General features: G+C 39.7%; 2 protein-coding genes and 1 long non-coding RNA gene across 5 annotated transcripts in view; 2 read left to right on the plus strand and 1 right to left on the minus strand.

Moving 5' to 3' along the window:
• Positions 1 to 67,259: 67,259 nt before the first annotated feature.
• fstl5 (follistatin-like 5) lies at positions 67,260 to 237,952 on the minus strand. 3 transcript variants are annotated; one of them, XM_058650034.1, is made up of 17 exons: positions 237,879 to 237,952; positions 237,407 to 237,702; positions 199,650 to 199,791; positions 190,771 to 190,801; positions 170,729 to 170,977; positions 143,261 to 143,457; positions 139,076 to 139,196; positions 121,853 to 122,019; positions 114,354 to 114,474; positions 104,237 to 104,398; positions 103,476 to 103,610; positions 89,880 to 89,906; positions 89,518 to 89,636; positions 81,760 to 81,909; positions 78,374 to 78,481; positions 76,036 to 76,160; positions 67,260 to 70,306 (listed from the first exon to the last, which is right to left on the minus strand). In XM_058650034.1, exons 2-17 carry the CDS (start codon positions 237,451 to 237,453, stop codon positions 69,604 to 69,606), a joined length of 2,604 nt encoding a protein of 867 aa, XP_058506017.1. In that variant the 5' UTR covers positions 237,454 to 237,702; positions 237,879 to 237,952; the 3' UTR covers positions 67,260 to 69,603. The 3 variants fall into 3 exon arrangements, with proteins under 3 accessions (XP_058506017.1, XP_058506016.1, XP_058506018.1); XM_058650033.1 differs by having other exon boundaries at positions 237,407 to 237,946; XM_058650035.1 differs by lacking the exons at positions 237,407 to 237,702; positions 237,879 to 237,952 and adding an exon at positions 209,132 to 209,374.
• A 26,861-nt stretch (positions 237,953 to 264,813) lies between these two features.
• qdpra (quinoid dihydropteridine reductase a) lies at positions 264,814 to 277,271 on the plus strand. Its single transcript, XM_058650631.1, has 7 exons — positions 264,814 to 264,975; positions 265,063 to 265,155; positions 266,161 to 266,257; positions 267,389 to 267,529; positions 270,206 to 270,314; positions 275,449 to 275,532; positions 276,632 to 277,271. The coding sequence occupies exons 1-7, from the start codon at positions 264,892 to 264,894 to the stop codon at positions 276,732 to 276,734; spliced, it is 711 nt and encodes a 236-aa protein (XP_058506614.1). The 5' UTR covers positions 264,814 to 264,891; the 3' UTR covers positions 276,735 to 277,271.
• A 5,220-nt stretch (positions 277,272 to 282,491) lies between these two features.
• The window catches only part of LOC131472804 (uncharacterized), a 23,727-nt gene continuing 17,860 nt past the window's right edge, over positions 282,492 to 288,358 (plus strand). The window contains exons 1-3 of the long non-coding RNA XR_009242128.1: positions 282,492 to 282,569; positions 283,656 to 283,835; positions 284,741 to 284,807. This is a non-coding gene — a long non-coding RNA (uncharacterized LOC131472804). The remainder of the gene's footprint in view (positions 282,570 to 283,655; positions 283,836 to 284,740; positions 284,808 to 288,358) is intronic.

Consider the following 288,358-nt stretch of genomic DNA (forward strand, 5'->3'; position numbering starts at 1 on the left):
TGTCAATGTTTTAACACTTTTCACGAATCAAACACTTTAAGGAGCAAAAAAAATATTCATTTAATCATTAGAAAATATTGTGTTTTATTGCACTTGCTCTTTGCTCCACAAACAAAAAAAACAGGGACAAAGAAAGAACAAACAATAAAATACAATATTTTTTTGCTTCTTAAAAAGTGTTAAAAAATAAAAAGAGGGGAGAGGAGGGAAGGGGAGGGGAGGGTCTGGGCTTCTTTGCGAAAGCTGCTGCCCTCACAACCCAAGCCCGGATAAGTGGAGAACAACGGAATGGAATGGACCGGACATAAAACATGGCTCTGGTCTTTTCTTAGATTATCCTCGGAGTGTGAGGACTGTGTGAAGGTGAAGGTCAACACTTTTGAAGTCACATTTAACTGTTGAACAAACAACACGGCTAGTTTTAAAAACAGGGTTTACATTCATCTCTGTGCAATAATCAGTTGAGTATCAATTAATCCGTCGCTTTGTTTTCTATCGTAATCTAGAAATAATCATGTCAAAATATGGAAAATATCCCCAAACAACGTAAAAAAGGTAATGTTTATTATCAACATCAAGACAAAGATACAAACTGTCACAACTGAAAAACCTCAGATAGAGGAAAGTTTATGATTGTTGTTATTCAAGGGAGAAAATAATGGAATGAAAGAGTACAAAAGCAATAAGAAACAAAAGGAGGAAGGAATAAAGAAAGTAAATTAAACACTTTATTGTGTTTTTTTTTTTTTACAGTGTGATAGCATAGTTTTCTCCACTTTCAAATTGTTTCACTCAACTTTTTCAATTTACAATCAAGCCACTGAGGGCTGATGCAGGGACTAAGTCACCTTGGCATTCTCTCACTTTACGGCCTCGTTATGTTTGAGCTGTGTGTTGTCAAACTATAACTCCTCATTTAAAGTGGAAATAAAGTAATGTATTTGTAATATGAAGACATTAAGTGGAAATGGACGTTGATATTATCGTCGTATCTGCGGCTCCTTCATGTTTCAGTCCTGAGCTCCCTGACCGGCCGGTGATTGCTGTGTTTTAATAGAGACGGGCAGAGAGGAGCTGATGCAAAGTTTATGGCCGTCGACGTAATGTGTTCGACAAAATCCTATAAAAACACACACAAACCAGCTGTGTGTGCAATTCATTTGAGATTATGATTGAGAAATTGGAACTCGCTAAATATTTATGACTCATTTCTGTTCTGTTTGGTGGTTTGATGGTAGAAATATTTAATACATTTAAAGCCTGAATTAAAGCCCCCAAGGTAGTTCCAGCTTTAGAAACACAAACACAAGTGTTTGAATTGATACTCTACAGCTGACCTTGAAGTAAAAACCTGTTTGAGTCTCATCTAGAAATAAATTGGACTTTACAAACTGAAACCTAATTGCACCTAATTGTGTATTTTGGTAGCGGCTATTGTCGTTGATTGCATGTGCAATCCAGGGTCAGTCGGACAGTATCTTCCATTTTGTTTCAGACAGCAACTATTGACATTGAGAGGTACAGTAGGCCGTTTGTTTTGGCTTTATTGATCAATACTTCCATAAAAACCTTTCAGCATAATGTAAATCAAATAATCTGAGAGGGAATGAGAACTGTGTACCTCTGTTTTACAGCCACAGTCTCACAACTAGGGACAATTATGTTGATAATTCTGATTCGGATAAAATTAACTTACTACGAACTCATGTAAAGTACATTTTTCTCTCTGCTAATGTTGTTCTCTGCTGTGTCCGCCTCGTGGTGTGGCATTGGTTCTCTTCTCCTTCTTCTTCTTCTTCTCCTTCTTTTATGGCGGTCAGCATCTGAATTAGTTTTTAGATTTAAACGATTAGTTGTTTCAGCCCTACTCACACCCGTGGTGTCAGCAGGAGGCTTTAACCAATCACAGGGCAGTTCAGAAAGCGAGGTGGTCCTCCTGTTGGCTGTTCCACTTCACCTGTGTAACAACTGCATATGCTGCGATGAAACCTCACAAAAAAGGTTTCTAATGCCAAGTCTATACATTATAACCTCATCTGACAGATGAAGGCTGTCGGATCAGGCCTGAGAATTGATACTGTGTATACTGTGTCATCGTGAACAACAATCAAGGAGAGATCTGGGACGCCGCGTGACCTCCCGACACAAAGTCTGCCGTGTTTTGATTTTTATTCTGCAGAAGTGATGTTGATCAATTAGAGCACAGAGAGCTGTGCACGTGCCAAAGGTAACGAGTGTAAACAAACGAGTTCTCTTTGAGGGATTGACACTCCAGCTCGTCCTCTTCTCACAACACAGCACAACAAAGTATCGCACAAACCGCTTCAGACGTCGTTGTTTGTTAACAATCTTATTTCTCAGGTGTCTCATGGTTCAGCTCCTCCTCTTAGCTGTGCTGTTTGGGTACTACAGTGTATTCTGTCATGACCGTGCGATTGCCTACTTTGATGAAGTGATTATTGCAACAGAGCAGAGTTCGACTTTAGCATAAAACAAGGAGATAAAATTGCCAGGGTCCCGCTTTGAAATTAGAAAATCCTCTGAGATCCACACTCAAGTCTTGAATTATGACTCTGATCAAAAACAAGACACGAGGATCAATAATGTGAACATGGAGATACAAAAATATATGTGAATGTAGTTATTACAGCTCCACTCCATGTAATATTTGAAAGGTTTATCTTCACAACAAAGTGTGCAATTATCCATCAACATAAACAACAATGAATGAATTAACTATTAACTTATACTGTATATAACGTGCTATACTAGGTCAGATAACAGGAACATAGTTCTTGTTTTATTCCTTACAAGTAAATCTCAGCAATTTAAAACGTTTATTTATATCTAATGACCTTTCACGCCCCACCTGCACCACCGTCATGACCCACTATCACTTTTTTTAGACAATATAATGCAATAAAAATGTGAGTCAGTTTTAGCCGAGAGTTTTAGAGCAGGAGAAATTTCCTCAGGTCATTTTGTGTGGTTTGAAACAAGCGTGCGTCTCTGTGCTCATCTGATGAAAGGAGCCTCAGGATAAAGAGCTGCGTTCCCACAATATGAGTAATTTAATAACCTGCAGATGAAACTAAACTTACCTTTTTTCCATCCAATTTTTATGTCGGTGGTGTCAGTCTGGTGATGCCTTGACTTTTTTTCCTCCAGTGCAACCAGCAAGTCGACGTCTGACCGACCCTGTGAAATATCATAGCTGACATTTGGAGGTTTATATTTCTTTTATTTTATTATTAAGAGCCGAGCAGAAGAAGAAGAGGAACTCTTTGAGGCCATTTTCGTACCTTCGTGCGATCGCCTTCAAACTTGCTGAGGTCACTGTGGACAAGTTGAGGATCTCATTTTCTATTGAAATTCCTCAACAACTGCTGGATGATTGAAATTTGTTGCAGATATTTAATTCCTGCAGTTGGACTGTGTGCATATTAGAGGCGCGGAGGCCCTTTACTCTTCAAAATGTGCCCATCCCTCTCTCATATTAACATAATTTCTTAGTTTACAAAGACTATAAACAAAACACTGCTGGTTTGTCTTAAAGACGGGACAATTAAGTGAAATAAGTGATTATTTTCATTCGTCATGGTTCTTCCAATTAATGTGTTATATGTAAATCCGAGCGATTTCATCTAACGTGATTAATGGCGTGGCACACTTGGCTTTTAAATTAAAGCTTTTTCTTGATTTTTATTATGTTTGAGTATTTTCTTGTAAACATTTCTGAGAGAACACAACTCAGCAGGGTGCTTTTTAATTAAAGTTCAAGCTCGCTGGCTGCTATAACAAATGTGTGCTCGCTCACAGTTTCGCAACCGACTGCGAAAGTTTGCACCGTCCGTTCTATTTGAATCACTTTGTGTTTGTCGTTACAGACTTTGATGAATGTTCAGTTTATCGTCCGTCGTCTTTCATGAGGAATAACGTTTATTAGCAGAACTGGATTTTCCTGCCAAAGAACTTTGCACACTGCACCAAATGTGTATGATTGGGTTAAAGTTTTTGGGGAACATACATGATTAAAAAGCCTGGTTTAGGAGAATATACAAGCATTCATAACAATCGCATGGTACGTACACTTGGCTGCCTCTCTAATCTCATTTTAACGATATTTTCTATGCAAATCATTAAATAATGAAATTAGTGTTTTATTTGCCAGTAAATGATTAATGGCTTATCTCTGAACAATGCACATTTTGCTACAACTGCTTTAGAATTACACGCTCCATTAAAAAAAGAAAGGAAAAAAAAGAGTAAAGGATAAGGTTGAAAAAAAAACCTCCTTGAGAAGAAAGTTCACTACTTTTGTTTTTCCACAGTGTCGCAATAAAAACATCTGAAATAGGTTTATTTCATATAAGAGGAGACGAGTGCATCCCCCAATTAAATGATAGAGTTCTTTCTATCAATTCAGTCAAATTTATTAGATTTACCGAACCTTTGATTCATGAGTTACTTTGTTTCCCTAATAACACAGAATATAGCGACTCATCAATATATAACGTCATTGATTTTGGCAGAAAACACAAAGAGAGCAGAGAGTTTGTCCGAGTCTCCGCGGTTTCTCTCTGCTAACTCAATTTCTGTGACACAGCAGAGCAACATGGATTGAAATTATACTTCATTGTATCGTCCCACTTTTCCTCGGTAGGAAACAGCTGCGTCACTTTCGGGCCTTGAAGATCAGCACCAAACCCTTTTCTGCCAATCAGTAGCAGAATCAATTTTTTTCTTTAGTAGTCCTCTCCAAATTTTATACGAGTGGATTAAAAGTCATAGTGCAGGACTTTGAGTGAGCAGTGATTTAAAGCTGCAGTCTGTAAATAGTTTGAGAAAACAAAACAAAGCAAAAGAAAGTTTGTAGTAGGAGTCTGGGAAAAAACTGAGTGAAAGTTTAATTTCCTGTAAAGAGGTTAGTAGTCTATGGGTTAGGGTTAGTATTTGGCGCTTTTCCATTATACAGTTCTAGCACGACTCGGCTCACCTGCTTTTCCGGAGGAAGAGTCGTGAGCCACGACCTCGGCTACACTCATTCCTTTGTCTTTACTTTATGGTTCAGAACCTGAAATACTTCCACATGTCACTTTGGTTTAGCTCCTCCCCCCATTTTCACAGCCAAGCTAACAAACTATCACTGTCAAAATGGTGACGCTGCGCTCATAGCGCCCTCTGCTGAATCCCACAGTAATTACTGTAATCATTTTGGACTTTTCTAGCACAGCAGACATGAACTGGTTGCCCTCGCTATTTTTTGTTTGTCTGTCACAAGACTTGATAATCACTTTAAAGTATTTTTGTTTTAACACATTAGAAAAGTTCAGTCATCACTTTGAAGCATTCTCCTTTATTTCCAGTGCCGGAACTGAGAAGCTGTCGTTTGCAGATGTTTTGTATATTTTTTACTTTCCCACTTTATTTTTGGTGAGTCCAGTAGGGACTCTGTCTCAGGTTGGCAATTTGGATTAGATCCTAGTTTTTTTTTTTTTTAAGGTTTCTGCTTAATAAGGGACTTAATGAGCCATTAAGTGTCTTGGTGTAATTCATTACAACAAGTGTTGTATTCAAATGTGACATCAGTGGGGCATTAGTTATGATATTTATTAATAAAATGAGACAAACATCTTTATATTAATTTGCTGGTGAATTCTTACTTTCACCTGGTTTTATCCAGGACATTACAGAACATTTTATTCTCATTTAAAAATATGCTTTAAAAAATGTGTCTGACTCTGCCATCACATTTACAAAATCACATTATTTATTTAGTCCGTCACTTATTACGACTGTAGGTAAATGTGTGTGTTGGGACTGTCAGAATTCATTTGTGGTTTTTCATACGGCGAATGTGACAGGAGGAGTTTTATAGGCATCACCCGCCGTTATCTGGCTGCAGCACAGTGATGCTGAGCTGTCACGATGCTGCCAGGTAACCGACAAACGCTGACGGGAGCTCAGAGTGAAGAAAGAAAGGAAGAAGTTGTCAAAGTGAAACTCTTCATTCATAGCGTTCCGCAGAATTCAGAGTCAAGTCCACAAGGGCCAACCACTCGAGATACTGTCCGAAAACCTTTTTGGAGGAAGGATAATGCAACAAATGTACGTTTGAGTTGATGCTGACGGGGTCGTATGAGGTTTAATTTGTAGTCGCACAGTCCAAAAACATGCGGATTTGGGGGTTCGGTCAACACTCTAAATTGACCGTAGGTGTGAGTGTGACAGTGGATGGTTGTTTGTGGACCTGTCACGGACTGGTGACCTGTCCAGGGTGTCCCCCGCCTTTTTGCCCTGTGTCAGTTGGGATGGGCACCAGCGCCCCCGCAACCGCCATGTGGAGGGTAAAGAAGAAGCGGTTATCCTATCAAACTTTATATCAACTAGGGCTGTCAAGCAATAATTATTATAATAATTATAATATCGCACAATTTTGTGATTAATCGTAATTAATTACAGAAAATAAACCTGAAGTGTAGAACAATAAATATAATTTATTTATATAAACTCATGGAATAAATGCAGAATCAACACAAAAAGTATATTTATATTCATTTCTTTAAACTTTAAACACACGTTTCCTGTGAAGTACAAATTTGGCACAAGAAAAGGTATCTTGATGTTTTAAACATGTCAGTAAATCTTACTTACAGATCGTAAATCGGGTAACTTTTTATAATTAAACGTGAACTGCGTTCATTTTTTTAAAAAAAAACCCTTAATTTTGGTGATTAATTTAGTGCATTATCACTGAATTTAAAAGTTACACATGTGAAGTTGACAGATGATGATGAACGTTTGTGACATTCTGAGGCCTGTATGCAAACCGTTATGTATAGAAAAGACTGAAATCCTCATGAGGAAAATGTAAATAATACATAGACAAAGTCAAACAAGATACAAATACTGTACATCTCTGCACACACTCTCATACTGCAATGTTAATGCTGAACAGGTGATATAATTAATTATATTATATAATTAAAGCCTGTGAAGGTCATGAATACCGAGATTGGGTATCTCGGCTGCCTGCTCCTCCTGTGCAAGTTTGTCTGTGATTTGCCAGATGTCTCACAATGAATATAAAGGGGGGGTTGAAAAAAAGCGTTGTGTTGAATGAAGGCACATATTAATAATATTAATCTGAAATTTTCAATTTAGGTTTGCTAGTGTTCGTGGAAATGGAAAAATGTAATGTGTGCTTGTTGATATAAGTGAGTGAAAAATTAGAGAACGAAAGTGAAGTAGAAATCATACGAGGAGGCCATGTTTTTAAAGGAAATTGTTCACTTAAGATAAATGAAAAAAAAACACATCAAGGTTATTGTTTGGGGTAAAAAAATATAAGTGACAATAACGACAGGAGTGTGCAGGAAATTGACTTTGATCGTAGCCGCACATACTGTATTGTCGTCGCTTTTAATGAACATGTTGTCCAAGACATCTGAGTAAATAAAAGTGAACTTAACTTTAATGTCTGGGGCTTTATTTAAAACCTCACAGTGCTTCATCCATCTGTTTGGCTGCCTGCTGAGACACGCCGAGACATGCTGAGCCGCACACGCAAGAGACTCTGTTCTTGTCTTTGAAAAAGCCATTTCCCTCCATCGCATGCCAATAGAGGGAGAGTCATTAAAATGTCCCTGCTTGCTTTGTGTACTTTTGATTGGGGCAATTACAAAGTCGCACTGCTTGTAACAACAGATGGTTTTGAAAAAAAAACAAAACAATGCAGACTGTCAAAAAAAACTAAACCGGGAAGATAACCAGGATCAAAATACCACGTTGAATAATAGATCGCAGAAATACAGAATGAAATTGGTGTTTATTGGTCGTGTGTGAGGGTGCAAACCAATCAGCCACCTCTTCCTGTCAGTGATACAGAAAATAACCACCTTTCAACTATGAGAACTGCTCTTTGTCTAATACAAACCTGGGGGAAGCAGATCTAAATCTGAATACTCAAGAACCTTGTCCCAGTGTCCGTTCAGTTATATTCCATTCTCACTATTGATGCTTTACGCTGAAATACCCAGACGCCCCTTTCTGAGTTTATATTACTAAACACAAACCCTTTAGCAGCCAAACCAACCAATAATAAACAAATTAAACACTAGCCCGGTGTTGTGACGGCAAATTTTCACTACGTTCACTAATGTTTTATTGTCCCAGCCATTAATTAATTCTAAGATAATCAATGACTTAATTGTTAATAAGAAGACTCATCAGTCACAGCCCCAACGCACCTGAATGTCCTGTCAAAGCAAACCCCGTCCCACAATAATTACATCCGCCACACAACTTCATCTGCATTCTCTAATTACCGTAAGTAAGGAATGCATACGCAGAGGTGGAGGTGATGGTGGCGTTGTGTAGTAAAGTAAGTGACATCGTAAGTTCGACCATTTCTGGACAGACTGTTGTGCCTGTCGCAGTGTTTTTCTTTCCAAAACAAGCACAACGACCCGTCAATAGAAAACACCATTACGTCCATATGTAAGTGCAGTTTAGATGTAGAGACACTATTATATTGCCCAGATCTATGCAAGGTAATAAAAATATTATAATTATTATAAAGACTATTATTGTGGGCTATGGTTTTGCATTTGAAAATTAAAGTTTAGCTAAAGAGCCGTAAGTGTTGCTGCTAAATAAGGATTTAATATTTGAAAACTTCAACACAACCCAAAACTTCCTTTCAACCATTCTAGTCAAATATTGTGTTTATTAATAATCGCCTGGTGGTAATTTTTCATCACCACAGTGTAAAAATCCCTTCTGTGTTTTCTTGGTTATGAATTTTAACACATTGTATTTTAAATTTAGGAAAGCTTGATGTGACCAGCACTAAATGAGCCCAGTCCCACACACTATATAGAGTATTTTCAAATCTGACTTGATTTTCAAAAGCGTGGGAGGCCACAGATCCACGATCCAGTCAAGAAACATAAAGTCAACCATTTAGAAAGAACCTATCACTCATGCCCCCCAATCACTGTTCAGTCGTAAATATCTAACTTGATTAATACTTACGATTTTAAATTGTGGAAGACTCTGATGGCATTAAAATCGCATCTGTTAATCTCTCGCACTACAGGATAATCTGTTCAAATCTGCCTAAAATCGGAAGGCACTCGAGATTGTTGGAAGAGCCAGATTGGGACCAAAGTCAATTATCCTGTGGTGTGGGACAGGCTTGAGTGAAGACCTGCCTCTGACGTTAAAACCCGTTTCATCACATCAGAAAGCTAATGTGAACTCACTTCTCTCAGAAGTGATTCGCCCCTTCCCTTTCTGCCCTAGATAAGGAGGTTAGTGTCATTGAGCGTCCCTGCATCATTATGACCGAGCTGCACTCTCATCTCGTCGAGAAGCAAAAAAAATCTCATTTACATGCCGCATCCCTGGGAAAGGAATTTCTCAATACAATATTGCATCACAGGTCTAAATGGATTTTCAAGTGCTTTCACACATATTACCATATCTTTATGCCTTTTATGTAGACAGAAATATTACTGCCATTGAGAAGGGTTGTGTAACATTGAATTATCTTTAGACACTTCCATCAGTTTGCTGGTAATGAAGCCGCCAATGGTTGAGTAATTTATTAGTGTGTCTCTCACGACGCTAATGGTGTTTTGCCTCATTAAGCTGCACATTGAAGGCAGACATTTTGTCCTAGGGGTTAGCGGCACAGGTTTCTCTTAAACTCCAGGTAATAATTTGCGCTTCCTTTTTGTAGATTTGACATATGATATTCTCCCTTTTATAATAATTTACCTTTATTTTATTTGCATATTGGCAATAGCTTAGTAACACAGTGTACAAGCCCGGTTTAGCCTGGCATCGCAGTCACTGCGACAGCATTCATTTATCAGTATTACACAGTAGCCCTAACATGTCAAGTATGGGGAGTTTACTAATGTTAAAATTCATTACCCTGACAATCTTTTTCTTCATCTGTAAACAATATCCCCAGCCAAGTTTTTCGGAGGCCATTGAATCATGAGGCCGATCCTCAGAGGTCGTTACTTTTAATGGCTACATTGATGAATGATGTTGTCGGGACGCGTTGATGAGGTCGGGGAAGGACGCGAGGTTTGGAAACACCTGTTTAGCCCTAACAAGAAACAAACCGTGTTAAACCGTCAACAGTAGGCTATGAGTGTGTCTGCTGTTAGTTATTTTATTAATTATTTCTTTGGTGTCATTGTACAATCTAATGACCACAGTACACTTTCTGCAGAAACAAATCCTGGCAGGCTTGGATAAACACTTTGCCGCACTGTCTTTAGGGGATGTAATGTATACATGCTTGCTGGATAAATTAATCTAATACTTATCTAAAAAAAAAAAAAAAAAACAACCCCCAGTGTGTGGCCGTCTGCAATTAGTCTGAAGTATTACACAGTTTGTTTCGTCGCCTTGGAGATCTCTGCTTTACAACCAACCAAATGGCGTCTAAATCTTTGCATCCCCTTCAGCCTGAGTTGTCGCTCTTTCCCCCCGCAGCCATTGTTGTTATTGCTCTTCTTAATTTTATCACTAGTGTTTCCCCATGGTTGTGATTAGCACTTTAATCTAAACAAACCCCACTGTGTGGATACATAAAACATACGTTCCAGTACAAAATAAAACCCTCAGTAAGCACCTCGTATCCAAAGCCCGACACTGCACGGTGATGATGTGAGGTCAACCCAAGCCTCGGTTCCAGCCAAGTTTATTTGTGAAACCAAAAATTCCAAGAATAGAATTCATCCGTGGCACACTGGTACCTGAGTAAATGAACGTTAAGCATGAGCTACACCTGAGGGACTACAGAGGAACATATTTCCTTTAATATTCTTCAGTAAATTCAACATGAAAACATTCACACACACAGTTAATGTAACTGTTACTTCTAACTTCCTTCATCAGCTCTAAACAGACCAGGTAATGTGAAAATGAGCGCCATCAACATGCAATCAGGTAAACTATGAGGGTTCATTTCAAGATCTGCTGCTTGAGGCGTCAGATTTTCCATTATAGTAGTTGTAGTCGTGCTGCTGCACACAAACCAGCTTGGTGAGGTGATGTCAAACTAGTTTCCACGCCGATTTTGTTTGATTATTTTTGGATCTCTCTGACATTAAAATATGAAATGACAAATTTATATTATTACAATATTGGGGCCACTCGGTTGTGTAGTGGTTAGCACTCTTGCATTTGCAGCAAGGAGACCTGAGAAGTGTGTGCGTGGGTTTTCTCCGGGTTTCTCCGGTTTTTCTCCCACAGTCCAAAAACTAATAAAGCACTGTGATGGACTGGCAACCTGTCCAGGGTGTCCCCTGCCTGGGTCGCCTGGAGCGGTAGAAGATTAAATATTGATCACAAAACAGTTTGAACAGTCTGTTCAAAATATACAGCCTAGAAGTGCATTACATTGGTAATGCATGAGAGGGTGCTGTGAGCACAGCTTGGCCTGAATCATGCCCTCTTTGCATCAGAAGACAATTGTACAGTAATAGTACACCAAAGTCTTCAAACTGAACAAAATCTGTGGACTACAGGATATGGCATGTATTAAAAGATCGACCTAAGGATTTTATCAAAGTGTGGCAGTAATGGTGTTTTACGAATCATAAAACAGAACTTCAGTGCTAATGATGATAACAATAATAATAATAATAATGATAATAATTACACAATTTCAATCTGATGATTTCCCACTGCTCATTGACAACAAAGTTGACATAAAATCCATTCGGAGTCTTGGTAACTGTAACTCTGTACCTTTATTTTAAACCTGACACTAAAAAAATGTCACATTTGGTAATGAATACCTTCAGATAGGTAAATTGATTAACTTAGCTTTGTGTTTTGAAGCCAATGACCAGTCTCATTTCACGTCATTTTCCCAGTCGTACATCTAAGTACTATGAATGTATCTCCAGTCACTTCAATTCTCATCTCATAAAGAAATTATATGGAGAAGCTCATGTTCCAATAATAACACAATTTTAATCTGTCGGTTTCACTTAAAGTACTTACAGTACACAACTCACAGAGTATTATTAAAAACAGAGAAAACCATGAATGCATATTATCTGGTAAAGGAACTTCATTTTTGTCTTTGGGCTCGGCTAAAGCAATTTACGCTTTTGTTAAAAATAAGGTTGGACGCTGAGACCAGAGTGTCCACAATAAAAGAAAGTTGAGGTCACTAAAGGAGGCTTCATAAATATTATTGTTACCGAACATGGTGAGTGGCCTTTTTTGAGTTAAAGAACTCTTGAACCTGCAAACTGAGAGTCTGGTTATTTAGAGAAGATTGCACAAATTACCCCCGGGATAATTATTTCTCATGCCAGTGAAAGGCATCTTCTTAGTCAAATAGAGAGGCTGGGGTTAGCAGGCTTACGCAGTATTATGTTAAGCTATTCTCTGATACTCAATCAGCATTTGATAGGTTCTTTCTAAATGGTTGAATGCAAATCAGACCTTAACCAGAGTACGGTCAATAGGCAGAGTGCACTGTGCATGCAAAATAAAGGCTGGAGTGCTAGAGAGGTTTCAACAGGACAAATGGCTTTTGATGGATGTGTTGGCTGTTTATAGGGTTTAACTTGTGACTTTGAAAATAAGGCACAAGATCTTAAAAACCACAAGGGCGCCAGAGAGATTAGACTGTGTGAGAGATTTTTCCCTCTGGTGTTAGGGACAGAGAGATTTAATGTCATAATTTAATCTTTTTGTCCTTGTCCTCTACTTTCTGCCCTGACTTTCTGCTATAGTCTTATCCTGCTTACTGACTTGTTTCACTGCTTCCAGGTTTGGGTTTTCCATGTCCTTTAGAGCTGAGTGGACAGAGTGTTGCACCAACTCTGCCTGGATTAAGGGTTTTATTACATGTGTTGCTCAATAGATGGAGCATCGACCTGATGCTGCCAAGGTTAGGGGTTCTGCTGCGCAGCGTGACAACTCATCATAAGCATGGTACTGTGAGGCTGTTTGGATTAAAGCCAAAGCTTAGTTCCACATCCCTCCCGATTTTATATATTATACAGGTATACACACACAGCTGTACGGCTGCAATGGTGACAGTGGTTCATAGCACCATGGTCATCTGTTATTGTACTGTATTAGAAGAGGTTTAAAAAACTTATACAACATGGAATAGAATAGCCTTGATTTTGAGTTTTCGACCAGTTAAAAAAAGAAGCACATGCTCCCTCTGCTTCCTAAAATCCCCGTCAGCTTGTGGTTAAGTGGTGTTACAATTGAAAAATGGTCTTCATGCTAGAGTTTGACTAATAGTGGATTTCTAAAAGGTCGATAGAATAACGGTAGTTTTAAAAGCATGGAAAAGCAGCTGATGGCTCCCTACCCTCCTGTTCCCAAAGGAAAAAAACCATCAGAAAGGAAAATATCAGTCAACGTCATGACGTTCCAAGAAAATTAGCAATAAGAAATATTCATGACGATGTAAACAAGTTTTATCTGTTATAGCACGGTTTAAGAAAACATGTTCTCCAGTGACTTACTGACTCGGTTAGTAGTGCATCTGTTACCAAGTGTTTTAACAATTTTTTTAAGGTTCCTTGAATGCATCTTTTACATTTTAATGCATTTACACTACCTCTGTTTTCAGGAGTGATGAAATTTGCAGTATGCCTCGTAGCTGCTCTGTTAAACTCACCATGGTGTGAACCCTGCATTTCTCACACTAGCTCTCATGCACCGAGTTTGTCGTTTTGTTTTCTTGGAGTGGAGAATTTCCCTCTGGCAAAATTATGTTTGATTTAAAAAAAAACAAAAAAACAACTGAATTTAAAGTCAGTCTCGTAGGTTTTCTCCTCCTCCTTCATAAAGAACATGGTGAAGTTAGTTTGAAGAACACAGCACCTCTGTTGGACCTAAAAGAGTCAGTGTGTGGAATATCCAACTTGAAAGTAACTTCACAGTAATGTTGTGTTCGCATTTTCATGACGTCTTTAAATTGTTACCACTTTTTTTTTATGTCATTTTAGATCATTTATGAACTATGAAGCTGTTAACAACACATTTGTGCTAAGTCATTTCAAAGACATAAACAGCCCAAACATGACTCGGCTAAAATGCTTTTGCCTATTTTTTTCCCTTTTTATCCCAAGTTTTTGTTATTACATGTTGTCCATGCACATTGTCTGCAACAAAGAGCCATTGTTCCATAATTTATGTTGGGTATGCTGCAAGCCAGTAGCAACCATGTCTGTGGAGCCTCCATGCAGAGCAGTCATTTTTGTCTCCGCATGACAGGCACAGACGGCAAAGCCATCAACCTATACCAGAGCCAGAATTCACCAATGACAATAGTTTGTAAAATGTCGTCCTAGAGCCGGTTATTCAGCTAAAACAATATATCACAACGTCCAATGTGTCCTTGGGTTGTGACGGAGTGGACAGCGTGGCCGGTCAATCCTTCCAAGATAACCTTGCCATTTTCTTAGTTCTTGTTACTTTTGCATGTGCTGAGCCTTGCTCTCACTGGTCAATGTCACCGTTGACATGACATGATGGAACGCATTGTACACGACAGAAAACATGGTTACGGGCTTTGGGAAGTCAGCAAGTCCCAGACGTGGCCTTGAATGTCGTTCACTATGACACAATGTATGTATGAGATAAAACGATCCATGTTTCAGAGCCTATATGTCCTGAAACCTTACATTATCTGTCAGGCTGGGCTATATTGTGTCGTTTGACCTCGGCGTAAGGCAATACAAACTGGAATCGGACACTATTTAGTGTTTTTTTTGCAAAAAATACCAAGAAGAGATAATATTTGGATAAAAATAGGCCTCTAAGTTATGTTTAAATAAATGCCATGGCCTGTTTTCTGCTTAGACTTTTTATTTTCCACAGTAAAATGTGTGAGCTGTCAATTTCCTCATTTAGTTGGAAGAACTCGCTTGTTGCTGAGCTTCACAAAATGCCAAAAGTGAACCGACGTGTGTATAAACCTCATGCTAACATGCTTTGTGAGACGTGTACAGCATTAAAAACACTTGTTGTCGTTCCCACTTGGAGTGTGATGTGAGGATGTTATCTTAGGGAAGATGCGGTTTTCAATTCACTGAAACTTTTTCACTGCATGTGGTTTCAAAGTCATTTGGAAATAATTTACAACCAGAGCAATAAAACAAGGAAGGGAAAAAAAAAATACATAATTAGTATTTAATTTACAGCTGGAAATACTGCCTGTCTGATATATCATTAATTTAATTGACTTAGTTTCTGAAAAGGAAGTATAAACCTATATGTAGTCCTGCATAATCAATGGTTAATTTGTAACATGATGTCCTTTTAATTGTATCTCATGTGTTAATGCTCTTTTCTTAAAGCCGCCTTTGTGTTTATGATCATATGCACCACAATATGTGAAAATTATCAGTAGAATGCTTTTCCCTTCATTGTTTCAGACGCAGAAAAACACATTTCCTTTGTGTCTTCATTGTTGTGCATAAACCCCATGGTGTTATCATATTTTAAAAAGGCCTATAGTAAGTAAGTAAGTAAATTTAATTTATAAAGCACATTTACACACAGCATAAGCTGACCAAAGTGCTGTACAGTGAAAAACTAAAAAAAGACACAAAATAATACAAAGTAATACAAAAAACATTTAACCAATAGTCATCATTAAATAAGATAAAACATATAGGGGATATAGACGTGATATAAACATGAATGGTGTCGTTTTCCTGTTTTTACAACACAGCAATTATTTCATAATTACCGTCAAGCCAAAAAGTTGTCATATTTCACTTTTAGAAACACCTTTCTTATGCTCGGTATGTGCACCGCTCTCTTCCTCCACACCTGTCACTCAGAGAAACTATTGAGTGACATCACTTGATCTCAGCGCTTTGATGTTTCTGCACACTGCAGTGTCCTGAAGGACATCTTTGTCTCGTCCTCAGAGAGACACGCACTCATCAGATTCGCTGCGCTGAGAGATCGTCTTCCAGCGGGTTTCACTTTTCATTCAACCGCACTGACACATTGCTTCCTGTGTGAAGCTCCACGGGAGACGTTGTTTCAAAAAGAAATAAAAGAAAATATCCGCTGGTTCATTCTCCACTCTTAATTGCACCATCAGCTTTTAATAAAGCGCAGACGTCGTCATTCATTTAAGTGACAAATAAATTACAAACGCTGCCATTGTTTATGTCAAAAAGCAACCAGAGGAAGAGTCTGATATAAACATGAGCAGATAAAATACCAAATGTTTTTGTTTAATTACCCAAGTTCATGTGGGGAAAAGCTTTGCGAAGAATTCACTGAAAGCACAAAAGACTTTGAAAAACAATCTACATCATTCAAATAAAAGAACATTACTCTCAGTAAAAGTCCTAATTCAGATTCTACTGGGGTGAGCGTTAAGCTTGGATTTATTGTCGAGTGTCTTTCAATGAATCAAACGTTAGTATGATCATGGTTGGGAATATTCTCAGCAGCCTTGGTCGTGATGGTGCTGTTGTCATCTCTGGCTGTTTTATGATGGAGACTAGATTGGGTTTTGTTGGCAAGCCCTTGATGAAAACTGCAGCGAGGCTCGTATCACAAATGGAACAGCTTAGCGGACACTGCGACCTGATGTATCGTCGATGACGACACAGATAAAACTGCTCCCGCTGCCTAAAGGGCTCGGGCGCACGCTGCGTCTTTCACGCGCACAAATACATTTGTTTTCAGTGGAGATGCAGAATTAACGGAGAGCGACGCCTGGAACACAGCGATGCGCCAAGATGGAAATGTATCAAACGGGTCTTTGTCGATTCTGGACTAACACGACAAACCTCCTTTATTCAGACAAAGCTCCTTAATCAGATTGTGAATTAGAGCCATGGTTCTCAAACTGTGGTACTTTCCTCTGGTGGTACTTGGAGGAAACACATAAATACTCTGATACTACTGCATGTGCGTGATTGGTGTGGAGCTACTTTGGCGATAATTACTTACTACGAGAGCTCAATACTTTCTCAGGTGGTACTTGGTCCAAAAAGTTTGAGAATCACTGAAGGACACACACAGACACGGCATGTTTATTACCTCTTTAAACAGAAAGCGAGGCCAATAATCTATTGATTTTGATTCAATTTTCCGTCTTTCATCTCATCTCATCTCCCAGGTTTAAGTTTCTTAGTAATACCAGGTGTGACGGAAGCATGTTGGTAATAACCTTCTGCGCATTGTTCAAGTGTTTTCGAACTCTACATGTGAATGGCACTGAAGGGGCCCACTTTTTTCAGAACAGCAGCAGCTGCTCTTTAAAAGCTGCGGTGCTTAGCTTTTGAATGCAAACGTACGTCGTATACATTCAGTCCATTGTCTCATCAGCTCCATGTGACTATCTCTCTGTCTTTTCTTAGTACAGCAGTATAGTGTTCTGTAGTTGTGGCGTCGCCCTTGACTATTGCCGCGATTCACACGGAGTGAAGCATTTTATGTCATGACTTATGCAGACAATGCTGGTAAAGCGAGAAGGCATCACACGGTTACGTACTATGCCTGTTGTAGTAGTGGATTCTATTGCTTTACTTGGTAGGCGCTGGGCTCAATGGCCGTGTCGGTGAGATACGTAGCGTAACGTCATACCGGTGTGCCGACATCGAACGTGACACAACACAGGAGGACACCCAGCAGCTCGTTTTTGTTCTGCTCGGGTTTGTGGCTCAACAAGACGTCAATCTTTGTGTGAGAATAGACTGCGGGTGTTGAAAAAAACACCGGACGCAATGGAGTGATGCTTTTCTGTCGCCCAATCAGCTGACTGTCGTGGTTCAAGCTCCACCCATAACCAAGGGATGGGCACTGAGAAATGGAACGGTTGGGGCTGGCTATTTTAGTACTACTCCTAATGGAAAATAGAGCTGCACAGCAACACCTCTAGCCAGCTACTGCGTTTGTGGGCAACCGATTCCAAGTCTCACAATTCCCGATCCATGACTCTACAACCTATTCATCTAGGAATTCATGGCTAATTCGCATCAATTGAGGAGTATCTCTCACTTGTTAAACCGAATATCCGGTTTATCACACATCATCTGTGCTTTAGTGCAACATTGAACTGAATATGATGTGTATCTGAAATATGAGGAAAGACAAATGAAGAAATATGCTCTTGGCCATGTTTCAGGAACCCTGCAGAACGTTAGCTGCTGGACGCGTCACCTGCTACCTGTGTTTGTCTCAGTCTAAACGGTACAAGCAGACTGTTTTGAGCGCCCTCATCAAATCCACTGCTGGAGTTATTTATACTGCTGTATTGTCACAGTGAATCCAATCTCAGCAGAAGTCTGAGCACTAAAAGAGTTGTCATTGCTGTGTGTCATTGTCATTCAGGCCCTGCCATGCTGTGCCGTGGTACATTTCTCACCAGCAGCAAATGCCTCATCTTTCTCTTTCACACAGGGCCTGGTGTGGTGAGAGAGAAGCTTCATTTGAAGGGAAAAAAAACATTATAAAGACAAATATGATGTGGGTTTGACCTTTAAACTCGGACCAAAGGTGACAAACTGAGCAAAACAAAAGATGTGTTCACCTGCTTTTATGCACTCTGTGCTTAGTAAAGATTTATTTTATGTCACAAGTTTATAGAATTTGCATGATGATGCACTCAAATGTCTTGTCCACAAACCAAAATAAATCAATGTTACTTACTTTATTTGTTGTATGGAGCAAAGAAAACAGGAGATATTCACATTTAAGGCAATGAAAAATCAAATTAGTTGACGATTGATTTAGTAATCGATTAATCGAATAATTGTTGCAGCCCTAATACGATTGAATGTCCCAGAAGTAGGGTCATCTTTAACAATTTGTTACATTCAAACCAGAAAACGTGACTTCTGCATGATGTCCTGTGCTGCACACAGACAGGAAGTCATTTGTTGTTTTATGTCACTTCTCAAAACAGACCTACCCGCCCCGTGCTACTGCTGTATACACACAAACGCTCCCTCCGTCAGGTCTGACAGTTTGACGGATGAAGGACACAGCATACAATCAATGTTACATTGTTTCAGAGGCAGAATAACAACACTAATCACCAGAAGTTTCGCACTGTTGCTTTAACAATAAATGACTAAATTGTTGTCTTTTTTAGTTGAACTTTAGTTGAAGTTTAAATTCTAATTGCTGGACATTTTGTAAAGACTTCATTTACATGTGTTACTGTTTTAATGTGTTTGCTGTTTGCATCTTTTACCCCATGCAAGTGTTTCTGACACTTGCCAGGCCGACATTGTAATTAAGAATATTTGTTCTCAATGTTTTGCCTGGTAAAATAAAACTAAAGGTTTAGTGATAGCCTATAAAAAACGAGGCTCTTGGTTGAAAAAGCTGCGCGTGTCAACCTGTCATTGAGTCAACAGGATTCCTTTAGCCTCTCATTTGTTTCCCATGCATTGTGTTTACTCCGTGCCGGTATATAACATACTTTCGCAGCATAGGAAGTCAGTTCATTTATTCTGTTTTATGGCAAATTTATTAATACCCATTTAATCCTCCTTAAATTCTTGAAAACAATTAATCAAATTAACATTTAGTTGTTGACATGTTGACAGAGTAGGCGGGTGGAAAAGGCAGCAGAATTAAAAGGAGGAGGAGCTACAGGGGAGAATCTTTGGATTCCTGCCCCGCTATTGTAACGCTGCCAAAATCCCCTCTTGGACCCGAGAGCTGCCTCGAGCAGCTGAAACAACTGTGGGAGTTTCTGGGATACTGAGCTAAGGTGGAAGGAGACGTCTGCAGCAGCGATAATAAAGAGGCAGCTTATCGTTTTCATTTGTCCAGCATTCGTTTATCAGTTCAGTATCAAGTGATGAGTTTCTCCCACTGCACTTTGCCCTCACATTGTATCCACACTCACGGCACAGGCGTGAAATTAAAATAGAATCCGTCAGTCGAACAAACCTTTCAGTTTCTCAGTGGGAGTTTCAAAACGATGTTTATTTATGACTTGTTTGTGTTTATGCATCTTTGTTTTGAAGAGGAAATCAGAATAGAGATGAACAATTGGTGGTTTAAATGTGAGGAAAAGTGGGAAATTATAGCCTGTGCTTTCTGCAGCGGCCCACAACAGCTTAATAAATATTATATCACACATTTGTCCAACCCTGTAATCTACCACCTTTATGGTCAATGTCCAGCTATCTTTATATATTTATATCTCATATATCTGCACCCAGAGAGCAATGGGATGGGTGTGAGTACCTTGCTCAGGGGCCACCCCAGCCCTTGACCTCTGTCCCAGGATTTGAACCTGGCGACCTTTCCCACAGATGTCAGCTGTGTTTTTAATAACGAGCAGATCCTTAATGATGAGATGATGATGGTGATGATGATGATAATGAGCTGTGGACTGTAGCAGATCTTTATTTGAGTCAGACACCGAGTGGATAACTTCTTGTTTCATGACATAGAGTACACAAACTCAGCAGGAGTCTGCCCCTTTTCTCTCTCTCCAAACTAAAATCAGAAATATTATTTATTTTACTGACAGTGACCTGAAAAAAGCCTGAGAAAGCTGATTGTAACTAACTAATTGAATTAAAATTAAAACACTTATTTCCATTCAAAGTGATTTAAAAAAAATCTGATTAATGGAGACTCTGTCACGTCTCCGAGGACATTTATTATTCTCTTTGGAAGACGTGCAGAGGTGCAGGTTACAAACCAGATTTCACCCTGAACACGACTATTATGGCCTATTTCGTGCCTAATTAAAGAGATGTTTGTTAAATTAGCAGCAAGCGCAGCTCTTAGTTTATGAGTGATTGTTAGGATATTATTGATCACGTGTGGGGAGGGTCAGGGAGTTTTATTTATTTATTTTTTTTAAATGAAGGCTTTCTATGTTTGTATTTCTTGTTTGTTTTCTCCCGCTCTCATTTGCATGCATACACAACAGCACAGTATATAGTAGTAGTATTTCTTAATGAATGGGGTCTGAAATTCTCGGCTTCATCTTGTGTTTCTATTTTTCTCAGCCATCACATCCCAGTAGCACTAATGCACCAGGACACCATCGTGCACCGCACACGGAAATTACAGTTAAAGAAAAACTAGGATTTCCCCTGAACGTGACATTTATAATTTACACTGCTCCTTTTTTAATTTACAAACCCAAAATTAAATACTCCATTCTGTGTCTGCAGTGTGGTAATTGTAAGTGTTCTGGTGAGGCTGCAGTGTGGACTGTTTTTATGGTGATGCATGCATGATTGCCAATTCAATTTATCGCGCTGCCATCCTGAGCAGGCCGTCGTCTCACATGTGCAAAGCTACAGCATGACGCAGAGTTGCACCCAGAAAACGACCCCCCCCCCCTTTGTACGAGCAAAGTGAATTGTGAGAAAATGTAAGATTCGTATCCGAGTGTTTTCAAAGACTAAACGCAGAGGCAGCTAATTCATGACATTGTTATTCTTTATCTTTCCTGAGTCGTGAGAACAAATGAGAACATGATGACAAGAATGTGCAGTGACCTTCCTGTTTCTTGGGCCTTTGTTGGTTCATTTCCCTCCTGAAATTTCTCTCAAAGACGACACATTTTTGTATTTTACTCTGCATGAGTCGCACAATTAGATCTCCCTGTGTGACTGGCACATCTTAGAAAACGTTAAAATACCAAGAGGATTACAAAAGTATCTTTTTTTTTGTACTTTACGAGGGAAAAATGTTTATTATGACTCGTCTGTTTTCCACAGACAACAAACAACTGCTTAAAACTGTTGTAATGATCATTTAAAAACTCTAAACAACCAAAATGACCAGTTGTTCAAGGAACAAAAGTGTGAAATTCTTAAAAAAGAATTATTCTAAATTTTAACAAATTCTAAAAAGCCTCTGTTGCTCTACAAGTAACAAGTAATAACATTTGGTTGAGACTTTGTCTCAATGTGCAAAAACAGGCCAAAAAATTGCGTTTTTCCAACTCTATCCTTTCTGGTAACAAAGATGCTGATTCGCCGGCTTCCTGCAACAGTGTGAGTGAAATGACCGTAATAACCGTAAATTTTCTGATAGCACAAACCGCTGAGTGATTGTGGTGTTAAAGGGATAATCGAATTGTGTTCCCTGAATCGTAATCGTAACTGAATCGTGAACCACACACAGATGGATGGAAAATACATCAGAATATGTGCAGCATTTTAACACATTATAAAACAAATATGAGCTTGTCTGAAAGTGGAATGTGTAAATACAGCAGCAAACAATGTGTACAAAAATAATACTGGCTTACATAATAATTATGTCTAACATAAGGATGATGAGGTGCAAGATGCTGACTTGTTGTGTGGGAGCCTGAACTGTTGCCTGTGATGATGCAGTATAATGTATGCAGAAACCATGCACTTGATTTAACGCCTTCATTTTAGCAGGACTCTACTTTATATGGAAGAGGAAAAACTTAGCCTTTATTATAAAAATATACTCAAAGTAAGTCATAATTACGAGAAAGTCCAAATTATGAGATAAAAATCCGTCATTATGAGATAAAAAGTTGAATTTATGAGATAAAAAGCCATAATTATGAGATTTAAAAAAGTCGAATTCATGAGATAAAAAGTCAAATTTATGAGATAAAAATTCTTTATTATGAGATAAAAAATCTAAATTTTTATCTCATAATTTAGACTTACTTTGAGGATATTTTTAATGTCAAGTATTACCTCTTTTTTTTCTGGCAGAAATGGGCTTCCATACCTTTATCTAACTTTAACTTGAATTATAAAAAGCCTCAGCCAGCTCTAAGTAAGGAAAACTGTATTTTTATTTTTTTTTAATCTAACGATGTGTGAAATAAAGGACCAAAATTGCCACCACTGTTTTCATATGTGCTGCTGTATAGTAAATAAAAGCCTGACACAGAGTAACAGTAAAGACATTCCTGTTGTGACGACTACAGATATGCGTTATTTGCATGCAAATGTCCCGACACAGTGTTACGAGATTGGCTGAGGAAATGGAAAGAGTCAATGTAGCAGCAGAATCTCACGCCTCAGTACACTGCAACGTGTCGGGGAGAGCAAGTCGCTAAAGCCCTGCTTTACATCAAAGCCTGAGTGGGGGCCATTCCATCCAAGGGTTACACACTTCACATTAGTTCACTGAAGAGAACAGGTCCAGATAATGCCAGACAACTGCCCGGGACGAGTCATTACAAGCTGCCAGGAGTTCTGTAGCGCTCCTATAGGAAGGAACCACCTCACTTTATTCATGTTACATTATAACCAGACTTATTATGATGGGCTGTCGCTGTTCAAGCGTTTTCTCCACAATCTCCTGGTTTCATTTCAGTTTGCGTGGTTCATTTTCCCTTCAGGCAGCAAGGGAAACCTAGTTAAAGTAGTTTACTTCCATTAATTACATTTGAAAAAAAAGGAAATTAATGATATATTTTAATGTGAACACTCTTAAAAAAGAAGCTACTGTCCTCGGTAAAATTGCAGATGTGTTCCCAACATCTACACGTCTGTGGATTCAGGATTCAGTGAAATCCTATAATAACTGTAACTCCATAGACACAAAGTCTAATGACCTGCTACTTGTCACTTGAATTATAACATCAGTAAACATTTTCCCTGAGGAGATAATGGTCTCAATCACTAGTTTAAGGTCTTCCTCAATTGAACACGATGTCGATTCAAGTCAATTTTATTTGCACAGCCGAACATCACAAACACAATTTGCCTCGAAGGTCTTTACAGTGTGTAAAGCAAGTGACACCCGCCTCTGTCCTTAAATCGAGGTCAGGAAAAACTCCACAAAATAACCTCTTACAGGGGAAAAATGCGAGAAAGCGGATGATAATGTACAACACTCAAGTCATAACTGGTTACTCTGTTTTTCATCTATTGTCCTTTTGATGTTCTTGTCTTTGAAGACATTATTAGACATCCTTGTCTTGCTGCAGTTAGGATATGTGCCTCATGATTTTTTACATTATGGATTCAAATGTGATGTAAAAACCTAAAGGGCTGTGCTCACCTTTTGAATTCACAAAACCTCCCCCATTCACGTTCACATTCCCCGAGGGGAAGAAGCTGATTCTCTTGTTCTCTACATCAGTATCAGTGTGTCACAATGAAACCATTGACAGTTTCTCAGACTTAGTGAGTGAGGAAAATTAAACACATTTTCATTTAGCTCCAACTAATCTCCTTCCTATGGAGGCCCATTAGCCTCGAAATTATGAGATAAAAAGTCATAATTATGAGATAAATAGTCATGATTATGGGATAAAATGTCCAAATTATGAGATAAAAAGTCATAATTATGAGATAAATAGTCATAATTATGGGATAAAATTTCGAAATTATGAGATAAAACCTATACCACCTGACCTATACCAGACATACAGTATACAGCAATAATTTAGTTATTCATTTTCAAATCAATAAAAAAAGGGGAGCTAATGCACTGGAAAACCCACACAATTTTACTGTACAGAACAAGACAATAAATGGACTAACCACTGTTTATTTAACTTTAAAACTTTATCTTCTTCTACATGCTCAAACTCCCACAAAATGAAAACAAGATAAAAAATACATGTGGGCCAATAATAAATACAATTAAAACACAAACGCTCCTCTTATTCCCTCCTCTAGTTACTCACTCACTTGATCTTTGAGCAGAGAAGTGAGAAAAAAAGCAAACAGACCATGAAATATAGATTCAAAGGCTGCAGTTTATTTCTTTTTTTAAAATTCTGTTTTGTCTTTGCTGAAGTATTATGAATAAATGTGTTTACTGTGGCAGTGAGAACACAGTGGGTTATCTTTGACAAAGCAGCGCTATAGCCACATTATCCCAGGACGATATATAGACATTATTAAAATATAGACGATCTTTTTTACTCAAATGATTGTTCTTATATTTGTACAAATATTTGTGGTTTCTTGCTAAGTCGTTGTGTAATGCAGTCAATTATTTAAAACCACAGAGCCACAGTGTATATATACACATATGTATACATACACATATATATGTGTGTATATATATATATATATATATATATATATACATACACACGTTGTGAACTACTGGATCTTATGTGGGGTTTTTTTCGTTAGTTTTTTTAACGATGCGTGAACATCTGCTGCAGTCGTTTCCCTCTTCTCTGCAAAGTGAGAGGAGAAAATATTCATGCTAACATACAACATATACACCGTCATGTTTAATGCATGTATTATGCACAAGATTACTCACAAATGCACGTAACATGCAGCTAAAGAGTTTGCACCAGCATACAAACTTTCATACCGTCTGCCATGTTACCATCATGTTGGGTTCGATGTTACATTGTCACTGTACAGAAATGCAAAAAAGAGTATTATTTACAGGTAATTAGTGCTGTTGTACGTACAGAATTACTGACACGATGAACACTATAGGCTATGCAAATTCATTGAGTGTTTTCAAGAAAATGGAGGATGAAATGTAGGTTAATTTTTGGACCGAAGTCTTTATATCTCCTCATTAATGCAAATCTGAGCTCTGCAGTGACCAATTAAGGCTTCAAGTGCTGCAGGAGAGAGTGATAGGCCACTGTTGAATTTTTATCTCCGTATAAGGGGAACATATGGAGGGAAAATGAATGGCTGTAATGCTTCTTTTTTTCTCTCTTTGTATATAGTGCTTAACTGTGTAATGGGGAGTTTCACTCACTTTTGCTCTTTCTCTCTCATTATCTCTGTAAATGGGTCTCTCTCTCTCTCTCTCTCTCTCTCTCTCTCTCTCTCTCTCTCTCTCTCTCTCTCTCTCTCTCTCTCTCTCTCTCTCTCTCTCTCTCTCTCTCTCTCTCTCTCTCTCTCTGTGTGTGTGTGTGATAATTAAATGCACTTCTGCAGCGGGGGAAGCTGTAAAATGATTGGGACAAACAGAGCAACAAGTCTCGGGTACTGTAGTTCCCCGTGGACACGGCAAGCCAAGAGAGTGAGTCACCTGAAACAACTCTCACAACAGTGATAGCAGCAGAATAGCATTTCATTATTTTTCTTGTCTTGTCTTCTCACTTCTGTTGTCGCAGAACATTATCAAACACCTCACTATGTTTTGTACAAAACTGGCCCTCAACATAGCAGCAAACACCTTTAAAGCTCCTGTGTGTAAGGTTACCCTAACCTTAAACCAGGGGTCTGCAACCGTATCTTTATTTTCTTTCTTTCTTTCATTATTTCTTTCAAAGTGAACACTTATTTTTTAGGGATCAAGGCGATAAATGAAAGTGGTTTATTATTTCGTCCACTGAAATATTTGTCTTTGGAATGTGGATAGACTTGAATGAGAGTCCTGTCCATCTTTGGATCCATTTCAAAGAGGTAAAAACAGCAATGAAATGTCAACAGTTTCCTTTTTTTTACTTATTAGATTTCATAAATGCAACAAACTGCTTTTTTCTCACATAGTATATCTTTATACAACTTTATATGTGATGTCATGTTCTTTTTATGGATCAAATAGGTTTGGCGGCTCCAGATTACGTTCATTTGGGTGGACAAAAAGGGACAAAAAAGGCTCTTTTAATATTTAAAGATTGCAGAAGCCTGTCTTAACCTAACCCTAAAACCACATCTTAACTCTCAAAAAGTCCTTTAAGATCGTGAGGACCAGGAAAAATGTCCTCACAAAATCAAAATGTGTCTTCAAGTTCACATCCCAACTGTTGGCGTTTGTCCATTGTGAGTCTGGATTCATGAAAATCAACACTTCATCCAATCATGTGATTGTACACTTAGTGCACTAAAGTTCATTTCTGGTTCTTAAAGTAATGGACAAGCTAAGTCTGACTGTGATTTCAAGAATGTCTTTATTTTATTTTTAATGAGATTCTACAGCCAAAGGTTTTCAGATCTGTTTCACACGCTGGGCACAGAACTGAAGGCAAGTACAAATTATTTTTCACATTTCCATAAGACTTTAGGTCAAAGTCATGCAGTTAAAAATGCCGGCATCACAGTGTGATCACAAATAATTGCAGCCCATCACAGTAAATGCCTCCCCGGGGTTCGTTACAGACCCAAAACTTCATTTAGAGAGCGTGACCGTGTGACATATGAGACAGAGTTTGACAGATGATGCTCATTAAGCAAACATGTCAGTTAAAAGCAAAGCCAATAAAATATGACATTGCTTATCTCCTGTAGTTTTTGTGACTTTACAAACTACTTTACTGAGCAGGTGCTCGGGCATGAGTTAAGGGGAGCCAGTGAATAATTCATTTGCTTTATTCTCCACATGAGGAGGGTCACGGGGTCACTGGTCAGAAAGGTGGGGTACACTCTTGATAGGTCGCCAGTCCATCGCAGAGCCACACAGATGCTGTGAGACGCAGTGCAAATTTGTGGCATCATAACTTTACATACAAATTCAATGCACAGAGGCGGTAAAATCGCAGCCATTGCGTCTATCGCACAAATCGCATCTGGTGCACAAGTTGAACTTTTGCAGAAATCAGTGTTGAGATTCTCTAAATGACGTTGTGTACTAGTCAGCGGCCACACTCCACTTTGGGAAATGTATTATTTTTCTTGCGTGGACACTCGGAGCCGTACGACTTCTTTATCTCTTGAGGTGAAACACGTCACGTTGTGTCCGGCTCCGTATGGTGTGCGTTGTGAAACCACGACACCAAGACGACGGTTTCTTCTCTGCGGACGTTTCCACAGGCGAGTGCAACAATGCTTTGGCTGACGTTCTAAAAAGAAATGCCCGTTACTTCTGTTTAAAATGCATCGACTTGGGGCCAGCGTTCCCATCGCGTCACAAAATGATCCTGTGTCCGGTGTGAACACGGCATCGTGCCTACGGTCAGTTTTGTGTCCAACTGACCATGTTTTTGGACCGCGGGAAGAAAACTGGAAAAACTTCCCCTGAGAACAAACTCCATGCAGAAAGGCCCTTGTACCGACTGGGTCTTCTTTAGCAACAGTGCTAACCACTAAACCAACCGTGTGGCCCCCACTGAATGAACAAAATCAAATATAATCTGTTTTAATGAGCTCTAATGAGCTATTTAGCCTGATTTTATTAAAGCTCTCTCCACATGCAGACGTCATCTGCAGTGTTTACTGGGAATGTTTGGATTTCTTCTCCTTTAACCTTAGGTAAAGGCAGTTAGCATTTAGCTGCTGAGCAGAATTCATGGTGGACATGGAAACAAGAGAGTGGAGTGGGGGAAAGTTTGGATGATTAAGGGGTCAATCACATGTAGCGTCATCAGAAATTCATTATATTCAAGCGTCAGCGCGGAACCTCTGTAGTTCCCCCTGAGGAATTTTGAGTAAGTACCAGAATAGTGCCAGTGTCTGTACATGACGTATGCTTAGATCCTCTCACGCTGTCCCCACTGCTCCACACATTTATCCCATCATTAAGGCCAAGCTGATTATCATGTTTACGTTTGTCAATACTGAAATAAAGATTATGCTTAGATACTAGAGAGAGAGAGAGAGAGAGACACTGTGCAGCCCTGTTGTACATCCAGGTTTATTTTTAGTAGAAGAATCCGCTGCTGAATCCTCACCTGTGTTTTCAGCCTCACTCCCAACTGTACACAGCAGTCTCGCTTTACTAGCTCTATGTTGAGCTTCTCTCTGCCCTGACTCCCATCAGTTGTGATGTCAAATGTGTCAGCAGCAGCTGTTGTTGTTGTTGTTGTTGTTGTTGTTGTTGTGTGCAGCTTGGAAAGGTTGACTCCAGATTTAAATATCTCAATGCTGAGAAACACCGTAAGAGAGAGATTTTCATAGGAGCTGATGCGTCAGTATAAGTCAGTGTTGTGTGAACATTGTTTGCCAATGCTTTAAATGTAACGTGACATTTGCTGTGGTCGCTCCCTAAATTAAAACTCTTCTTCTCCTTGGCGTTCCCTGACCATGTATAAGAGTTGGCTGTTTTAGTGTTATATATACGGTATATATATTATTTTTTTTTGACCTTGTTTCTGTGTGATATTGGTTTAATGTACGTTTTTTTATATTGCTTTTAGTTTACATTGCTTCATATCTGTTTTGCAGAGATGTATAGTAACGAAGTAGAACTACTTCACTACTGTACTTAAGTACTAAAATGAGTATTTTTTTTCCTCCTACTTCCACTTGTACTTCACTACATATTTTCGATGAGTTTGATACTTTTACTCCGATACATTTTTCACGTGCTGCATCTTTACTCTTTACTAAAAAGTGCAAAAGCAGTTTTAAATGGAGCCAGACTCGCACACAAAAACAGAGCCATGGTGTCGTGAGGCACATCTGCTCTGCATCTCGTCGAAGCTTGGTTTTCGTCCACTTTTAAATAAACTTTGAACCCTCCATCCTCATCCAGACAAAGATCTTTTAATCCGTTGGTGAAACTCAGACACAATAAGATTATTTTTCTTTCATTTACACTTTTTTTTTTTTCAGTTTTTAGCTGAATGTGTTAATTAATTCAATGATGTAACAGCAGCTCCGAGGTTCTGCTTTTTAACAACAGCAACACAACACAAGCTCAAACCCCCAAGTGCCTTGTTTAAATGCACCTCTGGCTTTTGCGATGCATTTTTCATGCTGTTTTAGTCGCCACATGATACTGTATGCTGTACGGTGGCAACTCTTTTGAGACTGCTTCTTGGTGTCAGGGCTCATTTGACTATAATTACCCTGTGGCCCTTAATACATATGTATATATTTGTTACCATGACAATGAAGGTCCGTTATGCCCTCCGATGGTTTACTTGTGGAGGTGGTATCCAAGTCACCAAAATGGTTTATCATGGAGAAAGAAGTGTTCAGGCTCAAACTTTAAATGATTAGGTCACTAAATGTTGTCACTTCCACGGAAGCTCAGCTTCTCTGGGAGCAGTGGGCGGGGCGCGGACACTAGACTTCTGATGATTGGAGGACCTGTCTGAAAGGTGGAGACAGTTTTTGATTGACACTGTTGCAGAAACATCCAACACAACCTTTTCTGCCACAGTCCTGTGTGTTATTTGCTCGGTGATATCGACCATTTTCATTTGTACATACACACTGTAAATAAAAACACTATTCTAGCATTTCAGTTTTACAAAATTATCACATTTCCTTGTTTGCAGAATGAATGTATAAATAACTGGGCCTAAAATGAGCTTCCCCCAGACCAGCAACCACCACTGCTTTTCCAAACAGTGAGGTGTAGGAGAGCGTACAGGCCCGAAAGAGAACTGTTAGTTTCAACTGGAAAAAATATGACAAACAAATGCAGAATACAAAGCGATAAAACCCACGCTGGTCTTTCTATCTCATGCATGGAAGCTCACACACAAACATATTATACATATAAAACACCCACACTCGCCATCACTAACACACACACACACAGGTTGTATGAATACATTTATCCATGTTTGATTTAGAGAACAATCCACATCTGCAGAGATTTCCAGAATTAGTCACCCGGTAAGTCTGTGAGGAGAATAGACTCTGTAATAATAAATGAACACGCAGTCTTCTAAAAGCTGCTTCTCTGTTCCGTATATTCCCAGAAAGACTAAAATCCCAAGCGAGCGCAGTGTGGTGGGTCTCGGGCTATTGAGAGCTGCAGCGAGCATTGGCTGCCTCTGTATTATTTTGGGAAATGTAAGCTTGCTTGCTCCATTGCATCTGAATTGCCTCCAACTCACCTGCACACATCATTCTCCTGGAGGGAATAACTGTTTATTCCTGTGCCATATGTGGTATTTCCATGTCTCCCAAGTCGTAACAAAAACAAATTTACATCAAGCGACGTATAAAGTCTCTTTTATACTATTTCCAATGCAAGGTGTTCCTTTGGTCGATGGTTGTGCGAGGAAGAAGATTAAAATCTTGTTAGGGTGTCAAACATAAGTGAACCATGTGACAGCTTTGTGGCTCAAAATGTAAATCAAACGTCCCCATGGGTTTGAGTTCCACATACACTCAATTTAACCACTTTATTGCACAAGAGCTTGTGGCTCGTTTCCCACTGCCTGTGCCAGTGCAAACACTTAAAAAAAAAACACAACACACACACAATAACATGTCAGAGTGAGCACGGTAGTTTAAGCATTTATGTGCAGCTAACAAGACGCATCTGTCAGAGGCAGGCGGGTTCAAACATGGATCCTTCCATTTCTGCACACGGGCATAAATGATGTCCACACAAACGGTAACCAACTTTTTTTTAAAAAGTGAAGTGTAGAGAATAATAGGCAGGGCTACACTACCATGTACTATTATGGTACATATGATCAATTATCACAAATTTATCTACAATATCACTGATATTTAACGGAGAGATCATATGAAAACATCCATGTGGATGATTTTTGTTTTAATATCAGCAGCAGCGGTGGGTATTTAGAGACGCCACTATACGATATTATCACGATATGCTATTGTATTGCGATGTAATGGGATTTTTCCATCTTTTTCAACTGCAACTCATGGCCTGTTTCATCCAATAAAATGTCTAATCATACTATTCATACTCATAATATATACAGTACATAATCAGTCTATTCATCTACCTCCAGATGTTTGATTTAAACGTTGTTGGTGCATCTCTGTTCTTTCTCCGTCTCCATCATTCGTGTTAATTTCGGCCATCTGGGAGCATTTGGCACCATCTAATGGACTGAAACACAATTAATGTTTTTATTCTAATACACAAAAAGGTTCATGTTCATTTGTAACGTAAGCTAAATATGTATACGCTAAAAATGTATACTTAAAAGTCTGAGTGATATAAAATCGGCATGCAAAATTTTCACAGAATATTTTAATATACTGATTTTACCCCCGCCTCTAATCAGCAGTATGTTTTACTTACAATAATCAACTGTAATTAAGAGCCAGGTTAATGTCCTTATATTGTTTTTTATTGACTAAGAGCGTCATGTCCACCACCAGCTGTGGCTCATGACCATTGACATCACTATTTTTAGAATTGAACTGCTGACTCCTTATTGGCCGTCTGTGGGCGACCAGGTGCTCGGTGGACGCTGTGTTGGTGTAATTTACACTTCAAAAAATTGTAGTTTAAAGCACTTTGACTGGTCATTTGAATTCATACAGCATCATGGTCATCTGCATGCAGCCTCACATCTGTTCGACCCTTTCACACATTGTCGGCACAGGCAGTGGGAGCAGCGTGGGGTTAAGTGTACTGCTCAAGCATCCAGACTTAGTGGATCCAGGGATCGAACACACTCCACCGCTAAGGGCCCACTCTGCCACTGTTGTCATCGACAACACCCTGGCAAGCAACCTCATTTTCAAATGGCTTTTGTTTAGCTCGGTAGCAGAGAGAATAGATTAAAGACATGATTTATTCCTAAAAAACAAACATTTCCTCTGTGTTCTCGCGTAGTGTCGTAGGAAATTGTCTTGTCCTCTGTTTAAAATGGGAGCCATTTTTTATCCTCTTCTGGTGACAGGAGGAAATAATGTTTGTAATCGTCGTTTCCATTTTCTTAATGAAAGAAAATAAAACTGCAACATCCTGCAGGTTTTTCACATTGAAAGCTTCCGGCTGTCTGTACAGAACTCACATGGTTCCTGACCAGTCCTCCTGCGTGCAGTCAAGAAGAGAATTGTTTTCAAGCTACACTTTTTTTTAGCATTCTGTTCTGCAAATATGGAATTTTTCACATTTAAACACATTTCAGTTTAAAGTAACCACAGGGACCAGATTATTTTTTTCATTTGATGCAAGTGTCAAACATCAGTCAAGTGATAATAACATTCAGACGATGACCTTTGGCTCGCTTCCTCTTAATTATACGACCACGTTGGGTCTGGTGTTCACAGACAGCCGATTATTTCTTCTTTCTTTACGTTTCTGCGTCTGAGAACTTTAAATCAACGTTAAAATTCTCATCAGAGAACTTTAAGGCTTTTTAAATTGGCGGCTAATTAATAGACTATTGAGTATTGGATCTGGTGTTTTGTTGCTTAGCAGCATCTGTTAGCACAGATATGAGTGCGGGGAGGAGTAACAAGGGTAGTTAATGGGCTGGAGACAATGGTGATGCTCTTATTATTTTAAATTGCCTTCACAGAAAGATGAGAAAATAACTAAGACACCAACTTGGGTCCAGGTCAGACAGAGATGTGAACTGCTGTCAACTCAACAGGCAGTCTGCTGTAATAATAAACCAACATGACTTAGTCTGTGTCCGTCCATACACTTTGCATTGTGGTCCAGGACTTTTAAAGGTTTTTCCCAAGTCTCCCTCATTTCCTTGACTCCCTCGTTACAGGAAAGAAAAAATTTGCACGTCTTCTAAAGACAGGTGTATAAAGAGAATCAACAAGTAGCAGCAATAAGACTCACACACACTGTCTGAACTTGCAAGAAGAACTTTATTACTGTAGTTTTTCAGTTCTAGACCTTCAACAAATGTTGAAAATTAGAAATAATCTTAAACAGAATCATGCACTGACAACGCTGCAGTTATAAAATGCAAAATTTAAGCATCTTATTTTCAGTCACCTGACCAGGTTTCAACAGGCACAACTCAAGTTTTTTGTAAATGGACCTGCAGAACATCCTATAAAGACAAGGCATTATACTATATAGGAAAGCTAATGTTTGCATCTAAAAAAATTTTGTATCAGTTGGGCAAATGTGCTAAATAGCTAGAAAGCTAAATAATATAATGAAATTTGTGCCATATTACCCTATTCTCCTTTTATTTACAATACATTCAAACAAAATCTGCTCTAATTTTGCTGCATATTTTACATAGACTGTATATAAAAAAGAGACACAGTGTTTTTGATTGAGGAACAAATTCTCATTATGAAGCCGAGAGATTTACAATTTCAGTGGTAGTTTTTGAAACAGGATTATTTCCCATTTATTGGATGATACCAGCGTTTTATCATCTGTTTTCCTCTAAATAGGAGCATAATTTACAAAATGAACATCATGTTCTATTGTAGAAGAAGACATTAAAAGGAAAAATGTTTAATGATGTCATAAATCATGTGAAGGTAAAGGCACATTTTCCCTTCTATTCAAACAAAGTTGTCCTCGTGGCTACCCACTACTTAGGCTTCAGTATAGCAGTGGGTCAAAAACTTTACGCACTTTATTCTCTGAGAAATCCTGGACTTTAAACTTTTCACGTTTTGTTTTCTTCACTTAGACAGATATCACAATGTATCGCTCGCTATATGATTGTCTTGCAATATATTGACTATGACAGAATCTTTGTATCGTGATATTAGTGGTATCGTGGACCATGTATCGCGTATTGTATTGTGGGTTCCCCGGTTTTTCCTACCCCTACTTCAGTAATGTTTAAATGCTGATATTTTATGATCCAAAGTTGGATCATAAAAGAGTTCATGCTGCACAACAGCCTTCATTTTAAAGAAATTGAAGAAAATAAAAGACAAGGTCAGAGAAAAGCTGAACAATAAATGGTTTATGAAGTCAAAAAAATGCTGCAACTCACAGTGGTGAGATTCTCTGCACAACATTTTTTTATTTTCAGGTACAGCAATTAAAATGTTTAAGTTTGGAACGCCGTGTGTCACAGAGTGAATTCATCACTGTGGGAAACCATCAGTGGAAAATGATTGATGATTTTTCAAAGTTATGTGTCAAAAGGGGAAGTGGTAATTCAGCACAATTTGCAAGTATGATAGACGCCGTTATTTGTAATTTCTCAAGCGAGTGACATGCTTTAAAAGGTTAGTAACAAAGTGTTACAGAGAGGTGACAGAATGGATTTGGCTTGAATTTTTCAGTGACAACGTGAAGCTGCAGGCAGAATCCCAGAGGGCAGGCAGGGGAAAGCAAAATATGTACAAGTGTACGACACCAAATAATGACATGTTGTTCCTGCTGCTACTTGATAATGTCAGAGCAGCATTTTGTCACTTGTTATTTGGTCAATATTGATGTGATGGATCCTTAATCCAGATATTATTCCATCAGCTGTCACTGCATGTATCCTGTGAATGACAGCCGATACACGAGGCATTTTGTCCCCCGGGGCCACGTGTTGGATCACAGAGTAACCGTGCAGATAATGTATTATTTAGTAGTTGTCGCGATTTTCAAAGACACTATATGTTTATGTGCGTGAGGTATGAGGATTATGTGTAAGGCCCCGCACATGAAGGTATTTTATTTTTTTATTTATTGTTTTATCTTAAAACAAATCCTAACTGAAAGGTCCTTTTGTGTTTAAGAATAAATCCACACAGCAGTTCATGTGTTTCTATATCCATGTATCTATTCCTTTGTTTAAAAAAACAAAATAAATAAAAAAAAGATTGAAACAAAAATATTACAAAAAATCATAGGTAAGTATTTAATCCATAACTTTCACAGAAAAGTCATAGGTAAGTATGTCATCCAATTTTTAAAAAAAAGTCAAACTTTAGCATGTCGTCCAAAATCACTCAAAAAAGTCATAGAATAGCATGTAGTCCAAAATCACTGAAAAAAGTCATAGTATAGCATGTCGTCCAAAATCACTGAAAAAAGTCATAGTATAGCATGTCGTCCAAAATCACTGAAAAAAGTCATAGTATAGCATGTCGTCCAAAATCACTGAAAAAAGTCATAGTATAGCATGTCGTCCAAAATCAGTCAAAAAAGTCATAGTATAGCATGTCGTCCAAAATCAGTCAAAAAAGTCATAGTATAGCATGTCGTCCAAAATCACTGAAAAAAGTCATAGTATAGCATGTCGTCCAAAATCACTCAAAAAAGTCATATTATTGTATGTCGTCCAAAATGAGACAAAAAAGTCATAGTATAGTATGTCGTCCAAAATCACGCCAAAAAGTCATAGTATAGCATGTCGTCCAAAATCACTCAAAAATGTCATAGTATAGCATGTCATCCAAAATGAGACAAAAAAGTCATAGTATAGTATGTCGTCCAAAATCACTCCAAAAAGTCATAGTATAGCATGTAGTCCAAAATCACTCAAAAATGTCATAGTATAGCATGTCATCCAAAATGAGACAAAAAAGTCATAGTATAGTATGTCGTCCAAAAACACTCAAAAAAGTCATAGTATAGTATGTCGTCCAAAATGAGACAAAAAAGTCATAGTATAGCATGTCGTCCAAAATCACTCCAAAAAGTCATAGTATAGCATGTAGTCCAAAATCACTCAAAAATGTCATAGTATAGCATGTCATCCAAAATGAGACAAAAAAGTCATAGTATAGTATGTCGTCCAAAAACACTCAAAAAAGTCATAGTATAGTATGTCGTCCAAAATGAGACAAAAAAGTCATAGTATAGCATGTCGTCCAAAATCACTCAAAAAAGTCATAGTATAGCATGTCGTCCAAAATCACTCATAAAAGTCATAGTATAGCATGTCGTCCAAAATCACTCAAAACCGTCATTGTATAGTATGCTGTGTCAACCCAATATTGGCTCAGTTATATGTAAGTGATGGGAATCGAACCAGTGTCTCTTAAGGACTGGTTTTGAATGGGAGCATCACTAACCACTCAGCCAACTGCAAAGGTGCAAAATGTGTCCCAAAATCATGACAAATGTCATAGTATAGTATGCCATCCAAAATCGCCTAAAAAATTCATAGTATAGTATGTCGTCCAAAATCAGTCAAAAATATCATAGTATAGCATGTCGTCCAAAATCAGTCAAAAATATCATAGTATAGCATGTCGTCCAAAATCAGTCAAAAAAGTCATAGTATAGCATGTCGTCCAAAATCACTCAAAAAAGTCATAGTATAGTATGTCATCCAAAATGAGACAAAAAAGTCATAGTATAGTATGTCGTCCAAAATCACTCAAAAAAGTCATAGTATAGTATGTCGTCCAAAATGAGACAAAAATGTCATAGTATAGCATGTCGTCCAAAATCACTCCAAAAAGTCATAGTATAGCATGTCGTCCAAAATCACTCAAAAAAGTCATAGTATAGTATGTCGTCCAAAATGAGACAAAAAAGTCATAGTATAGCATGTCGTCCAAAATCACTCAAAAAAGTCATAGTATAGCATGTCGTCCAAAATCACTCAAAAAAGTCATAGTATAGCATGTCATCCAGAATCACTCCAAAAAGTCATAGTATAGCATGTCGTCCAAAATCACTCAAAAAAGTCATAGTATAGTATGTCATCCAAAATGAGACAAAAAAGTCATAGTATAGCATGTCGTCCATAATCACTCCAAAAAGTCATAGTATAGCATGTCTTCCAAAATCACTCAAAAAAGTCATAGTATAGCATGTCGTCCAAAATCACTCAAAAAAGTCATAGTATAGTATGTCATCCAAAATGAGACAAAAAAGTCATAGTATAGCATGTCGTCCAAAATCACTCCAAAAAGTCATAGTATAGCATGTCGTCCAAAATCACTCAAAAAAGTCATATTATTGTATGTCGTCCAAAATGAGACAAAAAAGTCATAGTATAGTATGTCGTCCAAAATCACTCCAAAAAGTCATAGTATAGCATGTCGTCCAAAATCACTCAAAAAAGTCATAGTATAGTATGTCATCCAAAATGAGACAAAAATGTCAGAGTATAGTATGTCGTCCAAAATGAGACAAAAATGTCATAGTATAGCATGTAGTCCAAAATCACTCAAAAATGTCATAGTATAGCATGTCGTCCAAAATCACTCAAAAAAGTCATAGTATAGCATGTCGTCCAAAATCAGTCAAAAATGTCATAGTATAGCATGTCGTCCAAAATCACTCAAAAATGTCATAGTATAGCATATCGTCCAAAATCACTCAAAAAAGTCATAGTATAGCATGTCGTCCAAAATCACTCCAAAAAGTCATAGTATAGCATGTCTTCCAAAATCACTCCAAAAAGTCATAGTATAGCATGTCGTCCAAAATCACTCAAAAAAGTCATAGTATAGTATGTCGTCCAAAATGAGACAAAAATGTCATAGTATAGCATGTCGTCCAAAATCACTCAAAAAAGTCATAGTATAGCATGTCGTACAAAATCACTCCAAAAAGTCATAGTATAGCATGTCTTCCAAAATCACTCAAAAAAGTCATAGTATAGCATGTCGTCCAAAATCACTCAAAAGAGTCATAGTATAGTATGTCATCCAAAATGAGACAAAAAAGTCATAGTATTGTATGTCGTCCAAAATCATTCAAAAAAGTCATAGTATAGCATGTCGTCCAAAATCACTCCAAAAAGTCATAGTATAGCATGTCGTCCAAAATCACTCAAAAAAGTCATATTATTGTGCTGTCCAAAATGAGACAAAAAAGTCATAGTATAGTATGTCGTCCAAAATCACGCCAAAAAGTCATAGTATAGCATGTCGTCCAAAATCACTCAAAAATGTCATAGTATAGCATGTCATCCAAAATGAGACAAAAAAGTCATAGTATAGTATGTCGTCCAAAATCACTCCAAAAAGTCATAGTATAGCATGTAGTCCAAAATCACTCAAAAATGTCATAGTATAGCATGTCATCCAAAATGAGACAAAAAAGTCATAGTATAGTATGTCGTCCAAAAACACTCAAAAAAGTCATAGTATAGTATGTCGTCCAAAATGAGACAAAAAAGTCATAGTATAGCATGTCGTCCAAAATCACTCCAAAAAGTCATAGTATAGCATGTAGTCCAAAATCACTCAAAAATGTCATAGTATAGCATGTCGTCCAAAATGAGACAAAAAAGTCATAGTATAGCATGTCGTCCAAAATCACTCCAAAAAGTCATAGTATAGCATGTAGTCCAAAATGAGACAAAAAAGTCATAGTATAGCATGTCGTCCAAAATCACTCAAAAAAGTCATAGTATAGCATGTCGTCCAAAATCACTCAAAAAAGTCATAGTATAGCATGTCGTCCAAAATCACTCAAAACCGTCATTGTATAGTATGCTGTGTCAACCCAATATTGGCTCAGTTATATGTAAGTGATGGGAATCGAACCAGTGTCTCTTAAGGACTGGTTTTGAATGGGAGCATCACTAACCACTCAGCCAACTGCAAAGGTGCAAAATGTGTCCCAAAATCATGACAAATGTCATAGTATAGTATGCCATCCAAAATCGCCTAAAAAATTCATAGTATAGTATGTCGTCCAAAATCAGTCAAAAATATCATAGTATAGCATGTCGTCCAAAATCAGTCAAAAAAGTCATAGTATAGCATGTCGTCCAAAATCACTCAAAAAAGTCATAGTATAGTATGTCATCCAAAATGAGACAAAAAAGTCATAGTATAGTATGTCGTCCAAAATCACTCCAAAAAGTCATAGTATAGCTTGTCGTCCAAAATCACTCAAAAAAGTCATAGTATAGCATGTCGTCCAAAATCACTCATAACCTTCATTGTATAGTATGCTGTGTCAACCGAATATTGGCTCAGTTATATGTAAGTGATGGGAATGGAACCAGTGTCTCTTAAGGGCTGGTTTTGAATGGGAGCGTCACTAACCACTCAGCCAACTGCGAAGGTGCAAAATGTGTACCAAAATCATGACAAATGTCATAGTATAGTATGCCATCCAAAATCGCCTAAAAGATTCATAGTATAGTATGTCGTCCAAAATCAGTCAAAAATGTCATAGTATAGCATGTCGTCCAAAATCACTCACAAAAGCCATAGTATAGTATGTCGTCCAAAATCACTCAAAAAAGTCATAGTATAGCATGTCGTCCAAAATCACTCAAAAAAGTCATAGTATAGCATGTCGTCCAAAATCACTCAAAAAAGTCATAGTATAGCATGTCGTCCAAAATCACTCAAAAAAGTCATAGTATAGCATGTCGTCCAAAATCACTCCAAAAAGTCATAGTATAGCATGTCGTCCAAAATCACTCAAAAAAGTCATAGTATAGTATGTCGTCCAAAATCAGTCAAAAAAGTCATAGTATAGCATGTCGTCCAAAATCACTCAAAAAAGTCATAGTACAGTATGTCGTCCAAAATGAGACAAAAAAGTCATAGTATAGTATGTCGTCCAAAATCACTCAAAAATGTCATAGTATAGCATGTCTTCCAAAATCACTCAAAAAAGTCATAGTATAGCATGTCGTCCAAAATCACTCAAAAAAGTCATAGTATAGCATGTAGTCCAAAATCACTCAAAAATGTCATAGTATAGCATGTCTTCCAAAATCACTCAAAAAAGTCATAGTATAGCATGTCGTCCAAAATCACTCAAAAAAATCATAGTATAGCATGTAGTCCAAAATCACTCAAAAATGTCATAGTATAGTATGTCATCCAAAATGAGTCAAAAATGTCATAGTATAGTATGTCGTCCGAAATCACTCAAAACCGTCATTGTATAGTATGCTGTGTCAACCCAATATTGGCTCAGTTATATGTAAGTGATGGGAATCGAACCAGTGTCTCTTAAGGGCTGGTTTTGAATGGGAGCATCACTAACCACTCAGCCAACTGCAAAGGTGCAAAATGTGTCCCAAAATCATGACAAATGTCATAGTATAGTATGCCATCCAAAATCGCCTAAAAAATTCATAGTAAAGTATGTCGTCCAAAATCAGTCAAAAATGTCATAGTATAGCATGTCGTCCAAAATCACTCAAAAAAGTCATAGTATAGCATGTCGTCCAAAATCACTCCAAAAAGTCATAGTATAGCATGTTGTCCAAAATCAGTCAAAAATGTCATAGTATAGCATGTCGTCCAAAATCACTCAAAAAAGTCATAGTATAGCATGTAGTCCAAAATCACTCAAAAATGTCATATTAACGCATGTCGTCCAAAATCACTCCAAAAAGTCATAGTATAGCATGTCGTCCAAAATCACTCAAAAATGTCATAGTATAGCATGTCGCCCAAAATCACTCACAAAAGCCATAGTATAGTATGTCATCCAAAATGAGACAAAAAAGTCATAGTATAGCATGTCGTCCAAAATCACTCAAAAAAGTCATAGTATAGCATGTCGTCCAAAATCAGTCAAAAATGTCATAGTATAGCATGTCGTCCAAAATCACTCAAAAATGTCATAGTATAGCATATCGTCCAAAATCACTCAAAAAAGTCATAGTATAGCATGTCGTCCAAAATCAGTCAAAAATGTCATAGTATAGCATGTCGTCCAAAATCATATAGCATATCGTCCAAAATCACTCAAAAAAGTCATAGTATAGCATGTCGTCCAAAATCACTCCAAAAAGTCATAGTATAGCATGTCGTCCAAAATCACTCCAAAAAGTCATAGTATAGCATGTCGTCCAAAATCACTCCAAAAAGTCATAGTATAGCATGTCGTCCAAAATCACTCAAAAAAGTCATAGTATAGTATGTCGTCCAAAATCACTCAAAACCGTAATTGTATAGTATGCTGTGTCAACCCAATATTGGCTCAGTTATATGTAAGTGATGGGAATCGAACCAGTGTCTCTTAAGGGCTGGTTTTGAATGGGAGCATCACTAACCACTCAGCCAACTGCAAAGGTGCAAAATGTGTCCCAAAATCATGACAAATGTCATAGTATAGTATGCCAGCCAAAATCGCCTAAAAAATTCATAGTATAGTATGTCGTCCAAAATCAGTCAAAAATGTCATAGTATAGCATGTCGTCCAAAATCAGTCAAAAAAGTCATAGTATAGCATGTCGTCCAAAATCACTCAAAAAAGTCATAGTATAGTATGTCATCCAAAATGAGACAAAAAAGTCATAGTATAGTATGTCGTCCAAAATCACTCCAAAAAGTCATAGTATAGCATGTTGTCCAAAATCAGTCAAAAATGTCATAGTATAGCATGTCGTCCAAAATCACTCAAAAAAGTCATAGTATAGCATGTAGTCCAAAATCACTCAAAAATGTCATAGTATAGCATGTCGTCCAAAATCACTCCAAAAAGTCATAGTATAGCATGTCGTCCAAAATCAGTCAAAAATGTCATAGTATAGCATGTCGTCCAAAATCACTCAAAAATGTCATAGTATAGCATATCGTCCAAAATCACTCAAAAAAGTCATAGTATAGTATGTCGTCCAAAATGAGACAAAAATGTCATAGTATAGCATGTCGTCCAAAATCACTCCAAAAAGTCATAGTATAGCATGTCGTCCAAAATCACTCAAAAAAGTCATAGTATAGCATGTCGTCCAGAATCACTCCAAAAAGTCATAGTATAGCATGTCGTCCAAAATCACTCCAAAAAGTCATAGTATAGCTTGTCGTCCAAAATCACTCAAAAAAGTCATAGTATAGTATGTCGTCCAAAATGAGACAAAAATGTCATAGTATAGCATGTCGTCCAAAATCACTCAAAAAAGTCATAGTATAGCATGTCGTCCAAAATCACTCAAAAAAGTCATAGTATAGTATGTCATCCAAAATGAGACAAAAAAGTCATAGTATAGCATGTCGTCCAAAATCACTCAAAAAAGTCATAGTATAGCATGTCGTCCAAAATCACTCAAAAAAGTCATAGTATAGCATGTCGTCCAGAATCACTCCAAAAAGTCATAGTATAGCATGTCGTCCAAAATCACTCAAAAAAGTCATAGTATAGCATGTCGTCCAAAATCACTCAAAAATGTCATAGTATAGCATGTCGCCAAAAATCACTCCAAAAAGTCATAGTATAGCATGTCGTCCAAAATCACTCCAAAAAGTCATAGTATAGTATGTCATCCAAAATGAGACAAAAAAGTCATAGTATAGCATGTCGTCCAAAATCACTCAAAAAAGTCATAGTATAGCATGTCGTCCAAAATCACTCAAAAAAGTCATAGTATAGCATGTCGTCCAGAATCACTCCAAAAAGTCATAGTATAGCATGTCGTCCAAAATCACTCAAAAAAGTCATAGTATAGCATGTCGTCCAAAATCACTCCAAAAAGTCATAGTATAGCATGTCTTCCAAAATCACTCAAAAAAGTCATAGTATAGCATGTCGTCCAAAATCACTCAAAAAAGTCATAGTATAGCATGTCGTCCAAAATCAGTCAAAAATGTCATAGTATAGCATGTCGTCCAAAATCCCTCAAAAATGTCATAGTATAGCATGTCGTCCAAAATCACTCAAAAAAGTCATAGTATAGTATGTAGTCCAAAATCACTCAAAAATGTCATAGTATAGCATGTCGCCAAAAATCACTCAAAAATGTCATAGTATATAGCATGTCGTCCAAAATCACTCCAAAAAGTCATAGTATAGCATGTCGTCCAAAATCAGTCAAAAAAGTCATAGTATAGCATGTAGTCCAAAATCACTCAAAAATGTCATATTATAGCATGTCGTCCAAAATCACTCCAAAAAGTCATAGTATAGCATGTCGTCCAAAATCACTCAAAAATGTCATAGTATAGCATGTCGTCCAAAATCACTCAAAAAAGTCATAGTATAGTATGTCGTCCAAAATGAGACAAAAAAGTCATAGTATAGCATGTCGTCCAAAATCACTCACAAAAGCCATAGTATAGTATGTCATCCAAAATGAGACAAAAAAGTCATAGTATAGCATGTCGTCCAAAATCACTCAAAAAAGTCATAGTATAGCATGTCGTCCAAAATCAGTCAAAAATGTCATAGTATAGCATGTCGTCCAAAATCACTCAAAAATGTCATAGTATAGCATATCGTCCAAAATCACTCAAAAAAGTCATAGTATAGCATGTCGTCCAAAATCAGTCAAAAATGTCATAGTATAGCATGTCGTCCAAAATCATATAGCATATCGTCCAAAATCACTCAAAAAAGTCATAGTATAGCATGTCGTCCAAAATCACTCCAAAAAGTCATAGTATAGCATGTCGTCCAAAATCACTCCAAAAAGTCATAGTATAGCATGTCGTCCAAAATCACTCCAAAAAGTCATAGTATAGCATGTCGTCCAAAATCACTCAAAAAAGTCATAGTATAGTATGTCGTCCAAAATCACTCAAAACCGTAATTGTATAGTATGCTGTGTCAACCCAATATTGGCTCAGTTATATGTAAGTGATGGGAATCGAACCAGTGTCTCTTAAGGGCTGGTTTTGAATGGGAGCATCACTAACCACTCAGCCAACTGCAAAGGTGCAAAATGTGTCCCAAAATCATGACAAATGTCATAGTATAGTATGCCAGCCAAAATCGCCTAAAAAATTCATAGTATAGTATGTCGTCCAAAATCAGTCAAAAATGTCATAGTATAGCATGTCGTCCAAAATCAGTCAAAAAAGTCATAGTATAGCATGTCGTCCAAAATCACTCAAAAAAGTCATAGTATAGTATGTCATCCAAAATGAGACAAAAAAGTCATAGTATAGTATGTCGTCCAAAATCACTCCAAAAAGTCATAGTATAGCATGTTGTCCAAAATCAGTCAAAAATGTCATAGTATAGCATGTCGTCCAAAATCACTCAAAAAAGTCATAGTATAGCATGTCGTCCAAAATCACTCAAAAAAGTCATAGTATAGCATGTCGTCCAAAATCAGTCAAAAATGTCATAGTATAGCATGTCGTCCAAAATCACTCAAAAATGTCATAGTATAGCATATCGTCCAAAATCACTCAAAAAAGTCATAGTATAGCATGTCGTCCAAAATCACTCCAAAAAGTCATAGTATAGCATGTCTTCCAAAATCACTCCAAAAAGTCATAGTATAGCATGTCGTCCAAAATCACTCAAAAAAGTCATAGTATAGTATGTCGTCCAAAATGAGACAAAAATGTCATAGTATAGCATGTCGTCCAAAATCACTCAAAAAAGTCATAGTATAGCATGTCGTCCAAAATCACTCCAAAAAGTCATAGTATAGCATGTCTTCCAAAATCACTCAAAAAAGTCATAGTATAGCATGTCGTCCAAAATCACTCAAAAAAGTCATAGTATAGTATGTCATCCAAAATGAGACAAAAAAGTCATAGTATTGTATGTCGTCCAAAATCATTCAAAAAAGTCATAGTATAGCATGTCGTCCAAAATCACTCCAAAAAGTCATAGTATAGCATGTCGTCCAAAATCACTCAAAAAAGTCATATTATTGTGCTGTCCAAAATGAGACAAAAAAGTCATAGTATAGTATGTCGTCCAAAATCACGCCAAAAAGTCATAGTATAGCATGTCGTCCAAAATCACTCAAAAATGTCATAGTATAGCATGTCATCCAAAATGAGACAAAAAAGTCATAGTATAGTATGTCGTCCAAAATCACTCCAAAAAGTCATAGTATAGCATGTAGTCCAAAATCACTCAAAAATGTCATAGTATAGCATGTCATCCAAAATGAGACAAAAAAGTCATAGTATAGTATGTCGTCCAAAAACACTCAAAAAAGTCATAGTATAGTATGTCGTCCAAAATGAGACAAAAAAGTCATAGTATAGCATGTCGTCCAAAATCACTCCAAAAAGTCATAGTATAGCATGTAGTCCAAAATCACTCAAAAATGTCATAGTATAGCATGTCGTCCAAAATGAGACAAAAAAGTCATAGTATAGCATGTCGTCCAAAATCACTCCAAAAAGTCATAGTATAGCATGTAGTCCAAAATGAGACAAAAAAGTCATAGTATAGCATGTCGTCCAAAATCACTCAAAAAAGTCATAGTATAGCATGTCGTCCAAAATCACTCAAAAAAGTCATAGTATAGCATGTCGTCCAAAATCACTCAAAACCGTCATTGTATAGTATGCTGTGTCAACCCAATATTGGCTCAGTTATATGTAAGTGATGGGAATCGAACCAGTGTCTCTTAAGGACTGGTTTTGAATGGGAGCATCACTAACCACTCAGCCAACTGCAAAGGTGCAAAATGTGTCCCAAAATCATGACAAATGTCATAGTATAGTATGCCATCCAAAATCGCCTAAAAAATTCATAGTATAGTATGTCGTCCAAAATCAGTCAAAAATATCATAGTATAGCATGTCGTCCAAAATCAGTCAAAAAAGTCATAGTATAGCATGTCGTCCAAAATCACTCAAAAAAGTCATAGTATAGTATGTCATCCAAAATGAGACAAAAAAGTCATAGTATAGTATGTCGTCCAAAATCACTCCAAAAAGTCATAGTATAGCTTGTCGTCCAAAATCACTCAAAAAAGTCATAGTATAGCATGTCGTCCAAAATCACTCATAACCTTCATTGTATAGTATGCTGTGTCAACCGAATATTGGCTCAGTTATATGTAAGTGATGGGAATGGAACCAGTGTCTCTTAAGGGCTGGTTTTGAATGGGAGCGTCACTAACCACTCAGCCAACTGCGAAGGTGCAAAATGTGTACCAAAATCATGACAAATGTCATAGTATAGTATGCCATCCAAAATCGCCTAAAAGATTCATAGTATAGTATGTCGTCCAAAATCAGTCAAAAATGTCATAGTATAGCATGTCGTCCAAAATCACTCACAAAAGCCATAGTATAGTATGTCGTCCAAAATCACTCAAAAAAGTCATAGTATAGCATGTCGTCCAAAATCACTCAAAAAAGTCATAGTATAGCATGTCGTCCAAAATCACTCAAAAAAGTCATAGTATAGCATGTCGTCCAAAATCACTCAAAAAAGTCATAGTATAGCATGTCGTCCAAAATCACTCCAAAAAGTCATAGTATAGCATGTCGTCCAAAATCACTCAAAAAAGTCATAGTATAGTATGTCGTCCAAAATCAGTCAAAAAAGTCATAGTATAGCATGTCGTCCAAAATCACTCAAAAAAGTCATAGTACAGTATGTCGTCCAAAATGAGACAAAAAAGTCATAGTATAGTATGTCGTCCAAAATCACTCAAAAATGTCATAGTATAGCATGTCTTCCAAAATCACTCAAAAAAGTCATAGTATAGCATGTCGTCCAAAATCACTCAAAAAAGTCATAGTATAGCATGTAGTCCAAAATCACTCAAAAATGTCATAGTATAGCATGTCTTCCAAAATCACTCAAAAAAGTCATAGTATAGCATGTCGTCCAAAATCACTCAAAAAAATCATAGTATAGCATGTAGTCCAAAATCACTCAAAAATGTCATAGTATAGTATGTCATCCAAAATGAGTCAAAAATGTCATAGTATAGTATGTCGTCCGAAATCACTCAAAACCGTCATTGTATAGTATGCTGTGTCAACCCAATATTGGCTCAGTTATATGTAAGTGATGGGAATCGAACCAGTGTCTCTTAAGGGCTGGTTTTGAATGGGAGCATCACTAACCACTCAGCCAACTGCAAAGGTGCAAAATGTGTCCCAAAATCATGACAAATGTCATAGTATAGTATGCCATCCAAAATCGCCTAAAAAATTCATAGTAAAGTATGTCGTCCAAAATCAGTCAAAAATGTCATAGTATAGCATGTCGTCCAAAATCACTCAAAAAAGTCATAGTATAGCATGTCGTCCAAAATCACTCCAAAAAGTCATAGTATAGCATGTTGTCCAAAATCAGTCAAAAATGTCATAGTATAGCATGTCGTCCAAAATCACTCAAAAAAGTCATAGTATAGCATGTAGTCCAAAATCACTCAAAAATGTCATATTATAGCATGTCGTCCAAAATCACTCCAAAAAGTCATAGTATAGCATGTCGTCCAAAATCACTCAAAAATGTCATAGTATAGCATGTCGCCCAAAATCACTCACAAAAGCCATAGTATAGTATGTCATCCAAAATGAGACAAAAAAGTCATAGTATAGCATGTCGTCCAAAATCACTCAAAAAAGTCATAGTATAGCATGTCGTCCAAAATCAGTCAAAAATGTCATAGTATAGCATGTCGTCCAAAATCACTCAAAAATGTCATAGTATAGCATATCGTCCAAAATCACTCAAAAAAGTCATAGTATAGCATGTCGTCCAAAATCAGTCAAAAATGTCATAGTATAGCATGTCGTCCAAAATCATATAGCATATCGTCCAAAATCACTCCAAAAAGTCATAGTATAGCATGTCGTCCAAAATCACTCCAAAAAGTCATAGTATAGCATGTCGTCCAAAATCACTCCAAAAAGTCATAGTATAGCATGTCGTCCAAAATCACTCCAAAAAGTCATAGTATAGCATGTCGTCCAAAATCACTCAAAAAAGTCATAGTATAGTATGTCGTCCAAAATCACTCAAAACCGTAATTGTATAGTATGCTGTGTCAACCCAATATTGGCTCAGTTATATGTAAGTGATGGGAATCGAACCAGTGTCTCTTAAGGGCTGGTTTTGAATGGGAGCATCACTAACCACTCAGCCAACTGCAAAGGTGCAAAATGTGTCGCAAAATCATGACAAATGTCATAGTATAGTATGCCAGCCAAAATCGCCTAAAAAATTCATAGTATAGTATGTCGTCCAAAATCACTCAAAAAAGTCATAGTATAGTATGTCGTCCAAAATGAGACAAAAATGTCATAGTATAGCATGTCGTCCAAAATCACTCCAAAAAGTCATAGTATAGCATGTCGTCCAAAATCACTCCAAAAAGTCATAGTATAGCATGTCTTCCAAAATCACTCAAAAAAGTCATAGTATAGCATGTCGTCCAAAATCACTCAAAAAAGTCATAGTATAGCATGTCGTCCAAAATCACTCCAAAAAGTCATAGTATAGCATGTCGTCCAAAATCACTCCAAAAAGTCATAGTATAGCATGTCGTCCAAAATCACTCCAAAAAGTCATAGTATAGCATGTCGTCCAAAATCACTCAAAAAAGTCATAGTATAGTATGTCGTCCAAAATCACTCAAAACCGTAATTGTATAGTATGCTGTGTCAACCCAATATTGGCTCAGTTATATGTAAGTGATGGGAATCGAACCAGTGTCTCTTAAGGGCTGGTTTTGAATGGGAGCATCACTAACCACTCAGCCAACTGCAAAGGTGCAAAATGTGTCCCAAAATCATGACAAATGTCATAGTATAGTATGCCAGCCAAAATCGCCTAAAAAATTCATAGTATAGTATGTCGTCCAAAATCAGTCAAAAATGTCATAGTATAGCATGTCGTCCAAAATCAGTCAAAAAAGTCATAGTATAGCATGTCGTCCAAAATCACTCAAAAAAGTCATAGTATAGTATGTCATCCAAAATGAGACAAAAAAGTCATAGTATAGTATGTCGTCCAAAATCACTCCAAAAAGTCATAGTATAGCATGTTGTCCAAAATCAGTCAAAAATGTCATAGTATAGCATGTCGTCCAAAATCACTCAAAAAAGTCATAGTATAGCATGTAGTCCAAAATCACTCAAAAATGTCATAGTATAGCATGTCGTCCTAAATCACTCCAAAAAGTCATAGTATAGCATGTCGTCCAAAATCAGTCAAAAATGTCATAGTATAGCATGTCGTCCAAAATCACTCAAAAATGTCATAGTATAGCATATCGTCCAAAATCACTCAAAAAAGTCATAGTATAGTATGTCGTCCAAAATGAGACAAAAATGTCATAGTATAGCATGTCGTCCAAAATCACTCCAAAAAGTCATAGTATAGCATGTCGTCCAAAATCACTCAAAAAAGTCATAGTATAGCATGTCGTCCAGAATCACTCCAAAAAGTCATAGTATAGCATGTCGTCCAAAATCACTCCAAAAAGTCATAGTATAGTATGTCATCCAAAATGAGACAAAAAAGTCATAGTATAGCATGTCGTCCAAAATCACTCAAAAAAGTCATAGTATAGCATGTCGTCCAAAATCACTCAAAAAAGTCATAGTATAGCATGTCGTCCAGAATCACTCCAAAAAGTCATAGTATAGCATGTCGTCCAAAATCACTCAAAAAAGTCATAGTATAGCATGTCGTCCAAAATCACTCCAAAAAGTCATAGTATAGCATGTCTTCCAAAATCACTCAAAAAAGTCATAGTATAGCATGTCGTCCAAAATCACTCAAAAAAGTCATAGTATAGCATGTCGTCCAAAATCAGTCAAAAATGTCATAGTATAGCATGTCGTCCAAAATCCCTCAAAAATGTCATAGTATAGCATGTCGTCCAAAATCACTCAAAAAAGTCATAGTATAGTATGTAGTCCAAAATCACTCAAAAATGTCATAGTATAGCATGTCGCCAAAAATCACTCAAAAATGTCATAGTATATAGCATGTCGTCCAAAATCACTCCAAAAAGTCATAGTATAGCATGTCGTCCAAAATCAGTCAAAAAAGTCATAGTATAGCATGTAGTCCAAAATCACTCAAAAATGTCATATTATAGCATGTCGTCCAAAATCACTCCAAAAAGTCATAGTATAGCATGTCGTCCAAAATCACTCAAAAATGTCATAGTATAGCATGTCGTCCAAAATCACTCAAAAAAGTCATAGTATAGTATGTCGTCCAAAATGAGACAAAAAAGTCATAGTATAGCATGTCGTCCAAAATCACTCACAAAAGCCATAGTATAGTATGTCATCCAAAATGAGACAAAAAAGTCATAGTATAGCATGTCGTCCAAAATCACTCAAAAAAGTCATAGTATAGCATGTCGTCCAAAATCAGTCAAAAATGTCATAGTATAGCATGTCGTCCAAAATCACTCAAAAATGTCATAGTATAGCATATCGTCCAAAATCACTCAAAAAAGTCATAGTATAGCATGTCGTCCAAAATCAGTCAAAAATGTCATAGTATAGCATGTCGTCCAAAATCATATAGCATATCGTCCAAAATCACTCAAAAAAGTCATAGTATAGCATGTCGTCCAAAATCACTCCAAAAAGTCATAGTATAGCATGTCGTCCAAAATCACTCCAAAAAGTCATAGTATAGCATGTCGTCCAAAATCACTCCAAAAAGTCATAGTATAGCATGTCGTCCAAAATCACTCAAAAAAGTCATAGTATAGTATGTCGTCCAAAATCACTCCAAAAAGTCATAGTATAGCATGTCGTCCAAAATCACTCAAAAAAGTCATAGTATAGTATGTCGTCCAAAATCACTCAAAACCGTAATTGTATAGTATGCTGTGTCAACCCAATATTGGCTCAGTTATATGTAAGTGATGGGAAACGAACCAGTGTCTCTTAAGGGCTGGTTTTGAATGGGAGCATCACTAACCACTCAGCCAACTGCAAAGGTGCAAAATGTGTCCCAAAATCATGACAAATGTCATAGTATAGTATGCCAGCCAAAATCGCCTAAAAAATTCATAGTATAGTATGTCGTCCAAAATCAGTCAAAAATGTCATAGTATAGCATGTCGTCCAAAATCAGTCAAAAAAGTCATAGTATAGCATGTCGTCCAAAATCACTCAAAAAAGTCATAGTATAGTATGTCATCCAAAATGAGACAAAAAAGTCATAGTATAGTATGTCGTCCAAAATCACTCCAAAAAGTCATAGTATAGCATGTTGTCCAAAATCAGTCAAAAATGTCATAGTATAGCATGTCGTCCAAAATCACTCAAAAAAGTCATAGTATAGCATGTAGTCCAAAATCACTCAAAAATGTCATAGTATAGCATGTCGTCCAAAATCACTCCAAAAAGTCATAGTATAGCATGTCGTCCAAAATCAGTCAAAAATGTCATAGTATAGCATGTCGTCCAAAATCACTCAAAAATGTCATAGTATAGCATATCGTCCAAAATCACTCAAAAAAGTCATAGTATAGTATGTCGTCCAAAATGAGACAAAAATGTCATAGTATAGCATGTCGTCCAAAATCACTCCAAAAAGTCATAGTATAGCATGTCGTCCAAAATCACTCAAAAAAGTCATAGTATAGCATGTCGTCCAGAATCACTCCAAAAAGTCATAGTATAGCATGTCGTCCAAAATCACTCCAAAAAGTCATAGTATAGTATGTCATCCAAAATGAGACAAAAAAGTCATAGTATAGCATGTCGTCCAAAATCACTCAAAAAAGTCATAGTATAGCATGTCGTCCAAAATCAGTCAAAAATGTCATAGTATAGCATGTCGTCCAAAATCACTCAAAAATGTCATAGTATAGCATATCGTCCAAAATCACTCAAAAAAGTCATAGTATAGCATGTCGTCCAAAATCAGTCAAAAATGTCATAGTATAGCATGTCGTCCAAAATCATATAGCATATCGTCCAAAATCACTCAAAAAAGTCATAGTATAGCATGTCGTCCAAAATCACTCCAAAAAGTCATAGTATAGCATGTCGTCCAAAATCACTCCAAAAAGTCATAGTATAGCATGTCGTCCAAAATCACTCCAAAAAGTCATAGTATAGCATGTCGTCCAAAATCACTCAAAAAAGTCATAGTATAGTATGTCGTCCAAAATCACTCAAAACCGTAATTGTATAGTATGCTGTGTCAACCCAATATTGGCTCAGTTATATGTAAGTGATGGGAAACGAACCAGTGTCTCTTAAGGGCTGGTTTTGAATGGGAGCATCACTAACCACTCAGCCAACTGCAAAGGTGCAAAATGTGTCCCAAAATCATGACAAATGTCATAGTATAGTATGCCAGCCAAAATCGCCTAAAAAATTCATAGTATAGTATGTCGTCCAAAATCAGTCAAAAATGTCATAGTATAGCATGTCGTCCAAAATCAGTCAAAAAAGTCATAGTATAGCATGTCGTCCAAAATCACTCAAAAAAGTCATAGTATAGTATGTCATCCAAAATGAGACAAAAAAGTCATAGTATAGCATGTCGTCCAAAATCACTCAAAAAAGTCATAGTATAGCATGTCGTCCAAAATCACTCAAAAAAGTCATAGTATAGCATGTCGTCCAGAATCACTCCAAAAAGTCATAGTATAGCATGTCGTCCAAAATCACTCAAAAAAGTCATAGTATAGCATGTCGTCCAAAATCACTCAAAAATGTCATAGTATAGCATGTCGCCAAAAATCACTCAAAAATGTCATAGTATAGCATGTCGTCCAAAATCACTCCAAAAAGTCATAGTATAGCATGTCGTCCAAAATCACTCAAAAAAGTCATAGTATAGCATGTCGTCCAGAATCACTCCAAAAAGTCATAGTATAGCATGTCGTCCAAAATCACTCCAAAAAGTCATAGTATAGCATGTCGTCCAAAATCACTCAAAAAAGTCATAGTATAGTATGTCGTCCAAAATGAGACAAAAATGTCATAGTATAGCATGTCGTCCAAAATCACTCAAAAAAGTCATAGTATAGCATGTCGTCCAAAATCACTCAAAAAAGTCATAGTATAGCATGTCGTCCAAAATCACTCCAAAAAGTCATAGTATAGCATGTCGTCCAAAATCAGTCAAAAATGTCATAGTATAGCATGTCGTCCAAAATCACTCAAAAATGTCATAGTATAGCATTTCGTCCAAAATCACTCAAAAAAGTCATAGTATAGCATGTCGTCCAAAATCACTCCAAAAAGTCATAGTATAGCATGTCGTCCAAAATCACTCCAAAAAGTCATAGTATAGCATGTCGTTCCAAAATCAATCAAAAATGTCATAGTATAGCATATCGTCCAAAATCACTCAAAAAAGTCATAGTATAGCATGTCGTCCAAAATCACTCCAAAAAGTCATAGTATAGCATGTCGTCCAAAATCACTCCAAAAAGTCAAAGTATAGCATGTCGTCCAAAATCACTCAAAAAAGTCATAGTATAGTATGTCGTCCAAAATGAGACAATAATGTCATAGTATAGCATGTCGTCCAAAATCACTCAAAAAAGTCATAGTATAGCATGTCGTCCAAAATCACTCCAAAAAGTCATAGTATAGCATGTCTTCCAAAATCACTCAAAAAAGTCATAGTATAGCATGTCGTCCAAAATCACTCAAAAAAGTCATAGTATAGTATGTCATCCAAAATGAGACAAAAAAGTCATAGTATAGTATGTCGTCCAAAATCACTCAAAAAAGTCATAGTATAGCATGTCGTCCAAAATCACTCCAAAAAGTCATATTATAGCATGTCTTCCAAAATCACTCAAAAAAGTCATAGTATAGCATGTCGTCCAAAATCACTCAAAAAAGTCATAGTATAGTATGTCATCCAAAATGAGACAAAAAAGTCATAGTATAGCATGTCGTCCAAAATCACTCCAAAAAGTCATAGTATAGCATGTCTTCCAAAATCACTCAAAAAAGTCATAGTATAGCATGTCGTCCAAAATCACTCAAAAAAGTCATAGTATAGTATGTCATCCAAAATGAGACAAAAAAGTCATAGTATAGCATGTCGTCCAAAATCACTCCAAAAAGTCATAGTATAGCATGTCGTCCAAAATCACTCCAAAAAGTCATAGTATAGCATGTCGTCCAAAATCACTCCAAAAAGTCATAGTATAGCATGTCGTCCAAAATGAGACAAAAAAGTCATAGTATAGCATGTCGTCCAAAAACACTCCAAAAAGTCATAGTATAGCATGTAGTCCAAAATCACTCAAAAATGTCATAGTATAGCATGTCGTCCAAAATCACTCAAAAAAGTCATAGTATAGCATGTTGTCCAAAATCACTCAAAAAAGTCATAGTATAGCATGTCGTCCAAAATCAGTCAAAAAAAGTCATAGTTTAGTATCTCGTCCAAAATCACTCAAAAAAGTCATAGTATAGCATGTCGTCCAAGATCAGTCAAAAAAGGCATAGTATAGCATGTCATCCAAAATCACTCAAAAAAGTCATAGTATAGCATGTCGTCCAAAATCAGTCAAAAAAAGTCATAGTATAGTATGTCGTCCAAGATCAGTCAAAAAAGTCATAGTATAGCATGTCGTCCAAAATGAGACAAAAAAGTCATAGTATAGCATGTCGTCCAAAATCAGTCAAAAAAGTCATAGTATATAGCATGTCGTCCAAAATCAGTCAAAAATGTCATAGTATAGCATGTCGTCCAAAATCACTCAAAAAAGTCATAGTATAGTATGTCGTCCAAAATCACTCAAAAAAGTCATAGTATAGTATGTTGTCCAAAATCAGTCAAAAAAGTCATAGTATAGCATGTCGTCCAAAATCACTCCAAAAAGTCATAGTATAGCATGTCGTCCAAAATCACTCATAACCTTCATTGTATAGTATGCTGTGTCAACCGAATATTGGCTCAGTTATATGTAAGTGATGGGAATGGAACCAGTGTCTCTTAAGGGCTGGTTTTGAATGGGAGCGTCACTAACCACTCAGCCAACTGCGAAGGTGCAAAATGTGTACCAAAATCATGACAAATGTCATAGTATAGTATGCCATCCAAAATCGCCTAAAAGATTCATAGTATAGTATGTCGTCCAAAATCAGTCAAAAATGTCATAGTATAGCATGTCGTCCAAAATCACTCACAAAAGCCATAGTATAGAATGCAGCCAAAATCACTCAAAAAAGTCATAGTATAGCATGTCGTCCAAAATCACTCCAAAAAGTCATAGTATAGCATGTTGTCCAAAATCACTCAAAAAAGTCATAGTATAGTTTGTCGTCCAAAATCAGTCAAAAAAGTCATAGTATAGCATGTCGTCCAAAATCACTCAAAAAAGTCATAGTATAGCATGTCGTCCAAAATCAGTCAAAAATGTTATAGTATAGCATGTCGTCCAAAATCACTCAAAAAAGTCATAGTATAGCATGTCGTCCAAAATGAGACAAAAAAGTCATAGTATATAGTATGTCGTCCAAAATCACTCAAAAAGTCATAGTATAGTATGTCATCCAAAATGAGACAAAAAAGTCATAGTATAGCATGTCCTCCAAAATCGCTGAAAAAAGCCATAGTATAGCATGTCGTCCAAAATCACTGAAAAAGTCATAGTATAGCATGTCGTCCAAAATCACTCACAAAAGCCATTGTATAGCATGTCGTCCAAAATGAGACAAAAAAGTCATAGTATATAGTATGTCGTCCAAAATCACTCAAAAAAGTCATAGTATAGTATGTCGTCCAAAATCACTCAAAAAAGTCATAGTATAGCATGTCGTCCAAAATCACTCAAAAAAGTCATAATATAGCATGTAGTCCAAAATCATTTAAAAAAGCCATAGTATAGCATGTCGTCCAAGATCACTCAAAAAAGTCATAGTATAGCATGTCGTCCAAGATCAGTCAAAAAAGGCATAGTATAGCATGTCGTCCAAAATCACTCAAAAAAGTCATAGTATAGCATGTCGTCCAAAATCAGTCAAAAAAAGTCATAGTATAGTATGTCGTCCAAGATCAGTCAAAAAAGTCATAGTATAGCATGTCGTCCAAAATCAGTCAAAAAAGTCATAGTATAGTATGTCGTCCAAAATCACTCAAAAAAGCCATAGTATAGCATGTCGTCCAAAATCACTCCAAAAAGTCATAGTATAGCATGTTGTCCAAAATACCTCCAAAAAGTCATAGTATAGTATGTCGTCCATAATCACTCAAAAAAAGTTAAAGTATGTCATCCAAAATCAATCAAAAAAGTCATAGTATAGTATAGATATGGTAGCAGTCTAAAGGACAAAGTTACAAAGACATGTTTATTTTCTATAATTCAAATAAAGTGTGCTAGGAGAGGATTTAAGAAAACATTTTTACGTACATAAAAAGCCCCTGCAATATCATTAATACAATACAATGACATAATTGGATCATCTCAGTCTAATTTCAATATAACAGACTTGACCTTTTGTGTGTTTTATCTTTGGTTCCATTGTAACACATACAGAGCAAATTTAGTTTCTATTTTTTGTACTCTGTGTTGAGGAAAGAAAAGCAAGAATAAGACGGAGGTAATACAGTTGTGACCTCCCCCTCCTCTTTGTGATTACCTATTCTGTGTCTTAAGGCAGCCACAGTCAAGTTATACTTCTGCTCATTTACATATTTTTCATTTTCTCTTGTTAGACGTTGGAACTAGAATGAAACATGATTGTGGTTCATAAATAGGTTGCAGCGTTTGCCAGCATTCATTACAGAGGTGCTGCTACCGCCGCAGTGATCGCGGGCACCGCTCGACAAAATGAACAAAAATACAGGTTAATGACGACAGCTGCAGCCGTGAGATTTGCCTGAAGTGACATTTGAATAAGTGATGGTCAGAGGAACAAAGGCCATGCGATGGATGAAAGAGCTGCTGATGTGTATCCACTGTGCTGTGAAGAAAGTAAAAAAATGTCAGTAAAACAGCGGGTTAAATAAAAAATGGACTTTATGAAGGTGCTTCCACACGTTCTCAGCCTCACCCAACAGCATCAATGATGTAATCATTACACTGAAAATTGCATCCGTGCATGTGGGATTTTCACTTTGGATAACAGATAGATGTCAGGTGAGACCAGGTTTAGTACTTTAGGTACACAGGGCAACAGTTCACCTTTTTTCAAAACACAATGAAGATCATAATCACGGATGATAAACATTTGAGATTTTGTCACCAGTGATGTAAGGCTTTATCATAGACAGTGATTAATCCATGACATGGTCATTTTATGATTTATCAGTGACATTTTTGTATTTGTATAAAACTTTTTCATTGTCAGTGTTATCAAGGGCTTAAACAATTGTTCAATTAATCCATCCATCTTCTACCACTTTATCCTCCACATCTCAGCTGACGTAGGGCGCGAGGCATTCACTGTCACATTCACACCTACGGTCAATTTAGATTATCCAATTTCACAAATGTACCGAAATCTGCGTGTTTTTGGAATGTGGGAGGAAACCGGAGAGAAACCCACGCACACGGGGAGAACATGGCAAATTTTGGCAGTTTTCACGGCATATAAAGTATTAAGTTAGGTCCTAATTATTATTTAATTAGTATTTGCACTATATTTGTGGTATTTAATTTAAAATCTCACAAATTGTTTCTTGTAGGAGGGAAGCCCTTGCTCGAGTAAAAGATAACTTAACTAATAGTCAAATACTTTGATTAATTAATTCATCAGTTGTGTTTTGTTTTGTTTTGTTTTACAGTTTTCTGATTTTTCAGCTTTTTAAATGTGACCTTTTTTTGTTTCTTTGCTCCAAAAAATAAAAAATAAAACTTAAGAATCATCATGTCCAGGTTTGAAAAACACTGATCAACATATTCTGGACCAAACGATTACTTGATTAATTGAGAAAATAGTCGACAGATTAATCAGTCTCATTAAAGATACAGTGTGTAAGATTTTCAGTGAAATTATTTCCATTTTGACATTTTAGTCATCCCCCACTGACTCAGCATTGCACAACTTAGCGCCGGCGTGTAGACACATAATGTATATTTGAATAAATCTGCATTTTCCCCATTTTTACTTGCGGATCAAGCTGTTTTTCTGTGGCGTGAACCTGAACCAGAGCTGAATGATCACATCGTAAGCTTGTTTCAGTCCCAGCACAATGTGCTGTGATAATGTCTCATTCAATCTTTCTGTTTCATATTGGAAAGCACGTTGTATTTACTCCTGAGGCGCTGAATACTAATGAAAGTTTTATGAGAAAATAAGAATAAGAAATGAGTCTTACCTGCGTTGCCAGGTTAGACCCAGGATGCGAGCATTGTCCCAACTTGTCAGGACATTTTTCAGACCACATTCCCCCCGTTGATAAGATGAGAGAGAGGGGGTTCAGATGTGGTTATCGCCGCGTACATGTGAACAGAGCGCGTTCAGGGAAATCACAGCGGCTGCAGTGAATCGATTTCTGCCTCATTTAGAGCATTACAATTTAGCAAAGAAAGTTAAAACTTTCCTTAAACTCACAAACAGCATCGACCTTTTGTTATCAATAAACCGTCTCATCTAGTGTTTGGTCGATGTTTGGAGGAGCAATCCACGCAATTTAGTGTTACACTGAGAGAGAGAGAATTAAAGATGCAGTTGTGTGTTTTTATCTCTCTCTTGTGAGTTGAGTTTTGAAGTCCGTGGACGTAAGAGGAACATCTTACTCTGGAGAATTATTATTATATTAAAGTTAATTAGTGTTGTGTAGTGTCCCTGATAATAAGTGATCACTACACAAGCAGCACACTCTGTCGCCCGTGGATTCCAATATCTCTTGTCTTCTATGCTGCCAGTTATATACTGTAGGTCTTTACATTCACACGGCGCCACTTCCTGCCAAAATGACGTTGTTTTTGTTCAGATTGTTGACGTGACAGGATTGTGTGATCCTCATGAGAAACAGTTTGAGCTAAAGGGTTAGGAATCTCTCTTCATCGTAGAAAAACTAGGATCTCGCATAGGGCCCCCAAAAAGCTAGAAACGGCCCTGCGTAACCACAGTTTGTGAACCACTGCTCTAGATTTGGTGACGTAGAAATGTAAGCGATTATTCTTTGTGATCAGCCTCCATGTCCTGGGTTAGAAGCATGGAGCTGTCACATCATGCTATATGAACCGTACAGAGGGGGGTTAGCCTGGTATTGGCCTGATATGTTTGGGCTTCGATTTTTTTGTCTCATCAGAACTGTGAGCCCTTTTCCCTGGAGCTCCCAGAATGACCTAAATGGCATCTGGCAAACTCCGGCCAGGCTGTCGTTTGCCTTTAACTCAAAGTGGATTCCATCTAAGACCTGATTGATGGAGTGCTCTTGGGGTGGAGCGAGAACCATTGGACCAAACCTCTTCCATTTCAGATTTAATGTGGCCTCTGTCTGAAATGGTTTTATATCCATGTCCTGATCTATGCCCAGCTCTACTGAGAGTTCCTGAGGCTTGATGGCCTGGTTTTTTGTCCTGAGCTGCAATCGTTTATATATAAAGATATGTTTCTTTTCTTTGTCAAATGAGATCATTTTTGCCACAGTCGAATACAAATTGATCGACCACGATGTCGATGTTAGAAAGCAAAGGTGGAATCGAGAATTTATTTAGTCTTGTGTTTGTAGCCGTCGTAGCACGACAACACGTTAGCTCCTCCCGCTAACCTGAAGCTGATGCCAACTAATAGTAACCATGGCAACAACAATTTGTGCCAGGCCAGAGAATTTAATCAAAACATCACCTTTTCTTTTTGAGTTTAGACACAAACACACAAAAGTCAAATGTGGAAAAAATGGATACAAACAACAAAAAAGTCAAAGTCTTGGTGGAAGTAATAATAATTTTTACTAATTATCTTTCAATACAGCAGCTGACATTCAAATGCTGGTGATATTAAAATAAAAGTAAATTACAAAGATGGCTATAAACAAAAGCAGAATTTTCTTAAAAGGATAAAAATCTCAACAGTTTGGTCAAATTTATATAAACTTCTGAGTTATTTGACTGTCAGACATTTAGATAGACGACCGTGACTAAACGTGAAAAATAAACATATCAAGTTTCTTTTATAATTTTTTCATTCATTTAGAAAATGTGCCAGATTCTAGACATTGGCTAATTCCAATCCGTAATCCCTCAGCAGGTTTATGTGACATAGGCAACATGTAAAAACACACACACACACACACATACAGTTCACCAAGTGCAGCACTAATTGACATAAAACATTTAACAATGTAAAGAGCCAACGACATAAAAAGCCATTGAGATTTGCACATTGTCCTTTCCACTAGAAATAACTATGATAATTATACATGTCCATTAATATTTAACATTATCTGCACATTCAACTAACGATTATTTCAATCAATTTGTAGGTTGATTATTTTTCGTTGACTGTGGTTTTAGTTGTTTGTACTTTTTTCCCCAAATGATCTCAAATTTCTTTTTTGTCCAAAAACCAGAAAATATTCACCTTTTAAGAAGCAAAAAATCAGATCAGAGACATTATCGTCCACATGAGGGTCACAGGTCGCCAGTCCAAAACAGAGAGATCACTATCAAAATAGTTGAAGGTTGATTTATCAGTTAATAATAAATGAATAGCTACAGCTCAGGTTGGACGGTTTGGAGAGACAAAGGTTGAGATCACGTTTGGTCACGAGGGACAGAGGTGGTTGAAGATGGAGCTGCCAGGCATGAGGAAAAGAAGAAGACCGCAGAGATGATTCATGGATGTAGTGAAGGTGAACATGAGGACAGTCGGTGCAACAGAAGAGGACAAGATGGAGGCAGATGATGCGCTGTGGTGACCCCTAAAGGGAGAAGCTGAAATAATGCCATGTGTTGATGTACAGCTGCAATCACACAGTAGATGGGGGGGGGGGAAGAAAACTCTGCAGTCTCCTCCTCCAGTGGAGAGCTTTGCATATTGAAGGAGTCCCTCTCGGCCTAAAAACCACAGGGCTGCTTCTGACTCGCCTTTCCTAACAGCTGGCTCTTTGGCTGAGAGTCGTCAAGCTGCAGAGAGCTGTGTGATGTTTCCTCCTGGCAGTGACAGAGCTGCTCTCCAGACTGGTTTCCTCTGCTGCAGGAGGCATCTCACTGTGTGTGTGGCAGCCCAGGAGAACGAGCATCACATCTGCTCCTTCTCTTAACAGCAGGAAGTAAATTCTCCTAATGACGACTGGCTGGCCCCAAAAACCCGATCCTCCGGGGCCCATGGGTAAAAGTGTCCTGCTGCTCTAGTGAAGAGAGGAATCTAACAATGTCGACCTTCAGTGATTTGTAAAACTGTGAACACAGGAAAAACCTCCAAAATGGGAATGAGGATTTAGTTAGAGAAGGAAAGTTTCACTGATTTCTCTTCCATTCCGCTCGTGTTGTGTTCTCCAAGGTCGCACAGTGAGCTGTGAAAGCCGCTGTGGACACTCAGGCCAGCACTTAATGGATTTGATGCAACATAATAGGGTTGTATTGTATTTGCGGTCTTTAATATTGCTGTCTGGTCAATATTTCTGCTTTTAACTTCAGTAAATCATCACCGACAAATCTGACCACTGCAGGCGATTCATCTGTTTCTTGATTAGTTGTTTAGTCCCAAAAAATGTAAGAAAATGTGGAAAAATGTTGATCCAAACCTGGAAAACTACGCCCACAAACTAAAAAAAAACCCAGTTTCAATAATTTCTTTGTATGGAGCAAAGAGGAGTTTTATGATGACTGTCATCATAAAACTCCCCACTTGTCCACAGAGAAACAGATAAATAAATATAGAAACTTAAATACTTAAAACTGGAAAAGTAAGAGAACAATTCACATCCAACACAGCACATAAATAAAACAAATTACTGTGGGTTATCGTTGGTTAAATCTTGTCCCGTTTCGCTCCCTTTATCTCTTCTCTTTTTCATCTTATCACACAAATCAGATTTATTTCTACATTAAAATAAATACAAACATAAGAAAAATATAAATTATAAAATATAACAGTATTGCAATCCAATCAAAAAAAATCTTCCATCAAAGACACAACTTAAAATCCACAAAATGTTCCACTTTAAAGCAGATTAAAAAAAATTAAAAGTGTCCTGTTTTGCTTCGTTTAGCTCACATTACCCGTCTGTCTCGTGTTTATGCTCATTTTAAATATACACACAGAAACTTAATCCACAAATTAAAGTAATGACACATAACAATATTGTAATCTAACCATCTATAAATAAAAAAGTGCATTTGTGGAATTTACGAAACAAAAAAGATGACATCTGACATCTGTTAGCAACGGTGGCTAAAGCTAACGCTAGCTCTTGTTAGCTTAGCCAACTGTTTCCACTCTCTGAAGGAAAAATATCATGGGTTCTGTCAACTGTTGACTGTAAATATAAGATAAATTACTTTTATTAATGTGTAAGCAACACTTTATAGTACCCGTGAATGAGCAGTGACTCAAGTTTGCCAAAGAAATTAGCTTCTCTGAGCTAAGTGGCTTTAAAATGTCAGCGTAAACAAAGCTCCAACATCGTCCTCATTATTCTGTCAGAGAATGACTCTATTTTCTCACACACACACAAGTGATTAGAACTTGAAAAGAAATATGTTGTGAAAAAGATAAAGGAAAAACAAGGATTTGACATAATGAGCCACAATGAGCCACTATTTCATGAATGAGTAAAAGAACCCGAGTTTTTCACTTTGAGGAAAAATCTTCCATCAAAGACAGAACTTTAAGAATCCGATTCTGAGGAGAACAACAAACTGGCAAACAGGCAGCGAACATATCAACCAGATTTAGCCACGCACATCTCAGCTGGATATCACTGCAGTGATGAGATACTGAAGCACAATGCAGTCATTTAGCCACAGAGCATTTTTAATATGCTGCACGGTCATGTGAGACATTTCATGCCGTCTTACTACACTTTAACTCTCACTAGTTTAAGAGGGAAAGTTGGGATTAAATTGCAGGGCTAATGCTCCCTCCCTCCCTCTCTCTCTCTGTGTTCTGTTCAAAGACTCAGTGTTCAAAGACTCTGAAGTGATGTTAGGCACTGAAGATTATAGTTTTGTTGATGCACAGAAGAAGAGAATATTCTCTATCAAGACGGGAATATCTTTGCTGCAGTAACTCTTGGTGTTTAAAGCTGCAGCGCACAACTTTTGCTGTTTCTTCTTTGCGAGCATAGACGATGAAAAATGTATGGTGTGTCAATACTATCAGACCTGACTGATGAGCTCAAACTGGAAAGATTTGGTTTGGAACCTGAACAATTGGCTCATTTGGAACCAATTTTGGAACCAAGATGATTCAGTTTTAGTGATTTCTTTGTTTAAATTAAAATTAAATTCATTTAAATTTAGTAATCGGTTCATAACTGATTAATCGACCAATTTCAGAAAGCAGAAATGGCTCCTGTCTTTCCATTCAGATTATAATTTTTATTATTTCCGTCGCTTTGCGGTAATTTTTGTGGGACAGAAGAAGAAGCAAAGCAAAATCACTGGCAAGTTAAATCCTGCAGCCACATTTCAGACGTGGTTAAATAAGTCGTCTTACTCTCAAACCAAATTAACTCTCCCTATTGTTGGTCGTGATTAAGCTTCTCTTATAATCAACAGATGTAGTTCAGCCAATTTAATTGAGTTACTTGTGTTATTTTATTGCAGTAAAGTCTATTATTAGAGGAAATCAAGGCTTTTTGTGTTTGATAATGTTTTAGCAACAACTTTGAGTCAAACAATGTTCGACATAAGCAGATATTACAACAGGGGACGTAATTATGACGTTAAAGGTCCGTGTGAGGAGCACTGCGAACATGTGCTTTGCCAATGTTTTTGAGTTTTATATTCTGTGATTTATGTGATGATACAAAATGTACTAGGATTGTGGAACAAGTCCAAGTGCGTTTGAGAAAGATTTACACGAGTAAATCCCTCCTGATGCCAGAAATAATGGACTTAACCCGGTGAGTGAATGTACAAAAGCACCCGCGTTTGTTTGACCTGTGACAGTCTGCATTTATCAAAGCAAGGACTATAGTTCTGTGTGTATTACGTGTTTGTTCAGAGTGGAATACTCTGACTGTACCTGCACCTTCAGTACATTTGGCTCGTTTATAAACCTGACTCTGGGTTCTGAATTCAAGGATCCCTGTCAAAATAGGTTCATTATTAAACAATGTAATATAATTTCACCAAGTGTTCTTTTATCCTCAATGACCTGAATCTGTCAAAGCTCAACGTGGCGTCTTCAAATCTCTGCTTTTGAATCTTCAGCCTCGGTGTTTCAGGAGAATCTGCTGATCTCTCCTCATAAACAAAAAAATACAAGCAGGTTATATACTTTTTATAATCCTGACCTTTGGGTTTATAGACGGGGGGGACGACAGATATAATTTGTCAGTTGTGGAAGACGGAGTTTAGGTTTTATTACACGGTGCAGGAAGCTCTATATTCTAGTGACCGAGGCACGAATGGCAGGAAAGTTGTAAAATCAGCTGTGGAAGACGTTTCACTTTAACTCCGAGGACTTTTTCCTCCCCGCGTCGACCTTGAGGACAGGTTTTTGTTTCTTTTCTTCACAGCACAGTAAACAGCAAAGGGACAGACGAGGTCTATGTTAAGTGCAGGTGGTGACTCCTGTCATGGTCAACCTGGGTGCTATCACGACGGAATCAGTCGACTGTGTCTGTGAGACAAGTGTGTGCCGTCGCCGGCCATCACTGCCGAGTTTTCTTCTGCTCGCCGCGTCCTGACAGACGTCTCAGCTGCTGTCAGTGTCGGAGCACATCCTGAGCTGCTGCTGCTGCTGCTGCTGCTGCCGTCGCCGTCAACACATGTCCAAAGATTTCTGAAATGTGGAAACTTTAACTATCGCAGACAGTCGGGAGCAAAAGTCACACACAACTTTTCTCATTTAATAAATCCAGCGTTAATCTGTTAAAACGATTCAAAATGTAGGTTTTTTATTACCTCCACGTAATCAACGTGTGTCAATTTTAAACTAAATTATGTGCGAAGCGTGGCCTCCAGCTCCTGTCAGACTCCGAAATTATAGATTACTTAATATGTATTCAGTTATAATAAACCTACATGACAATTCTTAATATTAACATTTTAAAAATAGATGGAATTACTTAACATATGAGCTATAATCGCAAAGAGATTTGACAAACTTGTCCCAGTTTCTCTTTTGTTAGTACAATATTTTTACAAATATTCTCCTTTTTTTTTTATTTAATCTCCTTATGATTTATTGATAAAATATTTTATACTTTGCACAGACGGTCGGTCTGCACACACACACACACACACACACACACACAGCCTGTGATGAGCATGAGTCCAGTCTGCAGTGGAGGAAGGTTTTCATTCCCTGTGCGAGAAAATCCATTGTCCTAACTATTACAATCCACGAGAGAGAGAGAGTGAGAGAGAGAGAGAGGGAGAGAGAGATGGAGGGAGAGAGAGTGAGAGAGGGAGGGAGAGAGAGGGAGATGGAGAGGGCGTATGCAGGGGAATGCAGGATGAGGACCTGCTCCTGGCACAAGGTTGCAGCATCATCAGTGGCCTCAATCAGTCATCAGGTGGTTCAATATGGACGGAGCAGAAAGGTTGAACTGTTGGCAGGTGAGGCGACGTTAATAAGCAGCAGCAGCAGCAGAAGAAGAAGAAGAATGGAGTAATCGAGAAATGCAGACTGTGCTGCAGGTGTGTGTGTGTGTGTGTGTGTGTGTGTGTGACCACGAGAAGATAAAGGACTGACAAAAGATGATTAAGGAAGTGCCAGGAATCTCTGTATTATTCAAATGTCCGTCTTTATTAAAGGGAGTTGAGTGTGAATATAAGAGGAGGAGCAGTCGTCGTGACGATGGCGTTTTAACATCAGCAACACGCGAGCTTTCACTGTGTCCATTTTCTTTATTTCTTCACCTCCACTTTTATTTCAGAGGGAATCTTTTGTGGTCACTTGTAGGACTGAACGATCTGGAATAAATATCAAATTTTCGATTGTTTTTGACAGGAATTGTGATTGTTGTATGACTTACGTTGTTACATTGTTGTTCTTATTTTCATTATTTTCAAATCTGTGAGAAACAAAGTCTGTGGAATAAGATCAGGACAATAATTCATTGAAAAATGACACACACTGTGGCTTCATCAGATATTGCGCCTCCTCTGTTTGTGACATTTTCCTTCTCTCAGATTCAGATTTCTCCTTAAAGCTACAGTGTGTAACCTTCTGTTCTGTTGTTGTTAATGTTGCTCTGCAGACACAAACTATCCTTTACTACCAAGCAAAACTATCAGAGTGTTTGGGTATATACAGCGGCAGCGCGCGGGGACAAGAGTATTATATTTTTTGATATAATTACAAACTGTTTCATTACCTGATTGACTTTTTTTATAATTAAATGATCAAATCTAATATTCATACCCGTCCCTAGATATCACCAATATCACACTCGAGTCAGTGTTTATGAACGTATGAAGCTGTTGATAATCATCGTGCCGAATCATTTTAAAGACGTAATTCTCCAACTGTGTAACACAAATTGTTCTTCCTCCATAAAAAGAAACAAACAGCCCAAACATGACTCAGTAGAAAAGTTGATTTAAATGTTACCTGTGTGATATCTTCCATCCCTACTTATTACCACACGAGTACTGTTATAATCACTATAGCTGGAAATTTAATGATTTTAAATGATTTACCACTCTATTACCATGTTGTTACTGTCCTGTGATGTCAGGTAAGAGAAAAACATGTTCTGGTTTATAAATAACTTCCAACATAAATGTACATATTCAGCTGGTGTTGAGAGATTTCCCACCCAACGTCTACACACTGGACTTTTAACGAGAATAATCACCTTAAAGTCCAGTGTTTTTGTAACATAGAATGATAAATAAGATGAATGAGTTAAAAACCTCCCCACATGAGTAAATAAAAAATCTTTACTGCCCCCGCTTTCAAAGTAATTCACCTTTTTCCACGTGGATTTTCTGTCTTTGCTGATTCTAATCATACTGAACAAACTCTGCGCTGCCAAATAAATGAGCCCAATGAGGCGGCGGAGTCTTGACCTCACTGTTGGTTTTATCTTTCTCGGAGCAAATAATTGGCGACCGGCTGCGTTTGCTCAGAATGTGAAGATTCGTCTAAAAAAAAAAAAGATTGTTTAATTTACAAGAAAAAAGAATCTGAAAACCACTCTTTTATTTTCAGGGTTTACTTTTTAATTGTTGAATAAAATGACAAGCGTGTTTTTTTTTTCTTTCTCCCATGTAAATAACAATCACATGAGTTTAAACGTACAAGACATGGTGACGTGGAGGTGAAAGCAGTGCTTATGTGATCACAACATACTCGAGTACAGGATGCGGCTCAATGACAAGCTTGTGACGGCGTTTCTTAAAAAGGACGATGACGGATGGAATCTGCGCAAATCTGTACATTCATGAGAAACTAAGGGACTCGCGGTGACGGCTGCTATTTACACAACACCACAGATCGTTTAACCCTTTAACACCAAGGTTTGGCTCATTTTAACCATAAAAGGGCCCATTTTTCCATAATAACGTTCAATAACTGGCAGTTATTTACAATTGAAATGCAAAGTTGTTGCATTTGTTGTTAAATTTGAAATTTGAAACAGTGTACAACATATTTAAAGTAACATTGTGTGAGTTTTTGTGTCTCAATGGAAACTATGTACAGGCGTTTCTCCAAACAAAGACGCTGACTCGCTATGGAATTAGATTTATGTCAATATTTTTAAACAACACTTTTTAAGAAGCAAAAAAATATTAATATAATCTTTCAAAAATATTGTATTTTATTGTTTGAAAATACATTTGTTCTTTGCGCTCGAGTTTTGGAGTCGCTGTCCGTCTGTTTTCCACGTCAACATCTGACAAAATAATTGTAAATATCTAACATTTGTCAGATTATGAACATTAGATACATACAATTATTTTATCCCGCCCACAAATGTATTTTCAAACAATAAAATACAATATTTTTGAAAGATTAAATCGATATTTAGTGTTGTGTTGTTTTGAATAATATTGACACAAATCTACGTAATCCCATAATTCGGCTTCCTGCAACAGCGTGAGTGAATTCACCGTAATAACCACGTTGTTGACGTGCAACTTCTCAGCTTCCAGGAAACCGTGGCGTAACTACGGTAACACAAAAGTCTGAGGACGCGCTCGGTGTTAAAGGGTTAAAGGACTCGAAAAGTGAGAGGAAGGAAAAACAAAGAAAAGGGTCAAATCAAACCCAAATATATATATTATATGTATATACGCGTAAGATCGAAACAAGGAGAATGACTTTATATAATCTGTACACATCAAAAGTCCGTACTAAATTGGAGATACAGTTTGCCCATAGTGATTCAGAGTCAAAGGGTGAAAATGCATAGAAATGTGTGTCCAGCTTGGAAACGGTGTCTTTGATTTGTCAGCTATGGATCTACTGCAGGAGCATTCAGGAGGGGGGGGGGGGGGGGGGGGACAATGTCGTTCACAGCTTCTCCTCAAAGACCTTCTACACACAAAACTACCCCCCACTGCCCTGGTGTGCACATTATTCTATTAAACGTCTCTTTGTGTTAAATTACACACACACACACGTGTTAGTCTATCGACTCGTCGCTAAGGAACTCTCTGACATATTTGTACAGTGTGCGATTTAAAAATCCTCAGCACTGACTTTCATTTTTCTGCTTTGGACGGAAAAAGGAAAAAAAAAAAATCATCATTCAGGAACATTAGTAACAAGTCGGGGTCAAAGGTTACAGGGCACACGACCTTTAACCAACCACTCGCTTCGTCTCTACTTCAAAGGGGGGTGGGATCACAGCGAGGGTTTATTTTAATTAGAGCTGCGTCGAGAGGGGAACCACGCTCACTATGAATGGAGGGGGCGGGGTCAAAGGACGAGGTGGAGTTTGCAGTCACACTGGGAATAATTACACTAATTCCTCTGATGGAGGGCAGTTTTCCTTAAAGGCACAGGAAAAAGTCAGGGATGGGTAAACTTAAATTACAAGAGTTACTTCTCCACATACAGGTTTTTATATGTATATATATATATATATATATATATATATATATATATATGTTTATGTATATATATATATATATTTATGTATGTATCATTTTTTGTTGCCAATTAAATAGTTGTTGTGTTCAGAGATTATCTACAGCATTCCCACACTCAATAATAATAATGCAAAAGTTGCACATATTTACGGATTCATACCAATTGGAGGAAAATGTGAAGCAGCTTTTGTTTTTTATGTCGACTTAAAGACAAAATCACCCAGTGAGAGAAAAAAACTTTAAACTACACCAATAAATTGTGTATTTTGCATTTTTCTTACTATTTTGGATAAGGACTCTTCATCCAGGGGACGCACCGATGGTCAATTTTGGTTTGTGAATCAGTGGAGTTCACCGGTCGTGCTTCCACCTCAAAAAGAATCTGCAACAGAATTCAGTGCAACAGTAACTTTGACAAAAAAACCCAAACAAATCTCCTTCAGGGTCTTGACCTAAGACTCCCCGACCCAAACCACCACGTTGCCTTTAAACACGTCGGTGATCTCGCAGTTGAGCTTGTTGAGTCGTCCGTCCAGGATGAAGAGGGACTCTCTGGACGGGGTCATGAGGTACTGGCCGAACAGTCCGCTGCCGGCCATCACCCTGTTCCTACTGCTCCACGGCCACTCAAACGACTTTGTGGCCTCTTTCAAGCTCTTGATCATCTTGACTTTGCCCGAGCTCAGCTCCACAAACAGGACGTCCGTCTGGCGGCCGGAGCTGCCGAACACGTTGTACTGGTGGAGCTCGGTGAAGGAGCGCTGGAAGGCCAGGTCGGACAGGTGGAGGTTCGTGTGGATGTCGAACGGTTCCCGGATCTCCCCGCGCTCCGAGATCGTCTGGATCCTCATCAGGCCGTCGCCGTCGTCCACGGTGACCAGGTGATGGCCGTCCGGGGACACGTAGGGGGCGCCGGTGACGTCGCGGTTCTGTCCGACGACGCTGTCGGTGACGCCGTCCACGACGAGCTGCGGCTGCGTGGCGCCGGTGGAGTCGGGCCTGCAGTTGACAAAGTAGTAGCCGCCGAGGTGCGTGTGCGCGATGGACCTGGGGATGCAGTTGTACTCCCACAGACTGATGTTCTTCACGTACGTGGTCGTCTCCAGGTCAATCTTGTGCAGGACAGGCTCATTCCGATGAAGGATGAGGCCGAACCTGGACACAACGCAAAGAGAAGAAAACAGAGGTGGAATCGATCACAAACCTGAAAGTCAACAACGTTTCCAATAATTGTTACAATGTTTTCAGATATTTATAGTGATGGACACATGGCGGTGGAGTGGTTAGTGATGTTGCCTTGCAAAGGCAAAAACAAAAACATGTAGAGGTGAACTGGACACTCCAGGTGTGAGAGTGAAGAGTTGTTTGTTTCTTATTTATGTCAGAGCTGGGATTGGCACCAGCGACCCTGATGTGGAGGATAGAGTTTTTCTTGACGTCATGAGTCTGACATTTTTGTGTTTTCATGAAAAAAGGCGTGGCTCCATCATGACTCATCTGTTCTGCAGCTAATAATGCACAAAACTAAGATTGAGCTTTTTTATTTCATGAATATAATAATAATATTATAATATCATATCAACTAGATTTCATAACAACTTGATCAGGACAACACTAAGTAAAACTAAATCTAATTACCTTTCCTATTTTACTACCTTTCTCTTCATTTCCAAGAATTAAATGTCCATTTAACTACTTTAAAGGTCACATGACGGGCTGTTTTGTGTTGGCAGTATGACATCATCTATATTTTCCTCTCTAATAGAATTCTCTCAGACTTTTAATCGTTGCAAAAAGAAGGAAATGTCTTAATAGCACGTTAGCGTCTAGCGGAGCAGAGGGAACATGCACGGAGCCGACAGCAGCTGATCGATGCTGACAGACACGTGAAGCCCACGCCGCTGCTCATCATCTTTTATGCCATTTGAGCGTCGGGCCGTCGTGACACAAAGCACATCATCATCATCCTCATCATGATCATCGTTGTCCCTGTGGAGGGAATCATTGATCGAGAGGTCGCTGTGTTTGTCAGGTCCAGACTCGAGGTGGAGCCGAGTCATAAAAGATGAGACCTGAAGCTTTGTGTGTGTGTGTGTGTGTGTGTGACAATAATTAAAAAGAAGATAACTAACTTTTCCATGTGTGCGCTGGCAGGTGTTGGTGGATCAGTGGTGGAGCGCGTGTGGTTTGATTCTGAGATCAAATTTCCCACATTGGCTGCAGCTCTGATATCACGTAGTTTAAACGTAGTAAGTGCTTGTAGGTTTTCACTGAGACCTGAATTGTGATAGAAACACGGTTGCTGTTGTTGTTGTTGTTGTTGGATAGTCAGATGTGTGTGTGCTGCGAGAGGATGATTTCACACTTCTACAAACGTCACTCAGCAAATAACAGTAAACAGTCGCTCTGTTTTACATGGACACAAAATCTAATGATCTTATCGAGGTGTGTTGAAGAAGAAGAAGAAGCTTGACTTCCTCTTCCACAGTAAACATGGACTGTACGACTGTGACTATTGTTTTTTTTCAGCCTGGAAATAATGAAAAACAGATCCTCAGTTCAATGTCAGTGACGATCAGAACGAGGATTCATACGAACACGGATCTGAATCACGATCGGCATAAACCAGCTCTCTCGTTCTGAATGAACGCTGTCTCTGAGTGGGTCGTCTGGGATCAGAGTTTTCAGATTGACGTGTTCACATGTCTTATTCATGTTCCTATCAGGCTTCTTAGTCCGACTGTGTCCTTGTAAACAACAATCTGATGTTATTGAAGATGAATACATACAGCAGCATTTTCATATTCTACTTGGTAGAGCTTTTAGTAGAGACATTAAAACAATATATTACATCATTTAATTCATGTAAAAGCACATAATGCAATACTATGAAACCATGACGTTTTTTCAGAATCTCACTCCGACACGTGTGGACACAAAACTCTTTCCTGTGGATTTTTCTGTGGCTCGAAGCTGCAGCTCGACGGCAGAGGGATTGGTTTTGTTTGTGTAGCGCAACAAAAAAATGTTCCTCTCTTCCATCATGTGTGCACTAGTTTATCGAGGGTGAGCTGGTAAATGTAATCTGTGAGACAAACATTATTATCCACATCTTTTCTTTTTCTTTAAGCAAATCTAATCTCTAACTTTAAAGTTAATTTGTTGGATTACATTTTTTTTTATTCATTTATTTTCAATTTGCAGTTTAAAATAAAATCCCTGTGGGAGTGGTCGCCGGTGATTTGCCTGTCAAACACTGCTGTAATTGTTTTGCTGTGGATTGTATTCAATAAAGTGGCCGTTGTGACGAATCAATAAGCGCTGCAGATCCGCTGCGATAGATATCGATAACATTCTTGGAAGCTAAAGGTCAATAATGCATTTATCCTGCACTGAAATGATTATTTTCACAGACTTTTCACCTTTTGATAAATGAATAATCAGACATTGTTTGGCTGTGCTCTGATGTGAAGGCAGCTGGGCTGCGTCACTGGCACACACTGATTACTCTCAGCCAAACCGACAGCTGCTGTTTGTCGTTTGTACCATTGATTAATGCATTAACCGTTCTCTCTAGTTCTCCACATCAGGGCGGTGGTCACTCTTTCATTTTCACTTCATCATCTTCGTCTTGGTACACTGAGAATATTCGGTTTCCACAGACGATGGTTCCTAAACATTTCACACGTCAGACAATATCCATAATTATCAGGATTCATGTAGGAGTGATTTCTGCTCTTGGGTAAAACAATATCTAAAATGTTTCCAACACTCCATAGAAATCTGTATTTATCATTTATTCATTTTGGTCGTCTTTTAATGGCTGCACTTAACAACTGATCACAAAACACCTGCAAGTTTGTTGAAACCTTAGAAACATTGCTTCTATTTTGCAGAAAAACTGAAACGGAGACACAACTATTGAGAGCGAGCTTACACACTGTGTGTAAAGTTTTTTATGGAGAGAAAATACCAAACACTTGGTAACTAGCAATGGGCGTGACTATGAAATTATTTGCTTAATTATATAAATGATTTGTAATATACTAAAAATACACAACAACTCTTTATCAATGATTGCATTCATGAGAACATGTCTTTCTACTGTGATGAAGCATTTACGAGGTTTCTTGAATGCATCTTCGGCTAAGCTCAAAAACACTGTCGGTCCCACAGAAGTGATGCCATTTACCAGGGTCTTTGAATGCATCTCATGAGCTGCTCCTGTTACTGCGTGTTATAAACTTTACATCCGTATACGCTCTGAGCCTCTGGCACATTACGACACGTGTATCATTATTGACCTCAAAGTAATGTTTACTCTGCAGTTTAGTTAAAGATCCCGGGGCCACGGAACAGAACAGTGGCTGCTGCACAGTAATAGATATCTGTAATGCAGCAATTCCTGCTCAGTCATCCTCCAGCATACCAAAAACATTGAATCAACATCTCGCTCGGCTTGTTGTTTTGCCAAAAGGCAGTTTGTGCAATGAAGAGAAATCTGTGAAAAATAGGTGCGGGCAGCTTGAGCTGCAGGATACTGTTATGTGTGTGTGTAAAAATAACAAATAGCAGTTTTTTTTGTGCTGACATGCAGAGTTGCCTGATTGTAAGTCAATGTATATGATGAATGACAGCTCCAAGAAGCTCCTGCTGGCTTTATAGTAGATGCTGAGGGGAATCCCCGCCCCCCAGCATTAAATAATGTGTGAGAGTTACCGAACATGTCAGCTGTCCACAAACTGCTCATGTTGCTAAATCGACCGATCGGCGCCGCGGTTCAGCCGCTAGATGAATAAGCACTGTGACAAGAAGAGTCACACACACACACACAGGTTTATTTTAAGCATAAAACATCAGTGTTTTTTTGTTTACTTCAGCTGAACTCCTTCACACCTCTGTTACAATGTTGTTTAATAGGTTTGTAACAAAGTGATACAAACTGAATGAAGGTCAATTACTGACAGAAGACTCCACCCATGTTCTTGTGTGAATCCAAAAACACTATTACATTACTATCTATGTTAATCAAAATGATTTTGTTTGTGAGTAATCCTAACACTAAATATTCATAATTCTCTCCATGCCTGAGAGAAACTTAAATCTATGGTTGTATATTAAATGAGAATAATAAATAAATCCCAGGCTGCTATATTGTATAATATTATTATTATTATAGCTCTATTAAATATTCAAGACAATAAGTTGAATTGTTAGTTAGAAGGTTGTTGTTTTTTTTGCAGCTGTACAGTGACAAGCATCTGGGATGTAATTGAAATGCCAAGAGCGCCATTACGCCAGCCGTGTTTGACGCTCCACATGTGTACTCTGTCAAGGCCATTATGCAGGTTCAGGCTCTCAGTGATGTAAAAACATTCATGATAAGCAGACCTGGCCGGAGCAGTAATCATCATGCTTACATTAAGAACATCAGGAATGATAAGTATATGTCGTGTACAGCAAACGCTTCAAACGTAACACGGCAAAACCGAGCAGCCACACTTTCCTTCAACCTTTCCAACAGGTCTCAGTGGATCTAATTACAGTTGTTCCTGCAACCAACTCTTCTTCTTCTCCTGCAGACCATTAGCATCTTGAAATCCTGCAGACCTCCCGCTTGCTCCTGGCCTCTCCCTGACATTAGCCGAGCATTTGAAAGCTGCTTTTCTCCGTCCACGTTGAGCTCGCGTATGACAGCTGCTCATGATTTGTGGAAAACACAAAGCTTCGCTTCTGCCTTTTTACCTGTAATGTCTTAGCGCTTCATACAGATCCATTTTTCCTCAGTGAGAACACAAGTAGAAGAGCGTTTGTGAACACATATGCACTGAGGACACTGAATTGCCACTTGAAAAAGAACATTAGATTGTAATAGTTGAACTTTGAGTTGAGTTTTTTTCTTTAGTACCATTCCCACAGTGTGCTGATTTAGTGCTGCTTGGTCCAAATGGTGGTCATCAGCATTAACTCACCATTCTGGATGCTTAGCAACATAATTACACTGCCTACTCTCATTTCAGTGACAGAGCTGGTGCTTCCACAGATACCACACTGCCTCACAGACGCTCGCATAAGGACGCGCTGATATGGGAAAGAGTTTGTTTGTTTGTTTTTTCAGGTTTCATTAGTGGATACTGAAACTACTGAAACGTACTCCTTTATCCACTCAGTGGCCACAGTGTGAGGCAGATACTGACATTTATCTGTTTATCCAACACAAGGGCGTTAGTTAAAAATATGTCATGTGAGGATAGTTAAAAATATGTCATGTGAGGATATTAGAAACATCTCTACCTGATAAAGATAACTTCATTTTAACATGAATGCAGTATTGTGCGACTGTACAATACAATAAATATTAAAATCTCAAGTTCTTTAACTGATAGTTAAACAGATTAACAAACAATAGCTGGTAAATTATTAATATTACATATTAGAAGCACTCATCTGTCCTTAAGTCGAGGGTTTGATCCCCGGCTCGAACACAAGACACTTAACCTGCTGATGACTGTGTCAATGTGGCGTAAAGCAGCTCTGAGTGGTAAACAGGGACCGAGGACTGAACCTTCGGTAATTAAAATGTGATCAGTCGCTGTTAACTCACTCTGTCGTCATTTGATTCATAACATTCAGATTTAAAGTATTAATTCAACAACGCTGATGCACAGGTTTTACCGGTGAGTGGCCATGTGCTCATCTGCAGCTCAAATGACCACCGGGCCTTTCTCCCCAAACCTCCATTAACAGACAAGTGCCCACCTGCTCTCGCTCAGAACGCTCATCCGCCTCATTATTTAAGTATTGAGTATAAAAAATAAAGATGAAAATGCCAATGGGATGGATTCAGTCTGCAAAATGAATTTGCATAAGTTCTTGGATCGTACCTGATGTGGTTAATGATGAGGCTGGAGGAGGGAATGAAGAAGTCGTCCACTCTGTCAAAGCGTCTGCCGACGGGCTGCGTGTGGACGGTGTGATGGGAAACTCTTCCACTGGCCTGATTGATCACCTGGGAACATCAACAGAGGACTCTGTTTAACACCAGTCTCGATGCTGCTGGTCTCTAGTCTCTGTAGTTTGCAACCGGAGGACAAAAAACACTCGTTTTTATTTCATTAAATCATTAAATCAGTGAATGTCCTCATACAAAACCATGGTGTTTATCTTGCTCGTATGCACTCACTGCACTGTAACATCCTCTCATTGCTGAGATGTGGGGCCGTCTCAGTGGGAGGTGATGTGCTCTGTTGTCACTCTCGTCTGAGTTCTGTGTGTAGGCTGTTTTGTGTTTTTTTCTTTGATTAAGCCACAGAGCACAAACCCTGCTTTGTGAGTGTCAGTGCAGGCGACGAGGAGCAGGATTCTCAAGTCAAATCCCGTCGTGACTCGAGCTGAATCAAGATTAATGTCACAGGCAACGGGAGAATGAAAAGATACTATCAAAAGGATGAGATATTTGTTGATTTCTTTCATAGAAAATATAAGTCAAGGAGACATGCTGAGAATCTGTAAATATTTAACATTTTTTGTCTGTTTTGGTTTATGATGCAGCAGCAGCAGCAAACTCAGTGTGTTTTAGACAAAGACAATAATTTGCATTTCTTACACAAACACGTGTGCCACACGATCTAATTGATCGATTATCGTGCACAGCAGGAACGAAACATGAAGAACAACAACAACATCTCGCCATTTGTTTGTTTGTTTGTTTTTCGGTGACACAAAGGTCAACAGGAAACTGATCCAATACGCACTAGCTTATAGAGAGAGATACAGTACAGCGCCATCTACGGAGGCGGAGTCAGACGTGCACGGCCAATAAATTGTTTTTCTCCTCCGCTTGTAGACTCGGACTCGGCAAGTTGTTTGATTTCCTGGCTGAATTTGAGACTCTTAATGTCCATATTTTCCTGACCAGTGTGTAACTTAAAAAAACTACATTATGTATTAAAGAGGCTACAATTCCTCCATCAGCAATCTAACATGAATTAAGAGGCCAATAAACAATAACTGTCCACTGTGGCTCGCTGCAGCGACTACACGTCATGTATGAACTGCAGAGAAGAACATTTGTGGTTGATTAGATTAAGTTACAGCAGATTTGATGGCAAATTATAAATCGTACAGTTACAGTTTTAACTGCTGATTATGTTTCAGATTAACTGATGAAAATAAATTGTAAAATCAGATCATGTCAGAATCTTCAAGGATTCAATTCCAAACCAGAAAACTGTAACTTTAGGACGACTTGCTTGGGAATAAATGGTTATCGGACGGTTACAGATTCATTTCTGTTTATTCACATGTAATAACTGTGATGGTGATAATTTGTTGCCAATACAAACAGTATTTTTTTAATGTTTGTTTTTTTTAATTAAGAATGCATATCCTGGTCATAAATCTTCATAATAATAATAATAATATTAATACTAATGTTTCTGTAAACATATGCAGCGCCCACATCTCTGTTGGTTCTGGACTCTGCAGACGTGCGACCATTAGTCAACACCTTTTTTTTCCCCCTGTTTTTACTTCAATTCCACTGAGCCGCAGTCCACAGCCAACATAATTGAAAATGTGTCAACGTGGAAAGCGCTCACTGTAAGTGACTATTAATTACCGTCATCAGGCAGGACAAACACATGGGCAAATGAAAATCACACAGAGAGGCTGCAGTGATTAATGCCACGGTGGAGGAGGAAAAAGAGGAGAAACACTTCAAGAAGGAATTCACATTTAATTAGTGGCCTTGGCCTCCTGCGGTGGTGATAATAAGGTTATTTATGATATACAGTAGGTAAGGTACTAATGTGAAAATAAAGTTATTCTACAACCTGAGAACAAAATGCAGCACAAGTTTGGGCGCGTGAGCGTGTCAGCTGACGCTGCACTTGTACTTTGTGGATTTCCTGTGTAGACAAATATGCAAATATGCAATTTCTTTGTGTAATATTTCATACTTTTACTGCAATATTTAGTCTCATGAAATGTCTACACACGGCATCTCATTACAATCAGCTCGTCGTTGTCTTATATTTGGTGAATTAAACTGTCACCGACTCTGATTTGTGTGTGTTTTTTTTTTTGTGTTCCAGGAAATTTTAATATCAGTGTTTTTTTTTAGTTAGAAAAACAGAATAATTGAGAGTTGTTGCTTCTTTGTGCTTGTATGTACCAGGATAGAAAAGAGGAATAATACTGAACAGTAGACTGTGGATTTACCTGCAGAGTGGGGAAGTTCTTCTCCACGTCTCCCCAGCTGAGCAGCCACACCTGGTCGTGAGATTTGTCGTAGTGGAGCTTCACAGGATAAGGGTCGGTGCTGACCGTCTGGAGGGAGACACACACAAAGCAAACCAGAGTGAGCCTTTAAAGACAGCGGGGCTGCAGAATAACAATTTAAAAGGGAATCTAGACTTTGCGTTTGAAGAGATCCCTCTTTGATGTGCAGTGGTAATGCTTTTGAAAAGTTTCCCTGCACACTAATGCATCGGGGTTGACAGGAGCAGGTCTTCCTCTAACAAGGCAGAGACTGGAGGTGTGCTTTTTATGTACAAGGTGTTTTTTGCCGTCGAGCTGCATCTCAGATCAAGTGGTGACACACAATTGCTTCACCACACTGAAGTAATTGCCTTCAGTCTTTATCCGTTGCCTGACACACGGCAGCGGCGACGTAGCCAGTCAGAAAGGAAAGATGAGTCAAATGTGACAGAGAAGTGTTCCCTGCACATTATGTCCACCTGAATGCAGATAGACGGGGACGAGAGAAGATGTTTGTTTCTCTTTCAATAACATTTACAGAAAGCAATCATCTTTTTTTTTTTTCTAAAAGCAAATCATTGCAATCCTGTATTCCCACAATTCCTTTCAACTTCGGTTTACTTTCTATATCATGTTTGTGTTGCTGTGCTGTCCTCACGGTGTTGTTTACCTAAGCAAAGTATATATTGTTTCACTGAGAGAGTGAACAGCTCTTCAGAGATGAAAAAAGAGGAAAAAAAAGATGAGAAATTCTGTTGAATCCCCACTAATCTCTGAGCATGTAGTCATCGGAGGAAACAGGTGTTCATGTTGTTCTTTTTCCTCCTGACTCTCATCTTCTTTCTGGCTGAGGAATATGACTAAAATCCTCCCAATATGCTCTTGTAACTTCAGTGACCACAGAGGAATCTGTCGGGAGACGACGCACGGGGAAAAACAAACTGTGTGCAACAATCTACACGTAAGAAAAAAAAAAAGGCTTCAAATATTTAATTGGTGAGTTTCAATATTCATTTTCTCATTAGCAGCGTTTCATGCATGTTAGGCATATTAAAAAAAAACAAAGAGAAGATTTGAAATGAGAAATGGGATCAGGTGGTTAATTATCAACCGCTAATACAATGCAACGAAGCTGAACCTTCAGGCGTCCGAATAATGAGCTTGTGACGGCCTGTGGGACAACAATCTTCTTCATGGTGGCTTCCCGAGCTGCCACCAGGGGGGCTGCCCTGAAAACTTCACGACCTGTGGGGCTTTTATTTCCCCCGTTAGCGTTCACAGCACCAGTGAGAGAAGGAAGGAACGTCGAAGCTGGATGATCAGTGAAAGATCCACAGATCACAGGATGATGAGTTCATCCCCAGTTTCTTTGTGGTACAGACACGCCCACAAAGAAGGCACATATAGAACATAATCTATATGTCAAAGTACGAGAAAGGAAAACACAACTGCATTAAGTGAATGTTGTCATTTCCTCTCAGGGAAGCAAACGGTGCAGCGAGGTGGCAGCGGATCGTCTCTCCGGCGCCACCTGTGACGGAGACCGCACACACACACGGCCGGGGTTACAGTGTCAGGGTTACTCGCTCACCACACTGATGTCGAGGTTAAGTGGAAGTCTTGACAGGAGCAGTTTGTATGAACGCCGCCCACGTCAGGGGTCAGCAGCTCAACTCAAGGTCAAAGATGTTGATGTTGAAGCTGAAATGTGGCACTTTGACTTGTTTGAAACAGAGACGAGACAAAATCATCTGTTATCTGATCTAAAAAAAAATAAAATAAAATAAACTTTTTAATGATCTGAACCAAAATAATAATAATCTGTAATTGGGAGCAATGTTGAATGTCAGCCTGAGTCGTGTCCACAATCTGTAGCTAACAGCTGGAAGTGGAGACATGACGTGTTGATTAAACATATCTAACATGTTAGAATAACAGGTGCAATCTGCTCATTTTCACACTCTTCTTTTCACCTGCTCCAAACACAGGAGTCTCCGTCTTCCTAAAATTCAAACATAATTCTGCTAAGTGGTTTATATAATCTATGATCACTGTGTAAAGAAAGCACTAAAGGTACGGTGACACCTCTGTCGTATACAAATAAGTGTTGGAAACTAGGAAATGCAGCTATTTTAGAAAAAAACAAAAAGAACCAGATCTAAAATAACCAAAGCAAGTCCTTGGTCCGGGCCCCTGCACTGTTCTTCATATCATGTGAGGCTTTGAGGCTTTTCTGTTATTATCATAGAAATATTTTCTTTGTCTCGTTTTGTGGTCGGCAAAAGCCTGGACAGAGTACCAGTGAACACATTTGTGATTTGATTCTGCAGCGGCAGAGTCTTCATGTTATGACAAGACTGTCTACATGTCTGAAAAAAACAAGAAGAAATAATGTGGGAGTCCAATTAAGAACATAGAATGCAAATGCACATTACTTTGCGGTGTCACAACATGCATACCTCATTTTATAGATCTGAAAATTACAGGTGTGTGACTGCACAGCTGCTGGTGATAACACAATCACCGCTAACTGTGTGAGTGGAGTGTTTTAAACGGCAGCCTCATAGTTGCTTTAAATCAGCCTTTAATTAAGATTGGCTGTCAGACATCCACAGTCTAAAGAATGTCAGTATCTCTTTCCATCACTCGGCTGCATTGTGTGCCCGTTGCCAGGCAACCGAGCGATTCAAAGCGCTTCCTCAGTTTCGGTTTAAACATCCTTGCAGTCGGCGATGTGCAAATCCTTCTCGACCTCGCGTGTCTCACCACTTTCTTCCTCGTGCCGAGTCTTTAAACGTTCCACATGTGGAAAAAGCGCAGATCGTTGCCCACATTACAGACGCCGGCCGGAGTCAACTGTCAAAAAGTGTTGTTGTGATTTATTCAGCCTCCTGAATCTCACCAGGGCCGGAGTGAGAAACACCACAGCGCTCACTCTTGTGTATTTATATCCTAATAAATTATTACTCAAGTAGAATATTTTAAGTCCGGACATATCTTAAGTAAAAAAAAAAAAAAAAACATGTTTCAACAAAGTTGAAGTTGGGTAAAAGCTGGAGAATTCAGCACAAAACTACTAGACTTTTCTTCCCGTGGATGAAGGACAATGTTGTGTTTAACAATATTTATCATTTATCACAATAAAAGCGTCGCCTTCAACTTCCAACTCTGGACACTTTTTTGTGGGTTCAACACTTTGTTGAAAACAGAGAATGGAACTAAACAACTGTAACCTTGAGGTTGTTTGTACATATGGTTTCTACAAAGAGGGAAAAAAAGTCACTTCTCATTGAACATCGACTCTTCTTTCCGACCGTCTTTGGTGACGTTCGGTGATGAGCTCTTACCTGGACAGCCTTCTGAGACTGGATGTCAACGATGAGCACTCGGTTCAAGGTCGGCTGCGTGGCGTAAATAAACTTGTCCTTGACGTTGACCGCTGATGACCACACACACCTCTGGACCACGTCTCCCGGTGAGGTCGGACACACTTCCTCCTGACAAAAACAAAAGAAACTATTAAGTGTTTTATATCACAAGGAAATGCAGCTCGTTAAAAAACAATTATCTTCTTCCAGTCGTTACCGGTCGTTGCTTACTACTCGCAGTCTTATCACCTGTGATAATGTGAGGCGTCTTTATCTTTGGCAACTTGGATAAATGAAATCTCTCTGTAGCTGCTGCCATTTTGCCCGCACGTATCACACGGAACAGGAGACCTGCGGATGCTCAGCTGCCAGTGTTGGCAGTGGCTGCCTTCCTGACCAACAGGAACCTTTATCACCCTCCCTCCTTCTGTCTGTGGAGCTCCTCTCCCTCCTCAGCCCCTTCCTGGCCCTCGAAGCCTACAGGCTGTGCCCAGGCGCCTGTTCCCGGCTCTGTGGGATGATTTAGGGAGCTACTGGCCAGCAAGGATGAATGAAGGACTCTTTCTCCTGCACTGTATTTACAACCACAGAGGCCGCCTGTGACAGGTGCCTTCCCACAGGCCAATGTCTTTTAGGTGGAAGGACATGAGGTAATGTATGAACTTCAGTGAACTATGTAAAGGATTGGATTTATCTCATCCCTGCTGCAGTAAGCAGCTCATCCCTGCCCTCTTTATTTTCTCTCTAGAGGCAGATTAAAGTGCTTCATTTTAAAAACAATGACGGTACTTTGGCATTTTTTGGCCTCCTGACAAGTTTTATAATTCGCTGCATCTGCAGTGTCTTTCCGTGTGGAGGTAACGCATCATCGTCATCTGTCCGTGTTTTCAATCCAGAACTGGTTTCATAAGCCGCAGATATCTGCACTCGCTGAAGTCATCGGTGAGTCAGTGCTGCTGAACCATGTGAAATCCCTGCAGACCCACGCTGTGGTCAGTTTGTGTTATATCGCTGTAAAAGTCTTACTTATTGCACCTTTTAAGAGGTGAGAAATCGAACTTCTGACGCCCAGCGGAGGGTGTGAATGGAGGCGGCTGTGTTTGTGTGTGTTGCATATGTCTCTGCATGTATGTGGGTGCACAACGTCTAAACAATCTACATAGATACAGAGAACAGATGAGCGTTTTCTCCTCTTTGTTACAGAAAGCTCTTCTTTCTCACACAGGACATTTCAGTACAATAACAACAATTACAAACAGATACTTCATAAAATACTACGCTGAAGTATTTTAACTCTTTACTGTCGTGAATGTGTGGATGATGACATTTAGACAGTGCTGCCATGAAATATGAGGATTCTGATATTCCCCCAGTTAAGCTGCTGGATGATTTGTCGAGTTAATATATTTGAGACGGAGCATCAGCCATCTGTGGGGAAGAAATCTGCTGGAAAACAGTAAAGCAGCAACACCCAACGTGTCAAAAAGAGGAATGTTAAGGCAAAGTAGCAGCGCACCACAGCTCTGTTCCCTCAAGGTGTTTCTCTGAGCTCTCAATCCAAACTGTGAAACAGTGTTTTACCACTCGACCCACAGTTCTGTAGATTATTAACATGCCAAACACAACGCAAATACAAATGTCCTTCATTTCCTTCACTTGCTCTTGTAAACATTAGAGCGACTGTATCGTGAGAGTAAGTCAACATTAATGAACCAAACTCATCCACGCTTTGGTTTGAATAAACATTATTTTACACTTAAATGTCGTTGACTTTAACACGTCGATGTGTCTCTCTAGGACAGATATGACCCTGTGGATGAGGTCGATAGGTTTCGATCTGGTCTCTGCCTTGTGATCGGTCTCTATTAGTGGGACAAAAGTAATTAAGGTACATAACACAAGCCTTACCCTGGACGGAGATTTGGATTTACAAATGCAGGACAGCTGCAGGAACTTGGAGGCTCTTCCCCTGAATCAACTGTCAAACTGCTTTTACACTATTTACACTTAACACATTCATAGATCTAGATTAGATTTTCACCAAATTACATTTATAATCTGGTTTAATGTGAGATCAAACTGATTCCTCTGTCACATCATCCTGTGATGTTTTTCATACACAGCACAACAATTCATGAAGCTGCCGGTCTCATGTCTTTATATGCTTTATTCATAACTGCTAGTTTGCTTATTTGGATGAGGAGAACACAACTGCATTTGTACTTTTGTTTAATGTGGTAAGAATGTGAACATTTCCCTCCTGAAGCCATCTAGGAAATAAGCAAATCAATGGTGACTCGCACGCACTTCCCCTTTGATTTACTATTTACTGGTTATTTAATAGAACACGATGCAGATTTGTTTTATTATATAAAATAGACGATTGATCACGGCACGTGAGAGTGGACACGGGCGTGATTGACAGCTGGTGTCATCTAATAGACACTTGTGGCGCTTTTCTACCATAGAGTTCTAGCACGGCTCGAATCGACTCGTGTTTGTTTGCTTTTCCATCAGTGACAGAACCTGGTGCTCTGACGAGGCTGCAGGCGAGCTGAGCCGAGACTTAAATGTGTCGTCGTCGCCTCGACGTCCGACACAAGAATCAAAGCGAACAACTGTAGATCAGTTAAAAAGACTTAAAAGATCCTGAAAACGTGCGTTAATCGCCAACATTTAGCAAGGAAATGTCTATAATCTCAATATTTAACAGAGGAGTCTGGTGTATTTAGAGACAGCTCTGCTGAAAGCTGGCGATCGTGAGCCGAATCACAAGCCGTTGAGCTGTATTTCAGTTCAGTGACTGTGTCTGTGCTCCACTCATGCAGGAAGTACTTCACTACTGTAGGGTAATGCCGAGCAGTGCACACACTGTGACCGGCGTCGCGTTGACACTCAACGCGACGCCGGTCAAATCGCAAAGCTCGACGATTGAGAAATGGAAGTTGAGATTCCTGCGGCTGAAGTCACGACAGGTTGCCATTCTCTCTCTTTACTCATTAAACCTGCACTCGGTCGCACGGTCACGTCACATTTGATTGCAGTCTGATCATGCAGAGCACATTTCAGTGAAGAGCAGAGCGGGTATTTTAGATGAAATGCTTAATATTCACACACTTTGACCTTGTTCATCACCACAAAGAAAATCAAGAGATCGGGCTGGTAGTGTCAGGTCAACATAAGTGAGAACAAGAGCACTGAACTGTTGATTATGTCCCTTTAGGGCACTCTGGATTTCTGTGCTGCTGCAGAGGGAAGTGAAATAAAGAGATTTCCTGAATAGACTTTTCAACAGTTGGACATCAGAGTGTTATCTCTGATACTGTGTGTATCACAGTTAAACACTCTTCCTGGTAGTTAAGGAGAATGGATCAGCGCTGCGATTACTATAAACAAATCAATCAAGGCTTCTTTGCCACGGAGAAAACACCAGCGCCATGTTGGGAGCGGCCTTGCCTTTGAGCAGCAATCCCCCCGAGGCGGCGCTCGCAGTGATTGATATCCTAATACAAACACACCTCTCACACCTCTCACAGCTCTCACAGCTCTCACAGCTCTCACAGCTCTCACAGCTCTCACAGCTCTCACAGCTCTCACAGCTCTCACAGCTCTCACGCGCGGCTGATTGTTGTGCATTTATGACACTGCATTATGTGCAACAGTCATCCAATCAGTGCAGGAGTCCTGGATGAGAAGCAGCTCAGTGGAAACCGTCTCCGAGAACACGTGTAAATCTAACCGGTAATCTGTCAGCGAGTCGCTTTGGATATTTCTGCTGCCGGAGAGCTCCGGTGATAAATGGTGCTTCAGTGAGGGAGGCTGACACCTTACTGGTCTCTCAGGGAAGTCACTTCACAGCACTGATCCAAACAACCGTGTGATTATCAATAACTATTTTAAAACCAATTTATATTAACACTTCTGTTGCTGTCCTGTCGTCGCATGTGTACGTCTCATTACCGTAACTAGATAAATAGAGTTTGCACACATATACGTGTCGTTACGGTAGAACCTCAGGACGTCCAATCACAGACGAGACGTTTGTGGCGTCAGCTTCTCAGTACCGTGACTCCTAAACACTTGACTAACTGCCAGATATTGAAAGTGAAAGTTCTCTTGGAAAACGTGGCAGAAGAACTCACTCAATGAAAATATTTCGACAATTCTACAGCCATAAAATCAAGGGGTTAACAACATGAGATACATCCCAGGATGTGTGAAAGGTGTCGGCCTCAGCTCTGTTGAGGACTGTGTCATTTGACTTGTTTCTACAGCTCACAATTTAATGCTACGTTCAGGCTGCCAGGCTGTACAGTATATATAATAATAATATATCCAGGATGAGGCCACTTGACATGAGAGACAACAGTCATATCAGAATTCATGCAGCTTTTTGCCGACACGGATTCACTGAGCGTTGACCTGCATCGGCAGAATAACAATGAAGGAGAGCGGCGTCCTCTACAGCTAAATCTCACCCAGAAATATGCTGGACTATGACCTGCTCCAATACTGAGCAGGCATGCAGGTGTGTGTGTGTGTGTGTGTGTGTGTGTGTTACAGACAGCAGTCGTGTTTACATGAAAGTCAGACACAAGACATTGGTTTTGGACGTGAACTTTCAAATCTCATCCGTATCGAATACAAATTGAAGTGGATTTGATGAAACTGTGTCAACTGAACATGGTTTTACTGTAGATCAGGCTGCTGATACTCAGGGAACTTAGTGAGACAGATATTTACCTCAGGAGTTTGTGGATAAATCATAAATAATTAAGCCTGACATAAAGTGATTAATGTATTGTTTTTTTTTTACTGTTACAAACAAGACAATTCGTTTCTCAAACCTTAAAAAAAGCAATAATTATACATTTATATGATCTGCATGTTTAATTTGGCAGATATTTTTATGCCAACACTGGATGTGGTCCTCATGGCAGGGCTTAATTTAGAGCAGGGGTTTCAAACTTGAGGCGCGTGAGCCACATGTGGCCCCCCCAATCGATTCATGTGGCCCACCTTGTAACATCAAGTTAAAATGAGTTATTTCTATCACCACTGAGTCTATTTAAGTCATTTATAGATTCATTTTTCATCATAAATGCATTGTTCTTTTGTTTTACTGAAGACTGTATAATGTTTCTATGGCTGAACGATTCTGAATAAATATCTAATTGCAATTATTTTGACAGGAAATGCGACATGATTCGCGATATCAGAGGGAACGGACATTTTTACATCATTATTCTCATTTTCATTCATTCATATTAGACGTGTAATAATAATTCATCTAAACTGATATTCTGACACACATTTTGGCTTGAACAAATGTTGCATATTGCGATTCCGATTAAAACTTCGATTAATTGTTCAGCCCCAATTGTTTCATATCAAAACTTAATCACGAATTTAAAATGATGGTGAAATATCGTCATGAATATTGCAATATCATGATAGAAATAACTAGTGAAATAACTTGAATCTCTTATCTCTCACCACCACTGATGTTTTTTGTTGACCTGTTTATTGGCCTTCAGGTCATTTGTGTTTGAGACCCCTGATTTAGAGCGTCCAATGAACAATGAGGATTGGGTTCCATGCTCAGGGGAACCCTTGACCTCATGGGTCCACTTGTTTTTTACATGAATAAGATTTACATTTATGTCAAACCTGCCACTACATTATCCGTGTTTGCGTCAGAGAGCTTCTCAGCAGGCAGAAGCCTGGCAGAGTTATAATGAGGTTAACTGACTCACACTCATCGATGAGCGACTGAAAACTAGATCACAGGAGTCCAGCCTTCTTTTTCCACTGTGCGCTTCCCCGACGCTGCCGGGAGCGAGGTGACTGCCTCTGTGACCCGTCTCTAAATCCACCACTGTGCCACACAATGGAGGAGACAATGACATCACTATTCATACAGTATTAATTGGTTTGAGGCAAATGTGCAAGTCTAACAGCGGTGCACTGAAGCTTCACCTGCTCACATGAATGAGAGTCTGTGCTAATTCTTCCCAGTATAAACTCTATTGACTGGTAATGATTGATTTCAGGAGGTATTACTGAGCCAGACGCCAGGCCGGCGAAAAAATAAATAACACAATCAATCACACATTTTCTCATTTGAAAACACACAAAAAATCTCTACTCTTTCAAATCACAGAAGTTTACACGTCGCGGTGGAGAATGTTAAAGGTTTTGATGCCAAGGACTCACAACGCTTTTAAAAAGTTCCTCATAACATTTCTGTTTTATTACGCTATTTGTTTTTTTGGCAAAATATTCAGCTGTAATAAAACAGCAGAATTCAAAGGGGGGAGCGTTCAACAGTGTAATGAGTCTCTGACGGGTATAAATCTGCAGTTTATAGACAACACCTGGGTGAGAGAGACGTGCAGGTCGTTTGATTGTTTAGAGTTTACAACTTTACTTAAGAATAATCCAAATGATGCCTTGAATTATTACACTGGTGGTGGTGGAGAGCCAAACCTGCAGGTAGAGCTGTTAGACTCCACAACATTATACACAGTATATCTAAAATAATAAAAGGTCTTCAGCATCCACCTGTGAGCTGGACGAGTGTAAACAAGACCAAACATTAATGACTTTTTACATCAAATAAGTCAAGTTTTTATGAACTCCTGGATAAAATGACGGGATATTCCTGGGACATGCTACATGACGTCACCTTTGAGGGAAGTAGAACATCTCACAAGTGTAATGCACCTTATCAAGAGTGGAACAGATGCAGCTTGGAATTTGCACTACACAATTAACCACAACATTAAAAACAGGTAACTTTTCTTCCCCCATCTGCTGCGACAGGAAAACAAGGTTAATGGAAGTCGCTTTGTTTGCAAAAAAAAAGGAGAAAAAATAGAGAAAAAAGCAACTAAATGAAGTGAAAGACACAGTCTGGTGATAATTGCCTGTGGCTTTGTCTCTTTCTACAGCAGCTTTCACGACACAGTCACTTGATCCCTTGTCATAATGAGATTCATCACAGAGTCATTGACAACTTCAAAGTAGACTTTTGGATTTAAAAAAAACAAAACAACTAAATACAAAATCAAAATCATCTGCTTTCTAAAAACAAAATCAGTTTACTTTTCCTTTCATCGCTTGTTATTACATGAATCCAGAATTTGAAGCTTCACAGATTTTCACCCTGTGGCTTTGACGCCTTTGCTTAAATACGTGCATTGTAATAACTGTAATAACTCTTCAGATATCATCTAATAATAAAGTAGCCTCTGGGGGGCAAATGTCCAATATTCTGGGGCTTCTGGTGTAGAGCAAATATCTGGGCCAAGTCTCTGCCTTCCTTTCAACGTGCGCTGTTTCCAATCAAATGAGCGGTGAGGCGTAAGAATGGAGTTCGAGTTAAAGGAGAATGTTTGTTGGATTTTGGCTCGTCTTTATTTCTAATCTTCATTAAGGATTATCTGCCTGTGAATGCACAAGATTCCAGGCTTAAAATCTTCCCCCAAAGACTGGGTATATTCACAGCTCACTTTGAAAGACAATATCAAATGAGGATTAAAATACCTATGTGAGCAGTCAGTGATGTGCTCATACAGCATGTGTACAATGCTCATGTTTGTCTTGAATAAACCTGGCATAATAGACCTTTTCACAGCAGATATTTGTCGACATGGACACACACAGGGTCCAACATTGCCCGATAGTCAAGAAAAAGAACATGTGCAGTGAGTCACTGCTTTCCTGAACACTCACCTGCAGAGCCAGCAGCTTCTCACTGGGCTTAATGTGTCGTTGTATCTCACATGCCACCGGCTGAATGACTTTAATGCCATCTTCATAGAACACGTAGAACATGTTGCCAATGCCGAGACCTGCAGGAGAGTCCAAACAAAAGGAAACAAAAATCAAAACCAGCTCCATTACGCAACCCTGGAATAGCTCGGGACTCGACACCAGTGTGAATGTTTGCAGAAATAAGCCTTTAACACTGTTATCTCCTTCAAAAGCATCAAATCATTTAATCCTCCTCATCACAGTTCACTAACCCTATTACAAAAATTCAATTAACTCAGTTTAATGAATGCGACAGAGGAGCAGACGGTGTCTAGACGTACCTTCTTCTCGCCACAGAATGTTTGCCACTGTGAGGAAGAAAAAAAAGAGGAAAACATGGGTCAAAATAAACACTAATAAGCAAACACATGAACTCCTATTGGTGCAAAGAGGAGAGACGAGCACATGAAAGTTTGATGGAAACAGTCTTCCCGACACCTATTGCAACAGACAATCGATGGAGCGCTCTGCTTGGAAATCATTTGATACCAAACACTGGAAAATGGAGTGCGGTCAACAAACTGCAGTAAATACTTTATGATCTTTGGATGCTGTAACGCAAACGCACTCATGTGAACCTGATATCAGATCATCACCCGTCGCCATCATTATGGGTTTTATGGATAAGCTGGCTTAGACACACATGAGTAGTCCACAGGTCTCAGGCTCAGATGATAATCATAACTAATTAGGAGTGATTAGAGTGCTGCTTCTCCTTCTTTGGCAAAAACCAGCCCCTATAATGGCTAATTTCTCGTTATATTCAGTTGGAGGTGACTAACGGCATGAAATGTGGGATGAAAGCCACGTAACCCTCTGATTGCTTTAATGAGCGACCTGAAACACAGCAGCCACCGAGTGCTCGCAGAGGAGACCACTGATGAGGTGAGAAGATGGAGAAGGTATTTACAAAAACCTCGGTCTCTGCTGAGTGGAAATCTAAAGTGAATAATTATTCTAAGAATGGCCCTAAGGTGTGAAAACCACTGCTTCTCATTTTTCAACCTCAAACATGTTTAAAACATGCCAAAATTCTAATTATTGAACATTTTCGTGAACAGACTGGCTTAAATAATTAAATAAAAAATAATATATAATATATACAGTATATATATATATATATATATATATATATATATATTGACCTGACCAGTACAAGTCAACTAGAATGAAATATTTAAAAAGGTGAAATATGTAAGAAGTGTATTATATTATGTCACAAAATGGCCATAATGAGTCATCAACGATTGGGAAAATGTGTAAAATCAAATATGCTGGATTTGTGACAATTGTGCAGTCAGTATATTCACAAAATAACATTTCATTTGTGGGCAGCAAACAAATAAAGATAAAAAATACTGCAGCTAGGAGCACTTTTAAAACCATGGATGTAATCAGAGAGCAGCTGGCTGCTGCTGAGCATCATAAAGACTGAATGATACCACATCTAAAAAACCTCGCTACCCCTCTCAAAAATGTCTCGACTACAGGAGAAGAAAAATGAGGATATGCAGTGAAGGAGCGCTAAAACATAGACGACTGAAAGTGGAGAGGAAGCTGACGGCAGACATGAAGCAGCACAGATAACTACAGCCGAGGTTCTTGTTGTCATCTCAACGACGCTCGAACGCAGACACCGTCACTCAATTTTCTGTCTGTAGCTCACATGCTAACATTAAAAACAATATAAACTAACACAGATGGAGGCTAAAGCTCACATTTATCACCTGGAAGATTTGATGAAAGATATAAAGTAATATTTCTACTTCCTTTCACTTCAAAAATGAACAAATCTGTATGGACGTGTTTTAGCAGAGGTGACAAAATGTGCATGCGACTGCAAAATTCCAGCACTCGATAAGCATTGTTCTCCAGCCCACGAGCAGCAATACTCTGCTCTCACGCTGCCTTTTTAACCGTGACCTTCTCTGCCTTTGTTCTGTCCCCCCAATCTTCTCCATGCTTTCCACCACATCTCCCATTTTAAGGCATTTTCACTCCACAATCCAATTTCCTGCCCAATTCACATCCGATTCTAATCTAACCTCTAATGCAAAGCTCATTCCCACAGCCTCTTGTTCGGGCGGACAAATGCACAGAGAGAGAGAGAGAGACTGAGAGAAAAGGGGGGAGACAAAGCCGACTAGACACGGCTGTGCCGTTAGTCAGCCTTAATCTATCCAAAACGCTTTGTCATGTGTTTCCTGTGCACTCCCTCATACCTTTTAGCTCATTAAAAGTTACACAAAAGGAGTGGGATCCGCAGATAGAAAGACAAGGAAGGAAGGAAGGAAGGAAGGAAGCAGAGGAAAGGACAAAACATAAAGAAAAACAATAGAATTTATTTGAGATGTGCCAAAAATGGAAAATGGGGGGAAAATGGAAAAGAGGAGTTGAGATGAGATCTTGTGAGCCCAGGTCTTTTCCAATAGCCCACAGTATTGATGCTATTCATCACTTGGCAGAAAGTCCAGCGCTGTTCTGCGCATACAAGAGGACCATACATCAACTTCATCATCCATATAACAAAACAAGCTGGCTGCCACTGTAGGCGGTGAGTTCACTCTCTCTGGCCGTAATAATAACTGTGTTTCCACTGTGGGCTCGGCAGCGCCACACTTCCCCCTCTCCGCCCTGGACTCTGCAGTTCCTCCCATCAGCAAGGTTACATAAATTCAATTTCTTTACACGAGCACGCTGCTGCGACAGTGGGCCAAACAGCCCGTGGTGTTCACCGCGGCGGCGTGGCAGAACACAGCGAATGCATAATACAGGTGGACTAATTGGGTCAGAGCGGCGGCAGAAATGCAAAATGTAACGCAGGACGACGGCCCTGCGTCTGCACGTTTCTCTTTCTGCCGCTCTCTCCTCAGTTTGTCCCAGAGGTTTCTGGGAAATACTGAACCCTGCAGTGTGTTGGAGTCTTGCTTCAATTATACACAGAACACAAATACTTTATCACGACAACCTGTGGAAAAAAACTGTCTTAATCTGTGTTGATACAATACAAATATGCTCGCTCTGCAGCGTTACTTGAGCTGAGCCTGTGTTTTACATGCACCTGCCAACGTCCACTGTCTGTCTGTCTGTCTGTCTGTCTGTCTGACAGCACAGCCACACACACAGCCCCCCCCCCCGCTGTGGTGTTATTTTTGTGTGATGTATGTTAACATGACATCCAGTCATGAGACTGATGACACAATCTAGCCAATCAGAGAGTGTGTGGCTGACAATGTGACATTGAAAATATTCAAATAAGATGAGCTGACGACTGGGACTGTTTGTAAATAAAATATTTAAAATATTAAAATAAATATTAAATGTCAAATCTGTCTGACAGACACTGGAAACTTCATGAATACTATATTTGATCCCGTCTGTTCTATGTCAAACTAAATCTTTTAAGACTTTGTTTCATTGTCTTAATTCATTTTCTAAAACTTTAACTTTTCACATTTTTATCCAAAAAGAGCAGGGCATGAATTTGAAACTCAATCATGGTTAAAAAAAACAACAACACAACAATATAGCTTCCTGTATCATTTGTAAAAATGGCGCTTTATGAAGGGTCATTTTACACAGACATATTTCATGTTCTAATTCACAGCAGCTGTGAAATCATGGCGTCTCTCTCTCTCTCTCTCTAGTGTTTGAGAGAACACTGATGAAAAATATCTGTTTGAATTCTTTGTGCCTCCTCGTTCTGCACCACACAGACATAACTCAACAAGTAATTACAGTTTTTTTAAATAAATAAATAAATATTCACCACCCATTCTTCAGCCAGTAAATTATAATGATTTTATTTATTTATTTATCTCTTTATTTTTTTTTCAGCTCTTAGCAGCTGCGTGGTGCATGTATTTGAGAGATGATTGACGACTGCGGGGCTAACTTCAACAGAAAGAGCAGGCAGTCGTATTTACAGTCAGGTAACTTTTCATAAAAACACAAACTGCCTGCACTAGAATTAGAGCGAGCAGCTGGAAGTCTGTGGGGGAACTGAAGGCTGCGTCGTGTCTTTAGGGGGAAAATATTCAAAAGACTTTATCCTCGAAGAAAAACAATCCCTGAGAGTTTGCCCCGAAAAAAGTACAACTTATTGCAGAGAGAGAGCTTGAAACATCAAAGCTTAAATAACATACATTAAATAAATAAATGAGAATCTATTTTTATGTAAAATAAACCTGTTATTCATTCATTCCTCCTCCACATGAGGGTTACGGGGCAGCTGGAGCCAATCCTGACGGACATATGGCAAAAGGCGGGGCACCAATGTTACCATTAACGCCAGTTTTTTTTTACACACTGAGTGTTAAAATAACTTGAGTGTGAAAGCTCGTGGATGGCGTCACTAGAGCTGCTTGTTGCTGACAGCACGTCCAACACAGTGTGAAAACCCACTGTGATGGAAACACGGACGCTGTTTTGGCGGAGGCCGATAGTGTGGAATAAAACAGCCTCGGTGTGAAGTAAGTTGTTCACGGATTAGATTCTCCTCCCGGAATCTCACTCTTAAATTAACCCAGTGCCTCGTTTTGTTTAATCCAAACACAAGCTTCTGGATTCTGGATAATGGTGAAGAAACAGTGTAATAAAGTAATGTAATGAGGACAGTGTGAAGATGAGTGAGGCAAAGATAGCGCAGTCCATAAAACAGACAGTAAAAGGTTCATCAAAGGGGCAATAAAGGGGATTTATGAGCATGAAACGGCCGGGGTTTTATGTTGAGGGAGGTGAAGAGTTACTCATCAGTAACACTAATCAAGGATTATTTGTCGTGTTTTGAAGAATTCAATTCAAAAAAAGAAAAAAACGTCGTCACAGTCAAATCTACATTCAAGGTCAAGAAAGTTGTGGCTTTAAAAGTGTTTTTGGAGACGTGATCTCACACAGTGCGTCACAAATATAGGATTTTAAGATTCGATATCCGATCACGACTGAGTGGAGATGTTCTGCAGGATGCCTGAGTAAACCTCCTCCTCTGCCCACTGAAGCTCCAAGACTCCATGTGCTGTATGTAAGGGTCACTTACAGTGGGAGCAGAGGATGGAATAATAAACCATAGATATAGAACAAAGTGCTGCGAGGAGAGACCAGAGTAGGACATCGAGTACAAAAGAACACAGAGGTACCCGTTTTCTGATCTACCTAATTTAAGCAACTAACTTGCATCCTAGTTTGACTGCTTGTCAGGAGTGCTCGCGTTTTCATGAGCTTTGCAGGAGTCACATGCCACAGAGACTATAATCAAACCCCCTGCAACAGTACAACATGTGCTGTCACAATACGGAGACAAACATCGACAGACATCGGAGATTAAAGTTGTGAAACCGTGTCTGAATATTGATGTCGGCACCTTTGAAACCAAGTCTGCAAAAACACGCTCTCTCATTTAAGCTGCCTCCCCCAGCTCTGTGTTTCATCTTTTGAAAGATGCATCATCCCTGTAAACAATGTGCATCCAATAATAAACTTTATTTTTCAAAGCTACATCAACCTTTGTGAGCGAGGCAACTGTTAACCTATTAAAATATTCTGCCAATAGGAGGGCGGAGACATGGTACGCACGGTGATAAAGTCACTGACACTGAAAACAAACCCAGCGCCACCACAGCTGCTCGGCCATGTTCTCCATATATGCCTCGCCCACTATATGCTAATCAGCTCTGTGAGTAGAGCAAATAAGAATGAAATGAACGACCAAAGAAATCCTGCACAAAGTAAGACAGACAGGATTAAGTGGAAATGTCTTTCACTAAAGCTGAGGTGAGTCTCATTTTTGGTGTTAATTCCATTTTAGCATATAATGAAAAATCCAGCGACCTCTTTGTCCACGCCTCAAAGACTCACGGACTCAGTGAGGTGAGGCTTTATTTCTGTCCCACTGTGGCCATTCCCTGGCGTCCATTTTGAGACTTTCCAGAAGTATCTATGGCATCTATGCTGACTTTGCCAAAGGCAATTACCTACAGTTAACAGTGAGCGGGTGAGACACTAAACTGTAACCTGAGATGGCAACATTTTCAAAAAGGCATAGAAGTAGTGACCAGTCCTCATGTTGACATCGCAGAATCAACCATAACGCAGACATTTTTTAAAGCAGAACTTTGCTTTTTCTCTTCGTGCTCAGCCTCGTGTCGGCCGCTTTATCCTCACTGTCGTAAAAACTCACCGCTGACTCTCCCCCTTCCCTTGGAGCCGCAGCCGTGATGGAAGAGCAGCCAGCAACAGACGAACGCCTTCACAACAGCAGCAAACATCGAGGAAGAGCAAATACACGTAAACACAGAATAGAGAGTTTATCCTTCCGTGTTTTTCAATTCTCGTCATCGTGTGTGGCCCCTCGTTACATCGTCCTTGCTTAATTTTGTGGTGGGATTTACTTGTAAATTAACACCGTGTAGTGGCATAAAGTCATTCCTGTTTCAGACAGTGGGGTGGGGGGGGGGGGGGGGGGGTGGAGTCAGCCGTCAAGTCCCTCGTCCACTCCATAAGTCAACAGAAAGTAAAAAGTCCCAAACTCGACACATACATCCTCATTTTTTAAGCTTCATCAAGGAGCATTAACTGCCTATTTCACATCCTTTCAAGTCCTTATAGCCTCTCGTACTCAGGCACTTTGCAGGTGAGGTCATAAAAGTTTGGAAGAGAAGAGGGCTTTAAAGGTTTAGGGGGTGACATTGGGCTCGTGTTTTCTCCTCCTCTTCCTCCTCCTCCTCCTCCTCCTCTAGGCTCAGGTTGTGTCCAATAACAGAGGAGTTCAGAGAGAGAGAGAGGGTGCAAAACAAAACAGTTGACAAACTGTAAATTAACAATCACACAGTCACACCAACCTACGCCCAAGTGACTCTAAACACTGTAGTATACATGCCAGGCCTGTATATGGCGCTGTAACGCTGCCACACAAACAGCATGGAGCATGTCCATGATGCCAGCGCACAAAGTAAAGACTCCAAACACAAGAAGACCATGAGAAAGCCAGAGCATGAGGCCCTAAATAATCCTGAAATAAGGACGTCGTCTTCATATAACTTCAACTTTAATTAAGTGTATGAGCTGTTCGGAGTTCAGTGAATGTTCCTATAATTAAAAGTTATTTACCAAATAGGTAAAGAAGAGGAGCAGCATCTTGGCCGCATGACACATGACCCTGTAAATCCCTGATATGAGGCGTGAAGTGCGGCGCTGACGCAGAGACATGAGACGCTGAAGAGTCTAAAGCAGTGAACGCTGATTCGAAGCCTCGCAGCTCTTGTGACACTACAGAAATAATTGGCACATTGTGAAGGGCAGATATTTATGCCAGTTTAGCAGCAGGCTGTCAGAGATGGATGGCGCTCTGCCTCCTGGTGACAGACTGCTCAGGTTTTCCCAAACAATGAAGCACATGGGTATATTTTAAAAAACAATACGTTTCAGTTTCAGGTTCAGGTTTTGACCTTTAATCCCCTCTGTGGCAAATTCATCTGAAGAAGCTCATTCACGCCTCACTCATCATCACATCACGTTAATCTCCTGCTTCATATCATATTCAGTCCTCTGACGAGCGGCTTCGTTCAGCATTCAGCTCTCTCTCCCTCTCATTCAGGCGTTTCACAGAGTGGCCCAGGGCAGCTCGTAAACATGCTTTCTCTGAAATGAGATCATTGCTTTCCACAAAAGTCAGATTCCTGATGCATTTTCATGTTATTCAGGGCTGCAGCTTATTAACGCTTATTTTATTAATAAGGTTTGTTTGATAGAGACTGTGCAAAGTGCCTGCTATGTACCTGCCGTCGTAACTGCTGGTTTACGCACAGAGATCATCGCCACTGTTAGTTTTAGAGCTGCAACTAACGATTATTTTCATAACTGATTCATCAGTGGATTATTTATAATAGTTTAGTCCATAAAATATTAGAAAACCTTAAAAAATGTTGATCGGTTTTCGTCAAACCTGGAAATGATGAAGTTCTCAAATGTCTTGTTTCGTCCACAAACCAAAATTATTCACTTTAAATGATTACACAAAATGACGCCCATTTTATTGACAAAGACAAGTGAGTCAGTGCCCGTAAATGACCGCTGCCTTCTGCCAAAGGTAGGAAAAACCAGAGGGGAATTTTTATACGGACAAAAAGCTTATTCAAGGTTTCTAAGGACATTGTCTTTTTTCTTTCTTTCTCTGATGTTCTCACGACTGATGCTTCACGTCCTGATCAAGTCGATTCATCTTTAGAGAAAATATGTTGACAGAATCTCAGCGTGAGGTCAATTTTAGCAGCTGCTCTGGAGCGTCTGCTGCTTATATCACACAATCATCCTCAGAGATCATCCTGCAGCTTCTCTCAAAGCACACTGAACACTTCTGAGTTTATATTTTTCTTTCTGTAAAGAAAAGAATGACAGTGAAAGCAAGAGCAGGAGAGGAGTGAGGCTATGATGTCATTGTTTACCCAAAGTTGCATAATTTGGTTGTATACACAAAACATTTTTGAGATTTTTCTCACTCTGGGAGCCGGAAGGAATATTTTTGGAATGCTGATTCTGTGAGGATAAAAAAAAAAATAAAGCTATGATAGAAAACTTTTGAGGATTCTCCTACTCCAGTCATTCTCAATACTTTAGTTAACTTCATATTTTAGAGGTTAAATTTGGGAAATGGGCTTTGAAAGACACCTTGGAGTTTTAGTCTAGACTGCGGCGGTTAGACAGTTGTCGTGTTTTTGTCTCTGACAAAAACCAGAATGTCAAAGCAGACGTTTGCACAACAAACGTGTGATAACGGAGCCAAAGTGTGAAATGGCCAGAACGCGGCGCCATATGGAGCCGATATGGATTCACACTCTCCGTGAGTACACAAGGCTGCAGTTCTGAGTGAGGACTTGGACATGATTGTGATTTATGGGATACTGATGGGGTGCACACACACACACACACACACACGTGTGTTGAGTTTTTGATGTTGATTATAGTTTGGCCACAGCTTGCACATGAGAACATGATTAGTAGAACACAGGTAAATATGTGCACACGTGTTGTTTTTAATCGTCTTTCATGTAGGACATCACCTGCAGTTTGTGAGTCGACAGAAATGAAAGACACTTGAACAGCACACTGAAAGAAACTTAACGAGTGTGTGTCACTACTTAAGCTTTCTCTGTTTTCCTTCCATTGTCCTACGTCCTCTCGGTGTGTTGTCATTATGTTTACATTGTTTTTAAAATGTGAGCTTTCCTAAGGGAGCTGGTTACTGGTTACTGATGTGCAGGGTATTTACACATGCAGCTGCTCGTCTACAAAAACAAAGTGTATCATGGGCCCAGCATCACAGGAAACACAAAAAAGCTCTTGTATGAAAGGTTCTGCCGGGTTTTATGAGCTGGTAAAGGCCGGCTGAGTGTCGATGAAAATGCTGATCGCTGCCAGTAAAAGTGAGTGAGACGGTGAAAACAAGAGCGGATTATTAGCGGAGATGAGACGAGAGGTGGACACCATGTGAGGAAAAGCAGAGGCAGTTGTTTCACAAGGTTGGAAACGGCTGCGTCAGACAAGTGCAGAGTAAATGGGTTTCCTCGTCTTGATGACCTCTCAAAGCTGCTTTACTCTACAGTGTTGCCATTCACTCATTCACCCATTCACTCACACTTCATACAGCGCATTCACACGCTGCCGGTACAGCCGTCAAGAGCAACATGGGTTTAAGAGTTAAGAGTTAAGGGTATTGAACTCACAACCTTCGAGTTGAAGGACAAGCTCTTTTTGGAATCTAGTATTTACAGTCTGATTTATCATGATTATGTATATAAGGGAACTATTGGAAGCAGGAGACTAAAGTTGAGGCAGAAAATGAACTGACAGCAAGACTTTGAAGCTGAAATTGTTCATACTTGAGGAATAGAAAAAAAAACTCTGAATGAATGAATGAATGCTCTCTAACTGCATCAGTCTGCACTTTTACAGACACAGACGGACGTCGATTATCAAGCGACTTGATTTAAAGTGACTTTTCATCAAATTATTTCCAGGGGCAGCTTGTTTGGGGTTAGCTCGACCAAGAATTATGCCGTTACTTAATATCCCATTTTGTTCTGCATTATGATTTTGAAGATTGTTGTCGGGCTAAAAAGCTGTGTGTGTGTTTTCTTCAGTATTTTATTCTGTATGCTTGATGTGTTTTTGTTCGTTTTTTTGACTGAAAAAAGAAAACAAGTTCTGGTAATTTAAAAACTCAACGTGTGAATAAAACTTCCATTCATTAAAGAGAACCAGCTTGATACATCACTAATGTATATTATATATATATATATTATATGTATTATATGTATATTATATATATTATATGTATATTATATATATTATGTCAATGTACATGACTAATTTGACAAAAATGAGAAGTTAAGTTCAGAGATAATTCAGTGTGATACCTGCAGCATGTCTGAGTGTGTGTAAGCATCTCGACTGATCACATGAACACGTTGACGTGAATAAACCTCAGACAGCGACTGTGCTGTTATACACTCTAAATATTCACTGCAACATCATCTGTTAGGATTTTGGCATAACACACTGGTGTTGTTTTGTTTTTTACGATTAGCATTTTTGTCGCAATAACAGCTGCGTGTTGAACATAATGCATCCACAAACACAAACAGGGAAATAATTGTTAAGGTAAAAAAGAACGCTAACACGTGTGTGTGTGATTGAGGATGCTTTGTTAACAAACACCAGCAGAACACACACACACAGACAGCTCCAAACTCCCAGATGTTTTGCTCTGGCCTTAAACGCTGACGTATCGACAGCAGCTGGCAGCTCTCCTAGAAAATATCACCCAGCTGGCCTCTCCTCGGAGCACCCAATAAGAATATCTGTCCATCTGCAGCGACTAATCAGATACCAAGGCAATGCAAATAACAAGCGGGGGTCAAAACTCAAACCTGCTGCCTTCGCACAGATTTAATGACTTTTGTGTTTGTTTGTTTCACCTTTGTTCATGGGAAATTATACAGCGGAAAGCACTTAAAGTATATTATTCTCTTCTCCTATATGATTTATATCAATGTTCATAAATCTGAGGATCATTTGGTCAAATGTTTCCACACTAATTATTCATGTGCAAGTTAATGGAGATATTACACTTGTGAAAAATAAGATTTCGCTCTGCTGCACTCTTTATAATTCATGTCCAAATCACACACACTTGTGTCCAGCACTTTTTGTTAAAATAAAAACATGTTCTGCTGCATAATTCCTCCTAACTGAGACATCATTAATTCAATGATAGGAAGACGATACTGACCCGTCTCAGAGTTCATATTTTTTATAATCTTGATTTTCTGAGCGTATCTTCATTACAGAGGGTGAGATAAAGTAAAAAAACTTCTTGGAGATAATTGAAACGTAACAGTGCCACGGCCCCACGTGGCTGCAACGGTGAATTATATAAGATCCAAAGCCAATTAGCAACATTTTTCCAGCTGTAAAAGAGAGCAGAATATCAGCGCTTTCATTTGCAAAAGCGACGTGAGGCGACGAGCAGATCTCAAACGAGACTCGTCAAACCCGGCAGGTGTTTCCATGCTAAGAAATCCTTAAAAGAAAAAAGGCTTTTAATGTGTCAAAGAAAAGATTATCTGCAAAGTCGCAGCAACCTGATAAAATACACGGGGGTTTGTCATTTAAATCATATTATAAATAAACGTGTTTTGGTTCCATTTGGTTCATATTAGTTTGGCATTTTATTTACCGGTACATTTAATATCTTCAAGTTCTGGATATTTGGTCATAAAAAAACAACTACATTTTTACCTTGTATATGTATATACAGGTTGCTAAGTTTTCCAGCCTCTTGATTTAAGCAAAACATAACCAATTCATTTTGGTGGATTAGTGACAATTTAACTATAATAGGAGCAAAATTGGCTCTTAAAAACATGTAACCTGTGCATAGATATTAGATTTTAAGCCTCCTTACTGAACTCACTGACTCGTCAGGATGTTTAATTTACAGCACAGAAGCGAGGGATTGAGTATTTGATGACTGCAGGCACTGGGAGCTAACACCCCACATTAGCTCCAGGCTCACAGAGGCACTTAATCCATGGAAAATAGATAGCACGGCCTCCATTTACCCACTCAACTAGTTCCTAGAAAAAGGTGATATTCATGTAGTTGGACTGGAGTCATACAGTCAGTAACACATTCATGTCAGAGTAGTAAAGTCTGTTTCTTCTCCCTCTTTAACGTTGCTGTGTGCTAATATCCCTTTGAACTCCGGTCCTGTGGGATTGCTTATTCCAAAAAAAAAAAGGGCCGGCAATATCCAGCTCCTTGTACCGTTTTGGCCCAAAGTCGAGCATCAAAAGCTTCAAGAGGTAAGGGAGGGGAGAACATGAGAGGCATGTGACTTGACTGCAGAGTGGCTGTGTGTGTGTGTGTGTGTGTGTGTGCTGTTCGGGAAACACTAATTACCTAAAACAAAACACTAACAACTACGGTCTTGAACCCCAAAAGACGGATTCTGACATTTCTGAGAAGGTCAGACTTAATTACAGCATGAGATTGTATTGAAGGGGAGAACCAAGAGGAGATTGCTTGTGCCAAATAAATGCAAGAAGGTCACTTGTGTGTCTTCAACTCTAAAGTTGAGGAAAACACTGAATATGTCTTTAAATGTCCAGTGTGTGTAACGCCCCTTTTCCACCACATGGTCCCGGCATGACTCGGCACAGCACGGCACATCTTTTTTTGCTCTTCCATTAGTGACAGTACCTGGTCATTTTTTTAGCACCTGCTCTGAGCCGATTCTATACGTGACATCGTCAGAGCGTGACGTCCGACACAAGAATCAAACCGAACAATGTCGAACTGTAGATCAATTAAAAAGACTTAAAAATCGTCCTGAAAACACGCGTTAATCTCCAACATTTATCAAAGGAAATGATTCTGTGAACAAATCTTTTTAATCAACTGATTCTAATGATTCAGTACATCGGAAATAACTGCTTGACTAGTCACTAGTTTGTGTGTGATGACCCCGCCCACGTTGAGGAGGTACTATACTGTGATGGAAAACCAACCAAAGCGCGTAGAGTCACGCCGTGCAGAGGTGTGGTGAGTCGTGCCGGGACTATGTCGTGGAAAAGCGGATAAAGAGTTAGTTCAGACATTTATTGGTGAGACTGCAGAGAGGACATCAGACCAGAACGACACTGTTGTTCTTTGTTTGTTTGTAAGCTTCCACTTCAAAAATCAAGAACACAAGGCTCCAAATGCCAACCTTTACCAAACGCTGGAGCCCTGTTATGGCTTCATTAATGCAGTGAGGTAAAACAGGCAGGAAGGTCCAGCCCTTCTACTTGCTTTTTGTTCTTTTATCACTTGCTGCTTTACACATCTTTTACATAATGTTTGTACATATGTCTAAACTTGCATATTCCTATATTTAATCTGGAGTGGATATTAAGCCCTTTCTGTTTGTCTTAACTGTTTATAACTTATAACTTTGTTATAATGTTTAGAAATGTCGCTTACAGCTGGACAAAACACTAAATAACAAATAAAACACACAGTCTGATTGGTTTGTCCATTCGGGGCCACTGTAGAAACACAACTTATTCTAAGGTAACACTGTTTACACTTAAATAACTGCTAAAATGTTACTGATGTTTATCAATTTATCAGTTGACAAAAAGTTAAAATTATTTCTCTTTCTCTGAAATTCTCTCATCTCTCCCAGGCACCACGATAAAGTTTGCTTAAGAATGAGCGTGAGAAACCAGGCGTGATGTGACACAGTGTGAAGACAGTACCACCATCGTCTCCTTCACAGAGGCTCCATCGTTGCATGATAAAAACATTAAATATGGACAGCGTCATTTGCATATACATACGAGTTTTGCGCGCTGAATCCTCCACAAAGAGCGAAGAGATGTCCTCGTCCACGCCGGCCTCGTTTTTGGCGATGCAGGTGTAAGCGCCGGTGTCTTCAAAGTGGACGTTGCTGATGTGCACCTCACTCCCGTTAGCTTCACGGAGACGCAAAAACAACAACAAACAAAATGAGAGGAGATAAAAGTCTTCATGCTTCCATCTCTCTCTTACATAACACTTCTCTAACATGTTAAGTAGAAGAGTGAGGGGGTTTGTTTCAGAGAGGCAGGTAGGAGTTCAAAGAAAGAACAAGAGTCAGAGCCGACCGCCACATGCTGTGTGTCATATTTACTGGTTTTTTTTGTGCAGCCTCAAAAGAAAAGTGTCTCACGTCAACAGTTTACTGACAAACCTACAAATCATTTGAAACTTTGCCTGTGAAATTTGGGCTGAAAACAGCAACAACAATGAATGACATCGAACCAAAAAGTCCAGCAACCTTTCAGCTACTTAAGGCTCACGCGTCTGTCAGAAGAAATACTTACATACTGTTATTGTTAACAGTATGTAAAGAATAATAAAGAGCAGAACAGACAGTATTCACGGTCAAGCAGCAGCGATAACAGTGACATTTGTGTAAGTGGTAATGGTAGCGATTGTAAAAGTAACTGTAACATTTAAAGTGTTAGAGCTGCAGTAAAATTATAATGGAAGCCATCGCGCGGGCAATAAAAATATACAAGTGCTCATGGAGTAAGCAGTTAACTCTGCACTCGCGCACCTTGCAGGGTGAGCTGTTTGGACAGCTTGGTTGCGATGTCCATGCCGTTCTTCAGCCAGGCCAGCTGGGGGCTGGGTATACCCTCGGCGTGGCAGCGCAGGCTGGCGGTGACGCCTGGCTCCCTGGCTTGGCTCTCGGGGTAAACTCTGATGACGGGAGGAACTGGGGGTAAAAGAGGGAGACGGGGGAGACGGGGGGGGATGCAGAGATATGAATAAATGCAACGCACTCTTAAACTGGTTGTTATGAATGTAGCACCTGAGGAATGAAGCAACCTTATTAAATGAGAAGTTTTACAGAAGATGCCAAGACTTGCATTAGCACTCACTATTAATAGGATCAGCATTGCTGAATACCTTTAGATAAGGTTAACATGATCTGCAGAGCCAAACAAATCAGACAGATAAATAAGGGAAAGAACCCCTGTTCAGATATTATTGATTTAGCTCGGCAGTCATGGATTTTGTGTAACCTTTTGTCAGGAAGGAGATGAGAGGATAGAGGCAGACAAAACAAAATGTGTGAAGCACAGAGTAAATGTCGCTCCGCTGCACACTGTTACACATTCTTGCACTCTGTGCCACTCTCACGCTGGAGTCTCTCCCTTGTTTACACTACCCTGAAGCAAAAATAAATAAAAACTCTCCCACTTACTGTACTTCCAAGAACCATGAATCAACATAAATCAATAAAGCACACAAACGCATAATAATATGTATTTATGCATTGGCTCAGAATATGCCACAAGTTTTGCTCTACACCCGCGGAGCTAACCTGCTAAGAGTCCTGCTCCACAAAACATGGAAAATATCAAAATGATGAATTTGAATAATCCATTAAAGCGAAGGAGCCTTCTCTAAATAACACAACAATGATTAAAAAAAACTAACTTATATATATATATAAAAAAAACAGTAGCATCTGTGAGGAGAATCCCACTAAAATCACCAAAAAATTCCACAACAGCTCATGGGATGACAACCTGGCAGTGGTTTAAACAGGGGCATCAAATCTCTCCATCTTGACATCACGAGTCCGGCAATCTCTAATAATTCCGTGGCCCAAATCAGTGTCCTCCTTTCAGAAACGTGAGCAGAGGGTGGAAGCGAGTGACTTGGCAGCGGCGGCGAAGGCAGACGTGCTGTGCAGACCATTTCCTGTGGGCACCGGGTTTAGAGGAAGTCTTTACTCAGTCAGGTGAGCGAACGAATTGCAGATTGCTGCCACAGCCATCTGGTAACCGCGGCACTCCGGGGCTTTGGCGTTTACTTCAACCCGGCTGCCAACGCGCCGTCCACAGTGGGCTGCCAAGGACTCTTATGGCAACCAGGTTACTTTACCAATCAGAGTGACGGAGACACTGCAGCGACGCCGATGCCCCTGAGCACTAACAAGGCTGATTGAACAAAGTACACAGAGACACTTACTTGGTAAGCTCTTCTGAGTGAAGATTATTACTCACGCTTAATTTCCTCACATATACGAAAAGCTGTGGCCTCCTTTCTCTGTGTGCAGATTCATTTCAACTGTGAGAACGACATCGCCTTGTTCATATAGTGTTTGAGCACAGGATTTAACGTACTCAACTAACGTAACTTCAGAAGATAATACTGAGCGTGTTTGGATTAGAACAGTCATCGTTTGTTACATTAAAAAAAATGTTCTTTGTTTATAAGGAGCAAAGGAACCAGGAAATATTCAACTTTCAAGAAGCTAAAACGATCAGAAATCTTGTTTTAATCATGAAATAAGCTTCAAACCAATCAAACTATTATCAAAATAGTTGACAATTAATTTACTAAACGATTAATCGAGTAATTGTTTCAGCTCTAATTTGGATTTTTTTCATTTTGTGATGATGGTCAGGTTTCATAAATGTCATGGTTACAGTTTGTGCATATTTATATTGTGTTGCTGGTTACTGCTCCAATTCTTTTTTTATTTTTTTATGTCCTTTAATGTAGCGTTAGAAACATGGAGCTGCATGGCAAAGTGAACAGCAGAAGCAATTAAAATACTATAGTGATCAATGGGGTCCTATTGAATGCCCAGATTTATTTTTACCAATAAGATCCACTTCTCAAAAATCTCTTGGTGATTTCAGGCTTAGTCCAACTATATGAAGCTGTCCCGCCTGCTGCTCCTGTGACATAATCATGGGGATGTTACAGGGCAACAACCATTTAACTTACATGGCAGTTTAGAGCAAATAAAGCACCCACTGTATTTGGATTAGAGGACGGCACTGATGAAGAAGACGAGGGTGTGACGACCAGCAGACAAATTCTCTCTGTTTTTTAAACTTTTTGAGCGTTCTCCAACATTGTAATATGGTTTGTCACGAGTGTCTGCCCACTGCTCTAAACGCTCAAGTGTCTCATCAAATAAAAATCTGCTCAGAGTGGTCAACCTTTACAGAACCTCACTGAATCAGCCTTCAACAGCGACACTGTCGGCGACCCCAACCACGTTTTTAAATTCTGAATATGATTTATCACCGTCAAACCACACATTCAGGGTCATGTGATTTAATAGTGGATGGTTGGTTGGTTGGTCCCGAGTGACAATTTTCATTCTCCATGTTTTTAACACGATGAAAGGCAATAAAGGGGAGCCTTGAACCCGCGACGCCGCGCTTTTGTGCAACAATTCGTCATCAAACTACATGAAAAGACTCGGTGACGGGGGTCAAACACCCGGTGAAAGGATTTCGCTATCTGTGCTATAATTGTTTTGTATTGTATTGCACAACACATGTTTATGTTGTGGTTATGTCATGTGCTTTGTGTGTGTGTGACACGGCAGCTGGATGGAGCTGTGACACTGCAAAAAAGTTACAAGAAAATGCATTTATCTGTACAAATACTATCTTATCAAGGACACTGTTACTGATATCAGTCACACCATAGCATTGTCATTAAGTGTAGCCTGCATCATCATCTATTTTATTCTAAAAGGAAACTAGCAACCGTGACTCACAGGAGAACCACCAGTGACATCACCCACAGCGTTTCCTCCTCGACTTTTCTGACTCAAAAAACATATCCCTTATTAATTGACTACACTTTGATTCTAACACATTTTTAAATCACATCTAACAGAGAGAACAGTGTAAATCAGCTACTGTATCTTTCACATAATGAGGCGGCTGATTTATCTGCTGCGTGATCTGTGTCTGTGATGTCTGGATTGTGTTAAATCGTGTGTGTCTGACAGTGTCGGGTAAGATTTTGGGTCAAGGCAGACGCGGTGTACACTTTTATTTCTGCTCTCCCCCCCCCCGGATCACAGCAGCCTATTAATCAACAGCTGTACATTGTGAGCTTAGACTGTGCAGGTTCCCTTGAGCCCCTCATTAATAAAACCTCACAGGCAATTTCACAAAGTTCCCTTAATTAGGGCTGCCATAATTAAAACTTAGGATGTATCTACAAGTCCTTTTTCATGACCTAAAGTCCTGTAGAGTGAAGCCGAGGACAACGTATCAGCCTTAAATGGTTATACAGTTTATATACAGTATACGTTCATGAAGTTTGAAACTCTCCTCTCAGATTCTGCTCAGTGTCGACATGGTTGCATCATCATTTCTGGTGACTTGACAGCTTCAAAGTCACACAGATTATGTTTGTGTTGTGCAGATGTTTTTGATGTTCACATCAAACATCAGATCAGTACTGGTGTGGTTTGTACGCACCGCCGGCCACATGGTCGGCTGATGGGATGATTAAAACATTTAGCAGGTGTTCGTTGGTTTGCAGGAAAATTCTGTATGGCTGAGTGTAAACGTAGATAAAAAAAATTAACTATATCGTTTATCCTTTTTTTTGGTAGAGAAGATGTTGTTAAAAAGTACATTAAATGACTATATACAGTATATATATCTATATATATATACATACACACATCAATACCTGATGCCTCTCAGGTATTTGGTTTTCCTTCAACACAATAATCCATCACTTACTGGTGTTTAAAAAACTGAGATTAACTGAGAGAATTCAATTTACCCGAGGCCTAAAACAGGTGCTGAAAATACAGGCAAAAGTTGTCAATGTGTAATCAGATCTGTGTTTTGTTAGGGCCAACACACACACACACACACACACACACACACACACACACACACACACACACACACACACACACACACACACACACACACACACACACACACACACACACACACACACACACACACACACACACACACACACACACACACACACACACACACACACACACACAGTATATAGAAATATCTTCTGATGCTATTGAGCCAGACAGAAAATGGATAGCATGACATTGAGCCCACATCTCATCTCACACACCTTTTTGGGTAAATTGCTTTTGTGATTAGAGGAGATGGAGCTGGCTGCTGTCGCTCGGCACTCAAGGACTCTGCCTATGATCCAGTCAGATGTTGTAAAAACCACAGCAGCGGCAGCAGCAGCAGCGGCGGCAGCAGCGGCAGCAGCAGCAGCGGCAGCAGCGGCAGCAGCAGCAGCAGCAGCAGCAGCAGCAGCCAGACAGGTCACAACAAAAGTGTGAGTGTAATCTGGAGAGGTCTGCTTATATCGAGTCTAAGAATTCTAAGAGCCGAGAATGGGTGTTTAGAGGCTGGCTCGGGCAGAAGAAGCAGATTTCATGGACCCGAGTCAACCAAACATCTGTGTTGGGCGGAGTGAAGCCAGTTATCCCAGTTCATCACATATCCTTGTCAAAGTTCTGTGCAGGTATTCCCCATTTATATGTAACTACTGTATATGACTCTGTTGATAAACATGCAGTGGCTTCAGAAAGTGTTCAGACTCTCCCACAGTTAGCACCTTTTATTGTGCAGTGCATTTTATTCTAAAAATCATAACATTGCCATTCTAATTTGCTCATTTCACTGCATATCGAGTATTTGTGTAGACCCAGAGAGGAGGAAATCACACAACACTTTTTTTAATCATTTGTTTTGGACTAAGGGCTTGTATGCGCATAATACCTACAACCTGGTTCCAGATCACATTGTGATCTGTGATCAGTGATTTAAGTAGAGCTGTTGTTTTGCTTCTAAGTGGGCATTTGCCATGATTTTGCCACGTGAAATACTTGATTCACTTCAGCTAAATTGGGCAGGATAACGATGGAAAACAGTGTCTGCAAAAGACCAGGTTAGATTCATGATAGTTGTTCATGTCAGGAGACATTTCAACCGTTAACTCTTCTGCATTTTCTTCTGATTGACGAGAAAACGACCAACGGTTTCTAACAACCAAATCTACAGCTCGACTGTGAACTGAAAATGTCATCCGTGACTATGAGGCTCAAATTCTAAAGCAATTGTAGATAGAGAAAATTCAATATTTCTGACCTCTTCATCAGGTCAACTTAAACATTGAGATTCAATGAACACAATCCTGGCCTTGATATTTAGGTTTGTGTTCAGTTCATGTCTCTGCATATCAAGTAAACACAGTTCTGTGAAAGTGAAAAAACTTTTTTCAGACAATAAACCATCAACTAAACAAAACCCAGTGCACATACTGTACATTACGTGCTTCTTCATCTCAATCCATGGACAACAACAATGATTATTTCTTCTACCAGGTGCCTTATTAACCACATAAAGGTATAAACCGAGAATTCCTGTGTGCAAATCATTTTCTGTTGCCAGGACGGTGGCAGAAATGAAAGGACAGAGCCGGTTGGTGGGATTTCTTTTTTCCCCACTCCAAACTCGTTTCAAGACGAGATGTGAAAGGAGCTGCATTCTGATGTGTTTCTGAGAGTGTCACGAGAGCCACCGCCAGGAGAATGCGACACAGCGGGGATGACAGCTCCATCACAAAGCTCCCCAGTCAGTCGTCAATCACTCAGCGAGCTTCCTGACGGCCGCAACACTCTAGAAGACGAGCAGGCGCGCACACGGACGCACACAAGCACAGAGCACACAAGCGGCGTGGCAGGAGACGACTCCACCGTCACACTTCTGAGAGATTTCCAACTAAGCCTGGCAGACTTGTTGCAATTCCTCAATCAAATTGAACTCATGGCTGTTTGGAAACAAAAAAAAAAAACCAAGGCAGTCAAGTGCTGGATTGTGAGAAGTGACTCAGGTACCTGCAAACAACTCACAGTAACACACATGATGCTTTAAACTCCACGGATACATACCACAACAAATATGCACACGCCACGATAAAAGCTGCCTCTCAGTCACAGTCACCCTCTAAACTCAGCGTCACACATCCCATAATAATGAGAGAGAAACCCAGGATACGATTCCACTGTGTTACAAACACATCACATCGCTAGTGGAAAAAAGTGAAAACACTAAAATGACTGAAGCTGTAGAAAAGATTTGAGGTGGAAATGAGAGTTTTCCACAAATTACATCTGTGCCTTATTGTCCTTTCATTATATATCGTTTTATTTTATTCATTCAACTAAACGCAAGAGGTTGGAATATAATATTTGTCCAAAGAAATTGTTAACTATAGATGAAAGTAGGATAATGCTATTTTTAATTATCAATATAAAGAGTGAGAGGATTTGCCATTTTCTTTTGTAGTCTTTGATTTAGGGTTAAGGATGGTCTCATTTTAAGTGTTTGTGATTGACATGGAAACAGTTACAGATATTAGACATTTGAATGGCTTGAATCTCACATAACGTTCACCTGAGTGTACGACCGCACCTTAAAAGTACGACTACAAACAACAACAATTCTTTTTCCGTCCCATAAACACATCATTCCCACGTGTCCCCGCGACCCCGCCCGAGCTCTCAAAGTCCACAAGTCTCCGCATGCCGTGTCTCACCTGCCGCACGTTGCCTAGATACAGCGACACTTCCACAAAACCCAAGTCCCATGTGGGCAACACTGTCACACGCTCCCCAAGGAAAACTGCGACGCGGCAGCGTTCAGCCTGGGACCAGCAAGTCTGGGAAAAAGAGACAGTCCGATGCTGATCAAAGATTCTGCTTCCAGAGCGCCGCGGTGAGCTCAGCTACAACTTCACGTCTGCCTCCGTCTCCTTCACACCTGACATTCCAGGTCCCGGTGGCCAGTTTTGTATCCATCTCATTCGATCAGCACACCAACACCCCGTCTCCTTTTACCTGCCACCCGCAGCTAACCTCGCAGGGGATCGGCTTAAATTCTACCAATCTCACATTAATTCCCAGCGAGGCCTCGTGGCTTTAGACTTGGCCAACAGTTGTACCAAGTCTTTAAATCACTCCACACCAGGGAGACGTCACTGAGAGCTGTTAACCCCAGCATGACTGCGGCCAAGGTGACACAGGCCACTCCGACACAGAGACACCAAGCGAAATTATCGGCCTACTCGGTGGCAAATTATGTTTTTAAAAGAAACTAAGCAGATGACAATGTAATGTAAAATTACAGACTTAAGAAAAACTCCCAAAAGTACCAGTACTCCACAATGAATTACGGTAATATAGATATAATATATAATGATAAAGAGGCTACTACTGTAACAAAATTAGTAACACATGAAAAGTTAGTGATTTATAAAAGATGGCGCCCCAGCAGACTAGTAAACACAGTTTTAGGAACCATACTGTGCTTTTACCTCGTCAAAAATACTTATTCAAATTTCCTTTTCAAAATAAATGCAGCTTTCAACATTCATTTCTCTGGCAGCAGAACGGCTCAGTGTATTAGACGGTTATTAATTTACCCCACAAACAACTATTTGTTTTCTGCTAAAGTAGCTGGAAGATTGGACACACTTTTCAGCCCCAGTACAGATTAGATGCAAGTTTATTGATTCCTGCAGGTGAAGTGGGTTCACTGCGACAAAGAGAGGCCAAAACAAACAACAGGAACATCTTCAAGATAATAAGGTTCCCTGTAGAGAGCTAGTACAGCCACTTCATGGAGATTACTGATAAAGGCACACGGATAATACACGTATGAGTAGGAAAAATGGGCTCTCTGACGAGCCGTTAATAATAAATGGAGAAATAAAGACCAAACCAGAAGTTCCTCTAAATGTATATTCAGTCTAAATTGCATCAGGTCCTCTGATTTAACTCCGGAACAATACGTATCTTATGAATCTCTGGTGGCTGAAGAGTGACGGGCAGCGTTATGAACACAGTCTCTCAGAGTTGCCCTCTATTTCAGCGACTTCTTAATTGAGTTTTAGAAAAATCTCAGCCATCAGTGCAGGGTGACGGAGGAGGTCCTCGGAGGCTTCGCCCATTCAGACTGAGAATGAGAGAATTCAGAGGCTGCGGTTGAAAAGGTCACCGGGAAGTTTCAGTATCAATTACCACCAAAAGTCATCGGTCTCGCGGGATTCACTCCGTTCCCATTAAACACAATATTTGTTAAAATAAGCCCCGCATATCATTGTAATTAACCTCAGAGCAAACTTTCATAAGGAATGATAATGAGCCAGCTGTCTGTCAAAGCCGTAATGGAGACGTTGAGCGTTCCACAGCTACAGCATTGTAGTTTATTCAGATTCAGGTCATTAGAGCCAGTGTGGGAGACACATCCGCACAAGCTCGACCACTTCACCTCTTGGCCTCGCTACATACCGTCTGTTCCAGAATTCACCTGGACGGCTCACCACTGAGACCCAGCGCTCTCCCAAACCAATGAGCAAAACAGAGGAACAGTCTCTATCAGGCTGAAATGGAATAAAATATACTTTCTTCATAAAATAAAGTGGATTCAACTGTTTAAAATAATATTAGGTGCAACATCCCTATATCACACACACATATTTGCCTGATTAATGTTGTTTAATTGGGTTTTATCTCAGAGAAACACTGGTGTAACAGGGCAGGGTGCTGGTGCAGTGCAACAAAAAGCCACAGCGTGCAGGAATACAAAACTGTTTCTGCAATTAGTAACTCACCGGCACAGCAATTCATTTCATTTCAGGAATAGAAAAAGGATAATAGTATTAATAATGAGGGGTGAGCTGATGATGACGACTTCAGTATCAGTATCGCTCCAGTACTGATCAAAAAAAAAATATCACTGGATCGGCTCTGACATAAAAATGCAAAGTTCAAAACAATCCAAGAATCTTATGTATTTATTTAACACATTTAAATTAAAATAAGCAACAGCATTTTTAGCTGAGTCATGTTTGTGGGCTGCTTATTTCTACTGTATTTTTATTTATTTTTTTACACACAGTTGATGAATTATGTTTTTTAAAATAGCGAGGTGGTAAATACATTATGTATTAGCAGATACTCGAGGTAGGGATATTAGAATTAGTCATTCTTTGCACACACACTCATTAGTGTGACCTCTGCATTTAACCCTTTGTTACACAGTAGAGGTGTATAGTTATTATAGTTAATATAGTTAATCGTTTCTACGATGCACCGCGACGCAGACGTGGTCGATTCTGCATCGATGCAGCGACAAAACATAATGGATTATAGCTAAGTAATGTAGTGGAACAATAAAGTTGTAACGTTCAAAATAATTTGAGCCGTGGGTGAGTGGAGCTAGCGCAACATGGCAGAGGAAAGTTAAAAAACCAAGAGCAAGTGATGAAAAACACGCCCAGTGTTCTGAAAGCTGACAGAATTGGACAAGACGCACAAGATGACTTTTATAAACACTGACCACTTTACAGACAAGGTCGTACCTGAACTTTTCAAACGAATGTCGTCAGTGAACCAAACTAATTTGAAGTCATTTCAGTATTTACTTACTGTAAATGTGTTCAGGCTAAAGTCACGTTTATGATGTTTGTCATATTCAGGACATTCAGAGTGATTTCTGACAGCAAGTAACCATGTGCAGTAATAAAGAAAACTGAGAATGCAGCACATATCCACCAGCAGTAAACACACACGAGGATTGGGTGCCTTGCTCATGGGCATCCCAGCTCTTGGTGTTGAGTTGTGAGCCTGATTCCTTTCCTCTTGGCCATAGGCACAATTTTTTCAGTTATTCATTTTTAATTTGACTAAAATCTACCTTGAAATAAAGAAGCTGAAAGATGTTTACTCAACAAAGAGACGAGAGAGACTCGATGGTCCGACTCTGCCGCCGACCACAGAGACACAGCAGATGAGAGTCGGGGGTAAAATTATCTGTGCCGTGTGGCGAGTGTGTGCCTCTCACCGTTCACTTGAAGAGAATGGATCTGAAAGAGTTTGTCGTAGCCGTCAGCGTGACAGGTGTAGTTGCCCATGTGGGTCGTCGTCACCTTGGTGATGTACAATGAGCCGTCGTCCCCAAAGTCCTAGAGACAGAGACAGTGACAAAGAAGAAGAAAAGAGGAGAGTTTTTGATGACTGAGGGTAAAATGGAAAGGAAGACACAGCAGTGACGGTTGACGGCGTTTACAGATGGGATGGACGGCTCCAGTGGGAATGCAGCATGCCCAGGAGTGTGCAGATGTTTCACGGTGCAGGAAATGAAAAATGCAACACTTGTCCACAGTGGAGCGATGTCTGAGTGAGAGGTTGAAGCCATTTGGTGTCACAGAAAACAACGGGGTGGTTGAAAATGATGAAATCTGATGGACGTGTAGGCTACATTATAACCCAAGAAGTGTTCTAACGTGTAACCTCCATGCCACACAGATACACAGAGACATGTTGATTAAACCAAAAACCCATCCACGATGTGAACGTGTGTGTAGAACCAACGGAAACATGATGAATTCCTCCACAAAGAGGCTAATGAGCCCAGTGACGGCGCTGCTGCTGTGATGAATCCCATCTGGCAAAGAGCAAAATGTCTGGCACCTCGTTAAGACCATGTTAAAAAAAGTTATCTTGACAAGACACTGTAACACGGTGTTGAATTATAAAGTCACACAGTATTTAAAAAAAACTTTACTTTACTTCATATTCATTCAATAAGACATCAAGATGTTTAAATGAATCAACCTTAAACAAGATTAATAGTTCAAATTAGGGTGTAAAGTATGTAACTTATACATCGACGCAAAGTTAATGCTTGTAATTGTGTTTTGGAGCCAAATTTGGGACAAACCGTGTCAGAGTGAACTGGTTTGAGACGCAGCGCGTGTGTGTGTGTGTGTGTGTGAGCGTTTCCAGAGAATTCCCCGGTGCACTTATCTGCTGTGTTTCCTTGTTTAGCGGTAACCCGCGCTCCTGCCAGCTCGCCTGACCACTCACCTGTCTGTTTATCCACCTGTCTGTGGACCACAAGCCTGTTTACTGTCATTAAAACCAACTTCACAGCATCACAGCGCTCAGGTCCAACCTGCCCGTGTTATATAAATATCTTCATTTTGGCATTTTTGCCTGTTCTTCTATTGTTCCATGTGCGTTTGTGGATGTTTAAATTGTTTTTTTAAATATATGAGATTATGAGTTAATTTTACAACTGATTATCATAATTCACTGTGATTAATTAATGTTTTTGCACTATAAAAAACTACAGTATAATGTGTGTCTGTGATCAATGTAGATAATCACTTATAATCCAGAGAGAAGATGTGTCTCAATCTCCACCTTTCACACGGCTGCTTTGATCGGGGAGCCATTAAGACGGTGACTGGTCAATAATCGGCCGTCTTAAAGACTCGTACTCACTGCGGAGTCCTCGGTCAGTGCTCTGAAGGACTGTAAACTGTGACGTGGACTGTTTTATGTATAGCTGTGAAAGCCTAACGAGAGAACATGGGAGTCAGCGATTCCCTGCTAGAGCTTTTCCTGTTTACAACAGCTGTCTTTTTTTGGTTGCTAACTCCTCCCACTGGATCAAAGACAGATGAGGAGTCCATTCATTTTCAGTGGACTAAAAAAAAAACATGGATATTAGATGTTTCATGGCATATAAATATCAGGAAAAAAAGATTGAATGCTGACGTATGATTTGCTGAATAGACAGCGACACAAACAGGAAAAACCATATTAGGGAGTTGCTGAATCAGCATAATAACAATGCAGTTGTAGCAATGTGAGAAACTGCCTTTGTTAATGTTGAATTCACGTCAGAAAAGTAAAAGAAAAACTAACTCAATGAAATATAGAGGTGATGACATGAAGCATGTCCAGAAACCGCGTCTGTTCTCACTCTCGTACGTTGGGCTACTTTCTGATGCACAGTGGATTTCCTGGACCCTGTGAAACGTGTCTCTGCACTCATTAGACTTTTCTTCCCTTCGCTCCTCGCCGACCTAATGAGGGCCAAGTGCCACGTCGTGTTCTTTCCTGATCGTCTGCCATGAATTAAAGAAAGGTTTAGGCATCATTTAGTGGGGCTGAACTTTTCCCTCTGAAGAACGACCCCGCACTCTAACGCGCAGTTGTGTAACGGAGCACCGCGCTCGCTCATATAAATCAAAAAGGCTTATTTACCAGGTTTTCATATGAGATGAGTTCACGATAAGAAAAATGCTCTTAACATTTGGCTCACATCTCTGCGGGGCTGTTTACACGTTGGCATTCAGCAGACAAACAAGCACGAGCCGCCGTGTTTACAGGCATACAGTGTGTTCATCAGTTTGTCCCGACGTGCTTGGATGTAACCCATGAGCTCGGTGCCGGCTCGGGCTGAGTGAAGCATCAGAGCCTCACAATATGAGGGGAAATCGATGGTGCGTTTTAGCCCCTTGGGCTGGGAGCATATTGTGTCGCCTTCTTAGATGAAAAATGAATTGGGGGAGAAATGAAACTCAGAGGGCTGGAACGAGCCACGGTGGAGGCCGTCCACGCCATTCCTCCACCGCGGCTCGTCTCAGCTCGTATCAGCCGGCGCCCAGCTCTCTGCAGACAAAGCAAACCCGGGCTAACTCAGCTACTCAGATGGAAGGGAGACAAGGGCAGGTAGAGGTGGATTTACAAAATAGGCCATGGCCCTCAAGAAAGGATAATTAATAAAGCTGTCAGTGCCGGGGTCACTCCTGAAAGGACACCAAAGTGCCACCTCACTCGGCAGCTGACCTCCAGTTGGGATGATGCCTTTAAAGAAGTTCCCTCATTGTTGGAGAAATAAAGTTTCCCAACGATAAAAGCAGATCACGTGTGGATGATTAATGACGCCGTAATCAGGGCTCCAACAGTTTCCATTTCAAAAACGCCATACTTTTCCAGACTTTGTTAGATTGTTAGATGCTTATTATGTAAATAAATGGTTTTAAAATAATCCAACTTTTAACACGTACAATAAATCCTGATTATGTATGCCATTATGTTGCCGAGACGACGGTGATTTCGCCCCTGCATACGGCTTAAAATGTTGGAGATGTCGAAAGTTTTCAAGCATTGTTTGCATCGAGCTTTATTTTCCCACTTTGTTTCCTTTATCTGTCTGCTATCAATCGCAGTCGCATGGTAACCATGGTAACCCGACACCATTCTACAGCCAGCTTGATTAGTTTCATATCATCTACAGGTAGGCTATGTTGTGTTAGTAAACTTGTTTTGATTTGTATATAATGATATATTTTATTTTAGAAAGTGAGATAATAGTCTGGAAACAACACAGACTTTGTTCCGTGCTTAATAATAAAGTCATTTAATTCCATACTTTTCCATACTGTGTAGGAACCCCCGAGAAATGGCTTCATGCATCTGCTGCAGGGACTTCACTATGGCTTTATGTGATTTTGTGAATGAGATAACAAAACAAATAACTTTAAAAAAAAAAGAGTGACTTGTCACAAACATGTCAGTTTGTTGAGACAAATAAAACCACCAGCCTACCTGAGATGGAATCTGTTGTTGGGGAGAAATCACACAAAAGTTAGAATTAGACAGGGATTGTTCAGCAACACCACAGTGGTCAGAGTAACAGTCACATAAGTCCCTTCTTGTATTATTGTATTTTTGTAATGCAGTTAAATTGAGCTGGGTTTTTTTTTTTCAACTGTCAATTAAACCAAGCAAATCACGACGGGCAATAATATTCCAGCAGGTTCTGACCATTTAAAAGATAATAATGGAATGACTCCATATTGAGTAAGTACTTACTGACTAAGTACAGCGTGCAGGTCTAATCTCTAAAGGAATGGTGTCAGCGAGTGTGATTTTCTGCCTTCAAACACTTTATAAGAATTAATTGAACAGTAAAAAATAAATCTTGGCACATGATAACAACCGGCCACTGTGATTAATGACTTCATGGCTTATCTGCAATATAATGTTACACAGCGTGAAGAATAACTAATGACTGAACATAATCATTAGTAATAATAATAATACAACACACATATTTGGTACATCTCCATGAAGAGAGGATGGAAAACCCACAGAGCATTATGTATCATATATATACAGTATATATATATATATATATATATATATATATATATATATATATATATATATATATATATATACACATATATATATATTATTATATATTATAAACACCCATTGCGATAGTTTGTGATTAGATTGTAAAGTTTTTTTCCTGATAAAGACACAGACTTCAATAACTCGATAAACAATACACATATACATACACACACACACACACACGTGTTTGCACAGCTTCTACTTAAGGCACTGACTGCACTGACTTCCATTTATTTGGAAGTACTCTTACATTAACCTAACCACATCAGGACCAGGTCTTAGTCTCCACGAGGACTACTGATCCTGACAAGGTCAGTCTTAACGACAGAAAATGTCCTAAAGAGACAGACACACACACACAGTCTTTTGCTTTGTCCACTAGGGAAGGAAATAAATCCTGTCAGCCCAGGATGATGATGATGATGAGGATGATGATGTAACAGCCAGCAACTGTCAACTTCATGGAATCACAGCTGAGCTGCTTTGTCAAAAATCTGGAGAGGCTCGAGTAAACTCTGGGATACGAGCTCATCGCTGGGATTAATGCGAGCATTTTCAAAAATAACCACAGTGTAACCTGGGACGGCCTGTGAGGCTGGACTGCATTACCCTCCCCTGTGCACTCACAGGGATATTACTCTCATTAATGCCGGCAGTGGTTGCTCACAAATATTAACAGCCAGCAATTATGAAGGAAATTGTCTGCAAGGCAATTTAGAATGTGTGTGTGTGTGTGTGTGTGGGGGGGGGGGTGGGATGCCAGGTGCAGACAGAAGTTATTCCTCTCTGGAAGGATCAACAGTGATTGACTGTAAGTCTCAGAGCCAAATATAAATCTGGGTTAAGCCAGCGTCGGCTCGGTTTCTTTTGGTGATGTGTGGTTTGCACAGCGTCTCCTGACGAGTGCACTGCTGGCACTCGTCCTCATTCACTCGCCGGTGGCGGCCAGCGTGAGGACAACTGCTCTAAAAGTAAGAGGTGGACAAGCTCACGCTGTCGCTGGACGCTTCCTTAGCCACCAGCAGATAGAATCTGACAGCTGCAGAGCAGAGGGGTAAAAAGTGCCGCTCCGGTAGCTTTACTTCAAGAAGCTGCACCGTCATCATCAATGTTATTGAGCTATTGTTCAATTCCAAATCAACCTTCCAGCATAAATTCAAACAAGAGATCTCAGAGGAATAAAATTCTGACCGTGGGGAACTTTTGCCTTTGAGTTCACAGAGCTGGTTTGTTTGAGTTTGTTTTTTACTGACAATAATTAAGTAAACATAGCAACTTGTACCAATAACAATAACTTCCCTGGTGGTCTAGTGGTTAGTGATTTGGCGCTCAGGGAACACTGTTTTGGGGCAGCCTGTGGGCCAAGTGGAAAGGGAACTTGGCTTGTAAGTGGAGGGTCGCCGGTTCAAGTCCCCACCAGGTCAAAAGGGCTGAGGTACCCCTGAGCAAGGTACCCAACCCCCATTGTTCCCCGGGCACTACTCAGTGTGGCAGCCCACTGCTCCTAACTCTAACTCTAGGATGGGTCAAATGCAGAGAAATAATTAAGATATAAGATAAGTAGATGATTCAGATGATCACAGGACACATGAAGATGTGACACTTCTATTGATCTTCTACTAAAACTGCCTATGCTACAGAGAGTCAGCATGAAAGGGGGTAAAGATAATGGTCACTGCTCTACCTCCTGGGCTTTATGCCCCCAAGATGTTTTGTATGTCTGGGTTTGAGTTTTATGAACTGAAATGAAATGTTGATGTTTCCTCCCACAGTATGATGGCCGCCCACAAAAGGCCAAGGTTTGATTGATTAGCGAGGTGGACGGTTCTCTTCTTCACTGTCCCAGTAATGGGAAAAAGATAAAGACTGCATGGTGAAAAGTTGAAAAGTAAAAATTAAATAAATAAAAACATTGAAGCAAGTTATGATGAAAAGGATTAAAGGTCATTTCAAGTCCTTCACCTTACATCATCAACTTACAAAAACACATTTTTTAAAGCGCTATAATTGATAGAATGTGACAGCAGATGCTTTGATCCCTGAGCTGACATTTGTATTAAACAGTGTACCTGTGTGTGTGTGTGTGTGTGTGTGTGTGTGTGTGTGTGTGTGTGTGTGTGTGTGTGTGTGTGTGTGTGTGTGTGTGTGTGTGTACTAGTCATGAGGGGAAGTGCTGATGGTGTGTGAAGCGCAGACAAAGACCACCTGTGATGAGGACACTGAACTCAGCTATGTCTTCAGGCGATATCAGCACAATGTACTTCGACGGAATGTGCAAAGGAGTTAAGTAGTAAAACAATTTTGGGAAGAAAAAAAACATATGAATGATATATCAAAGGCTGTGTCGACCTCGCAAGACCTCACGCTTATTCCTGCTTTCTTAAATCTTCCACAGGAGCTTCAGACTCTGACTCTGTAGGATATGCATACATCTTCTGTGGCTTTGAATGCAGCCGTGAAGCCTTACTGAAAAACAGAGGAGGCGGCAAACGATGGAAAACTCTCTTAACTCTTAAGTGCACGGCTTTACGACTCAACTCCTGGCTTTCAGCAGCTTCTTTTTCTTTTTTTTTACTGGAATCACACGTCACCACCGACCAGAACCACGGCACCGGTTTAGTGCGAGTCGATGGTGCCGAGGACGACCGGCGACAGCTGGGAGCCTCTCACTCATTTTAAGGGTCATCAACATTTAATGTTACATTAGCAGCTTCGCTGGGTCTCCCTTTATCTGCTGCGACAGTGTTGACTTAATTATGCACAGCAGTGTCACAGTGAGCTCGTTCCGTCCTGACACAGAGTGAAGAGGCCTGTCCTCTCTGTACCATGCCACAGAAGTATCCCTGCTGCTTTTGATGTGGATGGAAGTGACACAGAGGGTCTGAGTCTGGAGCCACGCATGAACATTAACGCACACACACACACAGGGTTGTAAAAGTACGTCCTTCCTCCTTTGGTATCCCCCTCATCTCTCTCCAAACACAAAAAAAAAACAAGAATCCAAACTGACATCCTGGATTATTGTCAGATCTAGGATACAAAGCAAGTACGACTGTAACAGTCAAATAAAATGTGCTCCGTATAAAAGAAATCTGAAATATGATAAAGAGAGAAATACGGTGTGAAATGACCCGATATTTACAGCTCTAACAAAAAAATAAAGGCATCGTCTCTGAAAGCATCATTAAAGGGCGATGATGCTTTATGACCTGAAAATGTAGTAATTAGACCTTTTTCACAGCGCATTAGTCATTCACCTATTTAAATTTTTATTTTTTTGAATCTACATATTTATGGATTCTTCCACCTGTGTAAAAACAATGAATGGTGACAGGCTGCACTTACACTGATGTCTTCCAAGTTCAGGTTGTTGAGATATTGCTCGTTCCTCTTCCACAGTATGGGAGGCCTCCGCTCCCCCGTGATGGCACAAGTCAACACGGTGCTCTCGCCGACTGTTACCGTGGTGACGCGGACTCTCTGGTCGTCTGGGAGGTTGAGCAGGTACACGTCTGTGGACGAGAGGGGAAAACAATGACAGGCTGTCTTAACAGGAGCGGGGTATATGCAGGAATCCTGAAGTTCATTTCAGTACCTTTTTAAGACTTTTTCAAAATATTTTAAGACCTTATCACACATTCAAGCTGTAATCAGCAGCACATATTTAACTAACAAAACAATTAAATCTATAGAGCACAAACATACAAAGGAACATTCACTTTTTTGCACTCAAACTCCATGGACAAAATTGAATACCTCATGAAATCGCGATCATTTTTCCCAAAATTGATTGATCAACTTTTAATACTTTTCAAGACCCCACGGACACTCTGAGGGGTCACTCAAAAAAGGGCGGGGCCTCAAATACCGAGGACAGATACAGGGCCACACAGAGTCAAACAACCCACGGTCAATTTAGAGTGACCAATTTACTCAATCCCCATATTGCATGTTTTGGACTGTGGGAGGAAACCCGGAGGAAACCCACGCACACATGCGGCTAACATGCAAACTCCATGCAGAAAGGCAAGAGTGCTAACCACTACACCAACCGCGTGGCCACGTAGCAAGTTATAGAAATCTAACGTTTTTAGACGCCAGCAACCAGGCTCCTACTGGACGGTACAAGCTGTCAATCACACTGGTGTCCACTCATATGTGCCATGCTTGATCATCTGTTTTCCTCTGAATGGAAACACCAATCCAAGAAACTAGAGATTGTGACTACTAACTGTTTAGTGTTGTTATAAAACAAGTCACTCAAATTGAGGATTTAAAAGAAATCACATTGGGGCTGACGTGTGTCCACCTTAAGCTTTGAGAGAACTCAACTCTGCCGCTCTGCCTGTGCAGCAACTGCTTAAAACATCAATCACAAAAAATCATCGATACAATTTTTACTTAAATGACGCCTGAAAACAAAAACACGAGAGCATCTGAGCTGGCTGCTGCAGAAGCAGACGTTTGTACAGTTAAAGATGCACTGAGGCAGCACAATTATTGAAATTTCCCAAAGTAATGGGAAGGAATTACGTTTAATGCTCTGTAAATATTTTGCATAATTTATGTGGATATGATAATGGAAGCTGTACTTTTTTTCCTACTGCTCTCCCTGAGGATGCACTTCTTCTAGGCATCTGTGTTTTCTTTTAGCTAACGGAACAAAACAGACACTTTTGGGAAGCATCCGCTGCGACTGGTCTGCTGACGGCTGAGATTCTCATCTGCAGCGCGCTGCTTTGTCAGTAAAAGCCGGAATATTTTTAACATGCTCAGAGTTCTGAAGGTTTAAAACGAGGCAGGCTCTTCTTCTTCTTCTTCTTCTTCTTCTTCTTCTTCTTCCTCTGCTGCTGCTGCTGCTGTTGTTGTTGTAAAAGCACAAGAGTGCATCCTTTTTAGGAAAATAATGTTGGAGGGAAAAACAGAACAGAAAACCACTGATCTGTCAGGAGACGTTTCCAATGGAAACACAGGCACAGACCTGGCAACACAGTTGCTGCTTTGCTTGCTTCAGTGTTTCCTGCAACGCCTCAAAAATGTTTACGCACGGTAATGATGACATGTGGCTGTGATCTCTACACTTTACATCTGGGGTAGGAAGCATAGCTTTGGCGTTGCTGATCTAAATTTCCATAAAGTTACAGCTCGATTTAAACGAAATGATCTGAGGGAGATCTTCACTTCTTCTAGTAGAACAAAAAAAAGATGGAAAAATTCAGCTCAGCTCTGTCATGAATGAAGAATCTGTCTCTGTTCATGTGGTAGACGCTCAGCAGAGAGAGATGTGATCCTAAGTATTTAAAAGCCCACTGTGTCAGAATTAATAACATCTAGGGACGTGCAGTAAAACTTGATATTAAACGGGCCCCAGGGCTAAATTTTGAGATTTAGCCCTGTAGAATGAATAAGCACTGACGTTAATGGTGCTTGTAACAGTAACGGACAAATTAAGTTGTTTGTCTGTGACAGATTCTGAGAAGAGATCTGCGTCTGTGTGTCTCTGTCAGAGCAGACGAGAGTTCTGGTTATATTTCACCAGAATTGAAACTGACAATAGTCGTTACCTCGAGTCAAACAAGACATTTGCTGGTAAAGGTGTAAATATGAGCAATCGCTCTAACAAACAGCAAACATTCAGCTAAAGTGCATCACGTTCACGTGGAAAAACGCATTGTTATGCGAGCAGGAACCCATGATGAGTCACTTCAATGATGGAAACGTGAGTTAAAAGTAACCATTTGTCACTGTCTGTTGATGAATTCTGTCAGAAATGATTCAATCATTAAATCATTGAGTCAGAGCACAGTGCGATCAGTGTAAATCAGGACTTTTTGCCTTCCACACATATACACTGCCCTCCTATAGTAGTGGAACTGTGATGCACTGAAAACATTTGGCTTTGATGGGATTGATTTACCATCTTCTCTCAGATTCACAAATGCTTGTTGTTCACCCACAGACGGCTCCTAACCTACCCTGCCCAATCTGAAACTGAGCGTAGCATTCAGTGCCATTTATTGTTTGAGTAAACAATGTAATAGGACACACCTGGGCAACACAACACACCTGTAAATACCTGGAAAAGCTGAAATGTTCATCTTTTGATGTCAAACCCAAATGTTTTTTTGTCAATGGCAAAAATAAAGTTAGTGGCCTCACTGTTCCAATACTATAGGAGGGCACTGTAATGAGGCTACAAAAGGCTACTTTCAAGCCTAAATGTTACACACCTGACCTTTAATGAACTAGAGATGAAACGCAGCAGTTTACTTTATATTCCTGTTTCTGGTCTTTTACTTTTTCCAAACTAACTCTATTGCCTCAAAGAAAGGCCAAGGAGAAGAGGTGAAAGGTCAGCAATGCTACGGTCGGTTAGCGTCTTTTGTGCGTCCAGTTACTCTGATGAGACGATGAGTACAATGACCACTCATGCGCTCTGCGGCGGTGTTACTGTATGTAACGTGGCCTGAGAGTGAATTCCGTTTTAATCTTTCTCTCGGGTAATGAGCAGCAGAGCAAAAGGAAACAGAGACTCAATTTGTTCTGCTCCTAAGGGCATGAAATACAAAACCTAATGAAAGCGCAGGTCCAGCAAACAGCGTTCACTTTCCACAGCCTAGAGAATAAGGATGAGAGGGCCTTCAATTACAGCGTGACTCTGGTGGCCCCTCGACCAAAGGCCTGCCAATGCTTTTTAACCTTCGTACTCATTTCCATTGTTTAATCCACATGTCGTGTCTTTGAACTCTGAAGCCTCGCTCACCCATTAGGTCCGTTCCTAATCAGACCAGAGCCGTGAGACAACTCGTACACGTTTTCGGTGAGAAAGCTTCAAAGTTAAGACTTCTAATCTCCCATTTGGCCTCATGAAAACCCTGCTTAAGCCCGGGCAAATCACTGCCAGGATTACATAAAAATTAGAGGATTAATATCAGCTATTTCCTCTGAGCGGAGTAGAACTAAAAGTGTAGATGATTATACTATAAGCAAAAACAAGATTGTAAATGGTGATCATCCATTTGATCCATTTGCTTTTTAGAGGAATTGAAAATGAGTGGAAATCTATTTTACCCAATTTTATGTGGAAAAAAAGGGGCCATTATTTGTGCAAACCTTTCTAACCTATGACATGTTTTTGAGAACATGGTTATGTGAACAAATATTCACCACTAATAATAATAATAATAATAACTTGGCTGGTTAACATAGAGTGAGACAGTTGACAGATTGAACATGATCAGCCCCGTGAAACTAGTGTATAGTGAATATTATTGCAAGGCTATTGCATCACATTGCATTTTATTACAGGTGTTCCCGTTGCAGTGCACACTTCTCAGCATTAAGTTAAGGAGTAAATGGAAAAATAATATAATGTATGTGCTCTTTTGATAATGCACATGCTTGTTTGAATTATAACCTGAGAACAATGCGGGTAATATTATTCATATCAAATCACGTCATACTTGAAACTTAGGCTTCTAAAATCCATTAACATGCAACACGCAACGATGATTTATTCATGCATGAGTCACTGGGCGGTGATAAAATGTCCTGTGATGTCCCGTCACTGTGTATTGATCTAAAAAGAGGGAGTTTAAAACTATATATGAAAGGAAATCACCAACTTTATAAAGAAACCTTCACCATGTGACAAGTGATTTGATGGGAAAGGTTTGATCAGTCAAAGTCTGTGTGAAAGGTGAGAGATTTTGAGTTTAACAAGTCTAAAATCCCTGTGGTGTAAAAACACTTTATACCACAGGGCCAAGCTACAGAGGGACAACTTTTCAAAAACAAATATTTAAATAACAATTCACAAGAAAAAAGCTTTTCTCTGCACCCTACATTTCCAAACTTTAATTCTGCTGGACATTTTTTAAAAAAGGATGGAACTAATTTAACTTCAGAGCTGGAGCTCAAACTGTCCTGTTTGTCTGGCGAACAAATTCTTTCCAGAAAAATGTTCAACGGCATGTAATCAGCTGGTTTCTTGTGTGTCGTTTCTTTGGTAAAACCAACAACAAAGGATTGGAGTTTTTATTTTTGTGTCAATCAGCTCAGACAGATTTAGATGGCACCTTAAAATGCACATCTTGTCACTAATAATCCCCAATTAATCCATGGAAACTCCAAACTAAACCAAAGATTACTCAAAAAATAAGGTTGTCAAAGACTATAGCCATGTGTGTGCAGAGGTCTGCAAGGGCCTGCATTTAATTTCAAGTGCTATTCCTGTTTAATTATGCATGGATACAAGATAAAGAAAGAGATCTTTATCGCCATTATACAACTGACGAGGTCAGAGGTTGTAGCTCAACATTTTTTAGTCCAGTTCTCTCGTTTTTGGACAAACATTACAACAAAGAATGCCATAGTTACCATGGAAACGTGCTCTGCTGATTCTCACAAACTGTTTTAGCCTTTTATTTTTATTTTCTTAAGTTGATATGTTGTTGCTTTGCAGTGTAAGCAGCTGTTGCCAATGCTGAAATAGTGATATTTCTAATTTCTAGGAAATTGCAATAGAAGCTCCTTCTCGGAGCTCTGCTGAAGTTCCTCAGCTGAGGCGATACTATGCGTGACGTCGCCAGACTGCCGGCCACTGATTGGTCAGAGTGCCGTCACAGGAAGAGGCGTGACCAAAAGTCAGACACAAGAGTCAAGCCGAACAATGCCGGACTGTAGATCACTTAAAAACTACTTAACAATCCTAAAAATGTGGGTTAATCTCCAACTATTACCAGGGAAATGTCTAAAATCTCAATATTTAACAGAGGAGGCTGGTGTATTTAGTGACATTACAAACCCTGCCGCTGTATTTCAGTGCAGTGACTGTGTCAGACGGAGTCAGTGCTCCAGTCATGGAGGAAGTACTGAACAAATATTTTTAATTAACTGATTAACTAGTGATTCAGTTACACTGAAAACAACTGCACTAGTCACTGTGTGGGTGTGTGTGTCGCATGTAAAACAAAGTCAAGGCAGTTTCATGCAACTGTGCAGTGATGGCTCCGCCCACGTTGAGTAGGTAACTATTTTGTTGTGGAAAACCAACCAACACCGTGCTGTGGCGTGGCGAGCTGGGACCATAGGTGGAAAGGGGGCTTATGTTGCCTACTGCAGCTTTAAGGCCAAGTGTGTGTTTAAGATTATGTCAAAAAAACAACCAGAACTGACCAAAGGAAACAAACAAAACAGAATATATATAAGGACCAAAAAAAACAGCAGAGCAGGGACAACGGAACAGTCTCTAAGTCACGCATCCGTCTCCTCCCGACACTAATAACACTATAACCAGCAGATCAACAAACCGTGCAGCCACTTGGAGCTCTCCATGGTGCTGGAGGTGTTGGTGGGTGGATACGCTGACAAAAAATCTTCACCAAATAATGTCCTCCCTAACCATTCAATTACAGCCCCCTTGTATCTTAATGCTTTTGGAATACGCTGCACGCAACAAACTCGATTTGCCACTGATCCCTCGGGGGATAGAAATGTGTGAAGTTATAAGGAGAATTTAAAGATGAAAGTGGGCGACAGACGGGCAGGCGTGCTCCATCACAGCTTTGGCTCTCGGATAGAGGGAAGGAGGGGAGGGATAAAAAAGGAAGTTAGGGCTAGAATCTGACCACAATGAGAAACTCCTCAGAGAGATGGGAGTCTGGGCATTTGGAGCTGACTCAAACACTTTGAGTCCAGCACCTGCTCTGCAAGAGATTTATCAGAGGAGGAAGTGGCCTTGGCTCCTCTTTTTTTTGTCTGATTTGAGGCTTGAGGGATTCAGCCTCGAGGGAAGGATCAACCTTCACTGCCCAACCTGTAATTAGTGATTAACAGCGTAGTCCAGACTCTTGATTTACTCTGCGCTGCTTCCAGAATGGGGCGTCAGCCAGTGACACGGCAAGAGGTAAATCACCTATTGCACTGGAGGCAACAAGCTTGTCAGGGGAAATAGCCCAGGCCTGCAGGACATTGCGAGAGGCTGGGTGCATGAAGACAAATCGCAGCTCGCTCGCTCAGCCAGCCTCCGTACTCCGCGCTCTATCATGCTCCGTCGCTGTCTGTCTCAAACACATGCTCGCTTGCTCCGTCTCTCTTCACCAAGTCTTTCATTCCTCCTTCTCTCTCTCCATCTCAGTGATGTTCAACATTACTGAGGCTGAACACTTGTGTAACCCCCACTGCTTTGACATTTTGAAGTGGAGATAAATAAAAAAAAAGTATTTTCCCTGATGCAAAGTAGTCACAGCTTACACGTAAACACACACAAGGAAGCACAGCACACATCATGTGAACACTCTGATCTTGGCTCGGTGGATAAGTGCAAACTTGCTCCCAAAGAAGGAAGAACAGAGTTCTATTGTGTAGCTCACATGTTACCGAACACCTCAAAGAAAAATGATTTTATATAAGCCACATAATGAGAAAACAACTGCCAAATAAATCAGGAGATTTCTGCCTAATGACAGGGAAAAATACAATCATGTGTTCACAGCGTTCCAGGCTGTTCTTTCAGACAACACAATGCAGATTCATCTTAGTCTATGCGAGCAATTGGAAATGAGAATGGTACGACGCACACTGAATATTGACCAAAAAGACACTGTGAGGCACATTATAATGTACCATGTTTATATCTCTGAGACATTTCATATTTAACTTTGTCCAGGTTGTAATTTTTCCTTCTACTTCACATTTCCCTTCCTGCGCCGCGTTTGTCCTGCACTTGATTTACACTTATTGAAACTGTGCTTCATTGATTTTGCAAAAGTAAACAAACGGCGAGGAAACAAGACGAGGAAATATTAAACAGCAGTAAACAACGGGAGGCTTATTGCGACATCACAGACGTGAGATTAAGATCGTCTGAGTGTCTTTGAGATAATAGCTCCAGTCAACACTGTCTGAGACATCTGCACCAGTGAATTCATCCTTCTGAATACATTTGGGTTTGTTTACGTGGGAGATTCAACTTTAGGTTGAAGAAGTTTGCAAATTTGATGATGAATTTTGAAAGTTTTTCCCTTAAATAAACATTAACAAGAGATCATTTAGACTCATTTGATACGAGACAAAAGCAGGCTTGACTACACTAACCAGTCTCATCTGTGCATCTATGGTGAAACACGGGAAACAAGAGCGTCAACACTTTCTCACCTGCACCTTTAAGTGTAAGACAAACTTTCACATAAACCCATGCCGATAAAAAAGTAACCTCTTTGAAAGAGGTAATAATAATAATAATAATGCTTTAACTAAAATAAATGACCTTCAGTCGGTACAAAGGCCATAATGATATTACCTTCTTCTCTCTTCCCACTACCGTTACAAATATAAAAATAACTAAACTATTACCATGTGGCCTGAGTGAGTGTATTATCGTTGGCTGATAAGCCTCCAGTCTGCTTTCAAAGCAGCTGTTGGGAGAGATCCTGAGGGACGCACAGCATTAGTATGCAACAGAACCTAAGAGGAGCTCTAATTGGACTCATTTTATCGCAGCTACCTTTTAGAAAACAACAAATAAAAAATGTTTTCTTTTAATGCAATAAGTAAGTCAACAAGCAGTGAAGCCAGGGTGCTAAATTTCACTGAGAGTAAAGTATCAAGTGACGGCTTCACTATACCAAGAAACATCAGATTAACTGTGTGTTGTTAAGAGAGCAGTATATTTAGCATCAATCGGTTTTACCCGCTGGAAGTCTGTGTTTTCTGCATGGTCTGTATCTACATCTGCAGAAGCACACGAGCCACACGGCTACAAATGGTGCACGACAAACACCTTCAGATGCTTGACAGGAGATGTTAAATGTCGGGAGGAGACGACGAATACGGCAATCTGTTTACACTGAGCTGATAAACAATCTCGACAGCCGGAAAAGCAAATTCTATAGGAGGAAGACATTAGATATACATTTTTGAGAGGAGGTTTCGCCCCACTGGGAATTTAATCCGGAGCCATCAGTGGCATGTGAGTGCTCTGAAGCGTTCACTCACTTCATCTAAAAACACTGTGACCTCTTACAGCCTCACTGCTCTGTCAGCAGCAGCAGCGGCAGCAGCAAGACGGCAACTGCACAGACTGTGTTTACCAGGCTGTAGAAAACTCTAAGAACAAATGCTGTTTTTTCAAGTTAGCTGAATCACAAGTGTTTAAAAACATCTTAATTTGTCATTATTTGGGTAAGGACACAGTGTAACCAATGATCTCCAACTCAAACATCCCTTATAGGGCTGAACATCTTGTGGACAATTTAAAAAGATTTTAAACAGAGAATAAATGGGAGTAGTTACTCCAAATTGCAGTGGTTTTAAATTAATGCTGGCTTGTGCTTGTATTCTATTTGTACCCATTTGTTTTCTGGTGTTATTTGTTTGACGTAGTAGGCCAAATGAACGCGATGATGCCGTTAACTGACCTGATGTTGGCTCCCTCTCACTTGTAAAAGAGAAGCTCTTTTATTAGAACTTATTGTGTCACAACCGTTTATTATTTTAGATTTATTGTGGGGTTTTTTTTGGTATGTAGCTTGAGGTTTGATGGAGAGAATTTAATGAGGCATCTTGTGTTAATTTTACATCATGCAACCACCTTCGTACACCTACCCTTATCCCTCTGGTTCCTGTGGGAATGTGCTGATGCAACATGTGAAATGCCCACTCTATACTCGCTCATGTTTGTTTTGTCCACTGTGGGCTGCTGTCGAAGCGTGGTGGAATAATTATGGTAAAAGAAATCCAGTGTAGATGTGAATGTCTAATTGTTGAAGTGACAGAAACACAGTGGTTCTTAATCGTTGATGATTATATCACACAATGAGGAGAATGCTGCGACTGCAACTATGTACTCAAAGTGCTTCTTATCAGTGACCAGTCAAGGAGATAAACACGCCTCCTTATAATGAATAACATGTGTGTAGTTTGCTTGATTCATAGTCACAACATTTGTTTTGAGTGAATATCGTTGTGCGTTATAATCATTTTGATTCTTACGTGCTTGCAGGACTGTCAAGGACTTGGTGCATACAACTAATGTGAGGAGCTCAGAGGTAAAACTTTAATAATGAATGGCAAACAAATCCTGTTTTTCCACAGAAAATTGTTGTTTTCAGTAAACATATAAAATTGCAACAAATGAGACTTCCCTTTGTCATCAAGTTGAATAGGAAAGAAAAGAGTTGCAGAGAAAATTGGCCCTTGTAATTCAACTGAGGACCACTTTGAAAAAGAAAGAAAAAAGTAATCCAACTTCTTTTAAATCTCTTTAATACATTCTGGAGATAGCAGGGTTGCATATATTGGAAAATGAACCATGAATTATGAAACCAATTTAACACCACTTGTGGCGGTTTATGAATGGAATGCTCAGCAGGGGTCAGGACAAGTAAAAGCCTGAGTATCCATTAATTGTCACTGTGCCGTGGCTGTCTTAATGGAAGGAAAGAGCTTTCCCAGCTGTTTGTTTCAATGTCTAATTACAATCTTCACAGGAGCAGAGAGTGTATGTCAACTCATTTTCGTAGCAAGGCAAACTTTCTGCAAATGTAGGGGATTACGCCAAAGTTGAAAATGCAAATTTAATTTGCATTTAAACACAAGGAAATGGGAAAGAAGACGCCATGAAATTAAAGAAAAGTAGAAAAAAATTAGGGGGAAAAGCAAAGAAAAAATCACAATTATACAGACACAACCAATATGCTCTACACATAAAACCTATTCAAACCAAAATGACTGGCCAGGGATTGTTTTACTTCCACCAGAACATTGTCAGAGTGATATGATTAACTGTTACACTGACCTTGAACCACAACAACCAATTGCAATTCATCTCTGGGTTTAAAACCTGATCATCGCGGTGTTTTAATGAAAGACAGATGGAGCCTTCAGAGCTCCACTATGTTCATTTTGTGGGATCCATTTGGTGCAACACCTTAATGTACTGTTATCTTCTTTCTTTTAATCGGTGTTTAGATTTTTGAGATAAATGTCCACCTTGGCTCTGCCCTTTTCCACCTGAGTGGCTCTAAACAGCCAGTAACTGCAGAGGCTTTATCCCATTAAAAAAAAAGAAATAAATGGGCAAATAGTATTTTTTGATGAGAATAATATGATATGATTAAAAGCTTCATAACGTGTACCAAATGGACCTTGTGATAAGATTAATTTCTCAGCTTAATCAAGATGCTTTAGCTGCCCTAATGTGGATAGATAAGCTGGCAACAGAGCATATCACTGATTTTCAACTGGGAGTACCATAAAAAACTATAAAGTAAACCGGTGCAGTCTTCCATAGGACATTTCTTTGACCAAATTCCCTCATGAGAGCTCAGGAACCAGTCCAGTTGACTTAAATGCCCCTTCTCGTGACCTCAGAGCAAAAAGGAAATACAATCTTCTGCACTTGGATCCACCTTAACTTTTCCTATCTTGTGGAGTTCTTTCCAAGACTACTTCCATGTAGCTCGTTCTTCTTTTGTAAGTCTCTTTGGATAAAAGCGTCAGCTAAATGCTTAAATGTAAATGTATATCAAAAACAAAGTAACTAATTGTGCCATTTAAGGTGCCAAAGCATGCCGGGCCATAACTTTGTTGCTGTAGGCAGATCCAGTGTCAAGATTTTGTGAACTCTTAGAATATAATAGACGGAACTGAATACAAAGAGATACTATTGTGCAACCTTAGTCTGTGCAGATATTATTTATAGAGTTTGTAACATGACCTTCTGATGTGTCTTTGGATACATCTACAGTTGTTTACCTGTTATTTATTTACTACAAGTAGCACGGGAGACCTATTTCATTCTGCACACTCTGCAATAACAATAAAGGCATTTGATTTCATTTGATACTGTGTGAAATAGATATAAGAAGTCAAGGAATCTATGAGGGCCACGTCAACATTACAGTGTGTGATAGATCACATTTCAGTCCGTCTCGGTTTTTCCACCAGTCTCCAAGGAGAGTAACAGGCACTTCAAGGCTTCTATACCCTCAGCACAAATCAAAGAGCTGTATCTCCAAGCTGTGTGTTCTGTCAGGAGGTGTCAGGGTTCAGATCAATAACTTGGGACCCAAGAACAACAAGCACGGTGAGATACACAACCACAGTGCAGCACAAATTGCGTTACTGTGCTACTTGATGGAAAAGTGCAATTAAGACCATTACTGGGAATCAGCTAAATAAATAAAGTGTACTGAATAAATAAATCTAACGGCAAAAAAACACCCACCAGAGACGAGGAAATAAGCCCTTTTGCAGGTGTTTAAAAAGAATGATGCACTGTACGTCTGCTGCGTGTGGACCTGAGAGTATGGCGAAAGGTTTAATGCCAACAAAGTAGCCTGAGGGAGCATTCAGACAAGGGATTCTTTCCAAGTATTTGCACATTCGTTTTCATTGATGTCTGAAGCGGCACGTCTGGATGCTTAGTGAACGCATTTAGTAGGTGTACCCAAACTAATAACATTTAAACTGCATGGTGCACAGACAAAGCCCCCAGTGATTCTACAGCCATATTAAAAGGGCTTAAACAGCACATTGGCCCAAGCGTGCAGTCACAATCTGCCTCACATTTAGCAGATTTTTAAAGCGCTACCTGACTTAAACTACCCAACGGAAGATTTCACTGCATGGATATGGTACCAGGAAACAAAGTTACTCACTGGTGTACTTTGTTCCAGACTCCCCTTTAATATTCAGGATGGAATATTATTTTGTGGCAAACTGTGAGTTTGACCTTTCCCTTATAGTTCTAATCTTGTCTCAGCAGAGTGTCCAACTCCAGAGGCTCTGAAGAAAGAGTTGGATGCAGCATCAATGCAGAATTGTTGCAGATTGCCATATACAAACATTACAAATACATAGAGCGTAGTGTAATATGAGTATATAATACATATATATACATATATATATACATATATATATATATATATATATATATATATATATATATATATATATATATATATATATATATATATAGAAGTTTATATATACACAAGTTTCCCGAGTCGAGAAATATCTTCATTCTTTTCTTTGTTACGTGCCCACCAGTGACACTTGGTCCTGAGGCTTGAAACTGCAATGATACTTTTTAGACCCACTCGTAGTGGGACGGGACCTTATTCCCAGCATGTAAACAGTGTCCGCCATCTTTGCTAACAAGTGCCCTAAATTCATCTACTGCAAAGGCACTGAATCCCTGAGTAACGTATCACTTCTGTACTGTGTATATACCAGCGCTACATGAACTCTACATATTGAATACACAGCAGGAATTCAGACACATTCAGAACAGACACCCAGACACTGAGTGGATCGACTGGGGTCGAACACGCGGGAGGCAGAACACTCGCCAGCCGTGACATTTCAGGAGATTATCCTGGTGTAATCTCAGACGGGCTCTTTCTGATATTCTGCCTTAAAGTTGGCCCAGAGCTGGAGGGAAACGTTCAAGAAAAACTGTCCTGACTGACTTTTGCCTCATTTGCATTTCCACATAAATCCCCTACGGACAATTTTAGGAAAACTTTTCTGACTGTACAGTGAATACACACATATCCAAGGTTGTCCCTTGTGCTGAGTGACAAGGCTATTTCACCATGTCTCGTCTGTCTTTTGTACTGGCAGTGGTTAATGGCAGTCAACACCACAATGTACTATGACACGTCTACTGAAAGTTGATGACACTTTATCACACTATGATGGATGACACCTTATCTGTTTACCCATGATGCACTGGGCCGTTATTTACCGAATTATTCAACGATGACAAGGCGCTGACTATCAGGAGTGTGGCAGACATCATTCATATCTGTAACATCATCTAATTAAAAGACATCAGTCCTGCCAGACAGTTTCCTTATTGCGAGCTGAGGCAAATTGATTCTCTACCCCCTTCCAGTTCCTTCTAACGGAGGTATGAATAATGCATCGGCATTAACGTCTTATCTTTTGTCCTGATAAACAATGGTGGCACACTTTGAATATTCCACAAAGGTGCGTGCAGGGTCCTCATGAGCAGAGTTGCAGACAGGTGCAGTTTTCATGGGCAGTCAGATGGCATTTAGTGCCGTTAGTCTCAAAGCTGTGCCGTAATTCTGGACACAGCGGATCGACAGATTTACTTTATGATGCCGCTCAGTTTATGACGGCGCTTTAAGTATTTACGTAGTTTTTTTTACAGCTGCCACTCACAGATTATGTCAGCAATGAACTGAGAAACTATCAGTTGTAAATGTATTTTTTTTTTTTTGCCTCCGGGCACCGTGACCGCAGTCTGTAAGTCCAGATAATTCCACTCGTGTTACTCGGCTGCATTGCTCAGCTCCTAGTTACATCTGCCACAAGTTAATGTAGTACATGTTCAAAGCCATGACTCCAAGCATTACTGAAGACGCCTGTGATTGCATTGTGTCAGCAGCCTGTGCTCCCGCCCCCCCCGTTCACCCGAGACAGTGTGATACCCTGTGTGTTTGCATTAGGGATGTCACGATTACTTGATTTCACAATTAATCGTGACATCAAAAGATATAAATAAATGAAACTTTAAGACCTATAAGCAGTGTTCATGTGATTTTACACATTCATAGTGTTACAATAATCGCGATAATCGTAATATTGTGATAAATTCTCCGACAATAATCGTATCAAGAAAATCTATAATCATGACATCGATAGTTTGCATTACAACTCTATCTAAAATGAAAAAAGCTGTAATAAATTTGATTGGCCCTGTGCAGTGAATCTGACTCAGTTTGATACGATAACATAATCCTAACAAGTATTGATTTCCAATAACGCTTTAATTTCCTAACATGAATCTTATAAATGTCATGATATGGTTGGCATACAGTGGTGATAATACAGCAGGCTTTTCATTTTAATCTAAATACATCAGGTTTCTGAGAAAACAAGATGAGTCACGAGTTCCAGTTGGGTTTAGTTTCACTGCCGTCAGAATCTGCCTGGACTCGACTTTCTGAATACTGAAAAATGTACTTCATTTAGCTGGAGCTCCAATACAATGTTTACCACAGGAAGATCGGCAGCCTGCAGCGCTGACGCTATTAAATGTGTTGTTTTTTGGAATTTAACTCACAAGTCTCAAATCATTTAGAACATTTGATTTAGTCGATCCGTCACCCAGTTTTCCGGCTACAGTTGGTGCAGGAAGTGAAAACAGCTTTGGATAAGATTTATTGTCTATTCACTTTTTCTTGTTTTCCTCGGGACAAAAACCACTGATGATAATGTTTAGAAAAGAGGCCAAATAAAAAGAAACCTCTTTTGATTCTGATGCATCTGCTCTTTTCAACCCGACTGTGTCATCTCCCTCGGTTGCGCGAATGAACGAGCTCTGCTGAAATGAGATGAATTGAAATGTTTAATACAGCTGTTAGTGTCGAGAGGAGGGGATTCTGTGACCTTGTTATTTGCCTTTCTTCCTCAGCTGCCTCACAGGCACATCGAGGGCCTATCTTTAAAGCACCTGAGCATTTGGCAAAGTGAAGTAGGGTTTCTTTTGTTTCCCCCCCTCCGATGAATGTAGTAAAGAAGTGAAAGAACTGCTGAGAACTACAATGACCTCCAAGTATGTAAAACACTTATTTAAATTCCGTATTAGGTGAACAAAGGTGAAATGGCTCGGAGCGCTCCTGTAGAGAGCATGGAAATCTCTCGTCAAGCAGAACTGTTGACAAAGACAAAAAAAAAAGTACATGATTTTCTTTCCCTTGTAAGTTTTTAGAAAACTATGACGGAGTATTAGGGCCACACTGAGAAAAAAAAATCATGAATAAAGTCGTAAATCAAGACTTTATTCATCTTTTTTTTTTTTGAGAATAAAGTCATAATGTTCTAACCTGTTGTTTTAGAAGAGAAGAGCAAGAAAACACATCTTTTCCACAGAAAGAACCAGGCGGACTTGGAGGGAATGGCTGCTTTTGTGGAGGGGGAAATAGCTGCAACTGGTCCACTGCAGGGTTTCTCTAGTTTATCATTATGAATCCATATGCCATACTACTGCTCGCATTGTTTCATGAGAAACCACAAAACCCCTCTGAATGACTGCTGATGCATCCACCGATAACCCTGCAGTCGACCAGTTCCAGCTATTTCCCCCGCCACAAAAGCAGCTATTTCCTCCAAGTCCGCCTGGTTCTTTCTGCGCAAAAGATGCATTTTCTTGCATGTACTTTTTTAAGTCCTGATACTTATGACAATGTGATGCTGATGTGACAAAAGAGGAAGTATCTCCTTGTTTGTGCAACCTATTCTAAAGTACAATTCCACGAAATGCTCCACAGCCCTCATTCTAACAACTCTACTCTTCTAAAACAGGTTACAATATTACGACTTTTTTCTTGTAAATTTGCGACTTTATTATCGTAAATTTGCAACTTTATTCTCAAGGTCTGTGAATTATTTTTTTTCTCAATGTGGCCCTAATAAAAAAATGTGATTTAGGGCAACACAACTCTTTAAGGAAACACAGCTTTCCGCCGAGGTCCATTTCCTGTCATGATTTGCCAGAAGGGTTTCGCTCCCACACACATTCACACACACGATGTGGCGATTAACAGACGAGATGACACTCTTTCACTTTGCCATTTGCTCTCGTGGCGTCTTTTATCGCCTGCTCAAGGAAACGCATTAAATACAAAGAGCTGATGAGATGAAGGTTGATTATGAATTCTCTCCCACTGGTAAATGTGTCAAGCCGGCCAAATGTCAGAGGATATTCTGTCAGAGGATATTGAGCTGAATGAAAATGTCAAACAGTGGAGAACCATGAAAGAAATCATGAGGAGGAAACAGAGGGGGGGCGGGGGGGGGCACCTGTCATCATAATGTTTCCTAATGATGAAGGAGAAAGGAGTCATTGGGACCTGCTTCCTTTTGCTCCAACTCCAGTTTTAATCCTTGATCTATCCCAGCTGGTAACAAACCTGGAGTTCAAAGAGAGTGAACCTCCATTCCAAACGTATCGTCATCACAACTTTGAAACACGGTCCATGAAACCAACAGATACGAATGCAACAGCCTGTCAGTTCAGATGTTAACGAGTCAGTTGCACCTCAGATTTTTAAGATCACAATTAAAATGTAATTATAAAACCTTCTGTGTTTTTTATGGAGCACACACAGCTTGTATTTATGCCATGAATTTATAACATGAAAGCACCAAGAAGACGAGCAACGCGGCGAGGAGAGAGTTTAAGGCTTAAGAAAATATATGTTAATTATGTTTCCAGATTCCTGCCACAGTTGTTGTTGTTGTTACCATGGTTTGAAGTTTCCTTTCTGTCGCAGGTCGCACACAGACATTAGACATTCTATTTGGATAAATGATAACAAATTGGTGACAGGTGATGCAGACACCTCTGTCTTAATGTTTATTCATTACGATTATGTAAACAACACACTTCAAGACAATAAAACAATAAAGGAGATTAAAAATACACCAATATTGACTTTGTACAGAAACATATTGCACGGCGCGGCCTTAATTCCTTTAAGAATACATATTTTATCATAAAATATTTAAGATAGAAAACGTTGTACTCACCAAAGGCTGTGTAAAACTCCTCCTTTGTCAAGTGCTCGTCATCGTTGACATCACTGTACTTGAGCAGGTCAAACAGCGTGCACTCAGAGAAATCCTTGGACAGACCTTCCTGCTTGATTACCTTCAGTGAGAAAAGCATTGATGTTTGGTTACAGGAGGTGGACACAGTGTCTTTAACTCCTCATTCCTCATCATCAAGCCTGCCTCCTTGAAACTGCGTTTAAACACCACTGATGTGTAAAAGTAAACAGGGTTTCTTTGGAACATACAAGGCCACAAAAACAACAAAAAAATAAGAAATGTAAATTGTTGACATTTTTCCCCATAAAGGTATTTCTTGAAAGTCACTAAAAGAGTAAAACAAACGTACACATAAACTCTCATAGTTTTAACAAAAAAAAAAAAAAAAGAAAAAATGTGGAACAGTTTCCTCTGAAATGAGGCACCACAAACACTGTGCAGATCTAATCTTCATCCTCTCATCTTCATGTCAACGCATGATCCTATTCGCCACCCGCTGCCTGGTGCCGGCAGAAAAACATCCATCACACTAGATCAGCTGTCAAAGCGCTGATCACGAGGGACGGCTTTACACAACACACCTCATCCATCGGATCAATGCACTTCCCTTCCCCAAATATGTAAATGTACAAAGTCACCTGTGATGGCATCTCTTTAGTCTACACCTGAAATACTACAGGAGACAAAGAGCTGATGACTTACTTGTATCTTTGATATCTTCCACCACCTGATGTTATGCTAAGTTTTTAATAAATGTAAACAAAAGAACAAAATGCATTTTCAAATCTTTCAAAACCTTCTCTTGCTTTTATATGAACTATAATATCACAAATAAAGGCACACTAATTAGCAGCTGTAAACAATACAACACCCTAGTCTTACTTGTTAAGGTTATATTTGTTGATATATGTTACTTGTTGTTATAGCAACGCTCTAATGGCCATAAATAAATATCTTTATTCAAATACAACAGGAGATATAGTGACGTTTTTATCAGAAAAATACGACGCTAAAAATGTCAAGTATTTAGTTTTATTTTAACAACAGCAGGATCCTGGCTCTCTTGTTGAGTTGAGTTGAATCCTAATTAATGTCACAGGTAACACTGTTTATCATGTCAAAATGGCTGCTGTCAGTTCTCTCACATCATTTCTATCAAAATATCAAAGATCTGAGTATTTGACCGACAAAAATATGTATTTTAGCAGCAACAAAGTTAGTCGTGGCCTTAGACTTTCCCAGCACTGTAGGTGATGAGAGTCACAGCTGGTCTGTACCTTTGTTTAGTCAAATGCTAAAGTTGTTAGCATTCTGTCCTCCATACATGAGGGGGGGAAAAGTAAGTTTTGATTTGCCATTTCAAAAAGGGCACATAAGTCTAAAAGGTCAGTGACAACTGCTCCCTGTGCCTCTCCATGTGACTACACCAGCAAGTCAAGTCAGCCAAGATGAGAGATTTTCAACATAGAATTTCAAATAAGATCAGAGAACGCTCCAATTATAAAGCGCGCTGCGGGGCACGATGGCAGCGCCAATGGTTTTGTTCTCTCAACTGCTGATAACAGAGTGCTTTGCTTGTGCAGAGCACTTTTGAGGGCTTTTCACATCAAAAGTACATTTGCATTTGTCTGGTTTTTTTCCCCCACTTCGATTCTTTTGTCAAAAAAAAAACTAAATTCTGCACTTTTTTTTACCTGAAGCGAGTGAGGATTAAAAATGTGTCGATTGTTAAATGTAACACAATCCGAGATTCATTGTGAATGAGATCCAATATCACATTTGGCCAAAAAAGTGAAACTGAAGGACACTGTTCAGGTTATCCCACTTACACAAGAGGGAACAGACAGAATATGCAACTTTACCACCACAACAATCCATTCTGTTATAAAACACATTACATCTACTTTGGTTGCACCTGCTGTCCACAGTAGGCAGCAGTTTTAGGACTCTGCTGCCGATTATGCTGCCGAGTCACTGTCAGCAATACCAGTTGTTGTGTTGGTGAGGTTGGAGGTTCCAACTACAAGTGGAGTGGTGGCATTTCTCTGAAACTAAGCAGAGAAAATCTGCTCCCTGGTCACAGCACATACACCATTGCAGCTGTGGTCGTGTGGATGTAGATTACTTCTGATATGAGCTAATGGTTGGAAACGTTGCTGTCACCTAAAGCCATCGTGCTGATTCTTTAAAGACTTCATTTACATCCAGGCACCTTCATGTAAAGGCACAGTCAAAAGCATAACTACCTTTATCAGATCAGTACGATGCAGTCATAAAGCAAAAAAAAAGTCCAGGGGACATAAAAAGATAAAATTAGAAACCCAGGGTTCTTATAGAGCTACGTGTAAGTCAAAGCCATGAATTACTGTAGTACTGCATGTTGAAAATACCCCTTTTGATTCTCATGATAGCCACCAGCAGCTGACAGATAGTTAAAATCTCTTCTAGTTCTTTGAGAATTTGATCTGTTTTGCTGACATTATATGAAACTTGCCATTCTCAGTTTAGGTGCTCTTACTTTCTGACTCGCTTGTGTCATGTCACCAATTTAGAAGCGATAACCGGGAACCTTGGTTCCCATGAGAAAATGGATGACTCAAAAGCCTGGTTGTGCTAAAACAGTGACAGCAGATGACAATAAGCGTGGTCCAGCGATGACGGCTCACTGCACTCTGCAACCCTCTGCCACGGTTCACCATGATCCACCTTCATTCTGCTGTCCCTACGCTTGCTGCATCACTGCTGGAGGTAGCAGCGCTTCTGCCCGGCTGAAAAGATATTTATGCATACAGGCCTCCCCGACCTCGAGCGCGAGGCTTTTCTCTGCACTTCTTTCTGGCTCTGAACCGTATCGCAGCGAAGCCAATGGCGCGGTATTAACTCAGCCTGTCAGTGGAAAACAAACAGCCCAGGCATCGCTGCTGTACAGAAAAATGAAGTATACACATCTTTAAATCTGCAGCCAACTGTGGTGAACAGTGATGATTGACGTGAAGCACGCAGGCATACAGTACACTTTGTTTTGCATCTGCAGTACGGGTTGCAGCGAACAACAACAACAACTCTCTAGAATACATAATTTCCCAGAATTACACACCTAACTACCCTCACGGCCACAGACGGTACTTAAAGGGCTTGGCTCGCAACACTCAAACATCACACAGGCTGATATTTCAATTTTAGAACAGAGTTTCCTATATTTGACCCTTTTAAGGCACTTTGGAATATAAAATGCAAACTATACCTGACCCTAGTCATTCAAAACGCCTGGGGCAAATGTGAGGTTCTGTAGCTTAGCCTGCAACAGACTAAACACAACACCAAGAGATCTGAAAATCTGTCAGGAGTAATATCTGGGCGGTTGAAGGGCATGTTGAAGCATCGGTTTCTCTCACGCTGGCACAGTGAATGCGTAAACATGCAAAAATATGTAAATAATATGAAGATAAGACAAAAAAAATATCACTTTCTAAAGCATTACTCGGATGTTTCAAACTCTGAATTGAAAGATTTATTCATATTAATGTAACATTTGAGGCAGAGGATACTGACAAAGCTAACCAAGGTGCCCCCTGAACAGAGAGTGTATCCCATTCTATCAGCGGGAAATTGACCTAAGAACAGCACTCGGTGTCATGGTGTCGGAAAAATGCTCCAGGCTGCTTACACTCAATTATTCAAATGCTTTTTTTATATTAAGTCAGGCCTCGGGTTCTGGGAGGGTTTATTGTCATGCACAGAATATCTTCCCTCCTCATGGCATCCACAAAAAAAAAGAAGCTTCTTTTACAACCACCCCTCATGGCAGCACTGGTCAAAGGCTGCAGCCTCCCATGAGCGCGCAGCTCCTTTGAACCACACTGCTTTTCAAAGGATTTACTGAGAGCCATGTAGCACAGCTACCAGAGGGAAGGGTAAGGAGTGTAAAACGGACACAAGTAAAGACAGACATCAAAGTTAGCGCTTTAAACGCCAGAGCACATGGCGTGTTTGTACATTTACGGTCTCCTTTTCATTATTATTTTTTTATGTAAATGTTGTTTTGTCAGCCGTGAGAGGGAAGTGAAAAACACTTGAAAGGATCAGTGCTAGCTGACGTCGGAGGCTGTTGCATTCACCATCATGTCAGAAAGTGACTCAACGAAGTGTAAAATATAAGCTCACCTGTGAGAGCTCGCTGGAATCTATCTGACCGTTATTATCCGCATCAAAGCGTTTGAACATCATATCGACCAGTTGCTTCCTGGCAGCCATGTTGTCCTTGTGGGCGCCGTGCATGCGAGAGCCCATGTATCGTTTGTCGTGCAGATCCAGAGTCTTGGTCTTCAGGCGGCGGTAGTCGCTCAGTCTGCAGTTGTCATCTGAAATAAAAGAAAATAAAGAAGCATTATGGTTAGAGGGGGAGGGAACAAATAATAGAGCTGTAAAATAAAAGAGCTGTAAGGAAAATATGTTTTTGTTTTCCTTGGGTTACTTAAAATATCATTGAAATGTTTTTTAGGCAAAAAAAAACAAAAAACTAAACGACACCCATTTGCTGAAAAGGAGCCATGATTAAAAGCACTAAACTTAAAAATAGATATAATTTTAAAACTCTGAGCCAATTAGTACCTGGGAGAAGACCCACATTATTAAACAATGAGTTTCTATGGCTTACCTGTATCACAATAACAGGTTTTTTTTCACAAATGGGAGCAGAAGCAGAGACATTTGTGCAGCATTTTCAATGCCACTAAACTAAGAAAGCAGCGGCACCATCTTCACAAAGAACCTGATGAACAAATTCATCACACAAGTGTCAAGAGCTAACCCTGACAGCAACAGAAAAAACATGGTGGTGTTGTATTTACAATCCGCCAACAAAGGTTCGAGATCAAAGAAGTCTCCTAACATGAAAGATTCTGCAGGAGAGAGTCGAGGTAAAGAGAAAATAATGACTAGAACTAGAGGTTGAAACGTGTCACGTCGAATTCACATTGTTAAATCTGGAAGTGGCTTTTTTCCCTCTCATAAAACGTGGCATTAGCTGATGTCATTCAGCCCACGAGGAAAACTCTGTTGTGCACAGAGATGCTTTGCAAATCCTCGGGGAGGATTGTGACATCAGTGTCATCACCTTCATGGGGGAAAATAGCTGCTGCGAGACAAATGAACTTTTCTCTGGATGATCGGGCGAGAATGATTAAGTGAGTGTGATAATGAGATCTCCACTCAATAGAACTTGATGCGTGCTGAGAGCTGATGACTAGTTTAAGCAGAATCGGAGCGATCTCAGCAACCAGTTACGTGTCATTCTCAGACGTGTAGGATCTCATTTGTTTGTTCTTGTGGATTTCTCCTAGCATGTCCTTATTCAAACAGCTGGAGCATCAATCAAGTATTTACATGAGATGCTTAGTGTTATCCTGACAATAGTCACTATTTAGATTCAAGAGACTTTTCCACAGCAGAAGTCATTTTCATCTCATAAACTCCCCGAGACTGAGAAGGGTCGACCTTTTCAAATATTTAGTTTATAACTTTATAAAAACCGGAGGCATCTGTGGGGCTATTTATATTTCATGTTGTCCTGCTCATCCAGATATGAAAATACATGAATATCCATCATCAACCGGTGAGCTGTTTATGCGGTTAAATAACTAGTGTACCGTCTTCTGTCCATGTTGCTGTTTTTGAATAAAAACCAGCAGAGAGCCGCTTGCTGAGCACTGAGTTAGTCCTGGCCTGTTAATAAAGGTCGACTTTTGTGTTTGTTGCTGAACATGTATGCAGTTTTACTCTGGTGCACCTCAGAGGGACTCCTGACCGAGGGCTGCAGGAGTGCACATGGCTAAAGCAGAAAATGATGCTGGAGTCTGCCTGTTAAAAGGAGCTAAAACCTTTATGGATGTTTTATTGGACAATAGGGGAATGAAGCAGCTGGATTTCTCCTGACCGTGACAGGTCCATGTGTGCAGCGACGCTGCAGGTTTGTGATGATAATTGAATCCTCATTTTCAAATGTTTAGGCTCCATTTAAAAGTAACCCCATGGCTAAAAGGAAATTATTAATGGGTATATTCAATATATCAGCGTGGGTTCATGTCAAACGAGAGGTAAGTTTTAAAGTCAAGCTACTTCTGCGGAATCGGACGGAGGATTGGTTGCATTGACTCGGCAAAAGAATCATATTCCTGTGTATCCTGTATAAAAAGTGATGCATCCCAGTATTTTACTCGATTCTTCTCCCTTTAGGCGTCACCAGCCTCCATCTCTCGTGTCCTCTTCAGTTACACCAACTGTCCTCATGTCCTCATTAACAACATCCATAAACCTTCTCTGTCATCTTCCTTGTCAACCCAGTTTTGCGACGACTTTGTGTGAAATCTCGAACCAGACACTCACCAAAAAGAGATATTTTAATCTTCATCTCAACAGCTAATCAGTTCACAAGCAAAGTGAAAAATGGTTAAGAAAATGTCCCACATGCTTTTAGCAAGACATACGGTTTGTTTTAAGAAGATCTCTGTTGTTTCCTCTGTGTGCTAATGTAACCCACAGCACAAATCCCCCCTCACTGTGCTTTGTTTTCAAATGGAGAACTGAATTATTGAATCCTTACATTGCCAGATGGAGAGAATTAAACACGAGTGAGGAAACACAGAACAATGCATCTGTTAGTTTTTGCACCTTCACCTGTCTGTGAGAGATTAACCCGACTTGTTGACAGATGTTATAGCTTAACGCTCAGTCTGAAGCTTCCAGCAGGCAGCAGGGTGTGAACAACAACAACAGTGGGGGCTGCTAAGTTTTTCTTTCAACCAGCCACTGCAGACGACAAACCAAGTGGAAGATCTACTCGGATTTTCGCTGTTGACACCGCGACAGTGACTTGTGAATTCTTAAGTGTAGAGGTTTAATTAATTGCTTGAATGCTGCATCAGCTGTGAGCGTGCAGGCCACTGAGGCTGCAGCCGGCTGCATATCATGGGACCAGGGCTGTTTTGACAAGCGTCAGTGGCAGAGAAGCTGCCTTGGCCACAAATGGCAAAATGAATAAAAGATAAATGGCTGCTGGCCTACCCGGGGGATATGAAGGTCAGCGACGTCAAAGGAACATGCTCTGTCACATGCATGCACACATACACATACACACACACATACAAATTGCAAAGTGCACACACAAACTTAGACACAGTCTCCACGCCACCGCGTAAGTATCCAAAAAACATGACTAAAGGGGGCGGGGGAATAATTAGACAATGGCTGCTACTGTAGGGCTGCAGCGCTTCATTCAAATTTCAAATATCTGATCGAACTTGAGGGAGACAGAATAAACTAGAAGTGCAGCAGACTGTCTGAAGTAATTACTGCGTGGTCAAGCAGAGGGTGCTCTGAGCCATCCAAAAAGAAAAAGTGAATGCCCTAATGGCTCTTAAAATAAGTTAGGGGGTCTCTATTTCTCTCTCTTAATCAAAACAAAAATAAAAGATGTTTGATGATGTCACTTCAACATTTTTTCCCCCCCGAGTTATATACGCCACACAATGATCAGCATTTCTCTGAAAGTGTGACACTGACACCCCTTCCTCTCACTCTCTCAGCTTGCTACTGAAGACTCACTGATTAAACATCAAAGCTCCTCTGAACAGGAAGTCAATGTCAATCTGTCACTAACACACAGCACATCCTGTATCCATTTCAAAGTAAAGGCACTCCAGCGTATCCGGAGCAGGACCAGCACAAAGTGAAGTACAGGATTATTTGAAGGTGTATCTTTTGATGGGAATCAGGCAAAACAGTCCACATCAGCTCCAAAACCAATCAATTTAGTTGAATAAAAACATCCACTGGTCAACTGTCAGTCCGGTGAAACCCGGGGCTGAGCGGACATCTTAGCCATCCAAACTACAAACACAGTATGATGCATCGAGAAGCAGCACAGCGGTTTACTTGACATAATAGTTTGGCTGATCACACAGCTAGCAAAAACAAATATCGCTGTAACATCAGTGACTTGTCTGCACTTTAAACATTATCCATTTAAATTGTCAGTGAAGAAGCCCGAAACTGAGCTTTAAAAGTCAGACGAATATCCTGTTTTATGAGGGGAGGAAAATGCTGTGTTCAGGTACATTTACAAAACCCATCTCACAATCACTTAACTATAATGGAAATACAGAATGGTGATGGAGAACGGTTGTGGCCTTGGTGCCGTCATCAGTGTCTCTCACTGCACTGACATGAATTATATGGAGTAGCACCATTCCACACATTTTTCACATTAACTCAGAAGTCTGTCAGTAAACGTTACTTCAAGACTTTCAGGACCAACTGTTTTTGGGCAGTTTCCAATGGAACCACGCTTCTTACATGAAAGCCTGATGTGACATGTTTGATTGAAGAAAGTGGTTTTAGGATGTGTTTTAAAAAAAAAAAAAGAAATGTTTTTACCACACCTCCAAAACAAACACCCTGAGCTTCACTCTTTCAATCTTTACGCAGTTACAACCTCAAGTCATATGGTTGTGGTTGGATTTAGCATCAGTTTGATGATGTTTTTCCTTCACGGACAGAAAGACCGACGAGAGCTTCATCCAACTTTGAACTGTTTCCTATTTCTGTTCTCCGAGTTGCTACAGCTTAATTACCACATATGTCAAATATACCAGATCTTTCTTTCCCCCGTGTAATCACATTTATTTTTATTTTGTAATCATCTCAAGTCTGTTCATTTATAGCACATACTAATGACAACACAGTCCTCGTTTACAACTTCCAATTACAAGCCAAGTGAATACCATCAAAGGAAAGCTGACAGTAGTTAATAGGGCTGTCACTTAAAAAGAAAAAATGAAATCAAGCTTGAACACATTTTTAATGACAAATAGTACCTATGAATAAATTCCAACAAGCCTTATCAACAGTGCTGCTAGTTAGAGAATTCATAACAACAACACCCCCTGAACTGGAAATCACTGACAACAGGAGGAAGCTCAAACAGCTTTTAACTCAAACGTAACAATGTAACGTCAACTTAATTTCTAAGATTATTTGATCCAGCCAAACTGATCAGGATCGAGTCGAGGCTTTCTTTTTATTTACAATATTTTCCACAGATGATAACATGCTCCTCAGTCTTCCTCATGTAGGCTTGCATCTCCAAGTGACCAAAGCAGTTTGTGCAGTTACTGTCATAATATGGATGGAAACCCTACAAGCGCCCTCTGTTGGATCCTAAGGGCAACAATTTTAAATGGTCTACATGACGACATGCATTCTCTGGTCATAACAGCTCGAACTTGAACTTTACACCTTACATTTGAAGTGACAGCCCCAGTCGTTAGTAATAGAAACATCAACTTTGAGACTCCCACTTGAACGTTTCAGTATAACGATATTTTTCAGCAGAATTCATGGGAAAAACATGACACTTCCCAGCGCCAATAGGTTCTGTGGGTAGCTGCTGCTGATGTAACTGAATTGGGTCAGTGTGGAGGCAGACTCTAAAAGTTTTTCATTCACTCACGGACACTTTTACACCCAGCGTGTCACAATCTTTTTAGCCATGTGAGATTTTGAAAAAGATAAAAAGTTTGAAAGAGACTATTAATCTGCCAAAGTGGCTTTTAGGCAAAATGTACTGGTGTTTTCACGGGAGATGGTGTTAGAGGTTTTTTTAACGCTTGTTAATGGCACATGAAGGGCACAGACTAGTAGTTTAGTTTCCCGTTTGCTTTTGAATGCTCAATAAGCCTCTTTGTGACAAATCACTCAGGTTTCTTACGTGCAAGCAGCTATCCGTACTCCACCATGAAAGGCCAGCGCCATTTATCTTTAAATGCTTTGAATTGTTTGTATAAAGTTCTGAGATGAATGGGGATACATAGAGTGAATGGTCATATATGCACTATACAGAGAGAGGGAAATGATTGATTTAATGATTAGTCGGATACAAAGCAGCCGCAGGTTGGTCGCTATGTTCAAAGAAATGATGTTAAAATTCAAAGCCAAGAGTCAAAGATTGTCACAGCCATTTCCCCATTGAATTTTATCTAAGGGTAACTATTTCCGCTACTTATGGAGACTAGTATCCATGTTTTTTGTCCAAAAAAAACACAGAAAACATCAAACCTTTTAGTGGAAGATGAAACAAAATCCAACAGAGAGAGGCTCAGAGGTGTGACACCACTGTAATATAACTGAAAAGCCAGGGATCATTTGCAGGCGTTTTTTTAAAAAGAACATTCATAGTTCAAAACGTCATCAAGGTCAATCCCAAAAGTTTAGATATTCAAGAAATTTCAGTACATTCTTTGTACTTTTTCTTACCAAAATGATTTCCTTTGACAGCGCCAATGAATCAATGCAGCCTTTTTCAACAAAGTCATGATGTGGAAAAGGTGTTATTATAAGCCAGCATTTAATCAGTGACCCCAAAAAATCCATGTAATGACTACTTCTTTTAGGAGACATATATAGCTTCATAACTGTCACTGGCTTGTTTAAAAAGAAAAGATCTTTACACATTACCATTTGTTCTGATTTAAAGTCCTAGACCTAACACATTCCATTTATTATAAAAGTTCATAAACGGTGCCAAATGGACTTGTAAAAACGACAATATGAACAGTATTTTAACAGCAACAGTAAATATTACATCAACATTTTGGGGGAAAAAAAATGTTTCATTCAAAATGGTACCACTTGAAAGCATAAGTGCTTCTGTGATTTGTAAAGAGACATTTGTGGAGATGAATGTTCTACTAAAGTAAAACAAAAGTACAGCATGTGTTCGCTTTCTCTTTGTATTACTGTGTACATGTTCACTGCAACATTAACTTTTTCCTCTTTGTATTTCGGTAATTAAGTTATTATTGTTATTATCACATAAAGCGGGAAAAACGTCCCAAAACTCTCCACGTAAACCAGAACATAATGGCATTCTCCTGAGTATGATAGCACTCATCCACAGGGAAACACTGGTACACTCTGTGATGGTGATGAGCAAGTTAGATGAAGCATGAAGGTTAACAGAAATGCTTGTTTTTGTTGTCACACAAAGCATTTACAGACAGAACAGAGTTGGGTTTACTGTACATGTGGTAGGGCTTTCACTCAGGAGCAAAAAATTATCATATCACTGAATTTATTTGTAAATTTGTTTTTACTGCAATACTGGAGGATTTTGGAACAACGCGGTTAAATCCTGCTCCCTAAGCAGCTGAAGAGAGAACCACTGTGCACCACCATGAACCTACAGCTGCTGATGGTGCCAAGCAACAGAAAACAATTTCTGCACCCATGAAATTCAGCTGCCTGACACCCATTACAGCCTGAACCTTCTGTGTGACTCAACATGTTCAGAAACTGCCCTGCAACATGCAGTTTGGTGCCCGTGTTATTCCGCTGTCCAAGTTTCTGTCGAGAGCTAAAAATACATGCTAATCATGCATTCCTGGAATCTACAGTGGACTCAGTGAGGGGAATAAAGCAAGCAATCTCCATCCTGTCCACTGCTCACTGAGGCCATAACACTGAGTGAGCGAGCCACCCCCTGCCTCTTCCACCTGCCCCGTTAAAAGCACTACTGTTTTATTTATACAAAGAAAAACATGGCTCAGTGAAATAGCTGGACTCCACACTGCTAAAGCTTTCCATCTTTGCCCTGCCTTAACGTGCCCCGACCACCTCGTCCTGCTTTTCCATCTCCGTCTCCAGGTGAGTGGGTACTGCCCCGACTCACAATACATCAAGGCAGCTCGGTGTGACAACTGGGTTACACTGATTGCAATCTTAAAGAGCAACTAGAAGTGTCACTGCTGTAACACCTGACTGAATTTAAAATGTATATTTAGGCAGCAGAGCTACAGACTCCTCACATACGCTAGGATGATACTGCTTCCATTTTAGATTGGATTCCTGGTCAGCATTAAGCTCCTACAGCTTAAGAACCTCCTCCTTTTTATTGCTTAAAAAAATAACATATATATATATATACACACACACACACACACACACACACACACACATATATACCTATACATTTAAATATATAACACTATTCCGACTACACAATTCTCAATCCTATTTTCCAGTCGCTGACAAGTTTTGTAACTCTCAGATTAAAAAAAAAAAAGCCTTGGATTGGTGCTCCATCTGCAGTCCGCAGACACGACCAACATCATCGACGTGTTGCACTCTGAACACCACATAGAATCACAGGTGAAACCGAGATAAAGGCGGGGTGATCAAAAAACAAAGACCAAAGAAGATTCATGACCAAACACCATTCGGTGAGTAGAAATACCAGTTGTGGGATTGTGCTGGGAAAGGTAAAGTGTAGTACTTGTAGTAGTAAGCACAGTGACGATTATTTTTTCAGTTAATCGAGAACTTGCTTGGTTTGGTCCATAAAATGTCAGAAAACCTGGAAATGGTGATGTTCTCAGGTGTCTTGTTTTGTCCACAAACCACAAAAGCTGAAAAATCTGAAATCTTGTTTTCATTATTAAAAAAAAAATAATCAAGGATTAAAATATGTGATGATTCGTTTAGTAATGTAATTATTTTTGCAGCCCTGCAACGAGCAACAACTGAAGGACTGCTGGCCTAATGACAGACATGAAGATGTCTTTAGAGGATGAAGTTAAGATGTGACTTCTTGGACAGAAGATATGAGTTTGCACAGCCACAGATTGGGTGTTTTGTTGAAGTCCTCAAGAATCTCTTCACCACGGATTCTTTGGGAACTTCAGTAAGTGTCTAAGTACTAAATCATTACTTTCTCACTCGTTCAGGCTCACTACCATTTCCTCCCCAGATGCTGGTGTAATTCTCACCCTCCAGTTTTTCATCAGGCTCACGGCTCTTCCTCATGTCTTAATCTTTGATGTATTACCTCACTCACCCCTCTTCTCTCACCTTGAAGCAGATCGTTATCATCCAGGAGACTTAACGCAAACTTCCCCCTCTAAGAATCCAACCCACCCACACCCCACCTTCCTCTTCATCGCGGGCTCCAGCAGCCTCCAGAGGTGTTCGGGAGCCTTCAGATCTCCTTGTTAAGGAATGTCAGCCTCAATGCCATCTGCTGCTATGCACTACAGTCGCATGAATCCGGACTACTTCCACTTAAACAGGCTTTTCTTTTAACTCTCTTAGATCGTGGCCATGCCAGCTTCATGGCGTGTGCTTTGATATGAAACGGGAAACACTGGCAGCATTTTATTTAATGTATTACTTTGCAAAATTGTGAGCTAAAGCTTGTTTATTCAGTTTATTCCATTCCATGCATAAGTGAGCAAGACTGTAGATTGGTAAGATTGCCAAACTTGTTTTCGGGCATAATCTCTGGAAGTTCTATGAAAATACACTTTTTTTATAATTCAGGATTGGTTTGAACCAAAAGTGACTGATGGGCAGACCATAATCTGGACCCAGAAATGGCTGATAATTACCACATTTGATGGCTCGTTTGTATGTTAGTGGACACACAGGAAAAGACGAAGGACGTAAGAGTAATATGATCATAAAAAGGAAGGTACCTTCACATGGAATGATCAGAAAAGAGATATGTTAACACAACAGAGATTTTATCAAAACAAGAGCAAAGCACGTCTATAAAAAGACTGAACTTGTTTCCCGTTTACATTTTTTATTTAATACTTGTGTGTCTAAAGTGCTTTATGTTCAACTCAATTTGTGATGTAGCCCCGTTTTATTTTTCCAACTGATATTTGAAAACAAGTATATATTTTTTTATAACGGTGCTTCAATCAACGTGAAAAAAATGGCAAAAATAAATTAATGTTATTAGAATTTGTTAAAAATGTATTTCATTATATATTTATTTGATATGAAAGTCAGTTGTTGACTCCACACGGGCACTGGTCCAAATACTTAGATATTATATTGCAGTTAAAAATAACTCTTGTTAGACAATCTGAAGTTCTGGACCTTCTACCCTGGGTCTAGACTACATTTCCAGCAGCTTTTGTGGCACCACATGCACAACAGACGGGAGATAGAAGGTCAAGTGAGAAAGTGAGGCAGAGAGACAAGGACGACAAGATAGCATGACCAGGGAGGCCTTGTTCAATTCTCAACTATGAGCTCAACGGAGTTTATCACAAAGAGCTTACTCCTTCAGTGGCAGGTCTTGTTGATGACATGATAGAGGACAGTGACCCAGGGGATAAGCACACACAGGCAAAGACATCAAATCAGCACATGGCTCCAGGTCTATATTTGGACTTCGGCAGACAGACTAAGGAGTACGGTTTATTTACTGCTGGGCCATCGTCTGTGTTGACAGACCAGGGCTTTACATTAAACATGGAAACATCTCTCCAGTACATGGAGTTGATGCATAAAAGCAAACGTTGGTTGATTTGGAGGCAACAGCAACATTAACTATTTAGTATTTAGTATAGTATATAATATACTAGGGTTTAATTTAGGGTTTAAATTCGCCTTGCTTTACGGAAGTCACTCTCTGGCGCCACCTTGTTTCTATAGCAGCCAGGACAGACAGACATGCCAAAGCATGGCTTTCACATTATAAAGTGACACTTATGCAAAGGCCAGTAATTCCCAAACAGGACTGGAAAAGTCGTACACTTCAATTCTTACAATCTGCTGTCTGACCATTAGATGTCACCAATTCTTACAAACCGGACCTTCAAAAATACTGTTAGGTACTATTTAAATGTAATAGACAATATTTGTCCTTGGTCAGTCTGTGAGCAATCATGGTCTGATTTTACGCTGCCCACACTGGGAAATGAAAGGGCACAGTGGAAGAAGTTAGAGGTGAGTAGCCTGTCGCCTGCAGCCTTCAGCTAACAGTTTGCTGCGGCTGCGGCGGCTCCTTCTCGTTTCATTACCCGCTGCCATATTTCAAACCTGGTCTGCTGTCAGAAATCTCTGTGGCTGTTTTGTGGACACGTTTTTGATGAACAACTGACAAACCCACTGTGACTATTTCATAAAGAAAAGTCAATCTGTGTCGCAGACACTTTTAATGTGACGCTGAAACGTTTGTGCTGGCAGCAACTTGATGCAGCGTTTGTTTTGTGAGGATATGTTGCCTAGAAAGTCCTGCTGTTAAACTGCAAATACAAAATATAAATACAGTACGACTTCATTGCGTCATAGGCTCAGTCCACGTTTAGACTCATGCTATTGTCTTTTGTCATTTTGTTGTCAATTTTCAAGAAACATGACCAAAGGATTCCCCAAATGTTATGCCTGAAATGCATTACGGAGAATGGATTGTTTGTGTAAAAATGGCTACTTAAATTACTAGTTACAGTATTTTCAAGACCAAGTAAATTAATGTAAACTAATAATAATTTTATTTGTAACACACTTTATATTTCTAAAATATCCCAGTGCTTAAACACAACAAGAAAAGTGGCTGTTGAGTTGTGGTTGATTCCCCGTCTGCTGTTTCCAAAGTTTGGGATGGTAGTTTGGGAGTTTGGCCTTACCAACATCTACAGTTCTTTGACCGCTGACTAAGCAAATTTCTCCCGCAGATAAAAAGAGCACGACATACAGTACAGATGAAAGCTGCCGGAGCAACAAGTAAACAGCCCTTACTCTGAAAAAGATTTGTCAACCCTGCACAGTCTATAGTTTCTATTGCTAACCTGCTGTAATGTCCCAAAACCGTTGATCTGCTGACTACAAGACGCAACTGACATTTAAATTTGTCCCCATTTGCCCCTTTGCAATTTGAAAATGCTACCTCTCCTTCCACCCAGCATATCAGCGTATAGAACGTTCGTCAGCTTCAGAAATGTTTGCTTACAGTTCCGGTTTACTGCAAGTCTGTATTGTGAACCAAAGAAGTCCCAGGATATTTACAGCTTCATGTAGAAGCTTGTGTCATGTTATAAAAATAAAAGTGCACAATCTCACAGTCACATCCCCTAGTCTTAGGAAAAGACTCACGCTGACTGCAACACTCTTGATTATCACAATGCCCTCAGAGTCTAGCTTTTATTCCCACTGTGGGGTCACCATTAGGTTAACAGAATCCAGCCTTTTCACATTAAAGCCTATGCTAATGTACAAAGGCAGTCTAATACTGTGTCGATGAAGCACAAAATGACAGGGGAATTTGGTGTTTCCTTGCACCCTGGTGAGATCTTCCACATCAGATTCATGAAATATGAAATGTACACACCGTTGCTGTGGTATCTTCTCATTAATCTTGTATGTTTCTTCGCTGAAGTGCATTCTGATCACCTTGGCCATCAGAGAGGAAGAACAAACAGGCCGAGGTCAGACGGCCTGTAAAGCACTGCTTGTGTCTCCACAGCGAGCATTTTTCATGCTGATGTTTTGTCAGGAATCGGAATGTTTTCTGATGTATGGTGTAATCTGCCATATTGGCAGCCAGCTCAGTCATTGCTGCTTGTGACAGACTCTCATTCAAACTGAACTGAAAAAAAAAAGTTTCCACTCCTAGATCAAAGAAGATTGGCCACCGACTGCACTATATATGTGCTAAACATTTCACAAAATCAATATTCCACTCATGTTCACTGGCCATATACCTGCAATTTCTAAATATGGGAGATGGAAAAAAGCTACAATATCGTATCAAACTATCAAGAGATAAGATAAAATAGTCTTTTTTGTTGTTTGTTGTTTATTTAATGTCAAACACTCCATTAAAAAGATTTTGGTTTGTGGTCAAAACAAGACATCTGAGAACATCAACATTGGATTTTTTTGACATTTTATGGACCAAACATATACTCATTAGCTGCCGCTCTAACATCTATGAATGTGCATTACAGGAAAAATACTGTGCAGTAAAGACTGAGTGACCACAATATATTAGGGTTTTCGATTCCGACGTAAATGGTAGTAACAAGACAACATGTTGGTGCCTCATTTGGGTGCCGGACTTTTTTTTAACCGTCCCCTATTGTTCCGGCGTCAACTTGCTCACCGCTTCCCTAGAGTGCGCTTGATAGGACCTGAAAGATGGTGGAAACTTTAACTTAAAATGGTGGGGACAACATTGTTGATCATAAATAGTGCTGGGGTCATGTCGCATATCCGACGCCTATGGGCCCTGGAAATAAGAGGGCATTGTTTGTGCGAAGTGTGTGCGTTTTGAGAACTGTTTAAAAAATACAGAGTAGGCAACGGTATCGGATAAAACTTAACCGATACCTAACCCTACAATATATACAGTATGAGTTTAATATCAAAGGATTGCAAATGAGCTATTGCACTTATGTGAATCATAGCAGTGTGAAAATAAAGGACATTTTTAAAGTTGCATCAATAATGTCTTCTGTTTAATGATATTAGACTTCTTAGCTCCCACCAAATCACAGCCTAATTTATGTAATGTAATTATTTTTTCATCACGAAACACTTGGCTTGTCATAATGTGTTTTGGAGATTAAATCATTGCTAATGAAAAAGCACACACCCAGAAAATACAAAGGCATGCCTGTCGTACATTTTAAGCGTCAGTAAATTACCTGAAATGACCTCCAGTCAAGGTCCGTGAGTGAGGAGCCAGTTCCGGAGCCGTCAACCGTATTAAAATTACGCTCAATAACAGACGCTTTTAAGCAGCAATTTTTACAACATCAATGTGAAACGGGTCACTTGTAGTGATGGACCTACGGAGATTTATTATCATCCAATTCAGCAGGTACCATCAGCTTAACAGAGCTTTATATTGAGTTTTAGCTTGTTTAGCTGTCTGCGGTGATTCTATCTGTGGTCCTGATGTTCTTGGCAGCCTTTCACTGCCTGCAATTATAAAAGAGGTGCCACGATAAATCTATGACAAAAACCTCTGGATAAAAGGTAAAAAAAAAATAAAAATAAACAACTATTTGCCTTAAAGTTTCCCATATCAATTTGAAAAGTTGTGTATGTGTTTGGATAGCTTTACTTTTAGGAGCACACAACAGTGTTGTATATAGAGATCTGGATTCTCAGAACTTAAAATTGAGTAGTGAACACTGATTGTGTTTGGACAGGACATATAGCACTGCTGCTATAAGGCTGCAATATTGCTGTATTAGTAGTGTAATGCTATTACGTAAGTAAACCTGTGTGGAAGCTGAGATGTATTTGTTTACAAAGAAAATGCACTAAATGTTGTGTTTGGTCTGCATCCATTTTACATCAGAGCCTAGTTATAAAACACATGAGCTCCATATAATAACGGCATTCCTTTTTTGTGGAGGACCCACATTTAGCTTGATGTTTCTTGACTCAGGTCATAGAGGGACTTAAATTGGGTTAGGGTTCGGGACTCAAACACTCGAACTGAATCAACTACAACACTGCCATGTGATGCAGTCAAGAGCTTCAGCACACAGAACAGTTCCGTGACAAAGACCTCATCTTCAGAGCAAGTAAATGAGAGGATCTTGAGTGGAGGCTGCTTTGTCAACTGAAGACTTTAGAAACAATAGTTAACAGAGTAAGAATAAACTGTTTTTCTCTGATGATGCGGTGCTTCAGTACATGGATGGTTCTGAGAATCTCCATCTCTGCAAAATCAAGCTCCAGATGTCCACGATACCAATAATATCACGATACAACAATTCTGTGATAATCAATGTATTGCAAGAGTCATATAGCAAAACATCACGATATCTGTGTATTAAAAATGCAGGATTTCTCACAACATAGAGAACAAAGAGCATAAAGTCTATGTATTGAACGTGAATGGGGCATCTTTTTCTCCACCATTATCCCGCTCTAAACTCCCTAAATTGATTAAAACATCAATATTCGCCCTGTCGTATGTATTATTGTATTGCGCGAGGAAGGACAGCAATGTACCACCGAATCAATATTTTGAACCACCCGTACTGTGTCACGACGTCGTGTTTAGATTGTCTTATACATAGAATGCAGTCAACACTTTGTGTCAGAAACACCCACAATGCTGCAACACAGACAACCCTCTCCCTTCTCCCCCCTCCACACTCTCCTTCTCTCTATCTGTGACTTACACACAAACACACTGCTTGAAGCTATGTTGGCAAAGATTGTACACTTTTATTTCACCAAATTGTTCAAAGGTTTGAGATCCAGGAAGGAGAAAGTGGGTGGAAACAACACAGAGAGACAGCGAGAGGCAAGAGAGAGAGCGAGCGAGGCAGAGACCAATAAAATGAAAACTTTTCAGGATAATAGCGTGCACAGCAGAAGAGCTTTTAACCAATTCCTCTAATGGAAAGCCACCTTGTGCAGGCTGCAAAAAAATGATTTTGGAACCCATTCACTCAGTGTAAACACACTTGCACCAGAATGAAATTGGCCAATTCATCAAGAGCTCACAGAGGCTTTAAGGGATTATATTAATTTACATGCTTACAAGGAGGAGATAGAAGGACAGAACAGTCATCTTAATGTATTTTTGATCAATGGCTCTTTATTAATACACCTGCCGTCAAAGCAGCAAGTCCCTGAAAATGTGCAACTGCAACAGCAAATGTCTTGCAGAGAAATAAATGTGCTTACTTTACTGGATTTAATAGTTTTAATCCGAAAAAAATCTCCTAGTGAAGTAGCCGGTAAATTAGCTGTAGCTGGCTGCTGCCTTCATGTGAGCATTAGCGATTCTGCAGCGTCAGTATTAGAGTGGGGAGGAGGAACATGTTTAAATTGGCTAGTTTGTCATACATTTGTGTGAGGAGCCACAGCTCAGTCCTTTATAGACGCTTTGATGGAATAATTGGCCATTTTTGGGCACATAATGAACATGCAAATGAACGCTGGATGCTTTGATCGATGGTTTTATTTATAGCCTACGCAGCTTCACATGCATCAGTTCATTGTGTCGTGATGCACGAGCCTGCAGGGCCTGTGCCACTTCAAATTGCATTCATGAAAATGGAATAAATATAAATGAAACAGTATACATGTGTCTCTGCCTATGAACAGACTGGCCTCTGTACTTGAGAGGAGCAATGTATAATAAAATAATGATTAAAGATGTAGTTTTTTTATATACTGCAGGTTAGAAATGTTCAATTCAAAACTTTTTTGCAACACGTCCATGTTGAGATATCAAAGCTGAGCTTGTCCTTCAAATCAATACAGGGCTGAGTTTTATGTAATATTTATGATAAGCTTGTGGTTATCTTAAAAAAAACAACATTTTTGACTGTTTTTACATTTCGTGTTTTTACTTTATTAATTTATGTAATGATTGATTCAGTTAAGAAATGTTTTTTTGTTTTTTTCTTATTTGATTAATTCCTTGTGATGTAAATGTTTAATTTATAATTCCACCTTCGCTGCAGAATGTCCTTGATATGTTCTCAGAGAGCTGGTGAGGGACTTGTGTTTTTTGTTTTTGTTTTTTTTTTTTTAAGAAAAATGCAATTATCACAACCTTGTCGGTATGTTTTTCTTGCATTTCCATTTTGAGTTTTACTTTCCTTCTGTTAGCTCCTCTGAGACTTGCTCATATTAAAACCCATATAAACAAACCAACCACCATTTCACAAACAATTTAACACCGAACGACTGCCAGGATAATATACATTTTCTGTACATTACAAAGCAGCTGGTGCTAAATGTGCTTATAAATAGGGTAAAGGAAAAAGCCCTCAGGAACTTCAACAGTGCACAACTGAGCAAAAAGCAAGGAAAGGAGGTGGGGCACAAACAGTCCTTAAAAGTTACAAGTGTGAGATTATCCTCCAGGGTTCCTGGATATAATTGGATGTAATTATTTGGAGAGGGTGAGAGAGAGAGAGAGAGAGAGGTGGGATTACCTGGTTAAAAAAAGGAGTCATTTCATACATACAGATGTAACTGCTGTGAAAGAATCAAGACAATGCTGCAGTCTGAACTCACACGAAAGTAATTTGCAGACATGTCAATAAAAACACTTTGCCTCCAAATGACTCCATAATAAGCAGCTAATAAATAAGGTGTAATTTATGCCGTCTGTTTGTTTAAGGTAAACATTTCAATTAAGCGTGGATAAATTATGAGCCCCACAGTGACGGCTGTTAAGTTTCCTGTGCATAAGACTCCCTCAACACTCGGAGCAGGTGGTGTCAGAATCAAAAACACCTCTGTAATACCTCACCTCACACACGCAGGATCAAAATAATATCATACCACCTTGCAGTTGTATGCCTTAACATGTCAGGCTGCAGTATATACAGGATCCATGACGACTTTAATGAAGAAAAAAAATAAAGGTATGAGATTTATTTATTTATTATGTTCTTTTTTAAAGTCATACGGTTCATCCTTGATTCAAAGGATGAACATGACGCTCCCTCCGGGTGTTTAAAATAGCAGCTTCATGACAATGAGACAGCTGTGAAGTCACCTTGACTTTTATCTATTTATTTATTTTAGTTGTTCCTCAAGTTCAAATGTTTGTTCCACATTTGTCCCTCAAAAGTTTTTCTAATATGTTGTGATCGTGTTCACAAACACTGCCTGGCTGACTTGAACAATGGAAACAAAGGCTGCACAGAAGCTATTTTCCACGGGCTACGTAAGCATCTACAGCACGTTTGTGTATTGGGATCATATATAAAGAGCTCTTGTCTTTGACTGAATAAAATTAAAGCATCAAATCACCAACACACACTTTCCTACATCTCGCTTCACGATGGCACGCATTTAGTATAACAAATGGAGAAATGACTGCACTTTGTAAATGCCTGGGTGTCTTGAGGTGCTCTTCACCTTTTGTGAGGACGCAGCTGTTGTTGTTAATTTATGACTCACTGCAGTCTAACGTCTTTGGAAAAACAACACACACACACATTCATCCTGCATATCTTGAGAGTGTAACAAGTGTAATCACTTTTAAATTTATCCAACTTACATAATGTTTGGACTGCAAAATATTCACTATTTTGAACTTTATATACTTAAATATATATATTTAAAAATAGAACGGACCTCTGGTAACCTTATTCATTTTTTATACCACTCTTTTTTAATTATTGTTCTTTGTTGTCCTTGTTCTTTCCAGTTGAATGTCTGTAATGTTATGTTCATGTTTTCCGTTTAATGTACAGCGTGTGCTAAGCATAAAACCGGAGACAAATTCCTTGCATTTGTTCACATACTTGGCCAATAAAGCTGATTCTGAGTACAGTATACAAATTCCGCCCGCTGAGTTATCACCGCGTCGCTGAAGTGACTGCCAACATCTGGTGACTTTAAGATGCCTTTGGAAAACAGGCAGTCGACATAAATAAGGCGAGCAGATCAGGTGGACATAATTTAGTGGAAGATACAGAGAGTATTCCAGTTACGACAGCAGCTGCCATATAAACCTATGACCAATGACTTAGCAGCTAATTTACGCGACGTGATGGAGCTTCAGTGTTTTGTCACTTTGACAGGAGTCAGGGTTGTGAAAATCAGGAACTACAGGCTTTAAAATTAGACGAGTGCAGCAGCTCCAGACCATGTCCTTCAGTAAATATTAACTGACCCGGCCATCTGCAGTGGCTTTTCACCCTCATTTTCCCTCTGAAACTGCTCTGTACTCCATGATCCGGTGTGATTTCACCTTTCGATCAGCAACACAAGGAAGACAAATATCGGGGGGTTTTCACGACTTGTGTTTGTGGAATCTTCGGCAGAGGAATGGAAACATGTTGTGTCGCAGAGCACAAGGCAAGTGTGAGATTTATAATAAGTGTCTTGTCACAAGGGAAAAAAAAACAATGAGATCACATATTATGTTCAGGTAAATTTTGATTCACCTTGACATAAAGTTTCGCCCTCATCTCGTTTTCCATCTCGGCACCTAATTGAATCTGTATTAACATTGGTTATGATCTGTCCTTCTCCAGTGCTGCTGCACGAGGAGAGCTATTTCTGTGAGCTTTATACATAAAGAGTGATGACACCATTGTGCTCTGAAATTTCCTGTTTCATATCAGTTTTCAACAAATGCTCCACCGCTGGTCCCTGCAGCGATGTCATCCATCTCCAGTCTGCATCACTCTTCATTTGGCTTTAATAAGGTAGGCTAACGGTGCCATGTATTCAGTGATATGACTATCATTAACAGATGCTTTTGTCAAGAGAACGAAGCTGGAAAGAAAAGGAAAAAAGGAAAAGAAAAAGAAAATCAATGAAACAAAAGCGACATCACTTTTTGTTTCACTCCAGCACAGACTGTGTTCCGATAGCCTCGAGCTATCCAAGACGGAGATTTATACACGTCAAATCCACCACTGGAACAGAGACATATGGTGTGGATGCTTAACATCACTGCTCCAAACAATTATCATTTACAGCGTTTTTAATATAATATGCTGGAGAATTCACACACAACATCGTCAATAACCACTTGTCGATCAACCGTAACGGTAGCGCCGGCAGCGGTAATCCTGTACAATTAAATAAACTGACGCAGACAAGAGTACAGCACGGAGATAACCACATATATCATACAAGATTCCCCTCGGAGAATTTGGGCATCATCTCCAACCTCCGACAACCACACTCAATGCCTCTTGCTATCCAGATGCTGACAGCTCGTTGAAGAGCTCCGGACCGGAGGACGCTGGTACAGAAGGAGCGGATGCTGCGAGATTTTCTCCCGACGAAGAGTTCATTCGGGGCAGCTGAGTTCAGTTTAATTTTGTATAATTCTGCATCTTTGCATTGTTCATATTTGCAGAGACATTGCTGAAAATGAGTGAGCTGCAGAGAAACTAATTTTCAGGTATTATGCCAGCTGACTCTGGCCTTGTACTCATCATCATCATCATGACAAGAACTCATTTCCGGTAAAAATGATACAATGAGGAGTGGCATTGAGCTTAGAGGCTGAGGAATTTCAAGGCTGACTGTATGTTACCATGTTGGCATCTCTCCATCAGGTAATGGCTTCTTTGTCCTTTATTTTTTCACAGCTGTGATAAGGCTGTTGTCACAAATGTCCACTTTCAAACCCACAAACATCCATGGTATCACTGCTTCTCCTGTGGTGTCAATTCACAGTGCCTCTGTTGTGCCTGTGTGATAGTGTGTGTTCTTAGTCATTAAAGACTGTCTGATCCTACTTCACTTGATGTGGTACAACAATAAAAAGAAGGGGTTTGGTTTTGGTTTCCAACGTCTCAAACAAACCTTAAACCAACAGAAGAGGTCACGAGGGACCTCAGAGGGAACGTGCGGGTGACAATGGTTTGGATGTCCTTGCAGATTTAATGATCCACAGGTCTAGATTTTAATGAGGAGCTTGTTCTTTGGCACCACTGTTGATGACAACGCCAGGTCTCTCATTAAAAGAGAGTGAGAGGACGCTCTCTTTTACTGTACACAAGCTCATCTCACTGATCTCAGAGGAGTGGCTCTCTCCGGTGGGAACGATGCAGACACATCGTTAAGGTAGAAGGTCTCTAGAGTCCCGGAGCTACGACGCATCATGATCATGTTTTTCTTGGTGGAGCCCAAGAGAGTTGTCCACCAAGAGTTTGTTCTACTAAGATTCAAAGGAAGCATCTAACAACGAAGGCACTGCAGTTTAACAAGCCTCACTTTCATCAACACAACCTAATTCTAGACGTTCATGTTAACTGCATTTGTACGTATTTGTGTGAACAACATAAAATGCATCAAGGCTAGACACTATAACCTGACTGAGAAATACCCTTCTTTTTACTTACAGAATGTTTACTTTGATAATGTTTTACCATTAGTTTGAGTTATTCATGAATTTCCTCATTACTTTAAAAAGGTGAGAGTTGAATTTAATTAGAAATCACTGGAAAAAATGTTGATCATGCAGTCAGTATGCACTGGAGTATGTAAAAAATATGAAATGCATCAGTAAAGCCAGTCTTAGGGTCTGTTATTATAAGTGTTAGAAGCGATGGCACTTTCTATTAAATACCTGTGATGTGAGAAAATGACTAATATTCTAAAATACTCAAAGACTGACTGCCTTCTCCGCTTCCATGTTAGATAAATATGCACAAATGATTGGTGACCAAGTCAATGGCTTATAAATTGCCATGGGACATCAACTGTCAACCACGTATCGATTTCTGCTGCTCTTTTATTACTATTATGCAAAATCAGAAATGCTCTCGCCCCGAGTAATTTCTCATCCACAAAGGGTTAAACACATCCCGTCTCTGTGTGTTCATCAGATCACATCACTGCCCTTGTCTCTTCCCATTTTCTTCACATCCCTGATTTCCTTTCTTTTGTTTTTTCTTGTTGCACAGAGAGCTGAGCTTTGTCTGACTCAGCGTATCTACATCTACAGACTTTTTAAGACTGTGCATGTGGTGTGTGCGAGTGTGGTCTCTAACCAGAGGACCCGACTTCAATGCTACAACAATAATGGCTGATGCCAAGGATTTGCTGTTGGACTTTTGATGGCCGCTTTGTGTCTCTCCAACTTCACTCTGCATGTCCCCTGTAAAGCATCTATTTCCAACGTCCCAAGCTGTAGCGTCCTCTTATATAAGGTGCAGCAGGCTTGAAACTGGTTTTTAACTGACTTCAACCACTGGTGGAAATCACTGCGTTTTAGTCACGCTTCATTGAAGCTGCACTTCCCCATTTTGGTGCAAGTAACAAGCTAATCCAATCCTCGTGTTGCCAGACTGGCTCAGGCTGATAAATTCTGACCGGGCTGCAAGCAACGTTTCTAGTGACCGGTTCCGTGTTTGTTCTGTTGTTATATATCAACGTCACATAAATCGTCACATAAGTATTTAAATATTTAAATACTTGGCAAAACTCTATTTAAGATTTTTTTGTAAGGCCTAAAATTCAGATTATTGTATTTTAGACTTTTTAAGACCCTGCAGACCTGAGACTGCAGTAAACCTGACTGTTGTTCTACTTATAGCAACTGGTAAAACGGTAGAGTTACAGGTCAAAATGATTGTAATAACCGAGTTATTAGTATGACTACACTACTAATTTTCTAAATACAATCAGCAACAGCTCCGTTTACATATGGGTATGACACCGCAGCATGGTTATATAAAGTAAAGCATGCAGTGCAACCACGAGGCAAGTATTCAAAATAGAATAATTTGTGTATTGCAGGCCTGGAGGATTTACATAGATCCAAATGTCTGACAGTTTTCTAAATGTGTGATCTCCCAGATAACTGGATATGCTGAATGCACTGAAACCACTTACTTGATGCACCACAACCTTTAGCCCTAATTGTCTCCACTTGAGGCCGCAGAAATTGCTCGTCTTCATGCGTGTGTGCCGCGCACACACACGCACACACTGCCCTCTGAATATTGGACAGGCTTTTTTTTGTTCACCACTTAATTTTCAATCAGAGCCAATCCTGGCTAAGTTTACAAGCAGTGCAAAGGGAAGATGGGGGTCATATGCTTTTCACAGTGCTAATGAGAAGCTTCAATCAACCCAAGGCTGTCATTTTTTTATCCCGTCTTCCACAGCAGATAACAGGGCAGAGAAAAGGTCTGGCTGACAAAGCCATGTCAATCTCCAACACAGACCCATCCGACTGGGACCCAACAGTTGACTTAAGTTTATGGTTACCCTGTTATCGTGTGGTCCAATTAAGACATCACCATGGCAGCTGAATACAGTGTATATATACATATATATCTATCTAAGACATCTGTGTATGAATGAACTGATGTTGGTGTTAAATTCTAAAAAAACAAGCAATACCATACACTACACCCGAGAGAACACTTATTATGTAAATCTGTAATATAAACAAAAGTGATGTGACTTGAGTGCATTACTAACACAATGTTTAATGAAAATTTACACTGGAGGACAAGCTGTGTTAAAACTGCTGTAGTGCAGAGTGGAAGGTTTTTCTCGGATCTGATTTCAATTTAAACATAATTAAAACTAGGTTTTGCACTAACTGTTTGGCCATTGAATGTAAGTTGCTGATAAATTAAAAAACAGCTCATTACAGTTTCATTAGCCTGTGTATATCTAACAACAAACAAGTATGAGCCACTTTTTGGCAGTAAGCAGAGCAATAGTGAAACGGGCATATCATCCATCCTGCACCGACAGGTCCTTTATAATATTTTGTTTTGAATTTAACAGCCTATTGTTATATATCGACTCCCAGATGAAAGGACAGTAAGATAAGTGATGATAAGTTTTTCATAAAGTACTGGTCGCAACAACTGAGCGAACAAATCAATCTCCAAATCTCGCCAACACATAATTTAATGTTAATATATTGTATTTGCAATGTGTGCCATTAACGTCAGGGTAAAATGCTTTATACATTAGTGATCAATTCAATTCAGCATAACTAAATCTTCTAAATGCATCACTCTACTGTTGGCTAACTGGCAGAGTGCACTAGGTTTTTGGAAGTAAAGGAAATTACTGTCTTTCCAATGACAAATTCAGCTTCAAAAAAAAGATAAGTCCCTCCTTTATTGAGCCAGAATAACACACTGACACTAACATACATGTTTTCACATCCTTAAAAAAATCAGCAACTGATTCAGAACACAGAAAATGAATTATGACAACACTTTAAGAGACTAAAATCATTCTAGTGGACTTGCAAGGCTGCACCTGAGAGCTGTGATCTTCTGACCTATGGTCAACATGCTTCGAGCCCTGTGAAATCCATATTATTATTTTTAAATTTCCATTTTATTTTATCTGAACTTGTGTATTTAATATTAAACTATATTATATAGTCCATAATATATATATAGACCAACCCTAACCCTCCAGGAGGTCCAGGAGACTGTGAAGAATTTACAGAGCAACATATCGCCTGATTCCAATCTGAATTTGGGAGTTACCTTTAAATTTTGTAACTTTATACACAGCACGTTTGTCTCAGATAGCTGCTTAGACATTGTTGTGAAGGGAAGCTGCACTGGTCCCACACACATAATGGCCAAATCATGACAAATTTGGCAAGATTCCGTGCATTCTTGTTCGCAATGACAGCGTTAATATGCTAAATCGTAGGACTGTTGTTCAACACGTTCATTAAAGACAGTTTTGCAGGTACAGCCTTTGGCGATAAACAGAATTTGCAAGAATTCAACTTGAAGATATGGATTTGTGTAACGAATAACCAATTCTAATGATGAAGCAAAAGAAAAAGTATGCAAATAACCTAACCTTTCCTACCGGGCAGTCAAAAGTGAAGAAGCCTCTTGGACAGGAAGTGAAACACCTTCAACAAAACCCATTCAGGTCCAGCTGCCTGTGTACACTTGAAGAAACAATAACCTGGACGATTGAGAACCTTCACAGACTTCTTACTTGGTTTAGTTAATCCTCTGGGCAACATGAACACTCTGCAACACAATTTCATGGCTGTGACCCGGGTGGTGGACTGACAGACTGAGACATAACCATCGACAGAGCCAGCTGCTAACACGGTTGAAAAGTAATCACCGCACTAATTGAAATCTGCACCCAACACAGACGGAGACACAAAAGGGACCAAAAAATTTGAAGTCCACTGAAACTGAATAGCAGGAAATGCATAATTATGATGGAATAACGAGGATATATCTCTATACTGCTAGGTAAATTAAATCCATTACCTGGAGGACAAATAATCAAGTGACACATTCAACAAGCCACTGAGGGCACATTCCATTTTTACCAACCAATAACTTGTGAATCATAATGACATCTAGATTTTATTGTAAGCTCTATTCCATTTGCTCAATTATCCATTTCCTCTGAATTGTCATGGCGCCTTTTATGTTTGCAACAAAGAAGAGTCTCTGCAGCGATTATATATGAAGCACTCCTCCGTTTTCAAATGTAAGGCTTTAAAGACTGTAAACAACATTTCTATCACTCATAGTTTTATTTTTCAATATTTGAAAGTTTTGAAGAGAGAACAATGTCTTTGGCAGAGATTACTAATCACTCCAGCAGGTTCCCGAGTCGTCCTCCTGAAACTCTCACCCGATGTGAAATTGATTACACGTCAGTCACAGTAGAAAGAAAAACTGGAAAGAAAAGGGGATGAGATGAGAAGGAGGAAAAAAGGCACTTGTCTTTTTTATTCCGTCTTTTGGCTGCTGTTGATCTGATATTGATTGCCTGACACTGGTCAAATATCCTCGTCTGCATTGCGGGTAGATAGTGATTGGATGTGGAGGGGGCAGACTGACAGGACAGGACACATGAGAGAGGCTGATTAGGGCTGTCACACCCGCCAGGGATGTATCATTGATTTGAATGTCTCTCTGGGATTTTGATAGAACGGATGCTTTGACTGTTGAACACTGGCAAACTCACCTACAGTGTTACTGCACCACTGTTACAAGGCAGTTTATATCAGGGCTGTCACTGTAACCTCAAAGATGAGATGCTGCAAAACGAACAAGATTAGGGCAGAGGATGACAAGCCCATGCCAAACAACTGTGCATGATGTCCCCTCGTATTCAGACCGGTTCAGACACAAACAATGGCCACTGTCCCATAAAGACCAGCAGTGACTGACAGGCAGACATATTGTGTAACTCCCTCTTCCCAACTAAGTTTGATATTTTTAAATCCTGTGGCCATCGATCCACTGAACATGCACTCATTTTAATAAGTTTAATTCATCACAACCCTCAGCTTCTGTTAGCAACACTCCGACACACATGGCACTTTTACACGACACGTCAGGCACCTCGCGTCTTCATAGCACAGCTGCACGAAACTGCTGTGACACAATCTAGTGAAGAGCAAAGCACTTTTTGGTGTACTGAATCATTAGAATCGGTTAATTAAAAAGATCAGTTCAGTACTTCCTGCATGACTGGAGCACAGACTAAAATACGGCTGAAGGGCTTGTGATTTGGCTCTCGATCGCCGGCTTTTAGCACTGCTGTTGCTAAATACACAACGTAAAGGAAGGGAGAACCACATAGTAGAGATGGGCATTTGAATATTGGATGGTATTAATCATTGAATTCGTCAAACACTCTAGTGCTCATCGAGCTAGTAGAAGCTAACAGAAGCAGGTAACAAGATGCATTCAAGGACCGTGGTAAATTTCATCACTTCTGCAGGATCTACAGCATGTTGAGCTCAGAGAAGCTGCTTAGCAAATAGTTGTCATTACAGGAAAAAAGATTTGTTTTTACAAACACAACCAACTTTGGATCTTTTAAATATATTACCAATAGTCACAGTAACTGATCAACTTTATAATCAAGTGAATAATTGAATATTCATGCTGAGTTCTACCACAGAGTTTCATGCTCAACAGTACGTAGATCAAAACATTCCCCTCTCTTTTATCAAGCTCCATCTCAAAGTTACCAAGGAGCTAAGCAGAATCAACGCAGATGTGTTCAGTTGTCTGTGAATACTAAGAATATGCTTTATCTGAGCTGTCTGCAACTAATACCTTTCACCCCACATAAAGAGGATGGGTGTCAGGAACTCTCACTTCAACAACACCAAGATTTACAAAAGGATGAGTAGCTTTGTTTCCAGGGACCAAGAATAATTGGCATGTTTATACAATCAATGGTACAATGGTAGAAGGCAGTCAAGCATCTCTGGGGAAATATGAACACAACAGCTCGACCACCTGCTCCTGCCTCTATGCCAGGTGATGCATTTTACAAAGAGCATTATAAGTGGTCCTTTGCTCTTTAAGTTGTATTAACGTTGCAGTGTTATACTGTATGTTTCATGTCCCCAGTCCTATAATGTTCTACATTGTGGAATAGTTTGATTTAATTTCACATGTGTTATAGCATACGTGCTTGTACTCTGACATGACACATTACATTATACAATAGAACATGTATAATTACTTAACAATGGTAATTGTTTTACTGTGATAATTAAAGAAACCACCGTAATTATAATTCTTCTCATGTTTTTCCCTGTATGATGCCCCCCACCCCCCTCATGGATTCACCAACATCGTTATTTTTCTTGATGCCAAATTAGATTGCAGATTCTTGATGAATTCAGGACAGTTCTATCAGTAACAAACGAGTCAGAATGCAGAATCTTATGTTCAGAGAATTAAAATCAATTATATGTGAATTTGTTCCATCGATTAACTGATTAATCCACTGATTAATCCATAGATTAATCAGTTGCTAAGGGTTTTTTTGTTTTGTTCTTTACAAAACGGTGATCCATTCGTTAAGATCAAAACAAAGTGTCCACACACCAGTTACAACATTACGTCCAGGTAATTAAGTAATTGTGCTAACACACTGAACAGTTTCTTTGTTCCACCAAATCATTGCAAAGGGGTGACTTTATTGACCATAACTGCTGAAATGCAATCTTTTCAACAAGTGATTTAGCTTTTGGATCGAAATGATCTATGTCAACATGCCCAAAGCAGAAAACCAGAAGGGAATTACCTGAGGGTGGTAGGCTGGTTGTTTACAAAACAAGGCTGGCGTTGTCGATTAGCTCATGAGACTGCATTTATCTGCTAGGGCAAGTTCCTACTCATCTTGTATCTCGTGCTCAAAGGTGATAATAATAGCCCCCGTTCATGTCATTTTTACTGTTCTACTCTTTTAGGTCATTAGTGACTGATGTATGGACCTGTGGACCAACACAGTAGGTCAAACTCCTCAGCTTTTAGTGGAAAGCACAGCTGCAGAGGGTACAGAGCAGAGACAAAGTGTCCTGCATTAGAGAAAGGTCGTACGAGTGCTTACCTTTGTAGAAGCACTCCTCACTGTGCATGATGGTGATCCTGTGTCCTCCGAGGCAGGAGGCCCGGTGGAGTTCACAGTGGTTCTGGTACAGCTTCCCATCTGAGCCGCACACAGGTTTGTAGTGTGGTTTACACTGATCCAAGCACTTGCACTCCCCTTGGCCAGTCTCATGGTTGACGGCACAGTGGCGCCCCAAGCCACAGTACTTGTGTTCACATGGACTGGGATAAGCATTGTGTCCCAAAAAACCTGCAAAAACACACAAAAAGTAGCATGTGTTAATCAGTCAATACAGCTCTTTTTAGCGAGTGGGCCTCATTTACGCAGTTTCAGTCCCATCAAGCCTCAGGGAATCCCCATCGATGTTGGATGATGTTTTTCCTCAACGAACAATGTGTCTGTCAAATTCATTAATTATGCAACACAAGTTCTCTGGAAAGCACTTACTGCAGGAAGGATTTAAGGAAGTGTGTTCGTATGAAGCCCAGTATCACCACAAATGCAATGCCTAGAAAAACATCTGTGATATGTGATGTTATTATGTTGTTTGTTTGCTAATATATGCAGAGTGTAGAACACATTTCGTCACTTATAAGGTAGTCAACAACCAGATAACAGTGGAGAAGGAGCAGTCCATCTTGCTGACTAAAACACTTAAAATGACCTCCATAGAGTGACAAAAGGTCAGATGCCACTGAGTATTCATTTGATCTAAGGGCTGAGGTGCAAAATGAAAAAGCAGGAAAACAGTCCTTGAGTGAAACATTCATTTGCGACTGGCTCCAGGGCTGCAGTTCTACGGCCGACCTTGAACTCTGACCACAGTGTGGAGGAAGCAGGAATAGGAGAACTTCCCCATGGGGATGAGTGGAGAAGCAGAGGGGGGAAAAGCTCATTATCGAGCCGAAACTATAAAGTACAAATGTACTGTGCTTGTACATTGTTTTCAGTTGAGAAAACGTATATATATATATATATATATATATATATATATATATATATATATATATATATATATATATATATATATATATATATATATATATTTTGATGTAGCACAGAAAACTGAGTAATCTGTGATTAAAATAATGTGATAAACTGTGGGACAGAGAATGACTAAATTTGGTAACATTTTTTGTTGAATTTGCACGTTGCAGTGTGTTAGAGACCCTACGTAACCTTCAGTTAACCATCTGAAGATTTTTAATGTATTTATCCACTGGAATAAAAACACGGGGGGACCAAAAATTGTATCCTCCATAGAGTTAACCGTGCTCTTGATAGAAATTTGAAAAGGCTCAAATAAACAGTTTGTACAATCAATTAGTTGTACTGGTTGTTATTTTCTTTTTAATTTCTACACACTGGACCGTTAAAGAGTGTTATTACTTTGAATTTCTCTCAGGGGAGGATTCTATTGTGGACTCAATCTGTATGATTTAAAAAAAAAAACATGATGTACAGTACAGTAAAACATGTACTGCATCAAAAATATGTTCTGTCTCAGAATGTAAAGGGATGTAATAAACAGAGAGAAAAAAAGAAGAAAATCCATGGTACATAAAGTTAAGGACATAATGGGTTGATGGCCATGACTACAAATGATTATACATTTGTCCACCTCTTATTCCATTTGGGAAAAGGTTGTTGCAATTGAAAGGATTAGTGTGCTATCCTTCAGAAAATTGGCTATATTATGAGAGTAACAATAAATATAAAAAATAATAAATCTTTTTAAATGTCACGGCAAGCATGGAGATTTAATGACTTCATGAAAGCTTCAAATGTTAAACACACATGCTGAACACTAAGCACCCCAGCACAGCGGTTTTTCAATAAATATGTGACAACATAGACTGCATCATGGTCTGCTGAATTCTTTTTCAATTAACACAAAACAAATCAATTTTTTTACTTTCCCTGTGCATATCAACTTATTTCAGAGAAAGGATGAGGCAGAGGTGCATAGTTGTGTCAGTGAAATCATCAGAGTTCAATATTATTGGTCCAAACCATTGGGTTATCTTGAATCCATAACAAGCAAAGATGAATCCTGCTGTGATTCTGCAGATCTTTGTCCATCCGTGGCTCTCGCTGATAATTTGCAGATTGATTTTACACAACTAATGTCTTCTTCTCACACACACACACACACACACATCATTATATATAGGCAGCTGTATATACACATACATATATATATATACATACACACGCATATATATGTATAGCTATCAGTTATCAGCCCGAGCACTCCCTACACCACAAGGGATATCAGCAAAAAGCCCAATATCATGCATCCCTAACCTAAAATGATTTTTCTTTTTGACAGTGTCTGCAAAAAGTTCACCGTCATCACAAAGTATTCAAAGTGAAAGCATCTGCAAATATTTGGTGTCAATGTTTTTTTCCATTTATTTCCCTCTAGCATCCACTCCTAAAGGAACCAAAACAGAGAGAGGAGAAGCAAAGCAGGATTATAGTTTTTAGGTTTCATGTTTATCTTGAATAAAACCACCAAGGTTAAGGCTGAAGACAGTTTGGAGTTTGAGGTCTTCAAGAAATTCACATCAAACGCCTGCTTTGCTGTGCCAATGTCACCATAATGTGCATAAAGGAATGAAAAGTCGGCCCTCTGACCTGCACATGATGGTCATTCTTGGGAGTTTCACTGCATTTCCTACAGATATGTGCCCAATTGAAATGCACAACAAAAAAACATTGCAACACCACTGTGGAGCACAGTTTGGCATCCACAAACTTTACTCGTACACTGCACACTGCGTCTCACCATAGACCAATAAATATTGACTAGTGCACAGTGCTCCGTGGCATTAATTACAATCTATGATGCATTTGGCTTTGAGCAGAAAGGTCTCCTAAGTCACCAGAAAAGCAAGATTAACATCCATTGTGCACAGGCTGAGCAGATGGTAACAGTAATACATTCGCAAAAAGGAAGTGCTTCTAAAGTCTAATGCATCACATTGAATTAGTATCACTCCATCGCAAAAAATGACAGAAGAAAACAGAAAGCCGCATGTAATTACACCATCATCTTAAAGTTAAGTAATTGCACTTTTTTACCCACTTAAAAACCGTGCATTTTCAAAGTTTTTCGGCGCTCCCCGAGATTATCTATGTCATTAAGTCCTTTAATTTCACTCTTGACGGCAATGTGACTTTCAATTAAATGTGCTCATGAATATCTGACGCTGGGATTTAGCAGCTGGACGTCAGAGTAAACAAGCTGACATGAAGTGGTAAGCCTTGTTCACATCCCAAACATCTCCTCGCTCACAGCCCCCGCGTCATCCTCTCGCCGTCACAGAGGATTTAGATGAGAAACAAGTGTGTACACTGTGACCTGATTGGAGCCAGTCAATTTGCTAGTTTATTAATTCCCAGCGGTTCCCTGGCATAATGATTATTCAGTGAATTTGTGTCGCACAGCCAGGCACCCTCTGCCACCAGCAGGGTCAGCGAAGGGCGTAGTCATTTGTTATCAGTATGCACGTCCAGCAGTCTGGTCGTCAGCTGACATCAGGGACAAATGAGGGACTGTGCGCCGCCTTTCATTCATCGACGACCTATTACTTTTCAAGAACGTGTGCAGAAATACATGATGCCTCATATTCGGTGTGAACCCGAGGGTCACTGTGACGGTTTAGAATTGTACCATATGCACTTTGTAAACAAAGAGCACAGGTCACGGTTAACAGCAGAGACGACCTAACTCACAGGCAGACGTGTCAGTGCCACTCTTTTGACATTCTGTCGCATTTTGTGCCTGAAAAACATGTCACGAAAAAGACTGCACATGGTTAAAACAGCAGACTGGTGACTGCAGGAGTGCAGATTGTTCCCATTCTCTGGGAGTTGTCTGTTTTGTGCTGGAAATTCCTCCACTTCTTGAAAGAAGTCGTGAAGTGAACCAGGTAGAGCAAGGCATTTCTATTCCATAATGCAAACTTCTGGAGAGAAGCACAAATCCGAGGCAAAGACAAACCAAGGACACGCACAACTGATCGCTGAATTTCTGTCTTCTTTTCTGAACAGTGGTGATTGGATTGATAAATCACTGGCCATATATCATGGGTAGAATGTGATGACATGAGCATTTAGCTTCAGGCTGTGTACATACAGTGTAAAATGAGGAGGAATATAGCATGTGGTTTTCTGCAAACACACATACATGCCCTTCAGTGTCTTCAGCAGTCACAGATGTTTGTTTTTTCCAGCATACATTGGTACCTTTTGTATCCAATTACAGGAAAATGACAGAAAACAACATTGTGGTATCAATGGATATAGAAACTGTTAAGAGTTTTATATCAGCAGCAGGTTACATGAATCTGACGTCTCAACACCACTGATAAAAACTTACTTTAATTAAAGCCGTCGCTGATGGTTCGATACTAGAGCTGCACACTATAAGTACAAGCTGCATGAAATCCCAATCTATCAGATTGTAGTTCCTGTCATTTCCACTTTACAGCTGCCTATCACGTAAATGTTTCTGTTAGCGAATGATGATAAGATGACATTTCTCCCGGGCACTCCTGAGTCATCACAAGTCTTAATTGTCTCTGCTATTATTTGGTTGTTTGGATGGACGGACAGACTAGGAGAATATGAATAGTAAATTATGAATATTTAACAGAGAAACAAGGCATTGGTGCAAATATACCATATGACCTTTGTTTAAGCTCTGTCATAATCAAAAACTGTAGCAATACAAGCTTCGTAAAACTTTGATTTCGGCGCGGAGAAAAGATTCAGGGGCAGAGAAAATTGGTCTGAATTATCTTATTAAAAACAAAAGGAGGCAGAAAATACAAACCGTTCAAGTAAATCTCCACTGTGAGCATGAAGGGAACACTGAGGTCCAGACATACGTTACTCCTGTGTGCACCATTTCTGATATCATCCCTCAGTGCTTGCATAATGAGGTGAACACTGTGTGAAGGGATCACTGATGTACAGGGACAAGGCTTACATAATCAGATAGTCATTGCAGATGGATCAAAGCCCCAATACCACCACAAATAAACAAGCCCAGGGAACAACACAAAGATCCATTAATGGGAACTGCCCTCCGCAAAATGTGTAACCACCTGCTGTCTTTGTAAAGCCATGCAAGCTGCCTCCAAATCTCTGGTGCTTATGCTGCATCTAAATTCTCGCACCCATTTGAGCAATATGCCCCAATGCTTTGAGGGGTGTTCACTTTTGGATGAGCGTCTCCTCTTCAATAAGTTGTACTGCGTTTGCCTCTTTGTTGAGGCCTTTGTTCTCCCCCTAAACCACGAGCTGTTAGTTTGGTGCCCATCTGATGTTTTCCATTACAGCAGCTCAGACTCCTGAGGGAGACAGCACAGTGTGGTAAACAACAGTCAGAGGCTCTGAGCTCACTCGGTGCACTGACTCCAGCTGGCCCACAAGGCCAATGAAGGAGAACAAGGGGATGCAAATCACAATAAACAACTACTAAAACAATACTAAAACTTTTACACAAGCTCATAAACAATGTCAGTTTCCCTCATGATGGCTGACACTTTACTCGATATGGTTTCTTGAAAGTACAGTCAGGTAGACGAGGCTGTGTAGAGAGCTGCACACACCGGTTTGCACAAACATCCACAGAAGCACATGCATCTGTATTTTCAGCCAACCTCGCTGTAAAAGTAAATAAAAATAAAAAGTTTATTCATGGAGGAAGGTCTGAAATTGTCCAATCTGCCTTTACAGAGGTTTTTCTACTACATTGACTCAATTAAACTGTGACCATTAGTGGTATCTCAGGAACAGTTTGCTCCAGAAAGTCATCAGTTTATTGAGAGTCAATTATTTGTGACATATTTATGGCAAAAGGAATTTAATGACCTGGAACAACTGTTCATTTTCAGCCAATTTGAGCTGTAACATTGCACAGGTTTTGCAGATTTCATTTCAGATTTGCAATGAGATAATAATCATTTTAAAAAAGTATAGTGATTTAAGTTAAGTTTAAGTTTTTTGTTTCCTGGAGATGTTAAAATCTACTGGGAACCATTTTCCAGTTGCCATCACATCACCTCCAAATTGACAAAATGGGATTATAGCTAATATCTATATCACATTAACAAAGACACCATGGCTATGCGACATCTATTGCTTGTGCCCCCGGGTGAACATGGTCAACTTGGGGGCATGTTCACCCGGGTAGCAACCAAGATTACATTCTGGTTATCTGGCAAATGAAAGGTTAGCCCGCAGTGCTATGGGTCGCCCTCCTAAATAATGTGAATAATGAAATAGACGGAAACTGACATAATTTTCTATTTTCCTTGTTTTTAAGTTGGATGGAATCCAGTTTGATTCAACAGGATTGTCAAACAATAAACACACTTCATCATTTAAGGTTATGAGTCATACTGATTACTAGACTACACATCATTACAAGTGCACTTTCACTTATTCAGAAAATGTATATGCTTGGCTCTATGTAATAATCCGTATGCTATCATTTCAAGTTCATGTCCACACACTTCCAGAGGGCGCGCCCCGTAAGCAAATTCCAGCTTAAAGCAATTACTGTTTTACTTTGAGAGGCAACAGTAGCACATTTAAAATAAACCTGGCTGTCTTGAACACGAAGTATAAGCACACGCTGAAGTTAATTCCATATATAAATGTAAATATGCATAATCATTTCTGCACACTCAGCTGTCATTTCACAAAACCTCCTGTGCTCTGAAGTTTAGAGATATACTGTACGTGACAACTTCACCGGAAGCATTCTTGGCAGAAATCCTCATTTGATTTAGAAAAAAAAAGTTGTCTGGTGGCGCTCAGTTACAGAAAAGCAGCCACGAGTCGTGTTGTGATGTTCGACTTCACGCATGTCAAGGCAAACTCTTATTTCTCTCTGCCTCCAAGGTGCAGACGTGCATCCATCACCTGCCCGAAAAGCACTTGTATGCTAATTGAAGCACTGTGACAACACTTTTACTCCTGGTGGCATAAACAACTCGTGAACATTTTACGAGGAGCTATTTGAGGCATAAGAGCTTTTTCAACCCTCTGGAGCTGAGTAACCCACTACGTTTAAAACATTGATGACTTCCCTTCCACCTCAATGAGTCCGTTCCATAATCATTCCTTTAAAAAGCAAAGCACAAGTCTTAAAGGAAACCGTGCGATGCCATTTCTCATGTTCAGTGAGTTCAGCTTGGTAGACGTGAAATTGCCTGTGTCCGTCTGACTCTGCCTCCGTAGGTGGCGCTGTATCTCTCTATTGGTAGTGTGTACTGAGACAGATTCCTGTTGACCTTTACGTCACAGAAACACAAACGGTGAGATGGATCGTGCTGTGGTTCTGTACGTTTCGTACCTGCTGTACATGTTAATAGTCAAACGTGGGGGTTTTCTCTGTAGCTTTGGCTCTCGCCAACGTCATCATGCATTTGGTCTTTTCATGGCAACAGTACTGGATCAAAACCGAGGGGGGGGGAGGATTTTGTGGCAGAATGCCAAGTCCAACTAAGCATACACATGTAGGAGTAATCGGACTATGAACCGTAACTAACTTGTTTACCTGACATTAAGAAAACTAACTAAAGTCGGACTAAAATTAGGACTTTTACCATGCATGTAACCGCACTGACTTCCTTACTACTGGATGTTTGGATCAGACGCTGCATATTTTAATTAATGTTCTTCCTTTTGCTATTTTTGTATTTGTATTCAATCTAGTTCAAATATGTGAACAGAGGACAAGTCCTTGGTATTATTACTAATAAAAAAGGACCTACTACTTAATAAGAAAGCCAGGTTCTGCAACCTGCTGAATGTTAACAGTGCCAGCATTAGTTGGCGTCCCTGATTTCTAACTGTAAAAATACAACCCTCGCTGAGGAGCAACGTTTGCATTGTCAGTCGAGACATTTAACTGTAATGGGGGTGATTGAACAGTGAAATGCAATTTTCTCTACAAGTACAAGCAGTCACAAAGTTTAAGGGTCAAAACTACTGAGAAGAGAAAAAAAAATTCAATTATTGGGTATGACAGGATTGTGCGAGACGAAGAAATACAGCAAAGCGGGAAATGTATTACACATTTGAACAAGTCAGAAACAGGGACAGGCAGGTATAGGAGGCATATTTGCAATAGGGTGTTGTATGGTGAACATTCATCTTGCAGCTCTGCACAAACACAACTGACAGCGCACAAATAGACCGGCTGGGTGTTTGTAAAATCTAACAGAGCAGCCAAATCAAGTCATGGTCAATTTATTCATAATATGCTGCCTGACACATTCATCATACACCAGTCTGCAGAGCACAAAGAACATACTGTAAATACAAATTAAACTATGTAAATAAACCGAACATGGAATATTCTCTGGCCTGTCAGAGGGTTCCAAGATAAAAGCCACAACAGCTCCATATAACTGTCGAGGTGAATGGTCTTTATTTTAATTTTACAACTCTGAATTACAGCTGATTATTTAGGCTCCTTTGACACTGATCACAAGCAAAAAGGCTCCTTTAATGTAGTCCTGAAAGCATTTTCTTCTAGCATAAAAGCTTTAAATCTTTGTTTACTCACAATTTATGCAGAAACAATGTCTGTTATCTACAAACACTGTGTTCCAGGACATAAATTACACCCATTAAATATTACTTTCTGATGCAGCTTGTCTTTTTTTTCTACTAATTGCAAGAGTGGTTTAAGAATGTGGAGAATAACCTTTTGAGCAATGTCTTCTCCTTCAGGTTATATCAACACCAAAAAGTCAGGTTTGGTTACAAAAATGCACTCATCAACAGACCAAACGATCTTAACCAGTAGACAGTTGGCCCAAAGCAAAAATAGCTGCAAAAACAATCAAGCAGAATCAGATCAATGCACCTTGGAGCCACTGAGCCAATCAATAAAACAAAACATTCCATAAAAGACCATCCTACACCTCAATGAGGAGAATTTTTGCATTTGTTTCTCCTGCTGCCAAAACCTTAGTTTAATCAGAGCAGGAAAACAATGGGAAATCAGTCACATGACGATTAAAGCTCCAGTGGATCACCAGACTAATCCGACACAATCATGTCTCGTCTTGTGCGGCTCATCACTTTTCAAATGTTATCTGAGTTTTGAAAAATTATTAGGCTGCCACTGTTTCTGCCATGTCAGCTGAGTGTGATTACAGATGGTAATTTAATCTCATCTTTGGACGGAACAACTTATAAATGTCATAAGCTTAGCATAATCAGTCAGGGATAGAATGAAATGCTGATTCATTGAAATTCACTGAAACTACATTTGCACAGGTAATGTCACTCATTTAAATGTTCAGGAATTTTTAAACCAGATATCTGTGACTCCACTTCTGCAAATAAATGTTTCACATTTAAAATTAAAAGAACCGAGTTGGAGAAAATATGCTTTACTTTAAATTTAAACCATCTAAACTGAATATAGTTGCCTGGTATTTGTCATAGCTGTGCATGTCTCCTTTGAAGAATGATTTTATACATATGGGCTAGGATACGGAGATATTTTTTTTATTATTATGGAGTAATTTGATTTGATACAATAAAGTTCCTCATTTAATGTAGATATTCATTTTCAATAAGCAAAAAATTATAATATAATTATAATTATTATTCCTCTTCCAGAATTCAACTATTAACTAAGCCACAAGGCTTCACATTCTCTCAACTTCACAAGGCTACTGTCAACAATAACTACTTCAAGGTTACTGTCAAGGGCAGGTCCGCGCAAATAGAAGGGGAAAAAATGTCTTAGAATGACAAAGAAAAAGATTGTTTGCTCCGTTCCTGTGTGGACATGGCCTGAGGTGCTGCATACACAGGTAAAAATTGCACGAAGTGAACATTAATTGATCAAATTTAACCCTTGTCTTGCAAGCATGGCAATTCTTTTCAGAGTTATTAACATGAATTTGAAGCAAAATGAGCAGAGCAACCTTGGTAAACGCCTTCATAACATTAAAAGTTATAACCATTTCATATCTCATCATATTTAACAGCATTAACATCTACTACAACAAAGTCGGACATCCCTGCAAGCGTGTCCCCACAAACTACACTACTCTTGTCCTTATCTCTCTTGCAAATTGCACCATTCAGCATCTTCCTTCTTGACAGTCGCTTGTCAGCATTGAACACAGCTACATGACTTCCCCTTGACTATGACCTTGCATACGTGCAGTTTTTTATATTATCAGGAAAAAATTAAGTGCTGCCATGACTTCTTTTTTTGTCTTCCCTATAAATGGCTGTTTTTATATTTATAGACCCTCTTGTGTGGCGGACTGCAGTGTCACACCTGGAGGTCAAAGATTCCCTACTATTGCACAAAGAGACACAATGTGACTGGAGCGTCAGCTAATGCTATAAAACTGCAAATGCATCACTCTATTGTGCACCTGCTTTTTATTAAGTTTGAATAATCTTCTTACAGTTTAAAAGATAGTGAATTCAACACAACAGATGTGATGCAATATTTATACATTTATTCCGGTTTTACACTTTCATACACATCACGTGCACAAAATGCAGCGATGTGGGAAAAAAACAAGTCATTATCAAAACAAAAATCCTTTTTGAAAATGTAATCAGTTTCAGCAACACAGCAGAAAGAAAATGTGTTACTTCCACCCTCTAACAGTGGTTTGTGTGGGGGTTCCTGGATGAGTGCATGTGCTACAGAGTGGATATGAGAGCACCTGGCAGCCACTTGGCAACTTTTCGTCCCATTTCATTCCCTCGCCTAATGACTGAACACGTGGGCCTGGCTCCTCTCTCACTCTGTCCACATCAAGATGCAGCACTGAGAGCGTTTCCACCAACAACCCCATTTATCAGAGACTGCTGACCAATTGTAAGCACCCCCAACCCTACTGTCATTACAGTGGGTTGTCGGGATAATAGGTAAAACTGAGCAGTTTCTCTTTCCATGTTGGATATTTTGGATTCTGATGATGCTAGGGTACAGTGTTTGTTGAGGACCATTCACATTTGAATTTGCACCAGTACTGGTACCGAGACCTTGACTTTGTCTCCCAACAGTACCATTTCTCAGCGCCTTACTCTCTTTGTAATGACAAAAATGTTGTTTTATTTGTGAAAAATATGTCCCAACAGCTCAACGTTGGATACAAAACCTGTCTGGTTAAAGCTCAAGCTCAGTTTGTTGCCTTATTATCTCAGACCCCTACTGTGTTCTAGCTCACATTTAGAGGTGGAGCAGTTCATGGTTCTCTGTGGCACATGACGTCGGAGACGTTTTGGTACTGACATTATTCAGGCTGTACCATTAAAATTACAGTTTGGTACCGAGCCAACAGTATGGTATGATATGGTATGGTATGTAATTAAAATAATCCTTTGGTTTTGTGCAGAAGTTTAAGAGCATTCAACTTTAAGGTTTATGATACAATTACAAGTACAATCACATTTAACAACGAGACAGATGTAGGGCACAGAATATAAAGTTTCAGGTTCTAAATTTAATCTTTTAATCAATTAATTTGTCGATTATTTTCTTGATTAATCAAGTGTTTATTTGGTCCATAAAATGTCATGAAAAATGTTTATTGGTGTTTCCCAAAGCTCAAAACAATATTCCCACATGTCTTTTTTGTCCATAAATGATTTGTTTGTCAAATGGAGCATTGAAACTAGAAAATATTGTCACTTAAGAAGCTGAAAAATCAGAAAGCTAAAATCAAATAACCAATTATTAAAATAGCTCCAAGTTTAGCTAAAAGACTTCTGACCAGTTTTGACTAACCAAAGCACTAATGCAGCAGCAGAAGTCGAAATGCCTGGAACAAAATGCTGCACCTAAACCAGGTAACCTCTCCCATACAGGTCATATACATCTGTCCATGCTACATGCTGCCATGTAGTAGGAGGGGCTATTGGTCTTAAATAACCTAGGGATAAGAATTCAAGAATCAAGTCTTTTAGCCAAGATCCTGTCTTTAACACTGACAACATTTAAAAAAAATTCTGAAGTGATGTATATCTTATCTGTGATTAATGTCATGTGATTGTCGTTCTCTGCCCGAGGCTGAAGAGCTAAGAGTGTTGGATCATCGGTCTTGTTATCTATCCTCCTCAGTATTGTGCCGTTTAAACTCAGCGGGGGCTTTTTTCACAGGGCAAAAGAAACACATCTACTGCCACAAAGCAGGGCACAATTGTGGAATACAATCCTCACGCTGTGCACGTTAAAGGATTAAAGCACACATTTATCCCGTCTGACAAAAAAAAAAAAAAAACAGCGAGCGAGTCAGGCTTGTTTGCCATGATGGAACGCACAAAACCATCTAAGACTTCTGCTCATAAAAGGTACAGAAGAAAACAACACTCCCAGTTCTGTTTTGTTTTTTTCCCCCCAAACAGCAGTGATGAGCCGAACCTCCTATTGAGAGCGAGGCTACACGAGACAACGAGAGCGTACCGTCAGTCAAACTTTTATATGTCTCTATTTTCAAACAGTGATATGAGCAGTTCAACAGAAAAAAGACCTTTGAAAGACAAACCATGAAGCTCAGTGTGTTGTTTTCAAATGGTCCATTCATACTTAAATTTACTGCTTATTGCTACTGTTGTGAGGCCATTATTATCAAGCTGCTCGTCAAAGTAAGACATACGAGTCTACACATTTATGGAGGGAAAACAGATACAAAAGAGTGTAAGAACAAAAGTGCTTATGTGAGACCTGGCTAAGTGGTTTCCTTATGGAGGTATTTCATGTTTGTACACTGAAGTGGTTCTATCATTCAGATATAAAAAAACAAAAAAAGGCACATGGAGCTTAATCTTGGTTGAGAGCAGGTACCGTCCTTCAAGATAATGCTCCTTCATGTGATTACCGTGTTGACCTTCACATGGGTAAAAAGCCAGTTCTACTGCCAAGCTCGCATCATTATGCACTGTAAGTAGCATGGGACCATGCAAATCACTGGGAATTATTGATGAATTTCAATTAGATTCGTCTCACTCCATTTAATACAACACATCCAGGGTAGGGTTTGGGCATCAACCACCTGGGAGTCATTTATACGCTGAAGATGAGTTTTGATGGTAATATTGTTGATCTTGCTAAGTGTGCAGCACGTTATGCTTCCTTTGGCAGTGCTGATGGTCGCCATGATGCCTATCAAACTCTTCACTACCCTTGTGTTTGCATGTTGTTATTTTCAAATAAGCAGTTTAGCACAAGTTCATTAAGTAATTCAAAGACCTGAAAATGAATTGCATGCCATAACGGTATAGCGGTGAATGGCTCATAAATGTTATTCCTATGGCTGTGGACGGTCAGTCAGTGATTCTGTGCATGAATAATTGTCCTCCTTATCTTCAATTTGAACCTTTGTGCAATCAGTATTCAAAATCTATAGAATAGAAAACAAAAATATTTTGAAAGTGTTATTTTTACCCTGGATCTAAAAGGGAATTTTCTGCATCAGAATTGATTAACACAAGTGTGAAACTCATTTGCTTTTCAAAGAAATCAAATTATGAGTCAACAAAAATCTATCTTCTATTCATTTGCAATGGCGCAGTTCAAAACTAGTCAAGTCAATGAAGAGACCATAGAGCAAAACTTTCAAACAGCCAACAGCCATCCAGGGATTAAAGCCAAAAATATTCCCCGGTCATCTACATGTGCCACACTTTAAGAGAGGCCCCTTTTTTGTGCATGTATAATGTGTCCATGCACCATTTAAATACTCAAGACCAATAGCATTTTAAAAGAAGATGGTGATTTCAAACAGCCTTTGTATTCTCAATTTGATCTTAAGTAATTTTAGTGTTTTTAAATGTTTTTTGTAGTCATACAAATAATCCACCAGTTACAGACAGTACATACGTACATAAGGGTTGCAAACTGAGTCTGGCCCTTTAAGAGAGGGCGCGGCCTTGTGGGTACTGCGAGTGAAAAAGGAGATTAGAAGAAAAGGAGACAAAGTGTTTGTGTGATGGTCAGCAGCAACAGTCTCTATGAAACTCCTAAATAACAGCAGGAATAGTAACAGAGGGGCTGTGTGGTACATGTTTGCTGGTCCAGACTCATTGAAGGCCAGTTATCAGCTATAAGCCAGCGGGAACCAAGTTGTATCTGTACGACACCAGAGGTTCCAAGCGTCTCAGTTGCGTTACCGAAGTCGAAAGAATAAACATTGATTTCGAGTCGACAGCTGTTATTAGCACAGAGAGCAGCTACACAAGGCTTGCAGTCGCAGGGGTATACCACGGCTCTGGCTAGCTTTATTGGTTGAGAGCAGCATCAGTTTAATGCCTGAAAACCACAACAAAAACATGTGCCGCTCATTTTTACTTTTTTTTTTTTCCATTGATGTAAATCTTTCATGGCGACGGAAAACTTGAATCCCTGGTCATCTCATTTAATGTGTGTTTTACCGAACACTTTTTGAACAATTTCTCACATAATACTGGCTCATTAGAAGTTAATGCCAATGCAGGAGACATTTCAATGGTTCACAATATGAATCGATCGAGTTAGGAATCAACTTACACTTGGGACACAGGCTGAAGTAATTAATGGTCAAGTAAAAGACAATCTACCTACTTTGGTATAAATGCAAATACCTCTGAGGGAACCTTCCCTTGGGAATGCATAAACCTAGTTTGGATGGTTAATTTAATAGATGGGTATATTTTGAAAATACAGGTGCAGCCAACATAATGTCATTAATGTTTTTGCTCACTTTAAATTGTAGCAGTCAGATAAATCATTAAACCAGCAAGCACAATAGCAGGGTCCCACTGGCAAACAACATTGACCTGCATGTTGTTGGCAACAGTGGTGCTTCCACTAATCAAAATAGAGTGGAAGCTTTCCAGAAAGCCTTGTCTACAGTGGAAAACTGTGCAGGCCTCAACTGTACCAGAAAAAAAAAAAAAAGGCCAATGTCATGTCAAATAAAATGACTTTGTCAACAAAGTTGGTCACATGGCAATTACAACAAAACATGTCCATTTAATATGGGTTTTATGCATTTCGTTTTAAACTAATCATGATTGGAGCGGTCAGTAAATGTAAACGGAAACCAAGATAAGCAAACTGGACGCAGGAAACCACAGCAGGAAAAAAAAGGAAACCACAGCAAATGTCTCATTTCCATACAAGGAAATGAAACAAGAAGCCCAAAGACATTTCTTGGACCGAATGAAAGGTTCGCAGGAAGAAAGACCATTAAAGTTTCAGTGTGTCCTCAGATGCTAATCATGTTAAGTATTAGCTGTGATTTATGCGGTACTTTGATATTTTAAGATTTGCATCATTTAAAGAGCATTAGCATGAGCATTTTTAAATCCAGCAAATTATGAGTTTAAGAATTGATGACTGGGAGGCAGACACCACACCACATGTAATATTATCTTAATCATCAGAAACTGTATTTTAGTGAAAGTGCTGTCTAATCGCATTTGAAGTGTAATGTGACAGCTAAAGGTATGGCTGGTGATCTCCCTTGAGGAGGTGAATACTTGAACTGTACATTATTTAGGCCATACATAACTGTCCTCTCACTGCTCTGCTTAGTAGGTCAAGAAGCATAAATGGCCAGTAAAGCCTTTCAGAGAATCCTGTGAGAATTAAAAGGAAAGAACCCTATAGGTCTTTTTTAAACCCAACTTTTCCAAGTGAGTGATGCTCATAAGCAGATGTTGCAGTGCATTCCCACAGGGTGTGTTTAAAAAAACTGCTGCCCTTGCCCAATGAAATAAACTGAAAGCAATCTACAGTAACTTGATTAAGACTTAGTGTATGAAAGCTTACAAATTACAAAGTGGCCAAACACTGAAAGGCTAGATGGAACAACAGGGAGTCTTCCAGTAATCCTGTCTGAGAGTGCAGTTCAGTACAGTACTCACCGCTCCTCTGTGCAGCTGTGACGAGTTATTAAAAGTGTAGCCGTAGCTCAGGGGGGTGGTGTGTAATTTTAGAATTAATATACAATTTAGCGCTTGGTGTTTGCATCCGCTAAATTATTCAAATGTGCTGCTGCTTTGGGTTTGGGTCTGGTGGGGGTGAGGCCGCTCCATATGCATACAGATTAATATATTATGTCTGCATATGAAAGAATGGGAGACAACATAGATCAGGGGGACATAAATATCAGTGACAGGCAACAAAACAAGTTGTTTGTTCTAGTGCGGAGTTCAACTTACCTTATGGAAATAGTCGAGAATGTTTGCTTGTTATTTAATACTAATTCTGCAGTCTGTCAGTGGGGAAATCAATCTTCAGTGGCCATATTTACATGCAAGAAAAGTCTGCACTTCACCCAGTCAGTGAAGTGGCTTCCCATGCTGTTAAATCAAATCTGACTCAGGTAGCTTCAAATGGACACTTAAAAATATTAACAAAAGCATAGAAACATATTAAAACACTGATGTCAAGCTTTGAGCACCCTATTTTTCCTGCTACAAACTCATTTATCATCACTGTAAGCCACTTTTTTTTTAATTGTTACACTTGCAGAGCACTTCATTTTAAAAAGCACACCCATGTGAGTCTTCCTACTTTTGAAATAGCCTATTTTTTATCACATGTAAACCACACAATTTCTTTTTAATTCTAGGTCATGTTGTCCTCATGTTTTTCCAGCTGAATCACCAGTTCTACCATATCTTGAGAAAGTTCTATCAGATTTCGATCAAGAACATGGCGAGGCCACTGAAGTTACCATCATGTTCAGAGAATTTTGAATTTGACGTAGCAACGACAAAATAAGTCACACAAGCTCTCGCATTTGAACCATGACAAATGCTAATCAGTGGTATAACAAACTACACCAAAGCATCAACCTTGGAAGGTTGAGTCCAAGGATTTTCTGACCCATCGATCTGCAAACTCAACGAAAAGCTAGATAAATCAGACCAGGCCATGTTTTCGGTCTTCAACTGTCCGGCTTTGGTGAGCCTGTGCCCACTGTTGCCTCAGATTTTCTGTTCTGATGTGTATCCCACTCGCCTCAAGGTTCAACATGTTTGTTTTCCGCTCACCATAGTTGCAAAGAGTGGTTATCTGGTTTACAACAGACTTCCTGTCAGCTCCAACCAGTGGGGCCATTTCCATATGACCTTTTCTTATCAACAAGCTGTTTATGTCCACAGAACTCGCCCTCGCTGGATGTGTATCCTAACAGTACTGAACATTATATAGACTCTTTGTAGAAATACGTTAACCAGCCGATCTGGTATCAACAATCGCGCCAAGGTCAAAGTCCCTGAGAACAATACATATCCCCTAATATAATGTTACATGGGAGCATGAGGCCTCTGACCTGCATCTGCATGATTGTGTGCATTTTTTGCACAATTGGCAGATTGGATATTTGCATGAACATGCAGTACAAAGGTGTTCCTCAGAAGTGCAAGAAGAGAGTTCATTGCACAAGCTAAAATACAGTAGCACATGAACCTTAACGCAATGATTACATTCACCACCAACAACAAACACAGGAGAATGTGGCCTTTTCATTCTGGACTCACCTCACTGTGGTTGGCATGCGATGGAAATGTTGTTATCATGCAGCTGCAGTAATACGACCACAACACATTTACCAAAGTAGATGGCCTTGGCATCACTGACTGGACAGGTGTGACCCGACTAAACTGATCAATGCCTCCAAAAGAGATTATGTAGAGAGTCTTCAGATATAATTACTGTCATAGGAAGATTAATCTGGTACGCATGAATTTTTAAATTGTGCTGAAAGTGATGCGATTCCAATTATATTTTGATTGAGACTAATGTACAGTGGTCATCTTGGATTTCTAGTATGGCCTCAGAAGTGTGACAATCCTAATAATGAAAAGCTTATATAACACTGTTTACTAAAAGCCTGAGGAATGTTTTAAATCCAGCAAAAGCAAAAAAAAAACAATCAAAAATAAAATTGCGTTCTCTCAATCGTGCAAGCACAAGCACAAGTCTTCCTTGATAACACCACTGACACATTTTACTTGTAATAAGGACGTGAGATTGGCTCAAAAATTTCTATCAGATATTTCATATGGTTAAATCAGTCCATTTATTCCATAAAATGGCATTTCACCAGCAGCCCAAGGTCTTGCTGCAGCCCACATAACAAGCTCAGTGAATGTGGCACATGCTTGTTCTGGGACTCCAATTAAAGAGAGCATTCTGAAAAAACGGCTGGCATTTCTCTGTCTTTGTCTCTTCCGCGCTGACATTCAGCTCCAGTTTATAGGCCGCTGCATTTCCACGAACTGTAATTATTTTTTTGTTTTCTCATTCCCACCAAACGGAGCAATATAATATCCATCCATCCATTTTGGAAATTGCCCATCTTGCTCAGGGTAACAGCACAATTTAGGTGAAGACCGGTCACCGTTCTATCATCGGGTGAGGAATATAATGGTCTCAAACAATTGAACGCTGAAGGGCCTGAGTGGAAATTTGCCAATCTACAATACAACAGACGATCACCTCATTTAGATTTTAAAGGGAGAAATGTTAAAAACAACAGACAGGCACATTTAAAAAAGAACTGTGGGATTGCCTCAGGTTATGGACATGGTGGAGGGTCAGATCCATAACAAATGCATTCTGCTAGAATTTTAAAATGGTCTCAATCGCCACTTATTCTCTGCCAGGAGGCTGTTTCGGGTTTTTTTTTTTGTTAACTGAATGGCTTTTCTCTGCATTTCCTCCCTTTCTGGATGTCCATTGATAATTGAGCTTGTGACGTAGCATCGTGTAAAAGTGAAGTTTTAATGCCAGATTGACCTCAGTTGTATAATAATGAGAAGCCGCCAATGTACAGGGTGATGCTTGAATTATTTATGATTTCCTCTACAGTTCGCTTGCCTTCTCGTTATTGGGGCTGTAAATGAGTTTGCTGAAAACTGGCCAAAGTGAGATCTCCCTTCTCAGCTTACAGACCATGGTGCATTAAAGTGAATCACAGCAGACAGCTGGGGCCGCCCTTTATGGTAATGCACCCTCTACAATTACTGCTTCGACCTTCCCCGGTGAAGAAAAATGGGTAGACGTCCATTTAGTGGACCTTTTAAACACTTAGTGGCAGACATGTTGGGCAGCAGGATCACCTTTTGACTGACAGTGACTCTGGTTTAGAGGAGACAGATCAGGTATTAGAAAGGTGACAGGCAGACGGATGAGATGCATCTGTCAAACAGCAAGAAGACCATGGTGTGTTAATGCATCCACACCACAACTGTATACATTAATGGTAACTTTCCAGAGTTATACATTTGAGAACTAAAGTCAATCTAAAATCCACTGTTCCAGGTCCTCAAATCTGAATATTTGCCAGCTTACTTACAAAATAATTATTTTAAATTTAAAATCTCAACTTAATCAATAGCTAGCTTACTGATCTAATTTCTTCAACTAACCTCAATAAAACACAACAGTACAGTAGGACTGAAAACCCTCATACAAAGAAAGTTGCTCCCATTAATACAACTATAACCCAGTTGTTTCAAGCCATCACAGTTCAATACCCATAATGAAGTTGTGGACATATTTTCTACAGCTATTTCCCCACACATACAACACTTGTCCTGTAACAGTAACAACTGTAACTCGGGCATGTTACAATACAAAAACATTCCTCAGTCTCCATCTAAAATTGTCCATATTATCCATACGCAGCAAAAGGTGAAGCTTTATGGGGGAAAAAGAACATCACAGCAGATTCTCCCCCGACTAGAGTGGTTGGCCGACTGTGTTAAAATGTGATTATCAGGTGAGACTTCCTTGTTCCTAATCAATTAAAAAGGGGTTAGTAAACAAAATGACAGCAATCCAACTACATTCTGTATCTGGTGTTTTCTGGAGCTTCCCATGAAAAAGTTTTTTTACATGACAGGTAGTCTTGACATATTTTCCAGCAGCTGAGCTAAAGTCATGCTGTGGCCTCCTACAAGTAACCTGCATGATGCCCGGTGCAGGATGTACACGGCACGTCAAGGAGAAAAAGACAAAAGGAAAGAAAACTCACCTTTTATCCTCAAGGTCTCTGGGACCCCATCCTGAAAGAAAATACAAAAGAACAAGAGTTACAATAAACCACAACATCACAGCATCAACAACACAACTGAAACACAAGTCAGGATTCTACAGCACACCAAAGACCACAAGAATATACCCGAGTATTGGACTTCAATGGTTTGGAAGTATTACATGGAGAAAAAAAATGGATGTAGGAGAGAGAGACGGAGAAAATTAAAGACTTGGAAATTCTGTAGCGGCGTTTAAATATGACATGTGCAAGCATTTCATTTTCCCCCGTGTCAAGAAATGACAAAGAAATGAAGGTGGCAGACAATGAAAATAAAAAATACAATATGCAGATACTGCCAAACCGTGACCTACACATCAGGGAATATTAACAATTTGAAAAAGCATCTTGGCAAATTGTCACCCCAAAACAGATTTGAGAGCATGCAAGGGAGGAATAAAGAGACAAAGCCACTTCCCCCATAACAGCAGCAGAACACAAGAGCTCAAGATGAAGGATTCTGGATGCTGGAGCCAAACAAGACATTTCTTTTAAACTAGTACCAGCTCTCTACAAAGATACAAAAGCATATTATCACCACTATTAATAAATAATCAATTAGCTGGCTTTTATTTTATACAAAAGTACGACAGCACGCGGCTCAGCCACTGTTCTGTCAGAACCTGACCCCGGCCCCGATGTGGTTGATGAAATCTGGGCCAAGTGTGTGTTGCTCTGTCCCTGACCCAAATGTTGCCATGGTTACAGCTTGTTTTACCCGTCAATACACACTAGAGCTGAAACAATTAATCGATAAATCGATTATTAATCGATTAGTAAATTAATCGGTTGAAAGCTTTTTTCATGATTAAAACAGGATTTCCGATCATTTAAGCTTCTTAAATGTGAGTATTTTCCTAATTTCTTTGCTCTGGTTAACAATGAAATCAATAAAAGTTAATAATTTTGGTTTGTGGACAAAACAAGACATTGGAGAACATCATCATTTCCAGGTTTGACGAACACCGATCAACATTTTTTAAGGTTTTCTGATATTTTATGGACCAAACGATGAATCAATGAAACGATATAATAATCGACAGATTAATCGATTATGAAAATAATCGTTAGTTGCAGCTCTAATACACACCTCATTTGATGATCTCATTTGATTTACTTGAAGCTCTTACTTACTTCTAGCTCTTATTTGTACCCAAATGTTTAAATGCACTTATTGTAAGTCGCTTTGGATAAAAGCGTCTGCTAAATGACATGTAATGTAATGTAATGTAATGTAATGATCTGCATATAAGTTTTACCATTCAAGCCCAGCCCAAAATGACAAAATGAATGTGTTCTGTCATCTAGTTCTTACATCATGGTTCTCCATCTCTACATGCATTCTCCGTCCCATGATAATTGTTGTCTAATTCAAAGTTCTTCCCAATTATCTCTAAGATTAAACACAATTTGAAGGAATACATATTTGACAGAAAAGATTGATTTACTGATGAGATGCCCAAGTGCAGAGACGTCCAAAGAAAATGACCACCTGGGTGCACGGTAAAATCTCAACGATTCGAGCGCACGCAGTGATGATGGTTGCAGGGGCGTCACTAGGTTTTAAGGACAGGGGGGGCTTAGCCCCCAGGAGATGCACAGAATGTGAGCGAACGTTTAATTTCACAAACAGCTAACAAAAACTGAGAAATGGCACGTTTTGGACAGATTTAACAGAGATACTTTACTGTGCAAATGTTTTAGGCCACCATTACATTTTTAACACAGTACAACAACAAACACAGGAAGTACTGTATGTTTACAGCATTAACAACAACAACAAAAAGAAAAAAATCCACATAGTTACAGTGCCGTATTTAACCAATGCTTCTTATTCATTAAGAGCCCACATGTATTAGCCAAAACTGTATGCAAAAAAAAGAGCACTGTGTTCTCAGAAAGTACACCATTTTAAAATAACATGGCTACAATTGGCAGCTACTTGGTGGGTGGAAGCATCAAAGAATGTCGTCTGTTTTTAAGGGTGGCAAAGGCGTCTATCACCCTATTGTGATTTAGGTGCTGAAGCTCCTCTATTTCAATTGACATGACTGCAAGACTGTGAAGTCTTTTCTGACCCATTGTTTGACGTAGCCAGGAGTGCAGCCGACGCAGTGCACTAAAGGACCTTTCACACGAGCAGCTGCTTACAGGCACTGTTAGGGCAACTTGGATGGTTGACTTCAGAGAGGGAAACATGTCTGAATCAAGGAGGTTGTGCACAGACAACATATCTTTTGGTGAACAGCTCAAGTTAAATAAGTCTTGTATGGTGCACTTGGACTGAAATGTTTCATATTTCATATTCATATTGAGTTCCATAAAATTCCAGGACTGTCTGCATCACAAATGACTCTATCCTGTGAAATCCTTTAGACTCACCTTTCCAGTAGAGGTTTCTCCCCTCTCACTCTCTCTGCTCCTCTGCCCTGACTCCTACAGGTCAATAGGGGTGGTGGAGTGATTATTATTATTACTACCGTATTATCATTATTATTATTATTATCCACATAATCATACGTGAATGAGCTGTTTCACGGTGTGCATCTGATGCTGGAGCTGATGCTCCAGAAGGAAGTCACCCCAAAGATAATATGAAGAGTGCACACCTAACTCTATAAACAACCAGGACCTTCACATTGCATTTCGGACTAACTAGCTAGCTACTGTAAGTAGCAGAGTTCTTTTGGAGCTGAAATGTAACTTTTGACCGCAAACAATAAAGGTAAGACGTGCACAGAGATATACAGCACGCATCTCATGCTGCCTCCTGTACAGGGGGCTTTCGGCTACAGAGTGTGTAAGCCAGGTTTTTATTTGTCAAACAGGGAGCATTTGGCAATTACGTGGGACTTTCTGCTGTTAGCTGGGGGGCTGCAGCTAACTTATTGTTACTATCAGCAGTGATACTTACTCTCTTGAAAAAATGTCGTATGTCCATTCTTGTTCACGTTCTTCTCCTAATGCTGCTCTAGTCGGTTCTGTGTGCTCCGCTCCCGGTACACACACTGCAGGTACCCAGGTACCGAGTGCAAGCTAGGTTGCAGGGAAAACGTGGACTGGATTTCAGTGATTTGGGCGTGCTCTATATGAACAAGTGGAATGGACTCGATAACGACGCACTGACTCTGACTCTCTACCGCTTCCATAAGGGAAACTAAGATTTATGATCACATTTAACTGGTTATATGATTATTTATCTAAACTCAAATTCTCGCCACATTATATTGAATTTGTCAGCACTTTTTTGTAAAAAAAAAAAAAAAAAAAAAAATCTTTTTTATAAATGAACATAAAATTATTTAGGGGGGCTTAAGAATATTTTAGGGGGGCTTTAGCCCCCCTAAAATAGGCCTAATGACGCCACTGGATGGTTGTAGAAAACGCTGCCATCAGGACTACTATTCTAAGGAAGCTGCTCTGTACAAACCATGAATATGAAAGAAAGAGGCATAAATATTTGATTTCCCTACAGCGAAATCTGCAGAGCTCATCTTTCTCTTCTCGTGCTTGTGCAGAAAATGAAGTCTCTCTTGTTAACAGCTACAGCACAGTGGTGTTAGGGAGAACATGTGTTGTGCAACAGGTCAACTGTCGATAATGAGCAGCAGTCCCTGACTGCCCGCTGAAAATAGATTACCCACTTACTGGGTTTACAGAAAGTATACTTACTTAATAATTTCTTTATTATTTAAATTGATTAATGTAAGACGCTGTGGAGTATTTTAAAAGCATAACGCTGCATCTGTATCCAAGAAGTCTGCTTTAAGTGTATATTGACTGCAAAATATGTCGACTCACTCAAGGGTTTAAAAGCCAGGATTGATAATATACACTCACACTGCTGCCTGTTGCTTTTGCTTTACGGTTTGATTTTAAACACACTTTAACTATCTTGGGTTGAGTGGCCAATGAACCACTCAGAGGAATTTATTTCTCTAAGTGCCACAAATGTCTGTGCGGAGAGTGCGAACAGAGTTGTTGAGACTGAAGTGGTCAGAGGGATCAAAAGAACCAGGCAGCTGCCATGACTACAAATATACTTTAATTATTAAAACAATGAACCGTCACAGCAAGTTCAACGGGATGTGGTAGCAAGCCGTCAGCCTAGTATGGATATTTGGACAAAACACTGTCAAACTGTAATCAAGTACGAAGAGAAAGCACCTGTGGCTCTCTGACATTCTTCACATCCCCTCCACCTTGCAAAGGAGGTGACATTTGGAAGTGCACTACAGGTAGGGAGGATATCAAATGGGGCTTATTTGCATATGGCAGCCAGTGTTCACACTTCATTTGTAAGAAGAGACTGATTTCCCCAATGGCTGCTGGCAGGCCCGTCTCTGCTGCCCTGAGACTCTGGGGGACAGTGAAGCACCCAGCTGCACGACCCGTGGTTGATCTGCCCCGTCACAGCTAGCTGGCTGACCGCCCACACATCCACCTATCCATCCATGTATCTCTCTCTCTCTCCCTCTTACTCACTGTATTCATCCCCCCCTCCCTCGATACCATCTTCTCCTGCACAGATTTCACATCCCACTCTACGCTCCATGACATTAGCAGGTAAGCACACTTCAATTTGTAACTTATGAATGTGGTTTACGGTGCAAAGAGAGCGCAGGCTTCGTGGAAACTTTCCAGAGTTAGTTTGTCAAGCACAATATGCCTGAGGACCATGTCTTCTTAGACGATGAAAAAAGTTACATCACATATAAACTACTTTTGGGAAAGCTTACACTGCAATACACTTGCAGCTTCACCTGTGGCAATGTTGGATTAAAGAATAAATAAATACATGTGTAAAAAATGCCCAACATTTTCCTGGAATTTAAAGATTTCCTGTGTGCTGAATGTGGCCTGTAGTTGACTGTACATTGCCTGTATGTCAATCACTGGTAGGTGAAGCAGCAAAGGGGAGCATGCAGCTATATAAAAAAAAAAAAACCTTCACACCAGCATCGGCGTTGACACCTTGTTGTTGCAGCAGATTGGCTTCATACAGTGTCTGTTTCTTCAGCCCCTGTGGAGACTTTACAGAAGCTGGTTACCTCAGCCTCAGGCTGGCTGCCATTTGAAAGTAGACAGCTCTTCAAGATGAGTGACAATGGCTGGGGTTAAAGCTGACCATCTGAGGAGGGAGAATGGAGGAGGGAGGACTGACAGCAGCCATATTTAACACAAACATTGTGTACTGCAGCTATAAGAGCAGCTACTTTACATATAGCTGATACTAAACATACTAATCTAGCTGCTGCAAATAAGAAGACAACCCTGCCCGACGACGTGAGGAGCTGGAGCCCTTTTTTGCACTTTTAGATACAACTTTTAAAAAAAAAAAAGCTGCTCAGCTCTGCACTCAATGTTTTAGACATTTAGACTTTATTTTACTTACATTTTTGACAAGCGTGTTTTTTTGTGTTGTTCTGACATGCCACAGGTCTATAAACTAGATACATTAATAAATAAAACCAATGCTCATGAATTCTGGAATTAAATCTCGTTATGTTCCTCATCTCCTTTCTCTTTATCTCAATCTCATTTACCCGCCCTCTGCCTATCTGTCTGTCTCCCCCCTCTCTCAATCTCCCACTCTGTTTATCCCCTGTTAATCTAGATTTGCCATGTGGCTGAGCCAGGGCTGGATGCATGGGGCTTTGCACAGTTTGTCCTTGCCTCCATTTTGTTTTTCCTGTCATAAACAGCTTGGTGTCAGAGCAACAAACTCCACAAAATAAATAGCTTTTGTCCCTCGTGACGACCCAGCCTGAAACTCAAAAGGAAAAGGGACCCTGAGTGGGCTGCTAAAAAAAAAAAAAAAAAAAGAGAATATTTCCATGTTATAAAAGCTTCAGCACAGCAACCATGACAGAGTGATATTTTCATTTTAGCCAGTAACAGTTAGGGCTAAATTTTGATGGACTGGATGTTTGTCCTATACTTGACCCCGTGTGCAGGATTTCACAGCAACTTGCTAAAATAATGCCCTGGGAATTATGTGTAGACTGCGTGGCCAGCTGTTTATGACCAACTCCCTGGCGGTGATTGAAGTCTTTGTATGGACAGCTTATAAGGTCGTATCCTATCCTGTTATCCTTGTCAAACACTCTCCTCCAAAGCCCAGGAAAAGAGGCTTTAGCATTAACAGTCACTGGTGTATACTTTAGCCTGAAGGAAAACACATTGCTTCAAATGTAAACATGAGGAAATTATATTAAAAGTTTTACACAAAATGGTTTTACTTGAATCTGAAGTGGAAGGTAGAAACTAAATTAAATCGTGTTCTTTTGTAAGTAGGACAATTGATAAGCTACCTTACTTTCAAGGACAAAACATTTTTTCAATATGAAATTGCTGTTTTGTTTTGTTTGTTTTTTATGCCGCTCACTCAACTGTGTTGGCAAGTGGACGACCTAGTCCTCAATGAAATCTCTCCAACAGTGCAGAAAATGTCCCAACTAACAAAAAGGCCAATTACATATTTTGGAAAAGAGCTCACAGTGTGGCCATTTTTCACCAAAGGGTTGTAAATTACCACTGGTTCATTTGACAGGGGGATAGATGAGCAGAGTTTACCTCTGTCCCCTCACAAGACGAATCGTAATGGTATGCAGATGCTGTAATGACATTCCCTCTGCGATGTAATCACAGCGCCCGGCACATTAATTTCATTGGACCGGAAAGGCACATACATCATTTTTGTAGCTTCTCGTCAAATCCGTGCTACATGTGGACATGCATTACTTTAATTATTAAAGTCACACTGGTTCCAAACAGAGGCAATAAAACAGAGAGAAAGTCAAAACGTTGTGCGCCTGCACAGGAGAAAGTACACGAGAGGTGAAGCAGAGATTTCACAGTTTAATATAAAAGAGACTTTGACCTTGTTTACATGTCCATATCATGATTATTAGTGTAACATCACAAGAGAAATAACACTATTTCCACCCTGGAATGATGTGAGCCAGTTATCCATCAATAAATGCAAGAAACTTGTCTGTCTGACATGAATGTCAAAAGGCTTCCTTGACACGCTACGAACTTGGCACTCAGTGCAGCACTGAGTTGATACAATATTCATTATCGGTATTTGTCCAACACTGGTCAAAATCACTGAATCAGATATTGGGAATAGGAAATGCTAAAATCCGATACGATCCGAAAACCATCAAAGCTTAATGACGCATTAGCTGCAAAGTTATTTTTGTGGCATAGACCAAAAACTAGCAGTTCCATAGTGCCAAAGCAGGCCATGCGGAACCTGATCATGTAAGAGTTGAGGCACCATCAAAATAGTCACAGAGACATGATTTGAAGGTTTGAAATCCAACATTTTGTCACTTTAAGACACAGGATGGGGGAAAAAAAAGTAATTAAAAATGTATTTGTACTCCACTGACGACCTCATTTGTGGTGCATCTGTTACACAAGATGGCAGCAGCATTAAGCATTTGGTCAGTCGACTGCATGTGTGTTTGCAGATGAAATTTGAGAGGTGTCTTGAATGCATCTTGAAGCAGCTCCCTCTAAACTCAACATGTTGTAGACCCTGCGGCCGTGATGAAATGCATTTCACCAGCTGCTCCTCTTAACTGAAGCCACCCTCACTGCGTATGGTGCAGTTTCACACTGTGCTGAGAGATAACGTTATGCAACATCTTCAAAGCTGAAATCCAAAACCATTCAAGCAGACATAAACGCAAACATTGGATTGTTTGCCTTTCTTTTGCCTTCAGTACAAAACAGCCTGGAATAAGCACAATCTCTGCAGTTTACTTAGATCACATTACGGGATTTATTTATTTTTTCCGATACTGAAGTTTAAATCTCTTTTACCTCCCTGACACACAGTTTCCTGGTGAAGGGGTACAGTTGATATCTGCAGTCCAATGCATCTCCCTGGATAAACAGTGTGAAAGGTCAGAATGTGTGTGACCATTGTGCCAATTCAACAGCTTTGCATCACCAGCTCAATGCTGATACCATGCAGTGACTTTCCTGCCACCGTCTCCCGCCATCTCTGTTTCTAGTCATTCCTAACCCGTTCCCATCAACGACCACCATCTTTGCATTTCATTCCCATGTAGACGTGGGTTTAAATTTAGTAGGATGATGACAGATTGTCTGATGTAAAAAAAAATAAATAAAATTAAGCCCTTTTTTCTTGTCACAGCTAATTTTTAATCTTGGATTGAAGAGAGAGAAAGAGAGGAGACGCTCTTACAAGTGAACAGACTTGCAAACGGGGCGCAAGGGAAATATGTACTGAAGGGCCACAACCCGACGAATGCCTCTAGACAAAAAGACGTTGCTTGATCCAAGTCACAGTCTGCCAAAACTGTCCGTTTCTTTCCCCGTCTGGCTCTAATTGATCCAGCTCCATTACTCTGGGGTTTTGGAGCCAATTCAGAGAGAAGTAAAACAAGAGAACGCTAGTTTAGAGGACAACATTAAATGCAGGGACAGAGACGACGAAACAAACAACATACGATCAATTCAGCTACGTCGTTTATTTTACACGTGCGGCTAAAATGCCACATAGATCTATTCATTTCATGCACAGCTCATTTTCATTGTTTCTCTGTTGTGCCTCACAATAATGTGATGTCCTCTTTGAAAAGACCGTCCCCTGGCACAGAGAAAGGGGGATAATGATTCATCAAGTGTTTACATTTTTTTTCCAGTGGGCAGAAAAACAACCGCCACAGGAGAGTCATCTAATGCAGGAAGAAAGTGCCACTGTAATTAGTTTTATACTTGGCAAAAGCACACGGTTCTCTCGTTAAGGACAGTAAATGAAAAAAGAAGGCGATCGATACCTTGTGTCGGAATCTCACGACTGGTCGATAGGGCGGCGATCCGAATCCCTCCTTGTTGGGTCTCCCGTCGGCGCTGAGCACGGCGAGCCCCAACAGCAAAATTGCCGCCGACCACCATCTGGACGTCTTCATTGGTCTTTTTCTATCAAAAACAACAAACAATAATAGTGAGGAGGCTTCGCAGACAATACGGGAGGTTCAATTCCTGTTGGCCCAGACAATACATCATGTCCACTGCAATTAGTGTAGACAATAGGCACCACAAACTGTCACGGGTTTAAACTAAAACTATCAATACGCAGCGGGATTAGATCTACCTTTTGGATCAATTAAGGAGAAAGAGACAAGAGAAAGTCAAAATAAAGAAAACAAAAAGCCAATATGTTAAGGCAATTAGGACAAATGTCTGAGTTAGGCATCTGATGCAGCAGAGAGATTACGTCTGAGACTGTTCCCCTACACCCTCGCAGAGATGCAGCCCAAACAAATTTATCTAAGGGAATGAGGAGAATTCACTTCCCCAACATAACTGCATTTTCAATTATTCATCACGCTTTGTAAAAACGAGTTTGACCTTTGCGTGACACGAATTAAACAAAACCATTTTTTGTGGAGGGAGATTCCCTATGAAAATGTGCATGTCCCAGAAACCCTGACCAAAGTCAAGATACAGCAAATGCAGGAGGTACATTATGTGTTGCGCGCACACTCTTATCTGCAATGCAATTGCTCCTTCTTATTTTTATCCACCCTCTCCATGCATCTATGCCCTTGGTTCTGTGTACAGCACACAACAAATCTTCCCGTTTTTACAGCTGCTGTATAAATACATTTGACTCAGTTTGACTTGTTACATTTTCACAGGCAAACACCGAGCTGTACTTCCAACATCATCTCCATCCGCCAGTTGCTTTCTTATCACCCTTCAGCGGAGCGAGATGACTGACAGCAGGACGGTGACCCCACCTCTTTGTTCCGACACAGAGTGACACTGAGTCAGACAACAATAGCACTGTTGTGGCACTTCTACGGGCCCACTTGCTCGTCACCAGAGGTCAGTAGGTTGTGCCAGCATGTCTGTGTAACACTGTGATGTGCTGGACAAACAGGGAACACTGAAACTTTATTTCCGTGACTTTATGGGAATTTTATTGCCTTCCTGCGCTGCTCGACACCTGGAGCATCACTGAATATTTCCTGCTTTGAAATCCCATCCCTTTACTTTTAAAAGCATCTTTCTTGAACAGGTGTGAAGAGCCTGGTCTGTGTACTGAATGTTACTCATCCAGAAGGAGGTATATCTAGCACATCCAATTAGAAAAAGAAATATCAACAGCTGGGTACATATAATTAGGCACTGGCTACAAATTGTTTATTAAACTTATTTTGCTCAACCTTTACAGACACAGACATTTATAAATCAATATTCTTTGTCAAACTCTGAGACAACCTTGGCAGGAGCCGTGTTTCCACTGCAAAGTTCCAGGTTTTGTGGGTTTTTTTCAAGGACCGAAAAAGGTTCCACAGCTGTGAAAGACCAGGGAAGATGAGGCATATTAATGTGAACGACCCACAGCCACAACAAGTTATTCCCCCCATAAAAGACGACCAACAACGTCACCATTGTTCACCACATAATTCACTCATTTATTCTTCCATAAATTATGAATGCGTGGCCTTTATATCTATCGATTCTTTTCTACCATGGCTGTCAGAGTGGCAGGTGATGTTCACCTACCAGCTACATCACAGTAACAGTGATAAATACAGGGATGGTATCCATCATGGAGCATTAAGATTTACAACAGGCTGTAAACCCCTCACTCATCATTACACCCTGTGCTCTCTAGTTAACTGGTCATCATTAACCGTATGCAGACCTCTGCATTGGTACAACTTCATTTACAAATCCATACCTGGTTTGCTGCCAAATCTTTTATCCTCCTACATGTTATGCAAACAGTGCAGTCATGTCAAAGCAGGCTGTGCTCATTGCCTTCATTGTTCCCCCAGTACATCCTGAGCTAGAGTAAAATGGCGGCCTATTCCGCTTCCTCAACCTGGAATACACAACAGCATGAACTAAAGCTGTCCATCTTTAAGCCACTAGGGGATTTAAAAAAGTATTTTAAGAGCACTAGACAGAGACTCTTTGGAAACCTGTTCCTGTTCTTAGTGTGTTTATCTGCTTCTACTTGATACTTTATGTATTGTTGAACAGGTCTTTTTGGTGAATGAGACTCTGGGTCTCAATGAGATTATCCGTATAAATAAAGATTGAATAAAATAGAGTTTTTCTAATTGTATTGTGGAGGTTTAAAAGAAATAGAAGATAGAGGAAGACACCAACATCGTCAGCGTGGTCATCAGCTGAGTAGTGAAGCAGCAAATCGTGAACAGACATCACATTACTAAATATCCAAATGTAACCACTTCATTATTAAACTGCGATGGTACTAAATAAAAGGTAAGGCCGCCACAGTCGAGGTATTTTACAACAACACGTAACAAAACGACAACAACAGTAAAACATGAAAGAGATTCAAGTCATGCTGCAGTAAAGAGACGAGCTCCAGTAACAAAGCGGATTTAAAAACACCTGAGCTGCTGGACCTTAAATGGGAGGAGATTTTACGAGCTGTTGTGGAGATTGATCTTCTGAAATAAAACGCTGGAGCAAAACCAGGTCTATACAGCTCTTCAAGCTCCACCTAGAGGGTTCCTGTACGGTCACAACACCCCCCCATAGCTCTTGGTAAAGTCCAGAGTTACTGGTGCTAGTTTCAGCGGTGGAAAAGCCTCTAGAGTCACCTTAAATAGCTGGATTACTCACTAGCCCAACTACCAATGTATCCACTTCTCACAGTTGAATTCATAGAAACATAAAGTGAAAATTTCAAACAGAAAAGTAGAGGCAAAGGAAATTAAACGGAAGTGTGAAGGTAATTAAGACGGTTGCTGCATGTAAACTAGGTCTTTAACATTTTTCCTTCATAACAAAGTCATTAGATGAAACATTTTACTATGTCAGTCCCTCACATTGCAATATGGAGGGTATTAATAGCCAGTTTATAATCCAGTGAGCAGTTTCTGACATAGTCATTGTAAAAACACTGTTAATAATATCCTGCACACACACATACACAGTTATTTTGTGCCGTGAGACACTAACAGGCTTATTCGCTGCCTCAGAGTGTGATCATATTCATATTCTGTGCATTTCTAAACTCTCCAGTTTCAGGTAGGAAAACCTGCCCGCAGCTGCTGTTGCTCCACTTCTCTGCTGCACAGTGTTTGAGTCGCACTTGCTGGATTACCATATCTGCTGGCACAATCAATCAACTTCTCTGCAGCGCCCTAGTGTTAAATGGGTTATTAATGGACTAACTTTTGAGAGGATGCTGTGTCAGAGACAGCGACATATGCACCGTTTTTAAGAAGTTTAACCATGTCACACGACACAGCTTCTCACAGACGTTTGACTCATTATAATAAGTCACAGCTGCAATTATTTTCCAGTTCTACTTCGAGTGACAAATAAATTACCAAACATCTTACTGCGAGTTCCTGAACCGCCAGCTACGCTGTAACACAAGCATCTTTCCCTCAAAAAAGCTGTTCTTTTTTCTGCGACTGTTGGTAAGGTAATTGTCCTGTCATTCAGTCTGTTTCTTTTCCTCATGTGCACCACTGCTCAACTGGCACACTGGCACAATGGCAATCTCCAATTTCAATTTCCAAAAATTTGAATGAATTTATCTCCAGAGGGCAATTCAAGAAATGAAAGGGGGTTAGGGAGCTTTTTATTGGAACTTTGGCCACGGTTATGGAACGGAATCTGTCACTTTAAGGACTGGAAGAACCCCACAGTTCTGTGGACCTGCCAACTACCGCACTGGGACAACTCTGCAGGTGTGAAATCGAACTTGCCACCTAGTGGACGGGAACAATTTTACAGTTGTGAACAAAGCCACCATGCCACACGTTCCTTAACAATGAGCAAGGAGGATTGGGTACCTTGCGGGGGCCTCGAAACTGACAACCCTTTGGTCACAAGTCAGGTTCTCTTTCCGCTTGGCTATGGGCTGCACGATGAGATGGAAGCAATGTTGCTCGGTCTGTGGTGCTGAGCTGAGTTGTTTCTGATGTTGCTAATTCCTTTTAAGACAATGATCTTAAGGCGTATTGTTGGAATAAATGCCAGTTAACACAGAAACCTTGTGTACAACTACACTACAGAAAATGTATCCCTAACAATTTTGTTTTAAATTGGTCACTGAAGTAGAGCTGTATGAACTGTTTTTATCCCAAAGTATCCCAAATAACAACTATTCAACATTTTTGAAACACAGATAGCAGAACAGAGGGTTGTGACCTTTGGTTAAACAAAACAAGGCATCTGAAGACAGACTCTGGAAGCCTTTCTCACTTTTTCCCTTCTAAAACGTTGTAGCCCAAATGCTGAGAAATGACTCAGTAAATAAATCAATAATGGAAAAGAAATAATAATAATGATCATTAGATGCAGCGCTACACCTAAGGGACAAGAGCTGAACATTAAAATCACCATTAGGATTTACTACAGGTCTGCTGTGTGGGACTGAATTTGTTTTAGCTACAAGTTAGCAATTAATGGGCCACGGAATTCAGCATTTCAATATTAAAGAGAGGACCCCAACTTAAATCATCTCCTGCTAAACATGTCTAAGCATGCACACTTGTACGCACAAGTCTGTGTGTGTGTGTGTGTGTGTGTAAGAGTGTGTATCGGCACTGTAAGTCTCGCGTCTTATTTATTTGCCCTGGAAGCACAGGAGACAGTAATAAACAGTCCAGAAGCAGAGACGGTCCAGAAGTTTTCCTTGGACCCCCGAGGGAGTGCCATCATAACTCTAGCTCGGGGTTTTTAAGTCCCCCGGATCACGTCTAAGCTTTGGCATTGACTTTCAAATGAAGACTCCCCATTTCCCACTATGTACACAATGCATCATGTTTTGACAAGCTCATAGCCGCCACCGCCACCACTCTTGCCAACTCGCCCCCATCAGTCTCATGCAGCAGATTTTTGTCATTCAATGCACGGAACAAGCATAACAACAGACGTCCATACAACACAGCATCTGTTAAAGATACCATGTGTCTCGCACAGCAAGGCATTAGCCAGTAATTTGTAATTTACTATCAGCTGTCACACGTGTTTCGCGAGTCATAACTCTGGAAAATAGGAATGCATAATTAAAACTGCTGTTCATTTTCCTGATATTATTATGCACAATTTTCCCCCAAAACAGCCTCCAGGAATATCCCTCCCCACATGGCTATTATACATTAAGTCTGCTTAGACCAATTCTGACTTATTGCTGATAACTCTTCAATATACAGCGTTCTAATTACACTGAGCAGGTCTCAAATATAATTAAACAAAGCCCTTGAGCAATAAGGAAATTAGAATGCGGCTGATGGTCCATCGGGAAATTCTGAGCAGAGGTTGCGTTCAGATTTCCTCACTGTCCATCATTTAGATGGACAGGGCTGTAAAAAAAATATATATATATATAGTTTAGTGCCCTTTCAATGTGTGTCTATTTTTGTGTATTTTGTGGGTTTGTTTGAATGGTCAGGGTTTCTATTACACAACAAAAGTTCTGCGCTGCATGAGAGGTGGCGGAACGGTTGGATTTCAACCAATTTCTCTTCCTTTTCTTAGCCAAACAAGTTGGCACTGCACACATTAGTGCCCCGAGTAAGTCACCTGCCACTTTTGAAGCCTGTCAAGCATCTCGTTGTACAGTAACGCAATTATTTACAGTCAGACGTCCCCTGCATTTACAGAGAGATGAGACAACAGTGTTTGAATTTCCTGATAAATATACAGAACAAAGCTACAAACGGGTGCATTTATGGGAGAACAGCTAAAGAAGTCAGAAAAGAGGGTTACAGTTTGGGCAGAAACTGAATACACAAGTGCTTTAAAATAGAAATCGTTTGGTTTTGTAACTTTTTGCAATGCCATGATTCTACAGCAGCATAATCATGCAAACTAGCCAGACCAGACCATGCATTTTGCATTTGAATTATCGAAAAACAAACAAAGAACCACATTCTTTTTTGTATGCAACGTTTCTTGATTTGCTTGGGGACAAAAGGGAGTGAGCAGAAGAGTCTTCCATTTGTACAATCTGCAGTCGCACTGTTTTTTGCTGATTGCTGCAAAGACACATATCATTGTGTCTTTGTCTCGTGGTGATTTTACTTCCATTCTGAACACTGCCACACTGGAATGTTTCTTCTGAAGTGACCTTGAACTTGATCCTTTAAAAAGGTGGGTTTTTGACAGTGCCACGTGTCAATTTCTTAAAATAATCCTAATACGTAAAAATTAAGGAAGATTTTTCTGTCACAAAAAGTATTCAAAGGCTATTATATTATACAGTATTATAAAATATTCAATTTCAACCAGTTGCACAAGAACACTACTTACTGGCAACACAATCCACAACCAACACTGTTCGCTACTATTTCTTAAGAAAACTTTTAATTAATTTAATTTCTCACACAGAAAAAACTATGCAATTACCCTGACATGTGTAGATACAAAAAAAAAATCATGGATAATTTGTCTCTTCCCTTTATAATAATAAGAATAGCAATGGGCACAGAAACCTATTATTAAACAGGCCACAGGGCAAAATTCTTAAGATAGTCGTGTCAATAAGCTCAGACATTCTGCTCTCTGTGGCTTCTGGAAAAATGAATATAGATTTCACATTATTAATGCTACATTTATGTTAAAAGAGCCTGGACACATCTCTCTCATGCTGCAGCACCATTTTACACACACAGGTCTCAGAAACGACAGCAGAGTGAAATAAGCTGTGCATGAGCCAATGCTGACAACACTTGCCACCACAAAGGCAACAAGTCTTTTGTATCGTGATTCAAAACAAGAGCAACCAGTCATAACATCTAAAAGAAGTCATACTGCCACATGCTGCGAAGGAACTACCCAGCTCTTAGTTCATCTCTCGATGTGTTATGTTTGCCATGTACATATGAATGCTAATGTAAGGCCTCATAAATTCAAGAACTGTCGCATTGGTTCCAGAGTAGAAGCAGCTTTGGTGATTTACAGGCTGCAGCCAAACGACAGCACACAAATGAATGGATTATTAAAATAAATAACTTAAGGCTGGGTAGAGTAAATTGATTTTACAATTCATGTCAATCTTCATTTGAAAGATCTGATATTGATTCATAAAATCCTTGGATTGATCTTTTTGACATATGCCATTTCCCGTCTCATGTGACCGCAATACTCTTGCGTGACCACAGACAAACACTTCCACACACTGCTGTTCAGATGCGTTGGTGTTAGGGCGAGTCATTGAAATTTGATCATAATCACAATACGGCCTACTGCAATTTTCGCAATATTTCTTGAAGCCAAATTATGTGTCCCATTTGAATTTTAGATACAAAAATATTGTCCTCTCCCCTGTACACATCATATTCTACAGACTGAAGAAAACATATTTGTTTCCTCACAGATCTGCACAAACATCACACAGTAATCATTTTAAATCTGTTATTCAAATTAAAATGAGAATAACGATGTCAAAATTACTATTTCCTCTCAAACCGCGAATCATTTTGCCGTCGCAAAATCAGTCAAAAATAATCACAATTACATATTTATTCAAAGTCGTTCAGCCCTAGTCGGTGTCGTTAGTGCTTACCCGAAGAGAATACTTTAGTTTAGTTTGTGTTCTCCATCATCACCGCAAAAGCATCGATACACGCCAAGCTGTGCTCACAGCACCCTCTGCTGGACAACCTGGTAGCTACATCAAACTATCTGATACGATTCTAGGCTGTATTTCGAACTTGAATGAGTTTGAATGACGACTCATGACTATTTTAGAGTTGCACTGTATGGTCATGATAAATAAAGAAATAAATGCATGATGTTAATTACTTTTTTGCAAAATTAGTTCTGTGAAAATCTTTTCGATAATGAAGCAATACATGTGAGATATCTCTAAATGAATCGATATTAAATCGAATCAGAAATTGAACTGAAACTGGACCTAAATATGACACATTTTATGTCTAACAGAGTTCAAATTTCTTTCTATTTTATTTCACAGCATTTAAAGTTTCCAATACAGTGCTGTGGCTGCACACTATTCAGCTCCCAGGTGTGAGTGGGGTAAACATCTACGAAGGAGAATGAGACACTGCTGGAAAACACACACAGTTGCTCAGTCAACTGCTGCCAAACAACCACTTACAACTTCCCAATTTGAGACTCAAGACTACTCGAAGGTCACGGTGATGTGTTGACAAAGACACTTGATCTTTATGACAATTACACTCATTTATCTACAGTAGAGGCTTCTCACAAATGTGGCAATATTCATTTTTGTTTGTCATCACATTTCTCAAGAGCTTTGCACTCAGATTAATAAACACATATACAAGGTCGCACTCCTGCCACATTTTTTTATGCAGGCAGAGAATTAAGTGATGACAGGTGCAATGCAAATAGCACAAAGGGTGATGGTAATTTAAAAATCAAAGTTTTGTTCTGTTCTGTTCTGCAGGGTCAACAATTTCCAACAACACTATTCCCTACATAATATTTTCTCCAGACTGTTTGAAATATGTCATGTGAAATGACACTTGAGGCTTTTCTCCTCCCTTGGCAGCAACTTTTCAGCACTTTGGCAGATATGTTCTGTTTTCATTATGAGTGGAAAATGCAAAGGGAGAGTGCAAATAGGGGGAAAATACCCACTTTTTTCATTTGCTCACTGTTATTTATCTGCTCTGCTGAGCTTGCATGGGGTTTTCTCTGCAGTCACGGGGCTTCAAAGTCAGCCAGTTGTGGAGATTTACATCAGGGAACACTACAGCACAATCAGAAATGCTGCAAAACTGAGCCCAAAGCTTCAACGGAAGAGAGGGAGCTGTTCTCATCATTGTCAGTGGACTACATTAAAACACAACAAACTCTCATGCAGCTCAAAATATCAAACACATTAACGAAAATAAGCATTCACCTTATTTACCACACTTGTGCAAGTTCTTCCCAGCACCAATCATTTATAAAATACCCATAAACAAGACCTGGGTAAGCACAATAATCAATTGTTTGTATATTTTACTTGAAGTCAGTATAAAACAATGAAAAGTAATTTATTTAAGGCGTTTGCATAAAATGGCAACAGGAGGCTTTTAAAATATGTTTGAAAAAACTTAATTAATTTAATATAATTTGGTATAATTTAAGCAATAACAACAAAAGGGTAACATTCCCCAAAGATTTAATTTGCATGTTTGGCTTAAAACAACTAATTTGTTACTCTAAGGTGGATTTAACTTTAAGTTAACTAGACTAAAACATTTATTTATATATTTATACAATGAACGTTGTTGAATGTCTGCTTAATTCACATAATATGTGTCTGTAGAGAACTCACCTGGTGACGTTCACCACTGTGACCATGTTTGCATATCCGTGAGAAGCAGACGTTTCTGCCAGTTAGTGATGACAATAAAGCTCATTTTTGGACGATTCTTTTTTTTTTTTTTTTTAAATAAATAATGTGTAATTAATTATTTTGAAAAGGAGGACACGAACAAACTCATGTCTATCTGCAGAGTAAAGCAGTAAACACGGAGGCGCGGAACCATCCACGTAGGTCCAGCTGCAGGTGATTTTCAATCACGGACGTTTAACCGGAAGTAGACAAAATGGCGTTGAGATTTCCACACACATTTCCCCTACTGCCCCCGCTGGTCAGAAGTTGAAATGACAATGGAGTAAAAGCTGATATTTTCAGATAAATCTTTACTTCAGTGCATTCTAGAGTACACTGTAAAAGGTTTAGTCAGTAAAAGTAAAGCGGGGATTGTTTTCAAGTCCAATGTGTAACACTGAAGATGGTTTAATTGGCATATGTAGATTTAGAGACCAGCCCCTTTATTAGGTACGACTGTTCGGCTGCTTCTTCACACAAATATATCCAAAAATCACAGGCGTGGAAAAACGGTTTCTTCAAACACATCAATTTCAAGAAAGCAAGGGACTATTTCTCTCTTTATAGGGTGGATAACAGATTCAAAGCAACAACACAGAAAATATCGCATTAATATTCTGCAAGGTTTGCCTACTCCCTATTGTCACTTTTATACAATATTTTCAGATTTTCCCCTTGAATACTTAGAGTTTGTTGATCGCTGCTCTCAATATTTTTAATACTACTTTTTTATGCTACAAAAAGTTACGATACTTGGTGTCTCTAATATCGTGACACAAAATATCACAATATGCCACTCTGTCAATTTCTCCGCCCACTCTTACTAAATGGATTAGTGCCACATTGGACTGCAGAGCCCGGTTCAGCTCACGCTGCTCTGCATTCTGCTGTGTAAACCTATGATTCTCGGCCGAGGCATGTTAGAAATTATTCAAAATTTTCCATTAGGGCACTGGAGGGGAACTATAAGTCAGCAAATAAACTGCCCTTCGTACCCCTCTCACTCCCTCTCTCTCCACCTACTTCACAACAATACGCTTCGGCTGACACATCCCTGACCCCCTGTGGGCAGAACTCTTTAAGCACGCTCAGCAGTATTCCTGTGTACAGATCAATTTGGTTGGAGTAGTGCAGCTACCTCCCCGAGATAATCTGAAGAACACTGGAGCATCTGCTGCACGTTTGCTGCCTCCCTGCCGCAGCACGACTTATTTTGGCGGAGTTATCGTGGCATTTGCATCCGTACGTGTCGCGATAACCGACTCGTCGAGGTCAAAGCACGTCCAAAACTACAGGTGACAACCCGCCACCCCCCAGCCCTTATTCTCCCCTGTGCAAATGCTGTAAATTGCCATATGAATCTTTAAAATGGAACAGTTCTTCACAAAAAAAGGGTTCAATCTGAATGTCATACATATAGTAGGCTATTCATGTTACTCCCCTGCACGGTGCCTGTACTGTGTGAGTAATTTTCACGTTTCAAGTCCTTATGTCCTATACGAGGACACTGTTACTATTTCGGTGCATAAAGGAAACATCAGCTGCCTCTCCGATGGTGTGCATAGAAATGAAACGCTTCAGGTTTGAAAGGGAACACGCTGCGAGCCGATTGCATCGGGTGGAGACGGGGGGAGGAGGAAAAAAAAGCCCTTCATTACAGGTTTTTATTTTCTCCCTGAGTAGCAAACTCTTACGACTCAAAGCGGGCCGTACTGCGCTGTATTTCTTTCTGCAAGAACTTGCAGTCAGCGAGTCAGTTAATAAATGGAAAGTGGGTTCATGAAAAGGGGCAGCACTTGCCTCGAGGTTAGAGGAGTTGGCTGGTGAAAGTGAGGTTGTATCTAGCTCAGAGAAATACAGCGTTTGAAGGGGCAGCAACCTCCCAACCCACAACCACCTCTCTGAAAACACTGCTGAGATCCCCCCGCCGGGGAAACCCACCACTATCTATTGTAGAAGTACAAAGGGTACGAAAAATCAATAATCTGATATTTGACTCCAGATGTGGACTTGTTTAACAACATTTTTTTATTTTACACATTTAACATTTCCAAACACGGGCCTCATAACACGCTGCTATAAACTGAAGCAGCTACAATATATAGGCTATAAACCGGGGGGGAAAAATGTAAATTGAGCCATGTACTGGCTGTGAATCTTTTACAGGATCTAATTTTTTATTCACCTTTTAAGAATGAAGGCATAAAACATTTCCCCGGCTCACTCGCAGCGTCGATGCCAAAAAAAGAACCCTCCTTTTCCAGAGCGTGTGAATCAAAGCTGCTGATTACAGCGCTGATAACAGCTCTGTGCCCGGCTCATTCATTAATGGAGATGCAAATTAAGATAAATGTGATCATGTTAATTTCCAGAACAAATGCCAGCATGTCAACAAAATAAATCACTCACAGCCCAACTTTCAGTGATTCAGTCTGTGTGGGGCAAATGTTAGCGTAAACATAGCATTTTCATTGTTTAACATTTAATTATAAAGACGAGGACAAAGTCACATGCTAAAAAAAGGCTTTATCATCAATTAATGTTACAAAAAACACTCCAGTTGTGAGACATGTAAGATAAAATAATTACACATCATGTGTTTACAGCAGCCCAAAATAGACAAATGTATCATATTTTGAGATTTAACGTTAACTGGAGGACTACATAGTTTCTCCAACACACTTGGAGAAGAAGAGCGCGCGATATTAAGCTGCAACATGCAACTTCCCTCCATAAATGGTGCTTAATTGTACATATACACTGTTCCTTTTATTTCTCTTTCAATAAACAATCAAAATTCAAAGTTCACTTACAGCAGGAGCTTTCACCTGCATCATTAAGGCACTTTTTTCTGCTCGTCTTTCCATTACAATAGCATCGCCTCAACGTGGGCGGAGTCGTCATACCACAGCTGCAGGAAACGTTTTATACGTGACACAAACACACAAACTAGTGACCAGCAAAGCGGTTGTGTAAGACTGGTACTCGACAACAGCACGACTCAAAAACAGCTCAGAATTCAATAAACAAAATCACTTCACTTGTCTCTAAAGGCAGATTCAGTACAAACAAATCCAAAAAACAGCAAGGCAAAGGCGGAAGTCAGTGACCAGGCGATAGTAAACAGATCACAGCTTATATACGGGTATGAGGTGGGCGGAGGCAACGAGACACAGGTGAGTCTAACGAGGGCGGGGCAGACAATCACACAGGGGAAGGAAGTGAAGCACTCTGAAACGAGAGGAGAGGTAAGTTTCAAAATAAAACAGGAAAAATGAAACGTGAAAGAAACAAAAAAACATGACCTTAACCAAGAGATTAACGCTCGTTTTCAGGGATTTTTAGGTGTTTTCAACTGATCTACAGTTAATTCAGCATTGTTCCGTTTGATTCTTTCAGTGACGACACTCTCTGACCATGTCACATTTTAGTATCGGCTCAGCTCACTTGGAAGCTCAGCAGAGCAGGTACCAAAAACCAAGTAGAGCCGAGTCGTGCTAGAACTGTGTATCGGAAAAACACCAATATTTTTAATATCATAATTTACCATAATGACTTTTTTTCCCCTCATGGATGAAGAACGTTGAATATGTTTAAAAAGCCCCAGAAAAGGCCAGTCGTGCCAATGACTTAGAGCTGCTGTTGTCAAACAATTTCTAAGGTCATGAATTACCTTTGATGCAAGAAACAAAAAGAAAGAAATAGATGCGTGTAAAGGTCACCTTTAGCAGTGACAGATATTGTTTTGCTACTTTCTAGTTTGGTGCTTTATCACTGGGTTTTATTGCTGTGCTGTAAAGCATAAACACAGCCACCACCTCCTTTGTTTTTTGGCAGCGACATAATCACCACTGTAGAGTTTTAATGCCGCACTGCCAGGGATCACTTGTCTATTAAATTTTCCAGGCGTTGCTCCTGCGTCGTTCTCCTCTGACGTTTTTGTTGATGAGGCTGAAATTTCCTCCTGCTTGTATACGACGGACTCAGCTGCTGCGATGCTGCGATGCTGCGATGCTGCGATGCTGCCCCTGCTTGTGAAAACTGCCCCGTCCTTCTGTTTATTCCAGACTGTTCCAGCAGCTGGAACAATAAACACGTTACCATCCGTGTGCCACAGGGTTTTTCTTGGGAAACAAAACAAAAAAAAATATCTACAAACCCAGGTGATTAGAGGCTTATGTGTGAAAGCTGTCATGATTGGGATATTCTTAGATTATTCCATGACACTGGTTGGGATTAAAAATAAAACATTTCCATTTCCTGGGAAAACAATTAATAATCTGTTATTTAGATAAGAAGATTATATCCTTTGGTGTATTTTCATCTTTTAACAAGCAGTTCCCAGACTCAGTGGAACACCACAACATAAGGACTATTATTAGGCTGTTTTTTGTGGTGCCACTCAGTTTAAAGCTGTGAATACCAGTAAAATATCTTTGAAAAAGTTATTGTGGTACAGGTACATGTTGAATTTCAATGAATCCACATGGTTGCTGCTGAAGTAGAACCTGTGGAGCGTGAAGACTGCGTGGGGCCGGAACTTTAATCCTTAACTGACACAGAATTAAATTTCTATTCATGTCAGACCTTGTGTTTTTTTTTTATTGATTTCAGTTTCTGATGTAACGCAGCTACATCAGCGCGGCCCCCTCGTTCAGAAGGCTGTGGCACCAGGCGCAGTCTGACACAAACACACTTACTTTGTAAACACCAGCCATTCGTCCGGTATATGACGCAGTGACAGATGTTTGGGTGAGAGCACGTGCAGCATCTCTCTGAAATGAGAGCTCGTTTCTCTGCAGACGTCCAGCTGTGTTGGCAGCTGTGCCCGCTGACGGACAGCATGGATACTGCATCGTGTGCAGCTTCTAATTGTCCTGCGATTGCGATACATTTCCATCCATCCATCCATCCATTTTCTACCTCTTTTATCCTCCACAGGAGGGTCGCGGGGTGGGGTCACACCGTGGACAGATGGCCAGTCCATCGCAGGACAAACAACCATTCACTCTCACATTCACACCCACGGTCAATTTAGAGCAGGGCTCTCAAACTTAAATGACCTGGGGGCCATTGAGAGTCTAGTCTGACCAATAGGTGGCTGGAATTTCAAAATAAAAGTGTTGACTTGTTGTAATTGTGATGCAAAATTTATCTCGGTATAAAAAAGTATACATCACATACAGGGCCACAGGAAATAGATCAGAGGGCCACAAGTTTGAGACCGCTGGTCTGTATCAAGGGTCTCAAACTCAAATGACCTGAGGGCCACTGAGCATCTAGTCTGGCCAGTAGGGGGCGGTCAAGTTAAAAACACACCCACTATTCCCACCATCATGATATTGCATTAGCAATGTTTGTGACAATAGTTCACAGAATTTCAAAATAAAAGTTTGTTTTAATATCAATATCAATGTATAGTTTGCAATAAAAAATCATAAAAAGAGACATAAATAACATGTTATAAGTTGTCTAATTTACCTCCATCAATCTCCATATTGCATGTTTTTGGACTGTGGGAGGAAGCCGGAGAACCCGGAGAACACCTACGCACACACAGGGACAGAACATGCAAACTCCATGCAGAAAGAACCTTGTTCCAACCGGGGCTCTAACCCTAACTGTCTTCTTGCTGCAAAGGCAGGAGCGCTATCCACTACACCACCCACGTCCAACGTGTGTTACAATGCAGGCGAGCTCACACGTGACCTTTAGTTCATGCTTGCCGTCTGAGATTACAAGATCCCAATTTATCAACAAGTTAAATAGCAAAATGTCTTCTGCTTCTAAACTTAAACAGCATCTGTTTGGGCTGCAAGAAACACGTCAGTGCAAAATTGAGCCCTCCGTAAACCAAAGTCCTTGCGAAAAAATACTTATTCTACTTATTCTCAGGCTCCAAAAACCAAGCAACTACACAAAGATGGGTGGCATATTCATTTACTGCCAAAAAAGTAAAATCACAGGTAAGAAATTAACAACTCCAACAGTCCCTATAGGAGCGTGTCCTGGAATAGCATCCCTAAGGTATACGTGCATGTCCCTTGTTGTCATGGTTACAATAGTCACAGTGAAAAGAAATTATTATCTATTGTTTACCTACGGTGTGGACGCATTTTAACCAGTCGCTGAGTTTGTCACTCGGTATAGTGTGTGATCTGTTTTCTCACTCCTGTCATCGTGTGACTGTGCCTGCAGGAGGTCACCTCACAAATCTGTCACTGTCATCACCAGACAAAAGAGATGCTAATAGCAAGGTAATTTGGGAAAAATGTGGAAGAAATAAAAGGGCTCTTTCTTTCTTTCTTCCTTTCTTTCTTTCTTTCTTTCTTTCTTCCTCTCTTTCTTTCTTTCTTTCTTTCTTTCTTTCCTTCTTTCTTTCCTTCCTCTCATCTCAGGGGAGAACATTTCAAAAAGGGTGTATTTTTCTTCTTGTCTTTTCTTGTGGAGCTCATTTCAAGTCCAAATACAATCTAAATGTGAACAGGCCATGAAATGCTGCGGCTCAAACCTGAGACACGTCCTCAATCATCCCTCAGATATTCAGGATCATAAGCAAATAAGAGACACTGGAGCCGCGCCCCCGTGTTCTCGTGTGATCGCCGTGACATTTCTAAAAAATGACCTGTAAAACCGACTCTGTCTAATTCACAAAGCTAATTAATTCCCTTGTTTTTATTTACATACTTAATGTCGCCGTAAACGTCTCCATAGAAGAGTGTTGAATATAGGCTCTGTACTGCTTTTGTCAAGATGTAAAAATGCCGTTATTTGTATGCAGATTTATGCATTGAGGTGCTTCTAAAGCAGGTAAGGAGATCAAACAATCTGCAGTTTTACTCTGAAATATGACAGACAGTCACACAGGGGTGTCAGACCTTTCCTAAACCCAGATTTACTCATAAAGTCGAGAGCTTTCTGAGATATATCTACGTATTTAATGTGCGCACAGGAAATAATAATAATAAAGAAAGTAATCCAGACGGAATAAAAGTTACTTCTCCAAGTTGGGAAAGTGATAGAAGAGGGAAATAAATGCTTCTGGGAGTCAGCTCTAGTTTTTCACCGTCGAGCAGCAGGAGCTGTTTGGGCTCGCTACGAGGCGGCCATTCGTCATCCTGGATCTGTACTTAAACTTGATGGTTTCATGTGAGGAAAAAAGCCGCCCCTCGCTCAAATAGGTTGAAAAGTATTGTTATGTTCAAGGTGCATCCTCGCCAGGTCCGAGCTGCAATTTGATCTCAGTGTTATTTTGCACCGGGGGAATTTCATCGTCAACAGCAGAGAGTAGAACAGTGACACTGCTGCAGCAGCAGCACTCAATGGAAACCAGAGAGCAAGGCAACAGGCTTGATGGATGCAAAGCCAGGGAATCTAATATTTTGGACGGGGACGTGAGGTTTTCTCCTTAACACATGAACTGCAGAGCTGCACCCTGTAGTGGTTGCAATGCAGGTAAGAAAAAAGAAAAAAGCGAAATTTAATGAGTCCTTAAAGGACAAAGAAAACAAATGGCAAGCACAAGCAAAATCATTAAAAAAATCACAGCCTGTAACAACGTTAACCTGTTACACAACAACGTGACCTGCCTTCGTCTACACAGTTCAAACAGCGGCGTGAATGTAACACTAAATGTGTCAAATTGACACCAATTCTGATGAGGATTTGTGTTAAATTCATAAACTAAAAGTTCAATATTAAGAGTTGAATTGACTCCTTCACTGTTACTTTAACACTGCGTACAATGCGCCGCAGCAGTGTCTGTGTTTCCCCCCCGAATAATAAATGTAAAGAATTAAGTTTACTCTGTCTGAAAACCTCTGAGGTGCATCAGTATTTACACAGCAATAAGGTCGGCGGGACACAATCTTATTTATTTAAAGGCAGAGATAGAGCCAAGCAGGAGTCTTAGTGTCCCACATCACCAAGCCGGGGTATTCATTTCAAACATGGGGTGATTTACAAACTGTAGGATGCTCATGCGTTGCAGGAACAGTGCGATCTCACAGCCACGCAGCTGCCGCCGCCGCCGCCTCCTCCTCCTCCTCTTTCCCTGTTTTGCCACTGGAAAAGAACTAGTTTACTGCTGCTTCTGCTCCGAAAGTTACATCCATAAACATTTCTACAGTAACCCATCCAGGAATAAGGTGAATGCAGTGAAAAGAGAAAACAAGAAACTGCTCTAAAAACTCCACATGAAGGTCGCTGGTGCCAATCCCAGCCGACAGAGAGGACACCTGTCCATCACAGGGCCACATACAGACAAACAAGCGTCCAATGTGCCTAAACCACAAATCTGCATGTTTTTAGACTGTCGGAGAACCTGGAGAAATCCATGCACACATGCATCTCCATGTAGAAAGCTGAGTCTTCTTGCTGCAAAGGCAGGAGCATTAACCACGACACCAACCGTGTGGCCCCCAGTGTAATCAGTGAGGGTCAACGCAATCACCAAGCAAGACACTGCAGGAGGGAAAGGCGAAGAGAAAACAAGGCAAAAGCCACGGACACAAAACGAAACAGGACAAAATACGACACCCTTAAATGCAACACAAGGAAGAAAACTAACCAAATCCTAATGAAAGCCAAAAACAGCCTAAAAGCCCAAATAAATCAAAGCACACCAAGTCTTTGGTGAAGTTCGTCCTGCATTTGAGGACAGTTTCACAGCTCACTGTGTTATTTAGCTCCACATTAATCTTCTCCACTGTCGCAGCACGGTTTTAATTCCAATGCTGTTGTTGTTGTTTTTATTGTTCTTAGGTTGCCTTTTACTTTACTTATTAAACTACTGCAGGCTGAGACCTTATGGTCCTTACATATTGAATCTCCTTGATCGTGGAGCAGGTCAATGAGATCTGTCACGATTGCTTCATCCAAAGCCGATTTTCACACGTTTCCTGCAGTGTTTGATCTAATCTGAAATATTGAGTTTTTCATCGAGACCTGTTTTCATCACCACTTTCGTTTCACTTTTGTGTTTTTTTAGCCTTTATATTGAACTTCCTTTCAGGTCAGAAATGACCACTGTAGGAAATGAACGAGTAAAACCTTTTTATTATTCAACACACACAAAAACAGTCTCCTTCTCAGTGACACATCCATTAAAAAAACTCCAGTGTTTTTTAACGGTGAGGAGCTTCGTCTTTTCGCAGTTATACAAAAGACGCATTTTTGTCATTGTGCGTCTTAAATGTTCTTCTGTAAATCCTCGTCCATTCCTTGACATCCCTGTGTGTCGCGGGCTAATTGCATGAACCTCCATGTCACACTGAGGGAGTCTTCTTTGGCCTTAAATCTTGTTTTTGTGTGAGCGTTTTGCAAAACATGTACCTGATATCATTCTCTTTCAGACGTGTGAAGCCACGACATTATTTTCTTAAATACCACGACAAAATGAAGTCTAACTGTCCAGGAAATTATGCAGTCTCAGTTTTCACCATTTAAATGAAACTCCTTCCTCACTTATGTCTCGCTACATCACTGCTGCTGCTGGCAAAGCTTTGGCACCATTACCACCCCATCCATCCATCCATCCATCCATCCATCTTCTACCGCTTCATCCTCCACATGAGGATCGTGGGAGGTGCTGGTTCCAATCCCAGCTGACATAGGTCAATTTAGAGTGTCCAATTTGCCAGATCTGCACACAGTGAGGGTTCACAGCAAAAACCCGCGATCCGGTCGGAACAAGGGTCTTTCTGCCAGAGTGTAGATGTTCTCTCCCAGTGTGCGCGTGGGTTCTCCAGGTTCTCCGGTTTCCAGTGGGTGGTTGTTTGTCTCTATGTGTGGGACCCTGTGACGGACTGTGGGAGGAAACCCACAGACTACACCAACCATCGTCTCCACCGTCTGAAGTCCTCACGCTCTCTCGTGTGAGGTGGTCTTATTTTGGCTTAGTTTGTTGCTTGGCCAATCCTGTAAGCGTCCAATGCCAAGTCTATCTGTATTTCCATTTGTGGTGTTGATTGGCTTAATTATGATCAGTGTTCCTGACTGAACTACAGATTTTCTTGCAAAGTTTTGCACGACTTGCAAAGACGCCCTCGTTTTCCCCCTGATTTGCAGATATAATCTGTTTTCCTCCAACGTTGAGACAAAGTAGCTGGAGCATAAAAGAGTCTTTTATGCACATTAATAAAAATGTTATTTCATCGCATGCTGTTTAATTCTTTTGTTAAATATTGTTTCGGTAACGCAGGCCTTTAGGTTTCAGTGTGTTTAACAGATTTTCATTGCGATGCTGAACTGCGTCCTCATTATCCACTGTTTAGATGCATTTAACCCCCCGTCGCTCCACCGGGGCTGATCAGTGGCCGTAGAAGAAGAACTGTGCTCGTTTCCTGCACCTGTGGGGTGTGACTGTGTGTTATGAAGCGTGGCATTGTGTTTTTGTGCTCAGTCAAGCCTTTCTGCACGAGTGGAGCTTTTTTAAATGGTGTTTACTACCGAGCATCTCGCATCAGAGACATGATGAACAAATTAGCAGATGTAATTAAACACATTTGCCTATTGTTTTATGTGCAGCATTCATTTTCAGATCAATTTCAAATGGGCCTCCAGTGTGGCACGGAGCGAGCAGTTACTCTGCATAATGACAGCAGTATTTCTTGCTTGGCCCCAAATCAACTGGCAAGTCAACTAATAATTTTCAAATAAAACGGGCAAGTGGAGGAGCAACTGGCGCGAAACGCCGCCTTTGTTTATCAAGTCTCACCACGTGTGTTGTTCCCCAGGATAAACACGGAATTTACTACTTTCATTTTAATGTAGGAGAACATTCATTGTAACTTTATATATATATATATCTATATATATATATAAATATATATATATATATAAAAGGTGAACGCACAACTCAAGATTTCTCCGAGTTTGCACTACAACTCATAATGTAGCACTGTAGCCTACTGCCTGTGGAATAGTATTTATATTCTTGAGTCACAAAAATCACTATATTTATTTACCTGCAACGTGCAATACTTAGTCAGTGTATATAATGTCCTTTTTTCTGTTTTACTTTCTTTAATCGCTTGCTTGCGTCTAATTTTGTCCGTCTTTAATGTTTTTGCTGCTCTGATAAGTGAATTTCCCCTTTGAGGGATAAATAAAGTTGATCTTATCTTATCTTATGTCTACAATACATGCACTGAGTTGCTGCCCCATGATTGGCTGATTAGATATTTGTGTACACAACCAATTGTACTTTTCATATCAACCACAGGAGAACCTTGGGGTGGAACCTTCAGGGAACGTTCCCAGAACGTCCTGGTAACCAAACATTTCATTCTAATTGATCGTCATCGACTCTCTGGTTTGGTGCTGTCATGTGTGAGATCCACGTAAAAGTGACGTATTTCCATTTTGTAAAGGCTGTGTTTTTTTATTCCAAACAAAAAAGGAGGAGGAAAATGAGACGGAGAGTGGACAGCGAGGAGATGAGGAGACACGTTTGTTTACTGCTGAAGCGGAAGTGAAGCTTCTTCTTCTTCTTCTGCATGTGGCAAAACAGTCGAGTGGGACTGAACGCACAGGCCAACAATCATCACTTAAACAAAGCTAATGACAGTGGAAAGATCGCTGGTCAAAACGATCTCGAGCTGGTGGATTAAAGATCTCGACTCGAGCGACTGACGACAGAGAATGTGAAACCTGTGCTCGATCAATGTTTATGATGAGCTTTGCAACACAGGATACGCAGATATCCCACGATAGGTTAAGTCAAAGATAACGATTCTTCGACGTCCATCGTCTACCGCTTCATCCTCCACATGAGCCTCACAGTGGGCTGCAGTCAATCCCAGCTGACACAGGGTAAAAGACAGGAAACACGCTGGACAAGACGGCAGGCCATCGCAGGTGTCCAGTTAACCCCCCCCCCCACACACACATACAGACTCTGCACAGAAAGGCCCTCAGTCCAACTGGGATTCAATCCCACAACCTTCTGGCTCAACCTATTCTTGATGTGTTGAACTGAATTCAACATCCAGCTCAGAGGTTTGCCTCATTACCTGAGGTGAAGAGGATTTTGACATGGGCGACACGCTGGCAGGTGTAAGGAGGAGAGAGAGAGAGAGAGAGAGAGAGAGAGAGAGAGAGAGAGCGAGAGAGAGAGAGAGAGAGAGCGAGAGAGAGAGAGAGAGAGCGAGAGACAGAGAGAGAGACAGAGAGAGAGAGCACCACCTGAAACCAGAGTCCAGTGGCAGGTTTATACAGGACAGCAGTTTAAGGCTTAGTGTAATCACATTTTATGGATTTGGATTGATATCTGAGTGAAACAGATAACCGGTTTGTGAAATGGGATGTGTGTGTGTGTGTGTGTGTGTGTGTGTGTGGGGGGGGGGGGTAATGAATTATGCCGTCACAATATGCAGCCTACAAATTTACACTGGGGGCAATCTCCTTCTTTATCTGTTATCTGGTGCACACTGCTGTTATCTGCCTGGCATTGTGGAGATGTGCATCCTCTTCTAATGAGTCTGGATATGTGAGCGCTGGTTTCCCCACAGCTTCAGACAGACAGAGAGAGGGAGAGAGAGAGAGAGAGGGAGAGAGAGAGGGAGAGAGAGAGAGAGAGAGGGAGAGAGAGAGAGGGGGAAATGTGTGCAGTCTAGTAAAAAAAAAAAGTGAGGGTTCACAGATCCCAAGAAATCGACACTAATGATTTAATGAGCCAGTGAACTCTGAGTCTGGTGAATTTAGCGAGTGAAATATGATTGAGAGTAAAAATCCTGGTTCCCTGGTTTTGTTCCATTGTCTTTTTCTCTTTGTCTCTTTTCTCCAGTGTCTACTGTGTTGAGTGTTCAGGGATGCTCATCTTCATACCTCGCTTTGAAATTCCTGTTATCATGCTATCATTTCAAACCCGTCTCATCTGACCACTGACATTTTCTCCAGAGAAAACTGCTGCTCACTGGATATTTTCTCTGTAAACTCCAGAGATGTTTGCGTGTGTTTGCGTGTGTGTGTGTGTGTGTGTGAAAATCCCAGTGGATCAGCTATTTCTGAAACACTCAGAGCGGCCTGTGCGACACTTAAATCACCTTCCTCTGCCTCGTTTATGCTTCCATAACTTGAATAAACTTAGCCTGAGGGTCTCAAAGTCAAATGACCTCGGGGCCACTGAACGTCTAGTCTGGTCAGGAAGTATAAAAATGTCAAATAGTTTTGGCAAAAATCATCTGTTTAGTAGAGGTGAGGAAAGTTATATCACAAACATTAAATCTGGTTCAGTGGTTCACAGAATATATCCATAGTTCACAAAATGAATCTGTAAATAAACAAACAAACATATGAGAACTGTTCTGTATTGTAAACATACTTCATTAACTCTAGAGCAGGGGTGTCAAACTGGCGGCCCAGGGGCCACATGTGGCCCTCCAATCGATTACATGATGCCTGCCCACCACTGTGCTCAGGCATAGACAGAATATAAGACTATATATTTATATATATATATATATATATATATATATATATATATATATATATACATACATATAAATATAAGACTATCTATCTATATATATATACATATTTGCTAGCAATATTATTATTATAATAGTAATAAGACATTTGGTTGTAATCATGTAATCATTGCTTTATTAAATGTATTACACTCAACATTAAATTACATATATTTAAGCTGTTTTAATTACAGTTATCCTCGTCATTATTTGCTAAATTTTCTATTTATTTCTCTTTTTTTGTGCATCATAAATGTGTTTTTATTGTGAAGTGTACATCATTTTATAACAAAACAAGCACTTTTCTAATATAATAAATATCTTAGATTTCCCACCCACTAATAAATAGTTGTTTTTTTCTCCACGTTTTTTCTCTAGACCAGCCCCCTCTTGACCAGACTAGATGCTCATTGGTCCCCAGGTCATTTGAGTTTGACACCCCTGCTCTAGAGGATCAGTACCCGGTTGTGTTACTGTAAATAATCATGTTTGCTGGACCAATGATCCAGCAAACCTCAGTAACACTTGCTCTGCGTTTGTTTTATTGTTTTTATTGTTCATAATAACCATAATAGGTTATTATGCTATTATTTTACTGGCCCAAATTGTGCCGTATGGGGCCCCTAAACTAAAATGAGTTTGATGCCCCCGGGTTAAACCCAGCAACAACAGATCCAGCTTCATAAGACTTCATAATCCTGATTACGGTGAATTCTGATTTAAAGAAACACAAACAAAACAGAGGATTTCTTGCCCCTTTAATAGAGAACAACGTGAGTCTAACTATGTCACAGCGTCTCCTACTGAATCCCCGGTGCCCTGCAGTTCAACTTTTACCACTAAAGGAAATCTCACAAATACTGGCAGCATATTTATTGGGTCATCGGTGCTCAGATTATATTTATCTCTGCATTTATACGCACACGACTGCCACTCACCTCTAATTAAGTCCTGATACACACACACGCGTGATATTTCACACTGTTTTGGTTAATATTTAGTGCATGCGTGACGATGTGAGACGGTGGTTTGGATCCTTCTACGCAGGCCGTGAATGCAAAAACCCTGGAGCTGAATAACTTTTGAAAGTTAATCTGCTATAAATCCTGGCAGGCAGTACAAATCTGGGCAAAGAAACTTTTTTGAAATCAAACACGGAATTTCAATGATCCTCGACGCTCGAAAGAAAGACGGAGCTTCAGCAGAAGCAGAAGAGAGAAGAGAGAAGAGAAAAAAGGCGTGTATTTGCATTTAGAGAACACCAGTATCTCATGTAATTATTCCCTGACTTTTATTCTGTACATGGGAAATAAAAAAGACTTGTGTTGGAATCATAAAGACGTCAGCGACGTGCGCGCAAACACCGAGAGAAAGAAGCATTAAGAAAGAAAGTTGAGGTGAACCAGAGTTCAGCCGGTCAATCAGTGAAACGTTAACGAGCCGCGGATGTGCTTCTAAGTTAGGAGACGGCTTTGTTCTCAGCAGGACTGTGCATGTTGTTCTTATGGTCTGTGGGCTTTCAGTGAAGCGCAGGAGGAGCCTCAGGGATCCTGCAGAGAAACAAAGAAATTACTCTGTGAACTCACAAACACGATGTGTCTTAGTCCCGTTTTTTATCTTCACATTTGTCTTATTGGGCCGTGAGTTTAGGAGAACATGCAAAGGCTTTTTATAAATGAAAACGCTGAAATGAAATAATCTCAAAACGGCACTCTTGTGTTTTCAGTACAAGTCATTTGTTACCGTACATAAGTAACTTTTTATTGTATCCAAACGTTACACGAGTTTCATTTTTTGGTGAGACTTCATACTTTGGGAACTTGGTTTCTAAGTTCTTATTAGACTTTAAACTATACTAACTATACTGATATTGAATATCGCGTACCCTGGTATACTCGTGCGTCAGCGTCCTGCAGTACCCCCACTTCACCATCGGGTGGTGTTACACGTCTGGACACTTTCCGACCAAAGAAGAAGAGAACGATGCTGCAGCTCCCTCGGACATGTCCGGTTTCAGCTGCTCATACAATACTATACAACCAACTGTGAGAAAACAACCATGTCGTGCTCCACGTCTTCTTTTCCATTTTCGTCACAGCGCCACACTCAGGCCTGGCGTATGTACTACAGCATTTAGAGTCGTTTTGGGATGAAAAAAACAACATTAAAAACAAATTAAAACGAGAAAGATGGTGCAGGGAGAGTCTAGTTTCTCTGTCACTGAGGAAACGTACATTTTTAAAGTTGAACTATTTGACATTGTTTACTACTATATACTGATTATAAGGATTATTTGATGACTAAATGAACGGCGTAATCTGTAATCTGTAATCTGATAGCCTTTATTTGGACAGGACAGAATAGCATTAAAGAGGGCGAAGCACAAGGACAAATGACCGCATCCCTTTTTCCAGTGTCAGTTATTCATTTTATTTTTGATTTATCTCCTTCGGTCAATTTAAATCCGGTGGGATTTTAATTTCTGCCAAAGAACAGGATGTGACTTGTTCTAACCTCGATGTTTTGCTGTCATGTTTATTGTTGTATTTATTTACTGCACCGCGTTTAACGCTCGTCGACAAATAGAGTTAATGTTTTGAGCCAAGACACGAAACCATTGGTTGAACGAGTTCGTAACGTTGTAAATTTGAACTAACGTTAAAGAAATTCCTTCACAGATGGACAAACAGCGACGATGTGAGTGAAAGCCCCACAAACCCGACTAAACGGACCTTGTAATGAAAACATTAACTGTTATCGAGTTATTGAATGGTTTTGTTATTGAAAATTCTGATATAAAAAACTTTTAAAAGTATTATTTAACCTCTTAAAACATTAAATCGCCTGGTTTTATGTTATTCTGCCGTTCGACTGCTTTTATTACTCAGAGTTTTTCTGTTTTATCTGTTGTTATTTCTTTGTTTTACTCTATGGAACGCAACTTTGTTTTGAAAAGTACAATGAAATAAAGTTATTACTGTTGTTATTAAACTGATCAGTAACCTTTTGTTCTTTTTCTTCCTCGTTCTGTCAGGATGTTTGTGTACATCTTGATATTTACTGAAATTAAAGCTGATAAAAGTAACTTGCTTGATCTTCTGGGGCCTAAAGGCTGCGAGCTCTTGTAAAGAGGCTCTGGGCCTTCTTTAAACATATCACATGTCTTTGATCCAGCCAGGCAGTCGTCTATGAAATGCCAGACAGCACACTGTGACCGGGCCCTTCCTGCCAGTTCATACTTCATAAAAATGTGAGCTAATTCATCCTCGGAGAGTGCGTTTGCATTATTCATCGCTGCTCAGAATAACCACCCAGCGAGAAATTGAAGTGATTCTAATATATCCTTTGTCATGCCGAGGATTTCTGTGTAACTTGGCACGACATCTGAGAATTATAAACAGGCTCAGATTATTCCAAAAGCCACAATTAGTCGAAATTGAGACCAAGAGTGAGCACCAGAACACACGCGGCAGTTACTCTGCAGAGCGGAGGACGTGCCGCGGCTCCAGGCTCGCAGGCTTCTGCACATACGAGGCCGCCGCACATAAGGACCTGGACTTTTATTTTATAGGCTATTTTAAAATGTCACCAAGCACAGGCTGTGATTACAACTCTGCAGGATCAACCAGACGGAGGCACGCGGCCCGGGCTAACAATCATTACATAATCAGAGCGAGCCGATGGACTGCGCCGCGTCTGAGAACCCTCCCATCACACTCGGCCACAGTGAACACTGAAGTGCGAAGTGTGGAGCCATTGAAATGCGCCGCGCGGCCACATCACCCCCCCCAACACTCAACACTCTCCTCCCAAATGTGTCATACGCTGCGAACAAAAGCGCACACAACAGTGTTATTATCTCAAAGACAGACCGTCTCGTCTGCTATCTGGTCCTCGCCAGAACCACCGGACCCACACAGACGTATTTTACAATCTGCACCGCCTCGAGGCACACGTGCCATCAGTGCGCTGACAGGATTAGCCCACAATCCTGGAGCATGTTGACCTTTACCCTTAAGGTTTGTGAAACTTCTGTGATGGTCTGACCGTCTGCTAAAGAGCAGAGACAGAGACAGAGACAGAGAGAGAGAGGGCAGCCTCGATATTTCACCCAGACTCGCCTTTAAAAAGGAGCCACAAAAGCCTCGTTCTGCGGTGCTCTATGAAAGAGGTTATGACAATAACAATTTAACAATTCACTTGGAGTGAGATCCAGACACTGGAGTGGAGGAAGCTACGCTTGAGAAAAAAAACCCAGAGCTGTTTGAAAAGTCAGGAGTCACAGCCTCATATTCATGAAGCAAAATAAAAAAAAAAGGAATAATAAAAATCATAAATTCAGTGAAAATGTCAGCGGTTTTAACCTCGCTGCACACAGGGCTTAGTTTAACTCTTTCTGAGGAAGAATTAACACATTTCACAGTAGAGTCACAAGTTGGTGTTTCAAACACGGGAAGCTCGTTTCAGACCCAGTTATTTATGCGTAAATTCTGCAAACAAACAACTAGAACGAGGATAATTATGTTGTGTTTTTACAAATAACACACAACGAGCAGCTGTTTGTCGACAGATTTACGCAAAATCCACACGGGACTGAGGCAGAAAATCTCCACTGATGTCGCGTGTGTTTCTGCAACACTGTCAATGCCCCGCCCACTGCTCCACTGACTCCCAGAGAAGCTGAGCTTCCGTGGAAGTGACCTGTTCTGTGTCGTCCCACAGAGAACAGCTGAAGCTGAGCTTCAGGTGGTTTTAATGCGGCGTCTGCTACGGGAATATGAAAATCACGTAAGACGAATAAACAGCTGATTCTGAACCAACTAGTGACGCGTTCTTATCTCGTCTTAGCGCACGTTTAGTATTGAAGGAAGAAGGAACTAAGACTTTCAGAATCACAAGATTATAAACACTTTAATCTGACTGTCCTGTCAGGTCTCAAACCCGCGGCCCACGGGCCACATGCGGCTCTCCGAAAAACGCTCAATTTTTTTGACTTCTGCACAATTATTGCTACTTTATACCATGACTATAAATAACTTTGACTCAACAACACATGAGAAGATGAAACACAGAGGGAACAATAATACTTAGTGTGTCTGAAAACACAATGAAGCGTCCGTGGAAACTTTCACGATGTAAAAACCTGTTCATTTAGCACTTTGATGGGATAAACGCTTCTTCCCGGCACATTTTGCTTGACAAAGCCTGTCTTCAGATGAAGGACACAGCCATACAATTAATCATTCCACCATTTTTGTTCACAAAGACCAAACGCGAGGCAGAGTAATAACATAAAACCAGCACCTTTAAGCGCGTGGATGATTTAAATCACAATACAACTTGTTCTCATCCTTTCTGGTTCTTCAGCAACAGCGAGGTCCTCGTGTATACAGCAGCCCAATATCAGGCAACGCGCACAATGGAGGAAACATCCTCAAACAAACCCGGAGATGTTTGCCGGGAGATATAAGGACGTCAGGAGATAGTCTCTCCTACACATGGCAGAGGCATTACATATCTGTGTGTGTGTGTGTGTGTGTGTGTGTGTGGGTCTGCAGCTCATAAAGAAGAGGGGGAAACAACAAAGCAGACGCAGACACTCACAGATGGGAGTTGGCAGCAGTTAAAGATTTTTTACTTGAGGATGGGAGATGGAAAAAAACAACATAAAAATTGTTATTGTTGAGGAAGGTTGGGGCGGAAAACACGATTAGGTTTATCAAAATAAACAGAAAACATTTAAACACAAGATTCTCGCTGAAGGAAGATTTAGAGCGTCCTCCGACTTTGACGGTGTTTGTACGAGATCTATATATCGGTAGAAAAGCGACAGATTTACGACTTAATGAGACGACGCCACTGAATTGTCGTTAAACTGTCACGTCACCATTTCACTATCCGTATGTAACTATGTCATATGAACCGAAAACTCACCACAAATACACCAAAAACAGGCACCTTTGAAGTGAGAGGAAAATGCTGTATGAAAAGTACATTTCTGTCCAAATTTTGCTCCACTCTGGCTGTAATTGGCAAATCCCAGGTGTGAACATGCTGAAACTGTGAGTGTGAAAGTCAACAAATCTCAAGAGGAAGTCGGCGTCAACACTGAGATTAAGACTCTTTTTTAGCAGCAGCAGCAGCAGCAGCAGCAGCAGCATAATTTCAAACAAGTCACAGACACCAACAACAACAACAACAGTTCAGGAGCAGACGTAAAATACATTTATTAATAAAACATTAGCCAGTGTTTATTGTGCACTTTAAATGCACTTTCTGTGCAAAAACCAAAAGATCCGTCTCCCTCGCGGAATAGCACGAGTAATTTAACGAAACATCTTGCACGGTGCCACGCTAACATCACGCCAGCAACCAAAAGAAAGCAAACTGAGGATGAGAGCGGAGAAAACAACTAACATTCTCCCGTCCTGCGACGCTTGAACTTCAAGAAGTGAAGAGACTCATGTTTGTTGTATGTTGTCGAAGATTTGCTGCCACAAAAAGTAAAGTATGGTAATGAACTGTTGTCAATGCAGACAGATGTGAAGTATTTACAGCCTTAGCGAGGCAACGCTTTATTTACAGTTTCCATGTGGAGTGACAGTCAAATGAGCACTCTTTAAACACCTACACACGCGTTCCTCAGCATCCAAGTCTTGAACAACAGCTCAGTTTATGTTCAGTTGACAGCCAATCAGATATAGTTTATAGTAAGAACACCCATTAGTTGTAATCCAAACACACCGGAGCCACATGTGGATGTTTCCAGTCCCTAAGTTATAGCCAAACTTGCATATTCCTAGAGGCTATAAATACTAATTTAACTATTAACAAATATTTTCTGGTTTCTTTGAGGAATGGGGAACCACCAAATTCACATTTTCAACATTTTCTGACATTTTATAGACGACAATTTACAGATTAACTGCTGATGGAATAAATCGCTACTGGTTCCCTGGCCTTTGACCTTTGCCTATATATAAAATTTAGCGATTTGGTTCTAAAGTCGTCTGACATGCTGAGGATTGTATTTATTCACTCTGTGGACCGCGAGTTTATGAGGAGATCAATGCACTCTGTCCTGACTCTTGCTATTATACATTAAACGTTACAAACGCGACGTCCAGCAAGTCTAACATACAGTTTTTGTCGAGGAGGAGGAGGAGGAGGAGGAGGAGGAGGAGGGTTTTAGTATCGATCTGTAATGAGACGTCTTTCAAATCATTAGATTACAGCGTGAGACCAAACACTGGGAGATTTGTTGTGCTGTAATTCCAGAGTGTCTTTTAAGGATGTCGTAAATCTGCGAGGAAAATCTTTTAGTAGAAGTTCTAACCAGCTGTTTAACCACATCACTCACATCCACATTCATAATTCTGCAAACTAATGACAAACCCTCGTCCAGATTAATGTGCTCCAGGTTTTATAGTAAAGATTATCCAGATGGCCAAAGTGAGATTATGTAATCCTGGTATAGGGCTGCAAGAATGAATCAAATACTTGCATTACATTTGTTTTGAATGTGTTTTTAAATAATGAAAACATTATTTTCTGGTTTCTTTGAGGACTGGGGAAATGCTAATTAAAAATTTTCAACATTTTCTGACATACAACAACTCATTGTTTGACTCATTTCCCTGGTTTCCATGTTTTATTTTAAACACATTAAACATAAAACAGGATGGAAACATACAGTAGAAGATTCAAGGAAAACTTAAATGCAATGGAATGTTTGTACTATCCCATAAAGAATTACATACAAATATGTATTTACTTAAAAAACTCTGCGAAACACAAATTAGTCTTCAACTGCAGCATAAACTGACGCCAAATTACCCTGGAAAGTGCCGCGTTTCCAGCTGTGTTTTCATCTCGCCAGGCGAGCAAGCGAGCGCTCGCTGACCCCCATCCATTAATAAAAGTACTAAATATAATGCATACATACATTTAATTTATTGCCACAGCCTCCTGTGCTGCCGGAGACGTGGCCTTGGAGCCGAGATGGACTGCAGCGACTGAGATCTATAGAGCTCTGTAACAGCGGTGGTGCTTTTTCATATCTATCCATAAAATTACAGCCTGTGCTCCGGCACAGTGGAAGGAAATTTAGATCAATGAATGTAAATAAAGTATAAAAAGTATTGGAAGGTTACCTGTGCATACACACAAATGGAACTTTACACCTCGTTGTTAACTGTTTTTAATTTGACATGTAACTGTGACGCTGTGCAATGTGCTCCCATAAACGCTTCACAGTGTATTTTATTTTATTTTAAAGTATTTTAACCATCAAAACAGAGTATTTAGGCTGCTTTTCTTTCCATTACTATGTTGAAACAAGAACAAACAAACGTGGCTCCTGAGATATTATGACTAGGAACAGCTTCAAAACTAACTATTTTTGTATTTTAAAGTTACTTAAGCAACGTTTTATAAACTAGTGCACTTTATATACTGGATATTCACCGTAGTATACGGTATAAACACATTTCTTCTCCTGCATTTTAAGTGAAATGTCATTATTCATGCAAACTTATATAGATTTGTGTAAACCCATCAGAACACAGAGGATTTAGGCAGCTAACGTATATACAGAGTCTTTTTTTTCAGCACAAACTATCGACAATCTGATGAAAAGGATTTTCACCAACTATAAAAACACACCAAAAAGTACTGAATTTGTGTTTTTAAATCGGATTAATTTTATGACATTTGGAAATACATCCCAGTTCAAAGTTCTCTTGGAAAGTTAATTTTTATGAATGAAAATAAAATAAAAAAACATCTATTTTGTGACTTCTGGACAATTGTTGCTACTCCAGTTTTTTTTATACAAAATATCCATCCATCTTCTACCACTTTATCTCAGATGACATAGGGCGATGGGCGGGGTCACACTGGCGGGGTCACACCCTGGACAGATCGCCAGCCCATCACAGAGTCATACCTTAATCTCACCGTCAATTTAGAGTGTCCAATTTACCTAATCCCAAAATCTGCATGTTTTTCGACCTATGGGAGGAAACCAGAGAGCATGCAAAACGGCCCTAACCCTAACCCGGGTCAAAGGCAAGAGAGCTAACCACTACACCCACCGTGTGGCCCCTTATACAAAATGTGCGCACATAAGAAGCCTGAAGATGTGACCTATGAACTCACAGCTGCAAGTATGAAGTTACTGTTAGTTTGTAACAGAATTTATAGTTGTTTTTTGTTGCTTCCGTATTTAGTAACACTGACTCACGGCCACACGGTTGGTGTAGTGGTGAACACTGTTGCCTTTGCAGCAAGAAGACGTGGGTTTGTGACCCCGCGCCGTGTGTGCGTGGGTTTTCTCCGGGTTCCTCCCACAGTCCAAAAACATAATAATATGGGGATTAGGTCAATTGGACACTCTAAATTGACCGTATGTGTGAGTGTGAATGGTTATTTGTCTCGATATGTGTCCCTGGGCACTCGTCGTGTAACTGGGCAAATCATTTTTATGAAGAATGGGTGTTGACTGTATATTTACTGCATATTTATTGTACTGGGGTTGTAAACAACCTTGTGTGAATATGTGAAAAAGAAACAGCGAGTGCACTGACACTTAACAGAGAAATCAAACGTAGCATTACGGTGATTTAGCTCCAGTTGTGGGCCCTTTACTGTCAAATGCATTAAGACATGCTCCATCTACACCAGCGCAGCACTGTACAGCATGTCACCATCACATTGGTGCGGTGGCATTGTGATGGTTCACCATGAAAGGCACCTAAACAGAATGGATTTTGTAAATCCCTGCCTTTTAAAAGAAGAAGGTGGCAGCGCTCGGCTGTACAGTTTGTTTGATCTCCCATGTTTATTCAGTGTCCCAGCAGAAGCTTCTGCAAACGCTTACAATAGCACAGTAGCCCCGAAGACGGCTTGTGCGAGATCATAATATCAGCGGGTGGAGATGGAATTGGGGGGGGGGGGGGGGGGGGGTTATGTGTGGGGGTGGGACCTCGTGGACCTGACTTGGCGTTGAAAAGTGCGCTGCAGCAGCATTTGTCCACAATAGAGAGAGTGTGTGCTCTTTAAAAACACCATGCAGGGTCATTTGGTAAAGATTTTTGAACACGCTGAGACGCAGCGACACCTCAGATCATTGGAAAGGAGGTAAATTGGTGCCATTTTCAGCCGCACGATGGCAATTTTCTCCTTTTTTTTATTGCCCCGCCCAAAACTGCCCACACCTTCACACACACACACACACACACACAGAGAGAGAGTGATTCTTTCTCCTCTCACATCTGAAACACTTTAATCATTTCCCGTATATACAGTACTACACTTTCATCTCTCATCTATGGCGGGAAAAGAGAAATATTGACTCAAAAGCCTTTTTGGCTTGAAGGACGTCATTGTAATGAAAAGAGGAGAAGCTCTGTTAACACCACTGTCTGCTGCTGACGACACCACCGCCTACCTGTTGTCACATACATATATATATATATCTGTATATGGATATATATATATACTGTATATCTATCTAGATAGATAGATATACAGTATATATGTTTATATATATATATACACATATATGTGTATATATATATATATATATATATATATATATATACACATATACACACACATATATACTGTATATCTATCTATCTATCTATCTAGATCTAGGGGGCAACAAAACTTCTACTTTTCTAACACGTGGAACAGTCGAACAGACGCTGTTACTGGAGCGTAAGTGGCTCGTAATTCTTTGCAGAAAGATCTCAGCATTTAAACTCTTAATCAAGGCCTCATCGTTATTCTCATCCTATTCCAAGATCTTGGCGTCTCGTTAACTCCTGACTTATTTGGGCAACTTGTAGCTCCGCCTACACCTAAAGTCCCGCCCCTGCCTTGTACTTCTGCAGACAGACCCTCAAAATCACTTCACTTAAGAATCTATTGAACCACACTGACGGTCTTTGTCTGCAATCTGTATTTTGAGTTTGCACATTTTGCACATGAATAAAAAGTAAAAAACAAGGTTTGTCGGATTCATTTTAAAAGAAAAATGGGGACTGAACATGTAAACGTACAGAAATAAGTAAATGACAATCAGCTGATTCATTAAATAACTGTAATAACTTCAAGTTAGCAGTGATTTCTGTTGGTGTGGTGGAAAAACTTGCGCACACTGACGACAGTTGAGGTGATAATCACTGAGAAAAAAAGGAGTAAAAATAGCACTTTTTTTGCACCATATGCACTTTTTTTTTCTTTTCCTTCTGAAGTGATAATATTTCAGCCTCCACGTCGTCCTCAAGGTCACAAACGCTGTGACACTGGCTCAGATTTATAATGTAGGTCATCGCTGCTCGATCAATCACAGCAATCAACCTCCAGCAGTTTGCAAACAATCAGTGGCTAATTTTAACATTTTAACTCACAAATATTAGTGTCCAAACACAAACAAAGGATTTCTTTCTAGATCTTTTATTGTTATCGCTTTTCTTCGCCCAATGCTTTAATGTTTAATGCAATTGCTTTTATTTTGTTTGTCATTTATTGGTCAACTGAGGACCAAAAGTGCTAGAAATAAACTTTATTTAGTCAACATCAGCGCACACATCATTTAAGGTCATGGTTAATGTTTATCCATGTGGTGATAGGGTTGTTTTTTTTGTCTGTGATGATATTCTGAATCATTTCAGAGCAGAAACCTGAATAAAGCTCCATGATGAAGTCCTGCTGCTTTTAAAGCCTGACCTTTAACCCTTTAACACTGAGAGTATCGCAGATGACACATTGCAAACTTTGCATCTCTGCAGAAAAACCGTAACAGTTTCTGAAAGCTGACAAGTTGCACATCAAATAACCAACGTGTGGTTATTACGGTCATTTCACTCGTGCTGTTGCAGGAAGCCGGCGAATCAGCGTCTTTGTCACCACAGAGGAGAGAGTTGGAAAAAGCACCTGCACATAAGTTTCCACTCAAACAAATGTCACTTTAAAGATGTCGTATACTGTTCATATTTAATATTTAACAACACAAAACATGGTGTTTGTGTACAACTACAGTGTTTTTATCCAAATAAAACTATTTTAACATGCAGTCAATTGTAAACAACTGTCACATAATGAAAGTTCTTCTGGAAAAATGGGCAAAATCACTTAGTTAAGACATTTTCTGGCCTAAAATAAGTAAAGGCTTCGGTGTTAAAGGGTTAAAAGTGTGAAATTCTGACTCACAAATGTAAAAAAAGGGAACTATCGGCTCAAGCACCACTGCTTTTTTCCACCATTAATACCAGATACGAGACAGTTTATTGCTATATGCACTTTCCCATCCTTCAACAACAGAGCGTGTTATTTACTAAGACTGTAGCACATTTATCTGGTGTAGACCCTCCACACTGTGAATGATATACTGTTTTATAGCTGATATTGATGACACATTGTTTGGTCCCTGGTTTCGCATTCAAGTGGAGAATCAATTAGCGAGTGGTGCAGTCTTAAAAAAAACAACCCACCCAGATCCACTCCTTCATGCTGTGGTGCCACTTGAAATAGATTCTATCTTGTTGGTTTCAAAGAGCTTTTCCGCAGATGGAGTGGATGCATAGTGGGAATAAAGGGGGGGGGTGGGGTTAGAGTTGGATTAAGTATAAACTCCCACGAATGGCTGAGCATTTTTAAATGCAGCGTCCGTGCTTCCTCCACAAGAATTTCAATTACAATCGCAATTAGTTCAGAGAAGCGTCGGGATGTGTCTGCGTGTCTGCGTGTGTGTGCAGTGAATCACATAAAGAGAAATGAATGTAGTGTGTAGGAAGGAAGGAAGGAAGGAAGGGAGGGAGGGAGGGAGGCTGCCCAGGAGATGAAGATGAAGTTCTGAGCGATATATTCTTTTCATTCTTTTGTCCTGAATGTGCCTGTAGAATAATAGAGTTGTCACCAGGCTAATTAAGATTTGGGGCGATCTCGCCCACCACAAAAACAAGAAGAAAGAAGAGTAGAGTCATAAAAGAAAGAAGTGCTCATCAAACAATCTCTGAAGGGAGGGATTATCAGATGGTTTACGTCTCTTTTTGGATTAAAAAAAAATTATGACTCGCAAATGTAAAAAACGTGGAAAATTGGTTTGTGCGCCAACGTTAATACAAGAAATAAGAAGTTTATTTTGAATTTCCTGACATGTCACTTTCCCTTAACCCTTAGTTCTCACATGAATAACACACACTAAACTCCTTTTATGGACTTCCTGGGTGTGTGTGTGTGTTTATAGGTCACATATAAAGGCTTTAAAAATGCATGTGTTGTTGACTGCAAATAATGCTTCTAAAAAACAAGAAAATATAACTATAACTACAGTATTAGGGGAAAATGACTTGTTTCAAGCTCAATGGTCTGCCAGTGCAACAAGAAAATGGCAAAATTATCAAATTATCTAAAGTATCTTCAGCCTTAATGCGTAAATAAGTCAAAAAAATGGTGTGATTAGATAAACACACTGAATTCAAGTCAATTACACGAGTACATATTCTCAGTGTTGAGTGGTTTTTCCTTCTATTTTTGTTCACGAAAACATTTTTTTAGTCATTTTTTTCTCAGGTGTGTTTATATCGTTGGTGAAAGTGAAAAAAAAACATCCTTTTCATCAGATTACGTATTTGTGATGGAAAAAGAGTATATATGACTCTCTAGATTGCACATTCTTAGAGCAAAACAATATAAGTTTGCATGAATAATGACATTTAGAGTAAAAAGGAGAAGAAACGTGTTAATATACAATTATATATTCATATATAACTCATATACTACAGTGAATATACAGCATATAAAGTTGTTTAAGTAACTTTAAAATGGCAAAATGTGAAAATATTCCCATTTTGAAGCCTTTCTTATAGTGATAAATCTCTCAGGAGCTGCTTGTTTATAACCCTCTTTACACCAAATACATGGATTTGCTCATGTTATGCCATTCATTCATTCATTCATTCATTCACAGTGTACACAGATCCTGTTTTTCCCACAGAGGTAAAAGAGTAGAGTCGCTGCTGCAGGAACCTCTTCAAAGGATCTGTTTTATCCACAGCAGAACTTAATCTGGTTTAAGGTTTTAACTCCATCTGCTGCTGCAACAACAGTCTTTACCCCCCATGAAATAATTCCAAACCAACAAACAGTTACTGGCCATCTCCCTCCCTGCTGCAAGAGCCTGTAATGCACTGCCAAATGAGTCAGGCACAGAGCTGAGGACGAAAAACAAAAGTATAATCCCACTGCTGCTAACGGTGTCACTCAAGGATTAGGGAGCGAGAGAGAGAGCGAGAGAGAGAGAGAGAGGGGGAGAGAGAGAGAGGGGGAGAGAGAGGGGAATAACACACTAAGTACTGAGAGGATAAATTAAAAGCTCCGGGCGACGCAGCGCGTCTCCAAAAACACACATAATAACACACATTGAATGAGGTTCAATGGGGGACAAAAAAAACACCTTCACTTCACATCATAGCAGCTGATTTGAGGATCCGGGAGCTCGCGACAAGTCAATTGTAATGGTAAAAAAAGGAAATCTTAAGGCAGCAGATGGGAGGAGAGGAGGAGAGAAGAGTGACCTGACGGATTATTAGAGAAGAGTTGGTGCGCGCTTCATCCGCCGAGGATGATGATGATGATGATGGTGAGGGTGAAATAACCTGGTGTGTGAGATCCCCCCCCCCCCCCCCCCACACACACACGAGATAACATTACAGAATTAAATCATAATTTCTCTTACCTTTGTGTCCAGATATAAACCATCCAGGAGAATAATCCAAGCGACATGAGCGAGATGAAGGAGGAGGAGGAGGAGGAGGAGGAGGAGGAGGAGGAGGCAACACTTGTCAACAAACTATTGTTATATTGACAATCTGGAGAGCGCGCGCGGGTCTAATCCACAGCTGGCGATGTTAATTTCCGATGTGAGATGAGAGAGAGCGAGGGAGCGAGAGAGAGAGAGAGAGAGAGAGAGAGAGAGAGAGAGAGAGAGAGAGAGAGAGAGAGAGAGAGAGAGTCCTCAGGAGAAGTTTGCACCTATAAGCAGCCAAAGAGGAGGTTTGTTAAATCCTTTTCCCCAAAAGCAGCAGCAGCAGCAGTGGATGAGATGAAGCTCCTGTGCAGGAGAGAGTGTGTGAGTGTGTGTGTGAGTGGAGTTCAGCACCGCGGGAGAGTGGACAGCTCCGACGGACGGCGCAGCAGCAGAATCTCACCTCGGCCGCTCTGACAGAGCACGAGCCACCAGCACCAGCACCAGCACGAGCCACCAGCCCTCACCTATACTGGCTCAGTCCCGACTGCATTTACATACAATCACGCGAGAGAGAGAGGGAGGAGAGGAGAGAGAGAGAGAGGGAGAGAGAGGAGGAGGGAGGAGAGGAAGGGATGAACCAATCACGACTGTCCCGTAGTAGAAGAGAGCAGAAGCAACCAAAGAGGAGGGGAGGGGAAAGAAGAGAGGGAGAGAACAGACACGGAACGTGGAGCGGTGCAATTCCTCTGTGGGGAAACCGACAAGTGTCCTTGACAGAAAGAAGGTGACGAGAAAAAAGTAAAGATGGTTTTACGCGGTTTTACGCATCACACACACGCACGTTTGCGCAGCTATTCTCGTGAGGACCGCGCAGTGACTTTCAGTCATTTCCACAGCCTTTACCAAACAAACTTTATACATAACCTTAACCGTCACGACTACATATTTAATCCTAATCCTTAACCGAAACCCTAACCCTGAAACTCAGTCTAAACCCTGGAGCAGGCGACAAACAGACTAAATGTGTCGTACGTGCACTAACCTGAGCCATAACCTCATTCTAACCAACATGTCTTCACCTTACATGTAATAATATAGAGGGATAGACACCGTTTGGTTTGCAGGAACGTTCCCCAAAGGTTGCACCCTTCACGGAAATTAAACAACACAAATAAACGACAAAATAACGTTATAGGGGAACATTCTGGGAACCAAAAGAACGTTCTCTAAAGGTTGTATAAAAGTAACGTTAGGGGAACGTCATGGGAACCTTTAGGGAACGTTCTCTAAAGGTTGTATGAAGGTTGTAGAAAAGTAACGTTCTGGGAACCAAATGTGCAACCAAAGGGGAACCTTCAGGTAACGTTCCCACAACCAAAAGGTAACGTTCTGGGAACCAAAAATTGTTAGCTGGGTAGGTTCTCCTGACGTTAGTTTTTGGTTGCACATTTGGTTCCCAGAACGCTACTTTTCTACAACCTTCATACAACCTTTAGAGAACATTCCCCTAATGTTAATTTGTCACAACCTTCACACATTAACATGACAGCATTCATTAAATATAATTAATATTATTTTAGTATATACATATATATGTACACACACACACACACATATGTATAACCCTCAATTTATTGTCTTCTTTATGCCAACACCAAATTATTTACACAATATTTTATACAATGTTCTTAATGTTCTCATATTATTGGATTATGGATTATGTCTGGCTTTAAACAAGACTGACATTTCTGTCACCGTCCTGGATTAAACTGCTGTTTAATGTCTTTATTTTATTTATTTAAGTAAGTTATTTCTTGCTTTTTATTATTGGAATAATATTAAATAAAAAATAAATTATGTTATGGAGATTTTGGATTTATGTCACCACGAGGAAGAGAAGTCCCCGTAACGTGAGTGTGTTGTCACATTTAGGTCCCCACGACATGAGTAAATACCTGGAACTCTCTCACACACACACACACACACACACACACACACACTGCCTACACATGATGGAGTGGTGAAAATAAACTGCTGTATTCACTCTTTTTTTCCAGCACTGCACAGTTTCTGTGTGACCTTCAGCTGAGCATCATATACAGGACAAATGACCTCTAAAACATAAGTGAGTACAGAGGCCGGGAAAAAAAGAGTCTCTAATTCAGAATTCTAATCAATTCGGAAGTGGTTTATGTTCATTTCACGGTAATTCGTACTCTATTGTGCATATTTGCTGTATTTTATTACTTAGATTTATAATTAAAAACCAATTAAATTATTTAAAAGCATTGATTAAGAGTCAGAATCAGATTTGGCTGCAGACACAATGTTGATTGATTTTTTTTTTAAGGATTAATACTTGACAAGAACAAAAGGACAAAATGTCAAAATGGTTCATTGTGTGAGGGAAAATTCAAATTCTGAGTTAAATTACTCACATATTTGTAACCAAGTCAAGTCAACTGTATTTCTAGAGCCTCAGAGTGTCTGACTGGTTTCACCTGTGTGTGATTACCTCTGCCTCTCTCCAGCATATTTAATCTCTTTGCTCCTCTCATTTCTTTCTCTTTGCTCCAACTGAATCATAAATATGGATCATTATGGATCAACCCCTGAATAAGACACATATGGTAGGTACGTTTTTTTAACACAACTACACACATACATCTAACTAACTAACTTAACGTTTTCCTCTCATCCAACATTGGAAATGAGTACGCAAGAAATACGATGGTTGTTTTCTCTGCCTGTATTTACTGTACTTAAGTATCAAAAGTATTTTCTGTAAAATTTACTAATGGGGTTTCAAATGGGTTCAGTTCTCAGCGTGTGTTAAAAATCAAACATACCTATGTGTCGTTTTCAAAGAGTTGGACAAAATGATCCATAGTTGTGTTTCAGTTGGAGCAAACAAACAAAGTGAGGAGCAAAGAGACTTAATATGCTGGAGAGAGGCAGGATAATCAAACACAGGTGAAACTAATCAGACGCAGGTGATTCACATCAGGACAGGAAGTCACACTTAACAAGGTACACACGACAAAATAAAACAAGGAAAACAGAAAAGCAGACACAAAGAACACAAATCGCCTGGAGAAAACCCAGAGGTGGTAACATTCAGAGGGATTTATAATCTCTACATGATGATGCAACATTCTCCTTCCTTAGAGGCATAGAAACATTTAAGCTGTACTGGTAAACTGAAAGTAACCTCAGGAGCAATGATCTGACAGATGTGCAATCAGAACATTTAAACTAAATCTATTTGTGTTCACAAATAATCACAAGCAACTTTCTCCTGCTGCTCGTCTCAGTGACAGAGGAAGTAACAAGATGTTTCACTTGAAAATGAATGAAACAACAACAACAAGTTAAAGTTTTTCGTAAGAATGTTGCACTTACTGTTGTCTGCAGTTCTTTTGGAATCCTGTTTGTTACAGATATTTACAAGTATCTTACCAGAAAAGTTGTATAATGTTACTTCAGTAAAAGTCTTTTTATGACATTTGCTGTAGAAAGTTTCAAAAACCTCATCCAATCCAACTTTATTTATAAAGCACTATAAAACAACAACAGCGTGCTGCACATCAGAGATAAACAAAACAAATACAATATAAAAATGTGAGACCTAATAGGCCTAAGAAAGCACAATAAAATACTGTAGGAAGTATAAAAACAACACAACAATAAACAACAATAACACAATAAAAGAACTTCAACTTTTTATTTTCGTAATTCCTTCATTCGACCCATTGTTATGTTTTGTTGGAAGTTTGCTCCACTTTAAGCAGAAACTTTGTAATTAGCTAAACATAAAAGAAAAATAATTATTCATTATGACCAAACGACTGTTTACCAGCTGTAAAATATTATATTTCATGTTGTGTTGTTATATTTTTACAAAATGCCAAAACACTGTATGTATACTGTCATCAGAGCTCGTCAAACATTTTATTTGTAAAGATATTAAACAAGTGCAGCAGTTTGAATAAATGCACCGAAGGGGAAAAGTGAAATGTTTCTCCCTGAAAATGTGGCGGAACAATAAGTGGACGTTATATAAAATGGAAAAAGCAGCCGGTAAAGCACTAGAACGGCTCTCAGTGGAACACCAAGGCCAAACAGTCCTGCTGTCGGTCCGGCTCTGATGCTCAAGAATCTCAAACGCCTTTCCATTCGAAATTGTTTGTTATCCAGTTATGCTCTTAATCTTGTTAAGCTCTCTGAGCGGCATCTTATGCTTTAAAAGTGCAATGAAAACGCAGTGAGTAGAAAATATTTATATTTTAACACGGTAAAAAAATTAGATTTTCAAACCACATTATTTCCACAGATATTAATCTATGAATGTATATATGTATATATGTATATACACATATATATGTGTGTGTGTGTATATATATATATATATACACACATATATGTACATATTTATATATATACATATATGTGTATATATCTATATATATATATATAGATATATACATATATGTCATGTTTTCATGTGAAGACAAGTTCCTCCTTGAGCCATGACTTACCTGATAGTTTACATACATACATAGACTTTATTGTCAGTGACAGAAACTTTCCTTTTAAACCTTTTTGATAAAGCTTATAGATGGTCCAGGTTAATAGGGAAACCTGGACCATCTTAGTTAGGCAGCTATAGACCAAGCCTGCTGGGGGAACTCCTGTGGTGCACTCACACTCACTCTCTCACACTCAGGGTATGAATATGACTTCATTATATGTCATTAACGTTGTTCTTTCTCTCCCTAGTTTGTGTCTTTTAGGTCAGGAATCACCTGATTCACTTTCCACACGCTCTGTTCAGTACTTATTCCACATGTGCAGAACTAGCACCGCGTAGCCACCGTGTAGCAAACATTAAAGAAAATATAAGCAAAAAAACGATGCTTTACTCCATATAATACTCTTTATTTATTTCTTTAAAGGCTGTGTTGTTTTTCAACTCATCAAACTTAATCCATGTTCATTGTTTGTCTTTTCAGATATTTCTCATGCAACTTGCTTGTGCTAAAGTGTGCTCGACATTTTGAAGAATGACGTTAAAATGCAGCCAAAGTCCATCAGATCTGTAAAGAGAGGAAGAAGTTAGAAAAGTGGGGATCTTAGTTCTCCATCTGAGATACAGATTGTCTCCCATATCTAAAATTGTACTTAAGTGCTTTACTGGAGACGCTGTACTTATATTTCACCTCTAATTTAATTTCCTTTTTTCGCAGCCATGAACCCACATGAGCGTTTTTCTGAGAGAGAGGAAGGAAGGAAGGAAGGAAGGAAGGAAGGAAGCTGTGTGTGCTACAGCTGATCTGACACAAGCTCTTCACTGAGGCAGATAAAAAAAAAATACTGATAATTTGATATGACATCAAAAATGTCAAATCTGATTCCATCAAAAACCCAGTGAGAGATGTGAAGTTATTTGAAGCTAAAAGGAAACAAAGTGTGTCCTCCACACTGGTGTCTGCTCTTATGTGGCGATGATGTACGTCATCATCTGTGTTCTTCTCAAAATGGGAACATAATTTACAAAAATGGACATTGTTTTCTATTAAAGAAAACTCAAATGTAGCGAGTGAGACCTTTAACTCTCCAGGAGAATGTTAACTGATGTATTATTATAATAAATGATATGCATTCTCTGATAGATGCCGATGAGACTGGAGGTCGACTGTGAAGAAAGAGAAAGAGACTGAGGCACTTCATCCTCCAGTAAGTGAAGTTATAAGGTGAAATCATTTCTCAAACCAGCATCGTTTCACACATCACTCTTTTAATATTTTACATTTATCATCACACAAGTGAGGAAGGAAAATGTGACATTTCACCCAGAACAACACAACCTTCACATCCTCGTGCAGAAAGCCACAGACGTTGATTTGAAATCCTTTTGTCCGCGGGGAGATTATTCAACCCGACAGTTTCTATAGCTACTAACGGAGCTGGAAACAAAGATGTAATTGTACACGCTTGTTTTTGATTAGTGCTATATACATAATATCCTCTTAAGACTCTAGAACCTCACTGTACCTTACTGAGGTTGATGCTATTTATGACTTCATGACTTTGTGCCACAGTCACATGGTCACCGATATAACTATTATTTCCTGATTAATCTATTGTTTTTGCAGAGTTTTGATATAAATCGAGTTTCTTTTCTACATTTAATTCTCCACCAGACATCAAAAACAAACACTGTTTTAAATACATGAGTAAATGTGGGTGATGACAACCTTCTGTCCTGTTATGAAGGGAGGTCGCGGCGAGGGGTCACAGGGTCAACACATAAAGACAACCCTTCACTCTCACCCATACAAGAAGAAACCCTCAATCGAACCAGGATTAGAACCGGTGCCCCCCTTGCTGCAAGGCAACAACGATTGCCACTGCTCCACCTTGTGATTTAAGCGAGAGGTTTAATTTAAAAAGTCCTTAATGTTCTCACATCTATGAAAAGTAGGTGTGTTACGCTGTGAGGAACAGGCTGAACAGTCACTGAGCTCAAGTTCAACTGATTCAGTTTCAAAAGAGATGCAGTATTTTTAAGGTTTATATATAAACATTCTGTACATCAACATAATCCAGATCATCGGTCTATGCCAAAGCTTGATTCTGCGGCTTCCTGCAACAGTGCCTGTGAAATTACCGTAATAACCACACGTTGGCGTTAATGTGCAACTTCTCAGCTTTCTGAATAAACCGTGGGTGATACGCTCGGTGTTGTGTATGTACCTGCACAATTGTTTTCAAATGTAATCATGCTCTGTGACAGACAGGATTATAACAGTCATTTAACCTTCTAAGGTGTTGGAACATCTGCTTGGTCTGTTCCACCTGAAGCGCGTGTGAGGAGCAGGGAGCGGCAGTTTGTGAGCATTAGTCAGCGTCGCTGAGCCTCGTCGGTCTCTCAGACCTCACACTGGTTCAGTATAAACTCCTCTGCGTTTTCCAGACCTCGTCCCAGTGCAACTTGTTCCACGTACGGTCAGTTCTGCTCCAGTCGAGGAGAATTACCGACCCGCTCTCTGGAATCCCAGCTCCTCCACTTCACCTAACACTTTGACTCAAGAATCCGACTAAAAGAACAGATAATTAACTTATCGATCAAGTATGTTCACTGCTCTATAAAGTCTATTTGTTTTTTTTGTTGTTTTTTTTTACAACGTGAAGAACGTGTCATCATCATTCTGAAAGTAAACCGGCAGTGAAATGCAACAGTGGCAATATTAGATAAGGACCTCTGGCCCAAACTGTTGCAATAAATATGTTTTAGTGCAGATATTGGCAGCGTGCACAAGTGTTATTGTTCTCTCTTCTTCACACCTCACTGCTTCTGTCTTTCTTTCCCCCCCCCGATGTATTCATGGCATCATTAGAGTCGTGTAAGTCATGGACTCATCAGTGTCCAGTGTTTTAGTGGATCGATAACCTATTAATAAAGAATCCAGCGCACGGCACAAGACTCTAACTCTAACATCGGAATGTGTCATTGTTAAAAACTGGCAAACAAACTTGAATCTCCACCGTGTAATGCTTTTATTACTTTTATTATTATTGTTAATTTAATCTCATTTTTTACTCTGTCACTTGAAAGTTAACAGATAAGTATGATGAATTCTTTGTAAACTAGTCGGGGAGTGCAGCAGTTTCCTGTTTTGTGGGGAAGTGGCAGCGAAATTTAAAACGGTCGACTTCCTGTTGGGTCAGGTTTGTGTCCGTAGACGTGTTCGTGGTTGGTCTCTTGTGTCACGTATACATTTTCAAGGCGATCGGTCAATGTATGCCGAAGTTATAGGGCACTTCCTACGTTTGTCGGTACAAACACGCTCGGAAGAGTTTGCTCATTTACGTAGGGTGCAAATCGCCAAAATGGCCGACTTCCTGTTGAGTTACTGCTGACTTTTTTCTTCGTCTTGTTCTAAAACGTCTTTCCACCAAGTTTCGGGAAATTCTGTGGAACTCGATTTTTACTGCGTTTGTGTTTGTTTGTGCTTAGGAATCTAAGTTGTTAATTTAAAGAAGGCCGAATTATGAACTTTGGGCACTTTTTGACTAAAATAAGGCAACATGTTGCCAGAGAACTGTGCTTCGTATATTGTAGCTGTTTATTTGTAACTCCAGTTTTTGCAGAACTCTGGCTCGGGCAAGGCACGGTGAGCCCTGGGGACGAAACACAAAAGTTTTGTGAGAGAATGCAAAGGTTTGCTTGAATAAAAATGTCCCTCCTGACCTTAGAGGCCTCGGTAACCTTCCTACATTCAAGATGATAGGGGAAAAAAACAAAATAATCTCTCGCAGGGAAAACAGGACAATGACGAAACTGCAACAGACGTTTACAGTGTAAATCTGGAGACTGTGTAAATATTGGACATGTTTTTATGTAAATCCCCGAAAACGAGTCGCCGTGATCGAACACGATGCGCGTGCTGACGCTCACTCAGCAACATATGCCGCATGTGCTGCTGCTCAAGCTAAAAGAGCGAGAACTGTCCACTGACATTCTCCCCATGAATCCTGGAGATTTTGTTGCTGCATCTGCACGTGTGTGTGTGTGTGTGTATGTCACACGGCGGGCGGCTGAGAGGCCTTTAATTCATCATCTGCACAATTAATGCCCGGATCCTTAAACGAGGACGACGGGGGACGGAAGTTGTTTTTGTGAGTGAAATATAGCAAGTTCTGCTCGTGTGTGTGTGTGTGTGTGAGTGAATTCAGCAGGGAATCAGCAATTTACATTTTACACAAAATACACATGTTTTGTGTCGACCACAAATATTCAACACTTAGAACACAGATCATTTCTGCTGCTTTTTCCTCATTACTATGTTTAAATGTACAGTTTATACAGAAGTTATAAGAACTTTCATTTTCACCAACGATGTAAACACACTTACGGAAGAGGGTCACATGTAAAAAACAAAACAATAAAACAGCATTAATTCTGAGATTAAGGTCAGAATTCTAACTTTAATCTCAGAATTCTGACTTTTTTTCAGGCCATGTGTAGAAATATGAAAGAATGAAAGAAAACAATTCTGAGAAAAAAAGTCAGAATTCTGAGATTAATGTCAGAATTCTGAGATTAAAGTCAGAATTCTGAGAAAAAAGTCAGAATTCTGAGAAAAAAAGTCAGTATTTTGAGATTAAAGTCAGAATTCTGAGATTAAAGTCAGAATTCTTAGATTAAAGTCAGAATTCTGAGATTAAAGTAAGAATTCTGAGAAAAAAAGTCAGTATTTTGAGATTAAAGTCTGAATTCTGAGATTAAAGTCCTTCTTTACGTGGCCCTCATACTCTTCCGTACACACAAATTCAATGTTTAAAATCAGATTGAATTTGTGAAACCGTGGAAACACGTCGCAGTTCAAAGTTCACTTTTGCTCGTTTTTATGAACAAAAATGAAAAAAATAAAACTTCTTTAAATCACGTGACAGGAAATGAATCATAACTTTGACTCAACAACACGTGAGAGATGAAAAAAGACCCATAAACACAGTGTTACAGTGAGTGTGTGTGTGACTGACATTTTCTTGGATTGCACAGCTTGTGTGTTTGTGCTTGTTTGTGTGTGTGTGTGTGTCATTTCATCAGTTCTGTGAGTGTGTGTGTGTGTGTGTGTGTGTGTGTGTGTGTGTGCGAGAGAGAGAGAGTGAATTCAGTTATTTTCTTGCAGAGGACAGTTTTCTGTGTGTGTGTGTGTGTGTGTGGTGACTATAATAGATAGTGACACATTGTACAGGGAGTGTGAGCAGGAGCATGCTCACACAGATGTGATATGTGACCAGATTCAGATCCCATTATCCGCTAAACCACGCGGTGTCGAGCCCGGGCTCCAGATTGCGATGTCATCCCTGTGTACATTCACTGTGACTGCTGCATTAGCAGTGAGCATACACTTCCACTTCCCCACTCTGCGGCCTCGGCTCAAAGACACTGACATTATTTTGGATCCGTCTTCCCCGAGCGGAGGCTTTATGTGTGACCTCGGTGACTTAATGCAGCAAATCAACTCCTGCATTCAGACTGTGAGGAAACTTAAGACAAGAGAACTCCAAGACCTGTGGGTTTTACACTGAGATTCTGCCAATAATAAGGTTTTATTTTGGTAACTCGTTCCTTAATTCAGTGATTTACAGAGACGTGAGAGTCCAAAGATGTTGAAGTAAGTCGTAAGTAGTGTTTTATTCACAGTCACAACACATTGGTTGAAAAGTACTCGACGGATCTCGATGGAAATGGTTTGACAGACTTGAAAGAAATACTTGAATTAGCGCATACTAAATAAAATAAGCACGTTTGCTGTCACCGCTGGTGTCGAGGATCATTCGTCTTAGTTTGAATGAACTTGACTTTTACTCAACTGAATTCCAAGTTTTCAAAGTTGGTTATATTCTAACAATCTGAAACAATATAAACACCTTGAAGTATTTCACCAGAAAGTGACTTTTGTAGAAGTTAAAATCACATTTTAGTACATTACATGAGTAGAATTCTTAAAGTGCCTTAAGACATTTACTGTACTTAAGTATCAAAAGTAATTTTCTGATATAAAATGTACTTGAGTATTAGAAGTAAAAGTACAAGTATTTAAACAAAGTGAGCAATTACAAATGTGAATATGACTATTTTTTATTTATTGTGGCTTCTTCACAATAAAAGCATGAGAGCTACAGGTGAACAACATTAAAATTAACTATCTGTCATAAATGGTGACAAACTCCCTGTGTCTGCTTATATTTTTGAAACTCTGTGTTTTAATTAAAAAGAATCTAAAGATGGAAATTGACAAAAATAAACCTCCCAATGCATAAAAATATCAAAATGAAATGAAAACAAATGTGATTGTGAGATTGTTTAATGTTTGTGTTTTATCTTTAACTTTTATATTTATTTACAATCCCTCAGTTTCCTGTCGCTGTTCTCGCTCCATAAGAACAGGACGATGTCCACTGTTGTATGAAGTTGATGATGAAGCTGGTTGACATGGCAACAGTGAGAGACAGACAGTCACTTTACAACCCTGAGCTTCTAACCAGCCACACTGTTGTTGTTGTTGTTGTCCTTGTTCATTTGTCTTTGTTGATCCGTGGGGGTCGACTGCCATTTTTATTATTGCTCCTCTTCTTTCTCCTGTGAGGCTATTATTCAGTTGTTTTTTTATTTTTCTCTTAGGTCACAACTGACCTTCTAGTTAGCTCGGTCGTGTTTGTTATATTGGACTCGTTCCACTTACGTTTGAAGAATCAATAATTTATCCACATTTTTTTGTTGTTGTTAAAATCTGTTGCCTTGTAAAATAAATTGCCTTTTCCCGGCTTTAAGACAAAGACTCAGAATGAGTGTGGCTGCTGCTCGGGACTTGAGGGGAACGGGGAGTCTTTTTCATGTTGTGTCGTGGCCCCGGGATGGAGAGACGCTTTTATTTAGGTTTCATCTTCAGACGTGTGCAGATTTTCTCTTCTTCTCAGTTTCATGTCAGCCTGAACTGAATACTTTGGGGGGTTTGGGGCTAAAAAGAAATATCGGAAACTGTGTTCTGAGGCCAAATTACCATCATCAAATAAACACAGCTACAGTCCAAGGAAGCCGGTGCAGTGGCACAGAGGGGCGGGGCTTCCAAGTGAAAAGAAAATGTGACACAACTTTTGTGGAAGAAACATTTCATGGCTCAATGAATCATACGAGACAACATAATCCTGCACGAGTGACTAGTGACTTTAGAATCATTAGAATCAGTTCATTAAAAATATTTGTTTGACGTCTGAAATTCAATGGGTTTTTAACGTCTCTAAATTCACCAAACTCTTCTGTTAAATATTGAGATTTTAGACATTTCTCAGGTAACTGTTGGAGATTAACTCACGTCTCTTCCTGTGACGGCGCTCTGACCAATTAGTGGCCGGCAGTCTGGCGACGTCACACGTAGTATCAGCTCGCTTGGAACCATTAAAACTAAAAAAAGTATCAGGTACTATGTTATGTTAGTGGGAACGCAACTTCACTGTGCCGTGCCGAGACTGCTGAGACATTTAAGTGTATTATGTATATTTTTTCACCCGTTGGTGGTACGATCCGTTGCAGGACTGTGCCCCAAATCAATGTTTGAATGGCTTTTCCTAACGAAACTCAAAATAACACTGAACCAAAGCGAACCATTCCACTCAATGGGATCATTTTACGCTCTGATAACCCTCTATGACTAACTGTAACCTAAATAATATTTTAGATATCCCTGCATGAATGTTTGAAGAGCAGAAAAAGATTTTTATTGAATCTGACTTCAAGCAGACACAGTCTTAAGTGCCTGAAATATTCAATGTTACCAAAGTCAAATCCAGTGTTTATACCATTTACACGTTCATAAGGTAACAGAGTGGAAGGTGACCGCCTAAAAGCTCTCTCTGCTGTTTGTGTGATGTGTTTCAATGCCCCCCCATCCCCCCCCCCCCCCCCCCCCCCCCATCACCCCCCCCCCCCCCCACACACACACACACACACACACACACCCACTCTCTAACTGCTCGGCTGTAGTCATTTATGCACAGAGTGATTCTTTGAAAATGAGTGGAAGTCTTTGCTGAGTCATTCCTAATGGAATACTCTGCTGATGCATTCATAATGCAGCAGTCGCCGCACTTTGTGAGGGGGGGGTGGGGGGGGGAGCTTTTGTCTCCGGCCGTTTGGAGGTTGGGAATCCAAACATCGCTCTAACAGCAAAGACACCCAAACAACAGCACCCTCCAAGTAGGACATACAGTACATGTCACCACACTGACTCCACGCCACCTCCCATTCTCACTCTCATCCGTGGCCAGCGCACTAAAGTCCCAGCGTCAGTGCTGGACTCATAAAGAAAATAAAACTGTGAACAGATTGAATATCTATTCCAAATGGAATAAATAACGAGAGCGGAGCAGTGAGCGTGCTGCTTACTAATTAAGACGGCTAGTTTTTTTTTCTGTTTTGCATATTTCATGACTTTGGACCTCCTTATGGTTCCAAAAAAAAAGTGTTTCTTGATCATTAGCACCTCCTACTGCAGCCAAAGCTTCTCCCTGAAGGATCTGGACCAGAAAGTGGATCACCACTGATCAAAACCTCATGTAGATAATGCACCCGAGTGTTTTGATGTGTTTGCTCGGCTACAGTTTGTGTTGTCGTGGAACAAACACATGAAATGGTTTTATTTGACATGAAGAAAAACGGGTCCAGGAACAAGATCACAGGAGAAAAAAGAGACAAAGAAAAGGGATTTTTTTCTCCCTCAAATCTTGCTTTTTCTTCTGTGAATTCCAAACTTGTGTTGCAGCAGCTGGACAAACATGTTCAGTGAATCAAAAGAGAACACAGTGGTTGTGTGGAAGTACACAAACACAGTGTCTCTCACTGATGAACTAGAGCCACAATCTACAGAGAGCCAGAGCGAGACAGTCATTATTTATAGCATTAGGGCCAATTAACAAGGAGGTGTAAAGACTTCAACACGTACGGCGGAAAAATATAATAACAGAAATGGATGCACGGCAGTTTAGTCAACAGAGAAGCGTGAGGGTGCTCGAGAATGATGACATCATGACATGAAGCCATAAGTGCTGTTAGGTATCGTCACTGATTTTCCATTTTCATATCACACATGGTTGCATTTTCCTTCCTGTTCACAAGACGGACAAGACGACAATCCCTGTCGACAGCAGATCTTACATGTGACGGTTTCCTGTTTGTGAGTGAAGCTAATGCTAATATTGCTAATAATGCTAATAATGCTAATAATGCTCTAATGCTGTCTTCATGTGCTATCGGAATTATGGTAAATACACGTTTCCGACGAATGCACAAAAACGTTGCATCAGGTTGTGTCAGTTTTGGGGGTAAAGTTATGAAATGAAATTGTGTAAAAATTCTGTATCTTCATTTATTCATTCAGTCATTCATTCATTTCCAGTTCCCGAGTGGAGATAACCTTTGACATTGCAAGATGGTGGAGAGTAAAAGAAGATTTTTCACGCATGGTAAATAATTCCTTTATTATAATTATGATAATTCCTTTATTGTTGATTGTTGTTAATGTTAATGTTTATCTACTTACACTTAAAAAAATAATGCAGTTACTGTTTTGTTTTACCCTTTCTCTCGTTTCTGTAATGGATATTTTGTCATTTTTTTGTTTCATTATTTTAGTTTAACAAAGATGTTAAAGGTTTTCTCTGGTGGATTAGAGAATAATTCATAAACACCTGAAACAAGGATTAAAAAAAAGAAAAAAAGAAAATCAGTTTGGGAAACACATTTATTATTTATCCAAAGATCATAGTTTCTAGCTTTTGTGTTTTACTGCAAAAAAAAAAGATAAAATAGCATAAAAAGGAAATACTTTACAGTGCTATGTAAATGTAAACCTGAGGAGGAGGAGGAGGAGGAGGAGGAGGTATACACGTATAGGCTGAGCGAAAAGAAGAAGTAGATTTTGACCAATACCAAGCTCTGAAATGAAAGGAAAAAGAAAGATGAAACACTCTTTTTGTGAAAGCTTCTTCTTTTCAAGGCTCAAATACAACATCTCTGCAAGATGTGCATGCACACTGAGGCCGGCGAGGTGCACAGAGATCTTACATGTGGGTCGATGGTGTAATGTGGATGTAAAAACATACATTGATTAAATTGCTTTTAGAATTGCACTCATATCAAATGGCTGCAAGCTTTTTACACCACAGTAAGTGCATAACATCATGGAGGACTCACACTCACTCACACACACACACACACACACACACACACACACACACAGTGCAATACAGAGCATGAGACCTAAACACTGCCATTAACAATAATAATAATAATAATAATAATAATAATAACATTTCTGATGTTTTTTTTATTCATGAAGACAATAATCGGCATCACTCTTAATGTGGATCTGTGCCGCAGGTGCACCCATGGTCATTTGTCATGGGAATAACACACAACTCCTTATATGGACATCCTGGGGGCGTGTGTTTATAGGTCACATATTCAGGCTTTAAAAAAATATGTTTTTTTGTTATCATCTCATGTGTTGTTGAGTCAAAGTTAGGATTTATTTTAGATCGCATTTTTTAAGTAGTGATATAAAGTAGCGATAATTGTGCAGAAGTCACAAAAATCGAGTGTTTTTCTTCTTTTCTTTTTGTTCATTAAAAACAAGCCAAGTGAACTTTGAACTGTGACAAATTCAATCCGATTTTAAACATTTTTAGTACTTTTTGCTCAGGTGTGTTTATATGGTTGGTGAAAATGAATTATTTTTTAATCATATTGCATATGTTGTGCTGTAAAAAGGATATAAGACACTCTATATTGCATATTCTTATATCCTCTGTGTATACTGTATGTGTTTAAACATAAGCAGCAGTTGTAAGGGTTAAAACAGAACTATTAAGGATTTTTTGTCATGCTCCGCCTTTTCTCCTCCTGCATGCAATCACCTCACCTGCGTCGGGAGCACACCTGCTGTCAATCTCCTCGTCATACAGACGGTTACAGTTACATCCTGAGTTTTAGCAAGATTTAACTGCAGTGAGGATAAAATGGTAGACTGTATGGATGGATGGTTGTTCATGGTTGTGTGGTTAAAAACATGCAGTCTCCCTCAAAACTGTAGGGGGAGCTCTATAGGGAGAAAAAGGCAAAAAAACTTGCAAAGTTCCGCTTTAAGGAGCTACGAGATAACATCTCCCTGTGCATCCACGACCACAGGTAAGTAACTGTTTTGTTTTTGATATTAGAACTTTTAAGTTTAACAGCTGTTCATGAAAATGATGCTCAAAATGTAACTTTTTTATAATGGGGATAACTTCCTGTGAGCTTTTAATTTGTTAATGAAACCTGTGTTATTTTGAATCTCATTTTTAGAAGCACTTCCCGATTTAGAGAGAAGTTTGTATGTGTTTCATATGTGAAGACTATTGAGCAGCATTTATATCCCATATCGTGTGGAATTGTGTTAATTATACACAATTCATACATATGAGACACAAATTATACACACATTTTAAAGGTAGGTTGGAGGTTGTGCTTCTGCTTCTTTGTGCTTATCCCTGTCTCCAGTGTCCTGACTTGACACTGACTAGATTTCCTAACCACGAGAGCTTCATTACATCTACAATGAACACTCCAATCAAGCCTCTGCACTTACATTTATAATTTATACTTGTGTCTGCATTCTGTTCTAAGTTCTGATCAGATCTCATTATATATAATGTGACAGTTCTTTTGTTCTAAAGCCTGGATATACTTTCAACAATCCTCTCTGTGTCCGTGTGTTTCCTTCCTTCAATTTTCCTTTGTCCTTTCCACAAAAGGAGGTGTGATCACGATTCAGTGATTTTAAAATAAGCGATGTAACACTGATTTGACAAATCTAACACAAATGAATATGTTTCCTGAGGAAGTGTGACAAGAGGAGACAAAGATGTTCAGTTCATGCAAAGATTGTCTCCTCGTGCGCCGTAATTAACAAGCTTTTTAAAGCGCAGAGTGATGTTAATAATCACACACTGACTTGTTTGTCATGTAGCGTGTTTTAGATTTGGCTGCAGTTGCCGTCTTTCAATTAGGAATGAAAAGCTTAAATATTGATACTATAATTCTCATGGTTTATTTGACAGAGAAGAAGAGAAAATATCTTTAACGATGCGATCTTTAATCACAGCACTGTCACTGGTCCTTTTACTCAAAAGTGACGCTGCACATCTGTTAAATCATCATCCTTTTTTTTTTTTTACAGCAAATGAAGCAAAACATTGTAAATCAATGACAGTGTTGGCTGATTTTTTTGATTTTTTTGTCACTGCTGCAGCCATCAGCATTTCTTTGATCTTAATATTCATGAGCCTCACAGCTTTTTTCTAATGTCTTTTCTTAGTTATTAAATAAATTATTGAACAGTACTTTTCCATCAAAAAAGTGTGATATTAGTGCAATAAGTGCTAATGAGATCAATAATGAAGTAATGAAAGAAAAGTTTAAATGTTTGAAAGTGCAGCCCAAACATCTTCCAAATCAATTTGGAGCAAATGAGAAAACAAACTCCAAACTTTGCTGCTTAACCTGCATCAGTTTACAGTGAAATCAATTTAATCTCATCCACACATTAAAGCATGCAGGCATGCGAGGCAGGTGGTGTGAGCGACAAACATAAAAAGCAGACTATATTGTGGAGACGTTTGGTTGAAGACAGTCGCCTGTTTCCTGCTTGAAAACACACCCGGCTGGTAATATGCCCTGGATGAATCCCGCCTCTCATTCCAGTGTCAGCTGGGATTGGCTCCAGTTTTCTCTACGAGACCCACAGAGGAAAGTGTATAGATGATGGATGGAGCGACTCTTTTGTGCACCAATTCATCCTAAAACCGCTTTATCCTCCACATGAGGGTTGCAGGGGCGCTGGTGCCAATCCCAGATGACACAGGGCGAAAGGCGGGGTCACACCCCGGACAGGTCACCAGTCCATCTCAGGGCCACATATAGAGACAAACAACCATTCACTTTCACACTCACACCTACGGTCAATTTAGAGTGTCCAATTTACCTAACCCCCATCCCCTAATCCCTGTGCAACTAAAGTCTACCTTTTAGTCACACTGCTGGGCGTGTCCACTGGAGGAAATTAAAATCCATACATGTTTAGTGGGGACCAAGGCAGATAAACATCCCTGTTTGTACAGAATTTAAACCTAATTGCACCAGAATGTAACCACCTTTTTAAATAAACATCGCAGTTTAACGACATACTGTACACAAACACAGAGCTGGTTAAGCTACAGTCTCTGCTCTCTGTCTCCCTCCTCCTATGAATCAGTGGTACTGCAGCCTCTGCTCTTCTATCTGTTCTTCTCTACTTCATTTATAGGTTTAGGTGTTTCATAATGTTACAGCATCTGTCTGTCTGTCTGTAATCAAGACTGTTTCCCTAAACTTTTCCCTTTTTTCTTGTTTTTATTTTTATTTTTTCTAACACATTGGCAAGGTCACATCATAGAAATGATTTATTTTTCCTGCTGCAGCGTCTAAAGTCATTGAAAGGCGTAGTCAAACAATATTGTTTTGTCTGACAACAGCTGAGCTTCAATGAAACAAAACACGGATTTGTTGATTCCGGTGATATTTGGGTCTCAAATGTTAAACCTCCGTTAAAATCTAGTCGAGTTCTATTTAAACTGTTTCTGACTTTGCACACGACATCAAAAATGTCTTCTTTTCTCAGTCAGACAAAAACTTTAAATAATACCACTTTGTATGATCGTCTTCAGCAGCATTGTTGAATATTAAAAACACCGCAGCCACCTAACACATTCTTTCAAAGCTTTTTGAAAAGTCTTCACACAGAAGAGTCATACTTTTACTTCTTAAGCAGACTCTGAGCGGTGCAGAGTTAAGGTCACGTTTATTGTTTATTTGTATTTGTATTGTTTATATACATATTGTATATGTTTTACCAAATACTTGCCCCTGCGACAACCGAAATCTTCAAAAACTGCTTTTATCATTTTATTTTTTTCCCCAGTGTTGTAATATAACAAAGTACAAATACTTTGTCATTGTACTTAAGTACAAAATTCACGTATCTGTACTTTACACATTACTTGTTACTACCAAATAAAATCAGAAGAAGAAGAATTGGTAATTCTAGTAATTCTGCTTTACACTAGATACTTGGCTAGCTAGCTATGTTTTCTTGTAGACAGATAGACAGACAGATAGATAGATAGATAGACAGACAGACAGACAGACAGATAGATAGATTTTTACTAAACTTACTTTTTAAATTAAAGAATCCCTTGTGACACTTGGAAAATTGTGATCCTTGTGATTCTCTCCTGAAACAAGCTAATCAGAACATTTAGCACAATAACCGACAGTGAAGGTGTTCAAGACTCAATTAATCCCAAAACCACAAGGTGCAGACAAGAGGGAGCTGGTGGCACCTTTAAAAACAAGCACTCCTTCACTTCTTAGTTCTGTTCTTTTGAGCCTGTGCTGCAGATTTTGTGTCAATTATTCCACAACTCCTTTGTAATTGTTTCCTCACGTTCATGAAAGTGAGACTTCAATGGGCACCTGCAGACGCTGGAGATTCCCTGGGATTTTACCTCCAATCTCTCTCTAATCACAGCTTCACCCTCCTGTGAATAACCCTCCCTCAGCCTCTGTAAGGAATCACACAGCATCACACTTTATCGCTTCTCCGCGCTGATCTTAAGTCTTACTGGAGGCAAACTATTCCCTTATCCTGTATCAACTGCACACGTCTGTTTCTCCGTCAACTGACACATTTACCCCCTCTTCTCCTCCCCTCACTGCCCCTCCAGTAAACTTCTGACACCATTATGATTTCATAATCCACTTTGGGGCGAGCTGCTGTGAGATCTGAGACATTGCAGCCCTCAAGCTTGGCGGTCTAATCCTCTCTGTTTAGATCACCTGTCCCAGAATACACAGGGTTTTGTTTCCAGAGCTCACTATTTATCCACAAGCTAATGCCACAGGATGCCCGGTGATAAACCGGGTCGTGTTTATTCTTTCACCTCCCATTAGCCACACAATATGTACACGGTTGCCTCTTTGCATAATCTCAGTGTAATCTCTTAATTTGCCTGATTTATACTTAAAATAGAAAGGCATGTTTACAATTGTTGGAACACTGCTAACAGCTTGGTGTGAGTTCCATTTGTATCAAAGGATAATGGGGACATCTAGTGTTGAGTGAGGACATTTTTTTTTAGTATTATTATTTTTCCTGCATAAAACCATACAGACTCCTTATCATTCCCAGTTATGATGATGTGGAAGTGATAAATCCTCATCCCCAAACAGACAGGACACAGATTTCCCAGACTACCTAAAGAGGAAATGTGCAATATTGCACATTTAATTTGTCTAAGAGCATATGAGAGATGCACCATATGTTGTCACTGCATTCTGACAGTGGGAGATACAGAGGTGCAGTGGAAGATGGATGAGGCGTGAAACAAAATTCCGTTCTGACAGTTTTACATTTTGATGTACTTCCGTGTTTCCCACACAGCATCTTTGTGGGTGAAAATGAACAAGTAGAAATCAGATAAAATATAGTAGTTGTTTGTATTTCAGGCTATTCATCCTATAAATATATTCTGATTGTATCTGTTTGGTCTTTTTGCAGTATTTTGCTGAATTGATTAGATGCACACACAGTTCCAATTTGATTCAATTTCAGATTTGTTTTGATTCAATTTATCAATTCCGCTTGGTTACGGAAGATAGTTTCATGGAACTGATGCACAAACATTTGATTACCTGCTGCAGTATTGAAAATATTAATTTACTTTTTAGTTTATATGAACACACGGTGCAGTCATGTGTGAGAATTCAAACTTTAACATTAAAAACCCACTTTGTGTTCAAACTATACAGCCTAGAAATGCCGTCAGACTGTTTGAAGCAATTACCAACAAAACCAAAGCAGTGTGCATCATAAAAAAACTTAGCTTATACGAAAAGACCAATCTAAGGATACTATGAATCGTATTGGAACATTTATTGCTCTAACACAGCCTCACTATTTCACCTTTTTGTAATTTTTTTGGGTCGTCTTTCCAACTGTTTGTCAATTTGTGTCTCCGTCCCCCGTGGGTCCAGGCTCACGGGGGTTATTGTTTAACTCCAGAGGCTGTGCCCAGCAGCTCCATTGAGTCTCCCTCCCATGTATCAGGTATAAAGGTCTGCCTCTTTACTCCCATGCTGCTTGCTGGTCCCCTCAATGTGATTAGCTCCCATTAAGAGCCCACTCAAAGTCACTCAGCAAAACACAGACACATTTACAAGTCATAAAGCCTCGCAATCAGCAACTTTGCGCCAGACCAAGACTCCCCGAGTGGCCATTTGGAGCCACAGTGAAAGAGAGATTTCAAATGGCAACAAAGTGATGCTTGACACAGCTTGAAGGATGAATGCAGAAGCTGCAGAGGATTTATGTCCCAAAAGTCAGAGTGAGAGAAAAGGATGCAACCACAGTGTGTCCTCGTTCAGATCTGAGGAAATCAGTCCAGACTATTTGGTTGCAAAAGACAGAGCTGCCAAAACAACTCTTGTGAAATTTGGAACTAAATGGCAGCTCACTGTGACATCGCCCACTGTTTTCTTTTCTTTTTTCTTTTTTTGAGAAGACAGCGTATAGCATGGAAAAGTTGAGATGGAGGGGGTAGACATGGGTGGAATCAAACCTGGCAGCTGAAGGGGGGCCTTTGCTCCCAAGGGTTCCTGCTCTACCAGCTGAGTTATCCTGTACCTCCACCCACTGGTCAGAGAACTCTTCGGTTGAAGCCTAGTGTTTTTTGAGACCAGGAGTCACCATATTCAGTCAAGTGGTGGTGTTGTGATCCACAGAGAATCAGCGGCTCTGTTGGTCTCTGTGGGAATGTGTTGATTCACTGGTGCAGAGATACCAACGTAAACCTGCTCCAGTTGATTGTGGATCTGGTCCTCTCTGTGGATGACTTCCCCACTTCAATTGTCCACGGAGAGCCGCAGCTTGGGTGTCGTTATGGACTCAACTCTATCATTCGACACACACACCAAATAGAAATAGAAATATTAGCTCCCGACTCCAGCCGTCACTCCCTGATTCTGTCGCTGAGACGCTCATCCATGCATTCATTACATCCTGGATCGGCTGCAACATGTTCAGAACTCTGCTGCCAGGGTTCTCACTCGAACCAAACCCTGGCAACACATCGGTTTTTTGCTACCTGATTGTCTTGTCTTTTTTCTACTTACAGTTTTGTTCCTGGTACAGTGACCTTGGCTTTTGTGAAAGGAGCTTTAGAAATCAAAGTTATTATTATATTTGTAATTAAAGTTTGGATGCAATGAGTGGAAGGAAAAACTCTTAAATATAACACACCAGTCATCCCGACTGCAGCTGCCATCTTAGCACTAATTGGATGGTGGTGGCTGTCAATCCCATTGTGTCCACTCCTCAATGCAAACCATGCTCTATCATCTATCTGACTCTAATTGGGACAATAATTTACAAACTGGACATAATGCTGTATTGAAGATGAGCCGAAGCGAGCGATTGAAGCCATAAACTCCTCAGGAGGATGTTTTCTGAGGCTATAAATCAGCCAGTGAATGGTCAATTAAAAATAGACAGGTTTTTTCGGGCACTTAGACAATGGCTTCACTTTCTGGGCCCACATTTTTATATACAGTCTAAATTTGGAACCTCTCAGCATCATTTCACCACTGTCACATGCTCCCTGTGTTACATTTGTGCATGCAAGTCCAATTTAACAACCCAAACATGAGTCATTGTTTCCCATTAGGGTCTATGTGGAGACGTCTAATTTAAAACTGGGTGAAAATCAACTAATATCATACAAAAGACATCGGTATGACCTAAAGTGCCCTTTTTTAACAGGAAAAACTCGGACTCTGTTCAGTTGGAGTAGTTTAAGGCCAGTGTGACAGTGAAACCCCTGAAACCGAGGAGGTTAAATGGAACTCGACCATTTTCCATTTGATTCTTTAGACCTGTGCTTTCCCGCTGTGATGAGTCAAGGTTTTTACTTACAACAGAGGTTGCTGCTTTTTAACTGATTCCTGGATATGTGCGGCTATAGGCAGGGATATCAAAAGCTGTGGTAGGTCTAGACATCACGTCTTATATCGGAAATAAAAAAGGATAAAAGACGGTGGCAGAGGCACTTACCTGCCTTCACATTTTCAAATCAAGACAAAGCAAAAGCCATGAGTTTTCTCAAAGCACGGACAGTACCTGGGTCTCATACATTCTCCACAATAGCTGAAAAGTGTATGTGATGTTGAATCCGCTCTCACTCAGACACATTGGCACTGTGAAAATCCTTCATTTAAACCCTTCACTTGCTTCTCAGAAAATATTTTGTATAAGAAATGGAGAGTCGATGCGGACTACATACCACCAAGGATATTTTACACTTCACAGTAAAAAAACTTATTTCTTTAGCCTTTGAATAGTTTGCAGTAGACGTTTCCAGATTCCTTCCCTGGTGATTAAAATTTTTGAGATAAGTGAACTGTGTATATGATTCACTCTTGACGCATGTCAAGATGCTTGCCTCGGTCACTGCTGGAGATCGCAAAATGACGGGGGCATTAAAAGTATGTTTGGGCCAATAACTCTCGGGCCAGTGTTCTGGATTAAAGTCATGTCAGAATACCCTGAGATCGCCACAATAGCACTGAAAACCCTGTTGCCATTTCTGACATCCTATCTGTGTGAAGCAGGATGAGCACCCGTCTCCTGGCTCATGTCATCTGGGTCCTCCGTTACCTGCGGCTGCACAATTAACAGACGGGACTTCACATTTGTCCTTTGGTCAGCAGGCAGCATCCGCGACTGGTAGCACTTTCCAAGGTGTTTAGATTTGTATGTTGAATATAATTGAGTGGGTATAGAGGCAGGGAGTCAGCTAGTATTAGCTTAGCATGTAGACTGAAAGCAGAGGGAGCCTTGTTACCATGACCTCCAAATCTCACTAAACACCATGTGTCTTGTTTATTTGTGATTCTCGGGCACGTTACAGCATGTGCTGCAATTATTTCTTGGCAAACAAAGTACATGGCATATTGGCTTCCTGCAGTCTTGTCAGAGTGAAATTGCCAGGTTTGGTTCCACCAAGTGTGTGTGTGTGTGTGTGTGTGTGTGTGTGTGTGCAGGGACTAAAAGTAAAATCTGTGCAATCTGTTTGGAAGCTGCCACAGCCAGGGATGCCCTTGAACTCACACAGGAAGCAAAAATATATTTCAATAATAATTCTGAATATTTACTCTTGTGTGTGTGTGTGGGGGGGGGGGGGGGGGGGCACTTAGTGAAGCTGCAGAGTAAAATAAACCTCCTTAATATGGCTGTTCAGGCACAACTGTACAGTTTAAATGCTAATGCTAATTTGAATATGCTACAGTTTCTCTAAATTCAGTGGTTCTCAAAATTTTTATATCAAATATTGAGCTCTCAAAGTAACACCACTTCTTCTTCTTCTTCTTCTTTTCCTTTCGGCTGCTCCCTTCAGGGGTCGCCACAACGAATCAACCTCCTCCATCTCACCCTGTTCTCTGTATCCCCCTCTCTCACACCAACTAACTTCATGTCCTCTTTCACTACATCCATAAACCTTCTCTTTGGTCTTCCTCTAGACCTCCTGCCTGGCAGTTCCAACCCCAGCATCCTTCTACCAATATACTCACTATCCCTCCTCTGTACATGACCAAACCATCTCATTCTGGCCTCTCTGACCTTATCTCCAAAACATCTAACATGTGCTGTTCCTGCTGATTGACTCATTCCTGATCCTATCCATCTTCGTCACTCCCAAAGAGAACCTCAACATCTTCAGCTCTGCTACCTCCAGCTCTGCTTCCTGTCTTTTCCTCAGTGCCATTGTCTCTAGACCATACAGCATCGCTGGTCTCACCACTGTCTTGTATATCTTTCCTTTCATTCTGGCTGATACTCTTTTATCACACATTACCCCTGACACTTTTCTCCACCCATTCCAACCAGCTTGAACACGTTTCTTCAACTCTTTTCCACAATCTCCACTGCTCTGGACTGTTGACCCTAAATACTTAAAATCCTCCACCTTCTTTATCTCCACTCCCTGTAGCCTCATGGTTCCACTTGGGTTCCTCTCATTCACACACATATATTCTGTCTTGCTGCGACTAACCTTCATTCCTCTCCTTTCTAGAGCATATCGCCACCTCTCGAGCTTTTCCTCCACCTGGTCTCTGCTCTCACCACAGATCACAATGTCATCTGCAAACATCATAGTCCATGGAGATTCCTGTCTAACCTCAACTGTCAGTCTGTCCATCACCACCGCAAACATGAAGGGACTCAGACTCTGCCACTCCAGACTTCCTCATACAGTACCATAGTTCCTCTCTCGGCACCCTGTCATAGGCTTTTTCCAGATCTACAAAGGCACAATGCAGCTCCCTCTGACCTTCTCTGTATTTCTCTACCAGCATAAAGCAAATACTGCATCTGTAGTTCTCTTTCTAGGCATGAAACCATACTGTTGCTCACAAATGTGGACTTCTGCTCTTAGTCTAGTTTCCACTACTCTTTCCCATAACTTCATTGTATGGCTCATCAACTTTATTCCTCTATAGTGAATAGTGAATTCTCAAAGTAACACCACTATTGCACAATAACATCATTGCTCTCCCATCATCCTCCTCTTCCTCACATATACTTCACACACTTATTTTAAATAATCATGAATCTAATTTTACTCGTAGCGGTGCAACAATATCAGTACATCACCACAGAAACTAACTTTTTTAAGTTAAGCAATCACAAATATTTCTGTTCAGAAATGCAAAAAATAACTATAACTTGACATCGTAATCAAGAAATAATAATGTGCTCTACTATTTTTTTTGTAAAACAGTACATTTTAAAATTCATGGATAACAGTAGCATTAAAATATAATTTCGGTTATAGAGTTTCTACATACTGGTGTATTAACCATTACAGTCACATGACCACGGTCATAATTACCAGTGCTGTTAATTTAGGGCAGCTGTGGCTTTTGTTGGTGGTCTTATACATCTGTTCAGCCCTGTGTACACACAACAAAGTGTGTATAAGGCATGGGTGGTGAAATGTTCATGCACCTATGAAATACAAGGTTTGTGTGCATGGATGTTGGACATATACTTGGCCCCTCTGTGTAAAATGTTGCCCCTTTATGACTCCTGTCCTAAAATAAAATCCTACATCCATTACTGCCTATTTTGAAGATACCTTGACCTGGGTGACCGAGAACCTTCACTGACATGTCTGAACTTAAAAATTTTTTTTCCCAGTTCCTGGTCCACCAGCATGGAAACCAACCAACCAACCAACCACTCAGTCCTCAGCTGGCATCTTTGGTCAAGCCATCACTTCTCCAGCCACGGTATCTGCTACAGCCACTGCTGACGCTGTCGTCATTATTGTGTCCACTCCACGCCATGAGTTGCTGAGCTGCTGACACATACCTCAGCTGGCACAGATTGCTGTGCCACGGCGTACTTCTAATTCTGTCGACTGTCAGAAACCTGCAGGATGTCTCTCCCAGGTCTGAACCACCCAGTAGGACATAATTATTGTGTGTTCCTTGGTACATCACCCATCTCTGGAGAAGAAGCGAGGTCCATGCGCCTCACTGACTCCAATCACCCAAACAGCTCCTCCTCATCTCACAGTCTAAAGGAAATGTATGTTTGTTTGTGTATATGTGCACCTATGTGTGTCTGTTTTTCTGCAGGAGGCAGTAAGACAGGCAGGAGGGGATGGCATAATACCTTTGTGTACAACAATGGAAAAAGTGTGTGTCAGTGTGTGTGTGTATGGGTGTGTGTGTCACATTAGACAAACCAGCCATTTATTCCCGTAGCAAAAATGTGTGTCACATCCAGGTGAGTGTGACAGATCGGGGGCTTCACTACAGTGACGGGGAACCAAGGCTGTCGTGCTTGTATTATTCATGAGAGCCGGGAATGTCTAGTTGGAACTCTGCTGTGGCACAGCACAGCACAGCACAGCACAGCACAGCACAGACAGCACAGCACAGCACAGACAGCACAGCTGCAAAATAATGGGAAGGCTGTAGCTCACTGCTGTGTCATCACCATCACAGTCTTATAGCAGCATCTAGTGCTCACTGTATGAAAAAATAAATTGTAGGGAGAGACACAAGCCTCACTGAACTTTCTTTTCTTTCTTTTTTTAAAGATCATCTAACATTTTACTTTTTAGAGAGTGAAACTTTCCCACTTTCGTTACAAGTTTCTTGCAACGAAAGTTGAGAGACGAGTCAGGAATTCAGAAAATTTCAACATTTTAGTAAATGTGTATATATATATATGTATATATATATATATACTGTATGTATATATATATATATAGACACTTAGTCAGCAGTGGGAATAACTGACCTTTAAGGAGAACTGTGTTATACCTATACTTTATATTATACATGGTAATGTATGGTATAGCATTGTTATGATATGCAATCATCTTGGTGTTTGCTTTTTCTTCAACAGTTTGTGTAAATCAGTTTAAAATGTGCTCTTGCCACAATTTACAAGTTTTAAAACTGTGTCCACATTTCAAAAAGTTAAGGAACGACTGATACATGAGGCCACTCCAATACTACTGAGTATGTTTTAAACCGCATGTGTGAAACTCAACTTTATGGTTTATTTTTACAGAGATGGATACAGTCTTCCTACAGTCTTTGAACGCAGCATCGGTTCAACCAACTTGTTGCAGCAGCAGGGAAACGCCCCCTCCTCCTCCTCTTCCTCCTCCTCCTCCTCCTCCGTGTGTATTTATGTGTGGAGCTCATTCTCGGCCACTCCACTCACTCTTCACCCGCTGACCACTACACTGACATGGCCGCTAACCGGGTAATCGTTTACGGAGGCAGGGGAGCACTGGGCTCCAAGTGTGTCGAACATTTCAAGTCCAAAGGATGGGTGAGTGGAAGCTAACGTATGCTAACAGCCGCTAAAGTAACAAGCTAACTGTCTTTGTGCGTCATTCTGCGTGTTTACTCTTCACAGTGGGTCGCCTGCATCGACATGGCTGCAAATGACGAGGCGAATGAAAACGTGATAGTAAAAATGAGTGAATCTTTCACTGAGCAGGCAGGACAGGTGAGACACACACACACACACACACACACACAGAAATCAGAGCTAACGGGCTAGACTAACTGTCAGCTGTGAATTTGACACAACCAGCCTATCAAGTAAAAAAAGTTCAAGTCTGAGTCGAGTAAAGAATACATTTAAATCATTATCATTATTTTATTTAAATGTATTACGCCGGTTTAGTGTCGCTTTAAGTTAATGCTGCGTTCAGGGTCCCATTTGAGTAGAAGGTGGAAAAGCTGTAATAAAGTACCACATCCACTCATCTGCAAACACTGTTTATTATTAAAGTGTATTTTTTTTTTACCAACTTAAACTGAAGAAATGTAGAATTACACTCACATTAATTGCTTGAGAAAATACTAGCTGTGGATTAAGTGAGTAATTGAACTATTGCAGTCCTCACCGCACACCAACATTCTATGCATATGTACTGTATGTTTATATTTGAAATAAGCAATTAAATCAAACTTTAAGGGACGTCATTTAATTTGACTCCATTAATGAAGCTTACTCATCCTCCTAAAAAAACATGATTTTATCAATTTGTGTTTTGGTGTTTTTATTCAACTACAGTAGTTTATTATTCAGTTTTTTTTATTATAAAATTGATTATTATTGCATATTTTAAGATCTGATTCGCTTCCAAATGCATGTAGTAAAGACATATTCTTAGTCCAACTATTTTAATCCCTTCCTTGTGACTTCACTCACATGTTTTGCAGCTGTCTACAGTTTTGAGTCTTAAAACGGGGACTTTTAACCAGACAAAACACAAGAAATCACATTTTTCTTTTGTGAAACACATTACAACTAACTATTTATTTCATGTAGACAGCTGAAAGTGCTTACACTGAATCTCCTCTTATCTTTTGAATTGAATGCAGCCCAGAATCACATGCAATAACATTTTCCCACCTGCTGTGTGAGCTGATCTTTTCAACAAAGCCCTGAGGCTTTATGAAAAGATCAGATTATGATGGCAGATATCTCTCTTGTTTTGTGCAGGTGACGACGGATGTGGCCCAGTTGCTAGGAGAACATAAAGTGGATGCCATCTTGTGCGTCGCTGGAGGATGGGCCGGAGGGAAATGTAGTTCCAAAGGTCAGCGTTCAACCGTTTGTTTGTTACAACATTAATCACTTATTACCCAGAAGTAGGTCATATCTAATTTTGAGGACAACCTCAATAAATGTTTACTTTATAATTACTGTAATTCAAGGATATAAATTCAATTGGATAAAAAACATAGATAAGATGGATATAATATATAAAAAATGTATATTAACTGTCTTGTAACAGATTGATAAAGCTTTAAATTTAAACTCATAAGCACAGTGGCCTTTATATTCTGTCATCTGTGTCGTCAAAAATGTCTTTTATTGATTCAGTAGGACTCTGGAAACTAAACAAAATAGCATTTTGGATTTTGTGACCTTTTATGCCCTTAAATTTGTATCGTATTAATAGAAATCTGTATGATTGAAACATAGATATGAAACACAGTTTTAATTGTTGCAATATATAGTTATAGTATAGTTCACTTTGAGTCTTACACTCATTTTTTGTGGCATTAAGTTTGGAAAAGCAGGAGATTTCTGGTCCCTGCCAGGATAAAATTATGCTCCTATTTCTCTGTCAATGTAATTTTATTTTTTACACTGTTTTATGTGTAGGTTAAAGAAATAAAACGTAGCCTGTTGATTTGTGAGTTTACACGTGCAAAAAGTTACGTTAAGCTACCAGACCACTTGTATGTAACAGCCAAAATAAGAGGGTTGTTGATATCCTCATCAGAAACTGTAAAGATCTTTCTAAATATTGAACTATTCCTTTAAAAGCCAAACATAATATTGTGATTTATCGACTAATGCATCTCCTTTTAAAGTGGCAGTGTGTAACTTTGGTCAGGCTCTGTCTGAGGGAGCATTTGTGTGTATACAGCAGATGTGCGTGGGTGGGTGGGGACAAGAAGTGTTTATCCTGTCAAACTGGTCAACAACTAGGTTTTTTTGAGCAGTAGAATTCACTGTTCGTAGGTTTGTGTCGCCGTCGCCTCCAAATGTGACCGAGCGACACAAGATCTAATCACAGCTATACTCAGAAACACAGGGTCATGTGGAGCTTAATCAGCAACGTGTGACCATGAACTCATTCAACAGTGTTTTGTAGTTCGACAGATCTAAGGCTGAAGATGAGACTCCCCTTTGTCATAGTTTTGCTTGTCGTTCTCAGATTTATACAAAAACACAGACCTGATGTGGAAACAGAGTGTGTGGACTTCCACTATCTCCAGTCACCTCGCCGCTCTGCACCTGAAACCAGGCGGACTGTTGACTTTGGCCGGAGCTAAAGCAGCGCTGTCAGGCACTGCAGGTAAGGCACACACACATCTCTGTTTACCTTTCTCGTCACGGTGACCCGGTTCATCCACGTGTCGCTCAGGGTTTCAGGCAGACTTTGATTTACTGGAGGCCACCACTGCACATATGTCTTTGTTGTCCGACCTGTCAATTCCATTAATGCAGGTCAGAAAAGGCACCTCAGGGCTTTGACCGGGGAATCGACATCCTGATCAGACGTGTTGATAAAGGCGGACACATCGGAAAACGGTGTCAATATAATGGATCCCACAAACAAAACGAGCACAAAAACCAGGGGAGCTAATGAGATCACGGGCAGCAGTGGGATTCAGCGGTTAGGGAGGCCGTTTTCAAAAACACAAAAATCTATCATTTTATTCTCAAAATGGCCCATTTGTCCAACAGCAGACGTGTTGTTTTGTGTCCTTGAGCGACAGACCTGCACACTCTCCCTCCTACTCTTGTTTAGAGTTTGTTAGTGTTTACAATGTAACTGACCATGAAAATCATTGAGGAACATGAGGAACATGAGGAAAAGCTAAGAATGAATACATTTATTTATTGATGCAAATGTATATTGCACAGTCTTTTACATAAAGAAATGTTTTTTTTTTTTAGTAGATCGTAACTTAAATTGCATATTAACATGTTTTAGTTTGTGGCATAATTGTCATCTATTTCTATCTATCTACTCACCAAATGTATATATTGCTACGACTTTAATTAATGCACAGTTTGGTTCGACTATAAATGCAATTTGCTATAGACAAACTATACAAGAACACAACTGTAGAATTAAATTTATTGTATTTTATAGTAACAAGTATACAGCTGGATTTTATTCTGTTATTGACTGTGATTTCTTACCATGGAAAGCTGGATCCAGGACTCAAATAATGAGTCAACAGATTAATGTATCGTTTATGGTTGTACCTGATTATTGATCAGCAATATTACTTAATTACTGCCATCTGACCAGCTTCTGTGGCAGCCACGGAGGTTTCAGTGTGATGTCATGTGGCGTTAAACGTCCCAAACAAACCCACTGCCCACCTGCTTGTCTCTAAGCCAACTGTGTGATGGGCTGAGATTCAGCTCCACAGCCGTATAAAACCCCTGGCTCAGCAGCCGGCACCCGGGCCCGCGAGCTCATTGGCTGCAGACTTAGCAAGCGAATGACTCAGCATTTGTGTCTGTACACAGACATTATCCACATGGACTGAGGGGTGTTAACACCACTGAATGAGACCGGATCACCTCATATATCCGTGTTTATTGTTCTCCCGTGACAGGGCTTCAATTCTTTTTAAAATAGATGTTTTATTTTTCACCAGATCATAGTTATTTGGTAAAAAATATAAAAACTTTAAGGCATCATAAAAATGTGAAATAAGTAGCCCTGAGAGATAACTTTTCTTTCTTGCATTCTTTGATTAAACAAAACACATAAAATATTAATTTGTAAAATAAGATTTTCTTTTTATTCCCATTCTTAAGATACCAATTTGATTAGTTTCTGATTAAATTGATTGAATTCATTTAGAGATGTATCTGTTCCCCATATTTGTGTGGTTTTGTAAGAGATTTTCACACAATTAATGCTGCAAGTTGATACATCAGCTCAGAAAAATCTAGGTTTTGTACGTCAATATGAATGTTTATTATCGAAATTATTATTAATTGACCCCAAACTAGTTGCATTAATGCACTTTAGTTGATATATTATACTGTCATAGGGTTATAATTCAACTTGAACCCTTAAAAACCAGTTTCAAATTCAAAATATACAGCCTAGAATCACATTCGATGGTTTGAGAGGGCGAGGTGAGCGCAGCGCGGCCTGCATTCATGCACTGACGATGAAGGACACGTACGAACTATACGGTCCTCCTGATTGGACAGTCACGACACTGAAGCATCTAAAAAGTGTTGAGTTAACTTGCCTGAACAGAGCAACATGTGCTTTTCGTGCTAAAACGTGTACAAATGTAGTTAATATATTCTCAACTGTCTTTCACTGTTTGTCCAATTGTCCCCTAATCATTACGCACAGTGACTGAGTTGTATTTAATGAACAATCTGGATAATTAAGGCGCATATTGACAAAATCAATTCGGGCTCTTTAAACTGCAGCCTGCGCCCTTAAATCATGCTTCCCTTAAGAGAGAGAAAAAGTCACGGTTTTGTTTTTGCAGAACAACTAAAGCTTGAATGAAAAGTCATGTCACCTCCCCTTGTTCCTATTGGCCAGTTCTACAACTTCTAAGCCTGTCATGAGGCGGGTTTAAGAGGCGTAAACAGATGCTTGGCATTCTTTAGGAGAGCCATTAGGATGCAGAGGGAGAAACATCAGTGTTTCCAGATGCTGCAACTAGAAAACATGATTTAACTCTGAGTTCATGTGAGACCGACTTCAGAAAAGTTTATTTTGTATTTCTCAGACTGATTTGTGCATTATTTACACCACAGTGCGTTTTAGCTTTGCTGCTGTGCCAGACTTTAAAAAATCTCAAATGTTACCTCCCCCGTGTTCACTGATGTTCGTCCACTTGACCTCTTTCCACTAAATCACCCGTCCACTCCTGTGCACAGCGTGTGAAGCATTTAATGAGCTGTGTGTCTCTACCTGTGCTAAAAATGAATGAATGAATGAATGATTGAAAGAATGTTTTCCGTCTGTAATCCTCAGGCATGGTCGGCTACGGCATGGCCAAAGCTGCCGTCCACCAGCTGTGTCAGAGTCTCGCAGAAGAGAAGAGCGGCTTGCCGGCAGGAGCTGCTGCTGTGGCGATCCTACCGTGAGTACTGCGTTAGAGCATCTGCAGCACGTGTGACATGAAGTTTGTATAGTTTACTAGGGTAGAAACAATCACTCGACTATTTTGATAATCGATTCATCGGTTTGAGTTTTTTTTTTTTTTTTTCATTATTAAAACAAGTTTCCTGATTTTATTTATTTTATTTTTTAGCTTCTTAAATGTGAATATTTTCTGGTTTCTTTGCTTTAAAGAAATCATTAAAATGGAATCATTTTGGTTTGTGGACAAAATAAGACCATTGAGTCCAGGTCCAGGTGTGTAGGTTAGTTTACATCTTGTCCTTGAATGAAGGATGATGTACAGCAGTATTCTGGGTTATTAATCAGTAATTGGGATAATTATTCTATTTATGTAATCTGCTTTATAACTTTATGGACATTTACTTCTGTACTGTTACTTCTAGGAACTTTGATAAATGCTCACTAAAAAGTCACTAAAACCTTATTTTTTCATGCAAAAGGTTGACAAAGTTGATTTGTGTGTGTGATTTAATTCTGTTTATTATTTTTACTGTAATGTGCAAATTGCATCAACAAACCATATAGGTTATTAATTAATGCTTTATGACTCGACATAATAACATATATGGTTTGCTTTTTATCTAAATGAAGACATTTTATTTCATATTTTAGCAGATGTGGAAACAATTTGGCTCCATGTATTTGTTATGGACCGCTCTGATTTTCACAGCTCATAGAGAAACCCATGTCAGCTGACCTTTACTCTGTTATTCAGTCCCCGGAACTGCAGTAATACAGCAAATGTTCACGTCTGCTGCGTAACTCGCCGCTTTTCCTATCGTCTGTATCTGAGTGTTTGACACTCGAGATGTGAGTTCCTTCTCCAGGTCGAGAGGCAAACTGAATAAATGAATAGTTTAATTCATTTCTACAGATTGGTCTGAAGGGTGACATTCATGTGACACTTGTGTAGTTTGTAACCACTCTTTTACAAGTGACATTTAACACACTGATGCAGCTTTTCTTTATGAAGTGCTTTTCATCACACAGTCTTCACTGACTGTGTGTGTGTGTGTGTGTGTGTGTGTGTGTGTGTGTGTGTGTGTGTCATATATTTTGTCTTTTTAAAAAATGCAATGCAAGAATGACGCTTGGGCCAATTTATTAAAGGAATCTATTTAAAAAATGAGGTCCTATTAATGTAACAGAGGTTAACGACCTGGAGCAGTCGTAAAAGCTGAATCATAAAAAGACTGAAGTGATAAAAGCAGCAGGAGAAGAGATGAAATCACATTTTTCATTTGAGCTCCTTTGACTCTCCTTGTTTCAAATCCCTCACCTCGGGTGAATTAAAACATTAGACGTTCAAAATGGCTTTTGAAAGTCTTCATTTAAAACCGATCTTTAATTCAGAGGGAAGTCACATCCACGGGATTTTAATTGAATGTAAAATCAGCTCCTCTGTGTTTGACCTGCCACCTGCACTTCTGAAAGTAACAGAACACTTTCTCAAAGACACCAGAGTCTGTCTTTCATTTATTTCTGCAAAGACGATTATTTTTTTATTTTATTTTTTTAGGACATGATGTGCCACATGAGTGAGAGAAGCCACGGTTCATAAAATATAAAGTATCCACATTAATGTCATAATTGATCTTGGAATATTTTCTACACTCAATCAAGATTTCTTTAAAATGACTTTTTAGTAAAGTTAAGAAAACATGATGAAATCCTATACCACATATAAACATTCATCCACTGGTGCTTTACATTTATATTTATAACCATAAACTCATTCCTCTGGAACAAAAAGGGGGAATAATTAAATGTAACCACTGGGGTCACACACTCTGTGTTTGAAGCCACAGCTGGACCACAAGCTCTCTCGGAGGCAGTTTCCAGCTGATTTCTGACATCTAAATGCACTAAACAAACACAAACACATCAGTCAGACACACACGGAGCCCCTAAACAAATGAAATAATAAAAATAAGTTAACGTACGACAAGAAAACTGAATAAAAGACATAATTAACAAAGCTACGGCACAAAACACAAGCCATGAAAAGGTCATAATCTCTTCCCTGTAGTATCACAGCAGCAGTGAGTACACAGGAGCGCCCATATAGAAACAAGTGCCCCCTCTCTGTTGGGTAAAACAACAGACGGCGAAGATATGTGTTATTGAATATTATTTATATCTCTCAAAAGTCCAAGCAGGAGGACATCGCTGCATCTTCAAGGACAAAACTTTAAAACTAAACTCGTTCCTCCAGAGCAATAAACGTTATACAGCCGTCTCACAGGCCGAGTGGAACGTGTAAAAACAAGACACAAAAGAAGACGCACAACCTTTTAAAAACCTCTGGAGCCTCATCTGGATCGAGGCACTTGTTCACCGTTAGTTCTCTGCTCATGTTTTATTCTCTCTCTCTCTCTCTGCGACTCTCTCTCTGTGTTTTTATTTTATTTTATTTCATATTTCTCTTGTAGCCACACGTTGTGCTCCGGGTCGAGATGAACTTGCAGCTCTTTATTTACTGCAGCACAGAAATATTACACACTGCGATGCTCCTGGAGTGCTGCCTGACTAAAGCCTCAACCCTTACCTTAACCATAACCTGTTAATGCTCAACCCTTAACCAGTTCCTCAGTAATGAGGTTCTGCCTCATGAGACCCAGGTCAGTCCAGAATTGGAGCTGCAACTAACGATTATTTTCATCATCGATTAATCTGTCGATTATTGGTCCATAAAATATCAGAGAACCCTAAAAAAATGTTGATCGGTGTTCGTCAAACCTGGAAATTATGATGTTCTCAAATGTCTTGTTTTGTCCATAAACCAAAATGATTCACTTTTGAATGATTTCTTTGTGATCCAGAGTAAAGAAAGGAAGATAATTGGAAAATCAATTGGAAATCTTGTTTTAATCATGAAAAAAGCTTCAAACCGATTCTTCAGTTATCAAAATAGTTTCAGCTCTATCCAGAATACTGTAAACCTGGGGTTAACGCGGCCTATGCTAGATTATTCCAGGGTAATAATCCAGGGTAAACACATGTTCCTGTTTTAGTGAGTGAATATACTGTGTAAATACAATCAAAATCTCTTTACACACGAGGGCTGTACTCCGGCCTCCTGCACTGACAAGATCGCTGTTTCCGTGGCAGCAGACGTCACGCAGCGGTAACAAATGCGAGTACACACAAACGCGCTCCTTCTGTAATGTCGGGTGCGTAAGTGCGAGGTGAAGATAAGCTGCAGGAAGGAGCAGAAGATGGATCAGGCTGCCAGTTTCACCCAGGACGTCTGTGGCCGTGCACATGATCTGTGTGAGACGAACGACTCGCGCCGCAGCCTTTTCATCACGGCCTTCTCTTCTCACCCCCACTGGCTGGATTTCAAACCCCATTGTTTTTGCACTGTCATCGTGAGGCGCTTGGAAATTGCCTTTTTGTACGGGGTGGAGGGGGGTGGGGGTGTTTCTTGCTCCTGCTCTCTCTTTGGTCGCATTTGCCAACAAAACGAGGCAGGACTGCCTCTCCAGCTCGCTGTCACATCTGTTCACCATTAGCCCCATGACTTGCATTTCTGTTGCAGCCTCTGCCCCCCCCCACACACACACACACAAACCCTCTAACATCGTATACAACAACACTGCAGCAGTGTAGCGTTCTCCTGCAAACGCCAGATAATGGGGATTATCACAGCGCTGCAAAGTCAACTTTAAAAGGATGTTTTATCACAACAGTGCCTCTTTGTGATTATTGTTGTTCTCGGTTATCAGATTGTATTTTACATTTGGGCAAAGTGCAGAAATACAGGTTTAAAATGTTTTCAGAGAGTAATATTTGTGTTGAAGCTAAAATAAGTTTGTTTTTTTACATTTTATTGACACTATAGAGGTGTACAATCAAGATGAATGGTTACAACAATACAGTAGAGTGTCTACAATAAAGCAGTACAATACGACTTTATTCATCCCCATGTGGAAGCCCAACTTTCATCTTGACCAATGGTTCCCAAAGACTGGGGCGGCACCCACAGAAGGGTCACAGGAGATGTTTTTTGATTCCCTGAAACAAATTTGCAGAATTTTTGCAACTTTTTGGTACAAGATTTTTGTGTAAATATTTTAAATAACAAGCATAAAATTAATTTTTAAATAATTTTGTTTACCATATTTGCTCTTGTCGTGATTTATATTGTGATTTTTGGGTCACGACAGTTTGCCATCTTTGAAAAGTGCGTCCACATATAGAAAACTGAATCATTTACTCCAATATTTAACTGCATTTTTGTTCTCAGAAACAAAATCCTCGTTTTGTCCAACCAGGTTTTCATGTATGTTTAGTTTATATTGTATTTCTTATGGAAAACACTGTAGATAATTGCACTGCAGTGCAGAGAGAGACACCGTTGTTCAATAACTGGTCACTTAAGTGAAGAAAATTGGGCACTTTATTGGGTCTTTATTTTAAGAGAATGCCTCTTTTTAATCTTGTATAATGATGTTCCTTTGTGTTGTTTGTCTTTTTGTGGTGCATGGTGGCATTGTACAAGGACAATAAAGACTATTCTATTCTAAATATGTATGTGGGCCAATAGAAAAACTCAAATGGGATCAAAATGACCACATTCCAAGTTGAGTTGAGAGTGTTTTATCAGCATGTTACTTGAACCGTAATCGCTGTGAATCTGAATAAATAACTGGTAAACATTGAGTTTAATCAGTAGAATTGCTCAACAAAGCCACAGCATGATCACATGTGAAAGATTGAGCTGCTAAAACAATGAAACAAATTTGTCCCCAGTTTAATTCTTAAATGTTTAGATCAAATCAGCTCCGTTCACAAAATGACAGAATTCACACGGCCACAAATCACTTTAAGCAGCCAAAGATGCGTCTCAGTGTAACAATGATTTAACAGAATAACAGTGACGCATGTGTTGATGCTTTCATCAACACATGCAGCTGCTGCTGCTGCTGCTCTGTGTCCACATGGTCACGTCCCCTTTTTAAATGATGCACTCTGATATTTGAAGACAAAGACAAAAACAGATTTGTGACTCAAATGTAATTTGTCTCTGTGTGTGTGTGTGTGTGTGTGTCTGGCTTCATACTCTTGCGTCATCTGCTTTAATTTAACAGGGTTACCTTGGATACGCCGATGAACAGGAAGTTCATGCCTGACGCAGATTTCGGGTCCTGGACGCCGCTGGAGTACGTTGCAGAGTAAGTACTTGTGATCATCGTGGTTCCGTTTATAGCTAAAAAAAAAACAACTTTTTATTTTTAGGGTTGAGTTTAATGTCAGCTATTATTTTAATCACATAATTTTTGCTTAAATTAAGTAAGTAAAGCAGGATTAGGTTTTTCACCCAGTTTAGATAATCCTGAAGGAAACAAATGAACAGAAACAACCTGTGGAGGTTTGAAGCTTTGGGGAAATTAAGCTTATTTTTACTTTTTTTACTTTTAACTCCTTTTACATTCTTGTTTGTTTAATACCTCGTGTCTAATCCGCAGCATAATTACTTTGTGAAAATCATTATTCAACATTCAAAAAGGTTTGTTACGCTAGTTAAAACGATCGCTTTTTGCAGTTATGATACAAAAACTACTCCCTTTATTTGTTTAGTGAAGATGATAATAATGATGATGATGATAATGATGATAAAAATAATAATAATAATAAATGACTGAAAATAAATTCTATAATAATCCAGAGAGGCAGCAACATTTGCCTGAATATAAATAAGGGTTCATGTGTAGTTACAGAATAAATAAATGTATGCATAATTCCAATATTTCCACGGCGACTGTACACTGAAAAAAGTCATCTTTAACTAATCCAGCATAATCACTGTCGTCCTTTTAATCCAAGATGAAAATGCAATTGTTGATATTTTTTGAGTCATTTTCTCCCTTGTGACTCAAACTCACACTGTAACGCGATCAGATTAGAAATCGATGATTAATCTCTTGTAATACCACGGCGTGTGTCCCTCCAGCATATTTTCCCCCTTTTTTTTTTTTCCATTCCGTCATAATTTTATGACAGAAAAAAATACAGTTATGCCTCATTCTCTATTCCCACTGGGAACTATTAGTCACTTTAAGTCGCCTCTTTCCTCTCCTCATGTTTCATCTTTACTGTGAAATCCACCGTAAATTCACTCCAAGCGTTTAAGCCACGGAGAAGGAGGAAGAGGAGGAGGAAGAGGTGCTTTTTACAGAACTGAAATGTTGATTTAACGCAGCGATACGTCGCATATCCTGGTCACTGGGTAAAATAAAATCACCTAAACTCATCTTTTTTTGTTTTTTACAGCACGTTTTTCAGCTGGGCCACCGGCGTGCAGCGGCCGGCGTCGGGAAGCCTGATGCAGCTGATGACCTCGGGAGGTGAAACCCAGGCTGTGGCAGCGCCGTAGACGACAAAGAGTGGAGGTGTGGACACGGTGATGGGTGTTCGTTTAGGGAGGGAGCGAGAAATAATGATGGATGGACGCAGGGAGGGGGGAGAGAGGAGGAAGAGGAGGAGCGTAAGAGAGATGGGAGTGATGAAGAGGGTTGGAGGTGAAGAAGAGGGATGGCGACATAGTGGAGCTAAATAAAAGGGGGTAGTGGAGGAGGAAGAGGAGGAAGAGGAGGGGGAGGAGAGGGAGACAGCCAGATGGGCTTGTTTTGGAGGAGGAGAGGAGGATGAAATTTGAAATTGCAGCCTCACAGCGCCATCTAGCTGCACAACACTACACTACAGTTCTCCCATTTGTGGAAGACAATCAAAGCTGATTGTTGTGTTCAAAAAAACTCACGTTCAATCTTTCACAACAAAAGTTTTCAGAATAATGAAGTGAAGTAACTACAGTGCTAATGTGTTATTATAATAATTTTTACGTGTCTTTATGCTGAAGCTGCGTGTGACGACAAAGTGTGAATCTTTATTATTAAACAGTGTTTTTTACTCATTTACGTGAAATCTCTAGATGCGATTTTTTTTTTCTTAGCTATGATTTTATTTGCAGGTTTACGTGCGTTTAAGTCGTGCTTTGTTTAAATATTTCCTGTGTAATAAATAATAGATGGAAAATGAGACAGTAATGAAAGGATGACGCGTTAAAGATGCGTGAACCGTTCCACCTCGCATAAATTACACCTTTTAATTGTCGTAGAACATAAAAAAAAACAAAGTGGAAAAGGATTTCATTGGAATTTTTTTATTTGAAAATGTGAAGACGCCTCAAAGCAGGTGGTAAAGGACTCCGCCCCCTCATTCTCAGCCCCTTCATAACGTGATTTTGTCTGACGTTCAGCGCCTACAGCGTCCGTCCTGTGTGAGATGTTTCTGAAGGTCCTCAGAAAAAATATAAAAATAAATCCGCTGTCTTCTCCCAAACGTACAATACACTTTAAAAGTGCTGCGGCCTCATTTTGTGTTTGTCCCCGTCAAGACAAAGTGTCCTTGGTGTCCACGGTGTGTTAAAGGGTGCCTTTTTTGTGTGTTGTAACTGTGTCAACATTCACAATAAAAAAAAAATGAGTGAAAATAAAAGATGGATTTGAGGTTTTCAAGTTCATTCCTCATCACTTCATCGAGGCCGTTTGTTTTAGTATGTATAACATACGTCAGAGTTCACTCATGTTTTCTGTCTCTCTGCTCTTTCATCACTTTCTCAAATCGGAGGTTAAAATACTGCACGTGATGATTATCAGTTTTTATGATGCTGCAGAATGACTCTCTTCCCTGTAAATGTCAAACCCGCGGCTCACTGTAGTCGGCCTGTGGAGAGTCTATTAAGCAAATGGTTCTCCACTTTCACTTAGAGTGAGAGTTATACGAGTGCAGTCGTGACTCGTGACCTTGGAAACTGCTGCTAACAAAACCAGTGGATGGTTGAAAATAGTGCATTGCACAATCTGCCAAATAATTTAATGATGTGTTTTAATCCTTTTTTCCGTATACAGAGGCTATAAGAATGTGTCTTACATCCTTGTTTTCAGCACAAACTATAGGCAATATGATCTATAATAAACACACCTGAGCTGAAAGTACTAAAGTCTTTAAAAATCAGATTGAATTTGTGAAATTTTGGAAATGCGTCACATTTCAAAACAAAAGTACAAGAAAAAAAACTATTCTATTTTTGTCACTTCTGCACAAATCATAACTTTGTCTCAATAACATATAAGAATATAGATAGATAGATAGATAGATAGATATGTACGTATATATTTATGCAAAAAAAGGAAAGAGTTGGGGGTTTCTCTTAGTTTATATTTTCTTATTTTCACCACATCCTATTTTAAAAAAAAAACAACAAAACAAATCCAACATAGACGCTGAGGTTAGACAGACACACACATATTTATCTATGATAAACTGTTGGCTGTCATTAAAATAATTTAAGGCCTCAGAGTTTTAAAAACTGTGTTTTTTTGTGTAGTGGAATTAATCGACACTCCCGAAATACACATAAAAAAAAGATTAGTTCTCTGATTTCATCCTCTTAAATGTGAATATTTACTGTTTTGTTTGAGTTAACTGGTTGTATTTGGTTTGTGGAAGCTACAAGACGTTGTTGTTTTGAGGTGTGGAAAACACTGCACCACTGTTTTCTTGTCATTTATGCACCAAATATCTTATTAATTAACTAAAAAAAATCCATTCCACTGCTTTAGTCATGAATTACAATGATTAGTTCTCTGATTATCAGTCTCTTAAATGTGAATATTCTCTGGTGTCTTTGCACTACAAGGGCATTTGAGGACGTTGTTGTTTGGAGGTGTGAGAAAACACTATCCCTGTTTTTTTTGTCATTTTTTATGCACCAAACATCTTATTAATTAATTTAAAAAATCCATTCCACTGTTTAGTCAAGAATGAAAATGATGAGTTGCAGTGAGTATATGTAACAGCCACTAGATGGAGCTCTTTAATAAGTCTCCTGCACTTGCTGCACTGCACCTCCTGTGCGTGCGTGCGTGCGTGCGTGTGCGCGCATGTGTGCGTGTGTGTGTGTGTTAATCAAGTGGGAGTTAATACTCGGTAGATGAACACTACATACACTGTAAAAAAAAAAAAAACACATAAACACACAAAGTTAGAGCCGAGCTCTTTAGTATTCACGCTGCTGCTGCTGCTGCTGCTGCTGCTATTGCTGCTGCTATTGCTGCTGCTGCTGAGCGTCCGGGCCTTTCCTTTCCACCTTGGAAAATGCAAATCTCCACAGCAGCGACATCTGGGAAGACATCAATTTAAAAGTTGGATTATTATGACGAATAGATTATTTTACAGCCCCTACCTGTCCTCTCTTTGCACAGAATGTTGTTCAGCCGAGATGTGTGTGTGTGTCTGTGTATATATATGTGTGTGTGTGTATATATATATATATATATATGTGTGTATATATATATATATATGTGTATATATATACACATATATGTATATATATATATATATATATATATATATGTGTATATATATATATATATATATATATATGTGTATATATATATACACACACACCAGCATGCACATGAACAGACTCCAGGGCAGCTGCGGGGCCGTAGTCTTAAACTCCACTGTTTCTCGTGGCGGGGCCACAGTTCCAGGGGACTGTGTGGCTGTTGACAAGCACACTGCAATAAATCACCATGCCCGGGATTAATAGGAAAGAGCAAAGCACCGCGGCTCACTGTTGCTGATATGTATTTATTCTAGGTGGCATAGCAATTCATCTCACTGTGTGTATGTGTGTGTGTGTGTGTGTGTGTGTGTACACAAGGGCCCGAGGCAAATTCAACATGTCTATGCATACATTACCTCCCATGATGCCGGCACTATAGAGTGATTGCCCATGGGGATCAAGTCAATGTTTATCCCAGGGAGCGTTTCCACTGATCAGAGATTACGGCTGAGACAGAGCACCAGATAAGTTGTCACCACGGACGCCTGTTGTTTCGTTTCCTTGCGACGTAAACGTATGAGGAGGCAAATCATGTGTGTGTCACAGGTGCAGCGGAGGCCGCTAAAGACAATTGACGCGGGGCTTGCTCCTCTTTAAAGCTGCAGCTGTACATATGTTTGTGTGACGGGGGGGCGGGGCCCTAAACGGAGGATAAGTGATTTAAATAATCTCATGTCTCAGTCACGCCAGGTCGTCGGGGACCACTGGGAATACGAGGGAAAACCTTTGATTTATATAACGTCACGTCACATTATCTCCTTGTTTATCTCGAAAGGCCTGAGGGCCTGAAATTTAACCCTAACCCTGCAGAGATTATAATCTGACACTGGTCCCAGGTCTCTGTCTAACAGTAATAAGAGCACAAAGCAAACGTATGTTTTTTAGGAATAGCACGCAGCAGGAGCGAGGCAGGCGTATGAAACTTGGTGTGAAGGTGTGTCTCGCCGAGGCGCACAAAAAAGTCATTTGGAGTTTTTGGCCATGTCCGACAGGGAGCCTGCCATTTTGGATTTTGTCCATTATTTAGTGCTCACTAAACTATTTCCCGCTGTTCTCTTCTTTGCATCGTGTCAAAGTTTTTCCACCAGTGATCCACGGCGGACATTTTAATCCAGGATTATCCAGCAGAATCTGCCCAAATATAAATAACAAAGCAAAATTAAGACTGCAAATCGCCAAAATGGACACCAAAATTCAAAATGGCCGACTTCCTGTTGAGTTGAGGCCGTGTTTTTTTGTTCGTCTTGGTCGGAAACTCTAAAAGAGCAATTTTTAATTTAAATCATATGTACACAGAAAGATCAGCTCTTACTCTACCTTTGTTTTTCCTTTTTTTTTTCCTTTTTGAGTTAAATTTGATGACAAACTGAAGCATAAGTTAAACAGCAGAGCTGGATCAGTGGCTGTCGGAGAAAAGTGATTAAATCATCATCATACATTATTGTATCTTTGAGGAAGATCCATGTACACATCACGCAGGACGCAAATTATACTTCTAGGCCATTATATCAGTAAATTATTTGTATTGTGTCACTTTACGTCCTTATATAACGAGATAAGTCGAGTAAAGATGAAATAAAACGGACAAATTCTACAAAGTAGATACAAAACATACAGAGAAAGATGGCTGAGGTGATAGTGAGGGGGGATAAATGTAAAGATTTACATCAAAATGCTAATGTATTAAAGAAGTGATGAACAGTTTTACAAAGAAAGGAATCAAATATTAAATGAAGGTGTTAAAAAAGGACAAATATCCTTTATTGTTGTTGTGATCGTCCTGAATAGAAATATCTCTGTTTTCTCTGTATTTGACTTTCCTGCTTAAATAAAGTCAAAACAAACACAATCAGGTTGTGAGGAGTCGACTGATCCACCGTCGCTTGTTATTATATTTACTTTCACATTATATGGAACTGAAAAATGTATTCTACTTAAACAAAGTGGCTCTGGCCTCTTACCTCGCTCTCTTTTTTAATTAATCCTGTCACAAGTGTCGCTTGTGCAGCTTATTCTGTTAAATGCAGCACAAAAGACGAGAGCTCACCTCTCACAGTGTGCAGCACTTTCTCTTCACCTAAAACCACGCAGGGGATTATTTTACAGCGTGTGCATTGACGCTCACACATTATTATTATCTTTTAATATTATTATTATTATTAGAGAGAAATCTGGAGGAGTGAACTATGAAAAATCACAATTCTTTGCAGAGTGATGATGGAAAGTGTCTGTGGCTTCAGAGATGTCTGCAAAAATCCTAAACCTTCAAGGTTACATCCAAACATACTATACAGGCAGTGTAATGTTGCCCCTGTTTGCTCTTTATTTGATGATTAGAACCCGGTAAACCACAAAGTTTAATATGCAGTGTACAGAGCGTGGTGTTAATGTGAGGTCAGACCAGCTTCTTGCTTATTATTCTCTCCTTTAGGCTCTACATTTTCTCCCTATACACCCTGTATGTATATATATATGTAATATTATTATTTTTTTTTTTAATTCAATTAAAGCAGCTGCAGGATAAATGCGATATTATCAGACACGATATTTAAACAGGTAACTGTTGTTGATTGTCTCCGCCGCACGCTGCATGTTAAAAAAAACATTTAACAGATTACTTTTCACACAGGAAGCTGTGATAGCATTAGCTTTATTGACAGTGGATTCAAGCACGGGGCTGTCTCAGTGATTCATTGTGTGTGTGTGTGTGTGTGAAGCAGGGAGAAGAGAATGCAGCAGCAGCAGCAGCAGCAGCAGCGGCGGCCAGTCTGGCTGCTTATAGATGAAAAACCCCCGGAGGTGAATTTCCTGATTAAAGCCCCCACACTCTCTCTTCCCCCACTCTCCATTCAAATCCATGCGGCCCTGCATGTGCATGTGCTTTCACTTTTGTGCAGTGAGTTAATGTGTGACCGTGTAGGCGTGTGCGTGTGTGTGCGCGTGTGCATGCGCGTGTGAATGTTGATGTTGTGGGCGTTGCACTTTTGCTCATTTTGTGCAGTTTATGACGCTGTAGAGCAATCATGTGACACGTTCCTCGCCATATTTTCTCTGCCTTTTTTATATTCAGTGACTAAACACTCGCTCTGTTACCTGATTCTTAACATTCACTGTTTTCCTTTCCTTCACATTTTTGAGGCAGAACTGGCGAAAATGTTTTAGAAAATAGGTCAAAGTGGTGCAAAAATGGCTCAGTGGCGCCCTCAAGTGGCACCAAATATCACCAAATTTGGTGGTAACATGTCACAGACCAAGACGAACAAAAAAAAACAGGAAGTCGGACATTTTCATCTCGGCGATATTGTACGTGAACAAACTAGCGATGATCGGACATAAAATGCCTCAATTTTTACAAGACGCATCAAAGATGAAGCGTTATCAAAAGGTCTTGCAGATTCAAAAGGGGCGTGGCCACGACAAATATCGGGATTTTGACGATTTTCGAGCATTCGCCACAAAACAGGAAGTGCCCTTTTTTTAACATTAGAGGGCAGTAACACCAAAAAAGTGCTCATTTGCACTTTTGTAGTGTGTTGATTCTGAACTTGAATCACACAGTAAATCAGTTTAAAGAACTTAGAACAGATGTGCACTAAATGACCAATCTTCAACTTTAAAATCAAATCAAATAATAACCTATTTTGATATCTAAATAGATCTTTAAATAGATATCTAGGTTTATTTAACATTATTTTTGCCGATCAGGAGGCTCCATCAGTTTGCTCGTGCTTTGGCGCCGACACTTCAGTGAGATGCTGTTTCTTAAAAATGCAAAAATAAATCTAGCAACTTATTAAACAAGGGAAGTGACTTGATTTGAACATTTTTATTAGCTCTCTTCTGGTGTTTTCTGAGTGTGTCTCTCCGTGTGTTTGTGTGTTGCAGAGGTTGGACGTCTGGGATGGCGCGGCGCCATGTGGAAGCCATTGAGACCTGGAGCGGCAGAGAACATGGAAGGTGAGGCCACATGGTAGTGGTTATCCCTCGGCTGCTCTGGGTAACCTGACCTGCAGGGGAGGACCCCGCTGCCTCCCAAGGACCGGCCGCCACATGTGTTGCGTGAGAGTAAGTCACCCAAAACTCAGGAACCGCCTCTCGGCTTCCTGGCTGCCTGCTCTCACAGCTTTTTTTTTTTTAAACCGAGGATCTAAAACAACAAACGGGATCAGACGGGGGAAACAGTTCAGGGACGGAACCGCGAGGTCCCGTGAACATGTTATTAAGAGTCTGATTTGTGTGTTTATGTTTTTACCTTTAACCCTCAACAACATAAAGAGCTTTAAAAGTAACATTAGAAAGGAATGGAAATGCTTTTTAAAAAATACTTTTGCAGTTTTAAGGAAGAGGAGTTATTGTTCAAAAAACACAATATGTGAAATAAAAACCTGTGAAACAAAGTAAAAAAAGACGTGATAATGAATTAATACCTGACCTGCTGAACCACAACTAAAACAGCAATAAATAAAATACATACGGCAATAAATGGATAACTATAACTATGTAAAGAGATAATATGCAATACTTCTTGTTCATTTTGTGCCACGCCTACAGGAACTAAACCGCTTTTAAATTGTTTTGTTTTACATCTCTACTCAAATTCACTGTGTAGACACTGGATCATGTCATCATCACAGGGTCTTCTTCTTCTTATTATTATTATTATTCCCCTAAATGAATCCCTTTTTTGTCGCACCTGAACATTCCCCCCCAGAAACTCACACATTTATCTGCGTCCACATCGATCCTGGTGAAAATTTACGCGCAAATAAACTTCTAGCGGGTCATCTGGTGTCGGGTTTGACGTACATGAACTAAAGTCGGTGCACGCGTTTATTAGGTTGAGACGGTCAAAAAAGGCGACGAGGGCCTAGATGGCGGCCTTCCTGTCGTCTCAACCCAACACAAAGGCCGCGTCTCAGAGAGGATTTTGGTGAATTGAGACTTTGTTCTCCTCTCTCCTCTGTCTCCAGGTCAGATGCAGATCCACCGTCGTCTTGACCACTCGACGATGTGATTGAGAGCGTTTCTCCTCGTACAGTAAGAGACAAGTTTGTTTACACTGCACACACTGATACTTGTGTTGTTGCATTCCCTCTGTTATGACATACAGAATAATGTGATTTAATAATAATAGGAATTTCCCCCCCATGGAGACCAGTTCCCTTGTTTTGACCCACAAAGAAGTCCAAAAAGTCAAAACTGCTTAGAATCCAAAACGTCCACTCGACTCTTTTACTTCAAAGCAGTTGTGTTAGAACAGGAGCTTTATTGTTACTTTATTGTTACTTGTTACTTAAAAGATGCTTTTAAAAACACACAAAAAACACTTTCAACTGTAAGACAATGATACAGAATAAATATAGAATAAAAAAACACACAGAGTAATTAGATAATCTGTCCTTCAGCAGATAAATTCTCCTCCTCCTCCTCGTGTCAAACCCTTCACGCGCCTCACTTCGCTCGGTCAAAGCCACGACAGGAAGTAACACAATTTCAAAACACAGCAGCCGTACGTTTAAATGTAAACACATGTTGTAGAAGAGTCGACACACACACACACACACACACACACACACACCTCTGTCTGTTTAATGCGACGCCGTTTAAAAACCGTCCAGTGTATGAAAACATTCGTCACATGCTGTATTTGTACATAATGAAGACTCATGTTACATTTTCCATGTTACAAGCAGTTTTTTTTTTTTTAGCTGTTTCCAGCTCGGCCTCTAGATGGCACTAAGTCCCAAGTGAAGGAAGTGGCAGCGTCATTAAAAAAATAATAATGTGCCTGATAAGTTTTGGATTTAATTAAAAGCCCCCGGGGCAGTGACAGTGACTCACAGCACAGAGTTTTATCTATTTATTTATTTATTTATTATTTAAAAAAAGAAGAAGGAGGCAACGTCAGGTCCGGTCGTCTCATAAGATCAAGGCAGAGCGAGATGGTTGCTCAACATCTGCTCAGTGAGGGAGAGGCTGAGCCTCTGCTGGAAAAATCCATGGCAATGAATAAATGATGGGCTGATGAGAACCTGCTCCACATACTCTTACACGGTAAAGGAGTGAGTGAGTGAGTGAGTGTGTGAGTGAAATAAAAAAAATAATAAAAAATATATATATATATATATATATACATATATATATATATATATATATATATATATATATATATATATATATATATATGTATATATATATATACATATATATATATATATATATATATATATATATATATATATATATATATATATATATATACATATATAAAAAGTGGATCCTGTAGCTGCAAAAAAAAAAACCCACACACACAGAGGCTTCAGTGTCTTTGCAGGGATTTTGATTTGTGATTACACACAACACGTTATGTGGGAATGTGTGTTTTTTTCCTGTCGCTCCCGCTGTAACGACAGCCTGACAGCAGCGGCTCCCTCTGCACAAACTTTCTGTCAAAACTCTGCTACAGACTGGATTTTACAGAGTTTTCCTCCCCCCCACACATACAGCACAGCATATATACAGTATATATATACTGTGTGTGTATACATATACATATATATATATATATATATATATATGTATGTATATGTATATGTATAAATCTGTGCAGCAGCAGATTCTTCTTCTCTGAGCACTCAGAAGGACACAGTGACACATGGTGTCAGTTGTTCATGGAAGTTTTATTTATTTTATCTAAAAAACATTTTTTTTTACAACAAATCCTCTGCTTTTCAGAAGCAATTTATGAAGGAAAAAAAAGAAATAAATAAAAAAAAGTCCATGTTCATGAGCACACGTTCAAGGTCTCAAGGACCTTTTTTTTATTTGCCACATGAATGAAGAGACGAGGTGAAAACATGCAGACGGAACAAGAGACTGGCATTAAATAAAAAAGATAACTACTATAAATAGTTAAATAGGCTTTTAAAAAATATATGAATAAAAATGAAATATGGAACGAAACGAAGAAAGAATCCAAGTTTCCAAGTAAAAAATCACAGATGAGAGCGAGAGAGCGAGAGCGACCCGGATTGTGTTTGGTTTCACCTGCGTCGTCTCCAAGCAACAAAAGTTTCTTTGTGTTTTATGCACACTATTGATTTGTTCCACACAAATCCACACTGTTGCTTCACAATTACGAAGTTAGAGCTCAATAGCTGTTTAAATTAAAGCGCCGTCGTGCACAGTACCTGATTTGGCCACCAGGGGGTGAACTTTGGGCTTGACACAGGTCGTTTCTGTTGATTTTTCTGCTAATGATTCTAATCTCTAATCCCTGCAGTAGATTAGAGTTAAACATTTTATTTTTAACCCTTTAACACCTAAGCCTCAAAATGTGCATCAGAAAATTATCTTTTGAGTTTTTTCCAAATTAACTTTCAATATCTGGCAGTTATTTACTGCACATTGAAATAGTGGAATCATTTAAAAAGTTACACCAGATTTTGTGTTAAATTTGAAATTTGAACAGTATACAATATATTTAAAATAAAACAAATTTGAGTTTTTGTCTCAATGTCCAAAAAATGGAAACTTTTCTCCCACTTTTTTCCCTCTCTGGTGACAAAGACACTGATTCGCCAGCTTCTTGCAACAGCGCGAGTGAAATGAAAAGCAGCAAAAGTAACGTTGTTATCACCATAACGTTAAAACACAGCGGCGTAAATAGACTCCTCTTCCTCACATATACTTCACAGAGATTAGATTAAAATGCAGCGAGAGATAAGGAAGGTGACTGAGTATAGTTTATTTAGACAGGCCGACTGTTATTGAAGGAAACAGGTTCGTTATACGCTCAGTTACTCGGACAGTTCACTTCCTAGTTTTATTTTACTTTTTAAAATTAGTGTCAAATGGAGGGAAACGGAGTGAGTAAAAGGAAAAAGGTAGAATTCAACTGTGCCGGTTATAACGTGATAACCTCAGTGTAACGCACAACATGGAAACACAACCTGTTTGATGTCTGCAGCTTTTCTCCCCTGAGATGAACCCACCCCTCACCCCCACCCCTCAACCTCACCCCCACCCCCACCCCCACCCCCATCATTACACACAAACCCACTCACCCTGGATAAACTGAAAGAAAAGCATCGTTAACACACAGGGAAACGTCACCCGTGCAGTCACAGACTCGTATTTTTCTGTTTTTTGAATTATTTTGGAGGCCTCTGCGCTCCCAGCATGCTCCCGAACTTTGTATGTTCAATAGAAATAAATAAAATAAAATGAAATAAACTACACACAGCAACAGGAAAATACCAAGGTATCCATGTATTGAAAAGTGAATCTGCAGTCTGCATATATTATTTATTAATATATTATTAATGTTAATAATTATCACTATATTTAGAGATTACGGTGAAGTGTGGATGAAAAGCTCCAGATTAGACACAGACATGGACTTTGAGGTGAGATTAATAACCTGTTTCGTTTGCACTTTGCATTACCGTAGTTACGTGAAGGTTTGTGCTATTAGAATGTCAAAGCCAACGTGTGGTTATTACGGTAATTTCACTGGTGCCGGCCAATCAGTGTCATTCGTGTACCTAGTGTCCATTTTGTGGCCTGTTTTTGGACACTGAGACAAA

The sequence above is a fragment of the Solea solea genome, chromosome 14, assembly GCF_958295425.1.
Source record: "Solea solea chromosome 14, fSolSol10.1, whole genome shotgun sequence".
NCBI classification, from domain to species: Eukaryota; Metazoa; Chordata; class Actinopteri; order Pleuronectiformes; family Soleidae; genus Solea; species Solea solea.

Bases quoted from the DNA above. Each gene is read 5' to 3' on its own strand.
- fstl5 (XM_058650034.1), bottom strand. From the start codon at position 237,453: ATGTCGCTTGGATTATTCTCCTGGATGGTTTATATCTGGACACAAAG. The intron at 114,475-121,852 runs GTAAGTGCAGCC...CTCTGTCTCTAG, and splicing joins TGAACTTGGAAGACATCAGT to GACTTTGGGGACGACGGCTC. The intron at 89,637-89,879 runs GTACGTCTAGAC...ACTCTCCTGCAG, and splicing joins CATTCTGTGGCGAGAAGAAG to GTCTCGGCATTGGCAACATG.
- qdpra (XM_058650631.1), top strand. From the start codon at position 264,892: ATGGCCGCTAACCGGGTAATCGTTTACGGAGGCAGGGGAGCACTGGGC. The intron at 267,530-270,205 runs GTAAGGCACACA...TGTAATCCTCAG, and splicing joins AGCGCTGTCAGGCACTGCAG to GCATGGTCGGCTACGGCATG. The intron at 275,533-276,631 runs GTAAGTACTTGT...TGTTTTTTACAG, and splicing joins CCGCTGGAGTACGTTGCAGA to CACGTTTTTCAGCTGGGCCA.